Here is a 288358-nt window from a genome sequence, read left to right as displayed (position 1 = left end):
TCAAATAATTCCATCAAAAATCTTTACAAAATATCTGCAACTTTACATCTGAAATGTTATAGCAAACTCTATGTGTTCAATATGAAATTACCTTGCTCATAGCATACATCGGTAATTGATAAATCAACTCGGTGACCTCTTCTATATACTTTGTCCCTTAAACTATTTTCTAAAAAACCTTCTTGGTGACCTCTGAATATCTCTATCACTCTTCACATCTTATCTTCTCTCATGATTTTCATTTTCAAATCATCAATCTTCCCTCTTCTCTTAGATACTCAAATCACTCTGTATATATAGATCTTTGAGATGGTGATCTTGTCATACATCGATCATACAAACATTATTTATTGAATGAATAAACATAAAAATTATTTCATTGGATAAACTTCCTCAAAATCATACAAAATCTTTAAATGCAATTTCCTATGTAATAATGGTTCCGTGTTCTCGAATCTTGTAACATGTTTCCACATATGTGTCTAGGTTCATTGAATCTGGTAACATGTTTCCACTCGGTTCAGATTAACTCGTTATACTTTCTTTGCTACTCAGTAGGCATAAGAACTTTACTAGGTAGGCAACTCGGTATTTCTCATCTCGATGACTAGCCTTTCTTTTGTAACCGACAGCCTTAGTACTTACCGACTGAATATTTTGGTAGTATTAACCGACTAGAGTAGATAGGATGACTTTGGACATAAAACTAATGACAACTTAGTAAATAGTAACAATCTCCCCTTTTGACATTAGTTTGGTAAGTTTGACAAAACTCCTTTCAAATTCATAACACAAAATCTATATACTTACAAAATTTGACTGAAATGACAGTATATACATTTGTTCAAATACATACTTCAAATACCTACTCCCCTTATCAATATGTTGTACATAACTTGATTTGCATGCTCCTAATGTTCCATGCTCCCCCTGTCAATGTCATTTGTACACTCGGTAGATAGTATAAACTTTGTACACTCACATACTTTGTATACTCGGTACACTCCCCCTTTTTGACAAACATCAAAACTAGTTACCATTAAGTGGGGGCAACTGGTCAAAAATAGATTGATACTTAGTATGAGCATCTTTGAGAGCATTGGTAAGTGCATCCTTGACACTTTCCATTAAAGAATTATGAGCTGTAATATCAGCTAACAGTGAAATCAAACCATCTAAAGTGCTTCCCTCTGTTTGAGTGGATAATTGTGTAGCTTAGTTGATCTGCTCTTGAATGAATGATAAATGGGGAATAAATAATGTTTGAAGAGTCATGATATCCATCCTTATTTTGTTCTCTTCATTCCGAAGTTCTAACTGCTGAGCCATAAGAGTTTGTAGTTTTGTATAAAAATGCTAAATAGAATTGGGCTTGATAGATAGTTTATTGGAGAGATCGGTAATCTCTTTTTGAATGACTTCAGTCTTATGCTTGATATCTTTAATAAAGAATGAAAATGTACATAAAATTCTGGAATAAATAAATAATGTGCTTGAGTTGAAGCGACAACTCAGCAATGAATCCAACAAGCTTGACTTTACCTATAGCAATTGATTTTTGCACTTCTTCAATCATCTTGGCAGTTAGCTCTTTTTCCTTTAATTTGCTAAGGTATTCTGATGCCTCTACTCCTGATGCTTCTGATTGAGTGAGTAGTTCATCCAGTTGCATATGGATGGCAACATCTTTATTTACGGTAGCTTCAGGTAGCATGTCTGTCAATAATGCTTTGACCTTCTGAAGTACTCAGTTCTTCTTCTGAATAGCTATATGTTTTTCCTGCTCTGCTTTGGCTTTAGAAAGCTCTTCGAATTCAATAAGTGCTTGCCCTTTTAGTTTTGAAATGTCAACATTTGGCAAAAAAATAGGCTTTGACAGATCTATCTTAAAACTGTGCTTCTTTGCTTTCTTCTCTTTGGATGATGATGCCTTCACCGGTTGAATGAGTACAATGGCTTTGGAGGCTTGTTCTTCCTCGATATGCTGCTCGGTGGAAGCAACACTTTTGTCAGTTCCTGTAGCCTCTGATGTAACCTTCGGTGTTTCCTTTCTTGGGGTCTTAGTGGTAATAGTTTCAGTGTTTGCAGGTGCTTGAGAAGTTTTCTCACCTGTGGCCTGAGAGATAGATTCACCTTGTGTAGCCTTTTGATCCTCTTTACCTTGTTCTGTGTCCTGAGGTTTCTCGGCTGACACTTGTTGAGTTACCAGAGGATAGGACTTAACCTGTTCCAAGATTGATTCATTTGATACCAGTTTGGCATAGGCATTTCCTTCTATCATCTCTTCTTCCTATGCATCAGTGTCCATGACATCCTCATCTAGTTAAATAGTTGAAGCAGGATCTTGCACGGTGATGTCAACTATTTCCACTTCACCTTGAGGCTCTTCAGTCTGAATTCTAAATATTTCTTGCCATTTTTTTTAGTTTCCTTCTCTACTTCAAGATAAAGACCATTCATCATTTTTAAGGCCCTATGCTTTACTTGAAAATTTTTCTGGTAGTTTTTCAAATGATTTCTTATATCTACCAACATGTCTGGAAAGAGATGTACCAAAACTCTTTCTCTTATCTTCTTCTCCGAGTCCATAGCATATTTCCATCTGTTGTCAATATGAGAGTACAATGCTTCTGGAAGAAAATCAGTTCCTTCCAATGGAACTACTCGGAATTTGAGAAGTGTACACACTACTGACTCTTATATTTTCATCTTCTCTTCTTCTATTCAGGAGTCATATTTTACATATCTAAATGATCCAAATCCTCCATATTGTTTCAATTTTGCACAAAAATTGTCAACACTGTATACATCTTCCTTTGTGCTTTTAACAATTTGAAATTTATTTGCATCTTCAGATTCTGTGTCACTTGATTCCTTATTCAAAATGAGTCTTCTGGTCAACTTTCTATAAGTCTTTGTAACTTTAGGCAATTCAACATTTTTCTGCCTCTTATTGGGTGACATTGTAGATGATCTAGTGTTAGGTCGCTTAATTGGTGGAGTTGGTGATACCTTAGTTATATCCTATTTCTTTCTTTTCAAAATTTTACCCTTTGGCAACTCAGTGCTTAGTGTAATTGCTGCTTCTTGAGCTTCAGATTCTTCCTCAATTGTAAGTTGATCTTTTTTCCTACCTACTGGCTTAGTAGGTGTGGAGGTAGAACCTTCTCCAAATTTCTCAGTTAAAACTTTGATCATTTTAGTGGCTTTTCTGGTAGCCTTTGGTACTACTATGCTCATTTTTACTTTTTCCTTTACCTCTTCATAGGTGCCATACCTGATCTCGGTAGTATGCCTTGGAAGTGCCAGAAAGGCATCTATCTATTGTTGAGTAATGTCAAAATCAATCTCATAACCCATAGGTGGTAAAGATTGAGTTCTAGGTTCTACTGCATTGACATAATAGTAGTCGGTGTCCAATTAAAAACATATAGTATCCTTATATTTTTCCACTAGGTGAGGTGGGATCCTGTGCCTGTTATGCATCTTTTCTTGAAATTTGTTAAAGTAATCATCCATTATTTCATTGAAATTATCACCTAGCTGATTGATAAAATCATTTATTTGATGGGTGATTGGTCGGTGTAATTCCCAAACGATGTTATCGACTGAAGGAAAGAACTTCTGAAAATAGAAGAACATACACACTAAGAGTGACCCAAACTTTAGTGTGTTAACAATGTTATTCTTCTTAGGTTTCCTTATTGTGTTGAGATTTTCAAAAATATTCTTCAACAATACTTCACATAAATTAATTTTCATACACTTTTTCACAATTTTATAGGCCAAATCTATAGCTGCACACGGTACACTGTTTTCTCTTGCCAACTAGAAGAAACAATAACCAATGACTCTAATTGCAAACTTTAGTTCTGCATCTGTTACATTATTCAACTTAAGACCTCTACAATCAGACTCAACTCCAGTTAATGTTATCAATTCCTTCTGTGAAATCATCTTCTATGCTCAGGCATGGTCGAATATAGGGTATCCAATTATTATGTGAATAATCTCCTTGGTGATCTTGAATGGTTGATCCTCCAACCACATAAAGTCATCATGCACTTTTCTCAAGACAAATTTGACCCATTGGGGTTTGAAAACTCGAGGATAGGTTAGGGATTCGGTCAATCCCTTAACTTTGATATGCTCAAACTTACTATCTAGGATTCCATCGGTGCATAATTCATCATACATGTCCTTAATTTCAGTATGGCCTAGCTCTTCAACACGGCACTTAGTATAAAATATGACATCTTCAACCAATAGAACCCTATCCGGAATAAGAGAAAATGTTGTTTTCTCATCAGGTTCAGATGCCACTTTGGGAGTTAAGGAATACTTTAGTGAGGGCTTCTCAATAATCTCAACTACAACAGGTTTCTACATCTTGGGAGCCATTTCAAACTTGGATTTATACTAACGAAATAACTTAGGGTTTCAACTAACCAGAAAATGCTTTCGACTTAGTAACTATAATGCAAATATTCACAACCGATATTGATCGGTTAACTTGCTTGAAAATGCATTTAAGATTGTGTGAAAATACCTTGAAATTCGCTCTAGAAATGTTTGATCGCCTTTGATTCGCTTAACTCTTCTCTTTGAAAATTGGTAAGTGTAAAATGACTGCAAAAAGAACTTTGAATACACCCTTTACCTTATCGAGCTTCGTGCAATTAGGTAAGATAAGCATTAAATGCACTCGGCTCCACTAAACCGACTATCTTCCTTATATCCTTTTACCGACTAGATAGGTTTACTGCATTTACCGACTTCTCTGGTACTTCAAAAGACTAGATAGTATTTAAAAATGTTATTGCATCTTAGGTATGTAGATTTTGGAATTGTGTACATGATTAAATAGGAACTGTTAAGATCTAACCTTGTGAAAATGCAGTCCCTTCATACCTTTATGATTAGTTCAAAGTAGATGCAACTAACTCGGTAGGTCAGGTGCTTTCTTCATTAGTTGACCCATTTTCTTTCTTTTTCCAAATTTTCTATAATTTGCTTCTTATTTCCTTAATATCTTCTCTGGGTTGATCTCTGCAATCTTTAGCCAAGTGTCCAACTTTGTGACAATGAAAGCATGTCATTCTAGTATTTCTCCATGATCTCTGGTTGTTCATTCCAAACCTTATCATACAGTTTGCACTTATATGTCCATACCTTCCACAACATTCACACCATATCCTTGTAATGTAATCCCATGGTACTGCAGTATATTGTCGGTTAAGATCTATGTGAGTTTGGTAGCTTCTAGTATTTGCTCAGTGTGAAAACCACATATAGTTTTTTTTCTTAAACCAACACTTCTTAGTATTGTGTCCATATCTATTGCAATTTTTGCAAAATCCCTTGAATTTTGCCTTCTGATAATTGATAACAGACTTTGTCCTACATTGATTAGATGTGTGACCATACTTATTGCAATTGTGACAATAACCATCAAACCTAGTGACATTCGGTTGCTTACCTTTTTTGATTCAACACATGTTGGTAGTATGTCCTTGTTTTCCACAGTAATTGCAAATAGGCTTCTTGCCTTTCATCTTGTCTTTGTTTCCAGCCTTCTTTGATGATTCTCCTTTCTCGGTGGTGTTGATTCCTTTATCGGTAGAGTTGTTTCTTTTGTAACTGAGTCTGGCAGATTTATTGGGTGATCTTATTTTTAGTTGCTCATCCAACATTCTTGACACTTCATAACTTTTCTTCAATGTTTCTTTTGACTTCTTTTCTGCTTCAAGTTCATCGGACAATCTTGATAGTTCAAGTTTCAATGCTTGATTCTCATTTTCTTTTAGATTTTCTTCATGATGTGCATAGCCCAATTGATCAGACAAATTATGTTGAATTCCAGTCATCCTTGATATTTCATCATTCTTTTCAGACACCAATGCTTCTAGCTATTGTTTTTCTCTTTCTAAATCTCTTATGTTATCTTCGGTTATTCTCAATGCATCAAGATTTTTAGTCATCTATGTGCTAAAATACTCATGTTCCCTTCTCATTGCTTTTAGCTATTCATTCAGTGCTTTGTTCTTTTCTTTCAATTATACAATCATTTCTTCAGACTCTTCTGATATGCTATTCTCAAATGATGTCTCAATTTATTCCACCAACTCTTGTGAGTCCTATAAATCATCAAACAATCTTCTTCTGACTTTTAGTGATTTTTGCATTTGTCTCTGCATGTCTGCAATCACTTGATTAGCATGATCTAATTCTTCTTGAAGATTCACAATTCTGCGTGATTTTTTATAGCCTTCCATTGATAGGATCTTTCTCTTTAGGTTGTAAAACCCTTTTCCAAGAGTATTGCTCTAATACCAATTGTTAGGCCCAACTAGGAAAGCTAATGTACTGAGAGGGGAGGGGTGAATCAGTACTTCAAAACTTTTCTTCAAAAACAATCTTACTGATAAACATAAACTATGTATAGCTGATCTCATAATATATAATGCTAAAACATAATCATAGAAATAACATCCATACACATTTCACTCCATAGCTCAAATATTTTGGTTATGCAGAAACTCTTTGTTAGAGAGAAAAACTACGGTGGCGATGGCACCCACAACTTCACTACTGCAACAATAAAGGTTTCTCGGCTAGAGCTACATGTTTAGCTATTTCTAATAGCTTACCCTATTAGGAGTATCAAGATCTTTAGATCTACCTTGCTAAAAGATTTTACAAACACTTTTACAAAATGTTGTACCTAGTTAAAGGCTTTACAATTTATAGACTTTGTTAGAGTCTTTTACCTTGTTAAAGGTTTCTATTACAACTCAAATAATTCAATAAAAAATATTTACAAAATATCTGCAACTTTACATCTGAAATGTTATAGCAGACTCTATGTGCTCAATATGAAATTACCTTTCTCATAGCATACCTCAGTAATTGATAAATCAACTCGATAACCTCTTCTGTATACTCTGTCCCTTAAACTATTTTCTGAAAAACCTTCTCGGTGACCTCTGAATATCTCTGTCACTCTTCACATCTTATCTTTTCTCATGATTTTCATTTTCAAATCATCAATCTTCCCTCTTCTCTTAGATACTCAAATCACTCTGTTTATATAGATCTCTGAGACGGTTATCTTGTCATACATCGATCATACAAACATGATTTATCGAATGAATAAACATAAAAATTATTTCATTGCATAAACTTCCTCAAAATCATACAAAATCTTTAAATGCAATTTCCTATGTAATAACGGTTCCGTGTTCTCGAATCTTGTAACACGTTTCCACATATGTATCCAAGTTCATTGAATCTAGTAACACGTGTCCACTCGGTTCAGATTAACTCGGTATACCTTCTTTGCTGCTCGATAGGCATAAGAACTTTACTTGATAGGCAACTCGGTATTTCTCATCTCGGTGACTAGCCTTTCTTCTGTAACTGATAGCCTTAGTACTTATCGACTAAATATTTTAGTAATATTAACCGACTAGAGTATATAGGATGACTTTGGACATAAAACTAATGACAACTTAGTAAATAGTAACAATGTTTTCTCCATCATCTCGTATCTATGGACTTCCAAGCTATAGGACAGTCCTAAAGAAAAACAAACCATTTGATAATCTTCCTTGTAAATTTTTCTATGCACGTAAAAATTAGTCTATTTAATATCTTTGTTAATGCTATCCTCTTTTTTGTTGGAGTCATATGAAAGGAATATGAAGGCATTTTTAAATAAAAAATAAAGGAAGAGTCTCAAAACAATATAGGGTAGTCTTAGTAAAATAAATGTATGAAAAATAGAGGAAAAAGAGTGTGGCTATTATTAATCAAAATAGAGAGAGGTATTATGCGGTTATATATATATATATTTGAGTTATATTTCCCTATTATTAGTTTTCTTTGATATAATTTGTCGTTTGCTTCTCTCCCACACTTGCAACGTAAATTTCATTCCTAACTAAACATACCTATATGCATAATTTCTAGAATTCTCAATTAATCTTAATTACAAATGAAAACCCACAGGCTCTTGATAAATCCTTAATTACTACTAACATCTAGCTTATAACCATATATTCCTTATCATTGACTTTTTGCTAAATTTTATACTAATTCTATTAATTAAATTTACATATATTTATTCAAAATGATAGTTTCCCTGACCTTTACTGTTCCATTTCCTACTTGTCCTCTTCATCTGGGCTGCTCTCGTCATTCTACTCCTCTATGTGTTCATGTTCCATGAAATTTGCTATCCATTTTGGGTGAGGGTTGAATACCATGTTTCTCCTATTTAGTAGGAATTTTAAACATCTTATAGCTCTTTCTTTGTTATCTTGGTACTCCATTTCATTGTCAAGCAGAATTATTGGTAGCTTTTCTATTTCTTCCCCTTTTTTATCATAATCCTTGGGTAGTGGAATCTTTTTTCTTCTATATTCTTTAGTGTTTCCTCCATACCTCCTAGAAATTGAGCTTTAAATAATTCCTTAGTTAGGTTTCTTCCCTTCTCCTTACTCAAACCTCTGTCCAGTGCTAATGCCAAAAATATTCAAGATATATCACAGTTGACATGATACATGTGATCTGCCCTTAGATAGTCTTCTTGCATAACCACTTTAATTGCATAGAGCACTAGTGGTTGTTCTTGTTTTAGTATATTATATAGTCTTTTGTCTATTATTACACCTAAAAATCTATCTTCCTTTTCCTAGTTGTTACGTGGATTGGGGTCTCCATCTCATCTCTGTCTTTGTTCTAAAAATGAGTTTGATTAAGTTTAGTATCTATTTTTGGAAACTTCGGTCGCTTTCCAAGCCCTATGTCTTATTTGATATCGTTTTAGGTCTGCTTTACTATTTCATAATTTAAATTATCTAAAAAGTTGTTCCTTTATCCCGATTTTCCATGATTGCAAATTTTTGTATTTTTGCGAAGCCAATCTGGAAGCGAATGAAATCTAGATTTTTTTTCCTTTTTATACTGAATTGGATCGAGCAAATCTTTTTCAATTATTTTAATATTTTTTCTGAGCTACCTTTTTGACTAATAATTACTTGCTTAAATTCCTTGTCATAAACATCATCATATTTATGAATATATCTTTACCAATCTATTTTAAGAAGTTATATATTGGTGCTAATAAGAAAAGATATAGCATCATATTTGTTGTATAATAGTTTTTCATAAAACATCAACCTAAGTATAAATATCCCATCTAACCATGTGCAACTCCTAATAAATGATGCATAGGTATCAATCATTTTATTAAAAAATCAAATTCTTTTTGTAACACATTTTATTCCAATATCTACCAATAAAAATATATAAGTTATAAGGAAGAAAAGGTAGAAATTTTGCATCAAGAACCAACAATAAAAATCCTAAACCATGTCTAATTTTAGGCAAGTAAGAAGGTATTCTAAGAAATAAATTAAGAGTTTATAAAACTTCAAAAACTAGAATGTAATATTGTATCGCTTGGAAAAATTAAAACTTTGCATTAATTCCCTCATTTTTCCTTCTTTGGCAACACACCATGACTTAGGAAATATTTTAATTATTGTTTTAAGCCTCCTCTTTAATTTAATTTTAATATTTTTCAAAACACCATTCTTATCTTTTATTTTATTTTATTTTATTATAATAGTTTGATTTACAATTATTGAGATTGTTTCTTTCAAATTATTATTTTTTATATTTTTATCTATCTATTTTTTTGTTAATAATGTAATTTCCAATAGGTAAGCATCTATTAAAGAGGAGATAGGCTATACTAGTTAATCAATTAGATTGGACACTATACTAGTTAATCAATTAGATTGGACAGATAGACTACTAAATGAGGGAATCATTAACAAGAATAGAAAAATTATTGATTGAGTGGTAAAACTAGGGTGACTCAATCCCCCTCAATTTTTGGAGTAGGTTTCAAGGTTCAAGATTTGTTCTTGGTATATATTGCCAAATCTTCCTTGTTACACCTTGATTACTTATTGCAAAGAAATGAATTTGTTTTAACGTTTTAACAAAAGAAAAGAAGTGTCGTAAAGCACGAAATGTACAAAATGGCTAAAGAGCATGAAGAGAAAAGAATCTTAACAGAAAGTTTCAAGTATTAATACAACATCAAAATGAGAAATGAAAACTCATTCAAATTCATAATATTCTTTGATTCTTGTTTTTCAATTTATTAAAAATTATGAGAACTAAAAATATGGTGGTTAGAAAAGATTGTAAGGGATGTAATAAATCTATTTTAATGTATAAAATAATTTTATAAAAGTAATAAATAATATATATTTTTAATTATTATATAGATTTTGTGGTAGTATTAATCATTTGTAAAAAAAAATTATTTACAATATGTTCACTAATTGAAAGTTTTCTTTCATATTAGAAAATTATATTAAAATAACTTGTTGTTTTGTATTATGAAGTAATATGTATACATTTTGTATATGAAATATGTTTCATCCTTAAAGGTTTTGTAGTTCAAATTCCTTCATGAATTTTTGGAGATTATAAATATATGCTATATTTTATGTATTTATGTGATTGGAATGCACAATTCTAAAATGTATACAATTTTAGATGACTTATTTTTAATACAAATTTCTTTTTATAAATGGATATATTTTCATAGTAGCTAAATAAACTATTTAGATTGAAATTTGGAAGGTATATTTTTATGAAAAAATTAAAACCCGAAGAAGGGTAAGTGCACAAAGATGGTAGTCAAAAAGGAGGGTATAAGTGGATACTTTTTTTCTGAAATCAAGTGAACCTGAACTTGGAGGCAAAATTTGAAAGTCATCCACTCAAGATATGAAGATAATCAAACAACAAATATTGTAGTACTCTGAATCTAGTTTCCAAACTACTAAACTTTTTCAAAATTGGATAAGATTAAGGGGGTCAAATCCTTCACGCATAAAAAACTGACCCTGATTTTTTCTGAAAAACATAACATAGTGTCTGAGGTGCACATCAAAAACATCATAGTTAGATTTAGTATTTTGACAAATCCTTTGGCAGAAAGATAGTTAAGAGTGAGCACTAGAATATGTGTATTTGTTTGTAATTTTTTCTCGAGTATTTTTTTTTTATGATTTTTCCAATCGAGCACATTTTGAAAATTAGGTACATGTTTGTGCGCAAACTAAAGTTGCATTAAACAAATTGAAAATACAATTTTTATTTTTTTTTGAAAATTGTAAGGAATCAAGTGCAATACAATAATATATAATTTTTTAAAAAAATTGGATAAGTATATCAAAAGTTATTCAAAAACTGGTGCACCTATGTCTGTGAGAACTATGGAGACACTGGTAAAAGAAATTCAATAATAATATGTTATTGTTGTTCAAAATTGAAAAAAATTATATGGTTAGAAAGCTTAGAAGATGGGTGAAAATGTGGTGGCAATTTTAGAAATACCCACTTGATGAAGTGTAAACCTGATGATGACAAAGTCGATAAACCAAGTTGATAAAATAAAACATGTCAAAAATGAGGGAAATGGAGGGAAATCAAACTTCCAAAGCATAGCTTTGTCATCTAGGCCTATTTCCAACCCTAAATAGTCAAAAGTGTGTATGGGGTACTTATGGTTTAAAAAGCACGTACGGGGTACTTATGGTGTAAGCAACGCGTACATGCTCTTTTTACTGTAAACTGTACATACACGCTCTTTTTACTATAAACAGCGCATACGCACTATTGTATAATATGATATTCTATATATAATATGTCTATATATATAATATATGTAATATATAATATGTGTATATACATATAATATATAATATTTATATATATATATATATATATATATGTATATATATAATATATTAAGTATATATATACACATGTAAGTGTATTGTCTCCCTCTCTCTCCCTCTCCTCTCTCTCTCTCTCTCTCTCTCTCTCTCTCTCTCTCTCTCTCTCTCTTCCCTTCTCCCTTCCTCCATACCCCATCCCTCTCTCTCTCCCTCCCTCTCTCCCCTTCTCCCTTCCTCCATACCCCATCCCTCCCTCTCTCCCCTTATCCCTTCCTCCATACCCCATCCCTCTCTCTTTCACTCTCTCCCCTTCTCCCTTCCTCCATATCCCATCCCTCTTTCTCTTCTTCTCTCCCTCCCTCCCTCCATACCCCACTACAACTGTGTTTGCACTTCTATAGAAGTAAGTGAATTTATTTCTTGTCTGCAACTTCCTCTTTGATTTTTATCATGTATGTTCTCCTAAGAAAATTGATTGATAGATTTGTGTGTGTATATTGAATAGGAGGAATAGGGTTTTAAATTGAACCATGGGTGTATTACAGTGACAAACAAGGAAACCTGCAGCAATATTCTTCTCGAATGTGTTTTTAATGAGCAAAGCAGATGTGGAAACTAGTGTAAAAAAAGCAACATGATGAGTTAGAGTACCTGCAATATGTTTTTCAGAAGGAAACAACAGGTAGGAAGAGAAAGAGGGAGAGTAACATAGATGATGTCTTGGAGAATGATAGTGGTGCGTATGCAAGAGTTCCCATGTTGTTATACAACGCTTGTCACCTAAAGAAATTAAAGTTTGTTGCATGCATGGAAGTGGTAGTATATGATGATCATCACTTGTCAAATAGCTTGGAACAGTACATACTCATGAAAGAAATCAAGTGTGTAATTCCTATAGTCACAATCGAGATCAGTCTTATAACCTTACAAATTTAATAGCATCATATGTTTTAGAACTTAGCCAATACTCTTAGGGTTAGGTCAAGCTCTTACACTTGCTTTTTAGTGAAGCCTCGTTGTTTGTTCTCTTGGAGTCTCTTTGATTGATGGATTTGTGTGTGTATATTGAATAGGAGGAATAGGGTTTGAAATTGAACCACAGATGTATTACCATGACAAACAAGGAAATCTGTTGTAATATTCTTCTCGAATGTGTTTTTAATGAGCAGAGCAGATGTGGAAAATAGTGTAAAAAAAGCAACATGATGAGTCAAAGTACCTACAATATGTTTTTCAGAAGGGAACAATGGTTAGGAAGAGAAAGAGGGAGAGTAACACAGATGATTTCTTGGAGAATGATAGTGGTGGGTATTCAAGAGTTCCCATGTTGTTACACAACACCTGTCACGTAAAGAAATTAAAGTTTGTTGTATGCATGGCAGTGGTAGTATATGATGATCATCACTTGTCAAATAGCTTGGAATGGTACATACCCATGAAATAAATCAAGTGTGTAATTCCTATAGTTACAATCGAGAATAGTATTATTACCTTTCAAATTTAATAGCATCATATGTTTTAGAGCTTAGGCAGTACTCTTAGGGTTAGGTCAAGCTCTTACACTTTCTTTTTAGCGAAGCCTCATTGTTTGTTTGCTTGGAGTCTCATTGACTGATGGATTTGTGTGTGTATATTGAATAAGAGGAATAGGGTTTGAAATTGAACCATGAGTGTATTACGATGACAAACAAGGAAACCTGCAGCAATATTCTTCTCAAATGTGTTTTTAATGAGCAGAGCAGATGTGGAAACTAGTGTCAACAAAGAAACATGATGAGTCAAAGTACCTGCAATATGCTTTTCAGAAGGAAACAACAGGTAGGAAGAGAAAGAGGGAGAGTAACACAGATGATGTCCTAGAGAATGATAGTGGTGGGTTTGCGAGAGTTCTCATGTTGTTACACAATGGTTGTCACCTAAAGAAATTAAATTTTGTTGTATGCATGGTAGTGGTAGTATATGATGATCATCACTTGTCAAACAACTTGGAATGGTACATACCCATGAAATAAATCAAGAGTGTAATTCCTATTGTCACAATCAAGATTAGTATTATAACCTTGCAAATTTAATAGCATCATATGTTTTAGAACTTAGGCAGTACTCTTAGGGTTAGGTCAAGCTCTTACACTTGCTTTTTAGTGAAGCCTCGTTGTTTGTTCACTTGGAGTCTGGTTGTATGATGTTCTATTCATAACTTTAAATTTAATATATCATTTTATTAGCCCACCATATGACCCCTTAGGTGTCATTGAGGTTGTATTGTTTCCTAATAGGTCATATGGTGTCCTGTGACCCCTTAAGACACCATATGACCCCCTAAGACACCATATGACCCATAACAACACCATATGGTGTCCTAAGGGGTCATAGAATATCAGATGACCCCTCAGGACACCAATGACCCATAACAACACCATATGGTGTTCTAAAGGGTCATATAGTGCTCTATGACCCCTTAGGACACTATTTGGTGTCGTTATAGGTCCTAAGGTGTGCTAAGGGATAATATAGTGTCATATGACCCCTTAGGACACCATATCACCCCTTAGATGTTGTTAGGGGTCATATTGTGTTCTAAGGGTCATATTGTGTCCTAGTTTTGATATCTCTTCATCTCCCTCCCCCCTCCTTCTTCTCTCCCTCTCTCCCTCTCCCTCTCTCTCTCTCCCCTTCTCCCTTCCTCCATTCCCCATCCCTCTCTCTCTTGCTCTGTCCCCTTCTCCCTTCCTCCATACCCCATCCCTCTTTCTCTTCTTCTCTCTCTCTCTCTCTCTCTCTCTCTCTCTCTCTCTCTCTCTCTCTCTCTCTCTCTCTCTCTCTCTCTCTCTACCTCCCCCCTCTCTCTCCCTCTCCCTCCTTCTATCCTCTCTCCCTCCACCCTACTCTCCCTCTCCCTTCCACCATACCCCTTCTTCTCTCTCATCCTATTCTCTCTCTCTCTCTCTCTCTCTCTCTCTCTCCTCTCTCTCTCTCTCTCTCTCTCTCTCTCCCTCTCCCTCCTTCCTTCCTCTCTCCATCCACCCTACTCTCCCTCTCCCTTCCTCCATACCCCTTCTTCTCTCCCACCCTCTTCTCTCCCTCTCTCCCTCCCTCTACCTCTCTCTACTTTCCCTCCCCCCTCCCTCTCTCTCTCTCCCTCTCTCTCCGTCTCCTCTCTATCTCCCTCTCCCCCTCTCCCTCCTTCCCTCCTCTCTCCCTCCACCCTACTCTCCCTCTCCCTTCCTCCATACCCCTTCTTCTCTCCCACCCTCCCCCCTCTTCTCTCCCTCCCTCCCTCCCTCTACCTCTCTCCCTCTCTCTACCTTCCCTCCCCCCTCTCTCTCTCTCCCTCTCCCTCCCCCCCCCCTCTCTCTCTCTCTCCCTCTCCCTCCTTCCCTCTCTCTCTCTCTCTCTCTCTCTCTCTCTCTCTCTCTCTCTCTCTCTCTCTCTCTTCCTCCACCTCCCCCTCCCTCCCCCCTCTCCTCTCTCTCCCTCCCCCCTACTCTCCCTCTCCCTTCCTCCATACCCCTTCTTCTTTCCCACCCTCCCCCTCTTCTCTCCCTCTCTCCCTCCCTCCTTCCCTTACATCCCCCCTTCTCTCTCCCTCCCTCCTTCCCTTCCATCCCCCCTCCTCTCTCCCTCCCTCCTTCCCTTCCATCCCCCCTCCTCTCTCCCTCCCCCCTACTCTCCACCTTCTCTCTCTCTCTCTCTCTCTCTCTCTCTCTCTCTCTCTCTCTCTCTCTCTCTCTCTCCCTTCTCTCCCTTTTCATTCACATCTTTTCTACTACAAATAGCGTGTATAGGGTACTAAAACTATTAGTTCACTACCCTTCCATAACTTTTTTAAGGTAAACGAGCACGTACATGGTATTTATTACTTGTAAGCATGTATGGGGTACTAGGCCCATTATTCGCTACCTTGTGATAACAGTTTTTAGGCTTAAGAGCACATATGCGCTACTTATTAGTCCAGAATGGGAAAAAAGAATATCGTTGGGCTTGCCAACATTTTATGGACTAACAACACATATGCAGTTATTAATGTAGTGCGTACACGGTATATAGACATAGTTTTAGTTTCCCAAGGTCCTCAACAGCCTCAAAAGAAGTTTTTAAGGTTGTTGAAGGCCCCAATGGAACTGTGACTATAGTTCTATCACTGTTTTATACATAGAAGTAAGTGAATTTTTTATTTTTGCATAATTTCAAATGATTGAATTGTTGTTCTTATTAGTTTTTGTCAATAGTATTGTAATCATTTAATAGTTTGATTCCAAAAAATAGTGATGAGATGCATATTTATGGTTATTTGTTTGTTTATGAACTTTTGTTTACATATATATGTAATATGATTCTATTTAGGACAACCGATATCAACCATGGGAAAGAACAAGCGAGGAACGATGGAACAATGAGAGGCTCAAAAGGAAAGACAAAGGCAGTGTATGAAGAAATTGCATGACATAAGAACAATGGGAGAAGAAGGTATGTCATCCTCAACATCTTAATTCGATTTACCAAATGAATATAATGTACCTGATGCAATTGAATAAGAGATATTTGATTTACCGTATGAACCTAATATAGTTAAAGAAGATACCGCATTGAATAATCAATTAAATGATGAACATATTACACCTTCTCTACTTGATGAATTGAATGTACATAATGCACCGATGTTAACACCTCCTAGAATCATTTGTAGGAAACGAAAGTATCTAATTGACATTGATGAGAATATATTGAAGCCAATGCCCAATAAAATGAATGAACGAACTTGTAGGAGAATGTTTAAAAGAATATGGCAAAACTATTTTGAAAACTTAAATCAAACCGCAAGATGTCAATTAATTGTTCAAATGATTAAAAATTTGAATTTTAGAGAGACAATGAAAATTCTAGGCCTAAGATCATCTGAAAGTAACAGTGAAAGAACTATTGTGAGAAATCTATTTGATGCATATCAATCTATTGGTTCAAAATCACGTACTAAAGATTCTAATGCCACTCAATGTGTCATTACATCAACCATAATGAGCAAGAAAATAAAAAAAGATCATTTGATAAGCATAACAAGTAACTCATTAAATGTTAGTAGAACAACATTAAGTAAACCATTAAAGAGGCGGGAAAAAATAGAGGAACCTAACAATAATTCTCCTTGGGCATTCTCGAGTAGACTACCATGCAAAGACAAGGTTGTTGTTGATGAACTAAAAACATTAATTGAAAAATTTTGGCATGACAACACAGAGTTTTGCCCAACCAAAGAGATGTTGTTAGAAGGCGAATTGGGTCTACAAATCATGAGCCACATGCCAAAAACTATTTGGATATTACTCAAACTAAATTTTATGAAAGATTCCTTCAAAAGTTTCCTCAAATAAGAATTTCTCAAAGATTTTTTGAAATTTCAAAACTTTTTATATTAAGATTAATCATGTACGTACCACATGTTGTTGTAGGATGTCTGAGATTTTGCCAAGATCAAGAGGTAATGGAAAGCACAAATAAGAGAGAACAAAATAGATGATAGGAATAAATAGTATTCTATCAAGACAAAATACTTATCAATTGGATCATTGCAAGATATAGATTGATTTCCCGTACAAACAATGTAGATGAGCTTGCTTATATAGGCAAGGCTGGGGATATGTGAACACACAAACGAATGACACTCTAATGGCTCTGATACCATGTGAGACTTGGACCAGCTTTGATACCATGTGATATTTTGTCAAGATCAAGAGGCAACGAAAATCACAAATAAGAGAGAACAAAATAGATGATAGGAATAAACTGTATTCTATCAAGAGAAAATATTGGTCAATTGGATCATTACAAGATATAGATTGATTGCTTGTACAAACAATGTAGATGAGCCTGCTTATATAGGCAAGGCTAGGGATATGTGAACACACAAACATAAAATGTTGCTCAATAAGAAACAAGGGTAGGTAGGAAATAGGTGTGGGTAGGTAGGAGAAATAATATAATATTCTACATGAGGTGGAATGTAACAACAAGATAAGATCAACACCATAAAAGGTGGAAATTCTCCTACACATAGTATCCCAATGTGGCACAAACACCCAAGTGTCTCATACCCAAACTACTATAAAATGCATTTCCTAGGTAAACTTAAGTAAGGTGTAATAATATCCTAGATGAATAATTAATTACACCAACACCCCCCCTTAAGTGCAACTTAGGGGAATGCACTAAAGTCTACAATGCAACTAAGAAAATCAAGATGGATCCCGACTACTAGGCCATGTTAGGTACCCATGTACAAATGCAAATGCAATCTCCCATAAAGTGGGGAAAGAGAGAAAAACCTAATGGGAAAAAGCCCTCCCCCAAAACAAAGATGATGAAAGCACAGAATGCTCTCAATGATGAATGAGAAGAACAAAACTATGTCCCCCCCATAAGAGAGAAGAAGACACCATGAAGCTCCCCTTAATGTGATGGTCCAATGATGTTGACCAAAATACCTCCCCATAAGGAAGAAAGAGAGTCAATGCTGCACCAATAATTGCAAAGTGTGACAAAACCAAGTACCAAGTTGATGACAATGAATCACTCGCTGCAACAAAAAGAAGATTAGGCATGGAGACAACCTGCTGTGAGCATCATCTAGATAATCAGAAATAGCAGAAATACTGGTACAATCCAAGTCTCATGGGATCCATGCACAAATGTTTACAATCTAAGTCTCAACTGGATCCATGCACCAAGTCTCACAAGATATTCCTAATCTACATGTACAAGAGGATTACATCAAATATGTCAACAATGACAAGATACAAAGAGGTGTGGCACTTTATGATAGTGTGAGTACAACATTGCTCAAGCAAGAGCATACATCATGATAAAATGTTCAAATGTGGAAACATGAAAATGATGCCACCAAAAAAGAAGCCCTGTAGAATACTACAGATGAAGATGCCTCTGAATTGAATTTCACCAAGAGATATAAATGAACAATTGACCCCCCAAAAGATCATGTTATAACTTGCAAATAATGGCAAAGTGGACTTCTGATTTCAAATTTACAACTTCTCAAAATGAGATATAAGAGACTTCAACAAATACTGCTAGTGATCTAAACTGAGATCCAAGAAAAATACAAGTACCAAATAGGCCAAAAAAATGACCAAATACTGAAAGTACAATTTCTAGTTAAAATCATTGCAAACAGATGGCAGATTATGAAAGTAGATGAAAAAATATGCACTTTAAAAAAAAATGGCACCTGAAAAGGAGTCCATATGAGCCCAAACAAAGCCTCCAAAGTTGTAAAAATCGGGATTTCATGATTTCCGAAAAAAATGTATCCGAAAACTAGAAAAATCCTGTACCATTGTACTGATCATGAGATTCTACCCCCCAAAAAAAAACATTACTCAAAAAAAGGAGTCCGGATGAGTAAGATATCGCTATTTGAAAATTGCATACAAAATTATAAATTCTGGAAAATTTCCGCCGCAGCTTCAAACTTCAAATGCCTCTAGATTTGGCCTCTGAAGTCCAATTTGGATGAAACAAAAGGCAAAACTAAATTTCTTGGACCTCCTCAATCCAATGGTGACCTCAGATTTGACCCAACAAGTTTCAATAAAAACCTACAATAGAAATATCCAAAATGCAAACCTCAAATAGCATCAAATTTCTCTCAATTGGCAAACCAATGACACTCTAATGGCTCTGATACCATGTGAGACTTGGACCAACTCCAATACCATGTGAGATTTTTCCAAGATCAAGAGGCAATGGAAAGCACAAATAAGAGAGAACAAAATAGATGATAGGAATAAACTGTATTCTATCAAGAGAAAATATTGAACAACTGGATCGTTACAAGATATAGATTGATTGCTCGTACAAACAATGTAGATGAGCCTGCTTATATAGGCAAGGCTAGGGATATGTGAACACACAAACATGATATGTGGCTCAATAAGAAACAAGGGTAGCTAGGAAATAGGTGTGGGTAGGTAGGAGAAATAATATAATATTCCACATGAGGTGGAATGTAACAAGATAAGATCAACACCATAAAAGGTGGAAATTCTCCTACACACACTATCCCAATGTGGCACAAACACCCAAGTGTCTCATACCCAAACTACTATGAAATGCATTTCCTAAGTAAACTTAAGTAAGGTGTAATAATATCCAAGATGAATAATTAATTACACCAACAGGATGCATATTGAATTTTCCATGCATTATGATAGGCCATTGTAGAGGAGCCTCATGTGACCCCACGAGTTCAAACAGATCGACCAAACCCCAACTAATACTTGATTTCAATATTTTCAAACAATTGTACATCTAAAAATATGTTCAATTACGTTCTTCCAATGTTTTGGCATCTTCGAGGAATTATTTTTCTTAGGATGAGCCCTAGACGTGGAGGGGGTACCCTAAAAAAACAAAATTAACATGAGATATTAGTACAGATAATAAATTAAACATAATTTTAAAAATCTAAAATGAAATAACTTGCATATTCCATCAAAACAATACATAAAAAGGGTTGTACAAAATATGATACCGTATAGCCTTGTAGGCCAAAATTGATCGCTGAGAATGTGATGTCATCAATCTGGGATATTTCGTCCCCTGTCAACACCTACAAACCAAAAATTGGACCAAGCATTAAAGATAGTATATCTTGTATTTTTTTGAATTCAAAGTGTACTATTCTATTTTAACATGTTACAAAATTTATACCTCAGGCATCGAAGTTGCAGCTATAGTAACTGGGGGAGGAGTATGGGATACTACTGCCACATCTTGAAATGCATATTATTTGTCTCAATTTAAATCGATGTGTAAATGAAAATTCATTTATGTAATTATAAATTTAAAGTGACAACACACCTGTGTCTCTCGCTCGTGGGAAAACACCATGTCCATCAACTCATCTGTCAGCGCGAAACCCTCAGCCATGCGGGTCTAACATCTACTCCCTCAAATCATGCATAGATGAGATGAGGATCCATCTGCACCAACTGCATCATCTATCCCTGAGCATATCCCCGAGCAACTGACACACATATGTTGGATGGGTTGTCTATCACCACCTAATGGCTCATCATCTAATACAATAAGGTGTGCTAAAGACGTCCTATGTTGGATGATGGCACTAGTCAATGATGTGGCCGCGTAAAGAGTCTATAGCTCCATCGACTCTTTCAACTCTACTGGGACAGCCTGATGCACCTTGGGTTTGGGTCCTAGGGGGCGGCGACTATCCACAGGTAATCGCCTACAGGCTCCAGGTCTATCTTGGGCAGAGCGACCACCTCTACCATGGAACTCTCTCATGTTAAAATAGTTTGGGTGCACATTGAGCACAAACTCACAATATACTTTTCTCAAAAAATATAATGGCACCTCATAATTATTACAAGGTGGATCATCAAAGACTATCCACCACCTCTACCAAAAAACATTCTTCATCTGCACATTCTTACACCAATGTATGGGAAACCTCTTTGCATTAAGATGTAATGACTGACCAATTTTGGGATCAACGAAAAGGGCACATATTTGTTGTTTAGTAATAATTTTTTTTTTACTCCATTGTATGATAGCCCATTGGCATAGAATTGACAACACTTATCCCTAAAGCTTCCCATTTGGTAATTTGTGTGAAAACAGCTATGGTACCACTAGCTAATTTTCCTAGGCTAGTGGTGAGGGATTGATGATGCTCAAGTTTGGAAGTTTTCAATTTAACAATCAGTCTATTGATTTTAGACGTATTTTGTCCTAATTGATTAATTAATTGGTCTTGTGTTTCGAGTGTGCAGTCAAAAGGAGGAATTGGGGGTTGTTCTTGTTTATTTTCAGGAGGTGTATTTGGTTGTTCTTGTGAGTTTTTAGGAGGTGCATTTGGTTGTTCTTGTGGGTTTTCAGGAGGTGCATTTGGTTGTTCTTGTTATGGATTAGAAGAATCTGGTTTTTGAAACAAAAAATGAAAAAACCTAATCAAAATAAATGAAATTAAATTCAAAATGTAAAACAAATTAAACAAACAGGAAAGAAAGACAAAAATAAACAAAAACTAACCTTGATCCATAGCTTGGAGGACAAATATAGCATCCCATTCGCAGTTTAGGAGAGGAAATGAAAAAAAAAACCGAAGTAAAAACACGTTGTTCACGGGTAAATGAGACCCAGTATTTTTTAAAAAAACTTTTTTTAATAGGCACCGCGTACGTGGTTATATTTGGATTATTAGTACATGTGCACTCATTTTCCTATGAGCAGTGCATACGCGCTACCTTTTCTAGGCTCAGGAAGAACAAACCTAAGCGGGTACGTGGGAATTTCAAATTTTAAAACCGCATCTGTGCTACTTGTTTTTCCATGTTTTGTTTGCGTGGTGTCCACTTTTCTGACCACCATCTTTGTGCACATACCCAGAAAAAAAGTTCTTGTCGAGTAACAACTTAAAGAATTAGTTGTTTTAAATTATTTAAGAAAATTTTATGCACTATAAACATGTATTATATTAAATGTTTCTAAATGTGAATGATATAAATGATTCCAAAACTCATATACTTTTATTTTATTTTACTTTACTATGAATTTTCTTTTTTAGATGAGTTTATCCTTTATAAACTTATTTGATTGAGGGGAATGGACCTTTTGATGGAGTAAATAAGATCCAACAAAATATATTAGTAGAGAAGGAATCAAATAATTGGCATGTATTTGTCACTTAACAAAGGACTTGAATTCTCAAATAAATAGTGGACACATTAACAGCAATATGTTGGTTCTTTATGTTGGTGGTGCAAGAGCACCTAGCACAAGATGGCCAACTTGAGGCCAATTTGGTAATAGATTTATATTTTTCAGTTCTTTTCATTAATAAGGTCTTATAATATCATATTTGATGTAATAAAGGTCATTGAGACCATTAGATGGTGTATTGAGTCTTAGTGGGAGTCATGATGGTCAATATTGTCAAAATTGCCCTAATGTGGAGAATGTGTCTCAATGGGTTCAATATGAAGGTAAATGATTTATTAATGTCTTTTATGCCTATTTGGACCTATTTTTATCATTTTTGACTCAATAAGGTCTTAGGTTGGGTTTATATCCTATTCTAGGCAAAAATTGTCAAAGCAACTTTTGCATTTGTGAAGGTAATGAAGTATTGTTTGTTGAAACAAGTTCAAAAAATGGTTATAAAAATTTGAAGTACTTGGATGAATTAAAATAGATCCTTACCATGACCAAACAAGGGTTGGATGCAACATTTTGTAAGAAGAAGAGAGAAATTAATAAGAAAAGCACTGAGTTTCTATGGTTTTTGAACATAGTAGTCTGTTCCTGAGCATTTTTCTCTATCAAAACTCCTTAATTTGCCTTGGGAATAAATTAGATATTGTCTGGGCATGAATATATTATAAATTTCCTGTTCTCTCATCTATTTTCATTGAGTTTTTGAAAAGTTACAACATTTTTTGTAAAAAATGCTCAAAACCCTACCTAGGGCTGGCAGTGAGCATATAAAATGTAAAACTTTATTTTTATACATTGTGGAACCCCTAAAATGGGTCTTAAAATATATTATATTATTTTATTTTATTTAAATTATTTTTTATGGATCCCTACTAGTTTTGGCACGTGCTAAGGGTGACACAAAATCTGATTTTTGTGTCTTGGTCTAAAAAGGGCAGCAAATTGGTGATGTGTGGGCTGATATACATGCAATATTGGGATCCTATAGGTTGGTTGAAGGCTTGGAGAGGTGTTATGGGTTATTTCAGACCCTCGTCAAGTGTTTGTGGCCCTTGACTGGCCAAAATACTCACCATTTTACAACTGTCCCAAAACTGGGTATGTTTATGTCCTAATGAACTAGTAACCTGAGATATTGTGAATATGATGCAAAGAAAGGGTTTGATGAGTGGACGAAAATTGCGTAATGTGTGTGGGATTCCTTAGTAACCCTTGGAAGTGTTGTGAAGCCTTGGTGACAAGATTTGACTCAAATTATTATGACTGTCTTAAACAAGTTGTGATTGTCCCAAACATACTTGATTGCCACAAAAGACAATGTTGCAGCATTAGGGAACTTTGTAACCTCTTGAGTGGTTAAGGGGATAAAGATTCATGTTTGTACATCATGAGAATTCCTTTCAATTGTGTCGATGAGTACATGGATTTGGGAGTGTCTATTACATGTTGTGAGTTGATTCTTGGTGGAGATTGGAAGTCCTACAAGGGGAATGATCTCGAGTGAGTGGTCACTAAAGGGTATTGGTAGTGATTAACAGTTGGAAAGTTTGGATTGCGGTCTAATCATATTGTATTTCCCTAGTTGAGTGTATGGAAATTTATGTAGGTGTGCTTAGAAGCATGGGTGTGTTGTTGGGGTATGGAATCCTTTTGAGTGCTCAATAACCTTGTGAGGGGTTTTGTGAGTAAGTGAAGAGTTATAACCTAATTGGATAGGTGAGTTCGGAGAAAGATCTCCCTTAGTTGGTTGAGTGTGTGGACTATCAAGAAGCTTCATAACATCTTATGTGGTTCACATGACCATTTGGGTGAATCAATTTTAGTGAGAAGAAATTTGTGGGTCTATAGGACCATAGGAGATTGACAAATAATTTGTAGTTTTTATCTTATAAATAGCTCAACTATTGGAATAATTATTTAGTAATAAGTTGGATTAGGAGAAGTCTTCATGCAATCTAAAGACCTTTTATTATGATTAAATATAAAATTTGGATGCTTAATTCGGCTTATTTTTGTAAATAGTGTGTGTCCCTATTTATAATTTTACTTATGAATGATGAGCATATTTCAAAATATGTGAAATATAATACATGTGAATGCTACATTTCATAAAAAAGAGTTTTCAATACTAATAAAAATAATATAATTGATGTAAATTATAGATCATAATATGTATCTTATGTTGGAGTTGATAACTAAACCCATATCTCCCAAAAATCAACTCCTATCAAAATGCCTATCACATCTAAAGAAAAGAATGCATGGTTGATGTTATGCGACCTTGGGAGAGAATTGATCTAAATAGGAATCCAATATTATGATTAACTAATAATGAAATTGGATAGATTATAATGAATATAGTGGAACCTTATAAAATCATAACTTGGTAAAATCATATATACAAACCCTAGTTGAGAATTAAAAGAGAGCTTGACAACTATCCACGTCACCATCAATGAGATAGTGTGTGTGATGCAAGAGCATCAAATCACACAAAATATGATTTTTTTGGTGCTATTTACTTAAGTGATTTTATTGGAAGAAAATACTCATTTGTGTGTTAGTTGAGAAACAATCCTAAAAGAAGAATTCAATTTATGGCAATTAGAGAAATTGGAATGGTTAAAAAGAGGTAGAATGAAATATGGAAGGGGAAGAAAGGAGAAATATGAGATTAGAAATTTGTAGCAAAAAAATAAGAAAGAAGTTAGAAATTTGTAGCAGAAAAATAAGAAAAAAAAGCCTCAAAAAGAAGGAAAAGATCAAAGTCTATAAGACAAAACAAGATGCGGTGTTTGATAGAGAGATGACAAAGTTCAAAATGGATTTAGAGAAATGTAATATTTTGGTGAAGTAGTGGCTTGAGAGAAGATAATAAAATATTTGGTATTGGTCAATGAGGAGGAAGGTGAAACGGTTTCTAGAGTTTCTTGAGAAAAATCAATGAAGGAAAATGATAACTACCATAAGAAGAAAAGATGAAAGTATTAGAAACCCATAGATATTTGGATAGCAGAGAGTTGCCAAGTGAGCAACGTGCACCAAAAGAGGTGAAGGAAGTTCTCATTGTAGAGAACATGAGGAAGGACAAGAAAGAATGGAGAGAGGAAGAAGTGCAAAAACTAGCACTGGAAGAAAAGAGTAAAGAAGAGAGGAAAGTGTCCATAAAGGAGGCACTCATGGAAGCATTTTGGTCTCTTATTTTATTATCTAATATTGTGTGAGTATGTGTATGTAGGAATGGGAAGTTTTATAAGGGAGGTCAAGAACAAGACCTTAAAGTGGGAATAAAAGGGGCTAGAGGAGCACCCATAAAAAGAGATGAAGATTACAAATAGAGTATGCAAGTTACAACAGTATGCCAAGAGGGCATGAAGCAACAACTTGCAGCAAAAGTACATTGCAGAGTATTTGAAAATGAAGATAAAAATGGTATTGAAGATCTCCAATACAATAATTTAGATGTTAAAGACGCCTTGGAACTTCATGATTCCTTAGAAGATGTTGTAGATGAAGGAAAACAAGCCTACAAAAATGAAGAGTTCACAAATAGTGAAGCCAAGGATGGAAGAAAATTTGGACTATGGGTTATTGAGTAGGTAAATGGAAGTAATAATCCAGTACTGATTTTGGTTATGTACATAAAAATGAGAATATTGATATGCAAGTTAAAATATAGAAGAGAAAATTGGAGTTATTAAATCTTACCAAGAATCATGGATACAAGGTCCCAAGTTTGTAGAATAAATCAGTCGTTAAGGGGAAGTAAATAAAAGGTAAACAAGAAGATGGTTATGATGAAGTTTATGATAAAAAACATATACCCATATTGAAAGGCATGGCAAAATCCAATATGAGTCAAGAAGACACGACAAGATGGAAATAAATGAAGCATAAAGAAGACATTTCAAGGAAAAAATTACTCCAAAAATTAGGGAGAGCAAGTCGAGCAATAAAAAGGCATAAAGATAAGAGAAACAAGTGTGGATAGTTAAATCTAGGACAAAATTAGATGGAAGTGGTGTTGCAAGATACGGTGAGGAGGAAATACTTGAAGAAAATAAAAAATGTGAAGACAAGATTAAGTTTAGGGGTGAAGAGTTAACATTGCAGCATGCTAGCCTAAGAAAACAAGCTACAAATTATGAAGAGAAACTCAAGGAAAGAGAAGAAGCATTGCCACACCATAAAGATGACATGGTAGCATAACCTAAAGAAAAGAAAAAGAAGAAAATGGAAGATGAAAAGAAAATCATTGTCAAGATCATGCCAAAGAAAATGGAAGATGTAAAGGAACATGGATTAACCAAAGTATTGATTGATGGAATACCAAAGAGGAAGAAGATTGTCATACATCCTAGAGTAGCTTGGACGAAGACTATTAAGAATGCATGAAAAGAGAAAGATAAGCTAGATGATTTTAGTGTTTTAAATAATAATGTTTTTAAATATTTGAGTGGAGTTGTGGAAGAGAAAATTTTTAAAGTAGAAAATGAAATGAATAAATAAATGAATAGTAAGGATGACATGTGTGAATGGGAGATAGAATTATTGAGTCTTGTAGATGAAAAATACATGAGAAGGCAAATGAGCATATCAATTCCTCGGGAAAATATATTTTTTTTACAGTTTGTTTTCTCTATTTTTCAATTTTTCCATGTGTGAAACACATTACTTAATACTTAAAAAAACAAAACTTCTAAATGAATTCAATTGACCCCCCAAAAGCTAATGTAAAATTGGTTTTTAATCACCATTTTGATAGGTGCAAAGGAGACTCCATTGCATGTATGATTTAGAAGTAGAGATGTTATATCAAAGAAATTTTGATCTAAGAGCCTTTGATCTAACTCTCCTCAATTAATTACTTGAAATCAGACCTCTTAAAGCTTAAATCATTATATTTTCTAAAAAAATTATGATTTTAGCAAAAATCAGGATGTACCAAAAAGCGTAACCTAGTATTGTGGGATCAACCTATAGCTGATGATAAAAAAATTATTGCAAAAAAATGAGAACAGATAAAACTGTTGGACAATGTTTCATTTTCATTTGACATGATGAATGAAGTAAATTTTTGTAAAGATAATTTGGGTTGTGATGTGAATGGTGGAGTCCAAAATGATTTGTTGAGGGAGGTGTTGCAAATTGAAGAAGTATAATATGAGATAGTAAGTGCAGATTTGTATACTATGGATGATTTTGATGGGGTTGAAGGATAGTTGAACAAGGAGGACCAATTTGATGTCATGGACAAGTTTAATTTATATAGTGATTTGTATCGATTTAGATGTGGCTAAATGGGCAAGGAATCTTTGGAGAAGGAAAGATATGAATGGAGCAAATAAAAATGCATGGCAATGGTGGAGGATCATGGTGTTTGTTTCATAATGATGTTGGAAGAAGCAAAAGAAAAAGTATAGAGGGGAATAATTTTTAATTTATGACTTCATGTGAAAGAGAACATATTTCTTTAGTCTCCTGAAGAATATAATGTAGGAGCATCTAGCCACCCTAATATGATTTTTTTTTATGTTATTTATTTAAGTGAGTTGTTTAGAAGAAAATAATAATTTTTGTGTTAGTTGACGAAGAATCTCAAAAGAAGAATTCAGTTTATGGTAGTTAGAGAAATTGGAATGGTTAACAAAAATGTAGAACAAAATATGAAAGGGGGAGAAAGGAGCGATGTGAGATTATAAACAAAATGCATAGAATTTCTCAGTGTGAGGTATCAATTAGCGGTGGGAAGAAGTATGAGAGATGGAAAGGATAATGAAGACCGATCGAATGGGACTGGGGATAGAGATTGAATATGCTTTGGGATTGATGTAATGATTCTTGGATCTACGGAGGATTTGCATGGAAGGAAGGAAGACAAAAAGAAAGGTGCTAGATCATGAACTCAAGAGAAAATCATTGGTCTTTGATAGAGATGAATTGGAAAGGAGGGAGAGTGGAAAAATGCGAACCAAGAGAATAATTATTATGAAGACAGAGAGGCACCAATTAGATTGAGACTGAGATGTCAAATCATAACAAAGTAAACACAAAAGAGTGGGAATATTTTGGTAGGTTTTTTATAGAGTAATAGGTTTGATCGTATCATTGTAATAAATGTTTATCATGGTATAAAATATAATGTTCATTCTACTGTTTGTCATTGGTCATTGGATAGACCTAGAAAGAACTATCGTACTATGTTACTCTATTTTAGTTCTTAAGGATCGTAATACATTAATAAGAAAGTATTTGTAATCTTAGTTCATTTAATTTATATAGACAAAGACTAAAGGATAATTTTGAGTTCCTCTCACTTTTAAGAATGAAATAATTTGTAGTGTTTTTTTGTTTGGAATTAAAATCCCATCAATTTGGAATCAAAGTAATTTATGTGAGGTTTGGTGTCATTAGCATGATAATTTAACTCAATCTAATAAAATATTAGAAACTCCTATATTTAGCTTAAGTGAAAAAAGTAATAATGGACATAATTAGATAATTAATTAGGTGATTATATTAATCACTCTAACATGCCCCTTAAGACTAACACGGGGAGAAGATAAAACCCCAAACATTGATGCAAAGATGGATGAATGGATGGGTCTCAAATACAATTCCTAATGAGCTACCCACATGTAAAAGCAATGTAATCTCTCACAAGTAGAGAAAAAGACAAAACCACATGGGAAAAAATTATCCTTTAAAAGAGAAAATAAAATAATTGTACTAGTGAAAGAAGGAAATGAGGACTCAATATAACCACAAAAGGACTGCTTCTTTCATAAAGGTAGAATGAATTTCCCCCATAAGGGATACAAAATGAGGATAAGGATCCTCTCAAGAAGAAGTAGCTCCTATACAAATGATAAAGACTTGAAGATGGACCAAGATCCACTATCTGCAAACAACATTTCTCCCATTGGGAATAAAAAAATCATTGGAGATTGTAGAAACTATTTCAATAAACTAGAAGAATCAAGAATCGAAATAGTGTGTGCCTCAGGCAACTAAAGTTTTGATATGGCTATGAAGGATGATGATGCCACAAGCAAATTAGATACATAGCCAGTCAATGTAGAAGGTGACAATCTATAATTTTATAAAAATTCATGTAAAACAAGATACATGGGCGATGAAGATGAATTGACAACACTTATGTGGATACCAACAAAGAGGAGATGAATCTCCTCAAGATAGTATTTTCAAATTGAGACTTCATAAATTGGGATGATATGTTTACAATATATGAATACTAAGTAACCATGTCTAGAAGAACAATATCCTATAGCACTAAATCAATTAGGGTCATGCATTTTCCAATTCCAATATGATCTAGAACAATAGTAGATAGAGATAGGATCTCAATATGAGTAGTGGGAACTAAAATACAAGCCTATTATCCATAAGAACATACAAGATATATGGCATATTCAAGGTCCTCTAAAGTGACTTAGTATGAGCATGATGAGGAAATCGGAGCTATAATTATGATTCCCCCAACCTTAAAAACTTGACTATGGCAATAGTCACAAAAATGACTCTAGAGTCAGTCCCCATTGATAGGTAGTTGATCTACGTGAGAAGATTCATATATATGCAATAGTTTGTACAATTATTACATTTGATTTTCATGAAGTTTCTTCAAAAGGAGATTGTTGGACAAATTTTATTAGTAGAGTTGTGGTCATGAGGCTTACTCCTGTTGTATTTGGGTATTTCAAGATTTGTGTTACTGTCATTGTCATGTTAGTGCATTTTAAGTTGTGGAAATCTTATGTAGTTCCACTGATTGAGATGATTACAAAATTGGTCAATACAAAATTTCACATTGAAAGATGTTTGTTTCAAAAATTTGGTTACAATTACCATGTTAGTAGGCTTGTTCTAGTAACTTATAGTGATCTCCATTTTCTAATGCTTAAGAGTTACGACCTACAATTTGAATGGAGAGTATGCCTACATAATTTTTATCAGTATCTAAAGTTTACATAATCCTAGTGTGGTGACAGACAATATTTGTTTCAATAGTTTGTTATTGTGTAACTAACAAACCTAATTTGTGTTAGGTAATGCTGTGACAATTGTTTTGAGTGTATACTACCAAAAATTTAGGAAGGATGTCCCTTATGATTATTCTAATCTTTAGTAAGATCCATGTGTAGAGTTATGTGTGAACTTTTGGGCCATACCAATTACACGTTTGATATGGCCAACTTACAAATGGATTGTAGTGTGCGCACTTCTATCAAAGATTGTCCATGGAAAACATTTAGCACCTACTTAATATTCCTTATGAAGTTTACATGTGGCATGTTCCTTTGTATTGGTGTGTGTATGGACTAATTAGGATCTCACCTACTACACATTCGATGAAGTAAAAATATATGGTTGACTTGTAAAATGTTTAATTATGTTTTCAATTGTAGGTATGACTCATATCTATGAGTTTTCTACATTCATTCCTACAAATAGTTTTTTTAATGAACTGATGTACTTTAGAGGATTAAAGTTCATATTATGCGAATGGAAGAATGAGATCAAAGAATATTTCTTGATTCATGTGTGGCATTATGAAAATATCATAAGAAACAAAGGATACTGTGTGAAATAATATTTGATTAGAGTCAAGTTGTAATTTGAAGGTCCTAAAATGATATCATTCATATTTGTTGAGATTGAGGTCCTAGTTGTTGAGTTGCCTTTCTAGACCTAGGCTTATGACATTGGTGTCTCTAATGATTTGAAGCTCATCATACATTAAGGGGATTGGTGTCTCCAGTATTGGTACCTACACTATCTATATAATTGATTTATTATTTGCTAGCCTAGATTTGGGTAGTGGATCCAAATAGTTATTTTCACCTTGGTTTTTCTAATCCTAAATTTCCACGTATATTTGGTGATTATTATGTGAATGTGTGTGGATTTACATGTTTTATTTGTTGCTCATTAGGATATCTAATTTAATCAAATTTGATGCTTAAATTTATATAAGTTATTGATGGAAACTAATGAAAATTGGATTATTAATTCATCTTCCCCCTCTTTTAGTACATTGTGTGCCCTTCATTTGATATACATGATGAGATATTTGATAGCACATTATTTTCTTTTTTATATTTAGAACAAATTCATGGATTGACTTTGTAGATCATGTTATAGAAAAAATGGTCCTCTTTATAGATATCCAACAAGTAGTATGACCTAGCTATACGCCTCAACAGATAGCAAGACAACACATGGACATATTTTAGCATGTAGTACAACTAAGAGCAACATATGAGTAGAGGATGATTGATCATTCTCATTTGTTGTCCCTAAAAGAAGATGTTGAGTGGGTATGAGCCAAGAGGGAATGATTACAATAAAAAAAAAATAGATGTTAAGGTGGACATAGTAGAACTCAATGGCCTCATTTAGGGCCTACAAACATGGAGTGTCTTGAGAAGTTACTCATGCTCTATAGCATCACATAGGCAATCATTTGTCACATGGCCACTGCCAAGACCTAAGGAGTGTGATACCCACATCTTATAGGGTTATGAGATGGATTGTATGTTATTGTTGTATTATGATACACCACATTTTGTTGGAGTTGTGATTTCTTTTTTATATCTTGTATCAAAACTATTTGTGCATATATATAATCATTTTGCTTGATATATTATATTGTGAGATGATTTTGACTAGATGTCAATTGTAATTATGCCAAAGGTGTATTATACTCATATATTATTCAAAATAATCTATCAATAAAAACTAGAATCATTTTATTTGACATGCTTGTGAGACTTAAATGTGTCAAAATTTTAAAAAAAAACATTAAATTATTGTATATATTTAATTATTCATTTTTCTAAACATCTCTTTTAAAAATAAAATAAATTTTTATTTTAGTTATTTTCTCCTCTCATGCACTTGTTTAAATAATTTATAATTATTTAACACTACTACTCTAATTTAATTGATCAATCAATTTTATCTATCTTCATAATTATTTGAATCTAATAATAATATAATGATATGATAATAATTTGGTAGTAAAAACATTTTTTTCCTTTTTGTAAAGAGTTTAATGAAAATATAAAAGTATAAAAAGAAGAATATATTAACATAGTAATATAGTCATATCTTAATAATAATTTAATATTAAATATAATATCATAATATAATAATTTTTAAAGTGGATTAATGAACAAATATAATATTTTGGGCATACTTTGGCTATATTCTTCTAAAGATAGGTATGGTAGTTTAATTAGAACAATGTGATGTATTGTTTCATAAAATGTGACAAAGATCTAATTAAAGCATAGTGATGAACATGTATGTCTAATTAAATACAATTGTGATCTTATTACACAACTCCTTAAGATTGATTTATTTATATCTTTATTAGAAAGAAAAATTATCTCTCTTTTAGTATTTCATAATCTTAAATTTATATTTGAATTCCACATTTTAATCTTTTATTATAATATATCACTCAATTATCAAGATTAAAAGTAACATCGCATTAAAATTTATATAAACTTTTTGTTCTATAAAACTTGACTATTTTATTATTCAAAATCAATATTTAAATACTAACTCTTAAATTTTTAAAATAAATTAATAACCATTTAAAAAAATTAGATTCTCTTTATATTTAAATGCAAATATTTGAAAAAATAAATGAATTTATAACATTTTAACAAAAGAAAAAATGTGCCAAAAAGCATGGAATACCCAAGAGAAAAAAATATTACAAATTAAACATCTAGATTTAACTTAACACTTACATTACAAACTCTTAAAAGTTAATACTATCAAAATTTAAAATTTAAAAAATATTGAATGGATCACTTGTAATGCATAATTTTCAAGAATATATATTTAAAGCTCGTTGATCCATTAATATGTAGTTTACACAATAATTTAAATTTGAAGTTTAAAGAAAAAATGAAAAGAAATGGAAAGTAATGTTACTTTTTTAAGTAGAAAATATGTTTTAAATACAAAATTATTTATAAAAAATATTATAAAAATTAAAAATCAATTATTTAATTTTATCAATAGATAAATTTAGTATAGAAAAAATTAAAATAGTAATAAATTATATTTGATTTATTATTATATATAAATAATAAAAGAAAGTGCAATATTCTCACATTCATTTATAAGAAATACAATCAATATTTGTAATAAAATAATGAAAAAATAATAAACTCAGAGCTAGAAAAAGATTGGAAGCTAATTGAGGCTCTTTACAATTCTAAATGATATTTTATTTATGTTTTGGTTTGTTTCTTCTTTTTTCTTTGAAGGAAATTATTTAAATACCTGAACACTTATTGGACTATTAGTATCTACTTAGATATCAATATGTTAAGAAGAATGTTGTTATGGTAGCTAGTAAAAAGAATGTTGATATGGTAGATAGTAAAATGTTAACTGTTGTTAGTACTATGTTTATTGTGTTGATGTTTTTTCCTGCTACCTTCAACCCTCAGAGGAATTTCATGTTGTAAGTCAAGGAATGAAGCTTACAACATCTAGTTCATGCTATCAATAGGTTGGCGACAGAAAAACACAACACTACAAGGCTCTATTGAACCTTCTTCACTTTGAGTTCCACCAGACTCAAGAGGGTAGTCCCTATTTTGATGGAAGATGGAAAGGAAAATCATGGTCAAGACCATGCCAAAGAAAAATGAAAATTTAAAGGAACATGTATTAACCAAAGTATTGATTGGTGGAATACCAAAGAGGAAGAAGATCGTCATACTTCCTAGAGTATCTTGGAAGAAGACTATTAAGAATGCATGAAAAGAGAAAGGTACTTGCTAGATGAATTTAGTGTTTTAAATATTGAGGTTTTTTAAATATTTGAGTGGAGTTGTGGAAGAGAAAATTTTAAAAGTAGAAAATGAAATGAATGAAGAAATGAATAGTAAGGATGACATGTGTGAATGGAAGATGGAGTTATTGAGGCTTGTAGATGAAAAACACATGAGAGGAAAATGAGGATATCAATTCCTGGCGAAAATATTTTTTTTTTACAATTTTTTTTCTCTATTTTTTAATTTTTCCATGTGTGAAACATAATCCTTCATGTTGGATGAAAAACCTACATTCATAAGAAATAAAAAATAAATATATTTATGAAATTAAATGTATTAAAAATTATACTATTTGGAAAGCTTATATCAAGGACTAAATACTTTTAAAAAAAAAAATTCTAAATGAATTCAATTGATCCCCCAAAAGCTAATGTAAAAGTGATGTTTTTATCAGCATTTTAATAGGTACAAAGGAGACTCCATTGTATGTATGATTTAGAAGAAGAGAGGTTCTATACAATAAATTTTGATCTAAGAGCCTTTGATATAACTCTCCTCAATTAATTACTTCAAATGGGACCTCTTAAAGCTTAAATCATTATATTTTCTAAAAAATATATGATTTCATCAAAAATCAAGATGCACCAAAATGTGTAACCTAGTATTGTGGGATCACCCTGTAGTTGATGATAAAGAAATTATTGCAGAAAAATGAGAAGAGATAAAATTGTTGGACAATGTTTCATTTTCATTTGACATGATGAATAAAGTAATTTTTTTTAAAGATAATTTGGGTTGTGATGTGAATGGTAGAGTCCAAATCTGTATAATATGGATGACTTTGATGGGGTTGAAGGATAGTTGGACAAGGAGGACCAATTTGATGTCATGGACAAGTTTAATTTCTCTAGTCATTTGTATTGATTTAGATGTGGCTAAATGGGAAAGGAATCTTCAGAGAAGGATAGCTGTGAATGGACCAAAGGAAAATGCATGGCAATGGTGGAGAATCATGGTGACTATTTCAAAATGATGTTGGAAGAAATAAAAGAAATAGTACAGAGGGGAATAATTTCTAATTTATGACTTCATGTGAAAGAGAACATGATTTCTTTAGTCTCCTAAAGAGTCTAATGTACGAGGATCCAGCCACCCTAATATGATTTGTTTTTATGTTATTTATTTAAGTGGGTTGTTTGGAAGAAAATGTTCATTGTTGTGTTAGTTGACGAAGAATCTCTAAAGAAGAATTCAGTTTATGGGAGTTAGAGAAATTGGAATGGTTAAAAAAATGTAGAACAAAATATGAAAGGGGGAGAAAGGAGCGATGCGAGATTAGAAACAAAATTCATATCATTTCTCACTGTGAGGTATCAAGTAGCACTAGGAAGAAGTGTTAGAGATGGAAAGGATTTAATGAAGACCGATTGAATGGGACCGAGGTGGGATCAATGGGATAATTCTTGGATCTAGTGAGGATTTGCATGGAAGGAGGGAAAACAAAAAGAAAGGTGCTAGATCATGAACACAAGAGAAAAGCATTGGTCTTTGATAGAGATGAATTGGAAAGGAGGGAGAGTGGAACATGCAAGCCAAGAGAATAATTATATAGATGACACTGAAAGACACCAATTAGATTGAGACAGAGATGTCAAATCATAATAAAGTAAACACAAAAGAGTGGGAATATTCTTGTAGGCTTTTTATAGAGTAATAGGTTGTGATCATATCATTGTAATCAATGGTTATCATAGTGCAAAACTATAATGTTCATTCTATTATTTGTCATTGGTCATTGGATAGACCTAGAAAGAACTATCATACTATGTTACTCTGTTTTAGTTCTTCTGGCTCGTAATAAATTAATAAGAAACTATTTGTAATCTTAGTTTGTGTCATTTATATAAACAAAGACTAAAGGCTAATTTTGAGTTCCTCCTACTTTTAAGAATGAAATAATTTATATAGTTTTTTGTTTGGAATTCAAATCCCATCAATTTGGAAAAAGAGTAATGTATGTGAGGTTTCATGCCATTAGCATGCTAATTTAACTCAATCTAATAAAATATTAGAAACTCCTATGTTTAGCTTAAGTGAATAAAGTAATAATGGACATAATTAGATAATTAATTAGGTGATTATATTAATCTCTCTAACACCCCCCTTAAGACTTATGCGGGAAGAAGATAAAACCCCAAACATGAATCTAAAGGTGGATGAATGGATGGGTCTCAACTACAATCCCTAATGAGGTACCCACAAAAGGATTGCTTCTTTCATAAAGGTACAATGAATTTCACCCATAAGGGATACAAAATGAGGATAAGGATCCTCTTATGAAGAAGTATCTCCTATACAAACGATAAACACTTGAAGATGGACCAAGATCCATTATCTGCAAACAATAGTTCTCCCATTTGGAATGAAAAATTTATTGGAGATTGTAAAAACTATTTCAATAAACTAGAAGAATCAAGAAACGAAATGTTGTGTGCCTCTGGAAACTTAAGTATTTGATATTTCTATGAAGGATCATGATGCCACAACCAAATCAGATACATAGCCAATCAATGTAGAAGGTGACAATCTAGAATTTTGTAAAAATTCATGTAGAACAAGCTACATGGGTGATGAAGATGAATTGAAAACACTTATGTGGCTACCAAAAGAGAGGAGATGAATCTCTTCAAGATAGTTCTCCATATTTGCAAATTGAGACTTCATTAATTAGGATGATATATTTACAATATATGAATACTAATTAACCATGTCTAGAAGAACAATATCCTATAGCACTAAATAAATTGGGGTCATGCATTTTCCAATTCCAATATGATCGGGAACAATAGTAGATAGAGATAGGATCTCAATATGAGTAGTAGGAACTACAATACAAGCCTGTGATCCATAAGAACATACAAGATATATGGCATACTCAAGGTACTCTAAAGTGACTTAGTATGAGCATGACGAGGAAATCAGAGATATAATTATGATTCCCCCAGCCTTAAAAACTTGACTATGGCAATAGTCACAAAAATGACTCTAGAGGCAGTCCCCATTGATAGGTAGTTGATCTAGGTAAGAAGATTCATATATATCCAATAGTTTACAATTATTACATTTGATTTTAATGAAGTTTCTTCAGAAGGAGATTGTTGGAAAAGTGTTATTAGTAGAGTTGTGGTCATGCAGCTTACTCCTATTGTATCTGGGTAGTTCAAGATTTATGTTACTGTCATTGTTATGTTAGTTCATTTTAAGTTGTGGAAATCTTATGTAGTCCCACTGATTAATATGATTGCAAAATTGGTCAATACAAAATTTCACATTGATAGAAGTTTGTTTCAAAAAGTTGGTTGCAATTACCATGTTAGTGTGCTTGTTCTAGTAACTTGTAGAGATCTCCATTTGCTAATACATAATCCTAGTGTGGTGATAGATAACATTTGTTTCAATAGTTTGTTATTGTGTAACTAACAAACCTAATTTGTGTTATGGAATGGTCTAACAATTGTTTTGAGTATATACTACGAAAAATTCAGGAAGGATGTCACTTATGATTATTCTAATCTTTAGTAAGATCCATGTGATACATTTCCATGTGTAGAGTCATGTGTGAACTTTTGGGCCATGCCAATTACACGTTTCATATGGCCAACTTGCAGATGGATTGTAGTGTCTGCACTTCTATCAAATATTGTGCATGGAAAACCTCTAGGACCTACTTAAGATTCCTTATGAAGTGTGTGGCATGTTCCTTTACATTAGTGTGTGTATGGACTAATGAGGATCTAACCTACTACACATTTGATGAAGTAAAAATGTATGGTTGAGCTGTAAAATGTTTAATTATGTATATGGCCATATCATGTTTGTAATTATAGGTACGAATCATATCTATGATTTTTCTACAGTCATTCCTACAAATAGTTTTTTTAATGAAGTGATGTACTTTAGAGGATTAAAGTTCATATTATGCGAATGGAAGAATGAGTTTGAAGAATATTTCTTGATTCATGTGTGGCATTATGAAAATATCATTAGCAACAAAGGAGACTGTGTGAAATAATATTTGATCAGAGTCAAGCTATAATTTGAAGGTGCTAAAATGGTATCACATATTTGTTGAGGTTGAGGTCCTAGTTGTTGAGTTGTCTTTCTAGACCTAGGCTTATGACATTGGTGTCTCTAGTGAGTTGAATCTCATAATACATTAAGGGGATTGGTGTCTCCAGTATTGGTTCCTACACTATTGATATGATTGATTTATTATTTGTGAGGCTAGATTTGGGTAGTGGATCCAAATAGTTATTCTCACCTTGGTTTTTCTAATTCTAAATTTCCTTGTATATTTGGTGTTCATTATGTGAATGTGTGTGGATTTACATGGTTTATTTGTTTCTCAATAGGATATCTAATTTTATTGAATTTGATGCTTAAATTGATATATGTTATTGATGGAAACTAATGAAAATTAGATATATTAATTCACCTTGCCCCCCTTTTAGTACATTGTGTGCCCTTGATTTGATATGCATGATGAGATATTTGGTAGTACATTAGTTTCTTTTTCATATTTATCACATAGACATGGATTGACTTTATAGATCATGTTATAGCAAAAATAGTCCTCTTTATAGATATCCAAAAAATAGTATGACCTAGCTATAGGCCTCAACAAATAGCAAGACAACATGTGGAAATATTTGAGCATGTAGCACAACTAAGAGAAACATATGAGTAGAGTATGATTGATCATTATTGCTTTGTATCCCTAAAAGAAGAGGTGGAGTGGGTATGAGCCAAGTGGGAATGATTACAATAGTAAAATATAGATGCTAAGGTGGACGTAGTAGAACTCAATGACCACTGCCAAGACCCAAGGAGTGTGATAGCCACATCTTATAGGATTATGAGACGGATTGTATGTTATTTTTGTATTATGATACACCACATTTTGTTCGCGTGGTGATTTCTTTTTTATATCTTGTATCAAAACTATTTGTGCATATATATAATCATGTTGCTTGATATGTTATATTGTGAGATGATTTAAATAGATGTCAATTGTAGTTATACCAAAGGTGTATTATACTCATATATTATTCAAAAGAATCTATCAATAAAAACTAGAATCATTTTATTTAACATGCTTGTGAGACTTAAATGCATGAAAATTAAAAAAAAAACATTTTATTATTATATATATTTAATTATTCATTTTTCTAAACATGTCTCTTTCAAAAATAAATAAAAAAATTATTTTACTTATTTTCTCCTCTCATGCACTCATTTAAATAATTTATAATTATTTAACACTATTACTTTAATTTAATTGATTAATCAATTTTATCTATCTTCATAATTATTTGGATCTAATAATATTATAATGATAAGATAATAATTTGGTAGTAGAAACATTTTTTTTATTTTTGTAAAGAGTTTAATGAAAATATAAAAGTTTGAAAAGAAGAATATATTAAAACATAGTAATATAATCATATCTTAATAATAATTTAATATTAAATACAATATCACAATATAATAATTTTTAAAGGATTAATGAACAAATATGAATTTTTTGGCATACTTTGGCTATATTCTTCTAAAGATAGGTATGGTAGTTTAATTAGAACAATGTGATGTATTGCTTAATAAAATGTGACAAAGTTCTAATTAAAACATAGTGATGAACATGTATGTCTAATTGAATACAATTGTGATCTAATTAAACAACTCCTTAAGATTGATTTATTTATCTTTATTAGAAAGAAAAATCATCTCCCTTTAGTATTTCATAATCTTAAATTTAGATTTGAATTCCACATTTTAATCTTTTATTCTAATATATCACTCAATTATCAAGATTAAAAGTAACATCACATTAAAATTTATATAAACTTTTTGTTCTATAAAACTTGACTATTTTAATATTCAAAATCAATATTTAAATATTAACTCTTAATTTTTAAAAATAAATTAATAACCATTTAAAAAGTTTAGATTCTCTTTATATTTAAATGAAAATATTAAAAAAAAAATGAATTTATAACATTTTAACAAAAAGAAAAAATGTGCCAAAAAGCATGAAATGCCCAAGAGAGAAAAAAGCATGAAGTGTTGAGGGATAAAAAGCATGAAATGCGGAAGACAGCTAAAAAGCATGAAAGAGAAAAGACTCTGAGGACAAGGTTTCTAGTATTAATACAACATCGAAATGAAAAATGAAAACTCATTCAAAATCAAAATAATTTTTGAATGACCTCTGCTAAACACAATATTACACAAGAATGTTATGAGGTGCTCAAAATTCAATTTTCATTTATCTTAGGCTTTTTCGTATGTTTTTTTTCTTATTCTTGAAAATTTTAATGTAGTAGGTCCTCCTTCATTGCTACTTCGTTGCTTTATCTGGAGAGTATACTAAAAACTTGGATATAAGCAGATTGGATTCTTATTAATCTAGCCAAAGTGAGACTGGGATGGAGTATTAAACATGAATATACTTGAATAATAATTGGGAATGTATTGATTTTTTTTTTTTTTCAATAAAAGTGGATTATTCCACTAAACTTTTTTATTAATATTTTTTATTTTTTACACAGGATTCAACAAGCATACTAGAGGAAAGAACCCTAGGAAGAAAACCTCTGGTCACAACTCATAAAATACCTATAGTATTTAACAGATCAGTTTATGCACCCCGCCCAAAACCACATACAAAATGCAGTCACAACACATATACTATCAGTTTTGCATAGAGCCCATATGACAATTTGCCAGAAAAACCCATCGGATAATTTTCAAATGTAGACTCCACAGCTGCTACCAATGGAAGAAGACAAAAATTTCCAAAGCCCTGTGCCAAATCCCATGAGCCAAAAAATTTCCTGCCAAAAAAGAAAGTATCAAAAAACCTTTGGAAAAACACTATTGTATCAAATACCATGAGCTCGAACTCTCCTCTAGACAATGAACATGAATACTTGAAATGAAAGGGGAAAGCAGGAATAATTATCATCATAAAATTTTACATCAACATTACTCAAGAAAATCATATAACTATTGTTGCAAACCTTCCCATACCCTAGAAGGAATTTCCTCAAAACCCATCTCTCACTGATTAGCATTGCTATCAATGGCTCAATTTTCCAAATAATCCGCAATCTTATTAACTTCTCTATAACAATGGGATACCAAGAAAGATTCAAACAATTCTAATTTTTGTAAAATGGGATCAAGTATATACTGCAAATTCCAACAATTCAATTTCTTTTTCATAACACATTGAATAATCACAATATAATCACCTTCAATTATTAAGTCCTTAATTCCCAAAGAGATTTCCATATCCAATCCAAAAGACAAAGCATGAAATTCTGCATAATTGTTAGTTTTAAAACCAATAGCATGACACTTAGCTCGAATAAAATTTGCATTGTGATCATAAATTACCATTCCTACCCTAGCCGGCCCAGGGTTACCATGAGAGGCCCCATCAAAATTTAGTTTAAAGTGCCCTTGCAAAGGAGGTTTCCATCTAGCAGAGCATCTCTTACCTATTGCATCATTTTTTTTTTAAATTGAACAATGAGAGGGTAAAAATGACAGCATCTTCCAAACTCTAGTAACTCTACTATCCCAATGTGAAAAAGAAGTAATATTTTCTAAATTGTTATAAATAAATGACAAAGCAACCTCAAAGATTGAAGAATCAATTTTTAATAGAAGCTCAGACATAGGAGGCCTTGTTTTTTAAAATATCTTGTTGTTTCTCTCTAGCCAAACATTCCAAATCACAATAGATGGAGATATGATCCAAAGGCATGCATAAAAAGATGAGGCAAACGTAAAGGGCCAAGATCTGAAATGGGAAATGATATCCTTACCAATAACAAAGGATATATTTAACTTCTCAAACAACCACTGCCAACATTCATACGCATAATCACAATGTAGGAACAGGTGTGAAGAAGATTCTAAATTTTTGTTACAAAGGACACAAGGGAAAACAACAATAATACCAAGTTTTTCTAGTCTCAACCTATAAGGACTTGTCCTGAACTGCCAACCAAGAAAAGGCTCCAACTTTAGGAAGGCAAGTCAAATGCCAAAACAACTTATAAGGCCAAGATGATAAATCTTTAGCAACCATAAGAGAGTTGTAACCATCTTTAACAGTGTACTTACCAGAAATATTCTTTCTCCAAATAAGTTCATCCTTAGAATAAAAAAGAAATACAATTCTATCCCCCAAAATATTCTCAAAATCTAATTTCATGCTTTGATCAACATCTAAGAAATCAATCAACTTCCATCTAGCTAGCTTAAGGGGTCCACTAGTCACAATTTCAAAATAATCTGCTACAAAAACACCCCAAAGGGAGGAAAAAACAGTGATCAGAGGAGACCAATCCCTAATATTCACCAAAGGTGTGTGTCCATTCCATACTTCATCCCAAAATCTGACCTTTCTACCATTATGAACAATCCATGAGAGATGAGGCAAAATAACTGATCTACATTTACAAAGGAAATTCCAAATAGCAGAACTCGAAGGCAAATTTGAGACTTTAAAAATATACTCTCTCGGTCCATTATTTAAATATTTGGGAAACATAATCTGTGCCCATAAGGAGCTAGGCTTGTCATATAATTTCCAAACCAACTTAGCACCTAAGGCTAAATTTTGATTTTCCAGACTCCAAATTCCTGTTCCCCTAAGTTCCTTAGGCAAACATACCTTATCCAATGCAACTAAAGGGAGTTTCTTCTTGCCATCTTTATTATTGTTCCAAAGAAAATATCTAAGAGTATCCTGTAAACTAACAATAGCTTCTTTTAGAGACTTCAAAACAGAACTGAGATATATGGGAACAACATTCAAAACAGACTTGATGAGAACAATTTTACCCGCCAAATTTAACCATCTATGATTCCATGAGAGAATTATTTTAGAAATGACCGAAATAATCTTATCCCCAAAACCAATCTTATCCTATTTAACAAAGAAAGGAATCCCAAGGTAAGTACATGAAAGATTTCCAGTCTCAAATCCCCAAAAGGATTGCAACCTATGCCGAACCAGTTGTGATGTATTAAGAAAAAAAAATCTTTAATTTATCACCATTCACTTTCCGACCAGAAAACGATGCATAATTTTTTATTATTCCTTTAATCACTTTTGCCTCTACTAATGAAGCATGTCCAAATAACAAAGTATCATCTGCAAAGAGACAATGAGAAATACTTTGTGGAATATTCTGAATCCTTATACCTTTCCAAAGCCCCCCCACTTTAGCAGCCCTAATAGCCCAATTAAAGGTTTCAGCTAGGAGAATAAACAAAAAGGGAGAAAGGGGATCTCCCTGTCTCAAACCCCTAGAGGAAGTGAAAAAACCACAAGGACAACCATTAATTAAAACTAAGAATCTTGCAGAAGAAATACATGCACGAATCCATTTGACCCAGGCCTTGGAAAAACCTAACTTCTTAAGAACAACACATAAAGCCCCCCACTCTACTCTATCATAAGCCTTCATCATGTCTAGTTTAAGTATCATGGCCGAGGTTCTTTGGGTGGAAATATAATGCAATACCTCATGTGCTACAATTGCACCCTTTGTCATCTCCCATCTGGGAACAAAACCACCTTGCTCCAATGAAATGATCCTAGGTAGAATTTTTGCCAACCTAAAGGAAATTGCCTTCGTAAATATCTTATACAAATTTAATTATAAATATCTTATCTTAATTTAAAAGATAATATAATTTAAAAATGTTAAAATCTATTACATCATACTTATTTCATAATGAATATTTTACCCTCCCATATAAAATAATTTGTAAATAATTGATCATAGTTAATTATTATAATTAAAATAATGTGATAAAAGAATATAAAAAAATTAAATATCTAGATTTAACCTAGCACTTACATTAGAAAAAATTAGAAATATGACATTTTTTTATACTATCAAAATTGAAAATTTTAAAAATATTGAAAGGAAGAATTCCATTCACTTGTAATGCATAATTTTCAAGAATAAATCTGTAAAGCTCGTTGATCCATTAATATGTAGTTTACACAATAATTTAAATTTCAAGTTTAAAGGGAAAATGGAAAGAAATGGAAAGTAATGTTAGTGTTTTAAGTAGGGAAAAAAATTATTTAAAAAATATAATAAAATATATAAGCAAAATTATTTACAAAAATATTATAAAAATTAAAAATCAATTATTTAATTTTATCAATAGTTAAATTTAGTATAGAAAAAATTAAAATAATAATAAATTATATTTGATTTATTATTATATATAAAAATGATAAAAGAAAGTGAAGATGCAGAATATTCTCACATTCGTTTATAAGAAATACATTCAATAATTGAAATGAAATAATGAAAAAAAATATATACTCGGCACTGGAAAAAGATTGGAACCTAATTGAGGCTCTTTACAATTCTAAATGATACTTTATTTATGTTTTGGTCTATTTCCTGCTTTCTACTTTGAAGGAAGTTGTTTAAATACTTTAAGACTTATTAGACTATTAGTATCTTCTTAGATGTCAATATTGTTAAGAAGAATGTTGATATGGTAGCTACTAAAATGTTAACTGTTGCTAGTACTTTGTTTATTGTGTTGAGGATTTTTCTTGGTACCTTCAACCCTCAAGGGAATTTGGTGCTATAACTTAGGGGATGAAGCTTACAACATCTAGTTCATGTTGTCGATAGGTTGGAGACAGAAAAGCACAACACTACAAGGCTCTATTGAGCCTTCTTCACTTCGAGTTCCACCATACTCAAGAGGGTATTCTCTATTTTGATCACTGCAACTTTCACCACCTAAGTCATTAGTAGGATTTACTATAGGCTTCTTAATGGTGGATAATTATCAAATTTGTTAATAATGGGTATGAAAGATTTGATAATCTTGCTAGTGTTTGTCCCATTTTCCCTGATTACTTTTGAGAATATTGAACAGTGCAATCTCCTTTATTATGGTACAAACAACTTACATATAAAACTAATAGGTTTCACATCATACCCCTTTCCTTTTATTCGCTTGCGGAGATTCTTAGAACAAACCAAAGAACAGAAAAATAAAGAAAGAGAGAAGGGAAAATAAGGTAAAAATATGAGATATTTGTGAATCAACTCTCTATATTCTCATAAACCAATGCTCAATCTGTGAAACAGAGTCAAGAATGAGTTGAAATGTAAACAATTAATTGGTAATTTGTTTGACATTAGTGGGCTAAAGTAATATTAGTGCCTTACACCAACATAACCCCTTCTATTAATATAGAAATCATTTTTTAGTTAATCTAATGAACACTCCCCAAATTACTGGAACATGATTGAAGGGTATTAATCTCTTCCTTGAAGAAAACCAACAAACATTGTTACTCATTCACAAATCCTTGTGAAGACAAATAAAAGAACCTTTGTTATTTGCTATTTATATAAAATGAGAGGTATATAGTAGAGACAATTTCTACAATATTGTTTGTGACAATTCATAAACTAATTCATACCACCCATTTAGGAAATTTACATCCTTTTGATTCCCAACAGCTTCTTTGAACCAGACTCTGATATTATATCTTATAACATTCAGTAAGAGACCAACCCCCTGCTTTTTTAGCCCTGGAATTCCTTTTATAGAAATATGAAATGCAACAATCTTTAGGTTGTTTACAATTGGTTTCTTTTCCATTTGACATGTCATACAATATGTACAGAAAAGAGACTCTTTTACCAATACAGAACAGGACAAAAAGGACTATGCGCACCAAAAACTGTCTTGATGGAGAACTAATTACTATTGTGGTCTAACTATTTTGAGTCGTGCCACCATCATGTTGCAGATGTCTCAGAGGAGGCATGATTCACATCATTCCAACTAGAACAGGAGCTTCACACTCTTCAAGAGGAGTTCCATGGAAAAAAGATGTGGAGCATCACCAAAACTAGAGGAGGAGCTCATCATTCTAGACTGGAAGCCATTCAAGTGGAAAGAGGAGCTCAAACAGCAATTCTATAATCAGAGGGGGTGTTGTAGCTTCCATACTCGCTCTGGATTAGACAAGCTCTACATCTGAACCATCCACCCCCTATCGTTGTTATTTTCCTCTCCCCTTCCCTTGCCTCTCAATCATTCGGTGGTGAAGGGGAGATTATGGATAACCTTTGAAAGGTTCCTTGCAACTGAAAGGGCCTTTCAAAACCCCTTTCATTATCTATCATATTTTCAAAAGCCCTTTGGCTATAAAAATAGTTTACTGAAATATTCTCCATCCAGTATCATAGAATTTACACTTCAAGAATGCACATACTTGTTCTACGGATGGACACTTCATCTCTAAAATTGTTCTCATGAAGTTTAGGATAGTCATTTATGTATTCATGCTTGGCCAATACACTAACTTTTAATCTTTATAAGAAAAAATCAAAAGCTCTAAAATAACTTATCCTCATGTAATCGCACATACAAGCTCTCTTTCTACTTTATGCCTTAAATTTCCCTTAGTTACCTTCCGACCACCAGTTCAACTACCCTTTTAAAAATCTCCACCACATGTACTCCTGCAACCTCATTCACCACCACTTTGAATTCCTTGGTTCTGCTACATATAAGGATTTCTTGATTGCCCATCTGGAGCTTATCTTGTACAGGCGATTTTGTCATGATTTTATTATCCTCTGATCATAAAACTAGTGTTTCGAAGTCGTATGCATTCTATTTCACTCATGCCAACCTCCTTTGATCTTATCCATTGATTGGAGAAATTTTTACGGCTTCCTACATAACTTGATTTGACATCTGATCTCAATACTAGTCATTCCTTTTTTCATCTTCTTTAGATTCCCTAGTGCTTCTTTCCTTTATTCGGGACTCACTGAAGTTGTCTCATGTGTTTTTTCATGTGTCAAGCTGACACATCAAATTTCACTAAACCATCCCACATCACATCCTTTTCCTTGTCGGGTTTCATTGAGGTGAATAAAATGCACCCAACGAGTCCCAAGTGATTCCATCACATCACCTTGGCAACTAGTGCTCTCATCTTCTCTCTCAATTGGAGAAAAGAGACTCATCAAGGCCCAAGATTTTGGTCTCACGTGGCATAACTCGAGACTCAAACAGACTAAGAAACAGCATTCACCAAGTGTCAAGTCCCTTCCTAGGATATCGCTTGATTGCCACATCAAATCACCACATCCTTATTCCAAAAGCGAGCCTTTAACATTTGAGACCCACCTTCCATCACTTAAAAAACATGCTTCAAGTTAAATCTTATAGGACATCATGTGGACAAAGGTCTAGAAGAATTTCATTTCTCTTGAATTCTTTTAGGTTTTCGATAGAAAGAAGCATATAAGAGATTGGGGTCAGTTTCTGGACAATGACAACTGCTTCGAGGGGAAATCTAAATAGCAGGTGACCAAAGAAAAAGGTCAATGATCAAAAAGAGCATACCCGCTAGAAAAATATTTAAAATTTTACTTGGGGTTTTGATGTTCTTCAATGAATCCCATTTTGGGGGCCTAACATACTAGTTATATAGTTGTTGCTAGTTAGATTGTTTGGTTTGTTTTTAGCTGGTTTTTTTTTGGTCTAGTTTATTTTTGGTTATCTGGTTGGCTTCAGTGTTGGGGGCCCCTCGCTGATTTTGTTGTGTTTGGTTGTTGTTTTCACTATGTTGTTTCTCATTTTGTAAGGGATCAGTGCCCTTTCCCTGCTTATCTAATAAAAAATAGCGAGTCTTTGCAGATCGGTTGCTCTAGCCAAAGCCTCTTCACAAAAAAAGGGTTTGTCCTTTATTTATTTTTGTATTCTCACTGTTATCACTACTTGTGAGTTCCTCTTGTGCCCCTCTGTGGTAATTATGTAAAGGTTCGAGCCTATCGCACATTAACCAATCAGAACATAATAATTTGTGCAAAGAATTTATTTTTGAAAACTACATTAAAAAATAACTCAATATATTACTTCATAATAGTAACTTCTATATAACAACACAAATAAAATGAATACAAACTGTATATAGTCCATACTCATCTAAAATCCATTTTATGAGGTCCAACAATTGTAGCTTCAACTAATTTCAATGAGAGTTGAACTATAATAAGTATTTAAGATGACATTTTTCCACCAACTACATACAAAATCTCACTCCTAGAGAATGATGGTAAATAAATGTATAATATGAATCAAAATTTATAATCTCAATCTTATTTCAAATGTGAATTAAAATAAAAAAAAATAGTAATGATAATGTAGCTGACTTCAAATCTCACTAATTGTATGGGATAATTTGAATGGCTGAGATCCGTCCTCCTAATGTTCCTACTCTCACAATATAATGGATTTTATATAATTTTATTTTATTCCTTGTGATAGCCTCATTTGAACTTTTAGGGTGTGGCCTTTCCACACATCAATATTAATAATTTAAAATAAACATTTAATTACTTGATGCATATACAAATGTGAATGTCTCATGAAATAGACATTCTTTGGAACACTTATATGGGACACTACTGAAATATTTAATGTGTGCTCACATTGGGATAAAAATTTAATTAGTCACACAAAAAATTTCTACCTACTTGCCTAAGTGTTTTTAAAACACATTGTCCCAACCTAATAATCATAATTTATGAAAAACCTAAATATGGACTATGAAATAGAGGCGATTCTACCTTAACATTAGGATGCACATTTGATCGTATTTATCAATTGATTAAAACTAAAAGGCATGTTATTTTTTGATTTTTTATAATTAATAAATTTATACAATTAAAGGTGCATTCTAATGTCTAGATAAACTATGTGACTAATTTGAGTGGCCATCATGGTTGCCTCAAAAAGGTGAAAGCATGCATTTGCGATATTTGTAAAGGGCAATCTCATTTTTTATACCAATTCAATGATCATATAGTCTAGCTAAGTCTACATGTATTGCTTCCACCAACTTAGTTTCTTGGTATCAATATTACAAGTGCTATTAAGGACAAAGAGGAACTAGAACAATAACAATTAGAGAAGGGACTAGAACTAGGATATACTATACAATTGCATCTAGCAAGATGCAATTGTATAAATATGCCCTACAAGGATAGCTTTGGATCTAGAAGGAGCACTAGACAACACATTGGGACGAGATCTTGAGCTAGCTACAAAAGGGAATGCATATCGATGTAATAAACAATACAAAATATAGTAACGAGAAATAGGAGTTCGTTCATATGGAGATGTGGTTGTTTTTTATTATAGTAAATGATTTTTATCTAACTTATGAATTAGATGAACCAAACCCTTACCATAGAAGAAAAATAACTCATGATAGTCAAAACCAACAAGAAACACCAAGAGACAAAACAATAGAATAGACCTCCAATGTCATTGTTGACTTTGACATGAGTAAATTTTAAATTGTCATCTTTTGAAGACTTTAATTATCTTTATTTCACAAGTTATTTATGAGGCATCAGCTACTTGTTTAGTTGAGTTGTCTATAGAAATTTGGAAATTACCTTCATTTTTTTCCTATTACAATATGTAAAGTTTAAACTTAGACCTTATGTTAATAATAATTAATTCAACTTTGATAGTATAGAATTAAGAAATAAAGCTATGAAAAATAAAAACACAATAGCTTGTTAAAATGTAAAATAGTTGTGTTACCAAAATAGGTCTTCAAAGATAGATATTGAAAATGTAGCCTTTTTTTTTTAATTGAATATTTGTAGTATTCATTTTATTCTATTTCATTTTTAAAAGTTAAGATCATAAAGATGTCTCCAAATCGTTCTCAAAATTTTTGAAATGGAAAAACATCTCTAGAATGCAAAAAAACGTCCTTGAAATGACATGAAACATTCATGTTATGGTAAGCAATGTCTAGGGGCTTCAATCTAAAATTGACATGAATATGAATTGTTGAAGCACATAGAAGACACATGAAATATTTGACAAAATATGTAATTTAGAGGTGTTCTAGAATGCAATGATTATTAGTTGTTGGTTGCTTTCCTATACTAGAAGAATTAGGGAAACATTGATTTTTAGAAACTTAAGCTATACAACCTATGAATGTGACAAGGATTTTTGTAAGAGAACAAATTAAGAAAATCGAATTGATTATATAGTTGTTGAAATTTTCAATGGACCAGTTAGGCATCAAACCTAATACCTAGTATTTGCTAATTGGGTGCTCTTACTACTAAGCTATCGGCCCTCTCCCATGTTCTGTTAGGATCCTCTACCACTAAGCTATTATACCTCTTGGCGATGGGTAATATTTGGTTCAAGTGTGGCTTATTGACCAACAATAATGACCTATAGATTCTTTTACAATCCGATAGATTCTTTTGATATATTAAATATATACTATAATAATATAGAATGACTTATTATAATATACTTCTCCTCAACCCTGTCTCCAAAATGCCGTGGAACATGGCACTAAATTACCTCCTATTTAGCTAGTTGTAACAACATACTAATTCATTAAGAGTTTATGAATACCATCAATGGCTTACATTGCCTTACAATTGTTTGTCAAAGTTGACATATCTTCACAATGATAAACCACCACTCCTTATCAGATTAATTTGAAATTAAATAATCTAGCGCCCAAACCTCATACCATACCCATTACACTTAGCTGTATTGATTGGTAGTTGTCAGATAAGTTTTAAACCAGAGAATTGTATCATTGGATGCATTATATGAAATGCACTCAGAAACTAATCCTTAATAATGTATGTAGCTATATTGCATATAGATTTTAACAAATTTAGGTTTATTTCAGTTACCTTAAATACAAATCTACTAAACACTTAAATATTCCGAGCTAGTGCCTCATATATCACAACATTTAACAAATATAATTTAAGCTAGTGCCTCCATATTCATCATTGTTCCTCTTGAAAATTGCGCTTTACTAAGCTATGATTGGAAATATACCACGGATATAATCTGCCCATAATCAAACCTTCAAGCACATCATTACACTCTTTTAGGTCAAATTGATTGCTGTAACCTCTATTGTCTTTTCACATTCAATTTCACAATTATAAGCATCTCGGTAAAGTTACAGAACTATAAATTTACAAATTGTCCAGTTATGCCAAGTAATCTATCTAGAATTTTGAGAAGTCGGTTTGATCTATAAAGCAACCAAGCCATTTATATATCATTTTGTCTTTTGTTAAAAAATTCAGGCATTTTGCAACACTTGTAATAAGATAATGAGTTCAAATCTCTTTAAATAGCATCCACTATACTGAATCCTTAGTTAAAATGTACTTCATCAAGATTATCTTAAAAGGATGGCAAGAAATTGTAAAAGGTCAAGTAGAGATCAAAGTAAGCTAATGGGACTGATCAATACATACAGTTGCAATATAAAAGCACTAGGGTTAAAAAGAGTCCGAGAAGCTGAAAAGAGGACCTAGGTAAAACACTCTGAGATCTGAGAAACCGCTGTGAGGCATTGACAGTTTAATCAGACTGAAAAGCATACATAATTTCTTTTCAGTTCAAGGTTCACACTAAGGGTAAACGACACAACACCAAAGGAACCAATGTATCCAAGTTCTTTATTTTGGTTGTTCCTGCAAGCCAAAGGTAACACGAGGTGGAATAAATCATCTTCAAGCATTGACACACTTTAATTAATGTCCAAAGTGATATCTGCATCGAATATTAATCGTTCTGTGGTGAGGATTACCTGGTATGGGTGCAACATCTTTTCCTTGGTGAAGTATCCATGCAAGGGCCAATTGTGCGGGTGTGCAACCATGTTTCTGAGCAAGTGCAGAAACTCTTTCATATAATACTTTATTCTTCTCCAAGTTCTCTCCATGAAACCGAGGTATCCGGATCTAACAGTAAAAGCAAAGGTTAGCAGGAAAAAGAAAATTGCGCAGTCTTTGCAGACGATGCAACTTGTCAAAGAATAATTTTTACTGTTAGCAGGAAAAAGAAAATTGCGTGGTCTTTACAGACGATGCAACTTGTCAAAGAATAATTGTAAAAATGTTTGGTTCTCCGCTAATTGCAAAACGTTTTGTTTTCAGGCCCCTTTCTTTCGGGAGGCTCCATAACCGCTATGACTTGTGTAGACATTATGTCATGTATTTGGACTTTTATATCTCACTGCAAAAGGGAAGAACCACAAGAATTCATTTACTTATACTTCATCTTCAGGGAAAACATTCTTTGCAAGGATATCATCTTTATTTTCAAATTTTGATATACCGGGTTGCTATTGCCATGAGAACGCGGGGTTAACTATTGGAGGAATGCATTGAAGGAGGTTTTGCCGCCAAGCAGAATATCCAAGGTCAAGATCTCACACTCCAGACAATATCGATCTAGTGAGTCACATAAAGACACCTTCAGTAAGCATACATTCATGCTATCTCATCTTTAAGCATCTCATGGACAGCATTAGTTTTTAATTGTCATGTTATGGCTGAAATACAACAGAAGCAAGCTAAGGTAACCTCACATTCCAAATGACAGGCAGTGCACGTTGAGAGCTCAACAGAAGCCACCATAAAGGGTTAATCACCAATTGCCCAACTCAATTCCAATTGACAATCAACGATGTGTTAGGATGATACCGTATCAGCCAATCCCCCTCTGAAAGCATCTTTCTAGCTAGTTGAACAGTTAAGATTTTTTTTTCATAATCCCCCTCTGAAGTGCATGATTAGAAATTTAGAACGCATTTTCCCCCTTCTTTTATTCACTTTTCTACTCATTCATGCTTATACACAATTGACTTGATATATGTTGACAAGCTGTTTAAGGATTTTAAAAATACATGCTTAATTTTTTCGTATTTTGTTTTAGTGTTTTTTCAGATTTTAGTTCGTTCTAGTATTTCAAAGCTTTTTTTTCATTTTCTTCCTTGTCTCTGAAGTTTCACAAATATAAACTTGGTTGTTTAGTTAACCAGGGTTCATAGTGATAAAGAGAATGCCATCCTTACCTAGTTGTACCAACCAGTAGACGGCTCCCACTTTGAACAGAGGAAAACCAGATTCAGAATCAGGAAAGGTGTCATGTAATCCTTGTGGTTTTTACATGGGAGAAGGTATCAATCACCTCCAATGTCAACTTGCACGAGTCCCTAGCCAAGATTTCCAGTTGTCCATTGCAATGGAACCTAAAATTATAAGAGAATGTGAAATTGCTAGATATAATGAGAAAATAATAGACAAGAGGACAGCTACAGTAGCTGCAACTCTGATGAATTGTCCCTAATTTAAATATGAAAAATAGAGTAATCTTGTCTTGCCCATGGATTTGGAGGTTCATCCACAATACATAGTTTCATGTAGCAAGGAATCCATATTGGGAGTCATTGGTCACTGCAATAACTGTTCACAATAAAGAGTTCAAGGCATGTAGTCCTCATGATTCAATGGACACTTAATGGAGGAAACCATGAAAAATATAAAGCTGATACTAGAAGATCAAAAAATAATTTAGCACAAAAGGGTCTGCATGTATTTTATCTAATGGATTAACAAACGGCCAGAATCACGCACTAATAAGTATTATAGCCACTATATGTGGCCAATGGGTGTTCTTTAAGTCTATTGATGCCTCCTACAAAGTAAAGAATGTAAAGAACTTGTGTAATCTATTGGAGGGGGACATGAAGTATGTAATATCCCCAAATAGGGATAGCTAGAAAAAAACAATATCTCCAAAAGATACAACAGAAAATTCTGAAAATTATTTGCAAATTAAAAACCCTTCAACAAACTCAGATCTAGACCTGGGTTATTTATCTAATTTTACTGCTAATTTAAAGAAATTTCTGAATATTTCAAAGTATGAAAAAGTTACAGAAAAACTCTAAATCTGCCCAAAATTTTCAGAAATAACTTACATTAATTTTTTAATATTTTTTTGAGATCAATATGATCAGTAGCATGCAGATATATTGTTGTAGTTGTCCAAATCTGAACCTGATAACTCTGAATCACACCTCAAAAATGACCTCCAAGCCTGATAAAGATATGCAGCTTTGAAAATGATGTGCTAGGGCATCACAAACTAAAGCCCTTCCACCAAAACACACCCTTTTGACTAGGGGGAGCCCATATGTCTCTAAAACCAGGGATACTCAAAGGTTTCAATTCTTAAGTTAAAGATTGCAACAGCAATAGATAAAAGACTGATAACATTATGAGCTCCAAGAGAACCCTAAAAAGTTATATAATGACTACTAAAAGAGCGATTTAATCTCAGTCATAGATTCATTGCAAGCCCATTCCAATGCTCCAAATAAAACCTTCAATAATGAGCCAATAAGCTCCTTATTTTCCAATGCCCCCTTGACCCTTTTAGTCCATGTTTAATTAAAAAACACTTAAAAGTACATGTCTCTTAAGTCATTAAACTCAAAAGGGCAAAATATTGTCTTTTGGCTAAGAGCCACTTAAGTTGCATAAAAAGATGTGCCCATGACTTAAAATCACCTAAGTTGCATAAAAAAATGTGCCCACAACTTAAAAATAGAATAGGAAACAAACCAAAGAAGCCACTTAAGTTGCATAAAAAGATGTGCCCGCAACTTAAAATCACTTAAGTTGCATAAAAGAATGTGCCCAAAACTTAAAAAGAGAATAGAAAACAAGCCAAAAACTCTAATACTTACCAATGATGCTCTAAGTCCACTTCCTCTTGGGTAATCCAAGGAAATGGCAACCAATACATAGTTAAGCATCATGACTTGATTTGAAGACATTATAGTCCTTCCCACCCAAAGAATGCTTGTCCTCAAACATTTGTAAACTAGGATGTTTAAGAATCTCCTCTCCTTCCCATGTCGCATCCTCCAAAGACAAGCTTTTCCACTTGATGAGATATTCAGAAATTGTTTTACTCCTCAATTTCTTCTCTTACTTGCAAGATTGTTTCCTGAATGAGTATCAATTTGCCTTTTCATCCATAGGAGCCATTTGTAGAAGGAATCACTTGTTGTCCAAGAGCCTTTCTGAGGCATGACACATGGAACAAATTGCACATTTCACCTGGAAAAGGCAACTCCAGCTCATATGCTACTTCACCTATTCTTTTAATTACTTTAAAAGGCCCATAAAACTTTGGTTTAAGGTTTTTTGCTCCACATACTTTTAATGAAGATTGTCTATAAGGTTGAAGATGCAAAAATACTGTCTCCCACCTCAAAAGACATCTCAACTCAATGGCAATCAACATATTTCTTTTGTTCTTCCTATGCAATCTGAATATTATCTTTAATTGCCTTAAGGATATCTTGATTATCTTTGACCCCCTAAAGAGATTTGGGAGCTCTAGAATCAGAAAAAACCAAATCCACAATTGTCTGATTCAAAGAAAATGCTTTCCTTGTGCAATGGTGTGGTAGTGGAGGGAATTGAAAAGTGATAATCGCCTGGTGGACTTCTCTCTTTCCATGTTTGATCTTAGCTAGACTATTACAAAATGATTTTTTCTTCCTAGAATGTGTGGAATCAACATTGAAGAATGTAATCATTAATGGTAGTCTGTTATTCTTTCAAGGCTCGACCTTTCACTTCCTGGACTAGAAATTAGGTTTTGATCCCGTCAATCATAGATTTCAGAAAACTCCAGTTTGGCTTTCATTAGTGGGTCTCCCATCTTAGTTCTGGTTCTCGGAGGCTCTGTTGAAGATTGGTGATGCTTTACGATCTTTAGTTGGGATTGAGGCAGATTTCGTGAATGGCCTCAAAGGGGATGTAGGTAATATATATATTGAGATTGATCTTAAATAAGGTTTTTATAGTGAAATAGAAATCATTTCAGAAGTGGGTAGATGGAAACAGAAAGTGTTGAGATTGGGAAAGGAAATCCCTGGCAAATGTGTCCTCTGAAACCAAATAGTTAAAAATTGTTCACTTGTAGTTGCTATGGGAGCTTTGAATCCAATACATCCAACAACAAAGCCAAGCATTGATGGAATAAATCTTCAGAGGGTGGACAAGTTAATGGAAAGTCTACCGGAATCACTAGTATTGCATGTTGCCCCGACAAACAAGGATTCTACTCTACAGTTAGAAAATAGAGACTTAGCTCCTCAGCCTGTATCTCCTACTTTGGTAGACTCCCAACACCTTCACACCCCAAGATTAAATCAGATTCCAAGAGGGAAGCCAGGTAAATTGATTCAATCTCTTTCAGCTTGGGAATCTCAGCCTCTTTCGATACCTCCTTTAAGCTATCCTCCTCGCATTTTATCTTTGATTGTTAAGATCCAACCCCATAAGATAGCTATGAGTTTGTTTAGTCAAAAGAAAACTCCCTCTCTGAGCAGAGGTGCCTTCAACATTTTCTATCAACATCCTACAAAGGTTTCCAAATGGAAAAATAGACTAAGGCAAAAGAGACCAAAGGGAGCTCCAATGCTTATAGAATCTAGCAAAGGTAAACCCATGCATCTTGCTAATATCTTAAACATTAAAGCTGATATGGAGGAAGAAGATGGGACACACTTATCTGAAGGTGAGATCTCCCCTTCTCTAGAACTCTTTCCAATAAAGAAACATTTTAATCTATTAGCAGAGATCCCTTATCCTCTTCTATTGTCACCCCCATTAATGCCACAAGGTCTGGATTTGTCTATGGATCAGAATGCCCAGAAAATACTTCAGGATTTCATGAAAGAGGATGAAGGCTTGGACTCAATGTTAGATACTCCTCTAGTAGTATTGTATTCTCATATCAAGGAGAAAAGGAAACTAGGGTTGCAAGAGAACCTAGAGGGTATGGAGAAACCAGACTTTGGATCTTCTCCCCTGAAAAGGGTCGTAGATCCCTCATTGAAGCTAGAGATCAAGCTGGGGCTGTGGAGAATCAATCAAAACTACTAGACCTTTGGAAAGTAGGGAAGAGAAACCCCCTTCTTGAACAAGAATGAAAATCCTATCCTAGAATGTTAGGCGACTCAATTCCCCCAACAAATAAAGGGTGAACAAAAGAAGGATTCTTTTGGTTAGTGCAGACATCATCCTCCTACAAGAAACTAAATTGGATTATCAGCAAGAAGTCTCATTTGGTAGTGAAATTAGCTCCTTGTTCCATGCATCCTTACAATTGACAGTGGCCTTAAAAGGGGCTTCTAGGGGTCTAATGATAATCTGGAAGCCTTCTGAAGTCCATGTTGAGGGCATCGCTTCTAGCAAAAATTGGTTGCTAGCCAAAATCACTCATCATTAGTCAAACTCTTCCTTTTTTGTTATCAACACTACTGGCCCAGTGTCTCCCCTCAAAAAGTGACTTTTATGGCTTTCTTTAGATGGAGTCATATCTCAATTGGTCAATGAATAACTCATCATAGGAGGTGACTTCAATGCCATTAGGAAAGAATCAGACAAAAGGGGAGGCATCATCCGCTTAGGTGGATCTGAGTGGGATTTTAATGATTGGATTGAAAAGAATGGATTATTATAAATAGATTCAGGGGACTCCTTCACATGGAAAAACAAAAGAAAAGGCTTGAGCAATATTGTAGAAAAAATTGATAGATTCCTCAGGCAGGGTGACCTCTGATCTTTTCCCTTTGCCTTTGCCTGTTGTCCTCACCTGCTCTGGTTCAGACCATTTTCTTATTTTTCTTTCACTTCAAGGTAACCAAGATACCTTCAAATCTCCATTTAGGTTTGAGAATATGTGGATGAAAGACCCAGATTTTCTAACCTTGATTGAAAATTTTTGGAAGGAAGAACTATTTGAAGGATAAAAACTCTTTTGCTTTATTTCAAAGTTGAAATTAGTAAGGAAGAAATTGCTACAATGGAACGCCCAACATTTTTAAAAAAAAAATTTCAACCAAAAAATTATCGGAAGAGCGATTGGTAGCTCTAAATGACAAGATCATCTGGGTGGGTATGGACCGAGAATCCTTTGAACAAGAAAAGAACCTCCTTTTGGAATATGAGGATATCCTTTTAAAAGAAGAAATCTTTTGGAAACAAAAGTCTAGAGAGAATTGGCTCAGAATGGGGGATAAAAATACCAATTTCTTCCATAATGTTACAAAGCTACGAAGGAGCAAGAATTTGATCTCAAAATTGGAGATAAAAAAAAATCAAACCATAGAGGACCCTGCAGAGATTAAGAAAGAGATCACCAATTATTACTTCAACCTCTTGAACAATAGTGAAGGCTCTCAATTAACTGAATGGAAAAAGTTTCTGGAAGTGATCCCTAAGATTATATCAGATGAGTACAATTAGAAACTAAATGAGAAAATCAATCTGGAGGAAGTATTTCAAGCTCTAAACCAGCTTCCCTCCAGAAAGGCTCCTAGCCCGGTTGGCTTCCCTGCTGATTTTTTCAAGTGCTGGCATTTATTGGGTCAAGAGCTTACAAAAGCCTTAGAATGCACAAGAAGATCAGGTAAAATACGTAGAGAAATCAATAATATGTTTATTGCCCTCATTCCAAAAAAGGAGAAAGCAACGAATCTAGGAGATTTTAGACCCATCTCTCTATGCAACAAAGTTTATAAAATCCTTTCAAAAGTCATGACAAACATAATGAAGCCTCTCATGGATAGCATTATATCATAAGAATAGACAGGTTTTGTTCTAGACCGCTCAATTCTTGATGGGGTTATTGTGGCGCAAGAAGCAATCCACACTCTTCAAAGCATGAATAGACCAGGTATGATAATTAAGTTAGACATTTCAAAAGATTATGATAATGTAGATTGGCATTTCCTTTGAAAAATTATGCAAGCCTTTGGCTTTGCCAAGCAGTGGATCAATTGGGTCTATGAATACATCTCTACACCAAAATTTTCAATGTTGATAAATGGAAAGCCAAGAGGCTTCTTTTCTTCCTATAGGGGCATCTAGCAAGGAGACCCTATATCTCCTTTCCTCTATATCATAATGGGGGAACCTTTAGGAAGGGAAATTAAAACAAGACAAACAAATAATCTACTAGAGGGAATTAAGGTAACCACAAATTTTGTAGTCACTCATCAGCAATTCCCAGATGACAATCTCCTCTTGTGTGTAGCAAAAGTGAAGGAAGCAACTCCTCTAAACCTGCTATTAGAATCTTTCGGAAAGGCCTCAGGACAAATAAGAAACAAATAAAAATCCAAAGTTTTCTTTTTTTCCACTCCAAACCTTTTACAGGCTAAGATTCTAAGAATCCTGGATTGCAAAGCAGGAACTCTCCCATGTATTCATCTAGGTATTCCAATAGATCGAGGACTAAGGAACACCAAATTCTCAGATCCTCTAAAGTTAAAGATGGACCATAACTCAAACTCCTAGAAGGGGAAGTGGCTATCATGGGCTAGAAGGCTAGTTATGATTCAAGCAGTGGTTTTGGCCCTACCTATTTACTTATTATATCTCTAACAGCTAGTGCAAATTCCTTCATAATTAAGAAGATGAGTTTTTTTTTCGCAAAACACTGAGGAAAAGAATAGAATTGCCTTAATTGATTGGGATCAAATAATCAAACCCAAGACAATGGGAGGTTTAGGTATCAAGGATCTAAAACTACAAAACAAAGCCCTAGGGGCAAAACTAGCCTGGAAGTTTATCAAAAACCCTAACACGACATGAGTTAAAATACAAACAACAATAAAATTAACAACAATGAAGAAAACTAAGAGGGGGGTGAATCATTTTTCAATGAATCTATAAACTTAACCACAAAAATAGATTTGATAAACTACAACAATGACAAAGACAATAAAATTGAAGGCACAACACACAACACCAAGATTTTGATGTAGAAAACCCGGTTAAGGGAAAAACCATGGTGAGAACCTACCCACAATAAGATGATACTCTATAGTAGTATGTGTAAATATTACAATCAGGGATACAAATGCATCCAGACACACTATTTAGAGCTCACTGCTCAAAAGATAATGACCCATAAAGCTACAACCCTCAGGGAAGTCTCACTGACTTACAACAAGATTCAAACTACAACCCAAAATAAATTAACTACAAAAATAGCATCTCCAAAGGCCTAATTATAGTTCCAGTTAAGCACAAATGTCTGCTCTGCAACACCAATCTCTACTCAATCATAATACTAAAAGATGAATCCTTGTTTGCACATAAACCTCTCTCTGATAATGTAGAAAACCTCGACTTCTAAATTACATGAATATATCACCTATATATACAACTCATCAACCTTGACAACAAGGTCAGTTAAACCCTCCATTCACAATTACAAAATTACATCACACGATACAAAGATTTACCACCAAAACAATATAATGATTTACATGACTTAACATGGACCTAATTAAAATTCCCAAATGCTCAACTCCACTAGAAATTACACCAAGATCAACTGCAACATGCTATACCACCAAAAAAACTGCATAACATGAAAATCATCACTGGTTCATGAAAACCACCAAAAACTCTCACAATGACCAATGCATATCATAAAAACCAATAGGAAACAATTAGGAAACACCAGCAAGAATGTTATAATTACCAGTAACAGCTGCACCATCACCACTTATCAAAACTTCATCTGTCAACATCTGAAACTCAAGATCACAACCAATTAGTAACTATCACAAAGAAAGATAACTTGTAGAGCACCAAATCACAATCCATATGAAATAAAGATACACAAGACCATCACAAAAAAATCCTAAAATCTCATCTCAATATCTAATCATATTGAAATATACCGGAGGAAATACCGAACTCTACAAAGCACCAATATAGCAAAATAAAACTGCAAACCAGATCATAAGATCTTCCCAATTTGCAAACACTGAAGCAAATTATAGAAATATGTTTACATCAATAACGACAACATATCATAGGACTAGCAATGTCCAACAATCTCCAACAATCTTCACCTTTGGCATTTATGGCAACATATGAATGTGAAAAACAATCAATGCAAAGAAAGAAGATATCTCCAGCAAAATCCCCCCAAGATCAAGATAGATAAAGCAATTTTAACATGATCTCTCTCCCCCTTTAACAACAATGCCAAAGATCTCAAAATAGAAAACCAAACTCACTCTCCAAAAATAGAAACATGAATTTTAGGAATCTCTCCCCCTAAAACATAGACTACTCCACCAGAGGAGCAACACCAACTCATCAATCTAGATAGAAAGATAAGGGTCTAAGATCCACCAAATTGATGCAATTCAATGCATCTAGTTATCATTGGCAAGGGTAGATACCCCTAAATATTGTCTCATATAGACAAATGTATCTACATGAAAAGGCTTAGTGAAAATAATAGCAATTTGTTCCTTTGTAGATACATACTCCAACTTCAATTTCTCTTTATTGACTTGTTCTCTCAAGTAATGATATTTGATTGGCACATGTTTAGTCTTTGAATGTTGCAATGAATTCTTTGACATATTAATAGCACTAGAATTATCATAGTATATGAAAGTAGGCTCATCATAGATAACTCTAATATTCTTCAATATTTTCTTTATTGAAACTACCTAAGTATAATCACTTGTAGCAACAATGTACTCAACTTCAGTAATAGATAAGGACATTGAATCTTGTTTCTTACTACCCCATGAAACCAATTTCTTACCCAAGAAGAATTCTTGACCAATAGTGCTCTTTCGGTCATCAACATCACTAGCCCAATCATCATCAGTCTAAGCACATAGCATGAAATCATCATCCCTCAAATACCAAAAAGCGTAGTCCACAATTCCCTTCAAGTATCTAAATATTCTCTTAATAACAATGACATGACTCTCTTTTAGATCAGCTTGATATCTAGAAGCCATGCACACAGCATGCGTAATTTCTGACATATTCTGAGTAGGATAAAATAGTCCACCAACCATAGATCTGTCCAAACTCTGATTAGATTTTAAAGATTCATCATTCTTAGACAATTTACAACCAGTCACCATAGGAGTTCCAACCGGTTTGGAGTCATCCATTCCAAACTTATTTAGCAATTCCTTCACAAGTTTAGTTTGAGATATAAATATACCTTTTCCAGTCTATGAAATTTGTAAACCTAAAAAAATATCTCACCAATCATAGATATCCCAAATTATTTTTGCATCTCATTGGAAAAATTAATGCTCAAGTCATCATCTCCTCTAAAGATAATATCATCAACAAAGACCTCAATAATAAAGATGTTATCATTCTCAATCTTAAAGTATAGATTATTGTCAGTAGCAACTTTATTAAATCCAAATTTCAACAAATAGTTATCTTATCTAGCATACCAAGCTCTAGGCCTGACTTGCTTCAATCCATAAAGAGCTTTCTTCAATTTACATACCATGTCTCCATCATCTGATAATGAAAATCTATCAGGTTGCTCAATGTAGACTTCTTCCTCAAGATCACCATTCAAAAAGGCAGATTTGGCATCCATTTGATATACTTTGAAATCTTGATAAGCAGCATATGCAAGCAACAGACTAATAGCTTCAAGTCTGGCCATCGGAGCAAAAGTCTCCTCATAATCAATTCCTTATTTCTGTGAATATCCTCTGGAAACCAATCTAGCTTTATTTCTAATAACTTCACCATCTTCATTTAATTTATTTTTGAATACCCATTTAGTACCAATTACATTTTTATCTTTAGGTCTATGCACAAGCTCCCATGTGTTATTCTTTTCAATCTGATCTAATTCTTCTTCCATAGCTCTCATCCAATTTTTATCTTTGCAAGTTACAATGACATCTTTAGGTTCAACTTTAAATATCAAACATACTTATTCAGCAGTTAACCTTCTTCTTGTCATCACATATTTATTTTTATCACCAATAATCTGATTTTCAGAATGATTCAATCTTACATACCTCAGAGTTTTCTGATTGTTCTAATTTTCAAGTTCCTGCACCTCTTCACTGGCAGTAACAACATCCAGATTAACAATATCTATCGGATCATTCTGATTTGGTTCTTCAATCTGAATATTGTTTAGAACAATATGTTGACCATCATCATATCTGCATGCTTTGATCTATTTCCCAAGGTTCTCATCCACCTTCACATTTGCACTTTCCACTATCTTTCTTAGTTTTTCATTGTAGCACCGGTAGGATAGAAATTTCCATCACTTCTAGCATCAAACTTTCCTATGTCCTCATCTCTCTTGATATTACATTAGCTACCAAATACTCTGGAATATATTATAGTAGGAACATGACCAAACCGTAACTTATAAGGAGTCTTACCAATATCACCTTTAATATGAACTCTGTTGAATGTGTAAAAAATAGTGCTAATAGGTTCTCTCCAGTAGATCTTCAGAACATTCTCTTCAATCAACATAGTCCTTGCAACATTGAAGACAATTTTGTTCTTCCTTTCAACAACTCCATTCTATTGAGGGGTTCTAGGAGCATATAATTGTCTTCTAATATTATGTCCCTTGATCTCATCTGTAGTAAATGGTCCATTCGGAGGAAAAGAATAGGCATCCTTTGTAATCTTCTAGTAATCTTCTCCAAGACATTTCAAGTGCACTTCCATCTGGTTCTTCCATATATAGAATAGTTACTTACATCAAATCTCGAACTGTCCTTCTTAAAGATAACACTTCCAGTTCCAATTGCCATCCTAGATCTCCTCGAGTTGTTAGGCCTCTTCCGGGGGATCTAGCTCTGAGACCAATTGTTGGCAACAATAATGAAGAAAATTTAGATGGGGGTTGAATCAATTTTCACCGGATCTATAAAATTAACCACAAAAACATATATAATAAACTGCAACAATAACAAAGATAAGCAAATTGAAGGCACAATGCACAACACCAACATTTTGACGTGGAAAACCCGGTTAAGGGAAAAACCACGGTGGGAACCTACCCATAATAAGATGATACTATGTAGTAGTATGTGTAAATATTACAATGGGGAATGTACATGCATCCAAGCGCACTAGATAGAGCTCACTGCTCAAAAGATAGTGACCCAAAAGGCTACAACCCTTAGGGAAGTCTCACTGACTTATAACACAATTTGGACTAAAATCTAGAAAAAATGAACTATAATAAATTCATCTCCAAAAGTTTGATGACATTTGCAGTTAAGTACAAATATCTACCCTGCAACGCCAATCTCTCCTCAATCACAATACCGAACAATGAATCCTTGTTCGCACATAAATCTCTCTCTAATATTGTATACACAACCTCGACCTCTAAATTACATGAATATATCACCTATATATACAAATCATCAACCTTGACAACAAGGTCGGCTACACCCTCAACTCACAATTACAAAATTACCTCACACGATATAGAGATTGACCACCAGAATAATATAATGATTTACATGACTTAACATGGACCTAATTCAAATTCCCTAACACTCAACTCCACTGGAAATTATGCCAAGATCAATTGCAATATGCTACACCACCAGAAAAACTGCATAACATGAAAATCATCATCAGTTCATGAAAATCACCAAACAAATCGCAAAATGATGAATGTGGATCATAAAAAATAATAGGACACAATTAGGAAATACCAGCAAGCACGTTAGAATCATCAGTAATATCTTCACTAACACCACTTATCAAATATTCATCTATCAACATTTGAAACTCAAGAACACAGTCAATCAGCAACTATCATGAAGAAAGCTAACTTATGGAGCACCAGATCATGATCCACCTAAAATAAAGATACAAAATACCATCCCAAACAATATCACAAAATCTTAGCTCAATATATGATCACACTAGAATATACTGGAGGAAATATCGAACTTTGTAAAGCACCAATACAGCAAAACAAAACTACAAACTAGATCATAAGATTTTCCTAGTCTACAAACACTGGAGTGAATCACAGGAATATGTTGGCATCAATGACAACAACATATCCTATTAGTAGCAATTTCCAATAATCTCCAACGTCCACCTCTGCCTCTTCCTCTTCCTTTTCTTGATGAACCCTATGCTCTAAAATAATTCTCAAAAGAGGAATTATTGTTTCTATTCAATATCGATTCATATATCAATAAAGAACTCATTAACTCATCTAGTGATAATCATGACAAATTTTATAATTCTTCAATTGCCACAACTATAGAGTCAAATTAACTAGGCAAACTCCTCAGAATATTAATTCTTCTCCATTAGATATAATTTGATTCACAATATTCAAGAATTGATTCATAAATTGTTCTACAGACTCAAATTCTTTCATTTGTAAATTTTCAAAATTTCTCCTAAGAAATGGTAGTTTAGCCACTTTCACCTTTGAATTACCTTGATAGGTTGTCTCTAGAATCCCCCATGCTTTCTTGGATCTCATTTCTACTCAAACCTTAGGAAATATTGACTAATCCATTGCTTTCTAAATTAAAAATAGGGCTTTGGCATCCTTTTTTCTATTATATCTAAGCTGATCTTTTTCAACTTGCAGTCATCCCTAATAGGCTACATCATCTTATGGTTGTGCAAAAACCTTTCTCTACCAAATCCCAAATATCTTGTGAACAAAAAAAATTCTTCATTTTAATTTCCCAAAACTCATAATTATTACCATTGAAGATTGGAATTTAAGGTTGAATTTGAGCATTATTTGTTGCCATGACTTGCTACAACAAAATCCTTTCTCTCTCAACAATATTCTGCACCAAAAATTAACTCAAATCTGCATTGACATTTAACCTTACCTCTGATACCAATATGAAAGCAAAGAGATAAAAAATAGAGCATACAAAAAATATGCATGCTACAATTCACAAAACAATAAAGAGAATTTGATTTTATTAACTCACTCAAAATGCATTACAATTGCCTTTATTAATAGAGGATGGAACAAATAGTTTTGGATTCCTTGTGGAATTATGCATGAAGAAAAATCAATACAAAATATGCAAACTAGATTTAACTGCATCGATATCCTACACTGGTTGTCTAGTTCGGTGGTAACTAACTGTTCTATCATGCATGCTGCTCAAACTGGACAATACTAGCCATCATCTTATTTTCATGCATGGAAATAAAAAGTAATAGGAGAATTTTATTTCATGCTGAGTATGCAGAAGACAACATGCAATAAACTAACTGTCATGCAACTGAGTTTTAATTGATTGTGTTAGCAGTGGAGAAATTACTGGTTACTAACAAGAAAATCTTACTTTTCTGCAACTAGGACAAAAAAACTACAAGAAAGGTGGTCGCTTCTTAGAAATTCCACATGAAAAATAAAGACAAAGAATAGGGATAGGGAAATGACACGATGACAAGAGCCTGCACATGGAAGATTCAAACTTAACTTTGATGGGGCTACCAGAGCCAAACCTTGGGGAAGATAGATATGGATCTATTGTGTGAGATTTGGAGGGCCATCTAATGGCTGCCACCATAGGACACATTGGAATTGCATCAAACAATGAGGCCAAATTTATAGGTTTGAAAAGAGGACTAATATTATGCCAAGAAAAGAAGTTGGAAGGAGTAGATATTGAAGGAGATTCCAAAATAATTATTAATGCAATCACTAATAATCAATTGCCCAATTGGAGATTGTCTTGATGGTTACCAATAATAGATGAAAGATTGAAATCCTTTTTAAATTCCACCATATCCTAGATATTTCATGAGGCAAACAAGGAGGTGGATATTTTAGCAAACACAGGAATTGATTATAAGATCAAAGACTTCTCTTTAGAGGAGTCAAAAATCTTAGGAATATTACTTAAATCAAGAGGTAGTGGATCTCATGAGAGATGCATGGGTGTCAGGTGATAAAATAAAGAAAAGAGGGAGGATAAGGCTACACAAAGGATTGTCAGGATTAGAATGAGTAGAGAAAACGATAACAAAAATACAAAAAAGAAAACAACACACGATTTATAGTGGTTCGGCAAATTTTCCTACATCAACACTCAAAGCAGGGAATAACTTTATTAATCAACTCTGGTACATGGGCTGCACACAGCCATTATAGAATGCGAAGGGTCATGTGACCGTTGAGCTTCACATTCCCAACAATCTCCCTGGTGAAGGCCAACTGGCATAGCCATGTAGAACATCCCTGCTTCCATTGTCGAATTCATATTACAACCAGACCTAGCGAAGATTTGAGCTTCGCAAAACTCTGTTCACGGACACTGCGAATAAGTCATCTCCAAAATAGATCCAAATAAAAAACATCTTCTCTTATGTTGCCCTTCACACTAAACAAGGTATGGGAAAGATCATTAAGCACAAACATGCTATGATCATCTGTGCTCCCCCATGACAAAATATTAAAAAACCTATCATCTTCAAAAATAGTAACTTCAGACCGATTCCCTGCAGGCACCAACTTCACCGAATAATAGTGTAACGCTTCTCTGATCATGTCCAGAAATAGAGGAGCGTTATTATTGGTCTTCACCTGTTTCATATCTCCTTCAACGTTAAAGTGTTTATTATCTATGTGGGCAACATCACCGATCAGGGCTTGAATTATCCACTTCACCAATGGCCCGACAGAACAAAGAATCCCTATGTAAAGAAGTCATTTAATTTTCTACAAATTGAATCCATTCGGTAGGAGACTGTCACCGACTTGTAGAAGCCAAAGGTTTATGTACAAGTCCAAAACCAAATCCACCGGGATGATCTGATCATTCGGGTAGCTCAAATCAATAGCCCGTTGACTGGAAGCCATCTCAAGAGCCATGACGTCAAAGATAAACACATCGACATCCATCATGGGCTTGCCAGAAACCATATACATAGAAGGCATGTAACCAAAAATACCTCGAACAGAGTTGATGGAATGGTGAGAGTCATCGCCTTGGTTTAGAAACTCCGCAAACTCAAAACCTCCAAAATGAGGGTTCAAATCCCCATTGAGAAGAATGATTGCATATGTGATCCTCTTGTGCACAATGATTTGTGCCCATTCTTCATGCAGATAAAGCAACCCATTACGATCATCTGCCTCTTCCAGAAGACTCATCAACAAGACTCGAAACGACGACTTAGAGTCTTCCCTGTTCCCCATATCTGCCTAGAGTTCCATTTGAAAAATATCCGAGACTCCAGCGGAGGCCATGGCTTCTCATTCTTGTGCAACCCGCAGCTGCCACTCAGCGGCCAGTGTGGCTGCTAGATTCATGTTCCCTCTTGTCTCCATGTCATGACAAAGTTCATGATAAGGAGGGCAAATCAATTCCCCATTGAAACCAAGAAACTGGATTGGCTCACCAACAAAAATCTCTAGTGTTTTGTTCCGAGAATTATGCTGGTAACATCCATTGCCTAAAAGACCACGAATACGTGTCACCTTATGTGTTGGGTCTGGCTTATTACTAACAGACACTTCTAACACTGCAGACACACTGGTTTTTTAATAACGGCAAGAGATCACCTAACACATGGTATCCATTATTCTGGCAACGCATCACTTCCCTTTCTAAAATCGCCTCACGATTCTTGTTTCTAAATCCTTCTTCAGCCTGTCTTTTGGAATCTGCAGGTGATAGATCAGCAACATCATCTCGCTGAATACTCTTTCTTACATTCTCGAAATACTTATCATCATCAATCGAAATGATTGGGGCACCGAAACAGCCAAAATTTGTTGCATGCAAAAACGTTAGCATTCTACTACAAACTACCTGCAAAACAATAACCCCAAGAACAATGTCGACTCCATCGGCTTCAACCATGAATGACGGAACAACGCTCACAACGTCCTCTATTTTCAGCCTTCTACTGCAGATTTACATCACACCATTCTGCGTGCATGAGATTCTGTCTCTGTCTCTTAACATTGAGGCCCATGACTGAGAAGAACCAACGGATCTGGCCACCTTTCCTTTCACCAATTTTTCTTCCCTTTCGTCCACCATATACAAAAAATGGTTCAATGGCTCTAGTTTAATCACATTTTTCAGACAATGTTCCAGAATTTTATCTGCCACCTTGGGAAAAATAGCATTCCATGCCTTGCACTCCTACACTGGAATTGAATCCACTCTCTACTCTTCTTTCCCATCAAAACAAGGAAACTCATTAGTATCTTTGTGTTTCACTGTGACTTCCATGACCAATTTTGGCTCTTTGGTTTCTACGGCTACCATGGGCACTTCAAGAGCAGGGGAAATCTCCATCTTCACATTACTCTTAATGGTTGATTCAAATTGCTCCTTCACACAGCTCCTCTCAACCTCAGGCTTCTCACCATCCACATCCATTCAATTAGATTGGTGAACCTCAAAGTATTCTGATCGGGAAAAAATATCTCCCTTCTCTCCCTATAGCACCTTAAACTGCTTGGAGTGTTTCCCATTCTCCTCTGCTCCTATCAAAGACCACTTTCATTTCAAACCAAAAAACCATCTTTCATCTTGCACTTCTTCACCCAAGTCCATAGGCTCATAGGCTTCTATGAAATTATATGTACAAAGGTTGTCATCATCATGGGAGTGCCTCTTTATCTTTGCCAAGGCCATGCCATCTACAGAGCTCTTCTCTGCTACCTCACTCCAATCTGCACCCTCCTCATCCTAGGAGTCAACAACAGATTCAACTTGGATTTCCAATGGCATACACTCTTCCTCCCACAATCTCTTGAGTTCATCCTCTTCAACAATAACCTCTTTTCCAACATCTTTCTGTTCAGAAATTCCACCGTCTATATAGGGACTATCATGGCATTCAACCTTCACCACACGAATACCAACAACTTCCCGACCATTAACAGTTTGGCCAATAAGTACCAAAGCTGGTTCAAGGGGAGAACAAATAAGAATCCCAACATCCTTTTCTTTCATTGGATTCTCCTCTTCAACTGAGTCCCCCTTTTTCTTCCAGCCACCCCACCAATGTACGCAGCGCTTGAAGCATAGTTTTACATGGAACATAAAACTACTATAGAAGTTATAAGTTTTACCTTCTCCTTCTTCCTCCATCTTCATTCAAGCCAACATGGCTCTGATACCAATTACCAGGATTAGAATGAGTAGAGAAAATGATAACAAAAATAGAAGAAACAAACAACACACGATTTATCATGGTTCGACAAATTTGCCTACATCCACACTCAAAGTAGGGAATAACTTTATTAATCAACTCTGATACATGGGCTGCACACAACCATTATATAATCATATTCAGATATGAAATGAATAGTTGGGAGAACACGAAGGGTCATGTGATCGTTGGGCTTCACATTCCCAACAAGGATATGCAGTTTGTCATGGTCCATGGATCAAACTTAAAGGAAAATATATGTCGACACAGTAAACAAAATAGAAATAAAAACCCAAGCAAAGATAGTGTTGGAATAGAGAGTTGAAACAAGGGATTAAGTAGACCTTCCACATGGCGAGAATGAGAATTTGTGAACACTTCATTCAAATGATGAAGATAATAAATCCCATCCACACTTCTGCTTAACTGTTTGAGCTGACAGGAGGACAAATTAGGCGACTCTTTTCTATTAAGGAGGACAACATGTTGACATAACAACTCTTTGCTATTAAGGAGATAGATTTGACTCCATGTTGATGACATTACTTGGACATTAAATAATGGTTGCATAAAGGGAGGCTTTGATGCGGAGGAGGTGGCAAAATAGAAAATAATGGGGGAAACTTTGAAGATCTTCTATGAGGGTTGGGAAAATTACAATGTTGGGACTTTTGGGCAAATATGTAAGACTTTATGGCGATTTGTATGAGATGATCAAGGTGTTGGCGAATGGGATGCTCTCTCTATGCTGATGGATGTACTAAGTTTTTCTTTTTAATAAAGGGATCTATCCCTTCTTGTAAAAACTTATCATATATATATCTTTGGCATATTTTAGTTATATTATTCTAAAGATAGGTATGATAGTTTAATTAGAACAATGTGATGCATTCTTTAATAAAATGTGACAAAAATCTAATTAAAACATAGTGATGAACATGTATGTGGAATTAGATACAATTGTGATCTAATTAAACAACTCCTTAAGATTAATTTATATATATATCCTTATTAGAAAGTAAAATCATCCCTCTTTTAGTGTTCATAATCCTAAATTTAAATTTGAATTTCACATTTTAATATTTGATTATAACATATCATTCAATTATTAAAATTGAAATTAACATCACATCAAAATTCATATAAGCTTTTTGTTCTATAAAAATTAACTATTTTATTATTCAAAATCAATATTTAAATATTAACTCTTAATTTTTAGAAATAAATTAATAACCATTTAACAAATTGATTCTCAAATATTAGAGAAAATAAATGAATTTGTTTTAGCATTTTAACAAAAGAAAAAATGTGCCAAAAAGCATGAAATGTCCAACAGGGATAAAAAGCATGAAATGTCCAAAGAGGGATAAAAGCATGAAATGTCCAAGAGGGATAAAAAACATGAAATGTCCAAACATGGATAAAAGCATTAAATGTACAAACAACACTAAATGTACAAGCACCTAAAAAACATGAAAAAGAAAAGAATCTTAGCACAATGTACAAGCAGCTAAAAAGCATGAAAAAGAAAAGAATCTCAGCACAACATTTTAGTATTAATACAGCATCAAATTGAAAAATGAAAACTCATTCAAAATCATCAAATTGAAAAATAAAAAACTCATTCAAAATTAGAATAATTTTTTAGTGACCACTCCCCTAAACTTAATACATGAATGTTATGAGGTGCTCAAAATTCAATTTTCATTTATCTTAATTCTTGTTTTCTTTTAGTTCTTCAAAATTTTAGCATAGTAGGCTTCGTTGTTTTGTCATGGTGGTATACTAAAAATAGATAAATGAAAGTGAAGTGTAAACTTGGATATAAGCAGTATTGAAAAAACCTGAGTACCCTCACGGGTTTCCATAGTATACATCTTTTACAAGACCCCTTACACAATAAGCATGGCGGGTAGTTAAGAAAGTGGGATTGAAGTATCTGGAATATAATAGGGTAATGGCATGATGAGTTAGAAAGTACGATTGGGATTGTATTACTATGTATTTGAAACAAATCTGGATGCATCAATCAATGAAATAGTAAGTGTGATTGAGAGTGTATTGCTGCTAAGCATCTGCAATATATTTGGACAATAGTATTAAAGAGTCAGAATATGGAATACGAACTGACGTTGTTTTTAAACATCTAGAATAAACTTGAATAATAGAATTGATAAATGAGAAAATAGAATTGGGAATGTATAGATTTTAAATATCTGAAATGTATATAATTTCCATTAAGTTTTCTTGAAAATTTTGTTTTATAATTTTGAATTTTTCATATTTATGCGATTCCCAGAAATACATTGAACACTTTATTTGAGTTTGAATATTGACCATTTATATCAGTTGTGGGGCCTTTATCTATAGTTTTGAAATAATTTCTTTGATTAATTGATAGGTTGATGAAAGTATAAATTTAAGAGGAAGAAAAATGACAACCAAATTTATCATTATTTGGGATTGCTCATAGAAGTATTGGTTTGTAACACATCCCCATTGTCAAGACCAACAGTATATTAATGAAATAAATAAAGCATTTTGGAAGGGCTTATGAATTGGGAAAATAGATAGAGGTAATTTCCTCCATTCTATGATAAGGGACAACATGCATTTAATAAGAATGGAACAACTATGGTGGGATGGTCATATGACATGGCATCCCTATCCATAGACAAAAGAATTCTACAAGTCACATGGAAAAAATAAATAAAAATTGGTGGTTGTGTTGTCTTGGAAAACCTTACAACCCCTCCATTTAAAAAACATTACTCTATTATTGAGGAAAAATAGAGAATGGGGAGAGAGGAATGAAAAAGGGAATGATGTAGAGAAAAGACTACAGAAAATGGTGAGAAATTGTGAGGAGAGATGATAGAAGAAACATGGAGGAGTGATAATAGAGAGGAAAATGCAGCTGCTCTAATAAACATGTATGAAGAATGTGGGAGCATCATTAAAGCATATGAATGATTAACAAAATGTCTAAAATAAATGTGGTCTCGTGAGATGTCTATGATATTAACCTTGTGATAATTTATTATAAGCGCGGCTTATACTTAATTGGTAATGGCATATGAATGATTAAGGGTTCAAGTGATTTATGGCATTTTGCTTGTTAATTGATACAAAATTATTTTGGATAAGTATATCTCCTTTCCCTAGTTCAAAGGACCTTAGAGATTCATTTGTCAACCACTGGTTAAAAAAAAAATCTCTATTTACTAGGTAGGCATAACTTGTAAGTGCACAATTTTGTGGTGGAGATGCTCATAATATGGACTTATCATTTCTATACTAGCTAATTTCAAGTTGCAAGTAATAGGATGATGGAAAACTTAAGTGGTACAACCAAGGAAACTAAGAGTCTAATGATATTTGTGATGGTTTGGATGGATTAGATCAACACCATATATAGAAACAAATAAACAGAAAATTAAATACACTGAAATTGTAATGTGCTGCAAAACCAAAACATAATTTTAGTGCTTGATACAAAACCATTACATGATGCCTCTATATATAGAGGTCATTGGAAAATTCTAGAAATGTTTTGAAAACATTTTAGGTCTTTCTAGACATTAGACGAGCATGCCCCAAATAAAAGTATCGAATATTTTCTTCCATTTAACCTTATCCCTTGTTGATTCTAGAACATTCCATTCTTATATAGTTTCTATTTACAAAATATCAATTTCAATTTTTTCTTTTGTTCATTTGATTAATTACCTTTTAGTTGGGAGAAATTACATATGCCAACATCCACCCTTAATTTCGACCACCAATGTTGTGGCCTTCAAATTCCATTTCTCTTGACTCCTTTGATGTCCATAACCAAGTTCACTATTGCGGCAGTCCTTCAATCTGCAACTTCCTAGAAACTTGTCATCTATGGGTGTCTTGCTAGATAATAGTTTTTGTTGAATTGACACATCTATTATGCCTTTTAAAAAACTTTTCTTGGTTGCAATTAATTTTCACATGCAAATTTCTACACTTGAACAATTTTTCTATCATACATATAATTTTCTACCAGCTCGATCTAGAGCTCCATCCACAATCTATTTGCATACATCTTGTTTTAGAATCTTTCTTTGATTCTTTGTTCCAACACATCTTTTTGAAATGATTTTATAATCCACAAATTCTACATGGATACAATCCCAACACATCTCTTTTGTGTGTTCTTCTCGATTACAATGAGAACATTGAATATACTGCTTTGTTTGAGCTGATTGCTAGATCTAGTTACAACATCATTTTTTTTTCTCACGTCATATCCAAGGGCTTTATATTTTTGCCTTATTAGTGACTGAATGGGCTCTTTGATTCCTTGCCCATACTTTCCTAAACATTTACCTTCATAACCCATTTTCTTCATTATCTTCAAACCAACACTTTGAGAACAACTATTGTTAGTCTCATCACATCTAATTTCAATAATATGCTCATCTTCACACTCTTTCTTGCAAACAACTTCAGCAAAATTACATTCACCAAATGACGAATTCAAATCCTCTATACTACATTAAACATCATGAACCAATGGCTTTTCTTTAAACTTTCATTCTCTTCTTTTAATTTTTTTATTTCCTTCACGTGCAAACTATTTGCTTCATCCAATCTCTTTAGTTTCTTTTCTAAATCTTCATTCTTTTTCTTAACATCATTGATCAACTTTAATTTGTCCTCTAACTCTTCAATTTTCTCTTTATAATAACTAATTTCATTTAAAAGTTTACATTTTTCCATTCCCATTTCTTTTTTACATGCAAACATTTTCCTATTCACTTCTAATAATTTCCCTTCTAGATGATCTATCTCAATAATTAAATTTGCATTTTCCTTCAACACTCTTTTCCTAATTTTCTCATTGATTTTAATAATTTAAGCTCACCTTGTTCACTTTATTTTGTTACAATGAGTTTTCTATCTTATTGGTTGAATCTACTCCATATTTGGTAATAATTCTTTGAAGAAAACAATTTCTTGATACTTTGACTCCTTTTGCTCAATAGCTATGATTGTACATCATTTGCAACAATTTCTTCTTTCAAAATGGTTGCAATCTCAATTTTGCTTGGCTTTGATCTTTTTCACTTTCTTTCACCTAATCTCTGATATGCTTCACACCCAAGATCTCCAACACTCGCTCTGATACCACTTTGATGGAATGGATGGATTGGATCAATACCACATATAGAGACACAAACGCATAAATTTAGAAACAAAAACACAGAAAATTAGATACACTAAAATTGTATTGTGTTGAAGAACCAAAACATAATTTTATTACTTGATACAAAACCATTACACGATGCCTCTATAAATAGAGGTCTTTGGAATTTTCCATGGGGTTTTTCTTCTTCCAACTCTTTTCCTCCTCTTTTTACTGTTGCAGAAGAATGTTGGACAGATCAGGCTACGACATTCCCAAAAAGCATATTGGGTGGGCTTGAAAATGGTTGTAACAAACAAAAGAATGCACTCCATATAGAAGGAGACACAGAAGTTTGAAATCCTACACGCTTAAGTTCATTGTACATATACAAATTCACTCTAAATTTCTAAAAATGAAAATAATTACCATTTTACATTAAGTTCATTTTTAAATATAAATATTTGAACAAAGAAGTGAACTTGTTTTAGTGTTTTTAAAAAAAAGTAGTGCCAAAAAGCATGAAGTGTCCAAGAGGCATAAAAAGCATGAAATGCACAAGACGGCTAAAAAGCATGAAAGAGAAAAGAATCTTAGCACAACCTTTCTAGTATTAATAGAGCATCAAAATGAAAAATGAAAACTGAAAGCTCATTCAGTGACCTCCGGTAAACACAATATACAAGTGTTATGAGGTGCTCAAAATTCAATTTTCATCTATTTTAGTTTTTTTTTGGTCTGTTTGTTTTTTGTTTTATTTTTTCAATTATTGAAAATTTTAACGTATTAGGCTTCCTTGCATTGTACGACAGTATACTAAAACATTGATAAGTGAAAGTGTAGTATAAACTTGGATATAAGCAGTATTGAAAAAAACTGAGCACCGTTGGTTTTTAAACAATTGCCCATTTTTTGTGCTTTGGATTCTTAATACTCCAAAAAGATTGTAGTTTCTGGAATATAAGGCTAGTACGTCGTGGGATTAGTGCAGATTGTATCTGGAATATAATAGGGTAATGGGATAATGAGTTAGAAAGTACGATTGTAACTGTATTGTATTACTGTGTATTTGAAACAAATCTGGAGGATTCAATCAATGAGTCAGTATGATTGAAATTGTATTGCTGCTAAGCATCTCGTATATATTTAAACAATAGACAGAATATGGAATACGGATTTGCATTTTTGTTAAACATCTAGAATATGAGAAAATAGAATTGGGAACGTATTGATTTTAAATATGTGAAACGTACATAATTTTTGTCAAGTTTTTTGAAAAAATTGTTTAATAATTTTGTTTTTTTCAAATTTATATCATTCCCATAAATTTATATCATTCATATTTGATGTGGAACCTTTTATCTACAGTTTTGAAATAATTTCTTTGATATGTTGATTCAAATGTACAAAGTTAAGAGGAAGAAAAATGATTATCATTATTTGGAACTGCTCATAGAAGTATAAGTCTCTTCTTGAAATTCAGTTATAATCTTTGTTGTATAATGATAAGTTTATAAATTATCATTTAGACAAATTACAATCCACATCCTAGTGCAATCTCTTGCTATAATGGATATCTGGGGAAAGGTAAATCCTTGTCGCTGAAATAATTTCTTACATTGATTTTAATTAATACTTATTACATTTTAGTGAGGTGTGCAAACCTGTTTTGGAAAAGTAAATCTTGAGGTGGATTTAAGATTTGATAAGTTAAATATTTGTTGTTGTTTTAATTAATTGAAAATTGTGAGAAGACGAGAAAAAAATAAAAAAAGGCGTATAAAAGATAATAAGGGATGGAACAAATATATTAATTGATAAAATAATTTTATAAAAGTAATAAAAATAATATGTATTTGAAATTATTTGAAGCTATTTAAAATTATTATATAGATTTTAGATTTTATGCTAAAATTAACAGTTTACAAATAAAATTTAATACAATATGTTAATTAATTAAAAGTAATTATTACATCTAAGAAAAGTATATTAGACTAAATGTATTATTTAATATTATAGAATAATATGTATATATTTTGTGTTTGAAATTTATGCAAATTTTCTTATGAATTTTTGGACATTATAAAGATAAACTATGTTATATGTATTCATATGATTGGAATGTATTGTTTCAAAATTTATTTAATTTTTTTTTGTCTTTATAAGTGAATGTTTTTTCATGGTATCTAGATAAATTGTTTAGATTAAGAGGGGAAGAATATTATTTGGGAGATAATATTTTAATGAAAGAATTAAGACCTAAAAAATATCTTGCTAGGTAAGGACTTAAAGAATTATTTGCTTATGGATATTATAAAGATGTACTATATTAAATATGTCTATGTGAGTGATATGGATGATTTTGAAACTCATATTTTTCTTTTCTTTTGCCTTGATGGTGCATCCTTTATAAACTATTTTTATTTGGGGAATGGATATTTTCGTCGTGGAAATAAGATCCAAACAATAGATTGCAAGAGAAGGAATAAAAAAAATTGGCAAATTGTGGTCAATGTGGATGTCATTTAACAAAGGACTTGAATACCCACATAAATAGTGGACACAAATAGTGGACATAAATAGTGGACACAAATAGTGGACACATTGATAGTAATATGTTGTTTATTTATGTTGGACATATTGTTACTATTATTTGATAATGTGTTAGGACTATTGAGAAGATTAATGACATATTATGTGGTTCACATGATCATTTGGATGAATCAAGAATAGTGAGGACAAATTTGTGGGTCTCGAGGACAATAAAAAAGAGTATTTTTATTATAATTTTTAAAAGATTAAGACTTAATTCTAGTAAATTTTATAAAAAGTGTGCACCCTTATTCATAGTTGTACTCATAAATCATGATTATATTTCAAAATATGGACAAAATATAATACTTGAAAATGCTAAATATGTCTCAATGCATAAAAAGATTTTTGAATATGAATAATAATAATACTAATTGATAAAAATAACATTTGATGAACTATTAAATATTCTTAATAAATCAAATAATTATTTTAGGTAAATGGTTCTAATTATTTATCAAAATTTTTTGAGGGAATACTGAAGAAGGAATGGGACTGCGAATCTCGGGGTTTGCAAACTCTCAAACTGGCTGTAAGCGGACCTTTTGAGGTGACCTAAGTGACGTGGACACCTCGACATCTCTGTGGAGGGGTTAAATCTCCTCCACCCGGTTTGGAATCCCTTCTCTGTTGCTCTATTTCTCGATTATCTTTAACTCTGCAAATTTATTACTTTGGGCTTCATTTAATACTAAACATCGTCACCTACCTTATCGCTCAAGTGACTTAACCCTAGTTCCCTATGGAGCCAAAGTCAGATGGTGGTGCCATTAATGGCCCTAAATCCGTAGCTCAAACTAAACCTCCTCTGAAAAAATCCTTCGCCGAAACCATTGCCTCGCCTGCAAATGGAATCAACCCTAGTGCACGATTTCTTAAGGCTTCTGGCAATGAACGACCCAGTGAGGAAGGTAAGTGCCCTAGCACTATTTCAGACTCCTTCTGCATCTCTCCAAATAATGAAATGATGAATGAAATTACTTCAAAAAAGGCTAGGCTAATTAACACGGCCATTTTCTTTGCGTGTGTTGATATTGAGAGATGTCTGCCTAGGAAATTTTTAGATGATTGGTTTCATAATCTCTGAAATTTGAAACTAGGGCTTAAGATATCATTTTGCAGGCAAATACAGAAGGGTCTCTACCTTATCTTCATTAACACTCATGAGGTGCAAAGTGGGGCATTAAAACGTCAATACTGGACAGTGGGGAATACTTCCTTTTGTGCCCTAGCATGGTCTTTGGAAGCGGTTAGTGAAGACATTCTCACACTATCCTCCCCCGAATGGGTCATCCTTAAGGATGTCTCTCCCTTTATTTGGAATTTTCTTCCCCAATTAATGGAGTCTTTTGGAAAAACAATCCGTATTGATGAGACGACCCGCTTGGTACCTAACTTGGATGCCAGAATGCTTGTATCGATTAAGCCAAGGATTGATATCCCTCTATCTCTAACCCTAAAAATCAATGGAGAAACCTTTGTCTGCCCTATTGAAATGCTTGGAGGCTTAAATGCCTGCTTTCTCTACAAGAAAGAAGGGCATCCTAAGAAAAATTGCCCAATCATTAATCGCAGAAAATAAAAACTCAACATTAATTTAACCGATACATCCCCAAACCCTAAAACCAAAATTAACCAAGATCCATCCACCCCACTCTCTATTAACAAAGAAGCTACTGTACCCATCGCCAATCTAGTGGAATTAAACCCTATGCATATTGATCACATGCCCCTTGTCTCTGAAACCCTCAATCCTGCCTCAAACCCCCCAAATGGTCCTGCAGAATCGCCCTCTGGCTGCTTTCAGTTGGTCACCTCCAGAAAGCGAAGGCGGAAAATTGACAACCTGAATGCCCCAAATCAAATCCAACCTAGTATCCCAATTACCAACCAATTGATGGGCAATTGCGATTACCACCTCCTTGCAAAAAATAGTACACCCACTACCTCTCAAACCCTGGCTAACTCTGTAGTTAAAAATATGGTTAAAAATCTTGAGAACCCTAGTCGAGGTGCTGGTGATGCTAGCACCAGTGATAACCCTGCAAGATTGATGCTCAGGTCTAGAACTCCCAAGCAATCAAACTCCTCATCACTTGCAAGTCTTACCCCTGAGGTTAACATCACCAACCCCTTGACAACATCTATGCTGAAAGAGATAGAGGACAATCATGTTATTGAAGTGATCTATGCCAATAAAGGTTTAGATGAAATCGGGTCTAGCACGATGCTCCTTGGCTTTCCAAACTCCTAGATGTTTGGGTCCAACATAGGATGAAATGTAGCTACTAGGACTGAACCATCCGAAGTTAGTGAAGATGAGGACGACCTTGTGAAAGGATCCTCCTTGGCTAAGAAAAAAGGTAGGCCTATGGGCTCCAAGAATAAGAAGAAATTTGGAGATCCATGTAGTCCCCCTAATTGCACTTCTTAATCCTCCTCTCTAATGAAATACATCTCTTGGAATATTAGAGGCCTTGAGTCACCTGATAAGAAGTTTGTTATCAAAAGTTCTCTGAACTATCATAAGAACTTATATTTCTTGATGCTGCAAGAACTTAAATCCATGGGGTTCCATCTCGACAGTTCACTTGACTTTATTTGGAGAGACGCAATCAAAATTTAAACCAAGCACCCGAAAGGAAAGGGGGGAGTTGGCCTTCTTATTACCCCTAAGTGGGCAAGCAACATTAGGGATAAGGGAATCTCCCCATGTAATAGAGTAGCTTGGGCTACCCTAGATATTAGGGGCTCCTGCTTTGGTGTATGGTCCATATATGCACCTAATGACTACAACGAAAGAGTATCCCTTTGGAATTGGCTGGCATCCCTCCCAAGTGTCCCCTAGATTAGGAACTAGCTGGCAATAGTAGATGGAAATAGAATTTGAATATGAGGATTAAGAACTAAAAGATAAGCTTATGATCCATAATAACATGCAATACCTATGGCATACTAAAGGTCCTCTAAAGTGATTTAGTATGAGCATGATGAGGAAATCGGAGCTATCATTGTGATGACCCCAACCTTAACAACTTGACTATGGAAATAGTCACAACAATGACCCTATAGTTAGTCCCCATTGGCAAGTCAGTGATCTAAGTGATAGGATTCATACATATCTAGCATAATAGTTTATAATTATTATATTTCATTTTTATGTTGAAAGGAAGTTGTCATTAAGGAAGTTTCTTTAGAAGGATATTGTTGGATAAATATTCTCAGTAGCATGTTGCGGCCATGTGTCTTACTCTTATTGTATTTGGGTAGTGGAAGAATTGTGTTATTGTCATTATAATGTCAGTGCATTTTGATTTGTGAAAATGTAATATAGTCCCATTGATTGATATGATTGCGAAATTGGTCAATACAATATTTCATGTTTATAGAAGTTTGTTTCAAAAAGTTGGTTATAGTTACCATGTTAGTATGCTTGTTCTAGTAACTTGTAGAGATCTCTATTTGCTAATAGTTAGGAGTTATTACATACAATTTCAATGGAGAGTATGCCTCCATAATTTTTATTAGTATCCAAAGTTTCTAGAATCCTAGTGTGGTGAAACACAATGTTTATTTTAATAGCTTGGTAATGTGTACTTGAAAGACTCAATTTGTGTTATGGAATGGTGTGATAGTTATTTTGAGTCTATACTGCTGAAAATTCAATAAGGATGTCCCTTATGATTGGTTTAATATTTAGTAGGATCTACATGACATATTTGCATGTGTAGAGTCATGTGTGAACTTTTTGGCCATACCTATTTCATGTTTGATATGGATAACTTGTTTATGGAGTGTAGTGTGTGCTTTTATTAGGGATTGTGCATGGACAACCTTTAGGATCTACTTAAGATTCCTTGTCAAGTGTGTGGCATGTTCCTTTGCATTGGTTTGTGTTGGACTAATTAGAACCTAACCTACTACACATTTGATGAAGTAAAAATGTATGGAGGACTTGTAAAATATTCAATTATGTATATGGTCATCTTATGTTTGTAATTGTAGCTAGGAATCATATCTATGAGTGTTCTACATTCATTTCTACTAATAGTTTTATTTTATGAAGTGATGTACTTCGGTAGATACAAGTTCATATTGTGTGAATAGAAGAATGAGTTTGAAGAATATTTCTTGATTGATGTGTGGCATCATGAAAATATCATAAGCAACAAAGGAGGGTGTGTGAAAGAATATTTGATCGAAATCAAGTTGTAATTTGAAGGTAAAAAAATGATATCATTCATATTTGTTGAGATTGAGGTCCTAGTTGTTGAGTTGCCTTTTTAGACCTGGGATTATGAGATTGGTGTCTCTAATGAATTGATGCTCATTATACATTAAGAGGATTGGTGTCTTCAGTATTGGTGCCTACACTATCTATGTAATTTATTTATTATTTGTGAGGCTATATTTGGGAAGTAGATCCAAATAGTTATTCTCACCTTGGTTTTTCTAATCCTAGGTTTCCACATATATTTGGTGTTCATTATGTGAATTTGTGTGTATTTACATGTTTTATTTGTTTCTCATTATAATAGCTATGTTAATCTAAATTTATGTTTGAATTGATATAAGTCATTGATGGAAACTAATGAAAATTGAATATATTGGTTCAACTTTTACCCCACTCTTAGTACATTATGTGCCCTTCACTTGATATACAAGATAAGATTATTTGATAAGACATTATTTTTTCTTTTTCATATTCAGCATATAGGCATAACTCAACTTTATAGATCATGTTATAGTATATATGGTCGCCTTTGTGGATATCCAACAACTAGTATGAGCTAGATAAAGGCCCCAACAGATAGCAAAACAACATGTGGACATCTTTGAGCATGTAGCACAATTGTGAGTAACATATGAGTAGAGGATGATTAATCATTCTCATTTGTTGTCCCTACAATATAAATCTATAGATGCTAAGGTGGAGGTAGTAGAACTCAAGGGCCTTATCTATGGCCTACAAATGTGGAGTGGCTTGAGGAGCTACTCACATTCTATAGCATCACATAGGCAATCATTCATCACATGGCCATCGCCAAGGCCCGAGGAGTCTGATAGCCACATCTTATAGGGTTATGAGATGTATTGTATGTTATTGTTGTATTATGATACACCACATTTTGTTCGAGTGGTAATTTTTTTGTATGTCTTGTATCAAACATTTTTTAGCATATATATAATCATGTTGCTTTATATATTGTATTGTGAGATTATTTAACTAGATGTCAATTGTAATTACATCAGAGGCTTATTATACTCATATATGGAAGCATCCATCAATAAAAACTAGAAGCATTTTATTTGACATGCTTGTTCCACTTAAATGCAAGAAAATTATAAAAAAAACTTATTATTATTATTTTTTATTTTATTATTATTTTTATTTAAACATATCTCTTATTACAATATATCATTCAACTATCAAAATTGATATTATCATCACATCAAAATTTATATAAACTTTTTGTTTTGTAAAACTTAACTATTTTATTATTCAAAATTTTTAGAAATAAATTAATAACCATTTAAGAATTTCATTCTCTTTATATTTAAATGAAAATATTTGATAAAATAAATGAATTTATTTTAACATTTTAACAAAAGAAAAAATGTGCCAAAAAGCATAAAATGTCGAAGAGGGATAAAAAGCATGAAATGTCAGCAGGGATAAAAAGAATGAAATGTAGAAGATGGCTAAAAAGAATGAAAGAGAAAGAATCTGAGAACAACGTTTCTAGTATTAATACCACATTAGAATGAAAATTGAAATCTCATTCAAAATCAGAATATTTTTTTAGTGACCTCTGCTAAACACAATACACAAGAGTGTTATGAGGTGCTTACAATTCATTTTTCATTTATGTAAGTTTTTTTTGTTTTTGTTTTTTAAGTATTCTCAAAAATTTTAACGTAGCAGACTGCGTTGCTGCTTCGTTGCTTTGTCACGAACGTATACTAAAAAAAATAGATAAATGAAATTGAAGTATAAACTTGGATATAAGCAGTATTGAAAAAAGATGAGTTCCATTGGCTTTTCCACGGAAGTGAAGTGGGTATATAGTTTTGGATACTTCATTTACAACACCCCTCGCATGATAAGCAATAGCCCATTTATGGTGCTTTGGATTCTTATTAGTCTAGCCAAAGTGAGACTGGGGTGGAGTATCTGGAATATATGGCTATTACGTCGTAGGATTAGTGTCATCTGAAATATAATAGGGCAATAGAATGATGAATTCCAAGGTACCATTGGAACTGCATTGTATTACTGTATTTGAAACAAAGATAGAAGATTCAATCAATGGGGACTGTATTGCTGCAGCTCATGCTAAGCATCTGTATTAATGAGTCAGAATATGGAATACGGAATCGCATTGCGGTTAAATATCTAGAATATACTTGAATAATAGAATTGATGAATGAGAAAATAGAATTGGGAATGTATTGATTTTAAATATCTGAAATGTATATAATTTGTGTCAAGTTTTCTTGAAAATTTTGTTTTATAATTTTTTATTTTTCATATTTATGTGATTCCCAGAAATACATTTTATATATGATGTGGGACCTTTATCTATAATTTTGAAATAATTTCTTTGATGAATTGATAGGTTGATGATTGTATCAAGTTAAGAGGAAGAAAAATGACTACCAGATTTATCATTATTTGGGACTGTTCATAGAAGTATTGGTTTGTGTCACATCCTTACTGTCAAAACCAACAGTAGACTAAAAATAAAAATAAAGCAAATTGGAAGGGCTTCTGAATTGGGAAAAGAGACGGAGGGAGGTAGTCAAACAAGCATTAATATCTAGGTAATTTCATCCATTCTATGATAATGGACAACGTGCATTTAATAAGAATGGAACAGTTATGGTGGGGATGGTCATATGGCGTGGCATCCCTGACTATAGACAAAAGAATTCTGCAAGTCACGTGGAAAAAAAATAAAAATACATAAAAATTGGTGCCTATGCTGTCTTGGAAAAGCTCACAACCCCTCCACTAGAAAAACATACTGTATTCTTGACGAAAAATAGAGAATGGGGAGAGAGGAATGAAAAAGGGAATGATGTAGAGAAGAGTGCAGAAAATGTTGGGAAATTGTGAGGAGAGATGACAGAAGAAACATGCATGAGTAATAATAGAGAGGAAAATGCAGCTGGTCTAGTAGACCTGTATACAGAATGTGGGAGCATTATTCAAGCACATGAATGTTTGACAGAATGTCTAAAAACAAATGTGGTCTCCTTATAGATATGTCACTCAACGTGTAAGTGCACAACTTTTTGTTGGAGATGCTCATAATATGGGCTTACCATTTCTATACTAGCTAATTTCAAGTTGCAAATAATAGGATGATGGAAAACCTAACGGGTATAAGGTAAGTTGCCTTACAACCAAGGAAACTAAGAGTCTACTAATTTTTGTGTATCGCTAGCAAAATTCATGTTGACCTATTACATTCAAGTGCTCATTACTTCACTTTCTAATGAACACTGCTCCAAGACATACGTTATCCCAAGTGATTGAAAAATCAATCTATTTTCTCATGACTTACTCAAGAAATCATGTATAAAGAAAACAATATTTAAATATTAACTTTGAATTTATAAAAGTGAAATTAATTATCATTCAAAAAGTGAGAATAGGGTGGAGAGTCTGGAATATTAGTTGAGAATGTGGGATTAGTGCGGATTGTTGCATATAGAATATAATAGGGTAATGGGAGGGTAAGGTAGAAAGTACGACTGAGACTATATCTGTGCATTTGAAATGAGTCAGTGAGTGTGATATAGATTCGACTGCTTACCGAACCATACAAAAACTAACAGTGTCTCGTAAGTTTTACAGAAAAATCTCATAATTTAATGGATTTTGTTAAATGGTTTCATGGTAGTTAGAATTTCAATACACAGTTTTACAGTCAATAAAAGAGGTGCACATCAACAACTTACAATAATGATCATGTCAATCAATAAGGAACGCCTCAACATACATCTGCACTGCTAAGCAGTAACCAGTATTATTTATGTTCACGTCTTCATAAATTTCAGCTCCAAACTTTTCTTTCTATTGCAAAATCATCTACATCTAAAATATATTCTAGCAATGTTTACAGTAAAATCAGTAACATAAAAGAAAAAGAAAAAAATTGCCTGGCTCCCATGTATCCCTGCTACGTAATATTGTCCTTGAATTCAGACTCCATCACTCTTCTCTTCAAATTAAACATCACACACTTTTGCAGATCTTTACAGAAAACATGAGACCTCAACTTAAACATCAGCAAGCTGATAATTAAGGCTACATTCTCCTGCATCTTCCATGATCTCTCTTGCTCAATAGTTTTCATGGTGTTTTTCTTCTTCCTCCTCTTTTACTGTTGCAGAATAATGTTGGACAGATCAGACTGCGACATTCCTGAAAAGCATATTTGGTGGGCTTTAAAATGGTTGTAACAAACAAGAGAAAGCACGCCATACACAAGGTCTGCAGGCTTAAGTTCATTGTACATATACAAATTCACTTTAATTTGTAAAAATGAAATTAATTACCACTTTACATTCTGTTCATATTTAAATATAAATATCTGGACAAAGAAATGAATTTGTTTTAGTGTTTTTAAAAAAAAAGCAGTGCCAAAAAGCATGAAGTGTCCAAGAGGGATAAAAAGCACGAAATGTACAAGACAGCTAAAAAGCATGAAAGAGAAAAGAATCTTAGTACAACGTTTCTATTATTAATACAACATCAAAATGAAAAATGAAAAATGAAAACTCATTGAGTGACCTCAGGTAAACACAATATACAAGAGTGTTATGAGGCGCTCGAAATTCAATTTTCATTTATCTTAGCTATTTTTTGTTTGTTTGTTTGTTTCTTGTTGAAAATTTTAACGTAATAGGCTTCGTTGCTTTGTCATGATGGTATACTAAAAAATAGATAAATGAAAGTGAAGTATAAACTTGGATATGAGCAGTATTGAAAAAAACTGAGTACCCAGATTCAATCAATCAGACCGTCAGTATGATTGAGATTGTATTGGGCATCTGGTATATATTTAAACAATGATATTAATGAGAGAGAATATGGAATACGGACTCCATTGCTGTTAAACATGAATATACTCGAATAATAGAATTGATGAATGAGAAACTAGAATTGGGAATGTATTGCTTTTAGATATCTGTAATGTCCATAATTTCTTCCAAGTTTTTAAAAAATTTGTTCTATAATTTTGTATGTTTCAAATTTATATGATTCCTATAGATACATCGAACACTTTATTTGATTTTGAATGTTGCGTATTCATATCTGATGTGGGACCTTTTATCTATAGTTTTGAAATAATTTCTTTGATGAATTTATATGTTGATTCAAACGTACAAAGTTAAGAGGAAGAAAAATGACCACCAGATTTATCATTATTTGGAACTGCTCATAGAAGTATTGGTCTATTCCTGAAATTCAGTTACCATCTTTATGCATTATGTTAAGTTTATAATTTATCATATAGACAAATTGAAATCCACGTCCCATTGCAATCTCTAGCTATAATGGATATTGGGGAAAGGTATATCCTTGTCGCTGAAATAATTTCATACATTGATTTTTAATTAATAGTTATTATATTTTAGTGAAGTGTTTAGACCTGTTTTGGCAAAGCAAATCTTGAGGTGGATTTAAGATTTGACAAATTAAAAATTTGCGGTGGTTTTAATTTATTGAAAATTGTGAGAAAATAAAAAAATATCTATAAAAGATTATAAGGGATGGAATAAATATAATTGATAAAATAATTTTACAAAAAGTAATAAAAATAATATGTATTTAAAATTATTTAAAATTATTATCTAGATTTTAGATTTTATGATAATATTACTAGTTTATAAACAAAATTATTTACAATGGACCTACCTCTAACACTAGCTTGTTAATTTGAATCTTTATGGGTCTTCCCGTGGAAACCCAAGTCGAGCAAGAGGGGCGGTTTGATTACGGATCCATGTGGCCACCTGATCCTAGCCTACACAACTAGCCCTGACCCTAGCCTACACAACTAGTCTTGGTGTTCAAACTTCCAACGTGGTCGAATCGACTTTCATAAATCATGGGCTTGATGTGGCAAGTGAGATGGGCATTAGGAAACTCATTGTTGAAGGTGACTCATAACACCATCATGATGTTGAATGAGGTGGCTAGGCCGGACTGGAAGGTTGCTCCTCTCATTGACAAATGTTGCGCCCTCTGCCTAACCTTTGATGAAGTCAAATTTCTCCACATGTGAAGCAAGGGGAATGGAGTGGCATACAAGATAGCTAGTCTAGGAACGATGGTTAAAAATTAAAAAGTTTGGCTCCAATTGCACAAAGTTCCCATTGTGGTCTGTGCAATGATCGTGAATGACATGCTCATTAATGATGTGTAATCCCAAGATTACTTTTTTATTTTTTTGTATTTCTTGCCCTTTCTTTTCCAAGCTAGATAAGAAGATGTGATTTTATTTCTACACATACACAACTCTATTTCTTTTTGACCTATTGCTTTCACACTTTGGCCTATGGGTTTGTAGAGATATGAGGAGATTGAATTGGGTTGAATATGACGACTGCTTTGCGTTCACTTATAATGGCAAACTCTCGAGCAAGGTTATTCAGGAAAATCTGGACTACTATGTGGAGCACATGATAGGCCATGACGTCAAGTTATCTACGACCTTCGTTTAAGCTTGGAATAATGAAATTGTGAAGATTGGGAGCATTATCTTTGTGGTGTCTGAAGAAACCATATTGAATGCTACTGAGTTGGCCCTAGATGGTGTTGCTTTCCCCCAAAAATTTAAGGGGAATTATAATGAATATTTTGATTGATTCTTCCAACCTAGTGAAGGGGTTTCAAAATGCAAAGTGGCTACAAATTATTTGAATATACTTTCTTATAAAGTAAACACTATAATTTAGTTGTTGATAAAATGCTGAAATTGAAGCTACATGAGGCGTCACACTTTATATAGTAAATTTTACCTTTTTTTATTCAATTTTTTTTGTGTATATTGATAACTTAAAACTTCAGTGCAAAAATATATTTTTAACTATTTTTTATGTATATATATTTTTTCATAAAATTGGAAAAGTCGCGTGTACTAAAATATAATGCTTTCCATTTGACGTCATCTTTTTTCTTAATTATTTATCCAAATTATAAAATAATTATATCACCCTCTTTTCACTAGTTCTTTTATTTTAAAAAAAATTTAAATAAATTTTCGTATTTTTCCTTTACAAGATAATCAACCTTATATATTAGTGTTTATAACCTACTTTCAATAAAAATAAAATATTAATGAAGATATGATCAAAGAATAAGTATCCGGTAGATTACTGAGAGGGATGGCGAATCAATAAATAAAAAAATTGATACAAACTTTTCCAATCTCAATCTCAATCACACAAATTAAACTTATCAATGAAATATCTCTATCAAGATAAAAACTCATAAGAAAACTGGTTGATTGTTATAGCAACTTAACAGTAAACAACATTAAACTTGTAAACATCCAAATTCTTTATCATATGTCAATAGACTTAATTTCTCAATGCTTCCGGTTATCATGCCTTATCTAAACTCTTCTGAAGTTCACCGTGTTAGGAACCAAGTCTATTAAAGCTTTACAAAAGTCTTGTTAAGAACTGATCTGGTTAAGAATCACCCAGTTAAGGGATTGACTACAAATGCCTTGTTAGAAGCAAGTACCCTATTAGGAGTAACCTTAGTAGAGGATTTGAGAATCCAAGCTAATGGATCACCTTGTTAGAGGATTTTAGAATTAACCAAGCTTGTTAGAGCTTACCCAGTTAGGGCATTTCACTTATGTTGCAATTGTTAGAAAACAACTGATTTCTGCCAACACCTTCAACTACAGACTCACCATCTGGTTTGGAAACCACACACTCAACTGATTTCTGCCAACACCTTCAACAAAACAATGTCATTGACCTTATAAAAAATCAATTAGGTCGGTAACACAACAAAAACCTAATTATATCATAGATATTACAAACAAGTCGGTTCAAGTATGACCGTTGGATTGCATAGCAATCTCTACACATCAATCAAGAAAACCTCAACCACTCCTTGATCACCGCTTCATCGAACTCTATAACTCATCACGCACTTTGCATTAGATGCAATATACTTTACTCATTCCCTAGACAAAAATGCACCAAATCATTTTGAACTTTTCTTCATACAATGACCATATGTGTCACCATCATTAATGCTCATCATTAGATCACAAACCAACATAACCAATTCAACAACCTTAATCGGTTAGGGTTTAACAAAAACAATTGGTAGGGTTTACCGGTTACATTACACAAATAAGGTTTAACCTTTTACCAGTTACCGGTTTAATTCACAAACTTACATACCGGTTTACAATGTCCTCCACAAAGACCTTCCTACCAGTTACAAGACAATATCAATATTAACAACAATATGAGCAATATCATTACTGATTAATTGACATCAATAACAATATAACATATCATTAATGCAATATTCATGAAAATGCTAACAATATCCCCCTTTGGCATTGATGGCAATACAAATATCAACACCATTAATTGTTGTTGTGATTGTGAATAGGAATGTTGGTTTACATTACCAATTATTCACCATGCTCTCCATGTCTTCAGCTTGTCGCTAGTTCTCCTCCTCATAATCACATAATTCTTCTCCCCCTTTGACAACAATGTCAAATTGAAAGTAAAACATGTAATTTCAAATTTCACTATACAACAATAATAATATACAACTTAATGCTCCCCCTGTGGAATAGCTTCCACTACTACACCAACCCTTTTGTAAAATTCTGCAAGTGGTTCAGGGACTAATGCAATCAACATCATGCTCAACTAACCTCATGAAGGGGTGCAGCCCCTAGTTAACTTCTAAGATACTCAAATGTAGTCTTTGGTAGAGATTTGGTAAAAATATCTGCAAGTTGCTCCTTGGTAGAAACATGCTCTAAGATAACATATTTGCTCTGCACTTTTTCCCTCAAGAAATGATACTTCAATTCAATGTGCTTGGTTTGTGCGTGCAAAACAGGATTCTTCGAAATATTTATGGCACTTGTACTATCACATAAAATCTTTATGGGTTCTGAAATCTTCATCTTAAAACCTTCCAAAATATGCCTCATCCAAATAGCCTGTGTGCAATTCATATAAGATGCAACATATTCAGCTTCAATAGTATATTGTGAAGTACAACTATGCTTCTTACTACTCCACGAAACAAGTATTCCTCCAAGAAAGAATGCTCCACCGATTGTGCTTTTCCGGTCATCAACATTTCCTTCCCAATCAGCATCTGTGTACACCTTCAAATTGAAGTTTCCATCATATGGATACCATAATTCATAGTCAACGATACCTTTCAGGCATCTAAAAATTCTCTTGGTTGCTATTAGATGTGTTTCCTTAGGATTCTTCTTGAATCTGGCAACTATGCCAACCACATAGGCTATATCCGGTCTATTGTGAACAATATAGTGCAATTTTCCAATCATTAACATGTATTCCTTCTCATCAACAGACTTAGATTCATCTTCCTTAGACAACTTACAACCTGTAACCATTGGTGTCCAACTGGTTTATAGTCACTCATGCCAAATATCTTCAAGACCTCTTTTACATACTTAGGTTGTGTAATGAAAATACCATACTTCATTTGTTGTATCTGCAAGCCTATGAAAAATTTTATTTCCCCTACTAAAGACATTTCAAACTCATTTTTCATTTCATCTGCAAAACTATTGCTCATGACATCATTACCTCCAAATATGATATCATCAACAAATACTTCACTGACCAGTATTTCATCTCCTTCAGACTTAAGATATATGTCACTATCATCACTGGTTCTCAGAAATCCTACCTTCATCAGATGTGTATGAAGCCTTTCATACCATGCTTTGGGTGCCTACAGTAATCCAAATAAATTCTTATGCAATCTACATACCATGTCTTTCTCATAAGTCAAAGCATTACCATCTTGACGCTCTATGCATACTTCTTCTTCCAACATCCCATTCAAAAATGTAGACTTAACATCCATCTGGTATAACTTGAACTTCTTATGGGCTGCAAATGCAAGTAAATTTCTGACACCTTCCAATCTTGCTACTGGTGCAAAAATTTTACCATAATATTCTCCTTCTTCTTGTTCATAACCCTTGCAAACCAACCTAGCCTTATTATGAACTACAACACCATCTTCATTCAACTTGTTTCTGAATACCCATTTAGTACCTATAACATTCTTATTTATTGGTCGGGGTACTAGGGTCTAAGTGTTGTTCTTCTCAATTTGATCCAATTCCTTCTCCATAGCTTTAACCCAATGATCATAACCAAATGCCTCCTTAGCAGTTCTTCATTCAATGATGGAGATCATGCAAGAGTTTTCTCTTGTTCTCCTTCTAGTTAGTACTCCAGCATCCTTATCCCCAATAATATGTTCAGGATTGTGATTCAGTCTCACATATCTATGAATAACATGATCATTATCTTCAGGTTCAACTTCATCATTATCATTATCATCATCTTCTAAATTTATCTATTCCAGTTGAGCAAGTGCATCAAAATTTTCTTTGCCGGTTTCAAATTTCACAGTTTCTGGTTCCAAAAACAAAATGCAAGGATCTTCATCCTTCTTCTCCAAACTAGTTTCCTTTTAAAGTTCAGGACATTCATCCACTCGAACATTAGCACTCTCAACAATTCTCTGTGTCCGATTGTTAAAACACTTGTAGGCCTTACTCTTGGTGGAATAGCCAATAAATATACCTTCATCACTCTTAGCCTCAAATTTTGCTAATGTAATCACCTCTCTTAATAAAACATTTTCTTCCAAATATCTTAAAATAGCTAACATCGGGTGATCTTCCATACCAATATTCATAAGGAGTCTTGTCCTTACCTCTTTTCACCAGAACTTGGTTCATAGTGTAGAAAACTATGCTGACAACTTCTCTCCAAAAGGTTTTCACTACACCTCCTTGTATCAACATTGTCCTATCAGCTTCAACAACTGACCGATTGTTCCTCTTTGCGATACCATTTTGTTGTGGTGTCCTTGGTGCAGAAAGTTGTCTTTTGATATCGTTCTCATCATATTACCTAGTGAATTCCTCAGAAGTAGATTCACCACCTTGATTTGTTCTTAGACATTTTATCTTCTTTCCACTCTCTTTCTCAGCTAAGGCTCTGAATGCCTTGAACTTACCAAAAGCTTTAGTTTTATCCTTCAATAATGTGACCCACATCATCCTTGAGCAATCATCAGTGAGGATCATGAAATAGCTGTCACCTTGAATGCTTTTTATTCTTATTGGTCCATAAAGAACTGTATGAACCAAATCTAACAAATGCTCTGCTGAAAAGGATTTTCTCTTGAAAGTTGAAGAAGACATCTTTTCTAACTGACATTCTTTGCAAAGAGCATTAACCGGTTTGTCTAACTGAGTAAAACCTCTCACAGTCCTTGACTTACTCACTTTAACAATGTTATCAAAGTTTATATGACAAAATATCCTATGCCAAAGCCACCTATCATCTTTTTTTGCAATTAAACAGCTGCTAACTTTAGGATTAAGGTGAAATAGGTTACCTTAAGTTTGCTTCTCAGTTGCAATCAATTCACCTTTGTTGTCAAAGATTTTGCACATACCATTTTTAAACTCCAGTGGGTATCCTTTGTCATTGAGTTCTGCCACACTCAAAAGATTGTTCTTTAGACCTTCAACCCAGTAGAAATCATCAGTACTGCTCTTCCCATTAAGAGAAATAAATCTCTTACCTTTAAACATGCAGGGTGAGTCATTGCCAAATATTACAACACCGCAATCAAATTCCTTCAAGGAAAGAAATTTTTTCCGATCATCGATCATATGATGTGAACAACCACTATCAATGATCCAATCATTAGAGTTATCCATCCTGGACACTAATGCCTTCTGGTCTGATATCTCTTCCTTAATAGCTACAAACACAATATCTTCACTAGCATCACCATCAAATTCTTCATCAATGATACGAGTATCAACAACAATAAGACAATCTCTCTTGCCTTTACCCTTATACTTCTTGAATTTATCTCTCTTGTGTTCATTTTCACCCTTAGGATAGTTAGCAGCTATGTGACCAATCTTGTTGCATGCAAAACATTTTAAAGGTAATTTACCTCTATATTTACCAGTGCCTCTAGGCAACCACTTTACCACCAATGCTTCAAGCTCCACTAAACTAACTTCATCATCAACATCTCTGTTGGATCTAGATTCATAACCATGACTAGTATCTCTACTTTTTCTCATTGATGGGTTAGAGACAAAATCTTTAAATGCAGACTCAGATTTCTATACACTACCATCATAGTTGTTTAATTTGAAAGCAGCAAGTTTGCCAATGATGGATTCAAGAGTTACCTTAGTGTTGTCTATGGACTTCAGCTCTTGAATAGCTGCAACTCGGATAGTAGCGTAGACTAGTAGAAGGGTTCTCAGTACCTTGCTAATCATTGTGGCATCTTCCACTTTCCCTCCTGCACTCTTAATTTCACCGACTATCTCTTTTATCCTTTGACCATACTGCTAGATATTATCACCTTCAGCCATCCTCATATAATCAAACTTTTCTCTTAGACTCTCCTCTTTAGTAATCTTAACATGTTCGTCATCGCTATAAATCTCTTCAAGTTTTTGCCATACCTCATGTGCAGTCTCTAGACCGTGAACATCTACATATTCAACATCAGACAGTGAACTGATAATGGCCTCTAATGCATGATGATTTTATTGTTTCTCTTTCTTCTGATCATCAGTCAGAATCCCAGTGGGTGCAACATATTTAGTATTGACATGTTCCCAATACTGACTTCCCAGACTCTTGTTGTAAATTTTTATTATGGTGCTCCATATCCTATAGTTCTCTCTGTTAAACTTTGGACCTTCCTTCTTCATCATGATCTGCAAGACCTTCACCTCAAGATATTAGGCTTAGATCTTAGAGGACCTGAGATGCTCTGATACCAATTGATGGTATGATGAAAGAATAAGTATCTGGTAGATTAATGAAAGGGGGGGGGGTTAATCAATAAATAAAAAAACTAATACAAACTTTCCCAATCTCAATCTCAATCACACAATGTAAACTTATCAATGAAATATCTCTGTCAAGATAAAAACTCATAAGAAAACCGGTTGACTGTTACAACTTAACAGTAAACAAAATTAAACTTGTAAACATCCAAATGCTTTATCATATGTCGACAGACTTTATTTCTCAATGCTTCTAGTTATCATGCCATATCAGAATAGTTGAGTAGTTAATCAAATCAACCATAAGATCATAACCACAAAAACATTCACCACATGACACAAGTATTTTTGAAATGGAAACCCAAATGGGAAAAACCACGGTGAGATGGGACTCACAAGATAACTATTTGAACTCTTCTGAAGTTTGCCTTGTTAGGAGCCAAGTCTATTAAAGTTTTACAAAATTCCTATTAAGAACTGATCTGATTAAGAATCACCCGGTTAAGGGATTGACTACAAATGCCTTGTTAGAATCAAGTACCCTGCTAGGAGTAACCTCGGTAGAGGATTTGAGAATCCAAGATAATGGATCACCTTGTAGAGGATTTTAGAAGTAACCAAGCTTGTTAGAGCTTACCTGGTTAGGGGATTTCAGTTATGCTGCAATTGTTAGAAAACAACAGGAGTTTGCTTGATTTGTCTGAATAGTAGTATACTTGCTTGATCAGATCCTTTTAAGCTCCTATCTTCCTCTACTCGAACTACAGACTCATCATCCGGTTCGGCAACCACACACTCAACTGATTTTTGCCAACACCTTCAACAAAACAACTTCATCGACCTTACAACAAATCAATTAGGTCGGTAACAAAACAAAAACCTAATTCTCTCAGAGAGATTACAAACAAGTCGGTTCAAGTATGACCATTGGATTACATAGCAATCTCTACACATCAATCAAGAAAACCTCAATCGCTCCTTGATCACCACTTCATTGAACGTTGTAACTCATCACGCACTTTGCATTAGATGAATTATACTTTGATCATTCCCTAGACAAAAATGCACCAAATAATTTTGAACTTATCTTCATATAATGACCATGCGTTTCACCATCATTATCGCTCATCATTACATCATAAACCAACATAACCAATTCAATAACCATAATCGGTTAGGGTTTAACAAAAACAACTTGTAGGGTTTACTGGTTACATTACAGAGATAGGGTTCCAATTGGAAAAGTTGTGGCCCATATATAACATATCTATAATGAAGCCCATATATAACATATCTATAATGAATCTCTATCGACTATATGTTTGACTAAAATTAATTTTTAGTTAGAATTACTTAAATTCACTTGTGTTGATAAGTTGGCTTGAAACATGACACGGTTTTATGCTTTTACCCTTACATAAAAATAAATCGAAAAGTTAGAATAATAACATTTTAATACTATCAAAATTTAAAATTTTAAAAATATTGAAGGAATTTGTTCACTTTGAATGCATAATTTTGAAGGATAGATCTTTGAAGCTTGTTGACCCACTAATATATAGTTTATATAATAATTTAAATTTTAAGTTTATAACATTTTAAGGAAAATTGGAAAGAAATGGAAAGTATGTTAGATTTTTTAAGTAGAAAATATTTTTAACTTTAAAAAATATCATAAACTTTATTGTTTATATTTTAATTGAGATAACATGTAAAAAATAAATTTATTTAATTATTTCTAAATTTTAAAAATATATAATTGTTTGAAAAAATTATTTACAAAGAATATTGTAAAACTTATAAATCAATTGCTTAATTTTATCAATAAATAAATTTAGTATAGAAAAAATTAAAATAGTAATAAATTATATTTTATTTAATTATTATATATAAAAATGAAAAAAGAAAATTAAAATGTAGAATACACTCCTCACATTAATTTTAAAAGAAATATATTCAATAATCATAATGATAAAATTAATATACCTTAATACAATAATTTATGAAAATAATTTATTTTTAAAAATCTACTTTAAAAAATAATTCAATATAATACTTAATAATCAAAATTTCATAATGATAACTTCTATAAAAATAACAAATAAAATGAACATGAAAACAAAAACTATTATAATAAATCTCCTACCTATTTTAAAAATATATTAATGAAATGTATAGAGTCCATACTCATCTAAAATCCATTTTATTAGGGAACAATTGTAACTTCTCGCAACTACATACAAAATATCATTGCAAGAGAATATTAGTAAATAAATGTATAATGTGAATCAAAATTTATAATGTCAATCTTATTTCAAAGGTGGATTAAAATAAAATACAAAATGTAATAATGATAATGTGGGTGAGTATGGTTGTTATCTATCTATGGGTACTTGAAATCTCACTAATGGTATGAGATAAATTGAATGACTAAGATTCCTCTTTCTATTGTTCCTACTTTTACCATGTAATGGATTTTATATTAGTTTATTTTATTCTTTGTGATAGTCTCATTTAGACTTTTGGGGTGTGATCTTTTCACACAAATTTTTTAATAATATAAAATAAATATTTAATTACAGTGGATATAGAGGTATGAATGCCTCATGAAATAGACATTCCTTAGAACACCTATATGGGACACTAATGAAATATTTAATGTGGCATCACATTGGGGTAAATATATAAATAGTCACATAGAAAAAAAAAATTGTACTCCATTTGTCTAGGAGTTTTTAAAATACATAGTCCCAATCTAGTAATTATTCAATATGGAAAACCTAATTTTGGATCATGGAATAGAAGTGAATCTACCTTAACATTGGGATGCACATTTGATCATATTAATTAATTAATTAATTATAAATAGAAATCACATTGTATTTTAATGTTTTTATCATTAATAGATTTATATAGTCAAAGATGCATTCTAATATCTAGATAGATAGTATGATAAATTTGGGTGGCCATCATGGTTGCCTCAAAAAAGTGAAAGCATACACTCCCAATATTTAAAAAGGCCAATTTCATTTTTTATATCAATTCAATGGTCATATGGTCTAGCCAAGTTTGCATGTCTTGCTTCTACAACCATAGTTTCTTGATATTAATATTTCAAGTTCTGTTTAGGATAAAGAGGAACTAGAACAATGACAAATGGTGAAGATATACCATACAATTGCATCTAGGAATTGTATCTGCACCCTACAAGGATAGCTTTGGATCTAAAAGGAGCACTACACAATACCTTAGGACAAGAGTTTGAACTCACTACACAAGGGAATGCATATCGATGTAATAAATAATACAAAAAATAGTAATGAGAAATGGGGTTTTGTTCATATGGAGATGTCAGTGTTATTCTAGTAAATGCGTTTGATCTAACTTATGAATTAGAGGGGCCCAACCCTTATCAAAGGAAAAAACAAAATTCATGATAGATAAAATAAATAGGGGACAACAAGAGAAAACAATAGAATAGACCTCCAATGCCATTGTGAATTTGACATGAGTAAATTTTAAATTGTTATTTTTTGAGCACTTTTATTATCTTTATTTCATAATATTTATTTGTGAGGCATTAACAAAATCTTTTTTAGTTGAATTGGCTATAAAAATTTGAGAATTAACTTCATTTATTTCCTATTACAATGTTTAAATTTTGGACTTAGACCTTATGTTAATAATAATTAATTCAACTTGATACTATAGAATAAAGAAATAAAGCTATTAAGAGAAAAATAATACAATAGTTTATTAAAATGAAAAATATTTGTGTTACCAAAATAGGTATTTAAATACAGATTTTGAAAATGTAACCTTTTTTTTAGTTAAATATTTGTAGTTTTGATTATATGTTATGTTTTATAGGGATGCATCATCATATTTAAAATTAGTAATTTTATTCCATTACATTTTTAAACAAGTTCATAAAGATGTCTCCAAATTGTTTTCAAATACTTTTGAAATGGAGAAACATATCTAGAATGGAAAAAATATCCTTAAAATGAGATGATACATTCCTATTATGGTAGGCAATGTCTAGGGACTTCACTCTAAAATTGATATGTATGTAAATTCTGGAAGCACATAGAAGACATTAAATATTTCACAAAATATGTAATGTAGATGTGTTCTCTTAGAATGCAATGATTATTGGTTGTTTGTTTATTTCCTATACTAAAAGAATTAGGAAAACATTGATTTTTCAGAACTTCAAACTATACAACATATGCATGTGACAAGGGCCTTTGTAAGAGAACAATTTAAAAAAATAAAATTGATTATATTGTGGTTGATATTTTCAATGGACAAGCTAGGCATCAAATGTAATACCTATTATTTGCTAATGGGGTGATCTTACCACTAAGCTATTAGCCCTCTTAGTGACAAATTTTTCTTTTGTTCTTGTTGGGCTCATTTTTTAACACCCCACTTTGAGCCACATTGCAAGTTCTCAATATCTTAGCTTTGCTGACCTCGGCTCTCATATCATGTTCAATTTTTCATAGACCAACTAGAAGTCAAAGATAAGACCTCTCATATTCTGCTAGGATCCTCTACCATTGACCTATCATCCCTATTGGTAATACGGTCATAAATGGTTTAGGTGTGGCTTATGTCCAACAATAATAACCTATTGTTTACTTAGTATATAAAAATACTATTTAGACTCTTTTAATATATTCAATATATAGCATATAATAATATAGAATGACTTATTATAATATGATTTTATATTTAACTTAATCTCCAAAACATATTTTAAAATAATTCATAAAAAAATGGAAAATATTTACCATCCATATATATATACACTTCTTCCCTTCCTATCTCCAAAATATCTTGGAACGGGGTATTAAATTAGCTCCTATTTAGCTAGTTGTAAGAACATACTAATTCATTAAGAGTTTCTCAATACAATCAATGGCTTACATTACCCTACAATTGTTTATCAAAGTTAACATCTCTTCACAATTATAAAACACCACTCCTCCTCAGATTAATTTGAAATTAAATAATCTAACGTCCAAACCTCATTCCATCTCCATTACTCTTAACTCTGTAGTAAGTACTAGCTGCATTGCGTCCCATGTTTATTTGGGAAAAACATCATTATGTTGTATTGATTGGTAGTTGTCAGGTGCATAGATTTTAACAAATATAAGTTTTTTCTATCCCACTAGTTCAGTTACCTTAAATACAAATCTATTAAACACTTGGATATTCTAAGCTAGTGCCTCCATATTCATCTCTTCCTCTTGAAACTTGCGCATTACTACTCAGCTATGCTTGACAAATTAACTGTCGTTAAACAAACCTCCATTAAGATTCAAAGACGATCGGAAATATACCATGGATATAATCAACCCATTATCAAACCTTCAGGCACAACATTACACTCTTTTAGATCAAATTGATTGTTGTAGCCACTATTGTCTTTTCACATTCAATTTCACAATTATAAGCATCTTGCTAAATTTATAGAACTATAAATTAATAAATTGTCTAGTCACGCCAAGTAATCTATCTAGTATTTTAAAAAGTTGGTTTGTATATCGTTTTGTCTTTTGTTAAAAAATTCAGGCATTTAGCAACACTTGTAATAAGATAATGAGTTCAAATCTCTTTAAATAGCATCCAATTTACTGAATTAAAATGTTCTTCATCACGCGTATCTTAAACGGGTGATAAGAAATTGTAAAAGGTCAACTAGCGACCAAAGTAGGCTAATGGGACTGATAAATACATCCAGTTGCAATATAAAAGCACTTGAGTTAAAAAAGTCCGAGGAGCTGAAAACACTCAGATCTGAGACACCGCTGTGAGGAATTGAAAGTTTAAGTAGAGTGAAAAGGAGACATAATTTCTTTTCAGTTCAAGGTTCACGTTAAGGGTAAACGACACAACACCTAAGTAACTAATGTTTTGGAAGAGGAACCAATGTTTTCATCCAAGTTATTTATTTTGGTTGTTCCTCCAAGCCAAAGGTGACATGAGGTGGAATAAATTATCTCCAAACATTCACACTTTTATGTCCAAAGTGATATCTGCATTGAATATTAATCGTTCTGTGGTGAAGATTACCTGGTATGGGTGCAACACCTTTTCCTTAGTGAAGTATCCATGCAAGAGCCAATTGTGCTGGTCTGCAACCATGTTTCTGAGGAAGTTCAGAAACTCGTTCATATAATATTTCATTCTTGTCCAAGTTCTCTCCATGAAATCGAGGTATCCGGATCTAACAGTAAAAGAAAAGGTTAGTAGGAAAAAGACAACTTCGTGGTCATTACAGACGATGCAACTTGTCAAAGAATAATTGTAAAAATGTTTGGTTTCCGCTAATTGCAAAACGTTATTGTTTTCAGGCCCCTTTCTTTCGGGAGCCTCCATAATCGCTCTGACTCATGTAGACATTATGTCATATGTATTTGGACTTTCATATATCACTGCAAAGGGGGAGATGCGCAGGAATTCATTTACTTCTACTTCATTTTCATGGAAAACATTCTTTGAGAGGAAGCTTTATTTTAAAATTTCTATTCACCGGGTTGCTATTGCCATGAGAACGCGGGGTTAACTATTGGAGGAATGAATTGAAGGAGGTTTTGCTACCAGGCAGGATATCCAAGGTCAAGATCTCACACTCAGACAATATTGGTCCCGTGAGTCACATAAAGACGCTTTCGGTAAGAATACATTCATGCTATCTCATCTTTAAGCATCTTATGGGTAGACCATTAGTTTCTAATTGTCATTTTATGGTTGAAATACAGCTGAAGCAAGCTAAGGGAACCTCACATCCCAAATGCAAGGCAGTGCATGTTGAGAGCTCAACAGAAACCACCATAAGGGGTTATGCATGTTATATCCGTGCTTATTAATCCCCAATTGTCCAAGTCAATTCCAATTGACAATCAACGATGGCTTAAAATGATACTGTATCAGCCAATCCCCCTCCGAAAGCATCTTTCTAGCTAGTTGAACAGTTAATAATTATTTTAAATAAGGAATTAAATATTATTTCTCCAAGCAATACGCAGCCTGCCAGCAGTACAGCCATGATCGGTAAACCTGAGATAAATAGTTATGTACATATTACATATTTCATTGTGCATCAGAGTGTTCACAACAAATATTTAAATTAGAATATTTATTAGGAGGAAGAGTATTTTCTACGCAAATTTCTGTACAAATTGTGGGTCTCAAGGATAGTCTCCGTATGCTAAAAATCAATATCCTCTTTAACATTGTAACAGTGCAGCATCTATTTTGTTTGGGAGACTATACTTTGTAACCCACCTTCCTTTCGCTAATATGTTTAACTTTGTCAAAGATAACATCAATCTTTAAGGCTATCAGTACATAAAAGTCTTATTATCTTGTAGTAAAACACAAATGCAGATAGTGTAAAAAATTTAAACCAATTTGGAGGCTTAGAAAACTTACCAATCGGCTGTCACCCTGATGTAAGCTTTCAACAATTGCTTTGCCAGCGAAAAAACCACGACCAAGTGGACTGTATGGTACAATCCCAATACTTAACTCTCTCTATAACATAAAGAACAAGTGATAGAATGAGATGCTGACTCAAAAAATAACGGAGGACATTAGGATTATGAAAACAAATCACGAGTCTAGGATTGTACGCCTGGAAAAAGGTATAGAGGATTTGATGGGAAAACTCAGGGGACTCATGGAGATTAGCAAAGAAGCTATGCTTAACAGTGTGGAAGGCCTCAAAAGGGTTAACGAAAAAAATCGCTATACAGAAAGCCTAGCCTACCAGTTCGGATTCATCTTCAGCAACCAATTTGGATAAGAAATACATTGTAATGCAAACTTCCATGGGGCCCTCTACCAGGACCAGAAGCAAAAAATAGGAAAAAGGCATCTCAAGATTTATTATGGAGGAGCTCAAAGAGATTAACAATAGTATGATTCAGAAGAATGTTGAGTTCATTAAAGCTCTTAGTTAGTGGTTTTTGTTTTTTTGTGCTATTTCCTAGTTTCTTTTTATTTGGTCCGGTGGGGAGCTTCCCCTATTTCTATTACTTTTTAGCAGTTGTTTAGAGTTTGGTTTGCTACTGGTTCTTTTTTTGATGGATTTGGGTTTCGGGTCCTTGTAAAACTCGTTTATCTCAATAAAAAAACAATACATCATTAAAGGAACTAATCTAAATCAAGGTAAAATTTAATGCATTCATGTACTTAAGTAATTTAAATAACTAAAGTAATTCATTTAAGCAATAATGTTTCTTACAAATAAATTACATAGCACAAATATTACTAAAACCAATGTTACATTCAATTGTATAGATCCAATATTTTCAATTATAGAAATAGAATCCTACCATCTAAGTCCCATTATATATAAATAAAGATTCCATCATGAATACATCATAGATACATTATTGTCATATCATAATTATGACATGATTACATCATTTACCATAAAGGCATGAATATACATAGATCACATCTGAAACTCATAAATACAACATGGCAGATGCATCAAGTCACCATCTAACTCACTAAGCTGACCAAATCCAAGAGAGCAATCTGGAACAAGTACAAAGCCATTCCACGCAAGACTGGAACAAAATCCCCGATGGAAAAAGGCACTACCACCCAACAATGTGGACCAAAAGGACCACCCCCTTGTGCTAGAAGATAGACATAAGGCCCTCAACAATACAAAAAAAAGAAATACAACACATGGTCTAACAAACATCCACTAGGTAGAAACACAATCAGACGCTCAAAAACAAAACTCCAAATAGGAATGCTCCAGAGGCTACAATCACAAGGACACACCACTAGAGCTCACAAGGGGAGAGTGTCATCACATAGCTTGATATGGGTTATCCTAGCAGGTCTTCATAGATCCCGGCCCCCATCTTGATTGATCCTAGCAACCTCTCTTGACCCCTGGCCCCCATTCAAATCTCATGTTGAACCAAAATACCTTTCAAGAGGACAAGGTAGTCGATCACGCCATTCCTAGCCTTCCCACCTCATCTTGAGCATAAACGAGCACTCAAGCCATGAGTGGGGCACACTTAATCTTGTTTAATGTGTTTAACTACCCAAAACCCTAATTCATTAATTAGGTTATCACTTATTATGCTCAACTTCCAATGGGTTATCCTTGCAGCTACTTTGGGCCCCCAAGCCCACTTGGAAGCCACTCCCCCTTAAGACCCCGAGCATACCCAAAACCAACCATTATCAGTAGAATCATCAAACATAATATCATAAGTCTCATAAAAGGATCAGAAGCACCATAGACCATAAAATAAGTTCCAAGCAAGTCTAGAATGGCAGCGCATCTCAACCACATAAACATCAATTACAAAAGCTTCCGACAAGAGAACAACATGGCTCAAACTCATAAGGAAAGTAATATATATATATATATATATATAGACATAAATAAAAAAATATAATTCAAAAAAAACAAATTAAAACAAAGTCTGCGTAGATACTAAGTCTACAATAATGCACACTGTGGGGTGTGCTCCCCACATCGTGGGAAATCCCCCACGTGTAGCTCCCCACATCATGGGAAATCCCCCATGTGTAGCCCCACGTGTAGCTCCCCACAGAAGTGGGCTGAGTGCCCACAATCGTGGGTGCTTCCCACGTTGTGGGAGAGTTTCCCCACAACCGTGGGTTTCCTATGTTGTGGGTTGAGCCCCCACAAGCATGGGCATTCCCCACAAAGAACAAATAAAATTTAATTTTTAATAAAAAACATTTAAATAAATTCAAATCAAAACATAGATATATATGATTTTTCTTTTTTTTTTTAAAAACCCACAGTGAATTTTTATAATTTATAATATAATAAATTTCCTAAGCGAATTCATAATTAAAAAAGAATCACGAGTCCATATTAACCAGACACAGAATCACACATAAATAAGAACTTATATAAAACAAAATATGAGGTTTTTAAATACAGAGAACCTCAAGATTTTAATTTTAAAGAAATTAACAATTTCTAGAGTAGATTCATGACTAACATCAGGAATCCCAAATACACAGATGCAGATAAACTACCATTTTGCAATAAAATTAAATTAAAATTAAAATAAAACAAGAGATTGCTAACATGATTACTCAATTCAGATTTTCCCAAAACCATAAACAAAAGATTCTAACAATCTTTTAAACAACCAATCTAAATATTCTTTCAATCTATCCCAAAGAAAACACAGACACAAAAAGGATTTTAACCCCTACCTTAAATCACAACCCTGGTAAAGAACTTGTAGGTGAAGCCTCTGGTTCTAGCCTGTGACAACGCACAGACCACCATAAAGCAAAATCCTCTCTGCAAATTTCCAATCTTTTGATCCTAGACTTCTTTCCCCCAAAATTCAGAAAAGAAAACAACAACAACAACTACGAGAGTATTTTCCAGAATATAAAAGGATTCCTTTTTAATAATTTAATTAAATCTATTTTAAAATTCCAATAAATTTAATAATGAATTTAATTTATTCCATCATTACAAAGAAACTGAATTAATAAATAATGTTTTTATTTAATTCATTTATACAAAGCACTAATATTAGTTTTTTTTATTTTAAACCTTAATATTAATTTATTAATTAATTAACAATGTATTATTATTACCATGCATTTATATATATCTACATGAATATACCCACACAAATATACACACATATATACATCAATTATTTATTACTCATAAGTAAAAATAATTAATTAAATTAATCTCAAATATAATCAAAACTTAATAATAAATAGATAATTAAATTCCACCAGCATATAAAACACTAAACCCAAGCTTAACACATAAATAGACACATATCACATACCAAAAGCATTAGATAATTACCTGTGGCACTTTGATTAGGTTGACATAAGCCAATAAACAATGCTCTAAATCCGAGCAAGGCTAAGGATAACATTGATGGGCTTTATGACTATCTCCTACAACTTCCATTGGGATAATTTAGGTACGCTTAGACCTGTGAAACTAGGTGGAGTCGATGCCTTGTACCTGTAATCCTACATCATTGAGAAAAACATACATGCATATATCCCACAATTACAGGCACATTGGTGAAGGAGAGTCATGACATTCCATTTCTCTCTGAAGTGAGTGACGAAATATCATCCCCTTGCACCCCATATAGACTCAAACACATACATGAAATCAAACACAAGATATATCTCATACATAAAGAAAATATGTTAGTACATAGTCAGTGCATAAGAATAAAATATATCATCTAATCATCCATAATTAGCATTCATAAATAAAATCTAACATCTAATCACCCATAAAGATATAATGCATAACCAACATATATAAACTTCATAAAATATCTCATTCAAGAGGAATACAGTCATCAATAAGGAAGTCAAAAGCACACATGAGGTTCATTAGCATCTAACACAACTATCATAAGAATGATTCCTGGAGGGGCATTACAAGCCTCCTTGGCAATTTCAGAGAAATGGGCGTTTCTCTTAGCAATTACAAAGCAATGGGCATTTATCATGGTGGGACAACAGAAATGAACAAAAAGCGCGAGAAATCACAACCCATGGGAGACTAGGAACTTGGAAGAGGATCTTAGGAAACCATTTCGGGATCTAGAAAGGTAAAGGGGAAATACTCATCTGAAAACACGACTCAAGTAATGGAAAAGAGGGCAAAATAAAGACCAGGATCAAATAAAAGGATGACAGACCCAGAATTTATCATATAGATGGAATGGAAAAATACCCTTCCATTCAAACTCATTACATTGGAATAGAGGAGGCAAAAATAATAGGGATACTTTCTCAAAGGGGAGCAAGAGAGTTTGAGGAGAAATTGGAGACTAGGAAGCATGAAGAACAAGGAAAATTCATCAACAAGACAAAGTAGTTATTAGATAGAAACAAAGGAAAATAGGATCCCCATTGGCAAAAACCTAAAAATCAACAACTAGAGCTTCAGGATGCACTCAAATAATTGGCAAAAGGGAAAGGAGAGGGAAACATATGACAACCAAAAGGGGACTGAAAATAGAATGCAAATCCTTAAACCTCCTCGTGAGAGATATGAGAAGGTTTGGAAAAAGAAACATCTAGGGAGAAAACTAATTGTGATGCCTCTACAGCTGACAGTGGTAGTAGTTGATAGACTAAAGGAGATTACACTATGTCGTGCCTGTGAAGTATGATACATGCAGCTGCAACACAAAACACTCAATAGATCATTACAAGCATGCTTATAAAATAATAAGCAAACAAAGATGAACCATGACAAAGCGACCTATCACCTCCTAAGAGATGCGAGTATGGATTTGATCTTAGATCCGGATAAGAAATCCTAATGACTTGACTACACCTAGATGGAGGATTTGAAATGATAATGATATGCAAAGATGAGATTGACTATGCTATATTGATCCAAGAGACTAATTAAGCTAATGTTATGCATGATTAAGTTATGATGATGATGAAATTAAGCTAGAAAAGATATTGATTAAGCTACATGATTCAACAATTATGCTAGAAAATGATCAAATTAAACTAAATCTAAGATGCAATTGCTTATAACAAATATGCTCAAATGATATGCCTATAGTAACAATTCCTAAATTGATAATGATATGGGGATCCTTATTGCTCCAAAATGAGGGATATTTATAGGATTTCCAAGGCCAGGGGTGAGGTGGTAGGAATCAACGGTCAAGATTGAGTCTAAAGATATCAAGGGTGAAATTGGAGGAGGTTCGAGAAGAGGTTGGAGGAAGAGACACTTGTCATATCTATGGTGACAAGTGTCAAGGAGCTTTGCTCATAAAAGGGCAAGTGTCCAAGAGAGGAGACATGTGGCCAAAGTGCCATGTGTCTCAAGAAGAAAATATCCACACCATAGGAGGTTAGGATAAGGAGGTTAGAATGTGCAAGATAGGATAAGGTTAGTTAAACCCAATGTTCGGTGGATGGGTTAGGTTAGAGGGATGGTTAGGTTAGGTGGTTAGAAGTTAGGAGGCATGTGGGTAATTTGAATTTAAAAATTCAAATAATACGTAAAGACTAATTAATTATCAACAACTCATAAATTGATTTGTTTTAATTAATTAGAGGATTAAAAGAATTGATTGAAGATGGGGGGAGGATTAATTAATTTGAATTAATTAATCAAAGGGGACTATGGAAATGAACATATTAAATAAATCCTTAGATTTATTAATAAGTAGGTGAAAGGAATAAATTTAATCGAATTTCTTAATGAATTCAATTAAATTAGGAAGGGGGATTAATTAAATAATTTCTTATTTAATTAAATACCTTCGGACCATTTTTAGGTGTAAAAACACTAATTGTAAAATGGGGGGGAGATGAAAAGGAAGAAGGGATATCAAAGGATATAATCGAATGATGGAAGAGGAGATACCCAGATAGGGTATGTATACAACCACTTCAAAATGGATGGTTTCTGATAGAATGTATAGATTTATACTTAAAGCATGAAATATTCAATTAAAGTCGTAGTTTCTTTAATGGAATTAGTTTTGATAAAATAAATTGGAACCCAAATTTTGATTCAAAGAAATTTAAGATTAATAAAACCTTGAAATGGTTTATACTAGAGGGGTTACCAAATGAATATTGGATTGGAAAGGCAATCATGAGGATTGGAGATTCTTTGGGCTCATTCATAGGAGTAGACAAGGATTTCTTAAATGGGAAAATAAGGGATTTAGAAAAGAGATGTGTGGAGATTGAAAAAGATATGGGGACATATAACAAAGTAAAAATAGTTACAGAATGAGGCATATGGAAATAACAAATTAAAATCTGGATAGGTCTTTCCCAGATTGGGTCCTCAATAGGGAGAAAGTGCAAGAAGAGCCTTCAATCATTAGAAAGGAACATTTAATAGGAATGAAAGAATAAGTGTAAATATGTCAATCTAGGATCTAACCCTAAACTATGCTTTATTCATAAATAAACTTAAAATTTCAATCTCTAAGCATATTTTATACAAGATATAAGCAAACATCAAATATATCATAATAATGCACATGAATAATACAATATCCAATACAAAGAAGTTCTCATTTCCTACTTAGGCTTCCAAATTGCCTTAAGAATATACAAGAAGATGCATCCGTCGATCTTTAGTCTGAGTTGCTTCCTTCTATCTTTCGAACGCAGACGAGAACAAGAATCAGGCTCTTTTTCCGCCCAACCTTGAAGCTTACGCTTCCCCGGAATTCTTGGTCAATCAAGAATACCCGACCCTGCACGAATTGGTTTAACCAAAGAATTCGAAAGCAAGCGGGAATCTAGTGCATGCCTAGATAATATATGCATTTTCATTTTTCCTAGTTCATTCTAAGAAACAAGCATTCGCTATCATGCTAGGATGTGGTAGAGAGTATAAATAAGGAATTTCCATCTTTTTCTACGGATAATTCAAACAATAACTCAGTCGAGTATATGTCATGCATAGCAAAATAATAGTTGGAAAAAACAACTATTCTCCCTAAAGCATCCACATTCGGCACCCGTCCCGAAAGGTAAATTTTTCCAACTCAAGCTTAACCCTAGCTTGATTCCCTCAAACACAAATTCTTTTGAGAATACAATCTTTCTTTTAAAACAAAAATAGAGATATCATTTTTGTTTCTTACTAATCATTACTTGTCTAATATATCTTCCAAAGACAATCTTTCATAAAAACGATAAACTTTTATAAGCAATAATCTTAAAATCAATCTTTTGACCAAAATAAAGTACATATAATAGAAGGTGTTAAACATGTATGAAATTATTCTCATATTTAAACAAAAGTACGCAAACACATTCTAAAAATAGAATTAAAACTAAATATTTTTGTGCAAAATACGATATTATCAACATCTTTTCTCTAAATTCTTTTCTTTTATTCCACAATGGTTTATAAAGCATTTCAAATACAATATTAATAATTGATATCCATTTGGACGTACGTACCTATTATCTAAACTTCCATTTCAACACATTTTATACCAGATTTAACGAATAAAATAAAACTTAAACAAAAGATTCTAACCTCTTGGAAACTTAGAGTGGATTGTAAGCTTTTGACCTTGTCGTTCTTCGTCAAATGATTCCACGCCTTGATTGCAATTCTCTCTTTCTCTCCAACTATTCTTATCTCTATCCAACTATCTCTCTATCGCTCAATCTCCATGATATTATCCAACTATTCTTCCTCTACATCCAACTATTCTTCCTCTCTATCAAACTATTCTAACTCTCTATCAATATATTCTTACTCTCTATCAAACTATTCTAACTCTCTATCAAACTATTATAACTCTCTATCGAACTATTCTTACTCTCCCTTCAAGAAATTATTGCTCTTCTAATCTCGTGTGAGAAAGAATAAAGTGAATGAGTGTGTGCATACGTCTATTTATTTGAATCTTGGCTATGTTTGCTACTATCCTCTGGGTCTTATTTATTGTTCCATTATTTCTGTTGTCATGTGGTTGTAACTATATTCTCCACACCGTCTTATGGATTAAATACCATCCTTGTTTTGTGGCAAGTTCGAGTCTTATTGTTTAAAGCTTCCAACCGTTTCAGTTGGAGCTTGATTGCTGCATGGAATCTGTTGACTACTGCAGAGTGGTGTTGCATGCCAAGTCATGGGAGTGTTTTACATGTTGTTTACCTAGTAAATGGGAGTAGTGGTAGTCGGTAATATCTCCTTAAGCTACACCTACCTTAACATCTTACCTTATTGCCTCCCACCACATTTGACCTGCGTTAATGCTTTGATAGCAGCCACCGTGGATGGAGGGAGACTGTTATATAACCGACCAAAGCGGCTACCGTGGGTGGAGGAGTCTATTTACACTGACCAAGTCGGCTCTTCCATTTGCTTCAAATGGTCGACCACCTTTTTCAACCCGCCACCTTTATTAATATGTTTAATACAGTGATATTTAATATTATATTTGTAATATGGTTTGTTTTATAAGTTATTTATAATGACTTTTCACTAATATTAAACATTAGACTTTGTTTTTAAATAAATTCTTTGATATATATTGGATTTTCATTTCCTAATTTAGATTTCATAAATACATATTCAATATTTACAAAATAGATGATCAAATTATTATTAAACAAATTTCGAATGGCCACGATCATAAAATAAGAAGATAATTACTTAAGCATAATTAAATATTCAATATATATATATATATATATATATATATATATATTATGGATTATTATAAAATAGTTTAATTCCTCAAACCTATATTTGATAATTACACTCTTATCTATAAGTCTGTGATCGAATTATCATTAGAATTCATATACACATAATGCGTATATATATTTGATCTCAAATGATTGCATATATGTATAAATAAAAGTCTTGACGTAATCAAATTTCACTATAATTGGATATTGATATATGTATATGATTGAATTCTTATATACATATACATTTTATATTATTGACCAATTTACAAAAGTACTTATTAGTACGCTTTTCCATACATTATACATATCTGAACAAGAAGGACAAAAAAACCTAGGGTCGATATTCGTTTTCGAATCATCTACACATTTTATCTCTTTTAACCATAAAGCTTAATATTTCACCATTACTCATGCAACTAAAATTCAATTCAATTGCCACTCACATCATGCAATCAATACACATGTATAATTATTTAAATCAATCTACTACTCATTCCAATTTCATCATTTCAATTTGAACAAACACTCCATAAGATCATTTAAATCATCCACATTTTCAAGATGCAAATTATAAATCCTAATGTGGTGTGTGAAAGATTCCCTTTTCTATCGAAGTCGTTCAGTTAAAAGCAATTCTACCTGATTCGTGTTCTCGCCTTCGACCTCCTTCACCTCATCCTGCATTACTTGAACTCAAAATTTTATCAGCATTGACAAACCCAAAAGAATATTGAATTTCATATCATTTGCAGGAGTAAAAAGCATATTATATTACCTCATACTAGATTATGAATCATCTAATCTATTTTGAATTTCAAAATCACATTACATCTTTAAATTTCACAATATTAAATAAAATGATTCGTGACAATAAGTGAGACAAGGAGAAATGAATACACCAAACAGACAGATAAAAGGAAACCCCCTTAAAAGGAGGAGATGGGAAAACCAAAGGATAGAACCAATGAAGAATAGTCAAAAAAAGAGGATGGAATATGAGAATAACAACTCTTCTTTAGAGTAAGAAACATACAAGGAGGTTTATTTAGTGGTGTTATTAAAAGATACTGAGGATTTAAGGTAGGTAATATATCAACAACTAGAGATAGTAGGGAATGAAGCCAATAGAGAAAGAGGAGAAACACAATAGATGCAAGAAAAGGAATTTGGTAAAAAAGTGATATAAAAATCTCAAACAAGAATGGGAATGATGGGGATGAAACAAACGAGGAAAGGTTAAGTGGAGAGAACGAAGGGGAGGATAAAAAAAATTGAGAGGACATAGAGGCATAGAAGATTGAAGAAATAGTGTTGGAGTAAATCAAATCCAAGAAAAAGGGCTCCAAGATCCTTGAAAGAAAAGGAAGGAAAACAACATCCAATAAAACTAGATTGATCATCTTTGTCATTTAGGAACAAAATTGAAAAAGGAAAATTAGAAAAATCTTAGGGAAGGGGCTTAACCTTCCCCATATGCAATATAGATTATAACCCCTAACAAATAAATGGTGTTTAATTAAGTGTAAAATTGAGCATGCTAATGTGGCCATATGTTTGCTACAAGAAACCAAGCTTTAAAAGGAGGAAAGTGTGAGAAGTATGGATAAATGGATAAATGGTGTAGTCATGGTTAGGAGGGTCTTCAAGGAGAACAATCTGGACCGTGCAGAAAATTAACACAACACAATCAACACAATGTGATGGAGGCAATGCAGAATCAAATTCATTAAATTAAAGATTGATTACAAATTGTCAGCAACATGTGGGCTCACAACATTTAGCTCACAGGCCTAAGTACAAAACATGTGTGTTATCCAACATTCAGCTCGAGCAAGAATGTGAGCCAACTTTGAAACCCTTAATCTTTAGCTCTATCTTATATGTTCTTAGAACAATTTTCTAAATGTTGAATTACATTATTTATATGATCAATGATAATTTATGTTTTCCCAAGTTGAAACAAATGTCGATGAAAAAGTTGAAACGTGTAAAATAACAAGGTTAGCCTCTACTAAAGAGATCCCTCTGAAAAATCCAAAGGATGAAGTGCAGACCTAAGGGAAGGTTGGCCACATGCCAAGGAACATTGGAAACAACAAAATTAGGCTCCACAAGCAATGGAAAATATCAACAAGAATCAACGATAGCAAATCAGTCTAGGCGGCTCCAATACACAGGAAAGAAAAATGTCCCATATTTTGAAAGCAATAACTTTCCTAAAAGATACAAAAATTCCATGGCCCAAGGATATAATTGATGAACATGTCCATGAACCAATTCTAGCTCCGCAACATCTGGTGAGAAAACAGAAAGAAATGTTGAAAGAAATACTAGAACTACAAAATAGGAAACAACTGAAAGGAAAATATTTTTTGGTTGATGCAAGATTGCCAAGAACTAGGGATGCTCCTATATCAAAAAATTAGAAATTATATTTTGTAAATTCAGAAGGAGGTTCAAGTGCTCTAGGAATCCGATGGAATCCATTGAAAGTGGAAATCACAATAATGAAATAAAACACTTACTAGATAGTAGGAAGATGCAAATTACTTCAAGCTAATGATACCTTCCACATAATCAATGTCTATGGACAAACACAGACAATGTAGAAAAAGGTGGTACGGGAGCAATCAACATAGAGGATGGATAGAATGAAAGGGGAAATGATATTGGTAGCAGGAGACTTTAATGCCACTAGAAGTAACTTGGAAAAAAGAGGAGGACTTGGGAAAATAACAACAGTTCAACAAGCCTTTTAGAGCTTTATAGACAATAAGAATCTAAAATATTTTCAAGAATGAAATGGTATCTTCATATGGACAACCAAGAGTAAATATTTCACTAATATGTTAAAATATTAGATAGATTCTTAATGATGGGTAATTGGGATGGTCTAATGCAATTCTATGATGTTTTTATTCTCCCCGTTGTTGGATCTAATCATTTCCTAGTCCAAATGTCCTGGCTGCAAAATCAATCCCCTTCAGGTATACCATTTAAGTATGAAAATATGTGGCTCAAAGATCCAAATTTGGAAAGCCTAATAGAAAAATGGTGGAGGGAGGTCAACTTCAAAGAACACACAAATGTTTCAACTTAATAGTAAGTTAAAATATGTAAAAATGATGTTAAAACAATGGAATAAAAACCATTCCAAAAAAAAATTTGGAAAAAAAAAGGACAGTAGAAAGAGAATTGGAGAACCTCAATGAAAAGATAATCAAGAATGGTATGGGTTTAGAAGAGTATGACAAAGAGAGGTGTTTAAAATCCGAACTACAAGAAATACTAGCAAGAAAGGAGTGCTATTGAAGAAAAAATTTAGGGGAAGTATGGCTTTAAGAAGTGGACAAAAATACAATTTTTTTCCACAAGGCTTCAATAGAAAATAACCAGAGAAGTAGATTTATGGAGATCAATAGGATGGATGGGACAAGAACCTAAAACATGGAACAAGTTAAGAAAGAGGAAACAAATTTCTTTGAAACAATGTTAAATAAAATGTCACAAGAGATTAAGATATTAAGGGAAGAACTACTAAATAATATTCCCAAAGTTATCATAGACCAGCAGAACAAGGAATTGTTTAGGGAAGTAACAGTGGAAGAAGTGAAAACAATGGTATTCCAAATGAATCTTGATAAGGCTTTTGGCCCAGATTGTTTCTTAGCTAGCTTCTTTCAACAATTTTGAGACATAGTGGGCCAAGATATACGCAAGGTAGTGGAGGAATCAAGGAAAAAGAAGATGATATTAAGAGCCATGAATCACACTTTCCTAGATCTAATCCCAAAGAAGAAGACAGTGGACTCTATGGGAGACTTTAGACTGATTGTGCTATTCAATACTACATATAAGATAATATCCAAATTAATTTCTAATCGCCTTAAAAAAGTTTTAAATTCACTCATATCAGAAGAACAAATTGTATTTTCCCTGGGGAGATCAATAGTGGAAGGGATAATAATAGCCCATGAACTAATTAATTTTGCACAAAAGTCAAAACAAGTAGGGATGATTATAAAATTGGACATTATGAAAGCATATGACTTGGTGGATAGAGAAATCTTGAAGGAAATACTAGACAAATTTGGATTTATAAAAAAATGATTTCAATGGTTGGACGGATGCATATCAACTCAAACATTCTCTGTATTATTGAATAGTGAAGCTCATGGCTTCTTTACTTCAAGAAGAGGTATAAGGCAAGGTGACCCAATTTCTCCATTTCTATTTATAATTATGGCTGAAGCACTGGGTAGAGGAATAACTAAAATAAGGGAGGAAGGAAAATTGTATGGAATTAAGGTAGCCGTGAGAGTAGCCCCTGTAACCCACTAGAAATTTGTGGATGATATTATGTTGTTTGGTCAAGATGATAGACAAGAAGGTAGGACGATTAAGTCACCACTCAACAAATACTATGAAGTTTCAGGCCAACAAATTAATTGGAGCAACTCAAAGATTTTCTTCTTGAATGCCCAACCAAGCCTCCAAACCGATTGGGCTAAGATCCTAAGGCTTAAAGTGGTTAATTCCTAGGAAAGTTATTGGGGACATCACTCATTCAAGGGATGAATAAAAAGGACTACTGGCTGATATTAGTCTCAAGATATGCACATAAGATGAGTGCATGGAAAGGAAAATATCTTTTGTCAGCAGGAAGATTGCTTATGAAAGAATTAGTGCTTTCAGCAGTCCTTGTTTATTTCATGTCATGTTTAAAAATTCCAAATGGAATAAATGCATAAATGAATAATCATAAAAATATTTTTTTGGAATGGCATGAGTGATCAAAATAGAATACCTTTGGTAGGTTGGGATAAATTATGCAAGCCAAAAAATGCATGTGGGGTAGGATTGAGAAGCCTAATAATAATGAATTTGGCTATGGGAGTGAAACTAGTATGGAATTTACACACAAACAATAACCAGAAATAGGCTACTATCCTAAGAAGGAAGTATCTAAACTCTAGCAATCTAATCAATATCCTGAAAGTGAAAGACCATCCCAGAGACTCAACAGTATGGAACTACATCTTGGAAAGTAGGGATATAATAACAAGATACATTATGTGGGAAATAGGAAATGGAGAGAAAGATTTTTTTTGGACAGACTCAAGGAATAATAATAAAAAGCTAGAGGAGTATCTAAATTTGGAAGACATAAGTAAAGAGACCTTAATGAAATGGGGAGAAAAGGTCAAAGATTATGGGGAAGTAATAGTTGAAAATGGACTGAGAAATTGGAAATGGAAAATGCTTGAAGAACTACAAGCACTAGGAGATCAAAAAAATACCCTTAAGACTTCACTAAAAGAAAGGTAGGTTATTACTGATAGATGAACGCGATAGAACAAGATGATGTGGGTCAAAATTGGGCACTTATAAATTTGGCCTATGATATAAAATCAAAGAGATGTCACTAGCTAAAGATGACTGGCCAAGCAAATTAATATGGAGCAAATATTGCCTTCCTAAGGCAGAGGTTTTTCAATGGCTAGCAATCCAAGGAAAGGTGTTAACACAAGACCGCTTGAGAATAATGGGATATCAAGGAGAAAGAATATGTGTTTTATGTAAAGCTAGTGAATGAACGGTGGATCATTTATTATTAAATTGTCATTACTCAATAAAATGTTGGAATGCAATCCCAGATAAATTAAAATTTTACTACCCCAAACCTCAATATTTGTTAAATTGGTTTCAAATATGGGATGGTATGAGGAAGAAAGGACTCTTTGAATCAATATGTAAGGCAACCCCTTTAGTGGTAATATGGGAGATACAGAAGGAGAGAAACGAGAGGATATTTTAGAATAAAGAAATTCTTGTAGAGGTTCTTATCAGGAAAATAGAGGATCAGATAGTTGAATGAGTTAATTTAGTAGCCAAGAACAAAATGGAAAAAGTCTCAATGCTTAGTTTATGGGATGAATGTATGGCTAAAATAATTAATGGATTAGTTATCCCCAAAAATAATCAACATGGTGAGAGTAAGAATCAAAAACATAGAAAAGAAAATAGAAGATGGACCCCCCCCCACAAGCAGGATGGATAAAGATTAATTTCGATAGAGAAGTTAAAGGCAATTTCTGAATGAGAGGGATTGGATGTGTTGTTAGAAATGAGGAAGGTGCAATTATAACCCAATAATCAGAATCTATAGTGATCACAACTAATAATGTGGCAAAAATAAGAGCATCTTTACTAGGTTTGAGACTAAAAATCAAAATTAGAGAAAAAAATATCCATCTTGAAGGGGACTCTCTAATAGTAATCAATGTCATCAGTAACAGTAGAGCCCCAAATTGGATTCTAGCCAAATGGTTAACCCCAATTCGAGAGCTTATAATAAAATGAAGGACTTCAGAGCTACCCACATATAGAGAGAAAGGAATGGTGAAGAAGATAGGCTAGGAAAAATTGCAACCAACAATAATTAGTCTAAGGAAAAGGATGTGGAAATGGAAATATCTCCAGGCGAGTATTTCTGTGGCTAGTTAAAGAGAGGAATTTGAATTCAAAATTAATTTTTGCCTGAAATGACCATTTTATTGTTATGATAAATTTTAAAAGGTGAGAGAAATGTCTTAAAGCATAATAAATGTGATGGGACTTCAAAGCAAGGAATAAACAATTTAAAATAAAATTACTTAATGTAGTGGATTTACAAGACATGTGATTCAAAAAGGCATTGATTAAGCTGAGAGATAGTTGGCCGAAAATTAGAAAAATACTTCTGGTTAGGAGATATCCGATCCAATTTAGCATAACAAGGACAAAAAACTCCCAAAATAAGTTTCCTCCAAACTCGCTTCATGAGAATAGAAAACCAATTAACTATGGAAAAACAAGGAAATAGAATGGTTTTCATGGACAATGGAATAATGAAATGATAAAATAGACTTGAAACACTATTAAATAAGGAAAACGGAAAGGAAATTGGATGAAGCTTCCAAAAAATGACATAAGACTAAATCTAGAAATTTAGCACAATATACAAATGAAGATACGATGGAGACTCCAATCCACCTGATGGCTAGAAAGAGGAAAGTGGCTTTCCTAGGAGGGATCAAGAATAAAAGACTAAGTTATATTCTGAAATATGAGCATCCATTGGTACTACATAAAATTAGTCCTGGGAAAAGATTTCTTAATGGTAGACCATAGGTATCGCGTCAATACTGATATCTAATCAATGTTTATGGCTTTAGCACTAGATAGAGGATTAAGCAAGGAGATGGGTAGGAATCTTACCAAGGCATTATTTAAAACCCAATTCTTGGGGAAAATGGAGGAAACTCTGAGAAATATTGAAGAAAATTGGACTACCCCACCCAAGGACTATGACAAAAAATGAGAGGAAATTGAAAAATTTCCAAAATTATCCTACTATATAATGAGATGGAGTATCAAGACAACAAGAAAAGAGCTAAAAGGAATCTAAATTTCCTTCTAAACTGGACGAATGTGGTTTTCAATTTAGACCTCGATTGGATAGCAAATTACATGGAGCAGAAAGGCATAGAGATGCAGAGCGAAGGGAGCAACTTAGAAGAAGATGAATTTGAGGAAAATGAAGAAATGAAGTGCGACAGGGAAGGTTAGAAAATGAGACAAATTCTTTCTATTTTGATATTATTTTGAAAAAATGTTTTGAAAATACTAGTGAATAGAATAGCATAGATAGAATTAGTGTCCAGGAAAAAGACCAATATAGTAGAAAGTCTATTATAAGAATATTAATGCAGTAAACCAGATGATAGAATTAGCATTATAAATATCATGGGCCTATGAGAAATTTATAGAAATTTTAGAAACTCTATGGGCCTACGAACAAATTTAGTAAAGACATAAGGATTATATGCTAGAAAACAATACAAGTATATGCGACAAGATTATCAATGATGTATTTCTGGTTTTATCAATGAAGGGGACTAGCCCTAACTAGTAGTTTAACTATAAAAAAAAATGGTTGCTTAGTTAACCAAGGTTCATAGTGATAAAGAGAATGCCATTCTTAGCTAGTTGTACCAACCAATAGAAGGGTCCCACTTTGAACAAAGAAAAACTAGGTTTAGAGGGAATTGTGTTATGTAACTCTTGTGGTTTTTACATGGGAGAAGGCATCAATTACCTCCAATATCATCTTGCATGAGTCCCTAGCCAACTTTTTCAATAGAAATGGAGCCTAAAATTATTAGAGACAATATAAAGAGAAAATAATAGACAAGAGGACAGCTCCAGTAGGTGCTACTCTAATGAATTTTCCCTAATCTAAATATGAAAAATAGTATAATCTTGTCTTGCCCATGGATTTGGAGGTTCATCCACAATGTATAGTTCCTTGTGATTCAATGGACACTTGTTGGAGGAAACCATGAAAAATATAAAGTTGATACTAGAAGATCGAAAAATAATTTAGCACAAAAAGTGCTGCAGAATTTTATCTAATGGATTGGCAGTGATAATAAGTATTATAGCCACTATATGTGGCCAATGGGTGTTCTTTAATTCCATTTTGATACTTCCTACGAAGTAAAGAATGTAAACAACTTGTTTAATCTATTGGAGGAGGAGGGCATAGAAGTATGTAATATCTCCAAATAGGAATAAATAGAAAACAACATATCTCTAAAATATACAATAGAAAAACCCTTCAACAAACTCAGATCTAGACTTCTAAATAAATGAGATTCATAAGCAAATAAAAAAACCCTTCAACAAACTCAGATCTAGACTTAGGTTATTTATCTTATTCATCTTATTTTTCTCCTAATCTAGACCAAGGGCTGTCGCTTGACACAACGAAACCTTTTGATTGGACCACATGGTGTGACTTAGTATGTCTCTACTTGAGTGACTAGAACATGTATTTAAGGGCATCATCCCATGTCATTAGGATTATCAAGTATTTGCCTCAAGCATCATCAAATATAAAATCAATCATAGTTGCATCACTTAGGTATTTTAGTTATATTGGCATTTGGAACTCTACTTCATGTGTTAATAATATTTGTGCATTATCAAAAGGACTAGATTGCTATGAAGTAATTCAGTAGCCTTTTATGTACCTTATATCAGATCATACTATGTGTTTTTAGCATTATGAAATATGTGGCACCCCATAGTCCAAGACCAAGATACTCAACACAATTATACCCTTGTTAACAAGTAATATTGTAATATCACTTTTTAAATTTCATAATATTAAATCTAAATTAAAATTTCGCATTTAATCTTCTGCCATAATAAATAATTCAATTGATAGAGTTGAAATTGTTATTACCTAAATTAAACTCTTATTTTTAAAAATCAATTATTTTATTATAAAAAATAATATTTTAATTTAACTTTTAATTTGAATATTAATTTAACCACCATTGAGAATTATATTTTCTCTTCATATCTACATATAAACATGGGAAAAAAATGAATGTGTCCTAACGATTTAATAAAGGAAAGCAATGCCAAAAAAGCATGATAGGTCTAAAAAGCATGAAAGAAAAACGAATGTTAGTACAACGTTTCTTTAGTATTAATACACAACGAAAATACAAAATGAAAACTTATTCAAAATCAAAGCAATTATGTGTGACCTTTGCTAAACACTATACAAAGCATCTTATAGGTGCTCAGAATTTATTCTTTATTAGTCTTAGTTCATTATATTTTTTTTATTACAATATATAATTGAAAATTTTAGCAGTTGCGGGCTTCATTGGCTTGGTTGTAGATAAAATTAGGTGTTGAATCACTAATTATCCAAAAATATGAAAAATTGCATAAAATTATACAAAGATAAATAAAAGTGAAGTATAAAATTGGATATAAGCAGTATTGAAAAAAGCTGAGTTCCATTGGTTTTTTCAATGGAATGAACTAGGAATATTGTTTGCCAATACTCCTATTTGTATGCTTATGAATCCCATTTATTCAAAAACTAGTACTAAAGTTAAGCATTTTGAATATAACTTAGGGTTAATGAGTCAAGCAATAGTATTGGGACTCTTGCTCTTAAGAATCTGGAATATAATTGGGTAATGAAGTTGATGAGTTAGAATGTGGATTTAAGATTGCATGAGTTAGAATCGAGGAGAGCACAAGCTTAGGATTCAGATTGGTTTGAATCTTGATGGTCACAACAACTCAGTACCAACACCAATATCAGTATTACATATGTTTATTGAAATATTTTTTCAATGAATTGATAGATGAACATATAAAATTAGGAAAAAAACCAATGCTCCAAAATTTATCATCAGGAAAAATATTATAGTTTGTTTTTTAAAATTTAATTATTATCTTTATTGTTCAAACCTATTAAATAATATTTAGTTTATATTTGATCATGTAGACATCCTACAATAACTGGTATGAGATATCTATCTCGTAGTCAAAATCTTTGATGCTTAAATAATTTCTATAATGTTTTTCTTCATTACCATTTGTCACCGTAGTTTAGTAAGGTGCCTAAATTTGTTTTGGCTAAACAACTAATTAGTATATATATATATATATATATCGAGGAAAGCACAAGCTCAGGATTATAATGATTCGGAGTGGTTTGAATCTTGATGGTCACAACAACTCAGTACCAATACCAATATCAGTATTACATATGTTTATTGAAATATTTATTCAATGAATTGATAGATGAACATATAAAGTTGAGAAAAAAACAAATGCTCCAAAACTTATCATTATATGGAACTGGACAGGAAAATATTATAGTTTGCTTTTAAAATTTAATTATTATCTTTATTGTTCAAACCTATTAAATAATATTTAATATTTAGTTTATATTTGATCATGTAGACATCCTACAATAATTGGTATGAGATATCTATCTCGTAGTAAAAAACTTAGATGCCTAAATAATTTCTATAATGTTTTTCTTAATTACCATTTGTTACGGCAGTTTAGTAAGGTGCCTAAATTTGTTTTGGGTAAACAATTAATAAGTATATATATATATATATATATATATATATATATATATATATATATATATATAGATATATATATTATTATATATTATTATATATTATTATATATATATATATTATTATATATATAAAGTAAGTCGAGAGATATCGAGGTCTTAATTTTTGAGTATATAATAAAGTTAAGTTATTGAAATAATAGAAAAATTAAAGCCTTGATATCTCTTGGCTTACTTTATATATATAATAATATATATATGCTACTAACTACAACACAAGAGAAATTAAATAAACGATAATAATAATATTTTCATAAGTGAAGAATAATTTATTTGAAATCAAAAGAAATGTAAAATAATATTTTTTTTACCCTCACTAAAGGCAAACCAAAATTAAAACCTAACCATTATAAAACTATAATGTTGATGGAACCCTAAAACTAACCTTGATTGAATGGTTAACATTTTTAATTAGGTTTAGCGTGAATATTCAATACTATTTAATGTTGTAGTTCACTTTGATATCGCTTTAGGGTTAGTGTTCAATGTGGTTTAGGACCACCACAAAATTTAGGTTCACTATCATTGTTTGGTTGAACAATTTATTTAAGGGTTAAGGTTAAATTTGATTTATGTTTAAGATTGGATTTTAATTTGGTTTATGGTTAGGATTCAATTTCACTTAGTTTTAGAGTCAAAATCAAATATAGAATCTGAATTAGGGTTTGGATTATAACACTAACCCTAATTTAATAAGGGTTATAGTTGCATTTGGTTTAGTGTTTAGTTATGTTTAGAGTGAGGATTTGATTTGGTTTAGTGTTCAAATATGCTTAAGGTTATGGTTCAAATTTGGTTTAGTTTTCAATTATGTTCAAGGTTAAGGTTTAATTTGGTTTAGTATTAAGGTTATAATACAATTTGGTTTACGTTTGGGGTTATGATTCAATTTGGTTTAGGATTAGATTCATGGTTCAATTTGGTTTAGCATTAGGGCTTAATATTATTTAGTGTTGGTTTTCAATTTGATTTAGGATTTAGGTTTAATTGGGTTTAGCCTTAGGGTTTAATGCAGTTTACTGGAAGGGTTAGAATTATGGTTCAACCTGGTTTAGGGTTAGGGTTTAATAAGGCTTAGTGTTAGATTTATTATTTAATTACATTCATAATTAGGGTTCAATATGGTTTATATATTGGGGTTTTTTTATGGTACAATTTGATTAATGGTTACAATTTAATTTGGTTTAGTGATCAATTAGTATTAGGCCTAGGGTTCAATTTGGTTTAGTGGAAGGGTTACTGTTGGCACACAATTTGGTTAAGGGTTAGGATTGAATTGTGAATAGGGTTAAAATATGGATATGGTTCAATTACAATTAGGATCAAGGCTATGTTTCAAACAGTCTTAAAGGTATGGTTAGGATTAAAGTTTAATTATAATGTTTTAACTTGGAATTATAGATAGTTTAATTAGGATTCAATTAGGGTCTAATTAGGGTTAGAACAATATTAGATATATAATTACAAGCTGGGTTGGGATTAAATAATAACCCCTAATTTAATAAGGGATAGGGTTTAATTTTATTTAGTATTTGATGGGCTTTGGAGTTAGGGTTCCATTTTGGTTTAGTGTAAAGTGTACAATTTGATTTTGTTTAGTGTTAGGAATAGGGTTCAATTACTTATTGAATTTAATTATCTTAAGAGTTTGGATTTGATTTGTAATTTAGTGTTTAATTTTGTTTGAAATTAGGATTCAATATGGTGTTAATCTTACTTTTTCATTTGGTTTATTAATAGGGTTTAATTCGTTTAGTGTTATATTTAGAGTTTGATTTGATTTATTGTTTAATTAGGTTTAGGTTTCAACTTGAATTTTGTTTTATTCTTATGGTATAATTTTCTTTAGTGTTAGGGTTCAATTAAATATTAAATTTAACTATCATAAGAGTTTGGATTTGATTTGCTATTAGTTTTTAATTTTGTTTGTAGTTGTGGTATTATTTTCTTTAGGGTTAGGGTTCAATTAATTATAGAATCTAATTATCTTAACAATTTGAATTTGATTTTCTATTAGTGTTTAATTTTGTTTGAAGTTAGGGTTCTATATGGTGTTAATGTTATTTTTTCTGTAATGAGTTTAATTGGCTTAAGAGTTTGGATATGATTTGTAGTTTAGTTTATAATTTTGTTTCAAGTTAGGGTTTAATATGGTGTAAGTGTTACTTTTTAATTTGGTTGAATAGTGTTAGGGTTTAACTCATTTAGAGTTGTGTTTAGGTTATGATTTAATATAGGCTTAGGGTTTGATTTGGTTTTGTTAGAGTTAGGGTTCAATGTAGTTTAGTGTTTGAAGTGATGGTTCAATGTAGCTAGGTGCCAAAATTGATTTGTATTTTAGTTTATCATTTAGTTACATAAATGATGGCTATGAATACAACTCAACTTGGTTTAGAGTCAAATTGTTAAATTTTAAGGAACTATTTGAGTCAAATTGTCAATGGTAAAGAAGTATTATTATGTTAAGGATTAGAGTTTAATTTGGTGTAGGGTTAGAGTTATGGCTTTTTATTATTTTTTATGGAATAGGCTATGGTTCAATTTGTGTTAGTTTTTAGTTGATTTACTCTTAAATTAGATAGAAGAAAAACATTGTTGGCACCATTACCTCAATATGTGATATGGTTTGGTTTAATTTTTTATTATAGTTAGGGTGTTCTTTTTTTTAAGGTTTATAATTTAATAGTATTTTTTTGTGGAATGGTTTTAATTATGTATAAAATTAGAAGTGGATGTGTGTCTAATACATTTACACACTTCCACCTTAAATTTTTGTTTTACACTGTAATATGAGTCAAACAACATTGCTAAACATTTTTAAAATACATACCAAATATTCATGAGAAATTCTCAAAAATGATTTGATTATGTATAAAATTATAAATGGAAGTGTGTCTAATACATTGACACACTTCCACTTTGAATTTTTTTTGAAAAAGGGTTATTTCTCTTATATTGTAACTCTCCTCAATTAATTACATCAAATCGGACCTCTTAAAGATTAAATCATTATAGATTCTAAAGAAATTATGATTTTAGCAAAAATCAGGATGTACCAAAAAGTGTAACCTAGTATTGTGGGATCACCCTATAGGTGATGATAAAAAAATTATTGTAGAAAAGTGAGAAGAGATAAAATTGTTTGACAATGTTTCAATTTCATTTGACATGATGAATGAAGTAAATTTTTGTAAAGATAATTTGGGTTGTGATGTGAATGGTGGAGTCCAAAATGATTTGTTGAGGGAGGTGGTGAAAATTGAAGAAGAAGAATATGAGATAGTAAGGGCAGATTTGTATACTATGGATGACTTTGATGGGGTTGAAGGATGGTTGAACAAGGAGGACCAATTTGATGTCATGGACAAGTTTAATTTAAATAGTGATTTGTATTGATGTAGATGTGGCTAAATGGGAAAGGAATCTTTGGAGAAGGATAGCTATGAATGGAGCAAATAAAAATGCATGGCAATGGTGGAGGATCATGGTGACTATTTCAAAATGATGTTGGAAGAAGCAAAAGAAAAAGTACAGAGAGGAATAATTTTTAATTTATGACTTCATGTGAAACAGAACATATTTCTTTAGTCTCCTAAAGAATATAATGTAGGAGCATCTAGCCACCCTAATATGATTTGTTTTTATGTTATTTATTTAATTGAGTTGTTTAGAAGAAAATGATCATTATTGTGTTAGTTGATGAAGAATCTCAAAAGAAGAATTCAGTTTCTGGTAGTTAGAGAAATTGGAATGGTTAACAAAAATGTAGAACAAAATATTAAAGGGAGAGAAAGGAGCGATGCGAGATTAGAAACAAAATGCATAGAATTTCTCACTGTGAGGTATCAATTCGTGGTAGGGAGAAGTGTTAGAGATGGAAAGGATAATGAAGACCAATCAAATGGGACTGGGGAAAGAGATTGAATATGCTTTGGGATTGATGGAATGATTCTTGGATCTACTCAGGATTTGCATGGAAGGAGGGAAGACAAAATGAAAGGTGCTAGATCATGAACTCAAGAGAAAATCATTGGTATTTGATAGAGATGAATTGGAAAGGAGGGAGAGTGGAAAAATACAAGCCAAGAGAATAATTATTATGACGACACAGAGAGGCGCCAATTAGATTGAGACTGAGATGTCAAATCATAACAAAGTAAACACAAAAGAGTGGGAATATTTTGGTAGGTTTTTTATAGAGTAATAGGTTGTGATCATATCATTGTAATCAATGTTTATCATAGTACAAAAATATAATGTTCATTCTATTTTTTGTCATTGGTCATTGGATAGACCTAGAAAGAACTATCATACCATGTTACTCTATTTTAGTTCTTATGGCTTGTAATACATTAATAAGAAAGTATTTGTAATCTTAGTTCATTTCATTTATATAGACAAAGACTAAAGGATAATTTTGAGTTCCTCTCACTTTTAAGAATGAAATAATTTGTAGTTTTTTTTTGTTTGGAATTAAAATACATTAATTTGGAATCAGAGTAATTTATGTGAGGTTTGGTGCCATTAGCATGATAATTTAACTCAATCTAATAAAATATTTGAAACTCCTATATTTAGCTTACGTGAAAAAAGTAATAATGGACATGATTAGATAATTAATTAGGTGATTATATTAATCACTCTAACATGCCCCTTAAGACTAATGTGGGGAGAAGATAAAACCCCAAACATGGATGCAAAGATGGATGAATGGATGGCTCTCAAATACAATACCTAATGAGCTACCCATGTGTACAAGCAATGTAATCTCTCACAAGTAGAGAAAAAGAGAAAACCACATGGGAAAAAATTATCCTTTAAAAGAGAAAATAAAATAATTGTACTAGTGAAAGAAGGAAATGAGGACTCAATATAACCACAAAAGGACTACTTCTTTCATAAAGGTACAATTAATTTCCCCCATAAGGGATACAAAATGAGGATAAGGATCCTCTCATGAAGAAGTAGCTCCTATACAAATGATAAACACTTAAAGATGGACCAAGATCCACTATCTGCAGACAACATTTCTCCCATTGGGATTGAAAAATTCATTGGAGATTGTAGAAACCATTTCAATAAACTAGAAGAATCAAGATTCAAAATAGTGTGTGCCTCTGGAAACTAAATTTTTGATATGGGTATGAAGGATGATGATGCCACAACCAAATCAGATACATAGCCAATCAATGTAGAAGGTGACAATCTAGAATTTTTTTAAAATTCATGTAAAACAAGCTACATGGGCGATGAAGATGAATTGACAACACTTATGTGGCTACCAACAAAGAGGAGATGAATCTCCTCAAGATAGTTCTCCATATTTGCAAATAGAGACTTCATAAATTAGGATGATATGTTTAAAATATATGAATACTAAGTAACCATGTCTAGAAAAACAATATCCTATAGCACTAAATCAATTGGGGTCATGCATTTTCCAATTCCAATATGATCGGGAACAATAGAAGATAGAGATAGGATCTCAATATGAGCAGTAGCAACTAAAATACAAGCCTATTATCCATAAGAACATACAAGATATATGGCATATTCAAGGTCCTCTAAAGTGACTTAGTATGAGCATGATAAGGAAATCAAAGTTATAATTATGATTCCCCCAACCTTAAAAACTTTACTATGGCAATAGTCACAAAAATGACTCTAGAGTCAGTCCCCATTGACAGGTAGTTGATCTACGTGAGAAGATTCATATATATGCAATAGTTTGTACAATTATTACATTTGATTTTTCTAAAGTTTCTTCAAAAGGAGATTGTTGGACAAATTTTATTAGTAGAGTTGTGGTCATGACGCTTACTCCTGTTGTATTTGGGTATTTCAAGATTTGTGTTACTGTCATTGTCATGTTAGTGCATTTTAAGTTGTGGAAATCTTATGTAATCCCACTGATTGAGATGATTGCAAAATTGGTCAATACAAAATTTCACATTGATAGAAGTTTGTTTCAAAAATTTGGTTACAATTACCATGTTAGTACACTTGTTCTAGTAACTTATAGAGATCTCCATTTGCTAATGCTTAAGACTTACGACCTACAATTTCAATGGAGAGAATGCCTACATAATTGTTATCAATATCTAAAGTTTACATAATCCTACTGTGGTGACAGACAATATTTGTTTCAATAGTTTGTTATTATGTAACTAACAAACCTAATTTGTGTTAGGTAATGGTGTGACAATTATTTTTAGTGTATACTACCAAAAATTCAAGAAGGATGTCCCTTATGATTAGTCTAATCTTTAGTAAGATCCATGTGACATATTTCCATGTGTAGAGTCGTGTGTGAACTTTTGGGCCATACCAAATCCATGTTTGATATGGCCAACTTACAATTGTAATTATGCCAAAGGTGTATTATACTCATATATTATTCAATTGTAATTATGCCAAAGGTGTATTATACTCATATATTATTCAAAATAATCTATTAATAAAAACTAGAATCATTTTATTTGACATGCTTGTGAGACTTAAATGCATCAAAAACAATTTTTAAAAAAACATTAAATTATTGTATATATTTAATTATTCATTTTTCTAAACATCTCTTTTAAAAATAAATTAAATTTTTATTTTAGTTATTTTCTGCTCTCATGCACTCATTTAAATAATTTATAATTACTTAACACTATTACTCTAATTTAATTGATCAATCAATTTTATCTATCTTCATAATTATTTGAATCTAATAATAATATAATGATATGATAATAATTTGATAGTAAAAACATTTTTTTCTTTTTGTAAAAAGTTTAATGAAAATATAAAAGTATAAAAAGAAGAATATATTAACATAGTAATATAATCATATCTTAATAATAATTTAATATTAAATACAATATCACAATATAATAATTTTTAAAGTGGATTAATGAACAAATATGATATTTTGGGCATACTTTGGCTATATTCTTCTAAAGATAGGTATGGTAGTTTAATTAGAACAATGCGATGTATTGTTTAATAAAATGTGACACGGATCTAATTAAAACATAGTGATGAACATGTATGTCTAATTAAATACAATTGTGATCTTATTAAACAACTCCTTAAGATTGATTTATTTATATCTTTATTAGAAAGAAAAATCATCTCTCTTTTAGTATTTCATAATCTTAAATTTATATTTGAATTCCACATTTTAATCTTTTATTATGATATATCACTCAATTATCAAGATTAAAAGTAACATCACATTAAAATTTATATAAACTTTTTGTTCTATAAAACTTGGCTATTTTATTATTCAAAATCAATATTTAAATATTAACTCTTAATATTTTAAAATAAATTAATAACCATTTAAAAAATTTAGATTCTCTTTATATTTAAATGCAAATATTTGAAAAAATAAATAAATTTATAACATTTTAACAAGAGAAAAAATGTGCCAAAAAGCATGGAATGCCCAAGAGAAAAAAAAGCATGAAGTGTCGAGGCATAAAAAGCACGAAATGTACAAGACGGCTAAAAAGCATGAAAGAAAAGAATCTCAGGACAACGTTTCTACTATTAATACAAGATCAAAATGAAAAATGAAAACTCATTCAAAATCAAAATAATTTTTGAGTGACCTCTGCTAAACACAATATTACACGAGTGTTATGAGGTGCTCAAAATTCAATTTTCATTTATCTTAGTTTTTTTCTTCTTTTTTTTTTTTATTCTTGAAAAAATTAACGTAGTAGGTCCTACTTGGTTGCTGCTTCGTTGCTTTGTCATGACGGTATACTTAAAACTAGATAAATGAAAGTGAATATGATATAAGCAGTATTGAAAAAAGAAGAGTTCCATTGTCTTTTCCAGAGAAGTGAAGTGGGTATATAGTTTTGGATACTTCATTTATGACACCCCTGGCATAATAAGCAATAGCCCTTTTTTCGTGCCTTGGATTCTTATTAATCCAACCAAAGTGAGATTGGGATGGAGTATCTGGAATATATGGCATACAATATGGAGTTTCTGGAATACATGGCGGGTACGTCGTGGAATACATGGCGGGTACATCGTGGATTAGTGCAAATTATTACATGGAATATAATAAGGTAATAGGATGATGAGTTAGAAAGTATTGTTGGAACTGTATTGTATAAACAAAGCCGGAAGATTCAATGAATGAAGATTTTAAAAATGGTATTAATGAGTCAGAATATGGAAATACAGACTCGCATTGTTGACCTATTCTATTTAAATTTTTAAGACATACTTTACCCCAAGTGATTGAAAAATCGATCTATTTTTTCATGACTTCGCTCAAGAAATCATGTAGGAGGAAATCAATATTTACATATTCTCTGAATTTCTAAAAATGAAATTAATTACCATTTTACATAAATAAAAAGGTGCACATCAACAACTTTCATTAATGATCATGTCAATCAATAAGGAGCGCCTCAACATACAACTGCACTGCTCCAAACTTCTCTCAATTGCAAAATCACCTTCGTCTAAAATATATTCTAGCAAAACAAAAACAGTAAAAATAGTAATATAAAAGAAAAACAATATATTGCCTGGCCTTTCCCATGTATGTCCATAAACCTATCTCTGCTATGTAATATTGTCCACGAATTCAGATGCCAATTTCACCTCCATCACTTTGCTCTTCAACTTAAACATCACACACTTTTGCAGGTCTTTACAGAAAACATGAGACCTCAACTTAAACTTGAATACTCACATAAACAGTGAACACATTACAGTAATATGTCGGTTCTTTATGTTGGACATATTGTTAGTGTTATTCAAAAATATGTTAGGACTATTGAGAAGTTTCATGAGATATTATGTGGCTCACATGATCATTTGGATGAATCAAGTATAGTGAGATAAGAGGCTAGTAAATAATTTCTAGTTTCTAATTAATTATTAGCCCAAATATTAGAATTATGGTTTAGTAACAAAATTGATTTAGGATAAGTAAGCATACTATGAAAGAATAATTTTATTATAATTTTAAAATGATTGATTTAATTCAACTAAACTTTGCAAAGTGTGTGCCTTTATTTATAAGAAAATATGGATAAAATGTAATACTTGAGAATGCTAAATACATGTCTCAATTCATAAACAGAGTTTTAAATATGAATAAGAGTAATACTAATTGATATAAAGTATAGATTATAATATGTATCTTATTCATAAAAATAGCATTTGATGAACTATTAAATATATATTAATAAATAGAATAGTTGTTTTATATTATTTTGATAGTCTAAATTTAATTATAAATATCTTATCTTAATTTAAAAGATAATATAATTTAAAAATTTAAAAATCTATTACATCATACTTATTTCATAATGAATATTTTACCCTCCCATATAAAATAATTTCTAAATAATTGATCATAGTTAATTATTAGAATTACAACAATATGATAAAAGAATATAAAAAAATTAAACATCTAGATTTAACTTAACACTTACATTAAAAACTCTTAAAAGTTAGAAATGTGACAATTTTTATACTATCAAAATTGAAAATTTTAAAAATATTGAATGGATCACTTGTAATGCATAGTTTTCAAGAATAGATATTTAAAGCCCGTTGATCCATTAATATGTAGTTTACACAATAATTTAAATTTGAAGTTTAAAGAAAAAATGAAAAGAAATGGAAAGTAATGATACTTTTTTAAGTAGAAAATATTTTATAAATACAAAATTATTTATAAAAAATATTATAAAAATTAAAAATCAATTATTTAATTTTATCAATAGATAAATTTAGTATTGAAAAAATTAAAATAGTAATAAATTATATTTGATTTATTATTATATATAAATAATAAAAGAAAGTAAAGATGCAATATTCTCACATTCATTTATAAGAAATATAGTCAATAATTGTAATAAAATAATGAAAAAAATAATATACTCGAGCTAGAAAAAGATTGGAAGCTAATTGAGGCTCTTTACAATTCTAAATGATATTTTATTTATGTTTTGGTTTGTTTCTTCTTTTTGCTTTGAAGGAAGTTATTTAAATACTTTAAGACTTATTGGACTATTAGTGTCTACTTAGATGTCAATATGTTAAGAAGAATGTTGATATGGTAGCTAGTAAAAAGAATGTTGATATGGTAGATAGTAAAATGCTAACTGTTGTTAGTACTATGTTTATTGTGTTGATGTTTTTTCCTACTACCTTCAACCCTTAGAGGAATTTCATGCTATAACTCAGGGAATGAAGCTTACAACATCTGTTTCATGCTATCGATAGGTTGGCGACAAAAAAACAAAACACTACAAGGCTCTGTTGAACCTTCTTCACTTTGAGTTCCACCAGACTCAAGAGGGTATTCCCTATTTTGATGGAAGATGGAAAGGAAAATCATGGTCAAGACCATGCCAAAGAAAAATGAATATGTAAAGGAACATGGATTAACCAAAGTATTGACTGGTGGAAAACCAAAGAGGAAGAAGATCGTCATACTTCCTAGAGTATCTTGGAAGAAGACTATTAAGAATGCATGAAAAGAGAAAGGTACTTGCTAGATGAATTTAGTGTTTTAAATAATGAGGTTTTTTAAATATTTCAATGGAGTTGTAGAAGAGAAAATTTTAAAAGTAGAAAATGAAATGAATGAAGAAATGAATAGTAAGGATGACATGTGTGAATGGGAGATGGAGTTACTGAGGCTTGTAGATGAAAAATATATGAGAAGGAAAATGAGGATATCAGTTCCTGGTGAAAATATATTTTTTTTACAATTTGTTTTTCTCTATTTTTTAATTTTTCCATGTGTGAAACATAATTCTTCATGTTCGATGAAAAACCTACATTCATAAGAAATAAAACACAAATATATTCAGGAAATTAAATGTATTAAAAAATTATACTATTTGGAAAGCTTATATTAAGGACTAAATACTTTTAAAAAAAAAAACTTCTAAATGAATTCAATTGACCCCCCCAAAAGTTAATGTAAAAGTGATGTTTTTATCAGCATTTTGATAGGTGCAAAGGAGACTCCATTGCATGTATGATTTAGAAGAAGAGAGGTTCTATACAATAAATTTTGATCTAAGAGCCTTTGATATAACTCTCCTCAATTAATTACTTCAAATGGGACCTCTTAAAGCTTAAATCATTATATTTTCTAAAAAATGTATGATTTCATCAAAAATCAAGATGCACCAAAATGTGTAACCTAGTATTGTGGGATCACCCTGTAGCTGATGATAAAGAAATTATTGCAGAAAAATGGGAAGAGATAAAATTGTTGGACAATGTTTCAGTTTCATTTGACATGATGAATAAAGTAATTTTTTTTAAAGATAATTTGGGTTGTGATGTGAATGGTGGAGTCCAAATCTGTATAATATGGATGACTTCGATGGGGTTGAAGGATAGTTGGACAAGGAGGACCAATTTGATGTCATGGACAAGTTTAATTTCTCTAGTCATTTGTATTGATTTAGATATGGATAAATGGGAAAGGAATCTTTGGAGAAGGATAGCTATGAATGGAGCAAAGGAAAATGCATGGCAATGGTGGAGAATCATGGTGACTGTTTCAAAATGATGTTGGAAGAAGCAAAAGAAATAGTACAGAGGGGAATAATTTCTAGTTTATGACTTCATGTGAAAGAGAACATGATTTCTTTGGTCTCCTGAAGAGTCTAATGTAGGAGCATTCAGCCAACCTAATATGATTTGTTTTTATGTTATTTATTTAAGTGGGTTGTTTGGAAGAAAATGCTCATTGTTGTGTTAGTTGACAAAGAATCTTGGAAGAAGAATTTAGTTTATGGGAGTTAGAGAAATTGGAATGGTTAAAAAAATGTAGAACAAAATATGAAAGGGGGAGAAAGGAGCGATGCGAGATTAGAAACAAAATTCATAGCATTTCTCACTGTGAGGTATCAAGTAGTGGTGGGAAAAAGTGTTAGAGATGGAAAGGACTTAATGAAGACCGATTGAATGGGACCGAGGAAAGATATTGTTTATGCTTTGGGATCGATGGGATGATTCTTGGATCTAGTGAGGATTTGCATGGAAGGAGGGAAGACAAAAAGAAAGGTGCTAGATCATGAACACAAGAGAAAAGCATTGGTCTTTGATAGAGATGAATTGGAAAGGAGGGAGAGTGGAAAATGCAAGCCAAGAGAATAATTATATAGATGACACAGAGAGGCACCAATTATATTGAGATAGAGATGTCAAATCATAATAAAGTAAACACAAAAGAGTGGGAATATTTTTGTAGGTTTTTTATAGAGAAATAGGTTGTGATCATATCATTGTAATCAATGTTTATCATAGTGCAAAAATATAATGTTCATTCTATTTTTTGTCATTGGTCATTGGATAGACCTAGAAAAAACTATCATACTATGTTACTCTATTTTAGTTCTTATGGCTTGTAATAAATTAATAAGAAATTATTTGTAATCTTAGTTCGTGTCATTTATATAGACAAAGACTAAAGGCTAATTTTTGAGTTCCTCACACTTTTAAGAATGAAATAATTTATAGAGTTTTTTGTTTGGAATTCAAATCCCATCAATTTGGAAAAAGAGTAATGTATGTGAGGTTTGGTGCCATTAGCATGCTAATTTAACTCAATCTAATAAAATATTAGAAACTCCTATGTTTAGCTTAAGTGAACAAAGTAATAATGGACATAATTAGATAATTAATTAGGTGATTATATTAATCACTCTAACACCCCCCTTAAAACTAACGCGGGAAGAAGATAAAACCCCAAACATGAATCCAAAGGTGGATGAATGGATGGGTCTCAACTACAATGCCTAATGAGGTACCCACATGTACAAGCAATTTAATCTCTCGCAAGTAGATAAAAAGAGAAAACCACATGGGAAAAAATTATCCTCTAAAAGAGAATAAAATAATTGTACTAGTGAAAGAAGGAAATGAGGACTCGATAGAACCACAAAAGGACTACTTCTTTCATAAAGGTACAATGAATTTCACCCATAAGGGATACAAAATGAGGATAAGGATCCTCTCATGAAGAAGTAGCTCCTATACAAACGATAAACACTTGAAGATGGACCAAGATCCATTATCTGCAAACAACATTTCTCCTATTTGGAATGAAAAATTCATTGGAGATTATAAAAACTATTTCAATAAACTTGAAGAATCAAGAATCGAAATATTGTGTGTCTCTGGAAACTAAAATTTTTGATATGTCTAGGAAGGATCATGATGCCACAACCAAATTAGATACATAGCCAATCAATGTAGAAGGTGACAATCTACAATTTTGTAAAAATTCATGTAGAACAAGCTACATGGGCGATGAAGATGAATTGACAACACTTATGTGGCTACCAAAAAAGAGGAGATGAATCTCCTCAAGATAGTTCTCCATATTTGCAAATTGAGACTTCATAAATTAGGATGATATGTTTACAATATATGAATACTAATTAACCATGTCTAGAAGAACAATATCCTATAGCACTAAATAAATTGGGCTCATGCATTTTCCAATTCCAATATGGGGAACAATAGTAGATAGAGATAGGATCTCAATATGAGCAGTAGGAACTAAAATACAAGCCATAAGAACATACAAGATATATGACATACTCAAGGTCCTCTAAAGTGACTTAGTATGAGCATGATGAGGAAATCAGAGATATAATTATGATTCCCCCAGCATTAAAAACTTGACTATGGAAATAGTCACAAAAATGACTCTAGAGGCAGTCCCCATTGATAGGTAGTTGATCTAGGTGAGAAGACTCATATATATCCAATAGTTTACAATTATTACATTTGATTTTAATGAAGTTTCTTCAGAAGGAGATTGCTGGACAAATGTTATTAGTAGAGTTGTGGTCATGCGGCTTACTCCTGTTGTATTTAGGTAGTTCAAGATTTATGTTACTGTCATTGTCATGTTAGTTCATTTTAAGTTGTGGAAATCTTATGTAGTCCCACTGATTAATATGATTGCAAGATTGGTCAATACAAAATTTCACATTGATAGAAGTTTGTTTCAAAAAGTTGGTAGCAATTACCATGTTAGTATGCTTGTTCTAGTAACTTGTAGATATCTCCATTTGCTAATACTTAAGAGTTAGGACCTACAATTTGAATGGAGAGTATTCCTACATAATTTTTATTAGTATCTAATGTTTACATAATCCTAGTGTGGTGACAGACAACATTTGTTTCAATAGTTTGTTATTGTGTAACTGACAAACCCAATTTGTGTTATGGAATGGTCTGACAATTGTTTTGAGTGTATACTACCAAAAATTCAGGAAGGATGTCCCTTATGATTATTCTAATCTTTAGTAAGATCCATGTGACATATTTACATGTGTAGAGTCATGTGTGAACTTTTGGGCCATGCTAATTACACGTTTCATATGGCCAACTTGCAGATGGATTGTAGTGTCTGCGCTTCTATCAAATATTGTGCATGGAAAACCTTTAGGACCTACTTAAGATTCCTTATGAAGTGTGTGGCATGTTCCTTTGCATTAGTGTGTGTATGGACTAATTAGGATCTAACCTACTACACATTTGATGAAGTAAAAATGTATGGTTGAGCTGTAAAATATTTAATTATGTATATTGCCATATTATGTTTGTAATTGTAGGTACGACTCATATCTATTATTTTTCTACAGTTATTCCTACAAATAGTGATGAACATGTATGTCTAATTGAATACAATTGTGATCTAATTAAACAACTCCTTAAGATTGATTTATTTATCTTTATTAGAAAGAAAAATCATCTCTCTTTAGTATTTCATAATCTTAAATTTAGATTTGAATTCCACATTTTATTATAATATATCACTCAAATATCAAGATTAAAAGTAACATCACATTAAAATTTATATAAACTTTTTGTTCTATAAAACTTGACTATTTTAATATCCAAAATCAATATTTAAATATTAACTCTTAATTTTTAAAAATAAATTAATAACCATTTAAAAAGTTTAGATTCTCTTTATATTTAAATGCAAATATTTTTAAAAAAATGAATTTATAACATTTTAACAAAAAGAAAAAATGTGCCAAAAAGCATGAAATGCCCGAGAGAGAAAAAAGCATGAAGTGTCGAGGGATAAAAAGCATGAAATGCAGAAGACGGCTAAAAAGAATGAAAGAAAAAAGAATCTGAGGACAAGGTTTCTAGTATTAATACAACATCAAAATGAAAAATGAAAACTCATTCAAAATCAAAATAATTTTTGAATGACCTCTACTAAACACAATATTACACAAGAGTGTTATGAGGTGCTCGAAATTCAATTTTCATTTATCTTAGGCTTTTTCGTATGTTTTTTTTTTTTTGTTCTTGAAAATTTTAACGTAGTAGGTCCTCCTTCATTGCTGCTTCGTTGCTTTGTCTGGAGAGTATACTAGAAACTTGCAAAAAGATGAGTTCCATTGGATTCTTATTAATCCAGCCAAAGTGAGACTGGGGTGGAGTATCTGGAATATCCGGATTCTTGTTAAACATGAATAATAATTGGGAATGTATTGATTTTAAATATCTAAAAATGTACATAATTTTTTTTAAAATTTGTTCATTAGGTCGTGGATTAGTGAAGATTGTTACATGGTAATAGAAATTTGTTCAAATTCTTTCATGGATTTTTGGACATTGTAAAGATATAAAATGTTATATGTATCTACGTTTTAAATACACAGTTTTAAAATTTATATACGTTTTTTTGTTTGTTTTCTTTACTACAATTTCTCTTTATAAGTGAATGTATTTTCATGATATTCTAATAAATTGTTTAGATTGAGAGGGGAAGTATATTATTTGGGGGATAATATTTCAATGGAGAAATTAAGACCTAAGAAATATCTTGCTAGATAAGGACTTGAAAAATTAGTTGCTTCTATATACTATAATGATGTATTGTATTAAATGTCTTTGAGTGATATGGATGATCTTGAAACTCATATATTTTTATTTTCTTTTGCCTACCATGAATTCTCTTTTTAGATGGATGCATCCTTTATAAACTATTTTCATTGAGGGGAATAGACATTTTCATGGTGGAAATAAGATCCAAAGAATATATTATTAGAGAAGGAATAAAAAAAATTGGCATACTGTGGTCAATGTGTATGTCATTTAACAAAGGACTTGAATATTCACATAAATAGTGAACACATTATAGTAATATGTTGGTTCTTTGTGTTGGACATATTGTTAGTGTTATTCAAAAATGTGTTAGGACTACTGAGAATTTTCATGACATATTATGTGGTTCACATGATCATTTGGATGAATCAAGTATAGTGAGAAGAAAGGTGTGGGTCTAGAGGACAATAAGAGGCTAGTAAATAATTTCTAGTTTCTAACTAATTACTAGCTCAAATATTAGAATTATGGTTTAGTAACAAAATTGATTTTGGATAAGTAATCATACTATCAAAGAGTAAATTTATTATAATTTTAAAAAGATTGACTTAATTCAACTAAATTTTGCAAAGTGTGTGCCTTTATATTTATAATTGTACTTATAAATGATGAGCATATTTCAAAATATGGATAAAATGTAATACTTGAGAATGCTAAATACATGTCTCAATTCATAAAAAGAGTTTTAAATATGAATAAGAATAATACTAATTGATATTAGATATAGATTATAATATGTATCTTATTCATAAAAATAGCATTTGATGAACTATTAAATATATATTAATAAATCAAATCATTGTTTTATATTATTATGATAGTCCAAATTTAATTATAAATATCTTATCTTATTTTAAAAGATAATATAATTTAAAAATGTTAAAATCTATTACATCATACTTATTTCATAATGAATATTTTACCCTCTCATATAAAATAATTTGTAAATAATTGATCATGTTAATTATTATAATTACAATAATGTGATAAAAGAATATAAAAAAATTAAACATCTAGATTTAACCTAACACTTACATTGAAAAAATTAGAAATGTGACATTTTTTATACTATCAAAATTTTAAATTTTAAAAATATTGAAAGGAAGAATTCCATTCACTTGTAATGCATAATTTTCAAGAATAGATCTTTAAAGCCCGTTGATCCATTAATATGTAGTTTACACAATAATTTCAATTTCAATTTTAAAGGGAAAATGGAAAGACATGGAAAGTAATGTTAGTGTTTTAAGTAGGGAAAAAAAATTATTTAAAAAATATAATAAAATATATAAGCAAAATTATTTACAAAAAATATTATAAAAATTAAAAATCAATTATTTAATTTTATCAATAGTTAAATTTAGTATAGAAAAAATTAAAATAGTAATAAATTATGTTTGATTTATTATTATATATAAAAATGATAAAAGAAAGTGAAGATGCGGAATATTCTCACATTCATTTATAAGAAATACATTCAATAACTGAAATGAAATAATGAAAAAAAAAATATACTCAACTCTAGAAAAAGATTGGAACCTAATTGAGGCTCTTTACAATTCTAAATGATACTTTATTTATGTTTTGGTCTATTTCCTGCTTTCTGCTTTGAAGGAAGTTGTTTAAATACTTTAAGACTTATTGGACTATTAGTATCTACTTAGATGTCAATATTGTTAAGAAGAATGTTGATATGGTAGCTAGTAAAATGTTAACTATTGTTAGTACTTTGTTTATTGTGTTGAGGATTTTTCCTGCTACCTTCAACCCTCAGGGGAATTTGATGCTATAACTTAGGGAATGAAGCTTACAACATCTGGTTCATGTTGTCGATAGGTTGGAGATAGAAAAGCACAACACTACAAGGCTCTGTTGAGCCTTCTTCACTTCGAGTTCCACCAGACTCAAGAGGGTATTCCCTATTTTGATCACTACAATTTTCTCTACCTAAGTCATTAGTAGGGTTTACTATAGGCTTCTTAATGATGGATAATTATCAAAATTGTTAATAATGGGTATGAAAGATTTGATAATCTTGCTAGTGTTTGTCCCATTTTCCCTGATTACTTTTGAGAATATTGAACAATGCAATCTCCTTTATTGTGGTACGAACAACTTACATATAAAACTAATAGGCTTCACATCATACCCCTTTCCTTTTATCCGCTTGCAAAGATTCTTAGAACAAACCAAAGAACAGAAAAATAAAGGAAGAGAAAAGGGAAAATAAGGTAAAAATATGAGATATTTGCGAATCAACTCTCTATATTCTCATAAACCAATGCTCAATCTGTGAAACAGAGTCAAGAATGAGTTGAAATGTAAACAATTAATTGGTAATTTGTTTGACATTAGTGGGCTAAAGTAATGTTAGTGCCTTACACCAACACAACCCCTTCTATTAATATAGAAATCATTCTTTAGTTAATCTAATGAACACTCCCCAAATTACTGGAACATGATTGAAGGGTATTAATCTCTTCCTTGAAGAAAACCATCAAACATTGTTACTCATTCACAAATCCTTGTGAAGACAAATAACAGAACCTTTGTTATTTGCTATTTATATAAAATGAGAGGTATACAGTAGAGACAATTTCTACAATATTGTTTGTGACAATTCATAAAATAATTCATACTACCCATTTAGGAAATTTACATCTTTTTGATTCCCAACAGCTTCTTTGAACCACTCTGATATTATATCTTATAACATTCAATAAGAGACCAACTGGTGCAGGAGCACCTAGTTGAGTAAAGCCCCCCTTTTTGAGTATTTTATGATTTTCATGTTTGTAGTGTCTTGTGTTAGGTTTATAATGTTGTTTTAGGTTGTTATGTGTCTTTTCTAGTGGTTTTGATCTCATTTTGGGCTCAAGAGGTCAAGTTTTGCCTTTCAAGCTTTGAGTTGACAATTTTTGGCAAAAATGTGCAAAATTGCCTTAGAGGTCTCCAAATGCTTTCCAAAGCATTGAAACATGTTTACTAAGTGGTTTTAAGCATGTCTAAGGTGTTTAGATGATTTGATGAGATTAGGTTGTCAAAAATGTCTTGTGGAGCAAGAAATGTTGTCATTTGGGCTTGTAAAAATTGTCAAAATTGTCATTTTTTTATTTTTCTTGCAAAATGAAGTTGTGGAAGCCTCATGTCCTTACTGGGCTTGATAACTAATTTGATGGACTATAAAATACCTCCCTTTTCCTTGAATAAGGTTGGTGATTGTATGAACAAGAGAATCCTAATAGAAATCATGAAATTTTGGCTTTTATCATTGTTTTTTCCTTCCTTGGAGTAACAGTCCATACTATAGCACTCTTGTCCGTACTGTACCTTCTGGGAAGTGTTCTTATTGATTTTTCAATGCTCCTCAAGTGATCATTGTACTGGTTTTTCTTTTGCAAGTTGGTGTAGTAAAATTTCTTCCATTTTGTGTGCTCACTGCCCTATCAAGGGTTTGGAGTTGGAAAATGCCACAACTTGACTAATCCAGGCCTGGGTTCCCACCAAAATGGTTTGGGTCAAGTTGGTTTATGCATGTACATTGTGTATATATTTCTTTTTGAGTCAGAGGTATGGTTGGAGGACAAATTTGAGTGAAGATTAGACAAGTTTTGGAACTTGACTAATATCCTTCTTGAAAACTCAAATTCTTGTAATCAAATGCATCAGAGTGTTAAAGATGCCAAGAAAGGAGTCTGAGAAGTGTTACGAGTTATCTTGATTCAACTTCAATAGTTGACAAGTTTGTAATGTGCAAGTTTTGTCAAATTTGTAACTGGCAGCAAGTTCACTGTTTTTGTAATTTGCATTGTCAAACATCTCAAGGAATGCTTCAAGAGAATTAACCAAGCCTTGTAACTGTGAAGGCTATGTAATAGGAAGATTCATTAGTGTTTTGCAGACCTCATTGAGGTATATTTCCAATTCAAACTCCTTGTTATGCAGGTCCAAAGATGTGGCAGCAATTGACTGGTAAAAGGGCAGTGTTTTAACAGTGACAGTGGTGTTTCACTTCTTTTCTCAGTTGTTTGCCAAGTATTTGGCATATTGCTTGTGTGACAGAGGCAGGGGACACATGTTGAAGTGATGATAGAGGTACTTTGAAGATTTAGACACTTACATTGGTGAACAAAGATGCAAACACAGTGGTATTACTCCAAAAACCCTCCAAAACCCTACTTTTAAGCCCAAATTTGTGGACAGTCACTAAACTAGGTTGATGGAGCCTAAGACTTGAAAAATCATTGAGCCTAGACCTCTAAATCATCATCCAAAACAAGTTTGTGGGAGGATTTGGCCATCGTTGGGCAGGGTGAGCAAAACTAGGCCAATTAGGCCTCCACGGGCTAGTAGCCCTTTAGACTGCATAACACACTTTTTAAGAACCCAATCGCCTTGAACTCATGTAGTTTGGAGAGATCTTTGGTTAACAGACCAAGATAGTGAATGAACTTTGAGAAACCTCCAAGACACCCTTGTGAAGGATTTTTGGTTGTGAGACCTAAGGAGTTGGTTGAGCAAGTGAAACTAAGAAGCCAAAAACAAGAGAATGAAGACAAGCTTTTTGAACAAAACCTTCATGTAGTCCTCTAAACCAGTTGGAGGTGCTTGTGAGAATAGAGAATAGTTAGAATCATGTCCAAAAAGGGACAGAGGAGTGTGTAGGAAGAAGTGGAGTGGTTTGGCATAACCAATAGGGGATGAGTAGGGGAATGAGTCCAGTTAAAGGCGAGGTTGCTTGGGAAGTGATGTAAGAGATGCTAGCATGAAGACCTCAAGAATGATTTGCAAACATATGCAACAGCCACAAGTAAGTGTTTGGGAAACAAATTGAACCTTTAGACTTAAACATCCTTATTGAGCACTTACCTAGCAATCTCCCTATTACCAACCCCCTACTTTTTTAGCCCTGGAATTCCTTTTATAGCAATATGTAATGCAACAATCTTCAGGTTGTTTACAATTGGTTTCTTTTCCATTTGACATGTCATACAATATGTGGAGAAAATACTCTTTTACCAATCCAGAACAGGACAAAAAGGACTATGCGCACCAAAAATTGTCTTGATGGAGAACTAATTACTATTGTGGTCTAACTGTTTTGAGTCATGCCACCATCATGTTGCAGATGTCTCAGAGGAGGCATGCTTCACATCATTCCAACTAGAAGAGGAGCTTCACACTCTTCAAGAGGATTTCCACGAAAAAAGACGTGGAGCATCCCCAAAACTAGAGGAGGAGCTCATCATTCTAGACTGGAAGCCATTCAAGTGGAAAGAGGAGCTCAAAGAGAAATTCTATAATCAGAGGGGGGGTTGCAGCTTCCATACTCGCTCTAGATTAGACAAGCTCTGCATCTGAACCATCCACCCCCTATCGTTGTTATTTTCGTCTCCTCTTCCCTTGCCTCTCATTCATTCAGTGGTGAAGGGGGGATTATGGATAACCTTTGAAAGGTTGCGACTGAAAGGGCCTTTCAAAACCCCTTTCGTTATCTATCATATTTTCAAAACCCCTTGGCTATAAAAACAGTCTACTAAAATATTCTCCATCCAGTATCATAGAATTTACACTTCAAGAATGCACATCCTTGTTCTGCGGATGGACACTTCATCTCTAAAACCGTTCTCAAGAAATTTTTGATAGTCATTTATGTATTCATGCTTGGCCAATACACTAACTGTTAATCTTTATAAGAAAAAATCAAAAGCTCTAAAATAACTTATCCTCATGTAATCGCACATGCAAGCTCTCTTTCTACTTTATGCCTTAAAGTTCCCTTAGTTACCTTCCGACCACTAGTTCAACTACCCTTTCAAAAATCTCCACCACATGTACTCATGCAACCTCATTCACCACCACTTTGAATTCCTTGGTTCTGCTGCATATAAGGATTTCTTGATTGCCCATCTGGAGCTTATCTTGTACAGGCAATTTTGTCATGATTTTCCTATCCTCTTATCATAAAACTCATGTTTCGAAGTCTTGTGCATTCTATTTCACTCGTGCCAACCTCCTTCTTTGATCTTGTCCATTGATTGGAGAAATGTTTACGGCTGCCTACATAACTTGATTTGACATCTGATCTCAATACTTGTCATTCCTTTTGTCATCTTCTTTAGATTCCCTAGCGCTTCTTCCCTTTATTCGGGACTCACTAAAGTTGTCTCATGTGTTTTGTCGTGTGTCGAGCTGGCACATCAAATTTCACTAAACCATCCCACGTCACATCCTTTTCCTTATCGGGTTTCATTGAGGTGAATAAAATGTACCCAACGAGTCCCGAGTGATTCCATCACATCACCTTGGCAACCACTGCTCTCATCTTCTCGCTCAATTGGAGAAAAGAGACTCGCCGAGGCCCAAGCTTTTGGTCTCGCGTGGCATAACTCAAGACTCGAACAAACTAAAAAAGGGCCTTCACCAAGTGTCGAGTCCCTTCCTAGGATATCGCTTGATTGCCACATCAAGTCACCACATCCTTATTCCAAAAGTGAGCCTTTAACATTTGGGACCCACCTTCCATCACTTAAAAAACATGCTTCAAGTTAAATCTTATAGGACATCATGTGGACAAAGGTCTAGAAGAATTTCATTTCTCTTGAATTCTTTCAGGTTTCTGACTGAAAGAAGCATATAAGAGATTGGGGTCGGTTTCTGGACAACAACAACTGTTTCGAGGGGAAACCTAAATAGTAGGTGACCAAAGAAAAAGGTCAATGATCAAAAAGAGCATACCCACTAGAAAAAATATTTAAAATTTTACTTGGGGTTTTGATGTTCTTCAATGAATCCCATTTGGGGGGGCTAACATACTAGTTATATAGTTGTTGCTAGTTAGATTGTTTGGTTTGTTTTTAGCTAGTTTTTGTTTGGTCTGGTTTATTTTTGGTGATCTGGTTGGCTTCAGTGTTGGGGGGCCCTCGCTGATTTTGTTGTGTTTGGTTGTTTTTTTCGCTATGTTGTTTCTCATTTTGTAAGGGATCAGTGCCCTTTCCCTGCTTATCTAATAAAAAATAGTGAGTCTTTGCAGATCAGTTGCTCTAGCCAAAGCCTCTTCACAAAAAAAGGGTTTGTCCTTTATTTATTTTTGTATTCTCAGTGTTATCACTACTTGTGAGTTCCTCTTGTGCTCCTCCATGTTAATTATGTGAAGGTTCGAGCCTATCCCACATTAATCAATCAAAACATAATAATTTGTGCAAAGAATTTATTTTTGAAAACCTACATTAAAAAAGAACTCAATATATTACTTCATAATAGTAACTTCTATATAACAACACAAATAAAATGAATACAGAAACCAAAAAATTGTATATAGTCCATACTCATCTAAAATCCATATTATGAGGTCCAACAATTGTAGCTTCAACTAATTTCAATGAGAGCTAAACTGTAATAAGTATTTAAGATGACATTTTTCCACCAACTACATACAAAATCTCACTCCTAGAGAATGATGGTAAATAGATGTATAATATGAATCAAAATTTATAGTCTCAATCTTACTTCAAAGGTGAATTAAAATTTTAAAAAAATAGTAATGATAATGTAGCTGACTTCAAATCTCACTAATTGTATGGGATAATTTGAATGGCTGAGATCCGTCCTCCTAATGTTCCTACTCTCACAATATAATGGATTTTATATAATTTTATTTTATTCCTTGTGATAGCCTCATTCGAACTTTTAGGGTGTGGCCTTTCCACACATCAATATTAATAATTTAAAATAAACATTTAATTACTTGATGCATATACAGATGTGAATGTCTCATGAAATAGGCATTCTTTGGAACACTTATATGGGACACTAGTGAAATATTTAATGTGTGCTCGCATCAGGATAAAAATATAATTAGTCACACAAAAAATTTCTACCTGCTTGCCTAAGTGTTTTTAAAACACATTGTCCCAACCTAATAATCATAATATATGAAAAACCTGAATGTGGACTATGAAATAGAGGCGATTCTACCTTAACATTAGGATGCACATTTGATCATATTTATTAATTGATTAAAACTAAAAGGCATGTTATGTTTTGATTTTTTATAATTAATAAATTTATACAATTAAAGGTGCATTATATTGTCTAGATAGACTATGTGACTAATTTGGGTGGCCATCATGGTTGCCTCAAAAAGGTGAAAGCATGCATTTGCAATATGTGTAAAGGGCAATCTCCTTTTTTATACCAATTCAATGATCATATAGTCCAGCTAAGTTTGCATGTATTGCTTCCACCAACTTAGTTTCTTGGTATCAATATTACAAGTGCTACTAAGGACAAAGAGGAACTAGAACAATAACAATTAGAGAAGGGACTAGAACTAGGATATATTATACAATTGCATCTAGCAAGATGCAATTGTATAAATATGCCCTCCAAGGATAGCTTTGGATCTAGAAGGAGCACTAGACAACACATTGGGACAAGATCTTGAGCTAGCTACACAAGGGAATGCATATCGATGTAATAAACAATACAAAGTATAGTAATGAGAAATAGGAGTTTGTTCATATGGAGATGTGGTTGTTTTTTATTATAGTAAATGACTTTTATCTAACTTATGAATTAGATGAACCAAACCCTTACCACAGAAGAAAAATAACTCACGACAATCAAAACCAACAAGAAACACCAAGAGACAAAACAATAGAATAGACCTTCAATGTCATTGTTGACTTTGACATGAGTAAATTTTAAATTGTCGTCTTTTGACGACTTTAATTATCTTTATTTCATAAGTTATTTATGAGGTATCAACTACTTGTTTGGTTGAATTGTCTATAGAAATTTGGAAATTACCTTCATTTTTTTCCTATTACAATATGTAAAGTTTAAAATTAGACCTTATGTTAATAATAATTAATTCAACTTTGATAGTATAGAATTAAGAAATAAAGCTATGAAGAATAAAAAGACAATAGCTTGTTAAAATGTAAAATAGTTGTGTTACCAAAATTGGTCTTCAAAGATAGATATTGAAAATGTAGCCTTATTTTTTTTAATTGAATATTTGTAGTATTAATGTTATTCTATTTCATTTTTAAAAGGTAAGATCATAAAGATGTCTCCAAATCGTTCTCAAAATTTTTGAAATGGAAAAACATCTCTAGAATGCAAAAAAGGTCCTTGAAATGACATGAAACATTCCTATTATGGTAAGCAATGTCTAGGGGCTTCAATCTAAAATTGACATGAATATGAATTGTTGAAGCACATAGAAGACACGTGAAATATTTGACAAAATGTGTAATGTAGAGGTGTTCTAGAAGGCAATGATTATTGGTTGTTGGTTTCTTTCCTATACTAGAAGAATTAGGGAAACATTGATTTTTAAATTTAAGCTATACAACCTATGAATGTGACAAGGGTTTTTGTAAGAGAACAAATTAAGAAAATCGAATCGATTATATAGTTGTTGAAATTTTCAATGGACTAGTTAGGCATCAAACCTAATACCTAGTATTTGCTAATTGGGTGCTCTTACTACTAAGCTATCGGCCCTCTTAAGGACTAATTTGTCTTTGTTTCTTGTGTGGCTCATTTTCCAATAACCCCCTTTGAGCCATATTGCAAGTGCTTGAGATCCTAGCTCTATCCAGCTTTGCTAACTTGGGCTCTATTATTATGTTAAATTTTTCATGGTCCAACTAGGAGTTAAATCTAGGACCTCCCATGTTCTGTTAGGATCCTCTACCACTAAGCTATTATACCTCTTCGTGATTGGTAATATTTGGTTCAAGTGTGGCTTATTGTCCAACAATAATGATCTATAGATTCTTTTACAATCTGATAGATTCTTTTAATATATTAAATATATACTATAATAATATAGAATGACTTATTATAATATACTTCTCCCCAACTCTGTCTCCAAAATGCCGTGGAACATGGCATTAAATTACCTCCTATTTAGCTAGTTGTAACAACATACTAATTCATTAAGAGTTTATGAATACCATCAATGGCTTACATTGCCTTACAATTGTGTGTCAAAGTTGACATATCTTCACAATGATAAACCACCACTCCTTATCAGATTAATTTGAAATTAATTAATCTAACGCCCAAACCTCATACCATATCCATTACACTTAACTCTATAGTAAGAACTTGCTGCATTGCGTCCCTTGTTTGATTGGGAAAAACATCATTATGCTGTATTGATTGGTAGTTGTCAGATAACTTTTAAACTGCATTATATGAAATGCACTCAGAAACAAATTCTTAATAATGTAGCTATATTGCATATAGATTTTAACAAATTTAGGTTTATTTCAGTTACCTTAAATACAAATCTACTAAACACTTCAATATTGGAAATATACCACGGATATAATCAGCCCATAATCAAACCTTCAAGCACATCATTACACTCTTTTAGGTCAAATTGATTGCTGTAACCTCTATTGTCTTTTCACATTCAATTTCACAATTATAAGCATCTCGGTAAAGTTACAGAACTATAAATTTACAAATTGTCCAGTTATGCCAAGTAATCTATCTAGAATTTTGAGAAGTCGGTTTGTTCTATAAAGCAACAAAACCATTTATATATCATTTTGTCTTTTGTTAAAAAATTCAGGCATTTTGCAACACTTGTAATAAGATAATGAGTTCAAATCTCTTTAAATAGAATTTACTATACAAGAAATTGTAAAAGGTCAAGTAGCGATCAAAGTAAGCTAATGGGACTGATCAATACATCCAGTTGCAATATAAAAGCGTTAGGGTTAAAACGAGTCCGAGAAGCTGAAAAGAGGGCCTAGGTAAAACACTCTGAGATCTGAGAAACCGCTGGGAGGCATTGACAGTTTAATCAGAGTGAAAAGAAGACATAATTTCTTTTCAGTTCAAGGTTCACACTAAGGGTAAACGACACAACACCAAAGCAACTAATGTTTTGGCAGAGGAGTGTTTGCAAATTGCCACGTTGCTTGATAAGGACCTTCACCATACCTCAAACCTGCAACTTCATGTTCTGGTACAGCTGAAGCAATCTCGTTCAGCTCTTGCTGTGATAGCTTAACTTTTAAGGAACCAATGTTTTCATCCAAGTTCTTTATTTTGGTTGTTCCTGCAAGCCAAAGGTGACACGAGGTGGAATAAATCATCTTCAAGCATTGACACGCTTTAATTAATGTCCAAAGTGATATCTGCATCGAATATTAATCGTTCTGTGGTGAAGATTACCTGGTATGGGTGCAACATCTTTTCCTTGGTGAAGTATCCATGCAAGGGCCAATTGTGCGGGTGTGCAACCATGTTTCTGAGCAAGTGCAGAAACTCTTTCATATAATACTTTATTCTTCTCCAAGTTCTCTCCATGAAACCGAGGTATCCGGATCTAACAGTAAAAGCAAAGGTTAGCAGGAAAAAGAAAATTGCGCAGTCTTTGCAGACGATGCAACTTGTCAAAGAATAATTTTACTGTTAGCAGGAAAAAGAAAACTGCGTGGTCTTTACAGACGATGCAAATTGTCAAAGAATAATTGTAAAAATATTTGGTTTTCCGCTAATTGCAAAACGTTTTGTTTTCAGGCCCCTTTCTTTCGGGAGGCTCCATAACCGCTATCACTTGTGTAGACATTATGTCATGTATTTGGACTTTTATATCTCACTGCAAAAGGGAAGAACCACAAGAATTCATTTACTTATACTTCATCTTCAGGGAAAACATTCTTTGCAAGGATATCAGCTTTATTTTCAAATTTTGATATACCGGGTTGCTATTGCCATGAGAACGCGGGGTTAACTATTGGAGGAATGCATTGAAGGAGGTTTTGCTGCCAAGCAGAATATCCAAGGTCAAGATCTCACACTCCAGACAATATCGATCTAGTGAGTCACATAAAGACACCTTCAGTAAGCATACATTCATGCTATCTCATCTTTAAGCATCTCATGGACAGCATTGGTTTTTAATTGTCATGTTATGGCTGAAATACAACAGAAGCAAGCTAAGGTAACCTCACATTCCAAATGACAGGCAGTGCACGTTGAGAGCTCAACAGAAGCCACCATAAAGGGTTATGCCTGTTATATCCCTGCTTATTAATCACCAATTGCCCAACTCAATTCCAATTGACAATCAACGATGTGTTAGGATGATACCGTATCAGCCAATCCCCCTCTGAAAGCATCTTTCTAGCTAGTTGAACAGTTAAGATTTTTTTTTCATAAGGAATTAAATATTATTTCTCCAAGCAATACGTAGCCTGCCAGCAGTACAGCCATGATCGGTTAAACCTCAGATAAATAGTTATGTACATATTTTATATTTCATTGTGCATCACTAGTGTTCACGGCACATATTTAATCTAGAATATTCATTAGCAGGAAGAGTATTTTATATGTAAATTTCTGTACAAATTGTGGGTCTCAAGGTTAGTTTCCATTTGCTAAAAATCAGTATCCTCTTTAACATTGTACAATGCAGCATCTCGAGAATTTGGCAGGCTTCATTTATTTTGTTTGGGAGACTGTACAATGTAACCCACCTTTCTTCCGCTAATATGTTTAACTTAAAAGAGCACGTCAATCTTTAAGGCTATCAGTACATAAAAATCTTATTATTTTGTAATAAAATACAAATACAAATAGAGAAAAAAATTTAGATCAATTTGGAGGTTCTGAAAACTTACCAATCGGCTGTCACCCTCTTGTAAGCTTTCAACAATTGCTTTTCCAGCGAAAAAACCACGACCAAGTGGACTGTATGGTACAATCCCAATACCCAACTCCCTGTATAACATAAAGAATAAGTGATAGAATGAGATACTAAAATTATAAGGCTTAAAACGTCAATTCAAAATACATATATGGACCATAGTGGTCAACATAAGAGGACATTTACCCGATCAAATTAAAGATCAAATTACATTACAGGTCATAATGCCATCTCTGTCCTAATTCTTGTCAGTATGTTAAAATATTGATATGTGCCTCGTCAACAACTTCAAAGAGAGTTAAAAACAAAGGAACAAACAAATAACGAGAATTAAAATATAATTGATAACAACAATTAACCATCCTCTATGGAGCATGGATCAAGCATATCTCAAGGAACATGAAAAAAATATGAGCAAATCCGTAAAAAAAATTCATATTATAAGTACAACACATTGTTCTATTCTCCTCACGGAAGGAGGTGTGCTAACCATTGAGAGAAAGGCCTTGAAATTTATATACCATTAAAAAACATCTAAGCTAAGATAGAATAGAAGTCAAATCATTTGCCAAAAATCATGTCTAACCTATCTCCAAGATTTATAAAGTTGGCCGAAAAGACTCGGGCTAAAGTATTGACTCATATATGAAAATTTAAGATTGAAATATTTGGGCAACATGAAATCAAGCATCCAAACTAAAGTCACCCAAAACCTTAAGTATACAAACGAAACTGAAAACTACAAACAACTAGAAGCAATGAAACTAAGAGCCAACCCATATTAAGCTGCACAATGAAGTCAATAATTAGCAACATTTGAAGGAAAAGACTATGTTATTATGTAGCTTAAATGGAAGATGAACGTGTTCTTTTTAAACTTCCCAGTTCCCAAAATTTAAATATATTAAGAACTACTACACATACTTTTTATAGAAGACATTAAGAAGGAAAAGATTTTTAAATTTGTAAGTTTTTTTTAGATCAAAGTTAAGTTACCGGTTTGGTTTTGGGCTCAGGTTTGGGGATGCGAACCTGGTTCGTGGGTTCCAGCAAAATTCTTTTGCCCTTTGGATTCGTGGGTTGGGTTCGTCCGTACATGTATATACATACATAGTTTTTGCATATAATATGTATAAATACTATTAAGCGTATTTGACACTTAATAGTATAATATATTGTAAATGTTATTGCAATTTCCAATTTAATGAACAAGTTATATGCTAGATTGTGTATTTACAATTTTGGTATTATTACTATGACAATAATATTATTGTATTTCTTTTTTGCAGGTCTGAAGGATGAACATGTATCGATTTCAATGTCATTCCTTTTCTTTTGAATGATGTATATATATCAAGGCAGCCACGATCAAGTGGCACCTTGATCGGACATGTCTTCTAGACATGTCCGACCAAGATGTCACTTGGTCGTGACTGTCTACCGATTAACTTCGGTGTTTATGATAACAAATCAAGGTGCCATTTGTATATGTTAACAGATCGACATAAACACACCCGATAATGAATCGGTGTCTAAGTAAACAATAACTAATAGCATTATATGCTATCGGGTTAATACCCCGATAGTATATTAATGCCGATTCATAAGTGAATCGACATTAATATGCTATCGGGTTACTAGCCCGATAGCATTTAGATCGACGCTTAACTATGTTAAGCAAGTCGTCGATCTAATTCATCTTTATCCAATATCAATATCATAATCAAGATCAAAGTTACAGTCTGATAAACATATTCAGTTTGGAAAGCATAAATCAGACAATCTAATGAGTAAATCAAAACAAAATAGAGGAGATTAATGAGTTAGGAAAATCTTATCTTGCAGAAGCTACATAATGCATTAACACTCCCTCTTAGCTTTGGAAGATAGATAAAGTAACCTGCATCACATTTCTTTTTCCATAATGTCAGTCTCCAAGAATATATATCATCTATACATATGATATGAAGTATCATCAGGACATAATATACAAATATAACACATTACTCTAAGCATGTGACATAGAGTATCACCTAACCATGTGATATAAAAGATTCATCATTTCATTATGACAAGATATCACCTAAACATGTGATATCAGTATTGCCTAAACACGCGATACTAAGGATAAACATATGAGGATGGTTAGATTCTCATCATATCTAGGTTGTGATATTTGCACAAACATTTTATACAAATATTTTATCACAACACCATTATGGCACATCCATGACATACCAGAGATCCAACATGATACCTGGTTTAAAGAATCATAAGATCGTCACCTTATGATGTCTACATACAAGTGTTCATGATCTGAGAGATCGTCACCTCTTAGATATGAACACAGGGGGTAAAACCCAGAATGTCCCAACATGACAAAAGAAGTTTACACATTAAACATCTTATTTACAAAGCAGATTACCTTTCTATCATACCTAAACTTTTTCTGAAGTGATCAACCTTCACACTGGAAAGTGGTTTGGTCAGAATATCTGCAATCTGATCTCCTGTGCACACATATTCCAATTTGATCACATTTTTGTCTACCATGTCTCGCACATAATGGTATGGAATCTCAATATGCTTGGATCTGTCATAAAATACTGGATTTATAGAAAGTTTTATGCAACTCTGATTGTCACAATGGATGACAGTGGGTTTCATAGGTTCACCAAATAGTCCCACAAGCAACTTCCTAAACCACACTGCTTCTCGGGCAACCATGGAGGCTGCAATGTATTCGGCCTCGGTGGAACTTTGCGCTACAGAAGACTACTTTCTGCTGATCCAGGACATCATGGCTGATCCCAAATTGAAGCAGCACCCAGAGGTACTTTTCCGGTCAGTCACTCTTCCAGCCCAATCTGAATCTGTGAATCCGTGTAGATTAAGATCAACCTTTTCATACTTGAGACCAAGACTTAAGGTGCCTTGTAAATATCTCATAATGTGTTTTACTGCAACCAGGTGTATCTCCTTTGGCTCACACATAAACCGACTCAAAGCATTTACTACATAGCAGATATCTGGCCTTGTATTTACCAGGTACATAAGAGACCCAATCATATGCCTATATAGAGTGGGGTTAGTAGAAGGTGATTCTGTTGCTGCTTCTTTAAGTTTATGAAGATTGGTTTCCATTGGAGCGGTCATGGGTCTGCAGTTTAGCATTCCAAATCTCTTCAGGATGTCCAAGGTATACTTGCCTTGGTTTAGAACAATGTTATCAAAATTCTGCCATACTTCCAACCCTAGGAAATAATGAAGGAATCCCAGGTCCTTCATATCAAATTCTTTGGATAGCTCTTTCTTGCATTGATCTATAAGGTGATCTTCTCCTGTGATTAATAAGTCATCAACATATAAAATCAGTATTAGCATATCACCTTTATTCTGTTTGTAGTAGAGATTAGGATATGCATCATTTTTAGAGAAGCCCAGTTTTGATAGATATGTGTCAATTCTTTCATACCAGGCCCTGGGAGCATGTTTAAGCCCATATAGAGCTTTCTTGAGTCTACACACATGAGACTCTGCATGATGAATCTCAAACCCTTCAAGTTGCTCTAGGTATACTTCTTCAAATATCTCTCCATTAAGAAAAGTTGTCATTACATCCATTTGATGTACCTTCCATCCCTTTGGTGTTGCAATGGCTAGCACAGTCCTTACTGAGGTATATCTGGCTACTGGAGCAAATGTTTCTTCATAGTCTATTCCTTCCTTTTGAGAGAACCCTCTGGCTACAAATCTTGCCTTTTGTTTTTCAATACTACCATCTGCAGCATGTTTGATCTTAAAAAGCCATTTAGAAGAAACAACAGATTTCTTAGTTGGCCTAAAAACAATCTCCCATACATCATTTTTCATTATGGATTGATACTCTTCAGACATAGCATCCTTCCATACTTGATGTTTAAGGGCATCGGTTACATTGTTAGGTTCGTTTTTGGATAGATCATCCATAAGAGCAACATAACTAGTGAATTTATTAGGCCTTTTGCTTTCTCTGAAGGTTCCTGAAGGAGCGTAAAACCTCTGAGCTTCTTCTACTATTTTGGTGGCCCATAGTGGTCTTTTCTTAAGATTTCTAGGTGAGTGTTCATTTTCAGTTTCATCTAGATTCTCCCTCTGAAACTCAGGAGCAGTATCTTTATCTAAGTTAGAAGTAGGGACATAGATTTCAGGTTCTATGAAGCTCTGAGCTCTTTTGAAAGCTAAGTCCTCCTCAAAGATTACATCCCTACTTAGTTCAATATTTCTTTGACTAGGTACATAGATTCTGTAGGCTTTGGAGGTTTCACTATATCCTACAAGCAATCCTCTTTTTCCAGAAGGCTCTAGTTTTAGTCTTTTTTCTTTAGGTACATGCTAAGTCACCAGGTTCGAATTCGAATTCGAAGTTCGATAGCTTTGAAATTCGAATGAAGTTCGATGCGGAAAAAATTCGAAATGTATAAAATTCGAATTAAATTCGCCATACGTAATTTTTAAAATTTTTTAATAAATATATGTAATATATCTATAAATTTGCGTAAATAGTTTAACATTGATAAATAGATTTAAAATCATTACAAAAAGATGACACATTTATAAAATATAAACCGTAGGAAACATATGCTTTCACTATTGCAAAGATGTTCTTTTGTCAAAAAGGTACAATAACAGTCAAAAACTTTAGAACTTTAAAATAACTCTAAGTCATCAAGAGCACTTGGCTGGGATGCCAAATCATCATCATCTATATCACTACTCAGTTCATCATCTGCAAAGTCAGGCTCATCTGCATCTGGCATTGCTATGCCTTCAAGAGTTTGTTCTAAAGAAGTGTTCTTTGCTGATTTGTTCATGAGCAATTTCAAATTGCTGCGAACATAGACAAGATCTCCCAACTTTCCAGTCAGCAATTTGTTCCTCTTTTTGGAATGGATGTGGTCAAAGCAACTCCAGTTCCTCTCACAAGCTGATGAACTTGCTCCCTGACTCAAAATTCGAATAGCAAACTCTTGCAGTTCAGGAGCTGATGATCCATAAGAGATCCACCATCTATATCCAGGCATACGTGGCGAGTCATATTTGGCTTCTGCCCCTCCAAACATCCCTTCTCCTCTCTTGTATTGCCAACTTTGATCTCTGATTAGTGCTGCAATTTCTAGATTTGGTACATACCTGCTAATGGCTTGGTAAAGCCCTACCATGATTTCATTATCACCCCTTCTATCAATAGAAAACAACTTAGGCTCCAAAAAGCAAGCTGCTGCATGTAAAGGTGTGTGCATCATTTTCCATCTGCAATCAACTGTCTCCCATATCTGCATATATTCTGCTTCTTCATTATTTAGTGCTTTTTGAATAGATTCCTTACACCGGTCCATGCTTTCATAAAGCATGCCAAGGCAAAGAGTGTCACCATCAACCATATGAAGCACATCAACAATTGGTTCACATACAAGCAAAACTTTTGCTGCACTTTCCCAGAAATTGCTGTTTAGGATGATTTGCTCTATGTTCTTCCCCTTGGGGCCTTTAGAAAGCACTGAACTTTCCCACTGATTGGAACAAATAACAGACCTCAAAGCTGCTTTTTCTTCAACCACTCTTTTCAAAGTGATATAATATGAAGCAAATCTTGTTTCACAAGGCCTCAACAATTCCTTTGATGCATGCTGCCTATAAATACTCAATGTGAGACGATGATTCTGTATGAAATTTGCAATTGCTCTCCCTCTATGAATAGCTTCATTTACCCATGGGAATTTAGCCAAGTCATGAAGCAAAGAATTGAGACAATGGGCTGCACATGGGCTCCAATATATCTGTGGGTACTTCTCTACGATCAGCCTCCCAGCTCCCACACAATTTGCTGCACTATCAGTTACCACTTGAACCACATTTTCCACCCCTACTTCAAGAATGGCTTCCTCTAATATTTGAAAAATATACTCTGAAGTTTTCTTGTGGTTCATGATGTCAATGACTTTCAAAAACACAACACCTTCAGGACAAGACATAAAAACATTAATCAATGGCCTTTGACACATATCTGACCATCCATCACTCAATATAGTGCAACCTGTTTCCTTCCAAGTGGCTTTGACATCAGCTAATTTTTCAATCACTCTATCTTTTGACCTCTGCCAAAGAGTTGTCCCGATAGCCTCTGAACCTGGAGGTGTGTACCCTTTGCCAAACTCTGCAATTTTCTGAACTGCATTACGGAAATGAGGATTTCTTGCAACATTGAATGGAATAGCACTTGTGTAAAACAAATCAGCAACTGCATCATCCACCTGTTGTTTCTCTACTGGTTTCCAAAAGTTGTTCAGTGTTCCACTCTGTTTTGGTACACTCACCGCTTCGGATTGCATAGAAGAGGAAGACATGACAGATGTGAATCTAGATATATCTCCCAATTCTCTGTTTCTTTTGTGCCTTCTTCATTTTGCCTACCGTTGAAGCAGCCAACTCTTTCTCTAGAATAGCTTTAAGTTCTAGAGTCACACCTATGCATGCTTGAACACCTCCACCTGGACCCCCTGTATTAGCAAGGAAGTGGTCCCTAAGCCTTGTCAAAGTTCCAATAATATTTGCTTGACATATGTTACATTTGATGTGAGTTCCATTTCGGGTCACATGCTTCCATGCCTCAGAAGTTGATTTGGGAGGAGCCATTAAATGAAAATCTGCATGTTTGGAAAGAAAAATTAAAAAACACACTACATTTATTTCAACCTTTCAAAATAGAATTATTTTTAAGTTTTAACAATTTCACAAATGACCTCTTAAAAATATATAATATTAAACAATATAATAAAAAACCATTAATATAAAATTATAAATTATATAATAATAATATTAAACAACATTATAAAAAATAAACATTATAAATTTATAAATAAACATTATAAAGTATAAACTATTAATTAACCTAGAAAAATATTAAATAAACAACATTATAAACATTAAATAAACAACATTATAAACATTACAAATAAATAATAAACCTAAAAAATATTAAATAAACAACATTATTAAATAAATAATAATAAAATTTATAATAAACATTATTAAATTGTTTATAAAAATATTAAACCTAAAAAAAATTATAAAAATATAAAAATATATAATATAATATTACAAACTATTAATATAAAATTATAAATTTTAAACATTATAAAAAAAATTTTAAAAAAAAATAATAAACCTAAAAAAAATGGCGGCCTACCTATGCAGGTCGCGGACAGGTCGCTGGCAGTGGCGTCGCGGACTGCAGGTGGCGTCACGGACTGCAGGTGGCGTCGCGAACTGGTGGTTGCGGTCGGGGGACTCCCGTGGGCATGACTGGTGCGACTCCCGTGGGTGTTGACAACTCACGTGGCGGCCGGGCAGACTGGGCGACTCCGTTAGCAACTCGCGTGGGCGTGACTACAACTCCTGCGGCCGCCCTATTTATAAAATCAGAGACAAAACCCTAAAACGCAAGCCAAAAAAACACTTTATCACAAACCCTAAACTTTTTTTCGAATTTAATCGAATTTTTGCATAGTTTTTCAAGTTCAGCGAATTTCAAACTTCAAGGTTCAAATTCGGCCGAACCTGGTGACTTAGGGTACATGGATATAGATAGGACACCCAAATATCCTAAGGTGGCTGATATCTGGCTTAATTTTAGTGAATACTTCCTCAGGAGTTTTGTCTTCAAGATGGGAGTGAGGGCATCTATCCTGTATATATACAGCGGTGCTAGATGCTTCTACCCAGAGATTTGAGTTAAGGTTTTGATCTAGAATCATGGCCTTGGCAGCTTCGACTATAGTCCTATTTTTCCTTTCAGATACCCCATTTTGTTGGGGGTTATAAGGTATAGTAAGCTCCCTCTTAATCCCATTATCTCTACAAAATTCTTTAAACCAATCTGATGTGTATTCTCCCCCATTGTCAGTTCTTAGGGTTTTAACTTTGTTTCTTGAGTGGTTTCAGTTAGTGATTTAAATTCTTTAAACCTAGAGAGGATCTCTTCTGATTCTTTACTTTTCAGAAAGTAGATCCAAGTCTTCCTAGAGTAGTCATCAACAAATATTACATAATACAAAAATCCCCCTAGAGAGGATACAGACATAGGTCCGCATACATCAGAATGAACTAACTCTAGAATTTTACTAGTTTTCCTAGTACTATTTTGGAATGTACCCTTGGTATTTTTACCTAGGGCACATCCTTTGCATGCCCCTAAATGATCTTGCTTTAACTTGGGCAAACCTGTGACAAGGTTTCCCATTGAAGATAAAGCCCTAAAATTCAAATGGCCTAATCTTCTATGCCAAACTTCATTTGCATTAGTGGCTTCATGGATTAGGGCTAGGTTGGGTTCTGTGCACAGCTCATACAAATAGCCCTGTTTCTATCCAATGGTCTTTGCCTTCTTGATGGAAGAGTTCTTTGGCTAAGCCAATACTCTGTTGTCCATGAATGTCACTCTGTATCCATTATCTTCTAGTGCCGATATAAAGACTAGATTCCTTTTGATGTCGGGGACATATAGTACTCCTTCGAGCTGCAAGGATATGCCTATCTTCAATTTGTTGGTGCAGGTTCCCATTCCTCTGACTGGATATGTGGAGTCATCTCCGATGGTTACTTCCTCATTACTCTCCTCTATCATGGAGTCAAGTACTTCTCTAAACCCTGTGATGTGCCTAGATGAGCCACTGTCAATCACCCATGAGTTGATCTTGTTAGAAGCTTGGCTTGTGAGTGCTGAGTAGAATACATATTTTCCAGAGTCATCTTCCCCTTTAGTCTTTCCTGCTTTGGCAAATGTAGCATGTTTCTTGGTTCTTTTCGGGCACTTTGCAACATAGTGTCCGAACTGATCACATCTGTAACATTGGATGTGAGATAAGTCCTTCTTTGAAGTATTCTTGCCTTGACGACCTTTTCTCTTTCTAAACTGCCTTTTCTTGTTTTGCTTGGTGGAGTTGGTGTTTAGGACTTGTAAGTCTTCATCTATATTCTTATGTTTCATTCCTATCTTGTTCAATTTTGATTCTTCTTGGAGACAATTGTCCCTTAATCTTTCAAACTTAGGATATTTGGATCTTGCACTGATGCCTTGGACGAATGTACTCCATCTACTAGGCAACCCATCTGGAGCAATGAGTGTTAACTCTTTGCTTTTGATCTCGTAATCGAGAGTTGCTAGATCATCTCTTAGAGTTGATATCCGAATAAAGTAGGCGTTGATTGTCTCCCCCTTGTTCATGGTGATATGATTTATTTCTCGTTTTAATGCCAGAGTTCGACTTGCATTCGATATCTCAAATGTGCTTTCAAGTGCTTTGAACATTTTATAGGTTGTTTGATGTTTTCTTATGATGGGCATTATGTTGTTTCTCACCCCATCAACTATTATTTTGATGGCTTTTTCATTTCCTTCAATCCATGCCGTTTTGTCAGGTTCATTTTCAGGTTGGTCATTTTTAGTTTGAACAAATGAATCCACTTTGTTCTCTTTTAAGATCATGTGGATTCTGAACTTCTGGGCTGAAAAATCATCGCCACCTCCGAGTCTGTCTTCGAATCTGATAGCGCTAGCCATTGGAGAAATGTGATGTAGTATATAACCTTGTTCTTAAATTGTTCACGAAATTGAATAGCCTCAAGTTCGATCAACTTGGCTCTGATACCATGTAAATGTTATTGCAATTTCCAATTTAATGAACAAGTTATATGCTAGATTGTGTATTTACAATTTTGGTATTATTACTATGACAATAATATTATTGTATTTCTTTTCTGCAGGTCTGAAGGATGAACATGTATCGATTTCAATGTCATTCCTTTTCTTTTGAATAATGTATATATATCAAGGCAGCCAAGATCAAGTGGCACCTTGATTGGACATGTCTTCTAGACATGTCCGACTAAGATGTCACTTGGTCGTGACTGTCTACCAATTAACTTCGGTGTTTATGATAACAAATCAAGGTGCCATTTGTATATGTCAACAGATCGACATAAACACACCTGATAATGAATCGGTGTCAAAGCAGATTATAATGGATCGATATAAACACACCTGATAATGAATCGGTGTCTAAGTAAACAATAACTAATAGCATTATATGCTATCGGGTTAATACCCCGATAGTATATTAATGCCGAATCATAAGTGAATCGACATTAATATGCTATCGGGTTACTAGCCCGATAGCATTTAGATCGACGCTTAACTATGCTAAGCAGGTCGTCGATCTAATTCATCTTTATCCAATATCAATATCATAATCAAGATCAAAGTTACAGTCTGATAAACATATTCAGTTTGGAAAGCATAAATCAGACAATCTAATGAGTAAATCAAAACAGAATAGACGAGATTAATGAGTTAGGAAAATCTTATCTTGCAGAAGCTACTTAATGCATTAACATATATTATATACAAAAACTATATAAATATATATAAAGTATATTAATTTATTATATAATATTATATATTACTATACACTATTATAATATCTATTATATTATATTATATTGTATAAAAATAATATATGATAATCAATGAATTAATTCAAAAACTTTAACCAATCTATATATAATTTTTTATTCATTATATTATCAAATGAAAAAAATTGGCAGCGAGCCCGACCCGGACCCAAGTACGAACCCAAACCCAGGCAGACCCAGTCTGAACATGGGGTACATGTGTGCCGAACCCGATAACTCAGGGTCAAAGCAAAATGTCCACAATAGACCATAGTTTGAAAACCCACTGAGTACTCATGAGCCAAAGGTTACTGGCAACTTGTGAGTTAACTCGCCTTAAACTTGGTTGGCAAGTTGCATGCAAGTACTCAAAAATTTATTTGCCTGAAAATGCCAAGTACTAACTAGTCCATGAAAAAATTCACTGCTTAGAAAAAGAAAAAAGAGTGAATGATCAGAAATTTAGAACACATTTTCCCCCTTCTTTTATTCACTTTTCTACTCATTCATGCTTATACACAATTGACTTGATATATGTTGACAAGCTATTTAAGGATTTTAGAGATACATGCTTAATTTTTTCGTATTTTGTTTGTGTTTTTTCAGATTTTAGTTCGTTCGAGTATTTCAAAGCTTTTTTTTATTTTCTTCCTCGTCTCTGAAGTTTCACAAATATAAAATTGGTTGCTTAGTTAGCCAGGGTTCATAGTGATAAAGAGAATGCCATCCTTAGCTAGTTGTACCAACCAGTAGAAGGCTCCCACTTTGAACAGAGGAAAACCAAGTTCAGAATCAGGAAAGGTGTCATGTAATCCTTGTGGTTTTTACATGGGAGAAGGTATCAATCACCTCCAATATCAACTTGCACGAGTCCCTAACCAAGATTTCCAGTTGTCTACTGCAATGGAACCTAAAATTATAAGAGAAAATGTGAAATTGCTAGATATAATGAGAAAATAATAGACAAGAGGACAGCTCCAGTAGCTACAACTCTGATGAATTGTCCCTAATTTAAATATGAAAAATAGAGTAATCTTGTCTTTCCCATGGATTTGGAGGTTCATCCACAACACATAGTTTCATGTAGCAAGGAATCCATATTGGGAGTCATTGGTCACTGCAACAACTGTTCACAATAAAGAGTTCAAGGCATGTAGTCCTCATGATTCAATGGACACTTGCTGGAGGAAACCGTGAAAAATATAAAGCTGATACTAGAAGATCAAAAAATAATTTAGCACAAACGGGTCTGCAGTATTTTATCTAATGGATTAACAGACGGCCAGAATCACGCACTAATAAGTATTATAGCCACTATATGTGGCCAATGGGTGTTCTTTAAGTCCATTGATGCCTCCTACAAAGTAAAGAATGTAAAGAACTTGTGTAATCTATTGGAGGGGGACATGAAGTATGTAATATCCCCAAATAGGCATAACTAGAAAAAAACAATATCTCCGAAAGATGCAACAGAAAATTCTGAAATTTATTTGCAAATAAAAAACCCTTCAACAAACTCAGATCTAGACTCAGGTTATTTATCTGATTTTACTGCTAATTTAAAGAAATTTCTGAATATTTCTAAGTATGAAAAAGTTACAGAAAAACTCTAAATCTGCCCAAAATTTTCAGAAATAACTTACATTAATTTTTTAATATTTTTTTGAGATGCATGTGATCAGTACTATGCAGATATATTGTTGTAGTTGTCCAAATCTGCACCTGATAACTCTGAATCACACCTCCAAAATGACCTCCAAACCTGATAAAGATATGCAGCTTTGAAAATGATGTGTTAGGGCATCACAAACTAAAGCCCTTCCACTAAAACACACCCTTTTGACTAGGGGGAGCCCATATGTCTCTCTAAAACCAGGGATACTCAAAGGTTTCAATTCTTAAGCTAAAGATTGCAGCAGCAATAGATAAAAGACTGATAACATTATGAGCTCCAAGAGAACCCTAAAAAGTTATATAATGACTACTAAAAGAGTGATTTAATCTCAGTCATAGATTCATTGCAAGCCCAATCCAATGCTCCAAATAAAACCCTCAACAATGAGCCAATAGGCTCCTTATTTTCCAATGCCCCCTTGACCCTTTTAGTCCATGTTTAATTTAAAAACACTTAAAAGTACATGTCTCTTAAGTCATTAAACTCAAAAGGGCAAAATATTAAGTCTTTTGGCTGAGAGCCACTTAAGTTGCATAAAAAGATGTGCCCATGACTTAAAATCACCTAAGTTGCATAAAAGAATGTGCCCACAACTTAAAAATAGAATAGAAAACAAGCCAAAGAAGCCACTTAAGTTGCATAAAAAGATGTGCCCGCAACTTAAAATCACTTAAATTGCATAAAAGAATGTGCCCAAAACTTAAAAAGAGTCCTTCCCACCCAAAGAATGCTTGTCCTCAAACATTTGTAAACTAGGATGCTTAAGAATCTCCTCTCCTTCCCATGTCGCATCCTCCAAAGGCAAGCTTTTCCACTTGATGAGATATTCAGAAATTGTTTTACTCCTCAATTTCTTCTCTCTTACTTGCAAGATTGTTTCCTGAATGAGTATCAATTTGCCTTTTTCATCCATAGGAGTCATTTGTAGAAGGAATCACTTGCTGTCCAAGAGCCTTTCTGAGGCATGACACATGGAACACATTGCAAATTTCACCTGGAAAAGGCAACTCCAGCTCATATGCTACTTCACCTGTTCTTTTAATTACTTTAAAAGGCCCATAAAACTTTGGTTTAAGGTTTTTTGCTCCACATACTTTTAATGAAGATTGTCTATAAGGTTGAAGATGTGAAAATACTGTCTCCCACCTCAGAAGACATCTCAACTCAATGGCAATCAGCATATTTCTTTTGTTCTTCCTATGCAATCTGAATATTATCTTTAATTGCCTTAAGGATAGCTTGATTATCTTTGACCCCCTAAAGAGTTTTTGGAGCTCTAGAATCAGAAAAAACCAAATCCACAAATGTAGAAGCTTCATAACCATACAAAGCTTTGAAAGGGGTCATGCCTATGCTCATATAATATTTAGTGTTGTAACAACATTTTGCTGAAGTAACCACCTTGTCCATGCCTTTTTCTGCACCTGAAGCATAGTTTCTCAAGTAACCTTCAAGACATTTGTTTACAATCTTTGTTTGACCATCTGTTTGAGGATGATATCTAGTGCTATGATCAATCTCCATTCCAGCCAGCTTCATCAACTCTTGCAAAAAAAGTGTTGATGAATATGTGATCTCTATCACTTACAATTCTTTTTGGCACACCATGAAGCATGAAGCATGAACACTTGTTGAAAAAACAAACCGGTGACTTGTAGTGCTTTAAATTTTAAAGGCAAAATAAATTGAGCATATTTTGTGAATCTATCTATCACAACAAAAATACAATCCTTACCACTGATCTAGGACAGCCCGGTAATGAAATCCATTGACATTTGTCCCCACTTTTCATTGGCAAAAGGAAGTGGATGTAGCATCCCTGCTAAACAAGAACTTCAGCTTTGCTCCTTTGGCACTCTATGCATTCTCTTAAATGCTTGAGAACATCATCTTTCATACCTTTCCATGAAAATCTTTCACAAATGTAGTTTTGTGTCTTCAAATAACCCAGATGACCAGCAAGCTGACTGTTATGGATAGCAATATAAATCTTATGTTTTACTTTACTTTCCGGCACAAAATAGGTTCAATCCTAATAATAAATGATGGCATTCAACACTTTATACCTTTCATCATTGATTTTACCATCTAGAATCTCACATTCATGCTTTGACAAATTCAATATCAAATCATATCCTTGAAGCTTACTCAACCAATGTTGTTGTCTATCATTTAATCCCTTTTGCTCTATGAAATACTTGAGGCTATTATGGTCAATCCTCACTATAAACTTGCTGCCCACAAGATATTGATGGAATTTTGGAAGTGCATGCATGATCGCCAACATTTCCTCATCATATGTAGAGAAACCCTTTTCAACCTCATTTAATTTTTGACTCTCATAAGCAATTGGGTGTTTTGTCTTACATCAAAACAGCCCCAATACCATTACTAGATGCATCACATCAGGCACAAAAGGTTTAGAAAAATCTGGTAAGCCAAAATACGACAAGTACTCATTACTTTCTTAAGATGGTCCATGATTGCTCTACCAAGATGTAATATCCCGGATATATTTTTTGCCTTTTAAGACCAATAATAATCATCAACCAACAGATAACCCGTTAAGGTTAGAAAGCATAAACTCAAAGCTTGCTGAAAAATGCAACCCTTTCACTTTCTGATCACCAAGTGCCCAATGTGGGAAGGTGAGAAAATACGGTGAACAAGGGATCGTTAGATCTCAAATCTGTTGAAAAGATAAAGTGAATACAATACTGGGCGGCAAGCCAGCCCCTTCCGCTTATCCAGCGGGAAAGCAAGAAATTTGGTGGTGAACCAACCAAAAGGAACATACAGCAGACACAAATCACTCAACCGCAATATTTCAGCAGGAGGACTGAATTACAAAAAAACTCAACTCGACCGCTTATGCAGCGGGAGGACTGAATTACAATTTAACTAATATAGGCGGCAAGCCAGCCTCTTCCACTTTTCAGCAAGATGTGAGTTTACAAGCCAGAATGGTTAGTAGTACTACTACTTAACCTTACAATAACAAAGAGAGTGAGAGTAGAAGAGTAATGCTGAACATCCAAGAAAATAAATATGAAACTCTACTAACATCAAAACTGCAGGCTGGAAATGCATAACAGCAGCCTATGAACCCACTAAAACACTCATATCTCTCTCAATACTCACCCAATTCATCCCAAAACAGTTATAAATCAACAATATACCAGCAACGATGAAAACAAACCCAAGGGGAGCTATCAAAACACTATCATTTATTTGGCACGCATCCCAATGCACCTCCTAAACCCAACGCCTAACCAGAGAATTTCGATTTGCATTATTAAATTCTATACTCAATGCACGGTGCTAAAAACTTACAAGATCAATCGCCAGTAGCAGGCAGGAAGGATGAATGAGTCGGTACCCAGAATGATAGAATCGCCTGGCCAAGAGGTATGAGCAAAATACAGTTTTAGCAACTCTACGACCAACAACCAGAAAACACTCCACAATCTGCTAAACTCACTCACCAACAGTACTGGAAACACCAGGACACAGCTAGGTACTATCTTCCAAGTACGAAACTGAGACTTAGCTAGGAAGCCACACTTCGAAGCTCAGATTTTTAGTCGCCAAACCGGCAACATTACGATGCAATTTTCATAAGATCCCAAAATGAGAGCCCAAGGCTCTTATTTATAACTTCTTACTCCACCAAATTCAAATGCAAATGCTCACACATACGCCCAAATTCATCCTTCCCATTTGCATTTCATTTACCCAAGTGGACCCCAAGGATGGCGCCATACTTCAAGTCAAACTTCACGCCAAGCAAGCAAGGACCACGATTTTTGACTTAGCAAATACTTTGTTGAATAAAATAACATCACCCATTTTAATATTGGCGTCCCCCTTCTAGACATAAACAATTTGCCTAGCACTTAGGAGGCATCATGTTATGCGCAATTTCCAAAGTCATTAATCAATAGTAAAAATAATCAAATTAATTAAATATTAGACCTTAGGATAAGGAAATAATATTCAATTACATCACTTATGATCCAATACTGATTATTAACAAAAACCAGGATGAAGTTGAGCAAGGAAGACCACTGAACTGTTGCAGGATCAAGACCTTGTCCACTGCCAAAAATAGAAACATACCATACTGCCACTTACTAAAAATAGTAAGACATGAACTACTACTTCGAAAAGAATGATCTTCGCACCCAGTGACAAAGCATGGAGAGCTCAGTAGGACAGTATCACCAAAACAGCCAACCCTAACTTACTAAAAATATTAAGTTCTCGCCCCATCAATGTTTGACCCTCATTCTTCATTCCACATAGCCTACGGGTCTCGGGAAGAGGCCATTGGACCACTGGAAGTACATCAACGAGAAGGAGATATTATAGTCTGCCCTCCCCAAAATTGCTTGTCCTCAAGCAACTGTAAGGCTGGATGCAGTAAAATCTCCTCATTTTCCCATGTAGCATCCTCTGCTGGTAAATTTTTCCATTTGATCAAGTATTCCTTGATCACCAAGCGGGGGTAACTCAGCTGAAGCAACAACGTTGTGTCCCAGAACCTTCTTGAGGCGTGACACATGAAATACATTATGAATCCTGCTGCTTGCCGGTAATTCCAGCTCATACGCCACTTCTCCAATTCTCTTGCCGATTATGAAAGTCCCATAGTATCGTGGCTTCAATTTCTCAACCCCACTCTTCTTGAGAGTAGACTGTCTATAGGGTCGGAGCCTCAAGTAGACCATGTCCCCCACCTCAAAGGTGCGCTCAATTTGTTGTTGATCAACATACAACTTCTGTTGATTCTGTGCATGTTGGAGATTGTCTCTCAGAATCCTCAGAATACCCTGACTCTGTTGCATCATATCCTTCGCTTGAGGGGTTCTGTTATCACCAAATACTAGGTCAGCAAAGCTAGGAGCTTCATAACCATATAGTGTCATAAATGGTGACATTCGGATGGACATGTGGTAGGAGGAATTGTAGCAATACTCTCCCAGGTGAAGCCATCTCACCCATGCATTTTGCTGCTCCGAGACATAGTTTCTAAGACACCCTTCCAACCACTTATTCACTATCTTGGTCTGCCCATCAGTTTGTGGGTGATAACTTGTGCTTGGAGTGAGCACAGTACCACATAATCTGAAGATCTCGTGCCAAAAAGCACTTAGGAACTTGTTGTCCCCATCATTCACAATGTTCTTTGGTAACCCATGTAATCTGAACACATCCCCGAAGAACACTTCAGCAACCTGAGCTGTTGTAAAAGAGTTGGTGATGGCAAAAAAATGAGCAAATTTAGTTAGCTTGTCTACCACCACATAAATACTATCCTTCCCTTGAGCCCGTGGCAATCTAGTGATGAAGTCCATGGAAATACTTTCCCATTTTTTACCAGGAATAGGCAAGGGGTGTAACAAACCAGTTGGTAGAGTGTGCTCATCTTTGTTTCTCTGACATGTGTGACACTCCTTGATGTACTTCAAAATATCATTTTTAAGTCCCTTCCAAGAAAATCTCTCTCGGATCTGCCTGTATGTTTTGAAGTAACCTTGGTGACCAGCAAATGGGATATCATGGAAAGTCTTCAAAATCTTCTCCTTTAGCTTAAGATTCAGCCACAATGAAGATCCTTCCTTTGTATAGTATCAACCCCTCAACCAATTTGTACCTTTCATCATGAAAAGTACCTTCTATAATGCTGGTTGCAAACTGATTTTTGGCATAATCAGCAAGCAACAACTCCCTCCCATCAGCAGTAAGCTCGCATAGTGAGCTCAAATGGGGCCTTCTGGATAAGGCATCAACCACAACATTGTTCTTCCCCTTAACATACTCAATATCGAAATCGTAAGCCTGTAGCTTACTCACCCACTTCTGTTGTCTTTCATTCAAATCTTTCTGATGCATGAAATGTTTAAGACTATTGTGATTAGTCTTAACAATGAACTTACTCCCCACCAGATACTGTCTGAACTTCGCAAGGGCATGCATTATGGCAAGCATTTCCTTGTCATAAATCGAATACAGCCTTTCAGGTCCTCTCAACTTCCTACTCTCGAAGACTATAGGATGCTTATCTTGCATGAGGACTACACCAACACCTTCTCTAGAGGCATCACACTGCAATTCAAAAGGTTTGGTGAAATCAGGTAAAACCAAAACGAGGCAGGCACTCATGATCCCGTTAAACTGCTCAAAAATTGTCGGTGCCTTTTTAGACCATTCAAAAGCTCCTTTCCTTGTAAGATCTATGAGGGGGGCAGCCAACTGAGAGTATCCCTTCACAAACCTCCGATAAAAACCACACAGACCCAAGAATCCCTTCAAGTGTGTTATGTTTTCAGGAGGAGGCCAATCAATGATGGCTCTGATCTTTTCAAGGTCTACCTTCACACCACCTGCACTAATAATGTGACCAAGGTAGAGCAGTTCTTCCATTGCAAACTCACATTTGGACTCCTTGGCAAACAGGGATTCGGACTCCAGTATGCTTAGCACTTCATCCAAGTGTTGTAAGTGCTCCTTCCAAGATTTGCTGAATATGAGTATGTCATCAAAGAATATCAGTACAAACTTTCTTAGCTATTTCTGGAGGATTCTGTTCATACATGATTGAAATGTGGCAGGTGCATTTGTCAAACCAAAGGGCATGACTAGGAACTCAAAATGCCCAAAGTGGCATCGGAAAGCGGTCTTCTCCACATCAGAAGCTCTCATCCTAATCTGATGATACCCTGACCTGAAGTCAATCTTCGAGAAGAACACTGCACCATGTAGCTCGTCAATGAGCTCATCAATTCTCGGGATAGGATACCAATTCTTGATAGTTTTTTGATTCAGGGCCCTGTAATCCATGCACATGCGCATGGTCCCATCTTTCTCACCAAAACAATAGCGGAAGCAAATGGGCTTTTGCTCAACCGTATGTAACCCATGTAAAGCAATTCCTGGATTGCTTTCTCAATCTCATCCTTCTGCTTCTTAGGATATCGATAAGGAGTAGTTATAACTGGCTTAGCTCCTTCTTCAAGATCAATGATGTGTTCTGCACCTCTCTCAGGTGGTCTGCCAGGAGGTGGGTTCTCAAACACCTTACTTCTCTTGGTTATTGTTGTCATTTTATGACACCCTCGGTCCATCAGTGAGAACCGATCAGAGATATGTTCCATGGACCAGCGCTGCCCAGTTGATCAAGGAGAAAAGCAGTGAAATCATGGTTTGAAGTGTTGTCTTGTCAGAAGTTCCTTGGCCCTCTCTTTCTCTAGCCCGAAAGTTCGGAACCTCGAGGTTTCGAGTTTCTTTGCCTTAGCTTCTTTCTTTGCTGCTTTGGAACTTCAAGTTTCCGAAGTTCCCTTCCTTCCCTTAGCTTTTCTTCTGTTCTCTACCCCGAAACTCCGAAACCCCCAGGTTCCGAAGTTCCTTGTCCAACTACGGAGACCCCGGTCCCCAAAGTTCCCCAACTACGGAGACCCCGGTCCCCGAAGTTTCCCAACTACGGAGACCCTGGTCTCCAAAGTTTTCCAAAATACTTCCAACTTGCAACACTTCCGGATGGCGTGATTGACACTCATGGCTTTTAATGCTCCAACAGTTTTGGTGACATGCACTTTTTTTGTGGAGCCACAAGGGTGCATTTAATGTTTTTGGCAGGATTTCCATCAAAGGAGGTACGGGGCCATGCTGGGTGACTTATGTCATGTCTGACTTTGGAAGGTCAGTCAATCTATCTTCCTCAGAATTGCCTTTGGAGGTATGGCTAGCTTGCTTGCATGTACAAGCCAGGTGCATGCACTTCCCTAACCTCCGAACTGACATGCAGGGGTCATGATCACCATTGTAACCTATTTTTTCTATATAAGGTTGTTAAGGCCCATTGTAAAGGGTTCTCTCCCTATTGCCTTGAGCTTTCTTATGCTTTTCTCTTCTCTTGAAGACTTGTAATCTTCTTTTGCATTTCTGCAACTGTAAGATTGGCTTTTGGCCTTGTGATTAATTGAAGATCACCATTCTTGCCTTCTTTCAACTTATGTATGTTGTGTATGTTTTCTTATCTTCATCATAGGTGTATGTTGTGGCTCTTCTCTCTATATATGCTATGTTGACTGGTTTTTCTGAGTGTGACTTGTGGGAATCTCTCTCCCCTCTTGACACTTAGCAAAATTCCAACCTCCATACATGCGTTTGAGTCACTTATGCAACTGAAGTTTGTGCATCTCTTGGGTATTTCAGTTGATTCCTTGTGCCATTTCGGGTGGGGAGAGGAACAATCTCTTATCTTGGTGCACCACCTCCTTTTATTTCAAGCATTTTCTCTTCCCTTTATCTCTGCAAATTGTTAGGATAAGTCTAGGAGTTAGTTTTGAAGTGTTGGGTTGGTTCAACACCTGCACCTGGATCGAGTAGGAAGTCGGCCTAATCCGGAGATTCAACCCCCTTGCGCAAGTTCCCACACTTCAGGGTTGTTTCCATGTTTCACAAGGTTGCTGAGTTGATAGCTCAGCAAGGGTGCGAGCTTTTGTGATAACAGTTATCAAGGCTTTAACATCTTTAGGATAGTTCCGATTCTCTTTTAGTGGTTCTGAGGGCATGACCATGACCTTACTTCTATCCGTGATCATTGCTTGAATGTCTGTGGAATAGCTGCCCTTATCTACCAATGGATTTGAAGGCATTATCAAACACTCTGCTGCCCACTCCACCTGGTTATGGCGGATCAGCCTCTCCATCCTTTTCAAGGATACAACTCTAAGTCCACCATGCGACATTCCTCTCAATACTACCTTCTTCCCCTTAGACATGAATTTCAGCTCCATGGTTTGCAAGTTTAGTGTGATCTCACCAAGAGATCTCAGCCATTGAATTCCGAGGACTGCATCATCAGTCCCACCAATGCTAACCACAAAGAAATCATCTCTGATTTCATGATTCCCCAACTTCAGAGACATGTTGGAAATCATACAGTTGCAGGATATAGTGGAGCCATCTGCTACCATGACTTTGAAGCCCTCAACTTCCTCTACCACTAGTCCCCTCTTAGCAATAATCCTTTCATCAATGAAATTGTGAGTCGCTCCTGTGTCAATGAGAGCAATGACACGATGCTCTCCAATCACACCGAACTCTAAAGGACTCATTCTTGTGAATGCTCGAGAGTTGAGCAACCACTCCTTTGTCTTCTGACCCAATTTCAGGCCCTTCAACAGCCTCTTCATACTTGCTGTCCTCAACTTCAGTTTGTTGTTCTGAAATTTCAGAATCTGATCCATCCGCAAAATAGCACTCCATCTGATGCAGATTGCCCTATCCATGACACTTATGTCCTGGGGGCCAAGGTTCTTTGCACGAATAACAAAGATTCTTCCTTCGAAGCTCTTGACAGAGCTCATCATCCATTCGCGAAGGGAACCTCTTGGTCTGATTTGTGAATTTCACCTTATCCTTTCTGAAAGGGAAAGGCTTGGACTGAATTTTGTTCCTTGGGGCAGCCAACTCCATGCTTCGAGATTTCTTAATAGCTTCTACCAAAGTGGGCGGATCAAATGCTTTAACCCAACCTTTCAAAGGTTCCTCAAGTCCTTCAGTGAAAAGGACAACTAACCGCTTCTCAGAGATGCTACTGACCATAACTGATAAATTTTGGAATTCAGTTACGTAAGTGTCCAACGAACCTTGCTGTTTGAGTTGAGCAAGTTCTCTAAATTTCACCTCCGGATCCTTGGTGTCGAATCCTCAATCAACTTGTTCGTGAAATCAGCATAGGTGGTGATCGAGTTATGACCAAGGGTGACCAACCCATGGTACCACCATTCATGGGCCACTCCATCCAAGTGCAAGGTAGCAAACTTGATGGCATCTTCTTCCGGCATAGGCCTCAAGGACAAGTAATTGTCCAACTTCTGCACCCATGCTCTAGCTGTGCTCTTAGTGCTTCCATCAAAGTGTACTAAGGTAACTCTTCCAAGAGCTTGCTGATAATCTCTTGGGGCAGCAAGTCTATTGCCATTCCTCCTTCCTCTCTTCATTTTCTGATTCATGAACTAATCCAAAATGAGGATATCTCGGATTTCACCAGGGAGAGAAGCATACTCCATGTAGCTGTTTCTTATTTCATCAGTTGTAAGTATCTCCGTTTCAGCTTGATGTACTTCTCTTGGCAGGAATACAGGTTGTAGAGGTCTTGGGGCTGAACCTCCATTGTTGCTCCCGTTGTTATTCCAAAATTCCATTGCCTACAGGAGCATTAGAAGTGCTAGCTTCCGGTCCATTGTTGAGTTGGTTAGGGGTCCCAACAACGTTCTGGTTAAGTTTAGCCAGCAATAGAGATATCATGTCCATCATGGTATTGAATTGTCTCTCAGCCTTCTTAACAGGTGTCTCATTCTGTTATGTAGCCTTGTCTGCCATTGAATCCACTGCATCTGAAGAATCCAAATCCTTCCCTCTATTTCTCAATACTTCTGAAAATGTATCCTCTTTCGGCACTACCGGAATCTGAAACTGTTGTCTCTTTTGTTCTCAGTTGTAGTATCTGACGTCTCTGTCACTCATGGAGAATTTTGAGTCCACTGAAACTCACAGGCTGGCAAGAAAACCAGCTCTGATACCACTGTAATATCCCAGATATTTTTTTTGTTTTTTAAGACCAATAATAATCATCAACCAACAAATAACCAGTTAAGGTTAAAAAGCAGAAACTCAAAGCTTGTTGAAAAATGCAACCCTTCCACTTTCTGATCACCAAGTGCCCAATGTGAGAAGGTGAGAGAATACGGTGAATAGGGGATTGTTAGATCTCAAATCTGCTGAAAAGATAAAGTGAATACAATACTGGGCAGCAAGCCAACCCCTTCCGCTTATCCAGCGGGAAAGAAAGAAACTTAGCGGTAAACCAGCCAAGAGAAACACACAGCAGACACAAATCACTCAACCGCGATATTTCAGCTGGAGGATTGAATTACAAAAAAACTCAACTCGACTGCTTATGCAGCGGGAGGGCCATTACAACCAACCATCACTTGACCGCTTATGCAGCAGGAGGATTGAATTACAATTTAACTGATATAGGCGGCAAGCCAGCCTCTTCCACTTTTCAACAGGATGTGAGTTTACAAGCCAAAATGGTTAGTAGTACTTTTACTTACCCTTACAATAACAGAGAGAGTGAGAGTAGAAGAGTAATGCTGAACATCCAAAAAAATAAATATGAAACTCTACTAACATCAAAACTGCAGGCTGGAAATGCATAACCAGTAGCCTATGAATCCACTAAAACACTCATATCTCTCTCAATACTCACCCAATTCATCCCAAAACAATTCTAAATCAGCACTATACCAGCAATGATGAAAACAAACCCAAAGGGAGCTATCAAAACACTCACATTTATTTGGCACGCATCACAATACACCTCCTAAACCAAACGCCTAACCAAAGGATTTCAATTTGCATTATTAAATTCTATACTCAATGCAAGGTGGTAAAAACTTACAGGATGAATCGCCAGTAGCAGGAAGGATGAATGAGTCAGTACCCAGAATGATAGAATCGCTTGGCCAAGAGGTATGAGCAAAATACAGTTTTAGCAACTCCACGACCAACAACCAGAAAACACTCCAATCCCACACTAAACACTCCACAATCTGCAAAACTCACTCACCAACAATACTGGAAACACCAGGACACGGCTAGGTACTATCTTCCAAGTACAAAACTGAGACTTAGCTAGGAAGCCACACTTCGAAGCTCAAATTTTCAATCGCCAAACCAGCAGCATAATCATGCAATTTTCATAAGATCCCAAAATGAGAGCCCAAGGCTCTTATTTATAACTTCTTACTCCACCAAATTCAAATGCAAATGCTCACACATACGCCCAAATTCATCCTTCCCATTTGCATTTCATTTACCCAAGTGGACCCCAAGGATGGCGCCATACTTCAAGTCAAACTTCACGCCAAGCAAGCAAGGACCACAATTTTTGACTTAGCAAATACTTTGTTGAATAAAATAACATCTCCCATTTTAATATTGGTGTCCCCCTTCCAAACATAAACAATTCACCTAGCACTTAGAAGACATCATGTTATGCGCAATTTCCAAAGTCATTAATCAATAGTAAAAATAAGCCAATTAATTAAATATTAAACCTTAGGACAAGGAAAAAATATTCACTTACATCACTTATGACTCCAATACTGATTATTAACAAAAACCAGGATGAAGCTGAGCAAGGAAGACGACTGAACTGCTGCAAGATCAAGACCCTGTCCACTGCCAAAAATAGAAACATACTATACTGCCACTTACTAAAAATAGTAAGTCATGAACTACTGCTCTGAAAAGCATGATCTTCGCACCCAATGACAGAGCATGGAGAGCTCAGTAGGACAGTATCACCAAAACAGTCAACCCCTGACTTACTAAAAATAGTAAGTTCTTGCCTCATCAATGTTTGACCCTCATTCTTCATTCCACATAGCCTACGGGTCTCAGGAATAGGCCAATGGACCACTGGAAGTACATCAACGAGAAGGGGACATTACACAAGATAATTGTCTTGACACATTATTCCCTTCACCCTCAATTTCAACTCAATGTACTTTCCAAGGAAATGTGACCATTGCAAGCCCTCAATTATACTCACCTATTCTAAACTGACGTTATAATGTATCCCTTAGACTCCAAGAATTCTTACAAATGAGGTTGCAAACATTACCACTTAAAATATAGTTCAGATCAGCTTGTTTGTGGACTGAAAGGTGGCTGTAACAGTCATAGTTTGCTTGCAATTTCTTCCCAAACAGCAATACATAAGCTGAAAAAAAAAAGTAAACTGCCAAACACTTGTAGGTCTATAGCTACTCATGCAAAGAATTATCGGTTCACATATAAAATTATCAATATGATCAACAGAAGCATCATAGCATGGTTGCCTAATTGAATTCGATTTCTCAAAATTTTGGCACCTAAAACTTGAAAACCACCCTACACTACTTCAGCAATGGTGATAGGCTGACACCATGAGTCTGCAAAGAAAATGTGGAAGGAGCTGGAACTATGAGAAACAATAGATTCAAGATTAAGAACCATCCTCTGATGCCCATAGAGTCCAACACCTTCACCCTTAAAATCGCACCTATTTTGTCAATCCACCTTGGTTTCGTACCATAAGCCAACCAAGGGAGGAGTCAAAGATGATGAAATATTCATGTATCATAGCATCCATTGTGTAAACTTATCAAGATCCTGTTGTGACCACATCACACATCGCCCCATCAAGATGGGGAGCCCCCTCTTTTTTTGAGTTTTAGTTGCTTAGTCTTGCCTCTATCTCTACTTTTCAGGATGAAATGAGTGAGTTTAAGGTTTGCATTCCATGTCAAAAGATTAAGAGTCTAGTTGAGAAGTTCATTAAAATAGCCTGCTTCATGTTGCATGATTGATGAATGAATTTTCATACGGTCTTTTGCTTGAGAATTGATGAAAGAATGAGTTTGAAGCATTTGAGTGTGTAGTGAAATGATCATTTGTAATCCTCCCATCCCTAAGTCTGTCTTAGGTTTTAGCTTCATGACTTCACATATTGGAGCGAACTTCAGCTTTAAGGAGAAGGAGCGAATTTAATGTGTGAGGAAGATATTCAAAGCAAACTTCATCTTTGAAGGACTTTGAGCGAACTTTTTCATGGTGAAAATAGAAGAATGGAGAAAGATATGAACACTCATTCCACGTTTGGGGAATCAAGAATCAACTTCATGAGTTGCACATTCGAGCTGAATTTTACAATTTCATCAAGATGCAAGATGATCAATACAAACTCTATACTCGAGCCTACTTCATGAATCAACAACTTGAAACGAACTTCATGTTTGAGCATTTTGGAGCGACTTTTCAACTTCATGAGTCAAGCTTTTGGAGCGAACTTCATAGATTGCCTCCTTAAAGCGAAGTTTGTAACTTCATGTTTAAGGGATTTAGAGCGAACTTCATCCTTGGGCAAATTGGAGCGGATTTCACATAAAAACAATGAACTTCGTGAGTTTGAGATCATGAGCAGATTTCATAATTTGGAAAGAAAGAACAAATTTGATAAGCAAGATAAGAGAGATAAACTCCATGTGCACCCCTTTGAGCAAATTTTTTTCTACTTCATGTGTTCGAGCAAACTTCATGAGTTCACATCTAGAAGCGAGGTTCCCTACTTCATGAGTTGCAAGCTTCAAGCGAAATTCTTTACTTCATGTTTGACCAAATTGGAGCGAAATCTTCCACTTCATGAATTGCTAAGGGGGAGCAAAATTGAACTTCATGACTTAGCTTTTAGGAGCAAGCTTCATGATTTTACCTTTTGGAGTGAATTTCATCAATAAACAAGCACAAGCATGAGCGAAGCTGAGGGAAAGATGAATGATGATTGCCTTAATTGGACGCAATGCCAAACAAACTTCATGAATTACCGATTTGGAGCGAAGTTATTACTTCATGAGTTGAGGTTTTGGAGCGAAGTTGCTACTTCATGAGTTAAGGTTTTAGAGCGAAGTTATTACTTCATGAATCAATGTTTTGGAGCAAAGTTTACTACTTCATGTGTTTGGGATAAGGAGCGAAGTTCATGATCTTGCTAAGTGGAGCGATTTTTAAGAATGAAGTTGGATATAAATAGGAGAAATAATTAAGAGAAGCAACTTCATGAATCACAGATTTGGAGCGGACTTCCAACTTCATGAATCACCGATTTGCAGCGAAGTTTTTCACTTCATGAACTACCGATTTGGAGCGAAGTTGTTACTTCATGCATTGAGAGATTGGAGCGAAATTCATATTTCATGAATTGAAGAGGTGAAGCGAAGTTATACTTCATACATTTGGAAATAGGAGCAAAGTTGACAACTTCGGGAGTTGATGTTGTTGAGCGAAGTTCATGAATCAAGAAGGAAGAGCGAAGCCAATGCAAGGAGAACTTCATGAGTTTGAAACTACAAGCGAACTTCATGAATTAACATTATGGAGAGAAGTTCATGATTTCAAAATCGATTAATGCAAGATTTGAATGCCCAAAGCAAATTCAAAATTGATTTAGAAAAAAGTTGGCCAGGATAAGTTTTGATTTAAATTTTATTTCATGACAAGTCGACCTTAGGGTAGGAGACACAACCATTCACCTAGATCGCCTATAAAGGAAGGATGGAAACAATCATTTTAACATCAAATCTAACAAATTGTCTCTGCTCTCTTGAACGAATTGCATTAACAGCTAGCAGATTTCATCAGCAATAAGGCGAATTTATTAGTACGAAAGCGAATTCATCAGCAGCAACGTCTTCATTAAGGCAAATTCATATAAGAGATTAGCAAGTGTATTCTTTGGAGGGCGAAATTGTTCTTCACTTACCTCTTGCAGACCTATTTATCATTACTTAGTCTTTAAATAAGGTGAAATCAGTAAAATTTGAAGTGAAGTATAACATCTTGCTTGAATAGATGATACTTAAATTGAATCCATTAGTTATAAAATCAATCTTTTTAGTCATCAAGATCATATTCATCAAGAAGATTGATTTGAATTTGAATTTTACCCTCCTTTCGCCATTAATCTAACTTATACATCTCTTATAGGTGAAAGATGGCAGCTCCCAAACAAAACAAGACTCTCTCCCACCAAACGCTCATCAAAGAACATAGGAAAGGTAGTGCATTTGAGAGCAGGATCACGTCGAATTGGAGGAAAGTTGGAGACACATCTTGGTGAATTCGACACCAAGAAGTTTTGCCACCCATCATACGTCAACGAACCTATACCAACAGCAAAGAAGATGATCGAAAGTGGACTCATAAACGCAGATGGTTTTCCTCCTGTGGTGCAATGCTACGAGCTCATCATGGAGTGTGCTCAACACTATGACTCGGAATCGAGGAGAATTGTGGCAAAAGATGGGAAAGTGATAGCATATCTCTCAAAGACAGCTATTAGCGAGACGTTTCATCTACCCAAGCCCAAGGAAATGATCTATATAACCTTGTAAAGAGATAAATCAGCCTATGATGATGATCCTGATGCTTGTGCGAAGATCATTGATAAGTTTTGGCTAAAGAAGAGTAGAGGAGGAAGAAGCAGATGGCCGGATAGACTACACAGAATCGACTTCCATGATGAATATAGAGATTTCATCACCTTGCTCCATAGTTTGGTTAGTGCACCCGAGGCTTCATACTTCGAAGAGTGGATGTTCTACTACATTGAAACTGTCACCTGTGACAAGAAGGCGATTAATTGGGCAAGACTTATTAGCAACATCATTGATAAGCAATTAAGGAGGCTAATGCGCACCAGGACGTTCTATATGAGCTCTTACGTCATATACTCCATTGCGAGAAATTTTGAATATCCAGGACTCATGTATACAGGCGTAATTGGAAGGAGACTTGGAGAGATTAAGGTGTATGAATGTTAACCACGACTTAAACATCCACTGAAACAACACTACAGGAGGGTGAATGATGCATTCACTATGCATATCACAAGGCAGTTTTGAGGTGGATCACAACAAAGACTCTCTCCAAAAGCACAGGTGTTGGTAGAACATGCTGCATGGTTCATTCAATTCCCAAGGTTTACCTACATCAGAGTTCAAGGATCCCCTGTTCCTCCATACATGTTGCCGCGATACCCAACCAGCAGAGTTGGCTACTCGAGGTGGTGAGACAGTTATTGGCGTATATCAAGGCATATAGACAAAACATGGAGTCGGTGTGTCTTTTCCCATCACACTTGGAGATTCCATTGAGTCATGCCAATCCGCTCATGCAGCCAAAGACGTCGAGCAAGAGTTAGGACTTCATTCACTCAAGCCTTCACAATGAGAGAGTGCTTTGATCCATATGGCAAGGTGAAAGATATTTTGGGAAGAAACAACAGGCATCGATGGCATATTGAAGATTATTGGATGATTATTCAAAATGATATAGAGGTGAAGAGGAAGATTTACTCCAGGCTATCACTTAATTTCATCAGAGAAGGCAAGTTGTTTCATGTAGCTGATCAAGTTCAAGATAGTGGTAGATGTCTTCAAGGAGCTTACGCCAAAGAAGACAAGTAAGTCAAATTCAAATGGGCAAATTTGGAGATTGATGATTTGAAGGAGTTAATGAAACCAGTTATGGAGTACACTCGCATATGGGTAGATGTGCAACATCAAAAGTTGAAGGACAAAAATGTAACACCAACATTTCACTTAGAAGAAAGAAAAGAGGAAGATGAAGCTAGTGCAAGTGGTAGCGCACCACAACCATCTCATTCAAGAGGATCGAAAAGGAAGGAAGATCATGATGGAAAAGAATTGGCAAGGAAGAAGCATAAATCAAGTGCGAATCATCCTCCTTCCAAACCAAAAGAACTAAGGATAGAAAAAGAGTTGAGTCAAGGAGCCAATGAATCAGCTGAGTCTACAGTTCACAATGCTAAAGAAAAAGAAAAGGCATCTCAAGAGCAAGATGATTTCATACACCTCATTCAGGAGATCGAAGAAGATGAAGAAGATAATGATGAAACCACTTCACCATTTAGAGACGAACAAATGATCAAAGGAGCGCAAATTCAAGAAGGGAGATCTTCCATTACGGAGTGGTTAAAGGAGAGATTAGCTCAAGAAGTGATAGTGGCCGAAGAAGAAGAACAAACATATGACATAGCAAGCCTTCTAAGCCGAACTCAAAAAGTTAGTGAAAAAAAGAAAGCTATGAAGATGTCAGGTTATCAGAGATGACTTGCGATCGAGAAAGCTGCAAATAGCCACTCCAAGAGTTGATAAATATGAAGGAGAGTTTACAGCTGATGAGTATGATATGGAGACCATCGACTTGGGACCACTCACCTCCGAGCAAGCTATGGGTGATGCGATTGATTCAGTGAAAGCCGTCAATGACATGTTGAGAGCTGAAATAGAAAAGAATAGAAGATTGGAAAAGGAGATAACTGCATGGAGAAATTACATTCAACAGTTTCGGCAACCTTTGGTGCATCAAAGTCCAGCAGCTACACCACCTCCCTTGCTTCCTACAAAGTCAATTGATCACATGGAGAGAAAGAGGAATTCAGCACAATTAATGGATACATGGATAGAAGATTCATATACTAGAGTGAGTAAGTTCATGAAGCGTATCATGCAAACACTTGATACAGTCATAAGTGTCCTTGGGAGAACTCATGTGCTCATAGAGGCCTCCGAAGCATTCACTCATGCTAGAGATGTTGTCATCCCAATACTTCAAGTGATAAGGAAGACGCCAAGAGAGATCTTATCAAGGGAAAAGGTAAGGAAAGAAGGAACTACCCCTAATCTTCTACAATGGGGTAGAATGCTTCACACGAAGAGGATTATCTTTGAAGAGATTGGAAATGGATGTGGTCAAGTTCAGGATGATATGCACCGAATCCATGATAAGATAGTGGGAGTAGCGCAAATTGTCTTGAAGAGAGATTGATCCAAGGACAATCATAGAGTCAAAGGAGTTGCAAGAAAGAATAAAGATTATTTTCCATGGTACAGATGGTATGGTAACCAAAGAGCAAATGAATGATATGTATGAATTCATAGTTTTGGTAAGTAAAACTCAAGAGCTCGAACTTGAATGAGAAGATGCCATCGTCAAAGCTTTCGACGAAGTAATGCATATGGAAGAACAGCTGAAATCTGTTAATGCATGATAGCTTCGGTAAGATAAATGATTGAATGAGAGATAAATGGAGTCTCTCATTCAATCATTTATCCTATCGATAATTATGATGAATAACTTCAAACCTTCATTTGATAAACCATTCTTCATTAGTATATGATCAATCTAATTAGTTCGATCAAAATGCTTAACTGTCGATTATCATTCTATAGCATAGAATCCCGATTTAATATCGGTTACATTATTTGTGTTCACCGATTATTAAATCAGGTTAACCATTGCAATCCGATTTATATTGGTTAACTTATTTAATGATAAACAAACAATTATTGGGTCAACCAAACATCGATTAGTATCGATGTTAACATATGTTTGCACCGATTGATATCGGGTGATGCACCGATTAATATCGGGTGGCGGAATAAACATACAGCGATTGTTATCGGGTGTTAATGTAAGCATACACCGATTGTTATCGGGTGTTAATGTAAGCATACACCGATTGGTATCGGTTGGTAAATAAAACACCATGTATTATTATTATGATTAGCGAAGGGGCACGATCAAGTAATGTCTTGATCGGCCATGTCTAAAAGACATGACTGGTCAAGGCATTGCTTGATCGTACCCAGCTTGCTATATATATCAAATGGCATTTGTGAGAAAGGACATCGAAATTAATAAATGCTCCTCTCACCTACCATACAAAAGAAGATAGTCAAATTAATATTTAAAATCAGTAATACATCGAACAAGATAATATCAACTAGAATATAACTTGCATATTGAATGTAAATTGAACATCATTTACATGGTATCAGAGCTATAGTAATCGAACCTGAAGCTGCTCAATTTTGCAGAAATGCAAATCAAGCATATATTCATCATCACAATTCTTTCAATGGCTAGCCCTATCAGATTTGAAGACAGACTCGGAGGAGGTGATGACTTCTCAGCATGGAAGTTTAGAATTCAAATGATTTTAAAAGAAAATAAAGTCGAATCATTTGTAAAAACTGAAACTGAAGAACCTGAGATTGAACTTGACAAAACAACTTGGAGAGAGGGATATGAAAAGGCTATTAAAGTCATAGTTGATGGGGTAAGAAACAATATAATGCCCATCATAAGGAAACATGAAACAACCTTCAACATGTTCAAAGCACTTGAAGATGCATTTGAGACATCTAATGCCAGTAGAACCTTGGCTTTAAAAAGAGAAATAAATCACATAGCCATGATCAAAGGAGAATAAGTCAATGCCTACTTCATGCGAATATCTGCCCTAAGGGATGAACTAGCAACCCTTGGATATGAGATCCAAAGAAAAGAATTAACACTCATTTCTCTAGATGGGTTGCCTAGCATATGGGAAACATTAGTCCAAGGCATCAGTGCAAGGATGAATTTCCAAAATTCGATAGGCTAAAGGCTGACTATCTCCAGGAAGAATCAAGGCAAAATAAGAAAGGGATCAAGCAAAAGAATATAGATGAAGATCTCCAAGTTCTAAATATGAACTCAAACAAGAAAAGCAAGCAGAAACAGTTCAGGAAGAGAAAAAGTCGTCACGGCAAGAACACCTTCAAGAAGGACCTTTCTCAGATTCAATGTTACAGATGTGACAAATTTGGGCACTATGTTGCCAAATGTCCAGAAAGAGCTAAGCAAGCCACATTCGCCAAAACAGGAAAATCTAAAAGGGAAGAGGACCCCGAGAAGTATGTACTCTATTCAGCACTCACAAACCAAGCATCTAATAAAGTTAACTCCTGGGTGATCAACAGTGGCTCATCCAGACACATTACACGATTCAGAGAAGTACTAGGCTCCATGAAAGAGGAGAATGATGAGGAAGTAACTATCGGAGATGACTCTACACATCCAGTCAAAGGAGTTGGAACCTGCACCATCAAACTAAAGTCAGGTGTATCATTTACAACTTAAAGGAGTACTATATGTACCAGGCATCAAGAGAAATCTAGTCTCAATATCAGCATTGGAGGACAACGGATACAGAGTGACCTTTGTAAAAGATGTCCAATTTACATTCAATATGCAAGTTATATTCTATTATCTAATTCTATGATTACCTTAATGTATATATCTAAATATCTTCTTATTTGTGGCAGGTGAGAGGAGCATTTTATATTTTCTATGTCCTATCTCATGAATGCCACTTGCTATAAGTATATGACAAACAAGGCACGGTCAAGCAATGCCTTGATCGGTCAACATTACTTGATTGTGTCTTATTGTTAATACTAATAAACTGCATGTTACATAGATGTTAATCGGTGTGGAGTATAACCAATAATTATCGGTATTTACCAAGCGCTGCCACCCGATAGTATATCGGTGGTTGTCAATGCTAATAGCCGATAGTTATCAGTGTGTTAGCCTTGACAACTGATAACTATCGGTGTAGACTAACACACCGATAACTATCGATGACTAACATAATACTAACCGATAACTATGCATTCGATACATGTACTATATGCACCCCGATATAATATGCAACCCGGTCTAATGCAATCCGATAATAATATATTAATCGGAGTCATCATTATATTAGATCGATATTTATCTAGATATAAGATTCATTAAATAGATGAACATGAGGAAGATGCAAAGTATGGTTTAATCAGTAATTTGATCGTATACAAATATATAATGACTATCAAGGATGATTCAATTGCTTGATGGTTTTATCATAGTTATCGATATGATAAATGATTGAATGAGAGACTTCATTTATCTCTCATTCAATCATTTATCTTACCGAAGCTATTATGCATTAACACTCCCTCTTAGCTAGGTAAGATGAATGTAGACAATATATTCAAGCATCATAATCTAATTGATAGTTATTCTTTTAGTCATTCATGGGAATCACATCACTTAAACATTTGGTATGATGTATCACCTATAAACGTGATACTAGAGTTCATTATGTCAATCTTGCATTTGACAAGATATCACCCAAGCATGTGATATCAGTATTGCCTAAACACGCAATACTTAAGGATAATCATATGAGAAAGATTTAAATTCTCATCTTATCCAAGTTGTGGTATGTGCATTAACACTTCATATGAATGTTTTACCACAAAACAATCATGGCTTCATTCATGATCCACCAGAGATCCACCATGATAACTGGTTTGGGCATTATAAGATCGTTTGGACAATGCCAACAAAGATATTTAATCAAGGCCCAATCGGTTATACCCATATCGATTTAAATAATATTACTTTGCTTATTAATCATGCATATAAGGATTGAATGAATAATGTATAAAGCATGGTGATAGTAAATAATCAGTTTACCAAATATGTAAGGCCGATAGGCTATTTACATATTTGGTTTCAGTTAGTCGGCCTGTAGGATTACTATCGACACTATATATATTATCAACACTCCCTTTTAGCTAGGGAAGATAAAGTTACCATATGTATCATCTCGTTTCTTATGATAGTCAGGATTCCTTATGAGGTTTCATAATCTTACTCTACATAGGATTATACCATTCAAATATGAAGTATCACCTAAAGACATGATACAAGGGGTTAGTCATATTGTAATGACATGATATCACCTAAGCATGTGATATCAGTATTGCCTACACACGCAATACTTACGGATAATCATATGAAAATAATTAAATTTTCAACATATCCAAGTTGTGATAAGAGCACTAGCATTCTATTTCAAATATAATATCACAACACAATCATGGCACATCCATGACATACCAGAGATCCAACATGATAACTGGTTTGGACATTATAAGATCGTCACCTTATAATGTCCCCATACAAGTGTTCACTATCTTGAGAGATCGTCACCTCTTAGATATGAACCCAGGGGATAAAATCCAAAAATGTCCTGTCATGGCAAAGAGGTTTACACATTAAACATGCAAATATGGATTACAAAGCAAATTACCTTTATATCATACTGTTGTGACCATTTCACACATCGCCCCATTAAAATGGGGCCCCCTCTTTTTTGCTTTTGTTTTGCCTATTCTTCTCTCTGTTTTTAGGGTTTTAAGTGAGTGAGTGAGTTGTCTGGGCTAGGGCTAAGCCTTAGGGGTTTCTTTTGGATATTTTTCAAGCTGAGTCCAGTCAAATTTTGAAAGTTATTAAGCGTCCTCCCGAGGATTGAGATTGAGTCGATAAGGTGAGTCTGTCAGGAAGTCAAATATGTCTCAAGTTAGCTCTAGTCGGGGTTTTTTGAGGGAAAATTCAAATTTTGTTTAAGTGTTAGCATTTTGAAGATGAAATTGTGTATTCTTGCCTAGGTACATTTTGATCAAATTTTGGAGGCAAGATGATACCTGAAACAACAAAAGTGCTCCTGTCCTTCACTGGAGGACCAGGGCGAATTTCATTCTAAGTGCAATTTCTTGTTTTGCGAGGGCTTGCTAACTGAACCCTGGCCTTGAAGATGACCTAATTCTGCCTTGTGAAATGATTGGAGACCTAAATTTTGAATATTTTGGCCAGAAAGGACAAAAGCGCTCCTGTCCCTCACCAAGGGACCAGAGCACAAATGTTATTTTATGCATATTTGTCACTGACTTTTCTATTTTGTTTTGTGCAGGGTCTTCCGGAATGATAATTGGACATGACTTGATACTTTTGAAGATTTTTAAGGCACAAAAATGGTGAATTCTAAAGGGTTAAAGGAAAAAGTGCTCCTGTCCCTCTCCAAGGGACCAAGGCGAAGTGCTCCCGTCCCTCACTGAAGGACAAAGGCGAAAAGACTTATTGGAGCCATTCCTCACCTTGTTTGGTTAAATTGAGACATCAAAGGCATGGTGAAGGACGAAATGAACATGATAAAGCATCCAGACTTGATTGAAAACAATGAAATGATGAAGTTTTTGCCTAGAAGGTCAAAAGTGCTCCCGTCCCTCACTGAAGGACCAGAGCACTTTTCTTTATATGCACAATTTTAGACCTTTTTTGGACATTAACTCTTATTCGTAGTGTGAAGTAAGATGAAATCTTCCTTAGCAAAGAAATTTCGAGGTGAAAAGTGAGACATTTTGGCTTAGAAGGCAAAAAGTGCTCCTGTCCCTCACTGAAGGACCGGAGCACTGAATTTCAAATTTGCACTATCTTTGCAAGGTTAATGTGATTTTATGATTTGAAGAGGTTAAGGGAAGCATGTTTTGTCCATTGAATATAATTTAAGCAGTCTACAAAGGAGTAAATCAACCCAAATGACAAAAGTGCTCCCGCCCCTCACTGAAGGACCAGGCCACTTTTTCAAGTTTCTCCTCTTTGTTTGATATTTTATGGCAAAACTTGACTTGGATGGGAAGGACAAAGGATGTTTTATGCCTTGGACGCAATTGAAGGTTTAAAACAACAAAGAAATACACCAAGATGTAAAAAGTGCTCCCATCCCTCACTGAAGGACCATGCCACTTTTTCAAGTTTCTTCTCTTTGTTTGATATTTTATGGCAAAACTTGACTTGGATGGGAAGCACGAATGATGTTTTATGCCTTAGACGCAATTGAGAGGTTTAAAGAACAAAGAAGTATGCCAAGATGAAAAAGTGCTCCCGTCCCTCTCCAAGGGACCAGAATGATTTTCCAAAAAGTGCTCCCGTCCCTCTCCAAGGGACCAGGGCGATTTTCCAAAAAGTGTAAATTTCTTGCAAAGACAATGCAAGTTTGTGATTGAAATGAATGGAAGAGGACATGATTAGCCCATTGAAGATAATTTGGGAAGCTAGCAAAGGACGGATAAGCTTGAAGTTGAAAAAGTGCTCCTGTCCCTCACTGAAGGACCAGAGCACTTAACATGTTATCTAGCCCTTCTCACCAATTTTGGACAAATTGAGGCCAAAGCGCAAGTTTGAAATGATGTTTAAAATGCCTTGAAGTGGAATTGAGATGCGAGAGTTGCAAATTTTGACGACAATTGGCAAAAGTTCTTCCATCCCTCACCAAGGGACCAGGGCGCTTTTTCCAAATATGACTATTTACTTTGCATTTTGAAATGATATTTTTATTACCAAGGCTCAAGATGGAGTGAAATGTGATATTCTATGCCTGGAAGATAATTTGAAGTTAATATGATCAAGAATTCATGCAATGGACTCAAAAGTGCTCCTGTCCCTCACTAAAGGACCAGAGCGCTTTTTATGAAACAACAAATTCCCTCCGAGATTATGCTAAGGTAAAGTTGTGTGAGATGGGAAAGATCTTCTAAAGCATGGTGAACAAAGGTTTGACTTCAAAAAATTGAGAATCCTAGCCTAAAAATGAAAAAGTGCTCCTGTCCCTCTCCAAGGGACCAGAGCGAAGTTAATGGCATTCATTATTTTTTACCATATTTGGGCGTTAATATCCTCCAAATCACATTAGATGCCAAATTGCTAACTTTGGAATATTTGAAAAAATTAATTAAATTGGCATTTAATAAATTAATTTTGGGCCTCAAAAAATTGAATTTCTATTATAAAGGCATTTAAAATTAATTTTTGTGAAATAAAAAATTAAAAGTTGAGCGCACAAGGCATTATTTTGTCTTTATTTATCAAGTCTGCCTTCTTCTTAGTGTTTTTTATATTTTATTTTAAGGCTTATTCGCTAGGTCGGCCTCTTGGAGGAAAGAAGGTGAGCGCTCTATATAATAGGGGGGGGGGGGGCATTGTTTCAAGTTCAAATCATTCATTCATCCCTTCTAAAGTGCGATAGTGTGGAGAATAAGGAGGGCGAAATTCATCTTGACGGCTATTGGAGAGGCGTATTTCTTGCTAGTTTGGAGGATAATTTCCAGATTTTTCGAAGACATTTGAAGGCGAATTTCCAGATTTTTGAAGAGGCTAGTGGAGTTTATTCTTTTTCAAACTAGAGGAGGCGTACTTCATCCAAGGAAGGACTATAAATCTTGCCCAACAAAATCCGGTCCTCTTCCTTCATTTTTCAAGGTTTTGTACTTAAATACTCAAGGGAAGGTATGAAGAATCATTTTTTGAAGTTCTTATTCAAGACTTATTATGATCCCATTGCAATTTTGTAAAGTCTAAGTCTTGAAGATCCAAATTCCATTCATTATTAATTTGAAAATGTGTAGTTCTTGATTTATCATGACTTTTTTCAAATTAATATCTTAAGTTTTACCGTTGAAACGTCTTAAATTTCATGCTTTGAGGTTTGATGCTCAAAAGACTAACTTTAATATTTTGTGTAGGCATCAAATGGAGATCCCGGAGTTGTAAAATAAAGCCAGATCAAGGACAGTGCCAGATCAAGGACGGTCTCCTCCAAGGACGATCAAGCAAGGACAAGGGTGACCTCCTCCAGTCTAGCATCGACAAGGATGGCTTTCTTCAATCAAACATCAACAAGGGCGACCTCTTCCAATCCAGCATTCCAAGGCGAGGTACATCAATCATCCTGCACATCAAGGACACAAGAAGTCAAAGCAAGGGTTCGTTGAAGAAGCAGATAGTTCCAGATGAGTTAATTAAAGCTAGCTTCTCAACAACATCAAATTGAATATCTACCAAGCTACAAGTGTCAGACGAGTTGGCATCCTAGTCATCACTCCTCCAGTCGGATTGGTCCACCTCAACAATGTCCAGATTCAATGTACCTAACTCATAGAAGGTAGCACAAACTTCAATATACCTACCCCAGCTATCCATTGGTCGAATTTTCCAGAGAGGACATGTGTCCAAGCAATACAATTATTTCATTGGTCAAGCATTAAATGTTATGTAATGGTTGTAACAAACCCTAATTAGGGTTTTCATTATTGAATCTTGGCCATTGATCTCAAATTGATCTTAGCCATCGAATTGTATTGTGGGCACTATATAAGCCCCGGCTCTTCATTTTATAAAGGGAATAATTGAAAAATATAGTTGGAAGCAGTTAGAAGACAGATAGAGAGTAGTTAGAAGGTGATTAGCTAGTTGATAGAATAGCAATTAGAGTAGAGTAGAGAGAGAAGGCAAAGATTGTTGCCAAGATGTTGTTGTAAAAGACTTGTAACTTCATTGAAGAAATGGTGAAATTTATGGGTCGATTCGACAATTTGCATGGTCTCTATACTTCTCGTATTTGATTTCATGTTATTAGATGAGTGGAAGAAATGTGCTTGATTGATGGTGGAATTCGTATATCCATACTACTAGCAGTTTGTTGATTGCAGACTTGCCTTGTGTAGTCAACTGGAATCATTCAGCTTAAGCTTAACTTCAATTGTCGCTTATTCATTGATATGCATCAACCTGATGGTGTCTATGCCTACAATGATGATTTGAACATCATAAAGCTTTCCTTCGAAGATCACACTAATCTTGTGGAGATGGTCCTGGGATGTCAAAACAAGACTTAGTTAGAATTCCATCAAAGATCATTCATTGCTCTTACATTCTTAGTGTTAGGATTAGATCCTTTCCTCGCCCTCATCTTTTTTCCTTTTTTCAAATCTAAGGCAGTAAAATCCTGTGTTCCAGCAATAGTCAAAGCAAATCAAAAGTTCAGTCATCAAGTGTAAGTCCCCTTGTGATTCCAGCAAATCACATAATACCACAGAGAGCTTATCCACACGTAGAGATCCTACATACAAGAACCTTGAAGTCACCCTGATTGATCCTTTTCGTGATATCTTCAGCAATCAGAGGCTTTATTCAAGAGAGGATAAGGTACCCTTGGGTATTTTATTCTGTGTTTGATAGTGTACAAAATACACGTCAACACATACCTAAATCTTTTCTGAAGTGATCAACCTTCACTCTTGAAAGAGGTTTGGCTAGAATATCTGCAGTTTGATCTCCAAGGGAAAACCCTCCTACTCGAGGGAGAAACACCCAGCATAAAAATTTCTTCTTTATATATCAAATATGTCTAGCAATAATGCAAGATACGGGCCCAATATATGTTGCTTCACTCCTTGAAGCAAATTTCACGAGAACAAATCTGATTGGCCTTCTTCACAGGATCGATCTGCTCTAACTAATATATAAACTGCTCTTCACATAAATTGAATGGATCAGAGAATGAGTTTGCATCTTCTATATATATGAGGGAGGCACCCTTTCACAAGGGGTCGGTCCTCAATGACACCATCTGTCTCTTTACAAGGGTGGCCACTACAACATCAACACTCCCTCTTAACTAGGGAGGAATCCTTGTTAATAATATAGTTATGAAATGACATCCACCATGGCTACTACTAGAGGGTGGAACATGATTCATCGCGGTACCCAACATGCTGACATTCATCATGGCTATTCCCAGAGGGTGGAACATGGGCCTTCTCCTCAAACTTCTCCCTCACAGAGAAGAGTGTATTAACAAGGGCTTGCTCCTCAAACTTCTCTCTCACAGAGAAGAATGCATTAAGCAAGGACTTGCTCCTCAAACTTCAAGGATGAATTAAGCATATCTTCATGATGGTGTGGCTCCCTCTGAGCCTGATATCAACCTTCTGACCTCTTTGTCTAATGTTGCTTCTGATGAAATGTTAGACTCCCTCTGAATCTAATATCAACCATCTGACCTCCTCTTCAAAGAACCAGATCGCAAGGACAAACTGTATGGGTTCTTCTTCTTCGATGAATACTTACCACCATCAACTCAGTCCTATGACTGCAAGCATCGAGTTCTTTCTCCCTTGAATGAGATCTCTTATGCTTCTTGGTTTGTCCTTTCTTCATCTCGAAAGATCACCTGCAAAACATGACTCATAGAACTCTGGTATGTACTTAGTAAATTCACCACTAGTAGCATAAACAAGAGACCCTATGGTCAACAATGCTTCCTCATGGACTGTTGCACTTCTACAGGCAAATACTTGTTTATAGATGGAAATGAAATATCTCAGAATCTCCACTAAAGTCCCCTCCATATTCTTCTTGAATTCTTCATCACAAATAGTACATCAAAACTCTATAGCCTAAAGAGCAACAAGCTCTTCATCTCTTTTAACTGCTTTTGTTGTGATTCCAAAGAAGTCCTGCATGTAAGGGGTAAGTTTCTCATAGTACGTTGAAGAAATTGAAACAAGATATTCAAATGTAGCTTGTCTTGTACGGACACCTACTGATAATGTTGATTCACAAATAACACGCATAATGTAATTGCATTAATTAATAACTACATATGAAATTCATGATCATTAATCAAACATGGATTACTTATCTCTTTGTTTATTAGTCTTCCTCGCAATCCAGCAATTGTTCATTCCTGATTCTTTGCACTTGAAGATTTAGATCTCATTTGATGGTTGCTCTTTGATACACATACATTTAGTTGTTGTGTTCATCTGACATAACCAGGATCTTGTGAGATGTTGAGCCGATATGCCACGCACAAGATACTCAACAGTATCAATGTAGCATCGATCTTCCTCAATAATCTTCCCAACCATACATTCAAATGAAGACCCTTCTCTGCAAATCTGTACATGCTATAAGAGAGCATCGAATTGGTTTTGTCTATAGTAAGACCGTTGCTTCTTATGTCTCTCTCTGACTGGCAAATATATGAGCATTGTTTCCAATGTTGTGGCGCTAGCGCCAAACAACATTAAAGATAAACCTTGATGCCCAATTCAATAGATGGAACTACTAATCACAAAAACTTGCTAAGTGATTCGATACACAGACAATCCATCAGATTTATGTCCAATTGAGATCTTGCCACCTCCCTTGAACTTTATGTCAATGCATTATCTATTAATTAGACTGATCCAACCCGAGCTTCGCAATCTAATAAACTCATTACTGTCAATATAACATGTCCTGCCTTTTTTTTTTTTTTTTTTAAACCGACTAGGAGCATGGCCACCGGCTACAACGATTAGAAGCTTGTTTAGAAGATCATAATTTCTGATCTGGTTGTTGCTCTTCCACATTGCTTTGCTTTGCAGTGTCTGCTTAGAACATGGAATATTATCTCTCCCGCATTTTGATGCTACATATTCTATCATCTTTGTAGCACAACTGTATCCGTAACTGTGTTCATGGGGTGTGTGTCCTATGTCATCGCCTCTACAAAAACCAGCCTGCGATAATATCCATCAACTTATGTTCCATTACTCTATGAATGTGATAGACCTCTTCATGCGACATGTTCAAACCCATCCTCGTACAGAAAGGCACTTGACAAGATAATCTTGTCTCATGGTAGAAATGCCCGACAATTGATCACACAGTCATTGTTGTCTAATAGTAACAAGGCACTGCGAACAAGTGTTCATCCAGAGTGCACTGGTTACTCCTGTGATCTTATGGACATTTAGAGACACATATCTGCCATCAAACTTTGACTTGCAACCTTCCTTATTGCCTTGTTCAATTCACATAGAATCGCTCCCTCGTGATTCCATAAAGAACTTGGCTCTTAATGTGCAAATTGTAGTTGATTTCTTGAGAGTAGAGTTGATCTCCTTTAATATCCAAATTGCATTAGAATAGGCAATCGAGATATCCAAATCACCACGCTCAAAGAAGTTCCGACCTAGATGAGGAGTTGTCTGATTGCTTCAACAAATCTGATAGGATTTTCAAATCTGATGGCGCTACTCATTAGAAGAATTTTGATGTTGAATATATGCTTGATTGAATTTTCCATAAAATTGAACAGCCTCAGGTTCGATTTAACCTGGCTCTGATACCATGTAAAAGATGTCCAATTTACATTCAATATGCAAGTTATATTCTATTATCTAATTCTATGATTACCTTAATGTATATATCTGAATATCTTCTTATTTGTGGCAGGTGAGAGGAGCATTTTATATTTTCTATGTCCTATCTCACGAATGCCACTTGCTATAAGTATATGACAAACAAGGCACGGTCAAGCAATGCCTTGATCGGTCATGACCGATCAAGACATTACTTGATCGTGTCTTATTGTTAATACTAATAAACTGCATGTTACGTAGATGTTAATCGGTGTGGAGTATAACCAATGATTATCGGTATTTACCAAGCGCTGCCACCCGATAGTATATCGGTGGCTGTCAATGCTAACAGCCGATAGTTATCGGTGTGTTAGCCTTGACAACCAATAACTATCGGTGTAGACTAACACACCGATAACTATCGGTGACTAACATAATACTAACCAATAACTATGCATTCGATACATATACTATATGCACCCCGATATAATATGCAACCCGATCTAATGCGATCCGATAATAATATATTAATCGGAGTCATCATTATATTAGATCGATATTTATCTAGATATAAGATTCATTAAATAGATGAACATGAGGAAGATGCAAAGTATGGTTTAATCAATAGTTTGATCATATACAAATATATAATGACTATCAAGGATGATTCAATTGCTTGATGGTTTTATCATAGTTATCGATATGATAAATGATTGAATGAGAGACTTCATTTATCTCTCATTCAATCATTTATCTTACCGAAACTATTATGCATTAACAACCTTCATGGACAACAGAGTATTGGCTTGGCCAAAGAACTCATCCATCAAGAAAGCTAAAACGATTGGTCAAAGACAAGGCTACTTGTATGAGCTATGTACAGAGCCCAACCTAGCCCTAATCCATGAAACTACAGATGCTAATGAAGTCTGGCATAGAAGACTAGGCCACCTAAATTTTAGAGCTTTATCATCAATGGGAGAGCTTGTCACAGGTCTACCTAAGTTAAAGCAATATCATTCAGGGGCATGCAAAGGATGTGCCCTGGGTAAAAATACTAAGGGTGCTTTTCAGAATAGTACTAGGAAAACAAGTAAAATTTTAGAGTTAGTTCATTCTAATGTATGTGAACCTATGTCCGTACCTTCATTGGGGGGATTTTTGTATTATGTCATATTTGTTGATGACTACTCTAGGAAAACTTGGATCTACTTTCTGAAATGTAAAGAATCAGAAGAGATCCTTAATAGGTTTAAAGAATTTAAATCACTAACAGAGAACTACTCGGGAAATAATATTAAAACCCTAAGAACTGATAATGGGGGGGAATACACATCAGAATTATTTAGAGAGTTTTGTAAAAATTCAGGGATTAAGAGGGAGTTAACAATACCTTATAACCCTCAACAAAATGGGATAGCTGAGAGGAAAAATAGGACAATCGTTGAAGCTGCCAAAGCTATGATTCTTGATCAGAATCTAAATGTCAATCTTTGGGCAGAAGCAACTAGCACTGTTGTATATATTCAAAACAGATGTCGTCACTCTCATCTTGAAGATAAGACCCCTGAGGAAGTCTTTACTAAATCAAAACCTGATATTAGCCACTTTGGGATATTTGGATGCCCTGTCTATATTCATGTACCTAGGGAGAAAAGATTAAAATTAGAGCCTTCTGGAAAAAGGAGAATCCTTGTAGGATATAGTGAAACCTCCAAGGCCTACAGGATCTACATACCTAGTCAAAAGAATATTGAACTAAGTAGGGATGTGATCTTTGAAGAAGACTTAGCCTTCAAAAGAGCCCAAAGCTCTCTAGACCCTGAAGTCTATATCCCCACCCCTAGCATAGAAAGAGATCCTACTCCTGAGCTTCAGAGGGAGAATCTTGAGGAAACTATAAGTGAAACTCAAAGTCCACCTAGAGAAAACCTCAAGAAAAGACCGCTATGGGCCACCAAGACTGTAGAAGAAGCTCAAAAGTTTGTTGCTCCTTCAGGGACCTTCAGGGAAAGCAAAAGGCCTAATAAATTCACTAGCTATGTTGCCCTTATGAATGATCTCTCTAAAGCCGAACCAAACAATGTATCAGATGCACTTGAACATCAAGTATGGAAGGATGCCATGTCTGAAGAGTATCAGTCCATTGTGAAAAATAATGTTTGGGAGATTGCTCCTAGGCCAACTAAGCAATCTGTTGTTTCATCTAAATGGCTCTTTAAGATCAAACATGCTGCAGATGGTAGTGTAGAAAAACACAAGGCCAGATTTGTAGCTAGCAGCTTCTCACAAAGAGAAGGAATAGATTATGAAGAAAATTTTGCACCTGTTGCCAGGTATACATCAGTAAGAGTTGTATTAGCCATTGCAGCAGCAAAGGGATGGAAGGTACACCAGATGGATGTTAAGACAGCATTTCTAAATGGTGAGATCTCAGAAGAAATCTACCTAGAGCAACCTGAAAGGTTTGAATTTTTTTATGCTAGGTCTCATGTGTGTAGACTCAAGAAAGCTCTCTATGGGCTTAAACAGACTCCCAGGGCCTAGAAATGATCATCTTATAGAACAATGCAAGAAAGATCTATCCAAAGAATTTGATATGAAGGACTTGGGACTCCTTCATTACTTCCTAGGATTGGAAGTATGGCAGAATTCTGACAACATTATACTCAACCAAGGAAAGTATACCTTGGATATTCTGAAGAGATTCGTAATGCTAAACTGTAGGCCTATGACCTCTCCTATGGAAACTAATTTACATAAACTTAAAGAAGCAGCAGCAGAGTCACAACCCACTGACCCTACTCAATACAGACAGATGATTGGATCCCTAATGTACCTGGTAAATACAAGGCCAGATATTTGTTATGCAGTTAATGCACTAAGTCAGTTTATGTGTGAACCTAAGGCGATACACCTGGTTGCAGTAAAACACATTATGAGATACCTACAAGGTACCCTAAACCTTGGTCTAAAATATAAGAAAGTTAATATAGACCTACATGGATTTACAGATTCAGATTGGGCCGGAAGTGTGACTGACAGAAAAAGCACTTCAGGGTGTTGCTTCAGTCTAGGTTCAGCTATGATATCTTGGATCAGCAGGAAGCAGTCTTCTGTAGCTCAAAGCTCCACTCAGGCTGAATACATTACAGCTTCTATGGCTGCCCAAGAAGCAGTATGGCTTAGGAAGCTGCTTGTGGGGTTACTTGGAGAGCCTATGAAACCCACTGTTATACATTGTGACAATCAGAGCTGCATAAAACTTTCAATAAATCCAGTGTTCCATGACAGATCCAAGCATATTGAGATTCCATACCACTATGTGTGAGATATGGTAAACAGGAATGTGATCCAATTAGAATATGTTTGTACAGGAGATTAAACTGCAAATATTCTGACCAAACCTCTTTCCAGAGTGAAGGTTGATCACTTCAGAAAAGGTTTAGGTATGATAGAAAGGTAATTTACTTTGTAAATCTGTATTTGCAAATCAATAAGATGTTTAATGTGTAAACTTCTTTGTCATGATAGGACAATTTGGATTTTATCCCTTGGGTTTTTATTTTAAGAGGTGATGATCTCTCAAGATAATGAACACTTGTATGTAGACATTATAAGGTGACGATCTTATAATGTCCAAACCAGCTATCATGTTGGATCTCTGGTGTATCATGGATGTGCCACGATTGTGTTGTGGTAAAACACTTGTATAAGGTGTTAGTGCACATATCACAACTTGGATAAGACGAGAATTTAATCTCTCATATGATTATCCTTAAGTATTGCATGTTTAGGCAATACTGATATCACATGCTTAGTTGATATCCTGTCATCACAAGATTGACGTGATGGACATTTTGTATCACGTCTTTAGGTGATACTTCATATCATGTGATTAGGTGATATGATTTTCTAGAGAGTTAGATTGTGTAAAGAATGCTAACTACCATTTGAATTATGATGCTTGATATCTTATTTCCATTTATCTTACCTAGCTAAGAGGGAGTGTTAATGCATGATAGCTTCGGTAAGATAAATGATTGAATGAGAGATAAATGAAGTCTCTCATTCAATCATTTATCCTATCGATAATTATGATGAATAACTTCAAGCCTTCATTTGATAAACCATTCTTCATTTGTATATGATCAATCTAATTAGTTCGATCAAAATGCTTAACTGTCGATTATCATTCTATAGCATAGAATCCCGATTTAATATCAGTTACATTATTTGTTTTCACCGATTCTTAAATCGTATTAACCATTGCAATCCGATTTATATCGGTTAACTTATTTAATGATAAACAAACAATTATCAGGTCAACCAAACATCGATTAGTATCGATGTTAACATATGTTTGCACCGATTGATATCAGGTGATACACCGATTAATATCGAGTGGCAGAATAAACATACATCGATTGTTATCGGGGGTTAATGTAAGCATACACCGATTGGTATCAGGTGTTAATGTAAGGATACACCGATTGTTATCGATTGGTAAATAAAACACCGTGTATTATTATTATGATTAGCAAAGGGGCACGATCAAGTAATGTCTTGATCGGCCATGTCTAAAAGACATGACCGGTCAAGGCATTGCTTGATCGTACCCAGCTTGCTATATATATCAAATAGCATTTGTGAGAAAGGACATCAAAATTAATAAATGCTCCTCTCACTTGCCATACAAAAGAAGATAGTCAGATTTATATTTTAAATCAGTAATACATAGAACAAGATAATATCAACTAGAATATAACTTGCATATTGAATGTAAATTGAACATCATTTACAAAATCTCTACCTGAGATCCCAATGATTGAGATAGAAGAGATGGTGTCTAGATTCATCAAATATGCTAGAAAGGAACGTGAGAAAGGGAACCAGATTCTAGAAGATAGTTTGTTATGATCTCATGTGCCATTTTATGTTCCTATTTGAGGATGCTTCCTCGATTTCCGTGTCAACACATGTTGCCTTCTTATTGGTCCATTCATGGTGATAATTATCTTATTAGGGTTTTAATTTGTATCAAACCCTAATTAGGGTTTAGATGGAAAAATCTCGGTCCTTGATCTTCATTCGATCTCGACCCTTCATTGTATTTGGAAGCTCTATATAAGCTCCACTCATTCATTTGAAAAGGTTAATAGTTCATAATTGATAGTGATAGCTAATAGAAATTTTGATAGAATAGAAGAGAGAGCAATAATAGCAAGAGAAGACTTGAAGAATTGTTGTTGTTTGGTTATTGGATTAATGAAATATTGAAGTTATGGTGTTTTGATCAATCCTTGAAGCTCATTGCATGGTTCTTCTATCTTCTCAAGCTAATCTTTCGATGATAGTTGTAGTATTAGATTACATGATGGAATGTCGTACTTGATATATTGTGAAGCTCATTGTCCATACCATTAGCTTTCCTGCTGGTTGAAAGCAAGCCTTGTTTGGTCAACTGGAGTATTTAAAAGTGTCTAAAGTTCGATTGTTGCCCAATCATTAATATGCATTCAATTGATGGTGTCTATGGTTAGCAGTGAGCACTAGTTCTAGTGGAGTTGTTCATGTATGGCGATGCTATGACTAGTTGAGTTTCACTTGTGTCACTTCTTCATTCATACATGATAAAGTAACTTAGAATCCCTCTAAACCCTCATCTTTTGTCCTTTTTGATAATCATTTAGTAATCTTAGGAAACAACTTCATTGCATACCATCTGCTAATCAATTGTTAAATCTTCCCGAACCATAAATGCCCCTAGATGAAACAGCAATCACAACGACCAACTAGGCTTATCCACACGTAGTGATCCTACATATACAAACCTTAAAGGCTTTTTGGGTGATCCTTAAGCCTAATCTTCAGCATCCAAAGGATTTTGTTCAAGAGAGGATAAGATACCTTGTAATTTTATTCTGAGTTTGCATGTGCCTGAGCAACACATCAATAGATCCCATATCCTATGATTGTCCAACCTTGATAGGATTTGCACTTCATGCTCAACTATCACCGTTAATTGATTTTTCCAATCTTCCTCACGAATGTTTGACTCTTGCAAAGATAATGTTTCGCTTTTAGTAGACAAAACAAAATCAGAAATTTCTTCATAGCTTTTGATGTTGTCATCATAGGAGCCATTAGTTTCATAGACTTCTAGGTAGATCTCAATTTGTAGCCAAAGTTGTGAAGAGCACAAGTAATCACTGAGAGGGGGGCTGAATCAGTGATATTCATAAAAAAAATTAAACCAAAGATGTGCAATTGCTAAAGATACTAATAAGATAGAAACACACACACAACTCAAACCACAAGACACAAGGTATACGAGGAAACCCCAATGTGGGAAAAACCTCGGTGAGAATAGCTGTTGGAATCTACTACTCCAATCCAACCTCACAATGAAATCTCTGATTACAAAATGTTTAGGGCACCAACCCAAGGAGCACCAACTCCTGATGATTTTGAGCACCAACCCCTAGCTTTATGGGCACCAACCCAAAGGACCACCTACCCCAACTCTGAGCACCCATTCAAAGGATTACAATGATATCCAACAACAATGCAATGAACAACCTTGTTACAAATGTGTTTTGTAACACTTACAAATTCTTTTTGTCTTTCTGCCTCTACGAAAAACCCCGTCTCTACTTAATGATCTGTTTTCTGTACTTTTTCTCTTACTCAGCAACTAACACCTCAAAAAACAACTGCAACACCAATCTTTTTTTATTTTACAACCTCTACACATATAGCCAATAAAATTTTCCCTCCAAAAGAGAAAATTCAAAAATCAATTAGTTCTGCCAATTTCAAATCTTGTCTATAGTAGTCCCCATTGAATAGCTCTTTCCATCTTTTCTCAGCAAATATCGGAGTAATTAGTGTGCACTGGATTTTTCTCCCCGTCGCTTAATTTTTCTTTGCATACCGAATTATGATTTTAACAATCTCCAACTGACCGAAAAATCCAGTATCCTTCCACAAGTCAGCCAAGCAACCTGCAACATGATCACCATTAATGCACTCTCCATCCTCGTGCACCAATTTGATCAATGGTTGCCTCAATTAAATGCATAAACTTCGTAATCACCAACTTTTGCAATTGAGCTTCATCTTTCAACCACCTGGAAGCCATTTGTCATCACCTTCGTCGTCCAAATCACCAAGTCAAACCTAATCAATCGCCACGTGGATTATCTTTCCTTTCGCTATAGCTTCCAAGTTATGCAAAGGGCTAATTTAGTCACATGAAAATGCCATGTTACACCGAAAAAGAATACTTGTCGCCCAGACAGCTTAACCATTACACCGAAAAGGATTATTTCGATGTGCTCCCACAAATCTACAAAGGGCAAAAAGAGTCTTGCCTAAAGGGCAAGTTATGTTGAAAAGCCTTTCTACCGGCCCACCACCACGGGGCCCAAACAACAAGAGACCCAACCAACCACTGCCACATGTTAGCCCGAGCTCAAGGAAGATGAGGCCTTATGCTCACAACTTGGCATGGACGAACCACCAAAATGTTGCCACCTAGCATAAACACATACACTTCAACAGAGTGGGCCAAACTATCGGAGATTGGAGATCAACCAGAAATCAAAACTTGGCATGACAACAAAAAACTTCTTCACTTCCATTTAAGCGCGATATTGCGACATAACAAAGGCAATCATGGAGGTGGGACATGCTGGCCGAAGACTATTAGAAGATCGGGTGGTCGAAGGAAAAATGGAAGGTCGAAACAAAAGACAATTGAGTGCTACTTACAGTTTGACCAAATAGTGCGACAATACACTAGAAGGCCTTGTTACTTTGACCAAGCCCACACGAACATGTCATCATCAAGAAGAGCCAATCCACAGTCGCCAACTGGATATCATGCGAGATGCTTGGTGGGGTCCATATCAGAGATCAAAGGTCAGTAGGAAATTAGAAGTGAGAACTAACACAAATAGGCGGCAACACTTCCAATCAAGCGCGATGGCCCTATAATGCAACGGGGTCGATAATACAAGGGTTTCTTGCCAAAATAAACATAGGCACGTGACGATGCCGAAATCCAACCCGAAGCAAACACGTCTGCAATTCATCTGTTTTCTTCTACAATTTACCTGATCTCTGCAACTCAACTCGATCGACCATGCATCTGTGCATGTTGACATCAAAGACAAACTCTTCTGCAACTCCACCATTTTCTGCATTCCAACTCCTTTGCGACCTGCAACTGCTTGACCCAATTGACATCAATTACCAACAATCTCCACCTTTGGCATTGATGTCAGCACATAGACTAGGTGTTCTCTTCTCTCCCCCTTTGACAACAATGACAAAGGGCCTGATTGCCCTCTCCCCCTATAATAATATACCAATTTCTCCCCACCAGAGAAACAAATGGACTGATATTCTGCTCAAAGTATGCATTCTCCCTCTTTGACCAGCATTGTGTTGATGTGTTTTTTAGGCACATGCGAACACAGAATAAAATAACATAAGTATCTTATCCTCTCTTGAACAAAATCTCTCGGATGTTGAAGATTAGCTTAAGGATCATTCGAGAAGACTCCAAGGTTCATGTATGTAGAATCACTACGTGTGGATAATCTTTGTTGGTCATTGTGATTGTTGTTTCATCTAGGGGCATTTATGGTTCCAAAAGATTTCATGAAGTGGTTTGCAAATAATATGCAATGAAGTTCCTTCCTAACACTATTGAATGATTATCAAGAAATGGCAAAAGATAGAGGGTTTAAAGAAGTTTTAAACTATCCTAAGAATAGATGGATGAAGAAGGACACAAGTGAAACTCAACTAGTTATAGCCTTGCCATACACAAACAACTCTACTAGAACTAGTGCAATCTTCTAAGGATGTTTAGAGGTTTTCAAATCATCGTCAAGCATAGATACCATTAGTTGAATGCATATAAACAATTGAGCAATAATCGAACTTAAGCAATTTCAAAGGTTCCAGTTGACCACACAAGGCTAACTTACAATCAGCAAGAAAGCTAGTGGTATGGATAACGAGCTTCACAATATATCAAGTACAACATTCCATCATTCAATCTAATGCTTAAACTAACATGAAAGATTGACTTGAGAAGATAAAAGAACCATGCAATAAGCTTCAAGGATTGAGCAAAAGCACCATAATTTCAATGTTTTATTGATCCAATAGCCAAACAACAACAATTCTTCAAGTCTTTCTCTTGTCACTATTCTAGCACTATTACTCTCTTATATTCTCTTCTACTTTATTGCTATTGCTATTATTAACCTTCTTCTATCAACCATTACAAATGAAATGAGTGGAGTTTATATAAGACTCCCAGATACAATGAAGGGCCAAGATCGAATGAAGATCAAGGGCCAAGATATTGCCACCTAAACCCTAATTAGGGTTTGATACAAATGAAAACCCTATCAAGATAATCATCATCATGAATCAACCAATGAGAAGATAACATGTGCCCACACAAAATCGAGGAAGCACTATTACTCTCTTATATTCTCTTCTACTTTATTGCTATTGCTATTATTAACCTTCTTCTATCAACCATTACAAATGAAATGAGTGGAGTTTATATAAGACTCCCAGATACAATGAAGGGCCAAGATCGAATGAAGATCAAGGGCCAAGATATTGCCACCTAAACCCTAATTAGGGTTTGATACAAATGAAAACCCTATCAAGATAATCATCATCATGAATCAACCAATGAGAAGATAACATGTGCCCACACAAAATCGAGGAAGCATCCTCCAATAGGAAAATGGAACACCAAGTGGGATCATAACAAACTTTCTTCTAGAACTTTGTTCCCTTTATCCTTTTCCTTTCTGGCATATTCAATGAATCTAGACGTCATACTTTCAACTTCAGAAATTGGAATCTCAGGTATATTCTTCATTTGTTCCTCTAGGTGGATTACTTCATCAAAGGCTGCAAGAAATCTTATCTCCCATCCATGCTCAAGTTCCTTTGTCTTATCAATAAGGAACATAGTGGTATACATACAATCCAACTGTTTTTATGTGATTAGTTCACCTTCTCCCTGAAAGATGACTTTTATCCTATCCTCCAATTCTCGAATGTCCACATCTGTCTCAATTTCTGCCTTTTTGTCAAGAATGATGCACATCACCTCAATTACCTTGTCATGAATAGGATGGATGGTATCTTCAACTTGATTACATATGTTACTAACATCTTCAAAAAAGAGTTTCTTCATTTGAAGCAAAGTCGCCCATTGTAACAGATTAGGAATTGCTTCCTTTCTAATTACCCCTTCTTGTGCCAGTATCTGTCTAGGTGCCTTCCTTATTGCTTGCAATACTGGGATTGTGACATCTTTAGCATGAGTGAAGGCATCAACTGTCACTATGAGGTTATGAACTATCTCAAGAACACGAATGGCTCTACCAAGTATTTTCATCATATTTCTCACAAACTCATTAGCCATTGTGAAAGATTTATTGACCCATGCATCTAGAAGTTGTGCTGAGTTTGCTATCTTCTCCATATGATTTACCGATTCAGGAGGAAGCATAGTGGAGGTGTGTTTGTTGGGTCATGTTGCCTTAGTGGTTCCTTGCACTGATGGAAATAGCTCTTGCATGCATTTATCTCCTTTTCTAACCTTTTGTTCTTCTCTATTTCAGCCTTTAGCTTCTCACTGACCGCCTTCACTAAATCGGTTGCTTCATCCATGGCTTGCTTAGAAGTAAGTGGACCCAAGTCAAATGTCTCCAAATCATATTCATCTGCCTTAATCTCATCCTCATACTTATCTACTACCGGAGTGGCAATCTATATCTTCCAAGAGCCTATATTGTCTCTTATTACTTTAGACATCTTTGAAGCTTTTTTCTTTTCAATGACTTCTTGAGGTCCATTTAGAAGACTCTCCAAATCAAATGCTTCTTCTTCTTCTTCTGCTATTACCTCCTTGGCAAGTCTTTCCTTGAGCCAGTCGAGGATAGAAGATCTTCCTTCTTTTACTTGCACTTCTTCGAGCAATAGTTCATTTTTGGGAGGGGAAGTTACTTCATTATTATCTGCTTGTTCCTCGTCATCACAAATCTGGATATGGAGGTATGGATTTGATAATTCTTTTGGCATCTTTCCTTTATCTTGTCTATCATTCCTATCATTTTGTATTGTAGACTCCATTGATTCATCCACTTCATGGACCATGTTTTCATCTATCCTTTGATCCTTTCCTTGATTTATTTCTTTCTCATGCCTAGAAGAAGCACTAGGAGGTTGATCAAAATTGGTCTTTTGCTTTTTCTTGGATGTCTCTTTCTTTCCTTGTTCATTCTTCCTCTTTGATCCTTTAGAATGAGAAGTGTTCTCACTTACACTTGCCCTTTCTTCTTCCTCTGTCCTTGTCTCCAAAGTGAATGTCATTGTTACATCTTGCTCCTTCAATTTCTGATGCTGAATATCTACCCATCTGCGGGTGCAAGTTAAGACTTGATTCATCAATTCCCTCAAATCCGTGACTTCCTTTTCATCCCAATTAATCTTTATTCCTTTATCTTCCATCTCATAGGTAGATTGGATATATCTACCACTATCTTGTGCTTGATTAGCCAATCTATAGACTTTGCATTTCCTGATGAGATCAAGAGGTAGCCATGAGTGCATCTTCTTCTTTATCTCTAAATCATCTTGTGTGTTCATCCAAAAGTCTTCTACTTGAAACACATGCTTATGCTTTCTTCCAGTTATTTCTTCTATATTACCATAGGGATCAAAGTTATCTCTAGAAGCAAATGGTCTAAACGAATAGAGAGATAACTCTTGCTCAACACTTTCAACTACTTGAAGGGAAGGACAGACTTCTATTGAAATCCCAAGTGAAATGGAATTAGTGATGACACCTCCATGTATGTACCTTAATGACTTGGTACATGATAACAACTGTCTTGCCACCTCAAGTAGTACTATCATGTATGTTGGATAACGCGGCAACATATAAGGAGGAGGACATCCTTGGATCCTTATGTATGTGAATTTGGGAAATTGAATGAACCAGGCACCATATTGTTTGACAAGTGCTTGTGCCTCCAGAGAGAATCTCAAATGGATTCCACCTTGTAGGATCCTAGTGATGCGCATTGTGAAAGTATCATTGACTGTTCTATAGTGTTGCTTAGGTGGGTGATGCAATATTTCATTGGAATCACAAACCCTTATCTCTCCAGGCAACTTTGCCTCTATGTGGCAGTCCCGCATATTCATAATTCCTTGCTAGAGAATATATGACATATGAGCTCATGTGGAATGACTTGGTGGGAACTAACCTTCTCAATTGTACATTGAGGCTATTACTAATGATTCTTGCCCAATTGATCATTTCTTCCCCCTGGATGATTATTTGTATGAAGAACATCCATTTATCAAAACAAAAGGCTTGAGAAGCACCTATAACTCAGCTAACAATGGTGATCAAATCCTTGAATTCTTCTTGGAAGTCAATTCGGTGTGGCCCATTAGGTATCTTGTTCAAGCGAGGTCTACTCTTTTGCAACCAATCCCTATTGATAACTGCTAGGCATGCAACAGGATCATCTTCATAAATTGATTTAGCTCCTTCCAAGCTTCTATAGATCATGTCCCTTTGTTCTGGTAGGTGGAAAGCTTCACTTATAGCTTCTTCTGATGGGTAAGCAAGAACGGTTCCATCCTTGACCACAATTGTCCTTGAGTGTGAATCATAGTGTTTGACACACTCAATCATTAGTTCATGACATCTAACTGCAGAAGGGAAGCCGGCTGCCTTGATGATGCCTCTTTCTATTATCCTCTTGGCTATAGGTGATGGTTTGCCAATATATGGTGCCTCAAAAACTTTTTCACATTGAAGTTCCCAAGGTTTGTATCTCCAATGTTGCTCCACCGGGATGTCATTTTAGTCGCCAAGTCATTGTTCTTTTGATCTTCTTTGATGAGATCCTGTCGGGAGGTAGATCCACTTGCCTTAAGCGCTGCCATCATTCACCTATTAAAGATGTTCAAGTTTGGGGCTTGACAAGGTTATGAAAATTATTGACTTCAAGCTTACAAAACCTTAGAATGAAGATGAAATACTGATTTAAACCAGTCCTACACTCTAATGATTCTAATCAAATGCTTAATAAGACTGATCTAACTCTGCACATGCATCCTAACTTGAATGAATTATGATTTTCTGCCTTTAATCAGACCTGATTTTTGATATTAAATGCAGTCCTTACCTCTGACTTTTTGATGATTTCCTTTCAATCAAAGGACTGATACTAATTAATGAATTCACCGTTTGGAATGCAATTCTGATGTCTAAAGGCAAATCTGGGTTATCAAAAGATGAGTTCGCTATCTGATAGGCTTCTTTGCTGAGCAAATTCGCTTCAACCTGATCTTCTAATGATAAATTCGTCTTCTCTAAAAGACCAGACCTGCATTTTAATGATGAAATTCGCCTTTTATGCTGATGAAATTCGGTGATGTTTGATGTTGTTCGCTGACCTGCTGGAGTAATTCACTAACCTGCTGGAGTAATTCAGTGCTAGAGAGGAATTGTGTTTTGAATTGATGTTAGAATGATTAATTTGATCCTCCTTATATATGCGTTTAGGGCAAAAGATGTGTCCCTTGGGTATAAGGACGACTTGTCAAATTAGAAAAAAAAAATTACCTTGGCCGACTTACCTCTTGCTTAATTTCGAATTTTAAATGGAATTTTGGTGCCAAAATGCTTGTCTTTGAAAAATTCGCTCTTGGACCTTAGGGAGGTACACGACCTTGATGAAATTTTCGTTCTAGGACCTTGGCAAGGACATTCTCATATTTGAGACCAAGGTTTAGAGTACCTTGTAAATATCTCATAATGTGTTTTACTGCAATCAAGTGAATTTCCTTAGGCTCACACATAAACTGACTTAAGGCATTGACCGCATAACAGATAACTGGCCTTGTATTCACCAGATACATCAAGGACCCAATCATTTGTCTGTAGAGAGTAGGGTCAGTGGATTGTGACTTTGTTGATGCTTCCTTAAGTTTATGTAAATTTGTTTCCATGGGAGAGGTCATAGGTCTGCAGTTATGCATTCCGAATCTCTTCAAAATATCCAAGGTATACTTTTCTTGGTTTAGTATAATATTTTCAGAATTTTGCCATATTTCCAAACCTAGGAAGTAATGGAGTCCCAAGTCCTTCATATCAAATTCTTTAGATAAATCTTTCTTACATTGATCTATGAGGTGATCTTCTCCTGTGATTAGTAAGTCATCAACATATAGAATCAATATTAACATATCACCTTTATTTTGTTTGTAGTAGAGATTTGGATCTGCATCATTTTTAGAGAAGCCTAGTTTAGAGAGATAGGTGTCAATTCTTTCATACCAAGCCCTAGGAGCCTGTTTGAGCCCATAGAGAGCTTTCTTGAGTCTGCACACATGAGACTCTGCACCCTGAATTTCAAATCCTTCAGGTTGCTCTAGGTAGACTTCTTCTGAGATCTCACCATTAAGAAATGTTGTCTTAACATCCATCTGGTGCACCTTCCACCCTTTTGCTGTTGCAATGGCTAGTACTATTCTTATTGTGGTATATCTAGCTACAAGTGCAAAGGTTTCTTCATAATCTATTCCTTCCCTTTGAGAGAACCCTCTAGCTACAAATCTGGCCTTGTGCTTTTCAATACTGCCATCTACAACATGTTCGATTTTAAAAAGTCATTTAGATGAAACAACAGATTTCTTAGTAGGCCTAGGAACGATCTCCCAAACATCATTCTTCATAATGGACTGATACTCTTCAGACATGGCATCCTTCCATACTTGATGTTTAAGTGCATCTGATACATTGTTTGGTTCAGCTTTAGAGAGATCATTCATAAGAGCAACATAGCTAGTGAATTTATTAGGTCTTTTGCTTTCCCTGAAGGAGCAGCAAACTTCTAAGCTTCTGCTACAGTCTTGGTGGCCCATAGAGGTCTTTTCTTGAGGTTTTCTCTAGGTGGGATTGGAGTTTCACCTATAGTTTCCTCAAGATTCTCCCTCTGAAGCTCAGGAGTAGGATCTTCTTCTATGTTAGGAGTGGGGATATAGATTTCAGGCTCTATTGTACTTCGGGCTCTTTTGAAGGCTAAATCTTCTTCAAAGATTACATCCCTACTAAGTTCAATATTTCTCTGACCATGTATATATATTCTATAGGCCTTGGATGTTTCACTATATCCTACAAGTATTCCCCTTTTTCCAGAAGGTTCTAGTTTTAGTCTTTTCTCTTTAGGTACATGTATATAGACAGGACACCCAAATATCCTAAGGTGGCTGATATCTGGCTTTAGTTTGGTAAATACTTCCTCAGGAGTTCTATTTTCAAGATGTGAGTGAGGACATTTATTTTGTATATAGACAGCAGTGTTAGTTGCTTCTGCCCAAAGATTGATATTTAGATTCTAATCAAGAATCATGGCTTTGGCAAATTCTACAATTGTCCTATTTTTCCTCTCAGCTACCCCATTTTGTTGAGGATTATAAGGTATTGTTAGGTCCCTCTTAATCCCTGAGTTTTTACAAAAATCTCTAAATAATTCTGATGTGTATTCCCCCCCATTATCAGTCCTTAGGATTTTAATTTTATTTCCTGAATAGTTCTCCGTTAGTGATTTAAACTCTTTAAACCTACTAAGGATCTCTTCTGATTCTTTACACTTCAGAAAGTAGATCCAAGTTTTCCTAAAGTAGTCATCAACAAATATTACATAATACAAACATCCTCCTAGAGAGGGAACGGACATGGGTCCACATATATCAGAATGAACTAACTCTAAAACTTTGCTGGTCTTCCTAGTACTATTATGGAAGGCACCCTTGATATTTTTACCTAGGGCACATCCCTTGCATGCCTCTGAATGATATTGCTGCAACTTAGGTAAACCTGTGACAAGGTTTCCCATAGATGATAAAGCTCTATAATTCAGGTGGCCTAGTCTTCTATGCCAAACCTCATTTGCATTTGTTGCTTCATGAATTAGGGCTAGGTTGGGCTCTGTGCACAACTCATACAAATAGCCTTGTCTTTGACCAATGACTTTAGCTTTCTTGATGGAAGAATTTCTTGGCCAAGCCAACACCTTGTTCTCCATGAAGGTTGCTCTGTGTCCGTTATCTTCTAGGGCTGATATGGAGACTAGATTTCTCTTGATGTCGGGGACATATAGTACTCCTTCGAGTTGCAATGATATGCCTGTCTTTAGTTTGATGGTGCAGGAACCAATTCCTCTAACTGGATGTGAGGAATCATCTCCGATGGTTACTTCCTCGTCATTATCCTCTGTCATGGAGTCTAGCACTTCTCTAAACCCTGTAATGTGTCTGGATGAGCCACTGTCGATCACCCAAGAGTTAGACTTATTTGATGCATGGCTTGTAAGTGCTGAGTAGAGGACATAGTTCTGGGAGTCATCTTCTCTTTTAGATTTTCCTACTCTGGCAAATGTGGCTGGTTTGGCGCTCTCTGGACATTTTGCAACAAAGTGCCCGAACTTATCGCACCTATAGCATTGAATATGTGATAGGTCTCTCTTTGAAATGTTCTTGCCTTGATGAACCTTCCTCTTCCTAAATTGCTTCTTCTTGGTTGTCTTATTTGTGTTAGTATTTAGAACTTGAAGGTCTTCGTCTATGTTCTTTTGTTTTATTCCCATCTTGTTCAATCTTGATTCTTCTTGGAGACAATCGTCCCTTAATCTTTCAAACTTAGGATACTTGGACCTTGCACTAATGCCTTGGACGAATGTACTCCATCCACTAGGCAACCCATCTAGAGCAATGAGTGTTAACTCTTTGCTTTGGATCTCGTAATCCAGAGTTACTAGTTCATCTCTTAGAATTGATATCCGCATAAAGTAGGTGTCTCCCCCTTGTTCATGGTGATATGATTTATTTCTCGTTTTAATGCCAGAGTTCGACTTGCATTTGATATCTCAAATGTGCTTTCAAGTGCTTTGAACATTTTATAGGCTGTCTGATGTTTTCTTATGATGGGCATTATGTTGTTTCTCACCCCATCAACTATTATTTTGATGGCCTTTTCATTTCCCTCAGTCCATGCTGTTTTGTCAGGTTCATTTTCAGGTTGATCATTTTTAGTTTGAACAAATGAATCCACTTTGTTCTCCTTTAAGATCATCTGGATTCCGAACTTCCAGGCTGAAAAATCATTGCCACCTCCGAGTCTGTCTTCGAATCTGATAGCACTAGCCATTGGAGAAATGTGATGTAGTATATAACCTTGTTCTTAAATTATTCACAAAATTGAATAGCCTCAAGTTCGATCAACCTGGCTCTGATACCATGTAAAGTTCTATTCAATTGCAATAAAAGAAAATATTATATATGTGAGAATTTTATATGATTATATTGTCTAATAATCTGATTGTTTTGTTGCAGGCAGAAGGAGAGAGATCATTAATATTTTATATATCTTCTCCAAATGATTCATGTCGGGCTTTATATGTTTAGAAGACCAGTCAATAGATGTCTTGACCGGTCATGTCTTTTAGACATGACCGATCAAGGCACCTATTGATCGGTGCACATCCCGATTTCGGTTATGTTTGTTAACTGACATTGAATACTTAACACTCGGTTGAAACGGTGTTAGTTATGATGCTTTGTGAATGGCCCGAATAAATGTTTATCCCGATAACAATAAGCATTAATATGCTATCGGGTTACTAGCCCGATAGCATTCAGATCGACGCATAACTATGTTAAGCAAGTCGTCAATCTTTATCCAATGTCAATATCATAATCATGATCAATGTTATAATCTGATAGACATATTCAGTTCGGAAAGCATAAATCACATAATCTATTAACATAGATGAGTAAACCAAAACAGAATAGAGGAGATTAAAGGGTTAGGAAAGTCTTATCTTGCAGAAGCTACCAATGCATTAACATTTACTATGTAAATTGTTCATTTCCTGAACATTTGGATAAGATTAATGAGAAGTGGTTTGTGAAAGGCACAGGAAATACTGAGAGGGCGGGGGAGGAATCAATATTTCAATCTTTTAAAAGAATAATACCACATAAACCATAAACCATAAAAAGAGCAACCATAAAGACATAAACACCAGATTTCTTGTGGAAAACCCTTTCGGGTAAAAAACCATGACATCAAATAACTTTCATTAAGAAAAATGAGCACCAACAAGATTACAAAAAGTGAGCACCAACTCACTGAGAGCACCGACTCTCTTCTGAGCACTAACTCCGAGCAACTAATGCACCAACTCCAGCCAACTAAGGCACCAACCTCAAATTTCACTAACTCAAATACAAAGAATTATAGAAAGGAACTTTACATCATACACTCAAAAATTCACAATCCTATTAAAATCTGCTACAACCTTCTCTCAGCTTGCTAACCATATGTAACTCTTGAATCTGCTTTGTATTGCACTCAACACCATCATATCCTACGCACCCTCCTCATTTTCACAACTTCACACAATATATAATCTGCAATAAAATCGATCACCATATATATTTCAGAGGTATTTAACAACCTTACATATACTTACAAACTCTAGAATGAACTCAAACTGAGCATTTTCAAAACAAGGTCTATCACACAGATAGTCAAGTCCATGCACAGGAAGATATAGAAGACTGTCATCTTTTTCTTTTTTCTATACTTCCAACCTCACAATATTCTCATAGTAATAAAAAATGCTAAGCAATCCAATCTTGACCATACCACCAAAATAAAAATATATATATGAACTTTTTATTATCATTTTATTTTTTTAAACAAAAACATCCACAATCACAATTATATGGTGACTCAACTTTTCAAAAATTTTACCTCCAAGTTCAAATCAAAGTCAAAATAGCATGTTGTATCTGCAAATAGAAGAGGACATTACTTTCAGCTATTTTAATGTTTGACAGATTTGATGTCGTATACCAATCTAAGGAAAACATTATCTTCTAAAATTCGACCATGACTCACAAATCCAGGCCTATTTCTATTTGTTGACATTACAAGAACCTCCACATGGTCCTTTTAGCAATACTTCCAACCAAAACTATTAAAAGGAAATGTTGACCATCCATTATCATGCCAACAAAAACGATATTTTTGTCGGGCATACGTTACAAGTGAACGTTGTCCCCCTCTCACAAAAATAGTGAACATGGTATCATTTTCTATTTTACTCCAAAAACATTGTAATGACAACCTTTATTAGTTTGAAACACATGAGTCATCCCATGTGATGAGTTGATCATATATATCCAGCTCTTCATCAAATATTATAGTTAACATAATTAAAAATTGTATCAATAGATCCTTTGACAATTCCAAGATGACATGGCATATGGTCTGACACTTGACGCAACAAGCAGACAAGTAGCCAGCTGAGGTAGACAACCAGCCAAGTGAAAAAGACACGCAAGCAACTCAAGTAGACATCCACACAACTTGAGCAGCCAAGCAAGCAGCTGAACCAACCAACCAAATACCTCAACTATACAAGCAAACAACTCAAGCAAGTAGACAGCCAGCTCAAGCAGGTAAGTAGGGAGCTCAAGCAACTCAAGCACTCAACCAGGTAGCTCAACTAAGATTACAATCCAAAACATTTTGTTGAGACTCAACAATTGACATCAATGACAAAATCTGCAACAAACTCCCCCTTTGTCATTGATGGCAACTCCATCTACAAAAACCTGAAACCAAAAAATGTTGCTCCCCTTGTATTGCTCCCCCTTTGACATCAATGACTGATTTTAATCTGCAAAACTAAAATGGGGCATAAAATAGAACAATAAACACTCCACTTGAGTAGAACAACTCTTCAATGATGGAGTGAAATCACTACCAACTTCTATCTCAAACGTTCAAAGGCATCTCTTGGCAAAGGCTTAGTGAACAAATCTGCAATGTGCTCTTGAAACATATTCCAATTTAACCTCTTGATTACTCACTTGTTCTCTTAAGAAATGATACTTTATAGGAATATGCTTAGACCTAGAGTGCATAACAGAATTCCTAAAAATATTAATGGCAATTGTGTTGTCACAGAAAATAGAAATAGGATGATTAAATTCTACCTTTATTTCCCTAAAAGTCTACTTCATCCAAAGAATCTGTATGCAACATGACACAGCTGCAATATACTCCACTTCCGTTGTAAATAGAGAAGTACATACTTTCTTTTTACTTAGCCAAGAAACCAAACAACCTCCAAGGAAGAAAGTACCTCCACTTGTGCTCTTCCTATTGTCAACTGAGACCCCAATCTACATCTGTATAAGCTATGAATGTGAAATCACTACCTTTATGATACCAAAGCCCATAATTCATCGTAACTGTTATCACAAAAGCTCGCACCCTTGTTGAGCTATCAACTCAGCAACCTTGTGAAACATGGAAACAACCCCGAAATGTGGGACCTTGCGCAAGGGGGTTGAATCTCCGGAGAAGGTTGGCTTCCTTCTCAATCCAAGTGCAGGTGTTGAACCAACTCAACACTTCCAAACTTACTCCCAAGCCTATTCTAACAACTTGCAAAGGTAAAGGGAAGAGAGAATTGCTTGAAATAAAAAGAGGTGATGCACCAAGAAGAGATTGTTCCTCTCCCTACCCGAAATGACACAAAGAATCAACTGAAAAACCCAGGAGATGCACAAACTTCAGTTGTATGAGTGACCCCAATGCATGTATGGAGGTTAGAATTCGTTGAATGCCAAGAGGGGAGAAGGTTTCCCACAAGTCACACTCAGAAATAAGTTAACACAGCATAAATGAGAGAAAAGCCACAAAACATACACCTATGATGAAGGTAAGAAAACATACACAACATACATAAATTGAAAGAAGGCAAGAATGGTGATTTCAATAAATTATAAGGCCAATGGCCAACTTACAGTTGCAGAATACAAAATAATACAAGAGAAGTGAGAGAGCATAGAATAGCTCAAGTCAACACGGAGAGAACCCTTTACAATGAGGCTTAACAGCCTTTATATAGAAAAATGGTTACAAGACTGATCATGACCCCCGTATGTCAATCTGGAAGTGCAGGGAAGTGCATGCACTTGACTTCTGTACATGCACGCAACCTAGCCATATCCTCAAAAGGCAACCCTTAGAAGGGTGGATTGACTGACCTTCCAAAGTCAGAGCATGTAGACATGACATAAGTCACCACAACAAGCATGGCTTCGTACCTCTCCTAATGGAAATCCTGCCAAAAACATTAAATGCACCCCTGTGGCTCTACAAAAGAAGGTGCATAAGTCACAAAAGCTATCGGAGCATTTAAAGCCTTGAGTGTTGATCACGCCATCCGGAAGTGTTGCCAGTCGGAAAGAAGTTTGGAAAACTTCGGGGACCTAGTTCACAGAAGTTGAGGGAACTTCGAAGACCCGGGTCACCGAAGTTGGGGAAACTTCGAAGACTTGGGTCACCGAAGTTGGGAAGACTTAGGAACTTGGGAATCTAGGGGTTCCGGAGTTCCGGGGTTGAAGACTTAGGAACTTGGGAACCTGGGGGTTCCGGAGTTCTGGGTTTGAGGAATAAGGAACTTGGGAACCTGGGGGTTCCGGAGTTCCAGGGTAGAAGAACTAGGAACTTGGGAACCTGGGGGTTCCGGAGTTCCGGGGTTGAAGACTTGAAACTTGGGAACCTGGGGGTTCCGAAGTTCCGGATTTGAGGAATAAGGAACTTGGGAACCTGGGGGTTTTGGAGTTCTAGGGTTGAAGACTTAGGAACTTGGGAACCTGGGGGTTCCGAAGTTTCGAGGTTGAAAACTTAGGAATTTGGGAAGCTGGGGATTCCAGAATTCCGGGGTAGAAGAACTAGAAACTTGGGAACCTGGGGGTTCCAGACTTCCAGGGTTGAGGAATAAGGAACTTGGGAACCTAGGGGTTCCGAAATTCCGAGGTTGAAGACTTAGGAACTTGGGAACCTAGGGTTTCCGAAGTTCTGGGGTTGAAAACATAGGAACTTGGGAAACTAGGGGTTCCAGAGTTCCGAGGTTGAAGAATAAGGAACTTGGGAACTTGGGGGTTCCAGAGTTCTAGGGTAGAAGAACTAGGAACTTGGGAACCTAGGGGTTCCGGAGTTGAGGAATAAGGAACTTGGGAACCTGGGGGTTCCAGAGTTAAAGACTTAAGAACTTCCTTCTGACAAGACAACACCCCATACTTCATGATTCCATTGTTTTCTCTTTGATCAACTGATGCAGTGTTTGTCCATAGAACATATCTCTGATCAGTTCTCACTGATGGACCAAGTGTGTCATAAAATGACAACAATAACTTTAAGATACCTGAAAATTATTTTAATAGCATGAACGTGAGTTTCTTTTGGAGTAGCTTGGAATCTATCAACATAGCCAACAGCTTGCATTATGTCAAGTCTAGTAGTTGTAACATACAACAAACTTCCTATCATGGACTTGTAAAGTGTTTGATTAGCATCTTAAGACTCATCATCTTTACTAAGTTTATAGCCTATGACCATAAAAGTGCTTATAGGGGTATAGTCCTCCATTTTAAACATTTTTAACATCTCTCTAATGTACTTAGTTTGGGAAATAAAGATACCTTCCTTAGATTGATAGATTTGTAGCCCAAGGAAGAAAGACAACTCTCCCAACATAGACATTTCAAACTCTTTCTTCATGTTGGTAGCAAACACTTCGCACATGTTCTCATAATCACTTTCAAAAATCAAATCATCAACATAGACTACTATGATCAGCACGTGATTACCTTCTTCTTTCACATATAAGTCGTTGTCTACTTTTTGAATCCTTTCTACTGTAAATAACGGTCAAGCCTATCATACCAAGCACGTGGTGCTTGTTCTAAGCCATAAAAAGCCTTTTTCAGCTTGCAAACATAATTTTGATTTTTTGATAACACAAATCCATCAAGCTATTCTACATAAACTTCTTCATTCAAATTACCATTCAGAAAGGCAGATTTGACATCCATTTGAAAAATTTTAAAATCTTTAAAAGAAGCAAAGGCTAAGAACATTTTGATTGCTTCTAAACGAGTGACAGGAGAAAAAGTTTCATCGAAATCAATACCTTCTACTTGGGCATATCCTTTACACACAAGTCTTGCCTTGTTTCTCACAACTTGGCCATCTTCGTTCAACTTGTTCCTGTAAACCCATTTTGTACCAATCACATTCTTATCTTTAGACCTTGGGACAAGTTCCCAAGTTCCACTCTTTTGGATCTGATCTAGCTCTTCTTCCATAGCAGCTACCCAAGATTTATCTTCCGCTGCCTCCTCAAAGCTTTTTGGTTCAATCATGGACAACAAAGAGATGTCCTCATCCTCATAATAATTAACATTCCTTCTTGTGGCTCTCGGTCTGTTCTCTTGAAGAATTTGATTGATTGGATGATTCTTTTGAACAAACTTGGAGGAAGTTTTCAAAGAGATTCTAATTGTTGTCTTGTTTTGATCATGTGATGGTGTGTATCCAATTGACGTATCTGCTGTCCCAAACTGATTATTTGCTACCTCAACATCAGGATGTGTTTCAATTGCTTCATTTTGACCAATTTCAGAAGTGTTATCAGCATTACTACTTGCTGTCCCAGCTTGCATACTAGAAGAAGGTTGCTGATCAACACTTTCAGCTTCAACATTCTATAAACTATCATCACAACCTTGCAACTTTTCACAAGTGTTAGACATCTCGTGAACTCTAACATTAGTGTTTTCAACAATGTTATGCAATCTCTTGTTAAAACATTTATAAGCTTTACTTTTCGAAGAATATCCTAAAATGATACCTTCATCTACTCTAGGATCAAATTTCCCAAGGTTATCTTCATCCCTTTTAATGTAACTAGGGCTGCCAAAAACTTTAAAATACTTAACTGATGCTGTCTTACCATTCCACAATTCGTATGGGATGTCTTGTTGCATTTAGCTATAATCAACCCTTTGTTTTGAATGTAAACAACAGTATAGACTGCCTCTCTCCAAAAAGATTCACTCACCTTGGACTCATTCATCATGCTATGAGCCATTTCTTGGACTAATCTATTCTTCCTCTCAACAACAACATTTTGTTGAGGTGTTATAGCAGCTGAGTACTATCTTTTAATTCCATGTTTCTCAAAAAAACTTATGAAGTCATTGGAAGTAAACTCTCCTCCATTGTCTGAACGTAGGCATTTGATTTTCAGACCTTTCTCATTTTCAACCAAAGCTTTAAAAGCCTTGAACTTCTCTAAAGCCTCTGATTTCTCCTTCAAAAAAGTAACCCAAGTCATACGTAAATAACCATCAATCAAAAGCATAAAATATTTCTCACCTTGCATACTTGTTGTTCTTGTAGAACCACACAAATCAATGTGTATCAACTCAACAGGTTTAGTGCTTGAAAACTCCTTTGATTTGAAGTTTCTCCTTGTTTGTTTGCCAAGTTGACACTCTTTGCAAACAGTGTCAAAAGGTTTAATAAGTGTTGGTGCGTGTTTTATGACACACCAAACACATAATAAAAATGCCCAAAAGATACTCTACCCACTCTTGAATAAAATCATCGCGTATGCTAAGATTGCAAAGAAGATCATATGGCGATTCCAAAGTTTTTACTGCAAACTAGCAACTTTAATGTTGGATATAGCTCTTTTGGTGATGTATGCTAGTAATCCAACGGGAAACTTGGGAATTTCATTCACAATGAAAACTTTCAGCTATGAAAACTCTTTATTATTTTTGGGATTTTCGATATTGGACTTCAAAAAAAAGGTAAAAAGGAAAATCATTCAAAATTCTATTCCTAAAAATTTAAGAGATGGTAATGATTGGGTGAAACTAAACCACGCTTTGGTCACCAAGTTAAACAACTAAACAAAGTGGGTGCAATCTTCAAGGGTTGTGCTTAGAATTTTCATACCATGAATAGTACCATCAAAATGAACAATAAATATCCGAAGGTAGAAGTTAAACATCCACAAAATATGCTCAGGCTAACTTTGCACAATGAACAAAAATCATATGTTCATCAAAAGTATGAGCAATGATTTCACCAACCAATACTATCAAATCTTGCATTCATTTACAACTTTTATAAAGCAAATTCTATTCTATGTTTGAAGAAAATATGAAACCATGCAACTACAAGATAACATAGAGATTCAAAGAAATGCAAATGAAATTTATTATCTTAATAGTCTTAAGAAAAAATTTCACCAATCTCTCTCATACAAATTAGAGAAGACGAATTTATATAGAGTTTTTGAAAATGAACGTAAGGCCCAGATCAAACAAAGATCAACGACTGAGATCAAAACACAGATACCCTGAATAGGGTTTATAAAAGTTATCCAACAACAGTAAATAAAAGATTGACACTTGTCACATGGATCTTTCTTCTAGAAGAATGCGTCTCGTATCTCCTTTCTGTGGCAGTGCATTCGATGAACTTGGACACAAGAGGATTAACCTCTTCCATTGTGACATGTGGCAGCATGTATATCTTGAATTCAATCATCTCCAAGTCATCAACATAGGTGGCAAAAGCATTCTCCCAATCCAATTCCTATTTCTAAAAGGCATCCCTAATGGAAAAGAAGGTGGCTGCCTTAGTCAAATTTATCTTAAGGATCGATCTTGTGAAAGTGAAGAAATTCTCTTGAACTTTGACCTTCAAATTTTCCACGTTCATTTCATTGTCTCGAATTGCTTCCTTTCCAAGTACATCAGCAACCACAAGGAAAATTTTATTTTGAATTTCTGGAATCAGCTCTTCAATTTTGACAACATCATCCTTCACCTTTTCTAAAACTTCATTTCTTGTTATCAATGCCCAATTCTTTGTGTTGAAGTCATAGATATCTCTAGTTGCAATTACTTGTCCATCTATTAATTCCTGTTTGGGAATTCCTTTGACCACCTTCAAGCATGGGATTACTTTATCTTGAATATTTTGAAGATCCTCCTACATTTCTGCCATGTCTTGAACTCGAGATAATAATGAAGAAGTTTGCCCATATGCCAATATCAATTCTTCCACGAATGTGACAACTTCATTATTGATGTTTGCCATCCATTCCTTAGTTTCTTTAGCTGTCACCTTCTCTTCAAAGTCTCCAACTGTTTCCTGTGGAAGAGCCAAAAGTAGAGGGATTGTTTGTAATGTCCCCTTCTCAGTGAGGAGTAAGCAGTGGTCCATTGGCCTATTTCGGAGACCCGTAGGCTGATTGGAATTGAGAATTAGGGTTTCCTAATTTTGTGAAGTTCTGCACGATCTATTTGCGTACTGTCTGGTGGGAATTCTACATTTCTGTTTGTGGATTCCTTCTAGGTTTTTTGAGAACTTCGCAGTGGTATGACATGCAATCCATTCAGAGGAGTTTGCAGAACTTACTATTTTTAGTAAGTTGGTGGCAGCTGTTAGGGTTTTGAGGTTATTCCGAGTTCTTTGAGCTTCCTCTCACGATTCAAAAATCAGGTTGTTTGGAGTTGTTTCCTAGACTTACTATTTTTAGTGTCATTTCAGGCATTTCTATTTTTAGCAGGGCAGTTCAGAACTTCACTTCAGTCCAACTGTTGGTTCAGCACTTCAATCTTCAGTCCAGTTGGTATTGATCAATATTTGGCTTGCAGGATGATTTATTAAATATTAACACTGCATTCTAAAGTTAATATTTAATTATTATTTGGACGACTTTGGAAAGCTAAATTTAATTGTTATTTGGACGACTTTGGAGATATAAAGCATATTTTATTTAGAAGATTTTTATTGCTTTCCTAAGTTGGGCGCTGTTGTGACGTTTTCACACATCGCCCCATTGCAAATGGGGACCCATGGTTTTTTGCTCGTTTTGTTCGTTTTCGCTTTGCTTTTTCTAGGGTTTTGTTAGTTTGTTAGTTGTCTGGATTTAGGGTCAAGCCTTAGGGTTCTAATTACCGTCTTTTCGGACCAAAATCCAGTCAGTTTTGGGGCTTTTGAGTTTTCTTTTCTAGAATGCAAATTTTGAATGCAATAAATTCGCCAAAATGGTCTAATTTTCAATTGGAATGTTCATGCAAAGCTTAAACTTGTCTAAATGATGACCGTCAATGTGAATTTTTGTCTGATTGAATATTTTGACCAAATTTTGACTTTTTTGAAGTTTGATCCTAGGCATTTCAAATGATTTGTTTTCGCCTTGTGAAGTGTTAAAATGTGAAAAATCTTGTTATTTTGGCCTGTAGGAGCAAAATCGCTCCTGTCCCTCAGTGAAGGACGGGAGCTCAATTTCAAATATCTCATTGTCCTTGCAGAGTCCAGACGAAGTTTACGTTTGAAGTGATGGAGAACGACAAGATCTTTCCATTGAATATAAATTGAAGATTTTCATGAGCACAGAAATGCCTCCAGGAGGAAAATCGCTCCTGTCCCTCAGTCAAGGACCGGAGCTACGATTCAAATTTCGCCATGTCCATGCAAGATTTTGATAACTCAGCAATTGGAGGACGTCCGAAGGAAGATACTTTGCCAAATGAATATAATTTGAGATGCAAAAAATGAAGGAAAATGACCTATATTGACTAAATCGCTCCTGTCCCTCAGGAAGGGACCAGAGCGATTTTTGATATAATTGCCCTTTTTTGCAAAATTACAAACAATGTCAAGGCATGGACGGATCGAGTAAAGAAGGACGAATCCGTTGAATATAAACTTGGAACCTGGCAAAGTAAGATGAAGGCCACAAAGGAAGGATCGCTCCTGTCCCTCTCCAAGGGACCAGGGCGATACAATGGTGAAGATACGTCCCTCTCAAGTTCAAGGTCGTCCCTCCAAGGTTCGAGCCCGATCCAAGCCAGGACGAAAGGTGGCGAGGACATTTCAAGGCGCTTTCATCATGCGTAAACACTTAAAGGACGTTAAAATGAAGAAATTGACACCCTATAACATAGATCGCTCCTGTCCCTCAGGAAGGGACCAGGGCGATGTTAGATGCATTGGTCATTTCATGCGAAATTTACGTAAGGATAAGACATTACAATGTTTTAGAGGGTCCATGGTACGACAACAAGATGATAAACAAGAGTTTTGAACGTAAAATGAGCATCATTTTGAGCATGGAGACTAGATCGCTCCTGTCCCTCTCCAAGGGACCAGGGCGATTTGCTTTGGATTCCTTGTTTTGCTTCAAGATCAAGCTAAGTCAAGACGTCTTAAGATAGCATATGGTCCAAGGCATCGTTTGAAGACAATTTGCAAGAGTTTTTAACGTCCAAACATTGCTAATCGAGGTAAAAGTCTCCCATCGCTCCTGTCCTTTGGACAAGGACCAGGGCGATCCTATCAAAAGCGCTCATATTCCTCCAAAATCGAAGCAAGGCGAGGTTAAGCAAGACAAAGGACGGCGTTTGGAAAACATCACAATGAAGGATCGAAGGTCAAAAATGCATATTGAACGTGAAAAAATCAAGATCGCTCCTGTCCTTTGGACAAGGACCAAGGCGATATCATCAAAAGCACGCACGTTCCTTCAAGGTCAAAGCGAAGCAAGGTTAGGTAAGGTGAAGGACGACGTTTGAAGGACATTACCATGAAGATCGAAATACAAAGTTGACAAGGTCAAGGAAAGGACATGGATCGCTCCTGTCCCTCTCCAAGGGACAAGGGCGATGATCCTTATAACATCGAAGGTACCTTGCAAAAGCAAATGGAAATAAGCGCAAAGGACACAAGCAATGATATTTCGAAGGTCAAAAATGCAAGGTGAACGCAAAAACATGGAGATCGCTCCTGTCCCTCTCCAAGGGACCAGGGCGATAATGGTCATAGGATGCACTCGCTCGCACAAGGAAGAAATTCAAGTTCGAAAGACCACCAGATGATCGATTTGGGACGTGAAAATGAAGGAGTTGAACGTTGAAAACGCAAGAATCATGCCAAAGATGGTGAATCGCTCCTGTCCCTCTCCAAGGGACCAGAGCGATGAGGTACGTCCCTCTATTTACATATTTTTGGCGCCAAATTAAGCAATTCGAATTTACTTTAAATGCTAAATCAATTTAAAAATTAAAAAAATCCATTTTTATTGGCATTTAATGTGGCGTTAACATTTATTAATTATTTTTGCCTTATTTAAAAATCGAAATTTGCAAATAAAAAAACGCAAGGCATTAGTAATTAATTAATTAATTAATAAAAAAAATCGATTTGAGCGCTCATATATGGAAGTCGGCCTTGTTATGTCATTGCAAATCATTTAAAAATCGTTTGAAATTGTTATATTTCATCAAGTCGGCCAAAGAGATAAATCGATGAGGGCACTATATATAGGGGGGTGAAAACTATTATTTTCACATCATCATTTTCATCTCTTACATGCGATTTGAGGAAGACAAAGGAGAAATGCGATTTGGAGTATGCAAAGGAAGGCGCCAAGATCATTCAAGGGGAGGAGCGAATTTCAAAGGGAGAAGTGCTAAGTTGTGTTCAAGGAGGTGCGAATTTATATCCAAAGGAAGGCGTTAGTACTATCCAAGGAAGTGCGAACTTGTCCAAGGCATTGGAGATCACGTCAATGACATATCAAAGATGGCGAAATTGCTAACTTGAAGAAAAGATCACGTCCAAGGCTTGAAGGGTGGCGAAGTTGATAAGAGGAACGTTCTTTTGAAGATCACATCAAGACTATCGAATTTCAAATTTTGCCTAGGCGAATTCCTTTATTTTGCATTTTAGAGTTAAGCTCTCAAGTAAGGTATGGCAAGATCTCTTGTTTTAATTTCAAATTTTGATCGTCATTGCCTTAATTTTGAATTTTGAAATTTTGTTTTGCCTTAGCTCAGTTGTTTTTAGGAAATGATTAATAAAGGACTTATCATTAAGTTTCCTAAAATTTGCTCTCTAATTTATGTTATGTATTGCAAAATCATGGTTCTAATTTTGAAATGTTGTGTAGGCATCAAATGGAGGTCTCTTCAAGGAAAATCAAGCCGGATCCAGGACGGTCTTCGCCAGGACGGTCTTCGCCGGGACGGTCTTAGCCAGGACATGGGCGACCTCTTTCAATCCAGCGTTCCAAGGCGAGGTACATCATTTTCCTGCACATCAAGGACAAAAGGAGTTAGAACAAGAGTTAATTAAAGATAGCCTCTCAACGACATCAAATTGAATATCTAGCAAGCTTCAAGTGTCAGATGAGGTGGCATCCCAGTCATCACTCCTCCAGTCAGTGAAGTCCACCTCAGCATGTCCAGATTCAATGTACTTAACTCATGGAAGGTGGCACAAACTCCGATGTACCTACCCCGGCTATCCATTGGTCGATTTTTCTAAAAGGGACATGTGTCCAAGCAATACAATTTTATCATTGGTCAAGCATTAAATGTTATGTAATGGTTGTAACAAACCCTAATTAGGGTTTTCATTGTAAAATCTTGGCCATTGATCTTGAATTGATCTAAGCCATCAAATTGTATTGTGGGCACTATATAAGCCCAGGCATTTCATTTTGTAAAAAAAATTTTAGATGATTAGAGAGAGTTGTAAATAGTTGAAAGAGTTAGAATATAGTTGATAGAATAGTAGTTAGAGAGTAGAATAGGAGGACAAGGCAAGAAATTGTTGCCATTGATTGTAAACAAACTCCATTTTCATTGAAGTAATGGTGAAATATGTCGTTTTTCTTGCAATTTGCATGGTTCCTTGTTGAGTCTTCAATCTTAGATGATAGATGATTAGATGAATGGAAGAAATGTTATTGATTGATGGTGGAATTCGTACATCCATACTACTAGCAGTTTGTTGATTGCAGACTTGCCTTGCGTAGTCAACTGGATCATTCAGCCTAAGCTCAATTTCAAATTGTCGCCTCTTCATTGATATGCATCAACTTGGATGGTATCTATTCCTGCGGTGATGATTTGAACATCATAAAGCTTCCCTAGAAGATTGCACTAGTCTTGTGTAGATGTTCCATTGATGTCAAAACAAGACCTAGTTAGAGTTTCATCAAAAATCAATCATTGCTCCTACATCCTTAGTATTAGGATTAGATCCTCTCTTCGCCCTTATCCTTTTTCCATTTTTTTAATCTAAGTTAGTAAGAGTCTGTGTCCAGCAAAGCAGATCGGAAGTTCAATGTAAGTCCCCTTGTGATTCCAGCAAATCACATCATACCACTGGAGCTTGTGCACACGTGGAGACCCCACTAAAAGAACCTTGGAGTCTACCTAACTGATCCTTTACGCGAATCTTCAGCAGTTAGAGACTATTTTCTCAAGAGAGGATAAGATGCCTTTAGGTATTTTATTCTGTGTATGATGGTGTACAAAATACACGTCAACAGGCGCCTAATGAATAATGCTTTAAGTCATCAAATTGTGAACCTTGCAAAATCGGAGAATTTGACTAGATGGTACGAATTTCTCCTTGGACGCCCCATGTGGTGAAATGAAATGCAACGCCATTTTAATAAGATGAAATGTAATTTGATTTGGGGCGAATTTGGGAGAAGATGAATTTGAATTTGGAGGAGCAAATGTTATAAATAAGAACCTTGGGCTCTCATTTTCGGCATCTCGAGAATTTACATCGTTATGCTGCCGGAATGGTTAGTAACTGAACTTCGAAGTTGGAAGAGCTTCCTAGTTGCTTCAGTTTTGTACTTGAGATACAATACCTAGCTGGATGATTGTTTTTGGAGTGTTTGATTCAGTTTTCATAGTGATTTTTGGAGTTTCTTGTTGATGTTGTGGTTTTTGATGTTGTTGGTGCATTTTGCCTGGAAGTGAGTTTTATAATTTATTCGTAGCTGCCTGTGTGGTGAACATCATTTTGGGTGTCGGCTCTATCCATCCGTATTCCCTGGGTGATAAGGTTCACCAAGTTGCAGATTGGGAGATGGAGATTCTGATTTTTAGTTGCAAGTCAAAGTTTACAGCAAGGCTGTACCATTTGGGAGGTACCTTGATTTGCATGCATCACATTTGAAGCCTCCAAGTTGCTGATTTGAGGTTTGGGATTGGTCGCCTAAGTTTTATATTTCATTTGCATTTGTTTTGGAGTGATTCCAGTTAGTTTTGAGTGAGTTGTGAGTGTTTTGTTGTTTCCGGCAGTGTTGGACAGTGTGTTTCTAACTTGCAGAAGTAGAACAGCAGTAGTGTTTAAGTGTGGTGTGATTTTGTTAGTGGATTGCTTGAGATCAGCATTAAGCTTCTTATCTAATCTCATATCTCTATTTTGTAAGATTGTTTCAGTAGTACTAATCAATCATTCTCATTGCTTCTTATTTGTAATTCCCATTGTGCAAGTGGAAGAGGATGGCTTAGCCACCTTCTATGTTTGTAATCAGGAAATAACATATGTCCTCCCGCTGAAATACTGTGGTTGAGTTGATTTTGTTTGTAATAAGTCCTCTCGTTGAAATACTGCGGTGGAGTTGATTTGTCCGTGTGTTAGTGATGCTTCTTGGCTGGTTTACCGCCAAGTCTTCTGGTTTTCTATCCTGCTGAAAAATGGAAGGGGCTGGCTTGCTGCCCATATTGTAATCAATTTCAGTTTTCAAGCACCTAACGATCCCCTTAGCACTGTATGCTCTCAACCTCCCAGGTTGGGCTCTTGGTGATCAGAAAGTGGAGGGTTACTTTCAGTGGTATTGTGATTATCTTTCCTAATCTTAACGGGTGCATTGTAGTGTTTGATGTGTTAAAAATCAAAAAAATTAAGGGGAATATTACAGTGGTATTAGAGTTAGTTTTCCTGCTAGCCTGTGAATTCAGAGTGATTAGAGTTCTCCATGAGTGACAGAGACATCCGTTACTACAACAGAGAACAAAGATGTCAGCAGTATCAGATTCTTGCAGTGGCAGTTGAAGAGACTTTTTCAGAGGTTTTGACGAACAAAGATTAAGGAAATTGATTCAATTGATTTAGCAGATTCAATGGGAGAAAGAATATTTGGACAGAATGATGCAGCTATGGCTGTGGAGAAAATGGAGAATAAATTTGACACTATGATGGACATGATGTCCCAAATGATAGCCACCTTTAGACAGAGTGCTAGAGGAGGGCATAGTCAAGATCAGAATCAAAATATGAGTGGAAATAATGCCAGCACTTCCAACAACTCCGATGCTAATGGAAATGGCAGCAACAATGGTAGCAATAGTAGTGGAATGCCTGCTGGATCAGTGACAAGGCCATTGCAACCAGTTTTCCTTCCAATGGAAACACCGCCTCCTGAAGTTGAAATCCATGTGGCTGATGAGATCTAGGCTAGTTTTGTGGAATATGCATCACTTCCTCAAGAGATCTGAAATGTCATGTCTCTTGACCAATACATGAATCGGAAGAAGAGGGAAGGAAGATATGATAATCGATACTCCGCTCCAAGAGATTATCAACAAGCTCTTGGGAAGGTCACCCTAGCGCATTTTGATGGAAGTAGTAAGTGTACAGCTAGGGCGTGCGTGCGTGCAAAAGTTGGACAATTATTTGTCCTTGAGGCCTATGCCCGAAGAAGAAGCCATCAAGTTTGCCACCTTGCACTTGGATAGAGTTGCTCATGAATGGTGGTACCATGGGTTGGTCACCCTTGGTCATAGCTTGATAACTACCTATGTCGAAGTCACCAACAAGTTGATTGATAGGTTTGATTCTAAGGACCTGGAGGTGATGTTTAGAGAGCTTGCTCAACTCAAATAGCAAGGCTCCTTGGACAATTACATAACTGAGTTCCAAAACCTCTCAGTTATGGTCAGCAGCATCTCAAAGAAGAGGCTAGTTGTTCTTTTCACAAAAGGTCTTGAAGAGCCTTTGAAAGGATGGGTTAAAACTTTCAATCAGCCTACCTTGGTGGAGGCCATCAAAAAATCTAGAAGTATGGAGTTGGCTGCCCCAAGGAGTAAATTTCAGTCCAAGCCTTTTCCTTTCTGGAAGGATAAGAAGAAGTTTTCAAATAAGACCAAGAAGTTCCCTTCTCGAATGGATGATGAGCTCCGTCAAGAGATCCGAAGGAGGAATCTTTGCTACTCTTGCAGAGAACCTTGGACCACAGGACATAAATGTTATGAGAAGGGCAATTTACACCAAATGGAGTGCCATTCAGCTGATGGATCAGATTCTGAAATTTCAGAACAGCAAACTGAAATTGAGGACAGCGTGTATGAAGAGGCTCCTGAAGGGCCTAAAAGTGAACCAGAAGATAGGGGAGTGGTTGCTCAACTCTTGAGCATTCACAAAAATGAGTCTTTTAGAGTTCGGGGAGTGATAGGAGAACATCGTGTCATTGCTCTCATTGACACAGGAGCGACTCACAATTTCATTGATGAGAGAATTGTTGCCAAGAGGGGGCTAGTGGCTGAGGAAGTAGAAGGCTTCAAAGTCATGGTTGTTGATGGCTCCACTATATCCTGCAACCGAATGATTTCCAACATGTCTCTGAAGTTGGGAAATCATGAAATTAGAGATGACTTCTTTGTGGTTAGCATTGGAGGGACTAATGATACAGTCCTTGGGATTCAGTAACTGAGATCTCTTGGTGAGATTACCTTAAATCTACATACCATGGAGCTGAAATTCGTGTCTGATGGGAAGAAGGTGGTGTTGAGAGGAATGTCAAATGGAGGTCTCAAAGTTGTCTCATTGAAGAGAATGGAGAGGCTGATCCGCCACAACCAAGTGGAGTGGGCACCAGAATGTTTGATAATGTCGTCAAATCCACTAGAAGAGAAGGGCAGTTACTCTGTAGACATTCAAGCATTAATCACAGAAAAGAGTAAGGTCTTTGGGAAACCACCTCTTGGTAGATCTCCTGAGTGTATGGTCATACAATCTAACTTACTTGAAGAGAAGAGAAGTTATCCTAATGACATTCAAGCTTTGCTTAAAAAAAGGAGTAAGGTGTTTGAGAATCCGCCTCTTGGTAGACCGCCTGAGTGTGGTACTGAACACATCATTGAGTTGCAAGAAGGCACCAAGCCTATTATGACTACTCCTTATCGATAGCCAAAGAAGCAAAAGGATAAGATTGAGAAAGCCATTAAGGAGTTGTTGGACATGGGTTACATTAGGCCAAGCAAGAGCCCTTATGCTTCAATTGTTGTATTGGTGAAAAAGAAGGATGGGACCATGCGTATGTGCGTGGATTACCATGCATTGAATCAAAAAACCATCAATAATCAGTACCCTATTCCGAGGATTGATGAGCTCATTAACGAGCTACATGGTGCAGTGTTCTTCTCCAAGATTGACCTCAAATGGAACTACCATCAAATCAGAATGAGAGCATTTGATATTGAGAAGACGGCTTTCAGATGCCACTTTGGGCATTTCGAATTTTGAGTCATGCCTTTTGGCTTGACTAATGCTCCTGCCACATTCCAGTCTTGTATGAACAAGATCTTTCAGAAGCAGTTGAGGAAGTTTGTGCTTATATTCTTTGATGACATCCTCATTTTCAGCAAGTCTTGGAAGGAGCACTTGCAGCACTTGGATGAAGTGCTCAGCATATTAGAATTTGAATCCTTGTTTGCTAAAGAGTCCAAATGTGAATTTGGAATGAGAGAGTTGCTCTATCTTGGTCACATCATCAGTGCTGAAGGCATGAAGGTGGATCTTGAAAAAATTAGAGCTATCATTGATTGGCCACCACTTGAGAACATAACTCACTTGAAGGTATTCTTGGGTCTATGTGGATTTTACAGAAGGTTTGTGAAGGGATATTCTCAGTTGGCTGCCCCCCTCACAGATCTCACCAGGAAAGGAGCCTTTGAGTGGTCAGAAAAGGCACAAACAGTGTTTGATCGGTTCAAGGAGATTATGAGCTCATGCCCTTTTTTGGCCTTACCAGATTTCACCAAGCCTTTCAAACTACAATGTGATGCATCGGGAGAAGGTGTTGGTGTAGTCCTTATGCAGGACAAACATCCTATTGTCTTTGAAAGTAGGAAGATGAGAGGACTTGAAAGATTGTATTCAATTTATGATAAAGAGATGCTTGCCATAATGCATGTTGACTCCAAGGTTTCTATAATCAAGTCTTGACATATGAAAAGCTCAATTGGTTGATGTATTTGCTGCTCCTCCAAGGGGTCTTACGGATTTTCTCTTTCACAGATGAGATTTCTTGATTTCAAGGAATGTTTTGATCTTCCAAATGATATGCGATGCTGCTCTCTTACTTACTACTACTAATGGATGATTGACAAAAAACTACAAAGAGGTTGAAAAGTTGAAGGATACTATACTAATCCTAAGAATGCAAGGACGAAGGGCAACTTTGATGAAACTCAACTAATCTTTGTTTTGACATACAAAGAACAACTTCACAAAGGCTAGTGCAATCTCCCAAGGGAATCAGATGATTTTCAAATTACCATTAACAAACATAAACACCATCACTCGAATGCATATCAACGATTGAATAGTAATTGAAGTTTGGATGAAAATTCAGTTGACTACACAAAGCACTTAATAATCAGCCAAATATAAGTAGTATGAATATGAGAGTTTCACCATGAATCATTCACAACGTTCTATCATTCAACTAAAATACTTAAAAGAAAATTTAAAGTTTTGAATTTGAGAAGATGAAAAACCATGCAAATGCTCCAAAGATAGAATATAAAATCACCACACTTCAATGTCTTATATTAATCCAGCAGCAATGTAGCAACAATTATCTAAGTCTCTCATTAGTTACAATGAAAAAAATTGCAGCTTATATAGAGAAATAAAATAGAGGGCCAAGATTTGCCCTAAAATGGATGGCTTAACAAACCAACTAATTTCTAAAATAAGCCAATAGGAAATGAACATCTTCCTTCTCACAAAATACGATGAAAAGGAATGAATGACAAAATTTCAAGCCAACTAAGATTGTAACAAATTTTATTCTAGGACATTACCTTTGTCTCTCTCCTTGATGGCAAACGCAATGAGCCTGGACATGACTATATCGAGCTCCCCCATGGATATACTAGGCATGACGTCAAGTTTGAACTCAATGACATCCAGCATTTCAACACAAGTGGCAAAGACCTTTTTCCATTCTACCTTTTGTTTTCGAAAACCTTCCATGAAGACCAGGAATGAATAAACACCATTCAAGAGAGCAACAAAAAAGCTTGCGACTAGGAATAAAATAGATTTCACTTTGCTTTGCAAGTCATCAATGCTGAAACAATCTTCATCAAGCATGTCTTGTACAAACATCTCCTTGATTGACACAATGAATTGATCTTGGATTCCTTTGAGTATCTCCTCCATCCTAACACAATCATCTTTTGCATTCTCAAGAGTCTCCTTCCTTGTCACCAAGACACAATACCATTGATTAAAATCATATATTGCTTTTGCCTCCATGACTCCTCCATCTATTAATACTTGCTTGGGAACTTCTTTCAATACTTGCAAACATGGTATGGTCTTGTCTTGAATGCTTTGAAATTCTTCCCATAACTCCATGGTGTTGTGAATCCAGCATAGAAATGTTGTAACCCTTTCATATGTTCGCATGAACTCCTTGGTAAATATGCTTGCTTGTTTGAAGGTATCCTTAATCCACCCTTTGGTCGTTTGGGCTATCACTCTTGTTTCTTCTACCCCTTCAATTGCTTCCTTGGAAAGTATCTGAGGCGAGACAGATGTCTCATCCTCTTGCTAAAATGGAAAGCATTGTATATAATTTAACAACTATTTGTTCTCTTCCTTCAATTGTCTCCTCTTTTCAGTCTCTATCCTTAATTGCTCTTCCATAATAAAGATTGAACCTCTCAGCTCTTCAACTTCTTGAACCTGAGTGATAGGACCAAGATCAACTTCTCTTATGTCATAGTCTTCTGTTGGGATCCCATCTCTTGGTTCGTCAACATTTGGGGTTAGAACTTGTATCATCTGAGAACCAAAAGCCTCCTTCACAATCCTAGAATACCTTTTGCATTTCTTCTTTTCTTTAGTTTGATTTACCCGTGCTAACAAAGCATCCAAATCTTTCACTTCATCAATCACCATTACAGGCTTCTTCTTCATTCTCTCTCTCAACCAATCTGGTTCTTGGCAGATCTGCTCATCATCTTCTTCCAATTCAGGTTGCTGCTGATTTTACTTTGAGGTTGCAAATGCATCCTCTTGAAGTTCTTCCCTATGAACATCAGTGTGCATCCCTAGCATTTCTCCAACAGTGTTTACTTGCTGATCGTGTGGAGGCTCTTCATTGCGAGGTGGTGAATTGACTTCTACATGACTCATTCATGCTCCTCCTATCTTGCAAATTTTGAGTGACTCCTTCCCCTTCTTGTGATGTATACCTTTATTTTGAAGCTGAATTGATATCCGCAAAGAGATCTACTTCTCTCACGAAAGAGGTACAAGTAGTGGACTGAGTGGTTGCAGATTTGTGTCTCTTTTGCTGCACTGGGTCATCATGAATTCCTTTTCTTTTCCTTCCCTCAGATTGTGAACTCTCGGGAACATCTTTCTCTACATTATGCCTCCCTTCCTCTTGTTTGTTTACTCCATTTTCCATGCTTTCATCTTCAGATTCTTCTGAATATTCATATTTGGAGGAGGATGATTATTCATTATTCATTCGTTCATAAGTCAAAGAAATGTGTTTCTCACGTAATTTGTCAGCTTGCTAAAGTATCCATCTCTTAGTGTTTTCTATCACTGGCTGATCAATTACCTCAAGTTGAGTAATCTCGGGGATGAACCAATCTAATGAAGGAAGAGATCTACCATTCTCCTTATCAAAATTATGCAATAAAATTCTTTCATCCTCTTCAAGTTGATCAAGGACACGCACCGCTTTTGTAAGTCTAACCATCTTAGGTGATAATCTTGAATACATCCTTTTTCTTATCTCATAATCATCAGTCCATAGATGAAAAACTCTGCGGGTTTATCACAGACTCGCAAGTACTTGCGGGTCAAAACCCTAGCCAAGTCACTTGCCATTAAACTCGGCTCCAAGTTCTATAAAAACACACAGCATTTTTGAGGAAATACTCGCGAAATCTCGCGGGTCAAACCCTATTTTTTCGAGAAAAACTCGTCGGGAATTACAAATTTGATTCTTATATAAATGTGTATCTCTAAAGAATATTTTTAAAAAATGTATTTTCAAATGTTCGATAAAGTTACCAAGTTATTGCCAAGTTTTTTCTCGAGTTTTTGCAAGTCTCGAGTTTTTTTAAAATTTTGGGCTTGTCAAGTTATTGTCGAGTCCGAGTTTTTCAACTATGATCAGTCGCATTATCCCAATGATCCTCAATATGCACGAAACAATGGAACCTCTCCTTATTAACTGTCTTGATGTTGTGGTATGGATAGAAATTACTCCTTGTTGTGTGTGTCTTGAGATCATAATATTGCAACTCTTCCTATGATCCTTGTGCTGCTGATAAGGTGGAACATGTCTCAAGTGACTTCCCTATCATGATGGGGAAAGTTGTTCTTGCTTTCTTCCTTTTCTTCTGAATTTGATCATACTCCAGCAATTGTCTTGATACTTCTAACAACACCACCATAGCTTTAGGATATCTACGAAGACGGTAAGCATATGATGAGCATCCTTGTATTCTCAAGTAAGTAAATTTCGGGAACTGAATATACCACGAACCATACTTTTTGATCAAGTTCATAGCTTCTTTGCATAATCTGATATGAGTGCCTCCTTGTAACATTCTTACAATGTGCATAGTGAAGGCATCATTCACTCTCTTGCAGTGAGCAATGCTACTCAGTGTAGTTGAGGAAAGGCGTCATATACCAACATTTGCCCATCAGCATGCCCAACTAGTGCTCTACAAGTTAGCCCTTTGTATCTGCCATATCTAGCTAAAATATACACCACATAGGAGCTTATATGTAATGTCCCAACTTAGTACCTTGGAAAGAATACAAATAGTTGGTGAACTAAGACAAGACAAATTACCTTCTTACTTAATACCTCTAAAAATTCCCTATAAAATACCCTGCAGAAAACATTCAGATTATTATATTCATTTGGCATATTGAATTTGAATTCTTATAGTTGTTTTTCATTATAAATATTTTTTTGTTGTAGATTAATGTTTTGGAAATGGAATAATGATTGGGTTGATTATCATAATCCCTCCATTAGACTACGGAAGTTTCCTCCCTATAGCCTCCATCATGTAATCACATTTATATTACCTTTCACAACTTATTACTATTTTCCATTCCTTAATCTACATTTACATATTCCTAGTATTCCATGACATATATTCCAAAAACTATCCATTAACATATATTCGTGAATATCCATTATCATGTATTCACAATTATAATAACTATTCCTAACCATTCATTAATATGTATTTATTACATATATCTACACCTATTCATTAACATATGCTTACACCTATTCATTAACATATTTACACATATTCATTAACATATAAAAAACCATTCATTATCATATATGTTAAAGTATTTATTACTTATATTCAGAAACATATATATTAAATATGCATTTAATTATAATCATTAACATATACATTAAAATATTCATTTATTAACATGTATATTAAATATTTATTCATTAACATATAAATTACAATATTCATTACTTACCTGTTCGTAAACTGCAGCAGTGGTTTCTATTTCTACCCTTGCTGTTCGCAGTCTGCTCCCTTCCCAGACTTCCTTCTAAACTCTTTTCCCTGTCCACCTCCACCCCCCTTATCCTTGCGCTGACCTCCCTTTTTATATATCCCGTGGGAGGGGAAAGGTTGCATCTCTCGAATGTCTAAGAGACATGTCACTTCCTAATTGTATCTCTCCATAAAATGGCAGATTAGTTTGTTATGAAAATCGTATCCCTTCATGCTTAATGATTATTTGCTACCCTTGTCTAATCGTTGTCATTAGATCACACATGTTCATCATAATCGCTGTTTAGCCTTAGTAATTGTCTCTTAATTGCTACCATCCATAATCATTCAAATCACCTACGTTTAGTCGCTGTCTTATGAGTGGTTGTGACTAATCATTTGATAAATAAACTTCTTCCTTAAGGCAATAATAGTGATGATCGATCTTCTTGTTCCTCTATTAGTTTGCTAATAAGCGATGGGCAACGAAGGATGATCAATCTGCGTTGCTGACTGTTAATACATCGACACCAAGTTTATTTGATCAATGCTTATCATCTGATTATTATGCCAATTGATCTTTTTTGATGATGATACCATTCGACTTTGCTCATGGTAAATGATTCTCAATCAAGCTCTTTCTGCGATCATCTCATCACAGCGATATTACTGATGGATGCTTACAATATCTTCATCATCTTCATTGGTCTGATAGAGATATCGAAGAAGACTTGCCCTCAGGATCAATGCTACGAGTCTTTATATAATGTTATATCTTCAGCATACTTCCTTAACTTTAACATGATGATTGTTGCAATGTTGGTATCGATATGAATGCGAGACGTTCCAGTTACACTAGCCAACTCTTGTATTTAATAAATAAATAAATAAGTATTTAATAATTTTCAAATAATTATTCATTGATAAATATTATATTAAATAATAATAATTATTGTTTCATTTATGCTATATATAACGATCAAGGAGGGGACATGACACTTGTTAGGAAGGCGGCAATTTCTACCTTCAATAATATGATACAAGTTCATCATGGGTCAATCTCCTACAAGAGTTACGTATGTTAGGATTAAGGGAAGGAACAATTCTAATAAGTGAATGTGTAATGTCCCTAATCGTCGTCTTTCAACCTTAGAGGAAAAACGTGAAGTCTCATAAATGAGACGATTTTCTAATATTATTAGATGTTATTTAATAAATATTTTAATTATCGTATTTTTTTAATCACAATAATCCAATGTCTAAAGAGGGGTTATGACATTATATAAAAAGTCTTTGTATGCTCTAAGTCCCTCAACTGTTCATTCAAGTTGTCACTTACCAGTTTAGCCCAATTAATGATCTTGACCCCCTTTGCAACCTCTTCAATGTAGTACCACATCCAGTGTTCATATGAAGAAACTTGTGGTGACCCCATGACTCGGTTCAGCATCATGACTAACTCTCCAAATCCATCCTTGAAGTCAGATTTCAGGAGCCTCTTCGGTAACCTCTTGTAATGATGTCTAGGCTCTTTGATCCACTCATTATCGAGGATCTTGTTGTGATCTCATCACACATCGCCCCATCAAAATGGGGACCCCCTAAGTTTTTTGGTTGCTTAGTCTTGTCTCTCTCTCTCTGCTTTTTTTGATGAAATGAGTGAGTTTGTAAAGTTTGCATTCCATGTCAGTCTATCAAAGGTCTAGTTAAGGAGTTCATTGAGTCGCCCTCTTCATGTTGAATGATTGATGAGTAAATTTTCCTTGAGTCTTTTGCTTGAGAATTAGTGAAGAATGAGTTTGAGCATTTGAATGGGTAATGAAGTGATCATTTGTAATCCACCTCATCTCTAAGTCTATCTTAGGTTTCAACTTCATGACTTCACAGTTTAGAGCGAACTTCAGCTTCAAGGAGATTGGAAGCAAACTTCATGAAGGAGGAGATTGGAGCGAATTTTACCTTCAAGACTTCCTGAGTGAGATAAAGAGAAAATTTACTTCATGTTCAAGCATTCACAAAACAACTTCATGAGTTGAGCCTTTGAAGCAAAATTCATACTTCAGGAGTTGATACTTCAAGACAAACTTCATCCTTGAAGGATTTGGAGCGAATTTCTCCATGATGAAGATGGAAGAATGGAGAAAGATGTGAACACTCATTTCATGTTGGGGAAATCAAGAATCAACTTCATGAGTTGTATATGTGAGGCGAATTTTACAATTTCATCAAGATGTAAAATGATCATAATAAACTTCATGCTTGACTTAATAACTTGAAACAAACTTCATATTTGGGCAAGTTGAAGCAAATCACTTGACAACTTCGTGACTTCACATTTTGGAGCAAATCACCTATTTCATGAGTTAAGGAAACGAAGCGAACTTCAGGAGTGACATATTTGAAGCGAATTTCATGCTTGAAACTCATAAGAGAATCAACTTCATGACTTGACCAAGAAGAGAAAAGTTAATGCTTTATGAGTTTGAGCTTTGGAGCGAAGTTTGTTATTTCATGAATCATCATTTTGGAGCGAAATCCTCAATTTCAGGACTTGATCAAGAGGAGTGGACTTCCTACTTCATGAATCATCACTTTGGAGTGAAGTTTCTTACTTCATGAATTCAAGTTTAGCAGCGAGGTTGTTACTTCATGACCTAAGATTTTGGAGCGAAGTTCATAATCTTGCAAAGTGGGGCAATTTTTAAGAGTGGAGTTGGGAACAAATAGGTGAAACAAATTGGAATTTGACAACTTCATGAATCATCATTTTGGAGCGAATTGATAACTTTAGGAGTTGCAAGAGATGAGCGAAGTTTCTTTCTTCATGAGTTTGAGTTTATGAGCGAAGTTGATAACTTCAGTAGTCGAAGGAATGGAGCAAAGTGTGAACTTCATGATCTCACCAAGAGGAGCGACTTTCATCTATGAACAAGCACAAACATGAGCGAAGTTGAGTGAAAGAAGAAAGATAATCGCCTTGAGCAGATGTAATGCCAAATGAACTTCATGAGTTGCTGGTTTGAAGCGATTTTACAACTTCATGACTTCAAGGATTGGAGCGAACTTCGGGTTCAAGCGTTTTGGAGTGAACTCTATACTTCATGAGTTGCACTTCTCAAGCGAACTTCACCAATTGACTTAGGAGAGCGAACTTGAACAAAAGAATGAAACAAATTCAAGAATATCAACTTCATGATCTCTTAAACTTCATGAGTTGAGTGATAGGAGCGAAATTCAAAAACTTCATGAGTTGAGTGATAGGAGTGAAGTTCTTACTTCCGGAGTTGAGTGATAAGAGCGAAGTTCATGTATCAAGAAGGAGCGAAGTTCTTACTTCGGGAGTTGAGTGATAGGAGCGAAGTTCATGTATCAAGAAGGAGTGAAGTTTATACAAGGTGAACTTCATGACTTAAGAAAGAGGAACAAAGTTCACGTTTTCAAAAACCAAATTAATTTGAATGCCCAAAACAAACTCGAAATTGATTTAAAAACAAGTCAGCCAGGGTAAGTTTTGATTTTTTTTATTTCATGGCAAAGTCGGCCTTAGAAAAACAGGATACAACCTTTCACTTGATCGCCTATAAAGGAGGGTTTGAGATAATCATTTCAACATCAAAACAAACAAACTGTTTCCTCTCTCTTAAGAGAATTTCATCAGCAGCTAGCAGATTTTATTAGCAGTCAGCAAGTTTCATAAATACAGATTGGCGAATTTACCAAAAGGGCGAATTTTCATTAAGGCGAATTCACATGAAGATCAGCAAATACATTCTTTACAGGGCGAATTTATTCATCTATACTCAAGTCTTGCAGACGTATTTATCATTATTTAGTCTTCAAATAAGGTGAAATCAGTAAAAAAAAACTGAGGTGAAATATAACATTTTGCTTGATAAAAGAGTCATCTTAGGCCTGACTATAGTTAAATTTTGATTAAATCTCATTGAATCAGATCTACATTAATCACAAAATCAATCTTTTTCAGTCATTAAAATCATATCCAAGATTGATTTGAAATTTTATCTCACCTACCTTTCATTATTAATCTAACTTGAACATCTCTCATAGGTGAAAGATGGCAGCTACCAAACCAAATAAGACTCTTTACCGCCAAGCGCTCATCAAGGAAGATATGAAGGGGAGTGCGTTCGAGAGTAGGATCACATCGAATTGGAGCAAAATTGGAGACACGCGTCTCGGCAAGTTGAACACCAAGAAGTTTCGCCACCCATCATTCATCAATGAACCTACAGCAACAGCCAAGAAGATGATCGAAAGTGGACAAATAAACGCAGCTGGCTTTCCTCCTCTGGTGCAATGCTACGAGCTCATCATGGAGTGTGCTCAACACTATGATCTTGAATCAAGAAGAATTGTCGCAAAGGATGAGAAGGTGCTCGCATATCTCTCAGAGACAGCAACCAGTGAGACATTTCATCTACCTAAGCCCAAGGAAATGACCTACATAACCTTGGAAGGAGCCAAATCGGCCTACGAAGATGGCCCTAATGCTTGCACAAAGATCATCGACAAATTTTGGTTGAAAAAGAGTAGAGGAGGGAGAAGCAGATGGCCCAACAAACTACACAAGGTAGACTTCCATGATGAATATAGAGACTTCATTACCTTACTCCATCAATTGGTTGGTGCACCTGAGGCTTCGTACTTTGAGAATGGATGTTCTACTACATTGAGACTGTCACCCGAGACAAAAAGGCGATCAATTGGGCAAGAGTTGTTAGTAACAGTAATTAAGGAGATTAATGCGCACCAAAACATTCTATATGAGTTCCTACGTCATATACTCCATTGTGAGAAATTTTGAATATCCAGAACTCATGTATACAGGCATAGTAGGAAGAAGACTTGGAGAGATCAAGGTGTATGAATGCTATCCACAGCTTAAACATCGACCAAAACAACACTACAAGAGGGTGAACGATGCATTCACTATGCATATCACGAGGCAAATTTGAGGTGGATCACAACAGAGACTCTCCAGAGACGCAAGCATTGGTAGAGCAATATGGTGCGTGGTTCATACAGTTCCCGAAGTTCACGTACATCAAAGTTCAAGGATCTCTCATTCCTCCCTACATGTTGCCACGATACCCAACAAATAGAGTAGTGTTACTCGAGGTGTTGAGACAATTATTAGCATATGTCAAGGCATATAGATATAGGCATGGAGCCGATGTTCCTTTTCCCATCACACTTCGAGATTCCATTGAGTCATGCCCATCCATTCATGAAGCCGAATATGCCAAGCGAGAGTTAGCACTTCATTCACTTAAGCTATTCACAATGAGAGAATGCTTTGATCCATATGACAAGGTAAAAGAAGTTTTGGGGAGAAATAATAGACATCGATGGCATCTAGAAGACTATTGGGCGAATATTCCAAATGATATAGAGGTGAAAAAGAAGATGTATTCTAGGCTACCCCTCAGTTTCATCAGGGAAGGCAAATTGTTCCACGTGGCCAATCAAGTTCAAGATAGTGGCAAATATCTCCAAGGAGCTTATGCCAAAGAAGATAAAGAAGTCAAATTCAAATGGGCAGATTTGGAGATTGAAGATTTGAAGGAATTAATGAAGCCAATCTTGGAATACACTCGCATATGGGTAGATGTGCAGCACCAAAAGTTGAAGGAGCAAAACATAACACCAACATTCCACTTAGAAGAAAGAACGGAAGAAGATGAAGCTAGTGCAAGTGGCAGCGCACCCCAACCATCTCATTCAAAAGGATCAAAGAGGAAGGAAGATTGTGGTGAGAAGGAACCTGCAAAGAAGAAGCATAAATCAAGTATAAATCATCCCCCTTCCCGACCAGAAGAGCTAAGGATAGAAAAGGAATTGAGTCAAGGAGCCAATGAATCAGCTGAGTCTACAGTCCACAATGCTAAAGGCAAAGAGAAGACATCTCAAGAACAAGAAGATTTCACCCATCTCATTCAGGAGATTGAAGATGACGGCGAAGATGATGATGAAACTACTTCACCACCTAGGGATGAGCAAATGGACGAAGGAGCACAAATTCAAGAAGGAAGATCTTCTATCCCGGAATGGCTAAATGAAAGGCTAGCTCAAGAGGTGATAGTGACAGAAGAAGAAGAACAAACATATGACATAGCAAGCCTTCTAAGTCAAACTCAAGAAGTCACCGAGAAGAGGAAAGCTACGAAGATGTCGAAGGTAATTAGAGATGATTCGGGATCAAGAAAGTTCCAAATAGCTACTCCAAGAGTTGAGAAATATGAAGGAGAAATTACAGCTAATGAGTATGATATGGAGACCATTGACTTGGGACCACTCACTTCCAAGCAAGATATTGGTGATGCGACTGATTCAGTGAGTGCCGTCAATGATATGTTGAGAGTTGAAATAGAGAAGAATAGAAGATTGGAAAAAGAGATAAGTGCATGGAGAAACTACGTTCAGCAGTTTCAGCAGCCTTTGACACATAAAAGTCCAGCAGCTACACCACCTCCCTTGCTTCCTGCAGAGTCAATTGATCACATGGATAAATAGAGGAATTCGGCGCAGTTGATGGATACATGGATTGAAGATTCATATACTAGAGTGAGCAAGTTCATGAAGCGCATCATGCAAACACTTGATACAGTCATAAGAGTCCTTGGAAGAACTCATGTACTTATAGAGGCCTCCGAAGCTTTTACTCATGCTAGAGATGTTATCATCCCAGTGCTTCAAGTAATAAGGAAGACACCAAGAGAGGTCTTATCAAGGGAGAAAGTAAGAAAAGAAGGAGCTACACCCAATCTTCTGCAGTGGAGTAGCTTGCTTCACACAAAGAAGATTATCTTCGAGGAAATTGGAAACGGATGTGGCCAAGTCCAAGATGAAATACATCAAATCCATGATAAGATAGTAGGAGTGGCGCAAGATGTCTTGAGAAGAAAGATTGATCTAGGAACAATCATAGAATCTAAAGAGTTACAAGAAAGAATAAAGGTTATCTTCTATGGTACTGATGGCATGATAACCAAGGAGCAAATGAATGATATGCTAGAGTTCGTAGTCCTGGCAAGCAAAACTCAAGAGCTCGAACCTGAATGGGAGGATGCCATCGTCAAGGCTTTCGACGAAGTCATGCACATGGAAGAGTAGTTGAAGTCTCTACCTGAGATCCCGATGAAGGAGATAGAAGAGTCGGTGACTAGATTCATTGAATATGCTAGGAAGGAACGTGAAAAGGGAAACAAGGTTCTAGAAGATAGTTTGTTATGATCACATGTGGCGTATAACGTTCCTATTGGAGGATGCTTCCTTGATTTCCATGCTAACTCATCCTATTTTTCTATTGGCTGATTCATAGTGATAATTATCTGATAGGGTTTTTATTTGTGTCAAACCCTAATTAGGTTGTAGGTGGCAAAAATCTTGGCCCTTGATCTCCATTTGATCTCATCCTTTCATTGTATTTGGATGCTCTATATAAGCTCCATTCATTTCATTTGTAATGGCGAATAGTTGGAGAATAGTGATTTTGATAGCAATAGCAATAGAGTAGAAGAGAGAGTAATAGTGGAAAGAGAAAGACTTGAAGAATTGTTATTATTTGGCAATTGGATTAATGAAACATTGAAGTTATGGTGTTTTTGATCAATCCTTGAAGCTCATTGCATGGTTCTTCTATCTTCTATCTTCTCAAGCTAATCTTTTGATGATATTGATAGTTTTAGCTTTAGATTACATGATGGAATGTTGTACTTGATATATTGTGGAGCTCGTTATCCATACCGCTAGCTTTCTTGTTGATTGTAAGCGAGCCTTGTGTGGTCAACTAGAGCATTTAGAAGTGTTTTAAGTTTGATTATTGCTCAATCATTGATATGCATTCAATTGATGGTGTCTATGGTTGGCAGTGATTTGAAAATCTTCAAACATCCTTAGAAGATTGCACTAGTTCTAGTGGAGTTCATGTATGGCGATGCTATGACTAGTTCAGTTTCACTTGTGTCATTTCTTCATCCATTCATTTTACAGTAGCTTAGAATTCCTCTAAACCCGATCTTTTGCCCTTTTTTTTGATAATCATTTAGTAGTTTTAGGAAGGAATTTCATTGCATACCATCTGCTAATCAATTGTTAAAATCTTTTCGAACCATAAATGCCCCTTGATGAAACGGCAATCACAACGACCAACTAGGCTTATCCACATGTAGTGACCCTACATATCTGAACCTTGGAGTCTTTTTAGGGTGATCCTTAAGCAAATCTTCAACATCCAAAAGATTTTGTTCAAGAGAGGATAAGATAGTTTTGGTATTTTATTCTGAATTTGAATGTGCCTAGTGAACACATCAACAGATCTCAGTACACTTCTCAGGCTTGCTTTCATATAAAGCTAAGGCTTCTTTCTTACTCTTGTAAACCGTGGAATCATATATAGGTAGATTGAACACTTTAGAGTTTAGCCATTGGTATCTCGGATAGGCGAGCTAACACTTTACTATCCGGTGCTATGATTTGCCTTTTTTCTGAGTTATAATGCTCGGCACACTCTACAATCAGCTCACTGCATTGAACAGCAGTGGGGAAGCCAGCAATATGGGAGATGTCGTTTCTTGTCAACTTTCTTGCAATCTTGGAAGTGTTGTACTTTCCCTTCCCAAATACTCAACCCCGAAAAGCAATGATGTCAATATGCCCAAGGTTGGTGCACCAACCTTTCACCACTCTAAGGAGAGCTTGGATTCGAAGAGCACACCCCTGAATTCGTCCTTCATTTGCACTTGCCTTCAGTCCCTCCAGTCCTTGCTCCAGACATCTATCTGCAAAACAAATAGCCTTTTGTCACAAAATTGATATAGCTAAGAGTTTTGGTGATTGATTGATGTGAAAATCAGATTGTGCTTCATGCTATGATATCTCCAGCTAGGACAGCACTCTCAACCTCCCCGCGTACCTTGATGAATATGAGAAATCTAAACTTGCTTTGAAAATCAGAAATTATAGCGTCTGGACAAGTCGGTCGGACCTAGAAATGACACAAATAACTCAGACCCTTTGATCTTATAACAAAAACTCAGCCCTAGGGTCTCTTGAAATTGACAATAAATGATGACCTTTTCACACCAACCCTAAGACCCTAGGGTTTATTGTCAATTTTTTAATGTTAGGATGATGTTGTATCCTTTTTGAAAAAGAAAAATTGGGATTAAAAGGTTGTGAAGCCTGAATAAAATCGTGAGTTGTGTTTTTTAAAAACAGAGGTGATGCCCGTTTTCTTTTAAAAATAGAGGTGATGCCCCTTGACCCCAACTTGGGGGCGATGCCCCCAAATCCCTGTTGAAAAATATAGGGGGAAACCGCACCGATAGAAGTAGGGAAGATCTAACCTCCTAGTCTGATTAGGCTCCATATAACAACACAACTTAGAAATCTTGGTATTTAGATTTAGTATTTCAAATTTCCTATAGTCTCATTTGAAATGTAATTCTTATACTGTAATACTGTCATACATCTTTTCAAAACTAGTTTTTCAAGTACTATATGTATATGTATAACTATATCAGCACCACCACCCCACCACCACCCCGCCGTCGTCCCCCCGCCGTCCCCAAACTTAGGCCCTTGGTCCCCCCATCCCGGAAACGTGTCCCCCCGTCCCCAACGCCCGTGGAACACTAATAAAAACTGAAAGAGAACAACCATCAAGATGCAAACACCATATTTCTTGTGGAAAACCATTTCAGGTAAAAAACCATGGCATACAATAGCTTTCATTAAAAAAAATGGGCACCAACCCAGAATACAAGAGTAAGCACCAACTCACAGATTCTAACTCTAATGTAACTTCTCTCTTCACTCCCTCTTGAGATTCTAGCTCTAATGTATCCTTCATTGTTTCAGGTTTCATCATCTTGCGTTCTCTCTCTTTCAAAAATGATTATTTTGGCTCCAGTTCTCTACACCTTCTCCTCCTCTGTGCATTTCTTATTTTCATATCATAATACTCCTCAAAAGACATGTCACAATAGACAGCAGGATCCAAGACAATATAATGAGTGTGATATCTCTCCATTTTGTCCTCTTGTTGCAGGTGTATAGGTTTTTCTTCTTGCTTCTTGGTCACTATCGTAGGCATCTCCTTTAGATCTGTTCTTTCTTCCTTCAAAACCATTCTCTTTGCCTCTTGATGCTCCATCCTTACGATAAAATCCTTCCAATATTCCTACAATTCTCATAATTTTTCTGACACTTCTAATATGGATTCTTAAATTGTCTTCGTCTTCTTGGCCTGCTAACATCAAACTTCAATATGCCACTACAGAAGAATAACATGCAATGCATACAAGTCTATCATAAAATGATAAACTTTTGATGATTCACAGGCTGGCATGATTCTGCTCTGATACCAGTGTAATATTCTCAGTGCAATACCATCCCTAGGGTAGTACTGTTCTTTCAATGGACTAATATTATTTTAAATGCATACTCAGAATTAACTACTCAAAATTGAAACCACAATATTGAAATAACATCAACTTGTAAATGCCCACGACATGCCCACCCCTGCTGTGCATTATAGATTTAAACAATAGCGCAGAAAGTGGACATAGGGAAAAACCAATAATTATTTGATTATTGTCTAACCTTGATTAAATGTAATCAAATTGGAAGATCTCAATTCTAATCATTGTTCAATTTTCAGAATTTCAGGCCTGTGGCCTTTAACAATAATAATACCAATCAACACAATGTTTTTGGAGTGACTTGGGAGTTCATAGGCATTGCATCATTATACATCTAATCATGCCTTGTGTCAAAGACATCTCCCTTGCTTCTACTATGTAATGGCAGCGTCAATTAATGCAGTCCAGCACTTCTTGCCTGATGCAGACCTCTGAACTGAGCACCTCTAACTGATGGTGAAGCCAATGTGTAATGTTGGTCGCTTAGAATTAAGTTGGGCTGCACATTAAATATTGCTCGGTGTGTATGACAATTTTCAACCTGGGCATGATGGGAATGCAGTTAGTTCTAGTACACTAATCTAAAATAAACTTAGCAGTAATACAACAATTTGAGCAGGGTTTTGGTCCTACCCAAGGGCACTATAGTGGGCTTCATCCCAATGCCTCAGGTTGCAGAGCAACTTCAAATTGTTAACCTCTTAAACCTAAAACAAAGAGGAATGAAGCTACTTATATACTACAGTCCAAACCAAAAGCAAGTCGGCCTGGGAGTTTGAATTTCCTGCTTTGGCACCAATGCAAACAAGAAGTCGGCCCAAAACATATATTATTTTATAGCATAGTGTTAATAAACACTCTCAGTTAATAAAAAAAACAATATTTATTTAAGCCCACTGGAAGGGACATGATTTTCAAGGTAAATTGATTGTGAGTTGTTTGGTGAATGTTGACATTGGCTTTGGGCCTTTTAGTTTTGCCTGTTGTTTTTAAGTGATTTGTAGAGCTCCCTAGGTCTGGCCATACACTACATTAAGCAGGTCGTACACCTCCTTTTTGGATACCTAGAGTCATGGATTGAGTTAATGGCTTTGGGTATTGCTCAAATTGATATCTCAGTGCTAGGTGCCCCCCTTGCAAATTTTTGAGAGTGGTTATCAGCTGGTATTTATTTTCTAGTGAAGTCGCCCCTTCCAACTAGGCTGTCCAGGTTGCCCTTTCATGGCATGAGGGCTCATGATGGAAGCACAAGGGTTTGGTTGCTTTTTTCAGACGTCCATGTTGAAGCTTGGTCTTGGTGTATATTTGCAGGTTTTTCAGACTGTAAGTATGCTCCCTTGGTGGATTTTGAATGATTTCTGAGGGTTTAATATCTGTTTTAATGGCTTGCAGCAGGAGTTTAACGTCTTGGGAGTTGATAAGATGATTTCAGACTTGCGAAAATCCTTTTCTCTGCCTTGCCAGACAACATCAAACTAACTGGGTATAATTCAGTCCGCCACAGCTGGGAATGCTTGGTTGTTGATGGAACTATTGACATTGAAGTTGTTGTTGGTCCACCACACCTGTCATGTTGCAAAAGCAGACCTGCAATCTGATATTCTCTGATTTTTAAGGTATTTAATAGCATTTTTTGGTTGTATGTTCAGTTCGGAATTATTTAGATTTCTTTGGACATCTATTTTGCCTTCAAAACAAACAGCAGATGGTAAAACACATTGTAAACAACTCATCGGACATTTATAACAGCAAAGTATTATGTAATGCCAGAATAGTAAACTTGTGTCAGCAGAAAATACTTTTTTCACATGCTCAATTGTTTGATTCTTGTTGGGTTTTGTTGTTAATAAATTTCAAAAAAACTTATGGGGTGATATTTCAGTTGCTTGTCAACTTTTACATGCTGTCAGAGCTTCTAAAATCATACTATAGAAAGGAAAGTTAATGAAATGCTAAGATCGAGTACACATTTTCAAAAAAATAACTTCGTAACAAAGCACATGATATATTTGTAAAAAAAAACAACAAAGAGATTCTTAAACATAAGGAACCTGCAAGTAGGAATTATTTCACTCTCTACGTCACGTGTCCACAAAGACCATTCAAGTTGAACAGCTGTTATGGGATGCACTGCATAAGCTCGTCTAATAGTGTCCACACTAGCTTCAGAGAGCCCAATATATTTGATCTTTCCTTCTTCTACTAGTTTCTTGAGTTCCCCTACCTATAACAAAGTCCAGCAATTATCTTGCAAATTGTAAATGACTACCGAAAAAACGAACAAATATAAAATACAAAATATGTGGTTATCATATCAACTGTTGTAGTCAATAAATCAATAACCCCCAACAATAGCTAGTTTTATTGCTTAAAAATTTAACTGGCATACAATTATTAATTATACATAAACTATCAAAGGCATGGGAGGATACCATTTATACTAATGGAAGAAAATATGATTCAAAGATAGCTAACAACAAACATTAGATAATCACAAGCCTTCTATCATCAAAAAAAAATTTACAGAAGCCCTCCAACAATACAAAAGCTAAGGCATAGTTCAAAAATCACAAAGAACTTGCTGGTTGAAATGTCAACTGAGAAACTCGATCTCAAACTCTGCATGCAAGAAAAATGAAATGGACTGACAAGGAGAGTCTAATGATGACTAAGAATCCCAATAAATTTAAAAATAGTGTTAACAAAACAAACCCGTAGCAATTAATATGTGTCTCCAAGGCGAGGTCCTATTATTGCCTTGACAACACAACCCAGTTCTTTTCAGACTCGAAGCCTCCTCTTCAAGCTCCAATGGGTCTTTTGTGCTTTAATTTTGGTTCACAATGTGTCCCAACTGCCCTGTGATGAGTGTTTGTAAGCCCTATTTAAAACAAATCTAGAAGTGTATTTTGGCTTATGAGGACCTTCAATGTTTCCTGTGTTTTGTGTATTTCATAATAGCCTCTAATTTGTCCTATTAGCCATCCGTGGCAATCTAGTTTGTTTCAAACCTGTGTGGAAGGCCTCAAATCTTTTATTTTTGCTTGTCTTGTTGCCTAACCTCAAGCCCGTGCACTTTTTGTCTAATCACATGGTGACTTGCTATACTTGATCCCCATCACAAAGTGATTTTCTTTTTCATGCAAGTTGACCAGCAACCAATTTTGCAGCTTGTAAGCAAAAAATTTGGTAGTTGTGGTGTGTTTGTGTCATGTCCCCTTCTTGCATCTAGCTCAACGTGAGTTTTCCATTAGCCTACTCTAGGGTTCCTCTAGGTTAAGTGGATGTGGTTAGGGACACAGTGTCCTGAGGTGAACTCTTACAGTGATTTTCAGTGTCTCCGGCAAGTTTAGTATTTTTGGCATACTGTTAATTTTAGTAAGCGCTATTTTTAGCGCTTGGCCATTGTCTCAATTCCTTCCTCAGTTCAGTACCATGGGTTTGAGTTGGATTTGGTGAGTTTTTATTGTTTTCAAAAGAGTTGTATTTTATTTCATTCACTAAGTCTTATTAAGTGATTTTTAAAATATCCCCCCTTGGCCTAGTAACACGATGTTGTTTTTAAAAGAGGGGCCATCTTGTCATCCTAAAGGGACACCTAAGTGAAGGAAATCTATTTAAATTTTATGAGTTTATATTACATGCCTAACGGGACATCTAGGGGTTATAAGGAGACAAAAGAAAATTAAAATGTTTTATTTGTGAAATCATAAAAAGTTTGAATTTCTCTGGGGATTTCAAATTTTGGTTTTGGAAGGAAAAGGTTTCAAATTGAAGGATGGCCTATATATACATGTTTTGAGCTCTCATTTTTATATGCTCGCTTTGAAAACTTACCAATATGCTGTTGGATTTCTCCCAAAGTTCACTTCTGCTGGTTGGAGGATGAAAACCCTCTACTGGTTAGCTGGTGTTGATGGTGAAAGACCCACCCTGGCTGGTTTTCTGCTGTTTGGTGTGATTTTAAAAATGATTTAAGTTGTTTCCTAAGTGCTGGTGTGAGTTTTCTGATTTCTGGAGGTATGCTTTTCCGAGTGGCTGAATTCATATTTTGCTCATATCTTCTGAAGGAAAGCATATTTGGTTCTGGGTATTGATTTATACGGTATACCTCTTTCCTAACCTGGACGATTCAGTTCGATAGGTTATTTGTAGCCATTGGTGAAAATTCGAATTTTCACCAACAAATCATCCCTCAAAGAGGCTGTACCAATCTACCTTAGGGTGTTTCAGACTGAGTCCAAAATCAGACATTTTGGAGGTCTGAAATCTGCACATTGTGGCATCATTATGTGAGAAATCTGATTTCGGTACTTATCTCTAAGCTGGAAACAGTTTGGTAGTCTTTGGAGACTTCGAGGAACTCATACTAATTGCCTGAGTTCATTTTATGCCTTGCCGTGGAGCTGGAAATATGTAATAACCCTATTGCTTATAGGCCAAAGGCCACTAATCATTACAAAGACACAAATGTCAACTCCCATGAGAGCAACATTTCTTCTTGACTGCAGAAAGCAGATTTAATGAAGATGATAATAGTAGTATGCTAAAAGACTTTAAACAATGATACGATAACACATACAGTGTTGTTAAAGCAGCTATCATAATGTATGCAAGAACACACAAGGCAGCGACTTTTTAGAAGTTTCATTAAATATTAGAGAGCAGTGATAAACATAAAGACAACAATCATTATTTTTCTACAGATAGCAAGTTTCTTTCAAAATAAATGATGACTTCATTAAGATAGCAGTGGTGAGAAGAATGTTATTCCAAACAGCAATTAAAGTTATGTTAATATCAGCAGCAACTATGTTTACAATCGCGCAAATTTGAGTTCCTCATGTATGCAGATCATGAGATTGTTGATACTAATTAGAGACTGCATGCAATCACTATATTAATAAGTGGCAAGTGGCAATCATGATGAGATATGAAAAATTCAGCAATGACTACACATACATCAGCAATTATACTGAAGTTCAGAATAGATTATTTAGGAGATATTAAAGACAAACTGTTGATATATATATATATATATATATACACACATTGAGTATTTGTTTATCAGTGACCTGATTAAGAGATTTGTTTGATTAAGACGACATCAATTATATTAAGTAGAGAAGCAGTGATTAAGAAAGAATGTGATCTTAATTAAAAGTTTGCTAATAATAAACAAAAGGCAGCTAACTTCTATGGAGGAGATGTGACTATTCATAAAGGAGGACTATATTCTATGTTCAAGAACACTAACTAAAAGAAGCAGCAATTCAGAAAGTGAAAGGACGTGGTCAATATGCTGATCAATTTTCATCCCCAAATGGTGCGATTCATAAAGAAAATAAGACAATTATGTTAAAGAAAGTTCTTCCATAAGGTTCAGTTTTGAAGTTGATTATGATCAAGAGACGTGTTCTAAGGAATACATCCTTTTGTCAAAGGACATAAGGAAAGGTATAAGAATAAGATCGTTGAGGAATGGAAAGGTGGAGAAGGAAACATATTTGATTGTCATTTCCCAGTGAGGATCGCTCTAGTAGAGCAAAATTTTACAAAGTGGAAGCATATGTTTCAAATACATAAATCAGGAAAGGCTTCAGAACAGAACTGCATGATTATAAGGATATCAATCAGGAAAAGCATTCAAGTTTCAAGGCCTATAAATCTATCTTGCATAGGAAGACTTATCACAATTCCATGCATAGTTTTTAGATTCATAAATCAGGAACAGCAATATCTCCAAGGTTGCATGGGTACTCGTACCCAGCCCCTGGGTACTCGTACCGGAGACTCGGACGCGTATCTTGCACCAGAAACTTGGTTGGAAACGTCTCCATAGAGAGGAGACTTCCCACTAACGTATCTGCCCATCTCCTACCATCTCCAAACCAAACAGAAAAAAGGAAACCTTAAAATGTTAAAAAACAAACAAACACAGGCAACAAAATAATCAAAATGTAGTACAAACGGAAGAAAAACAATGCTCAAAAGTCAAAACAAATGCAGGTCACAAGGATTTCTTAAAACGTTGCAACAACCATTACTAAATTATTATATTATATTTAATGTCATTATATTTTCAGAATTTCTATAAATTATTAAATTATATTTAAAAGAAATTGGCGTCTCCAAGTACCCACATCTCCTATTTTGAAAAAATAGCCATACCAGTACCAGCACCAGTCTCCAAAGTCTCCAAGTACCCCCGTACCCATGCAACCTTGAATATCTCATATAAGCAGATTTATATCCAAGTTTATACATGGTTTTAAGGACATTATTCAGGAGAAGCAATCAGACATCATCTTCTTGTGCATACAAATCAGACTTTATATCAGAAATCCAAGAGAGTTGTAATCGTCCATAGTTATCTAATATTTTAATTATCCATTTTTTTCATTTGTTAAATAAATTACAATTTTAGTGAATATATTTAATTGTTTCTACAAGGGACATTACAAAATATTTCAGATCAATCCTCTCTCGCCTTTGAAGGCTATTTTGAGGTCTAATTATGTTTATAGCAGATTTACAATGATTTGTAAGTGTATGTTGAAGTTTGAATGAAGGCTTGTTTTCAATCAGCAATTTATCTTCTATGTATTGTTGCAAAAAATCTATGTTTATGCTCTTATACATTGATTTGCAAAACTGAAAGGAAAAACATCAGCAAACCTCTTAATTGGCAAGAAAACACTTGTAAGTAAAACATTTTCAAAAAAGAAATCAGGGGTTTAGACATTACAGTTTACCCATAAGCAAGTAATCACCCATAGTCACACCAAAAACTACACATAGTCACACCCTTGTTGAACATTCTAGTAAAACATGGGATTGATCTCAAGATGTGGGAACTTGCAAATGAGATCAAACCTCAAAAAAAGAGTTGGATCCCTCCCTAACCTAGATGTAGCAATGTTGGTACAATTCAACATAGGATAAATCCATAACCTACTCATATTCTACTGATTCTCCATGGTAAAGGATAAGAAGGAATGCATAAATGGGAAAGGATGGTGTGCACCTAGATTAAATAAAATTCTTCTTGCCCACAACACCATAAATTTCAGGATAAACTTGGTGTAGTTAATAGATTGACCATAAAGGGAGGATTTTAAAGTAATATTGTAATATTTAGCTTATAATGGTCAATTAAGTCTTCAAGATAAACCTAGTGTGGTTAGTAGATTGACCATTAAGAGATGGTATTAAAGTAATATTGTAATATTTAGTTTATGATGAACAATTATGTCTTTAAGATAAAATTTAGGAAATTTTTTTTTTATTCTTTGAGGAAGATCTTATCCTATTGCTTTATTAGTTGTCGATCTTATCCTTTATAGATAGATCATTTGTATCTCTTATTTAAAGAAACTTTTGCTCTTTAGTTTAATATTGAATATCTTGATAATCATTTTGTGTTCTATTTTTCATGATAATTGTCATGTCCCCAGTTCTGAGACCAAGCATGGTGTGGTCCAAATAGGGCCTGCTAGTAGGGGACATTACAATAGTTGATACAAATTGTACTCTTTTTGTATTCAAACCCAATAAATAACATTTCCCCTTCTTATGTTGTCTAACTTTTATTTTGTATGATATTTATCTTTGTTTAAGGAATTTAAGTGTTTTTAACTTGTTGATTCTTTACTAAGTTAACAAATCCAATTCAAAATTAAATCTTCTGAGTTTTGGAAGTCACAAGTTTTTGAACTATGAGCTAGAGCAATAGAATATTATAAAATAAAAGTATTAGTCAAACAGTATCTGAGCTTTGATGCCTTCGCACATGTATTGATGCCCAAATATTATATCTCAGCTATAAATAAACACAAATTCTAGCTGCACTGTACAGCTCTTGAATCTAATATGTGCATTTCCATTTACATTCTAAAGTATCGCTAAAGTACAGAAACAAATCCTGTTGCATGAAGACCAGAGAAGTGTAGCTTGAACTCAAATAATCCAACAAACTCACACATGTATTAATGCCCAAATATTAAATATCAGCTACAAATAACAAGAATTTTAACTGCAATGGACAGCTCTACAATCCAATATGTGAATCTGCAATAGACATGCTGAAGTACAGCTGAAGTAGAGAAGCAGTTCCTGTTTCATGAAGACCAGAGAAGTGCAGCTTGAACTCAAATAATCTAACAAACTGCTTTTCCAAGCATCTATGTGCTGCTCTACAGACAGAGGAGAATACAAAGAACCAAATTGTCCAGTTTACCAGCTCAATTGGTGATGATGATGGTATGTTCCTTGATTATGCCATCCACCAAGGTTCAAATTCCCCAATGGTCCAATTGGACCAGCTTCAACCCCTAGGTAATTTTTATGGACTTGGTCCCTGTTGATGTGTTTCATATGCACATGCGAACACAGAATAAAATACCAAGGTATCTTATCCTCTCTTGATCAAAATCTTTCCAAATGTTATACTATGTGATCAATTGGAAGACTCCAAGGTTCCTAATGTCGGGTCACGACATGTGGATAAGCTCAATGGTTGATGTGATTGCTGGTAATCCAAGGGGACTTACGTTGAATAATTGAATGCTTGAATTACTGGAAATTAGATTCTAGCTACATGCTTGGAGAATAAAAAAAGGGCAAAAGAGGTGGGTTTAGGGAGACTACTCTACTCCAAAGAATGCAAGAGACAATGGACAACCTTTGGTGATACTCCACTAAGCCTTGCTTTGACATGCAAAGCAACAACTCCACAAAGCTTAGTGCAATCTTCTAAAGAAATTAGATGATTTTCAAATCATTATCAAGCATAGACACCATTAATTGAATGCATATCAATGATTGAATAACAATTGAACTTAAGCTCATTCAAGTATTCCAGCTGACCACACAAGGTGAATTTGCAATCAACAAACTACTAGTGGTATGGATTAAGAGTTTCATCATGAAACATGCACAACGCTCTATCATTCAACTAATTATCATGAAGGCAAATGAATTGAGAAGTAGAGACCATGCAACTTGTTGAAATAACACATAAATTCACCACAACTTCAATGAAATCATATGTTCTTTACAACTAGACCTTGGCAACAATCTTTGCCTTCTCCTAATAAAACTTCTATTCTAATTGCTAACTAGCTATTATCTATTGATCAACTACTCACTATTTCTAAACTATCAACCTTTACAAATGAGAGAGAGAGGCCTTTTATAGTGCTCCCTTTACAAATAAATGGCCCAGATTGATTCACAATCAATGGCCAAGATTACATGATAGAAACACTATTTAAGGTTTGTTGGAACAACTCCTAGCCAATGAGAAAATTACAATATTTGGACACGTCTTTATTTGACCAATAGATAGTGAGGGTAGGTACATTGGAGTTTGTGTCCCCATGGATGAGCTTGGTTCGTTGAATCCGGATATACTGATGTAGAACCCTCTTATTGGTGGAGTGGTGACTAGGATGACACCTTAGTTTGCTTGTCGACTTAATAGATTATTATGAAGGAATGTTGAGCAATATCTCTTGATACTCAACATCTCAAGCTCGCTCAATGTGGTGATGATGGGAAGCATCATCATGATTAAGTCAATCCTCCATCTTTGCTTGCTTATCTTACCTTGAGATAGTTGTATGCCCTCTCCTTTATACTTCAAGGTTTTGACCTCTTCATGTCCATCATGATGCAATGAGAGTTCTTGAATACCTCAAAATCCTTCTTGTGAAGTCACCTTCCTTGATACCCTTGTGCTTGCTGATGAAATATTTCCTCTTGAAGACATCTATTTCCATGTTTAACTTTGAAGTTGTGAGGATTGTTGATACACTTTATAGCATAGACTTTCAAGTGGTAGAATTCTAATCTTCCTTGTATCTTGGACCTTGACCTTGATGTAGAAATTTCCTCCTTGGAGTACTGTGCTGATCTTCCTACAATCTGTCCCTCTTTGATTTCCTCCTTTGCTACCTGCAAAACAAACAAGTAGGTATCAAACACACATAACATATACTTAATTCCATCCATCTTTTATTCCTTATAGCTCTGATTTTGTCTGAGTTGTGTTTGCTACAAGTCTGATTTGAAAACCCTCAACTTGATCTTAAGCACCCTAATTTAAGGATCACCTCTTTTGATCAATGGAATGATCAAAGAATTTGCTGACCTTGCTGATGAAATCCGCCTCCTTCCTGATGAAATTCGTTGTTCTTCTATTTAGAAGAAGAATTCGTTTTTGTATTTGCGATTAAATGACTGATTTGACTTCGCATTTATATGCCCTTGAAGAAAAAGATGTGTCTTTTGGGTTATAGGCCGACTTCTAAAGGCTTAAATAAAATTAATATCATTTCCCTAAGTGGCCAGCTTGTTTGGCATTTAGACATTTTCTTTTTAAATCCAAATTTTGGCGCCAAAACGTGTTTTTCGTGCTTCTGGGCGTGGTTATTGGAAGTTCGCTCCCTTCCATTGGCAAAGGAAGCAAGTTCGCTCCCTTCCATCGGAAAAGGAAGTGCATTGAAATCGCCATCCAGCTTGCTCTTAGCAACTTTTTCATCAATTTGTCCCTTTTCATCAATTCATGCCTTACGGTTTTGTTCTCCATGCATGTAAATTCATCAAATTGTCTTCAAAGAATGCCTTGGAAGCCATGTCACTCCTTTTCATTGGCAAAGGAAGTAGGTTCGCTCCCTTCCATTGGCAAAGGAAGCGAATTTGCTGTAATGAGAGAGCGAGGGAAATGACTTAAACTTCAAACTTTCCAGCATCATTCCATCATGTCTTCATCGATTTGTTCCTTCATTGTTCAAGTTCACCAAATTACCCTCAAGCATGCAATGGAAGTCGTGTCACTCCTTTCCATTGGCAAAGGAAGTGAATTCGCTCCTTTCCATTGGCAAAGGAAGTCACTTTGCTCCATTCCATTGGCAAAGGAAGCAAGTTTCCTCCAATGAGGGAGCAATGGAAGTGTAGCCTTTCCTACCTGGGAGCAAAGGAAGTTTTCATATACTTAACCAAATTTTGCCCTATGTGACCTGCCTTTTGACAAAGTACAATCAACCCTCTTGGATGACAAGAAAATCTTGCATACTTAGTGAACTTCGATCTAAGGGATTCATCCATCAAACTTCCCTCTAATCTTGTTTGAATTGACCTTACTTGACACCTCATCTCACATCGCCTCACTTCACATCTCGCATGAAGGGCAAAGGAAGGCAGTCAATGCCAAGGAAGGGCAAAGGAAGTGACTGTTAATGCCATGGAAGAGCAAAGGAAGTCACTGTCAATGCCTTAGTCATTCATTTCATTCCTCGCCTTGCAAGCAAAAGATGAGTGATCCATTCCAAAAGCCTCGACAACTGATTGACTTCATTCGAAAGAGAGAGACTTAACCTGACTTCCTCCTTGTCACTTTAAAAACTACACCTCATACAAATGAAAGGCTAATAGCAAAAGACTCCACCACAATCCTAGAAAGCGAGAAAAAAAGTAGGGGTCCCCATTTGCAATGGGACAATGTGTGAAAACATCACAACAGTCCCCTACTCATGGCAACTTAGCAAAAGATGACTTCTGGTTGAAATGCTCCATGGTGTTGCCGTCTGCTATGTAAGAGCAGAGATGCTGATCTCAACATCTAGTTTAAAAGTTGGCTCATTTCTAAAAATCAAGTAACTTTGAAGTTTGAACTTCAGTACAACTCAGTGACTCCAATTAACAGAGCAAATTTTTCAGTTAGTTTAAGCCTTAAGGAATATAAGCATAGTATCTCATGTTTAACTGTTTCCAGAATTGAGGCCATTTAAATTTGTATAATTTCCATTAAGTATATCACAGTTAATTGCTTTTAAAATATATATCAGATTTCATTTGATTACTTCAAATGCAATCACAATTTATACATTTATAAGACAGCACATAATATATAGGTATCCTGAAAATTTCCAGCCATTTGTCATCAAGTTATTATAGAAATATTTGGCTTGAAGAGCTCAAAATTAAATTAACGTCATTTCTCACTTGAATGAATTTTTGAAGACTATCTAATACTGACTGGAACCAAAGGTCCATAGATTTGTCCTGTGCTAAGCCTGTGGTGAGAACAATTCATGATATGGCAATGTTGCATGTGTGTGTCTGTGTGTCTGTGTATCTGTCTATGTATATGCGCACACGTGTGTGTGCGTGCATGTATGTGTGTGTGTGTGTTAAATAAGATCTTTATGTTTTAGCTTCCACTATCATACATCTGCTCAATGAACTATTTTGTGAATCTCATCTTGCCATGTTAAAGTGTCACTCGGAAAGACATATATAATGGAAGTGAAATTGTACTAATCCTTAAGTGTTTTTGTGTCATCATTCATGCTTGTCATAGTTCAGATTAGCGGCAAAATCTCCAGTAGTTGGCATCTACTCTCTTTCAAGCAATTTGCAATGACAATAAAACAGGATTCAAAATAGTAAAATAATTAAGAAACAATATTCCTCATTGGAACATATTCATGCACATTATGTAGTCATGAAAACAGCAAACAGAACATTGTGCAAACAAACTTGAGTACATTTAAGAACCATGTATGACACATTAAAAACTTAAAAATTTGAGTACATTTAAGAACTATGTATGACACATTAAAAACTTACAGTTTCTTCTATTGGAACTGTAGTGTCCACCCGATGCTGGTAATAAAGATCAATATACTCTACATCAAGACGCTTAAGACTGTCCTCACAAGCTTTTCGGACATAGTCTGGTGAACCTTTAACTTTTATAACACCATCTATAAAGACATTGCCAAACTTTGTAGCAAGTTGAACTTTCTCCCGAGGCAATCTTTTCAGGGCCTGTTAAAGAGAAGAAAAAACAGTTAAATCACCATTTAGAAAAAGGATCATTACTATCTTTAACATTATTTCACTGTACTTCTGCACAATGACAAGTAGTATGGTTCCCCTGATATGAATCATGTGCACTGCGTCACAAGCCCTTCTGTACTCAGGCCCTTTACACTGTTTTATTCCCTCCCTACGTCACTAATTTTCTTGCAGATTGTTTTGGCCCAACCCCAAGAAATCACGTATGCCTAATTACAGTCATATAGCCCTGGAAATAGTAAGGCCTGATTACCAACCATTCAGTTTTGACTAATTTCCTTGCAGCTTGTTTTGGCTTGACCCAAGAAGTTACATATGCCTAATTATATACATACAAGTTTGGACATGGTTAGACCTTGTGCCTAACCATTTCATTCATACCAAGGGAAAATGATGAAGTTCAGGCTGCCCCCAGATGAACCCAAGGAGGACCTGGGTAAAAATGAGAAATTCAAACTTAAAAACAAACATAACTAAATCAAAATGTGTTTTTTTCACTTTGAAAATTTTGGAACTTGGTTAAAAGCAACAAAATTATGAAAAATGGCATGTGCCATGAAGGTTCATGTGGCCTTGACGACTTCAATTCTATGTTACCTGAAACAGCCAAAAACCTAGGCATACCCATGCACAATTGTTTAGAATCAAAATCAAGTTCAATTCGCCTATGGATCTGTCTAGGACACAGTTTTTTGTGCAGGAATCTGTTTGGAATTGTTCATGAGCATACCCAAGCAGTTCCAACAGTGAGCAACAGTTTCAATGCATTTTGTTTGACTTTTGACCATCAAAATTTTGTTAGTTTTTACTTTCAGATTAATAATAAGAAACAGAAAGTAGATTTATAACTAGAATTGAATTAATTTCTGTTAAGTTATTCAACTTAGTGAATGACAGAGAGCAATCAAAATAGATGTAAAATGAGACAAGACAATATTACCCTGGGAAAACCTCTTATGAAGAAAAACCCAGCAAGAATAGATCCTCAGATCTGATTATGAATTAGACAATATTCTGATTACAACACTTATATCTTTAGGAGGTCTGATATGGCCACACTTTAGGGCTGATATAGATGGTAGATCAGTATCAGGTCTGCACCTCAGATCTGCACTCTTGTCTCCATCAGACAGCAACCTGATCTCCACTTTTGATGCCTAACTCTTGACAGCAGTTCGCCCCTTTTACTGGAGATGATCACACCTAACATTTTACCCCTTGACAGCAGATGTAAATCGCTTTATGCACAGCAGATGACTGACTAAGTTCGCTATACTTCAGAGCAGATTCGCATATGAGAGAGTAGATATCTTATGTTATAAATGAGGTCAAGTTGTTCTTTATTTATATGAGGCGAGGGACCTATTTAAGGTCGGCTTGACATCAATTCTTTTATTCCTTTTTCTTTTGTGCGAATTGTCTTTTGTAATATAGGGTCGGCCCTATTAGAGAGTGGCGTGTGAGAAGGGCCCAGCCCTAAAGGATACACGTTATCCTTAGAAGAGATAAAGGGGCCCAGCCCTTAAGGGCGGATTCCAATGTTGCCTTAGGCAATTGGAATCTGCTCTTCACCCTAATTAAAACTAACAAATTTAACCCTAAACGCTAAACAACAGTCATTTTCACTTGCATTTTCTTTGATGAGTAACATGAAAAAAAAATTGCATTTTGTTTCACAAGTAGGTAGTGCCAATGTAAGATCCACAGTTACCAAAGTAAGCAGCACCATGAATTTCCTATAATTCTGCAGCCATTTTCACTTTTTGAGGCATCAGATTGTACTTTTAATACAATTGGTGGTGGGGCTGCTTGCAGTTCTTCTAATCTTCCTCCATCATCTAAAGTTGATGATGACTATGAAGTTGGTCTTGATGAAAACCTATATGACACTGATTATTGATCGTATTATTTTAATATTGAAGAATGATCACGACATTCAAATTATACAAATTGATATACTATTAGTATATATTTTCAGATTGTGATATTTATGGTAATTTTGTTAAGCATCTGCATGATATGTGGTATTCTGAACTTATTTTCTGTTTTAAAGCTGCAAATATGTAGATATTTATGATTTTTATTTGTTTTTGTACAGACGTACCCAAAACACGACTAGACACAACCAGCCAGCCAAAAGTTCATCATACCAGTAAACCTTATCTATACCTGATTCAAATTCCAATTCAGCAACTTAGCTTTAACTTGGTCTTGATGACTTAGGCTCCACCCTTGGGCCCTCACTTTGACTTTAAAAGGAAAAGGAAAAAATTGTTTTGGTTGCACTGAATTGAAAAGCAGCATGTTTTTAGTTTTTACTTTTTTTCCAATTAAATCCAAGTAAATGAATCCATTTATACTTTTAGTTTTGGTTTGCCGAATCAATCCCAATTACATATAATGCTACTATGGCATATGCAAATTTGATTTATCTTAACATTTATGTTTTGCCAATTAACAAACCATTATCAATTATTAGCTGTGTTCTCCACTCTGTAATCAATTTTGTACATTCTGTGAAAGCTTTAGTTATTTTTATATAACTTTATCATATAATTGTCGAAAGAGTACGGCTAAACCCAGTAAAAAAAATCCCGAACCCAAACCAGCAACATAGTAGAAAGTATTTATGGAAAATAAAGGAAATGAGGGATGCTTCTCTATATCCTTTAATAAAGGTAAAACTAGATGGGAAATGGAACAAACTTAACATGCCTCTAACTGTACAGCCTATGCTCTAAATTCAAAGCAATACAATGAAAATTTCACCGAGAAGAGGCTTCAACATGCAGATAGCAAGGTACTGAAAGGATTTTGGACTACAGTAAGGAAGATTTACAACAAAGGAGAGGTTGGTTCCATTATATGTACATAGTTGACAAGATGAGTTTTCTAACATGGAAGCCTTGTATTCTGCATGCAAAGAAAGACCCTATACAATGGTGGAACCATGGTGGTGAAGCACCAGAGTTGCAATCATTTGCAATGTAATTACTTTCACAAGTAGCATGTAATTACTTTCACAAGTCACATGTTTTTCATCATGTGAGAAATTGGAATTCTTGTGGTTTCATTTGTTCTCTATAGAGAAACCAACATGAGTTAAAGAAGGAAGAGGACATGGGATACATTCATCGTATGCATCAATCAATCACCATCCTATCTACTGCATTAATCACTGTCCCCATCTCCTGATAAATCATAAGACTGCTACTAAAAATGAATCATGTTTTCTTTGTCAACATTATCATAAAAAAAACAGCCTCAATTGTAGAGCTGATATTAATCCAGTCCAAGAAATGACATTATAACAAGGCAAGAGTTCCTACATCTGTGTACTTTAATTTATAAAAGATGGTTCATGTATAATTCAAAAGATCACACTACATGTATTGATAGAATGCAACTTGTGCAGAGTGTTATAAGCTTCACAACAACGTCAATTGAAAGTCACTAGTTGCAATTTGTCATTATATTACAATAGAATTGGAATAAGTATATACCTTACCAACCAAGACCTCATTTGTGAAAGGTCCATACATGTCTGCAGTATCGAAGAAAGTGATGCCTTTGTTAAAAGCATGCTCAATTAAAGCAATACCATCTTCCTCAGCAGTGGGTGCACCATAAAAGGCTGACAGCCCCATACATCCCAAACCAAGTTGAGAAACCTATTAGCATTGTACAATTCAGCATTAATATTAAAGAATAGGATGTGTGACAGAAACATACCCCTAATAAAAATTGTTTAATAATACAAAATATAAATACCCAGGAAGAGTTAGATAGTTCAAATTCTTATAATCCAGATAGCTGTTGACACGTAAATCATTTAGTTCACATTTGAGATTGATTTGGTTGAACGTGAGGAAGTTTCACAATGGGAAAACTTTAGTTAAAATTATCAGACAGAAATAGGTGTGTTTTATTATAGCTTTATATTTCCAAATTAAACACAAGAACGAAAGCAAACATCAAATGCTCAAATTCCAAGAGATCAAAGTTGGGCAACAGCAATGGTTATTACAAGAGTTTAGTTTATAGATTGCTCATTCATGGTGTCGGTGATCAACACTTAGCAAAATTTATCAACACAAATTCCATGTCGAGTAGTTTAACATTTTTTTTTAATTTACTTTTTCTTGAAAATAACATTTTTGAAGGAATCCTTCTAAACAGGATAATATTCAAAAAAAAAATTATAAAAATGGCTAAACTTTCTCACAGATTATGTTTATGCTTACATAAAAAATCAAAGAGGATATTGTAACTGATACATTGAAGATCAATAGAAAAGAGATGAAAATTGAATTAATAGTTTATGGTGAGTCTCCCTTTTAACATACTCCATATAAATGTTTTGCTCCACAATCAAAGATAATTAGGCAGATAGTTATAATGAACTAGTAGTCTCAAGTAGTATTAAAAAACTGCCAAAAACTCTTTTGACTCACAAGTAGTCGAGTCAAAATGATAGGTGAGTTACTTACCCAAAAACTCTCCAACGACTTTTTGAAAAACTCATGGCAATTTTTTCCTATAAGACTCTTGAGTAAATGCAAAAAATAATGGATTTTTGTATTAAAAACTCATCCAAATTCATATAATTTATTTTTTCCTGTTTGTAGTTTAAAAACGTGATTTTCGTTGGTGAGAAAGGTTTCAAAGGCCTTAATTTGGGAGTGCGCCAAGGGTGTTGCCCCGCAACCCTTTTGGGAGGTTGCCCTCAAACCCCCACAAGGGGCACTCCCCCTTGACCCCATTGGGTGTGTTGCCCCCAAACCCCCACAAGAGGCACTACCCCTTGACTCTGTTGTTGGCATTGCCTCCAAATCCCCATGAGGGGCACTACCTCTCAACCTCATTAGGGTCTCAACTCCCAAATCCCCATTAGTTATTGGAATCTGTCAAATAAAAAACTTGATTACGAGGGGGTAACAAGTAATTGGGATATAACTCTTTAGTGTGCCTACTTAGACATTATTATTACACAACTTGCCAAAAATCTCTTTAGACAAGGCAACACATATGACATGGCTAGTGGAAGTGGCATTATAACTCATTTAAAGTTGAACTTGTTTTTTGATGTATGGTATGTATTTACCATTAAATTCTAATTTTGATTTATATATGATGGAAATAAGTAATATGCTCAACAACTTTAGTAAGTTGTCTTTGTGAATAATATGTAAAATGTTAAATAAAATTGTCGAGTTATTGGCGAGTTTGAGTTATTCAACTATGGTCTCAAGTATATGCCATATGAGTAACTAATCAGGCGAAAGCCGAGGTCAAAACATATTTTTAATACTAAAATCATAGAAATAACAAAGCTTTAATCTTGACTCTCTACCCTAACAGAGATTTAGTCTTGATCCTCTACCCTAAAATATACATTTCAGAGTTCTAAAACATAAAAAGGTGCAGTCGTAAAATAGGGAACAGGCTGATTGGAGGACAATTTTTTAGTTGATCGCTCACAGTTTCTTAAAGATGAATGGAAAGTGGCCGTTGCTCTCACTTCTCTACCATCTTCCTTATAGCCTGGCTAGGTTTTGCTGATGTTTTGTGCTACTGCTGGGTTCTAGACTTCTTTCAACTTTGTTGCAGCATTGTTTGTTCTGCCTATTTCCTCGCTAGGCTTCTCTTTTGGCGGCTTTTCTGCTGTTTTTACTTTTGTTAGTGGTACAAGGGATTGGGACTTTTCAAAAAAAAGTACAGAACTGCAGCAAACAATAAGGTACAAACAAGTACATTTATGCACATAATTTCATCAATGTCAATAGGGAATACTATTTCCTAACGTTGCAAAGCATTATTAGTTCATTGACTGCTTTGAAACAAATGTTTATGAGTCAAGCATGGCTAGACTCATCTTATTCAAAGAAGCTTGAAGGAGAGAGGGTTGTAAGCACAATCTTTGATAACCTTTTTGCACAAAGAGCTATAGAGATCATGAAGGTGACTTCAAAACTTCAAATTTAAATTCAAAATGAATTTTAAAAAAAAATTAAGTCTTTCATTATAAATTTTATACTTTAATCTGTATTTGTAAATTGTAGGTGCTAGAACCCTTGGTTAGAGTTCTTCATTTGGTAGATGGGGATCAAAACCTAATGGGGTACATTTATGAGGCCATAGATAGGGCCAAAGAGTCCATCAGAAATTATTACAAGGGAGACAGCCTCAAATTTGATCTCATATGGAAGATTATTGATAGGAGGTGGAACAATCAATTCCACCAACCCATCCATGCAGCAAGATACTTCTTCACCCCCCGTTTTTCCATTCAAATACCTTCTCAGATCCTCAAGCAGAGGTTATGGAGGGCCTCACAACATGTATTCAGAGGATGACACTCCAAGTTGAGGTGAGAGACCTCATTGACAAAGAATTGGAAAGTTACAAGGAAGGAAGAGGTACACTCTTTTCTTCAAAGCAAGCTGTCCAAAAAAGGACCACTCAAGCAACAAGTATAAAATTTGGAGTCTTTCACAATGCATCTTACAAGTTACAATTTTACAGCTATTGATTATTCGATAAAATATGTTTTGACTTTGCTATCTAACTCTTAAAAAAACTATTTTGTAGTCTCAAAGGACAAATTGGGTTGCAAATACCCCAAATCTCCAAAGATTAGCCCTCTACATTTTGTGCCAACCTTGTAGTGCATTTAATTGTGAGTGCAGCTAGAGGTTGTTCAAAGCCATCCATGCGAAGAAGAGGAACAAATTAACTTTAAAACACCTCAATGACCTCGCCTTTGTGCAATAAAACCTTTGACTACACACAAGAAGGGTAGAGGACAAATCAAATGATCCCATTGATTTGAATGAGACAGATCCTTACAGCGATTGAACAAGGTGGGATGAGTAGTCTCCACTATTTATTAACGATGACATTCTTGATTTTGCGAGGCACGCACTGGAGGAGTTGGGTGCAGCAAGAGATGAAGGAATGGATGACATTGATGAGGATGAGTAGTCATTGCCATCGACATCTACTACCAAGGTGGAGGTCAAGCCACTGCCTTTCTATTAGAATAATATTATTTATTATTATTTAATGGTCAATTATGTAAATATATTGTAATTTTAGTTTCTTTCTATTTTACGATTGTTTCTTTTTAGAAACATCGTTGTTGTAATTCTATATAATGATCTTTCGATCATTCTGTAAAAATCAATTAAGATTTTACTGAAGTGCGTTTTAAAGTTTTTGTTTCAAAAATTTCGAATGAAATTTTTTAGATTTTGAAACAAATTTTTTAACGTCTTCTCTATGGACGCAACCTACAATCTTTGTTGTTTTGAAGAGTTTTTTCGTCTACATGCCACTTTTTTGCCCTCAACCTTTGTCTGCATTTTTCAATTCTGGGCACATTTGTTTTCTGAGGGCTTTGTGTGACAGATTTTGCAGAGAAATTCGCAATTTTTCGAATTGCATTTGTCTGTTTGGCTCCACGACCTCCCGTCTCTGTGCGCGTTTGCATCACGCGACCTCCCACACCTCTCTCTGCGCGATTTTGAAAATCATGACGCGCAGTGTTTCCTTCTGCTCGCGCGATGGCAATAGCCCGTTTTATTTCGCGCCTTTTTGATTGCGCAATTTCTTCTGTTTTAAATCTACGTTATTCTGTGACAAGATTTTTTTTGGCAATAGGTCTTCTTTTCTCTGCAACGGAAGCATTTTTAGCAACGGATTTCCCCACTTCTGCTCTTAGCACACGACTTTTTGATAAACATAAAAAACCCACGACCTCTATGAAATCCACGACTTCTTTTCGCGTCTGCATTTTTTTCCGACATGGTTTCTGCAATATCATCTAGGGTTTTGATCCTTCATTTCCAACCAAAAAATTATTTTAATTGCAGATTCTTGGTGGGTTTTTCAAGTAGTTTTTTGGGTCTTCATCAGTTTTTTTTGGGCCAACAAATTTTTTCTCGAAATTCATGTTGGTCGTACTTCATCTATTTTTTTAAGTTTGTACCTACAGCTACCTTCATTTTTTGCATTAGGATTCGTGCCTCAGATTTCATGCTACTGCCTCTTCTTTGTTTTTCATTTTTCATGCATTGGGAAGTGTGCAAGATGGCGTAATTAGCCAAATTAATGTTGGAAGGCAATCAGAGATTCAACGGCAAGAATTATAACACCTGGAAGCAGCGCATGCTAACAATCTTCAAATATCACCGCCTTGATGATCTTGTTTTGGGAAAAGAGTCTTGTCCTACCACAGCCGGATCAGATTAGGACAAGTTTGATGACCGGAATCGAGAAGCCGTCATGCTCCTTAAGCTCTCTATCACAGATGACCAGTTGCCTCAAATTCCCTCAGGCAAATCAGCATCAAAAATCTGGAAGCATTTGAAGGAATTGAATGAGACATCCAACAAAAGTTGAGCGTTCTTCCTAAAGAACCAGTTGTTCTCCATCATGATGGATGAACGTGTGTCCTTACAGGAGCATCTCATGAAGATTAAAGAGATTTGAGATCAGCTCGAAGCTATTGGTCGGAAAAAGGAGGACGAGTATATGGTAGCAATAACCCTGAAAAGTCTACCTAAATCCTATGAGAACTTTATAGAAACTCTCAACATTACTTCAACGAATGTTGATTTGAAGTTTCCAAAGTTATGCACCAAACTTCTACAGTAGGAGCATTGGAAAAAACAGTTTGGTAGCGGTGCCACATCATCCTCCTCAAAACAAACCTTTGCAACCAAATCTTTTCACAAGGATAACAGCAAAGCTCAGTCATCTCAGCAGAAGGCTCCAGTCAGTCTCAGGATGGTTCGAAGAAGAAGAAGGTTCAATATAACTACTGTCATAAATATGGCCATATGATCAAGGATTGTCGCAATCAGATAGCTTCCGAACAGTGGAAGCAGGGGGGGTCTCAGCCTAAAGCCAATGTCATTGAGCACATAGAGCAGAAAGAGTCTGCCTTTTACACCTTCATGGCTAAAAGACCTTCAAATCATGTGAAATCTTATGCCTGGTATATAGATTCTGGTGCTTCTAGGCATTTCACTCACAGGGGTGATTGGTTTACAGAATTCTCTCCCTATAATGATTCAACCATATTTGGAGGAGGTGAAGAGTATACCGTTGTTGGTAAGGGCAACATTCAGATACAGTCTTGTTGGAGGAATCTCATATTCCTCAATGTATACTATGTTCGTGGAGTGGAACTAAACCTACTCTCGATGAGTCAGATCATGCGGCATTCTCAACTTGATGTCATCTTCAATTCACACAAGTGTTCGATTGTTGATCGTGCAACATGCACTATTGTAGCTGTTGGCATTGAGGATCATGGTCTTTACAGACTTGTGGATATGGTGATTCTCTTGAGCATGCCTTTGCAGCTAAATCATCCTCTATCACCAGTCTCTGGCATCAGTGATATGGTCACCTGAGCATTCACTACCTTGCTCAACTTGTTCAGGAAGATTTAGTACATGGCCTACCAGAAGTTCAAACTCAGAATCAGCAAGTTTGTGAAGCTTGTCAAGCTGGGAAGCAACGCAGGACACTGTTCAAGGATGATGACTCATGGCAAGCCTCTAATGTACTACAGTTGGTCCACGCTAATGTATGTGGTCCAATGAATACTCCAGTTACTGGGTGCAGGTGTTTCTTGCTTTTATTTTATGATTCCAGTCGAAAAATGTGGGTGTACTTTCTTAGACAGAAATCAGATGTGTTTCTCATATTTCAGAAATTTAAGGCCTTAGTAGAAAGAGTCTGGTTGTTCTATTATTCCACTTAGGTCTGATAAAGGGGGGGGAATTTTGTTCTACTGCTTTCTCCACTTTTTGTGATATACATGGCATAAAACGTAAGTTAACCACACCATACACCCCTCAACAAAACGCATTGTAGAACGTCGCAACTGTTGGCATTATTGTCACTGATGTCAACAAGTGTTGCAAGGATGCCAAAGAGGATGTAGAGAAACAAGTGTTGTAGGTTGCAGAAGTGATCATATTGGGATAACTCAACCGATCAAGTGTTGTGTAGGTGAAGTTATCATATCTAGATAACTTAGCCGATCAAGTGTTGTGCAGGTGAAGTTATCTCATCGGGATAGCTGACAAAGGCGGAGTAACAATATTGTGTAATACCGATAGAACAAACTACTCCGACATCATTGTATCAGAATAGCTATGCCAACCAAGAGACCAAGGATGTGTATCGGAGTAGCTATTGAAGGCGGAATGACAAATTCCCACTATGCCGATAGTGTGAGCTATTCCGACAAAGGAAAATGAAGACTAGACCCCTTGGTAAGATCATCGGAATAACATATGCCGATATGTTGAAGGACTGTGGCGTTGTGATTTCGGAATAACTATGTCGATGCATGCTCATGTTGGGTCATCGGAATAAGTTTGTATTGACGGGTTAGTGTCCAGATGTTAATCCGATAGTGTTGGTTGTTCTGATGGAGTTGCGTTCGGGGTAACTTATGCCGATAAGGTGTGTCAACATGGAGATTGTGTTTCGAGATAGCTTATGGCGATAAGTGAAATCAAAGATGATTTTGCATTTCGGATAACCTATGCCAATGAAGTTTGTCACCGTGGAGTTTGAGTTTCGAAATACCTATGCCGATAAAGGGAGGTTGACAATATGTCATCAAAATAACTTATATTGTTGTTCTAGCACATTTTTTCTTATGCCAATAGTTAATGGTAATTCCGATATGTGGTCGATTGGCTTGGAGGATCTTGTTTGGGATAACTATGGCGATGAACTTGAGGAAAGAGAAATCCAAATGACAAAGTGGATCGGCATAAGTCCTTATTGTAAACCCGATGTGTTTGCAAAACGTATAACACAAAGATTAGTCACAGCATGGAGATCAACCGATCTGTGCAACCCAATTGTCCACATGAAATTTGATCGACCTTGACCATCTGATCTGGACAAAGACTATGAAGACATGTGGCTCCTTGGTGGACAAAACAAATCAGATAAGCAGAAGTTGGTGACGGTGGATCTCAATATGGTAGTTGTCAATCCTGTCTGGGTAGATCGACAAAAGATAGTAATCTCATTAATGGCAAACCTGTTGCAGTCTGTTGATGGGCTCGAGATGATTGATAGAGGTAGGATCAAATCTGCTAGATAGATCAAACTTGCTAAAAATAGCAACCCAGTACAAAGACTAAAAAGAAGAAATAGAGCAAGGTCAGTCGATTTAGAAGATCAATTCCAATCTACTGCAAACCGTATTCTAGAAGGGCAGATTGAGATTACCAAGTTTAGTAATCTATGTACAGAACAACTTGAAGACAGATAAAACACATTTAATGTGAGCGGCTAGTCTAAGATCATACTGAAGACAAAGAATAAAATCTTGTTGATACAGAGAGCTGACTATAGGCAGAGGCAATTTGATGTGCTTCGACAGGAGTAGATGAGATAGAGATAGAGTTGAAAATAAAGACAACTCCACTAGTTGATAGGTTGTGTGTGTGAAGTGCTGAAAAGGTGTAGCTATCGAGTGAAGAAATGAGAGTGTAGACAGAGAGAGTCAAAGAGAGAGCAGTTGCATAAACAGAGTAGAGAGGGTAGTTGTAGTAGCAGAAAATTGAGAGCAAAGTAGTCTGAGAAAGGTGAAGCTGAGGCAGAGAGAAGAAGACAATCGGACAGAGGGAGAAGAAAGAAACAGAGGAAGAATACCAGTAGGCAAAGAGATCCTTTCTGAAAGTGTGAAAGATTTGTAAGTGTTACAAAACACATTTGTAACAAGGTTTTATCATGGCATTGTAACAACTAAATATTATTGTATTTCTCTGAGTGGGTGCTCAGAGTAGGGGTAGGTGCTCCTTTGAGTAGGTGCTCATAAAACTAGGGGTTGGTGCTCCTTGAGTTGGTTCTCCTTGGGTTGGTGCCCTAAAACATATTGTTAACTGTTATTTACTGTGAGGCTGGATTGGAGCAGTAGACTCCAGCGGCTATTCTCACTGAGGTTTTTCCCACATTGGGTTTTCCTCCTACATCTAGTATTATGTGATGTGCTCTTGTGTGTGTGTGTTTATGTTTGCATTACATCCATAAAATCTGCACACTGAACTTAAAGTTTTGAATTACAATGATTCACCCCACCCCTCTTAGTGTCCATTTGTGTTCTTCAGCAACCGCACCATTACAAAAATGGCTAGGTCAATGTTGGAACATAGAAATGTTCCTAAGAAATATTGGGCAAAAGCAGTGTTTACTGCAGTCTATCTCCTTAATAGGTCTCCCACTCATGTTGTTAAGGGGAAGACTCCTAAGGAAACCTGGACTGGTCACAAACCCAAGATCAATCATTTAAATGTTTTTGGCTCCCAAGCATATGTATGGATTCTAGATGCCAAGCACTCCAAATTGGCTTCCAAGAGTCACAAGCTTATGTTCACAGGGTACAGTGACAACCACAAGGCTTACCGGCTGATTGATGTAGACACTGGTCGTCTTATCTTCAGTTGTGATGTTGTCTTTGATGAAGAACAAGGACCATTTCAGCTTTCCTCGTCTAAGCAGCATTCTAAGGATCAACCTTTGACTTTGAAGGCTTCTGATTTGCGTGTTCGTCTTCCATTTGGTTCACCTGATGGGAGGGATGATGCAAATTTTGAATTTGATGATGCACTACCTAAATTTCCTCAGGATGATGCTAATCTTCCACCTATTCCCAATCCTGTTCCACCTATTCCTCCTACACCTGATGTCGCTTCTTCTACTCTCTGGCCTAAATGGTGGGCTAAGACCATCAATGATCTTCGTCCTAAGGAGCTCATTGAGGGTAGATCTTCTAGAAACAAGAGCAAACAGCAATCTACAATCAATTTTGCTCTCATGGCCAACATTCATAGCATTTATGAGCCTCAGACATATGTAGAGGCAAAAGGGATTCCAGAGTGGGAACAGGCAATGGACGCAAAATACCAAAGCCTTCAAAAGAACAACACCTAGGTTCTCTCTGTTCTTCCTCCAAGGAAGAAGCCCATTAGCTGAAAATGGGTGTATGAGGTCAAGTATCATGCAGATGGTACCTTCCTTGGATAAATACAAAGCCAGATTGGTTTCTCGAGGATTCACACAACAGGAGGGCATTGATTATGAGGATACTTTTGCTCCTACTGCCAAGATGAGCACCATTCGTCTTCTTCTCGCTATTGCGGCTCAGTTTGGATGGAAAGTCCATCAAATGGATGTTAAGAGTGCCTTCCTCAACAATGAGTTGCAGGAAGAAGTCTACATGACGCAGCCTCCTGGTTTCAAGGTTGCCAACAAAGAACATCAAGTATGTAGACTCATGAAAGCACTCTATGGACTCAAACAAGCTCCTCGAGCGTGGTACATCAAAATTGATCAATACTTGGTTGCTCATGGTTTTCAGCATAGCCCTTATGACAGTAATTTGTATATCAAACACTCTTGTGATGATGTTCTGTTTCTTGTTATCTATGTGGATGACTTGATCATTACTTGCAGTTCAGCACATTCGAATGTTGAAATCAAACAATACCTGTGCAAGGCTTTTGATATGATAGATTTGGGGCTTTTCCATTATTGTTTAGGTGTTGAGGTTTGGCAAACTAATGGTAGCATTTTTTATTTCTCGGTTTAAGTATGCCAGGAACTTGCTTGACAGGTTTCGAATGCAGGATTGTAAATCTGCTTCCACGCCTATGGAGACAAGACTAAAGTTGTCAACCAAGTCTGATTCTCCTCTTATAGATGAAACAACATTCAAGCAACTAGTGGGTGGTCTAATCTATCTCACTACCACTAGACCTGATCTCAGTTTTGCAGTGAGCTACATTTCATGATTCATGACAGCCCCCAAGGCTGATCATTGGGTAGTAGCAAAGCGTGTGCTGCATTATGTGAAGGGTACTTCTAACTATGGACTTCTTTAAACTAGGAGTCACGATCCTAGACTCGGTGGTTACACAAATTTAGATTGGGCAAGTTCGGTTGATGACAGGAAATCAACATTTGGGTATGTGTTTAGTTTGGGATCTGGTGCAAGCACATGGACTAGTAAAAAGCAGCATGCAGTGGCTCTCTCCTCGACAGAAGTAGAGTATCGGGAAGCAGTTAAAGCAGCTTGTGAGGTAGTTTGGCTTCGCCAAATGCTTGCGGATATGCAAATATCTCAAGCAAGTCTGACTCCCTTGTTCTGTGATAATCAGGGAGTTCTCAAACTTGCCAAGAATCTCGTCTTCCATGAAAGAACCAAGCATGTGGAAACTCGTTGTCATTTTATTCGGAAGCTTGTTTAAGACAGCTCAGTTCAGTTGCAGTATGTTCCAACTGCGGATCAAACTACACATATTCTCACCAAGTCTCTCAGTCCAGATAAGTTTGCTAAATTCAGGGGATAGCTTGGTGTTGTTGACAAATTGACCATTAAAGGAGGGCATTAGAATAATATTATTTACTATTATTTAATGGTCAATTATGTAAATATATTGTAATTTTAGTTTCTTTCTGTTTTACGATTGTTTCTTTTTAGAAACATCGTTGTTGTAATTCTATATAATGATCTTTCGATCATTCTATAAAAATCAATTAAGTTTTTACCAATTACTTCTCAATAATACTTTCATGCCAAGTGAGGAGCCACAATAGATTCCAAGGACTAGACCATAGTTTTCAATAGATCAAGGAAGAGGAATATGTAAAATGTTGTATTTACATTTAGTTTTACTATTTACATTTTGTTCGCTATCTATTGTATCAAACTATCAGCCATCGGGATTTTGCATGAGGATGCAATTTTGTACTTGATTTGCATTCAAATCAATCAAATTTAATAGAAAATATTTTTGCACTCATTTATGGACTCATTGGGTACATCTTGTCATTATATTTTACAAAAAACATGTGTTTCTAATGAAATTTAAGCAATTTTTAAGTTGCTGAGTTTTTGCCAAGTCGAGTTTTTTGGGTCTAGCAAGTTTTTGCCGATATCAAGTTTCCAACTATGCATTAAACACAAGTAGATGATAGTGTTCTTTGCCTATATCATTAAGGGGGATTAGATTTCTTCAAATCATCTCAATGTTCTTATCCTTTTCATCAAGAGCATATTGTGCTCTTTCATCAAATATGATATCTCTAATCATGATCAATTTCTTCTTGGCAAGATCATATAGTTTATAAGCTTTGTTTTCAATACAATAACCAATAAAGATGCATTTAAGGCTTTTGTCATCCAACTTTGTTCTTTTTTCTCTAGGTATGGTGCATAAGCAATAAAACCAAACAGCTTTAGATGAGCAACAAATGGTATGAAACTAGACCAAGCTTGTTTAGTAGTCTTTCTATAAACTGCTTTTGTGGGACTCATGTTCAACGAATGGATTGTAGTAGTGACTACCTCTATCCAAAAACTTTTAAATCTAGATTCTTTTCTTTCCTAATGCTTCTAGCCATTTCAACAATAGTTTTTTTTGTCCTCTCACAAATCATTAGATTTTACCAAAGTTTATATACATGTAATCCAATAAGCAAAATTCGTCCCATCAAAAATAACAATCAATAACCCCAATATAACCAGAAAATTTGCCATCAAACTCCAAACAATTACAAAGAATATTCTCCCTTTTACAAATATATCAAAAAGATCTCTCACCTATTGCTAGGAGAAGAGCACCACTAGCCATGCCCATTCCAATAACCGTGCACTCCTTGTGAACCCAACCCCCCAGTTACAAACTTTACAAAAACCAAAAAGATGACAACTAAAATCCCATTAATAAATTTCAAATGTACCAATAGCAGCTCACTTTTTAGCTTTTTAGCTCCATAATTGGCCCATTTGTGCATGACTACTAGGGCGTTTATGCATAACCACTAGGTCATTTGTGCATAAGTATTGGCAATTTTAAGTGCACAGTTATTGGGGCATCTTTAAGTAGGATTCAAGCAACACTTTGAAATGTGTACTTTTTGACCCTTGTGTGCATAACGGATCCTACATAGTACATATTTACTAGCCAAAAGCCAAAACAATAGCTTTAAGCAGTTAAGTCGCATACAAAGACAACCAAAAAAAATTGTCAAAACCTGATGTACCATTTAAGATCTGTGGGTGTGTGAAGTTAGCTATAACGACTACTAGTACACTACCCCTATTACCTTTCTTTTTCATTCATGTAACCTTTAATTAAAAATTACCTTTGAAAATCAACTTCATCTCTTGTATTAAAAAACTCGTTTTCCCATGTAATATATTCCCTCTATAATCACATACAAATTAACAATTTCCAGGTTCCAACAATATTTCATCCAAATCCAAAAAAATACTTATCTAAAAAAAATTGTACTCCTTGCCAAGCAATGTTTCAATAAATTGACTGTCCTCCTTTCCACAAATCGACTGGCTATTGTGAAGCCGACTATTCTTTAAACAGCGATCAAATGAAGCTTAAAACATTTTTTTTTTAATTTTGCACTTCGCCTCTCAATTCTTCCATGCTCCCAGCAAAAGTTGTGGTCTATTTGGAAGTTTGACTCAAATGCCCTCACATCCACACTTCCAGCAATGAAACATTATTGTGTCTACAAACAACCAAACCCCTTTGTCTGCACCGACTTTTGTTCCAGACAAGATTCTCCTCACAATTACCACCAATCAGCAACAAAATACATTCAGCAGCTCCTTAGGGGAGTGATCTAAACCCTGCCGAGACAACAGTGAGCAACTTTTCACGCTTCTCCTGCCTCCTAGTGTTCTAATACCAATTGAAGGTGTCAAACAATCACGTACAGAATCTTTATGATCATCAACATAAAAATATAAAGATATGGAGGGCACACCAAAATTCCTTCGTTGATATTGACTTTTTTTTTAAATCTTCATCCATTCATTCATTGGGTGCAACTAATCCGATAATCAGACAGCTAATCTCTACAGTTACCTTCTAACATACAACTAATGAACTAACAATATTCATTAAAAGTAATTCCTTTCGCTACTGTGGGCATTTCACTATCCAGGCGGCCATTTCATTCGAAGAGGGCACCACTCCCTTGCCCTAATACTAGCAACGGCTACACTATATATAAAGAATTTTTTTAAAATTTCAAACTTCTTTAATTATATTCTATTTTATAATGTAATGGTTAAAATATAAAAAGAAGTGAATGGTTAAAAAATGGGAAAAAACAATTTAAGAAAGTCCCATTCCTTGATCACGTACTAACTGCGAGTAACCTTTATAATAATAATAAAAATAATATAAAGAAATTTTAAGGGAAAAACAATAAGTATCACAGGAAAACGATATAAGAAATGTTTAAGGGAAAAACGGAATGAATCCAAAAGAACATCGATATTTTCTGTAAACATGTTGCAGAGGATAGAATCGCCTATGAAATGCCCGTGAAAGACTTTGTCCGCCATTTATAATTGGGAATCTGTCTAATCGTGCTCATAAAACCTCGACGATGAAGAAGGGAATCATTTAAAACAATCGAACGTCTCCCTGCCACATGGTTAAAACGCTATTTCGACAAAACAAATCACCTATTGAAAATTAAATTGGTTTAGCATGATCAAAAATAGCATGTTTTTCGCCATTTTTGGGGGAAACCTAGTTTAAAAAAAAATTAGTAAATATCCTGATTTATTCAAACATTTCCAGCATTTTTAGGCTAAAAAATTCGAAACCTGACAATTCATGAATTTAATGACTTATCAGGGTTTTTTCACAATTTCTGCTTCTTTAGGTAATGCTTTCCAGTTCCGAAAATAATAATAATGAGAGTACTATTGAGAAGTAGCTATGTTCTGTCTCTAAGTGTAGCTATGGATAAACGAAGATTTCTCGAGGGTTTTAATTCCTCGAGAACCCTAAGCAAGGACTGATGGAAGTATAAACAACCCATGAAAGATGATAATGAAACTACGAGATCAAGAGAGGAAAGAGTACACTGTTATTCAAGCCCTTGAAATCCAGTTTTCTAATTTCGAGAAATAAAGCTGATGGTAGGACTCTAAACTCAATTCGCTCAGGAAGGAATTGAGTCCTGAAAATTTGCACCAAGCAATCAATTTTGGACATCTTCAATACAATCAAACATATGACCAATGAAGTGGCACTGAGAGATCCAATTGCAAGGATTTGAGGATAAAAAATACACAATAATTAACCAAAGGAAAATCTGATATATACCAAAATAAAGCGAATTACATCACTCCAATTTCCAAGATTTAAAGAAACAGTAAAAGTTCGGCAGAGAAGGAAAAGGCTACTTAGAAAGGCATAACAAACTGTAATTGCTCTTGAATATTGCTAATTTATGTACGTATAAACTAAGAGTTCAAGCAGGCAATGAAGGTAACTGATAAAAGTTAAAAATGGTCACCTGGAGGCCTTGTGTGCCAAGGCTAATGGATGGAATGGACGCCATATTTTTCCCTAAAGCTCTGAACAAGTGTGAATAAAGCTTGATGGGAGTAATTTTGGACGTCAAAAGGCTGGAGTTTAAATGTTTGGGAAGAGAAAACTGAGTTCACATAGTTTGGGAAAGAAGTTGTTGGGCCTCTATTTTGATGGAATGGATCAACACAACAATTAGAAGAAATATCTTGATTAGGGCAGGTCCCCATGTGGCTGCTTAGCTTGTTTTGGCTAGCAGCTGCTGCTCAAATTTTTTAGCAACAATTTGTGGAGCTGGTGGCCCCATGAAAGTTGAATTTTACTGCTTATAAAAACAAGCAGTTATTTTAAATTGTATTTTTAATATAATCTTTAATAATAATAAATTTTCACCTAAATTTTAGAGAAAAAAATGGAAACATAAAAAGAGGGAAAAAAAATTGTGGAGCCACATATCATTTTTCTCAATAAGCAGTTGCTGCTTATTTTCAGCCCCCCCTTTTTTTGAAAGCTTATTTTTAATTTCTAAGCAGTAGCTGCTCCACTAAAATAGGGAGAGATTCCAATTTATCCAATTCCCCTAAATAAAAATTTGCATGGGGACACATCAGCTGCTTAAATTTAAGCAGATAATGCACTTAAGCAGCCGCATGGGGACAGGGGGTTAGACATTCAATATTGTTAGGTGCAAGGGTTAAGTGGATGATGACTATATGGTATTAGTCGATGATAGGTAAGTATAAGGTTATAGGGGTTCATCTTGTAAATTGTGAAGTTTTCGATCGTTAGATTAAATTTTCGATTTTCCTAAGTAAAAAAGAAAAAGTGTAATATTATTTACAACGTCATTTAACAAGGGATATTTTGTTGTGTAATTTGTATTTTCATAGACAATTGGTAACTTTATATGGTTTTTTTTTAAGTGTCATATATTAATGTAGAATTAAATTATAGATATTTTGAAATTGTAAATGAGAAACTTTCAATTTAGAATGTTCAACATATTTAAAAACTATTAAAAATTATATAGAAAATAAAAAGTATGTGCCATTACAAAATTGAGATTGTTATAAATAAGGCTATTTAAGAAGAGGTTTTTGTAGTAACTAATATAAGTTTTGTTTACATCTTTAAAAATTCTCTAAAGAAATGTGCTCATAATTTTCACATAAATTTCTCAAGTTGCTTGAAATATTAAAAATAGAAGTACATAAAAGAAATTCAAAATTTTCAAATGCAAAGGAAAAGCAATCATTTGTAATCATGAATTGATTGAAGAAAATTTAGTTGTATATTTTCTTTCACGAGGAATGTGAGTGTATTGTGGGGCATACAAATAACTAGCAATTGCACCTTGGTGTGCAATGGGTATGCCGAAGAGGTGTGGAAGGTTAGTTAGAAAAAATGTTGGTCTACTTTTGCATATATGTGTAGTATATGAATAGAGAGAGAGAGAGAGAGAGAGAGAGAGAGAGAGAGAGAGTCAAATAGATATAAATATAGAAGTTCAATAAGTGAGAAAGGGAATTAAAGAGGGAGAGAGATGGATGGATAGTGAGAGGGAGACATGTCTAGCAATAGAGAGGGAGAGAGGAATATATAGAGGTAAAGATGAAGATAGAGTGAGAGGAAAAGATAGAAATAAATAGATGGAGAGACAAAGAGAAGTAGAGTGAAAGATAAAGAAAGAGATATGGATGGTGGGATAGAGTGATAGAGAGATAGATATATAAGGATATATAGAACACGGTAGAGGGAGAGATGGACAAAGAGATTAAAAAAATAGAGAGAAGTGGAAATAAATAAATAAATATATATATATATATATATATATATATATATATATATATATATATATATATATATATATATATATATAGATATAGATAGATAGATAGATAGATAGATAGATAGATAGATAGGGGAGGGATAAGGTAGAGTAGTGTAGAGCGAGAGAGGATAGATAGATAGATAGATAGAGAGAGAGAGAGAGAGAGAGAGGGGAGGGATAAGGTAGAGTAGTGTAGAGCGAGAGAGGATTGAGACAATAAATAGGTTTTAAAGGTGAATTATTATATCTTTAATAAATGACATGCTACATTGAGCATAACTCCCTAGGGAAACATCCTCTCCTTGAACTGTTGGCACAAAACAATTAATCAAAAATTACTCTCTCTCTCTCTCTCTCTCTCTCTCTCTCTCTCTCTCTCTCTCTCTCACACACACACACACACACACTATAACTTTTGATTTAGATTTTAAGTTTGAAATTTAATTTATTATAAATTAAAAATAAATTTTAAAACATTATTACTCTATAATAATAAGAGACAGTTATAGTCCAAGGGGTTGAGCTTAACTAGTTAAAACACTGGGTTCTCACTGTGGAGATCCAAGTTCAATTCCCAATAGGGACATCTGAAGTGGAATTCTAAGTTGTGACTCTTGGCCTTCCATAGGATGGGGAAGGTCTTGGGGTCAATCTAATCAAACATAATAATAATAATAATTCATAGATATGTAATGGGGATGGGGCCCCCTATTGTGTCCCCACTGGTTCATAGCTCTAGTCAAAAGCTATTCAGGCTTCGGCCAATTACCGATCAAAAAAATAAAAAATAAGAGATAGTTATAAATTAAATTGATTCTAAAATCTTTTCATTATTATTTATAATTTTATAAATAGACATAATAATTCAAATAAATTTTAATTTTAATCAAAGTAAAATATAAAAGTAGAATATAAACTAAATGCAAAGTCAAAATATATCAAAATCTAAATATTAATAAAAATAATAATATAAAAAATCAATAATAAATAATAAACTAATTTTTTGACTAATTACAATTGAAATATTAATAAAATATGCACCTGAAAAATATAATTAATACATTACTAACAATATTAACATTAATTGAAAGATAAAAAATATTATAACATTAAATGTTTATATAGTTAAATTATCTTAAATAAATTAAATTTTAAAAATAAAATATAATTAAATAAATAAAACTATTTTAAAATTGTATTATATTAAAAATTACAAGTAAAACTTTATTAGAACTATATTTAAGAAGGGTATATGCAAATAATTTTCATATTTCAATATTTTTTCCTTTAGAAAAGTTTAAATTATTGTCTTGTTTGGGCCCAAATTTTAATAAGGTAACAAGGGCATTAATTTATTTAAGAAAATAACCACAACATTTAAGTTGGGATGGGCTGAGGCTAAAATAAATTTATATGTTTTTCTTTAACTTGTTCGCATTCTAACAATATTATCAAGATTATAATTGATAGATGATTCATATGTATTAAAAAGTGTTTGAATTTGAATTTGAATTTGAAATTGAATGATAATACAACAAATGCTATCAAATATTTATGTAATAGAGGCAATTGAGTGCATGATTCAAAAATTCATTAAGGCTTGATGGGACTCTTGAATTGAATGTGATGAATTTTCTTTTATACATAAACTATATCAAATTGTATAATATTTGTGCAAAGTTATTCATGAACCAAAGTGTAAGATGGGATATGTTAGGGCTTGATGAGACTCTTTAATTGAATGTGACGAATTAAATTGTAGAATATTTGTGCAAATTTAGTTACCAAAGTGTAAGATGGGATATATTAGTTAAATATTTGGCTTTGATTTTTTTTCATTTAATTGCATTAGGATAGTGGTCTTAAGGATAACTTTACACTTGTAAACATAACAAAGTAAAATAATCAAGTTGGATTTGTGTTTAATGGGATTGCATTATGGATAAAGATTTGATTAATCATAAAAAATATACAAATAAGTCAATTGGATTAGAATTTTGTGTCCATAAAAAAAAAGGATAAATAATAAGACTAAGTACTTGAATCCAAATGCATATAAAAGTATATTTTTTTGTAACTATATAGTTTCAAATATTAACCCAAGCTAAATGAAAAACACATCAAAATTTTATTTTTCATCTTCACAATATAATAAATTTATTGACTATTACTTTAATTCCATTAATTTTTATATAATTCATTTTAAAATATCCTTTTTAATTGTTCACTTACAAAAACCTAATTGTTTAATTGATCTTTTTTATTTTTTATAACCAAATTATTATAAATCTAACTTATAAATATATTAGAATTTATTAAATTTGTACTATATAATTTTTGTTTTTAATAAGTAAATAGTTGTAGAGGGGCAGCACCCTTATATTAATCAAAATAAGAGAATACAAGGCATGATTCAGTGAGAGCGGTAGGGGGAAAGAACCAGGAAGAAACCCCCCTACCCTAGCTCTATTCCTTAAACAAAAAAACCAGCAATGGAGGCTGGATGAGTACAAGACATCAGATGTCAACCTCTAGAAGTAGATAACAGAGGCCTTTAAACAAAAAAAGACAATAACAAAAACAGAGGAACCAGAGAGAGAGGTGACAACCGAAGTCAAAGGGAGTCTTTAGAGCCACATCCAGGACAATAGGGCATTCAATGCCACGGTTCGAGTGAGTTGTCGATTATGTCTTCTCCCTAAGGAGTCGGTAGTCATTTGGGAACCACTCCTCGCCAAGCCCAAACCCCCAGTCATTACCATCCACCAAGTCTCCATTCTCTAGAATCCCAAGACCATCAACACCCGCTAGCTCTTTGTCTCGAAGAAATTTTGCCCTCCATTCCGATGTGAAGCCGTTATGAATGCCATGTCGCCTTAAGTAGAAATTCAATATTCCTGGTAGTGGCAGGCCAGGTTGCTTGAAGAGCATCAAAGTCCAGAGAGTTCACAATCACAAGCTTCCTCACCTCTGCCCCATTGCCCAAGGACATATAGTAATTTTGGGGAAGCGGAATTCTTAGTTTGGCATCAATATTGTCCAACGCAGCATCAATTTCCCCCAACATGCGATGTTTAAACACCATTGGAGTTAACAGCTTTGCTCTTTGCTTGCTAGTTCCCATGTATATCACTATTGCAAGGAAAAAGGTCGGGATATCGGTATTGGCTCTGTACCTATGATAAGCCATAAGGAATTCCTTCCCTAGTATCCTTTAAGGTTGTGGAGAATAAGAGTTTGTCGAGAGAAGAGGACCTCCTGCAGACATCTGTCGGTGATTTCGCCCAGGAAAGCCATCTGTCGACAAGTAGCTTCAAGGAGAATAGGGGTCTCCATAGCAAGTCACCGAGTAAAGAAAGCAAATGTTTGATGGAAAAATGAGGGCATTCCATTGTTAAATAGCAAGTCATCAAACTAGGGGATACGGCACCAAGCAAGTAGTTCATACCAATTGAATACACACACGTGTGAAATGCCAATGTCCAAACATCTTCTGAGCCAAAGCTCATCAACTTAATGTCGACCGACTTTATCCATCAGGTGATTATAAGCAAATCTTGAAAGGATCTAGTTGTAACTAGATATTAATTAAAGTACACTTATGTCCAATTGCCACGGGACTAGCACAGACCAATGACGATGACAATGTGTCACATCTCAATGACAAGAAGAAACCTTAACAGGAGAGCAAATCAATCGGTTGATCAATCCACCGAAAACCATAACCATTAGGTTAAGAAAGAATAAAGCGGCAACCGGGGAGGCCATGCACCGGTTTGCGCCACAACCGGTGGTTCAAATGGAGAGAAACTCAACCAAAAGGAGAAAGGAGAGCACAACCAAAAAGAGACTCAACTGGAGAGCACCCCCATCAATGAGATAGTCAGGATACCATGTCGACCGGTGGAGGCAATACTACTAGTTAGCACCATCACCAATTGGCCCATCAAAGAAACATCATCTAGAAGGAGAAGACAATCGATAGAGACCACTACCAACAAACTCAACCAGAAAGCATAATTACTGGTAGGATAAACAGGCCATATCAACTAGTGGAAGTTCAAAAAAGGGGTAACAAACTAGTCAAAAAGACCCAGTCGGAGAGCCAAGGGGGGGTCACCAATGGCTATCACCAATTTAGAGAGTCTATTAGCCTCTCCATTACCTTCCTTATAGATGTGGCTAATCCGAAATTCATCAAAGGTGGCTAGCAGCACCAGAATCGGTTGAAGCCACTAGTTAAGGCACCAACTAGGGATGTTGTTACAATGGACCGCATTAACCACATTTAAAGAGTCTCCCTCCAGATGAATTCTCTACACCCCAAGCTCCTTCCCTAGTTGTAGTCCTCTTAAAGCCGCTCTGAATTCAGCTTCATTGTTAGTAGCAACTCCAATCTTTTCAAAGATTTCTTTTATACAAATACCATTGGAATTCCTCAATATACAACCAATACCACTTTGACCCGGATTTCCTGTAGAAGCTCCATCAAAGTTTACCTTGCTCCACCCAAACTCTGGCACTTCCCATTTCACACCCACTCTTGGATTGACCTGATCCACCGGGGTTCCCTTGCCAAAAAGCGGTGGAATGAGTAGATTTGGAAGAGCCAGCTTAATCTTCCAATCCCAGTCCGTATACAAATTTTTCTTTAATGATTTGGATTGAGCAGCCTCATTCAGGAGCTCAGTCAGGTGGTTCTCAATTTTCCCACATAGAGACATTAAGCTCATCTCTTTACCCTGGAAGATTCTGCGATTCCTTTCTTTCCAAATTTCCCAAATCAGAAGAGATGGTAAGATATAAAGAAAATCCGCAAAAATAGCCTTTCCTGCCAATTTAGGCCATTGCAAAAACTACTCATCCAGCCCTGATGGGAAGGGGCCAAAGATTCTTAATTTTCCCATGAAATGCCACCAATAGTGGCTAAAGAATTTGCAGTGGAGTAGTAGATGATCTGCAGTCTCTTCATGCTCTTGACATAAAATGCATCTGTTGGGTCCATTGATACCCATTGAATAGAGCGTTTCTTTAGTTAGGATCTTTTTTTGGCAAGCCAACCAGGCAAAAGAGCCTACTTTGGGAAGGAGATGTCGTTGCCAAAAAAGGTTAACAGGCCAATATTTTTTGTCTATAGCCGCTTCTTTCAAATTGTAACCAAAACATACTTTGTATTTACCATCAGAGGAACCGCACCACCTAATAATGTCCTTTTCAGGGGAAGGGAAAATAATCCTTTTGCTGAGAATATCTGCAAACAAGTCTTTCTAATGCTAATCCAAGTTCAAGGGATCCAAGGAGTTCCATTTCCACTTAGAAATACCATTTTCTTGGATAGGATAACCATAATCATAGATATTGTGCCCCCAGAGGCAACAAGTTTCTACCATAATAGGTTGCAGTGAAGGATTGAGACATAAGGCATCTTCACCAGCCCAAGAGTCAATCCAAAAGGAGGCATCCCTACCATTCCTGACATCCCAGGTAACCTGATCACTTATGATTTCCCTGCTATCCATAATAAAATTCCAAATGGCCGAACCTCTAGGGGGGTTGTTTATAGTGAGAATCCTTTTTGGCTCCAGGGAGTCCAGATATTTATGTTTTAGAAGCCTTGCCTGTTTTTTATTACCACCACTGGACATTTCCCAAACCAATTTTGCACCCATTGCTAAATTCATAATTGAGATTTGTCAAATGCTAGCACCCCCTGCCTTTTTTGGTTGGCAGATCTTTTTCCAAGCTACCAAAGGAAATTTCTCTTTGTCATCCAAACCATTCCAAAGGAAATTTCTCATTATAGAGATCAATTCATCTTCAATTGTCATCGATAATCTCAGGCAAGCCATGGAAAAAACGGGTAGCGCAGAAAGGACCGATTTTATCATAGTGAGTTTCCCAGCAGAGGATAACCACTTGCCTTTCCAAATGGCAATCTTGGATTTGCACTTATCAATAAGATGCTTCCAATAGTGAGTTCTATTACTGCCAATGAAAAGGGGGGTACCAAGAAATTTCTCTGGGAAGTTTGCAACTCTGAGATTAAGAATCCTTGATAAGACACCTTGCAAGTTAATCAGAGTATTGACAAAAAACACTTCAGATTTGTGCCAATTGATTTTCTTCCGGGAAGCCATATAGTAATCATCGAGGCATGATTTGATTGTTCTTGTCTCCCTCCTACAAGCCGAACCAAACAGAATGGTATCATCGGCAAACTGCAAGTGAGTCATTTTTTCAACCCTTGTTGCCACATTGACTCCAATCCAACGATCATCTTGTTGAAGAGCTCTTATTGATCAATCTAAAGCTTCAGCCATTATGATAAACAAAAATGGTGACATTGGACCACCTTGTCAAATTCCTCTTGTCGAGGAAAAGAAGCCATGAGATGAGCCATTAACCAAAATGGAGAATTTGGGGGAAGATAGACAACTTGTGACCCATGAGATCCATTCCTTGCAAAAACCAAATTTATTTAGTACATCAAATAGGAAACCCCTGTCCACCATATCATAAGCTTTCAGATTATCCAGTTTTAAAATCATGCAGGAATCCTTGGTTTTCCTGGGCGTGTGAAGCGTTTCATGGGCAATGATAATGCCTTCCACAATGGATCTTCCAGGGGCAAACCCACTTTGTTCAATGGATATGATGTGTTTAAGGAGGGGCTTCAATCTGTTGGCTATGATCTTTGTAACAATCTTATAGACTGTGTTGCATAGAGCAATGGGCCTAAAATCACTCATCTGTTGAGGGTTTTTCTTATTCGGGATTAAAGTCAAAAAGGTGTGATTAATAGCACCTAACATAGTCATTTTCTTTCTTGATTCTTCTACTGCAAGATGTAGATCTCGAGCGATGATATCCTAGAAATGTTGGAAGAAAGCAGCAGGGAAGCCATCAGGGCCAGGAGTCTTATCAGGTTTCAGCTGGAAGGTAATTTTCCTTAGTTCATCAATTGAAATAGGAATAAAGAGAGTTGTATTTTGACTATCAGATATTATGGATGGGATTGAGTTGAGAATTCTGGCTCTTGCTTCATGATCAATCTGGTGACCACCATTCAATAAAGAATCAAAGAATCTTACAGCTTCTTGCGCAATGTCCTCATACTTCCTGACAGTGTTTCCATCTGGTCTCATAATCTCTGATATTTTGCTTCTATTATGAATGGCAATGGCCGATTGGTGGAAGAATTTGGTGTTTTTGTCGCCATCCTCAAGCCATAACTCCCTTGATTTTTGCCTCCAATGGATTTCCTCACACCGAAGGATTTCATTTAGATCAGATTTAAGAATATTTTCTTTGTTAAACAAATCCTCATTCATTCCTGAGGTAATAACATAATTGGTTATTTCTTCCAACTCAGCCTTAATTCTTAATTTTTCCATATGAATATTCTTGAAATAACTCTTATTCCATTCTTTGATCTTAACCTTAATATACTTGAGCTTCTTATTGAGTATGAATAATCTCGAATGGTTCCGTAGAACCAGTTCATTCCACCACATAGAAATAAGATCATATAGCTCAGACACTTTGAACCACATTTTCTCAAACCAGAAAGGAGTGCATCCCTCCGCTTGTCCCATGGCAACCTCCAGACAAATTGGGTAGTGATTTGATCCAATAAGTGGGAGAATCGATGACTCTAATGCTAGATTTTGTCCTAGCCAATCACCAGTAACAAGAAACCGGTCTAGTCATTCAGCAATATTAGTAAAACCTGATCTCCTGTTCGTCCATGTGAAAATTCCACTTTTAGGAACAATGTCTAGTAGCTGATTCTTCTCAACAAATTCCAAAAAGTCCTTTTGGGCCATACTATTCCTCTAAATACCCCCACTTTTGTCAATGATGGAAAGGATCGCATTGAAGTCCCCGGCTACCACATAGCTACCATTGGTAATACTGTTAAGTTTGATGGTTAAGAGATCCCAAAGAGAACGTTTATTACCAACATATGATGGTCTGTACACATTAAAAGATTCAAATTCTCATTCCGTCCAAGGATAGTTACCAGGAAATGTTGCCAATACTTATCTTCTCAAACAAGAGAGATCCTAACATTCATGGGATTCCAAATGATTCCCAAGCCACCAGAGGCTCCATCTGATTGCCTAAACAGACCATTCCATTGTTTCCAACTCTCATTTTTGCGTCAATCTCAGCCTTACTCCATTTAGTTTCTTGTAGTAGCCAAATATCTCCTTTGGTGTCATCTATCTAGCGCTTAATCAAGAGGCATTTGTCAGGATGCCCCTAACATTCCAAGATAAGAGTTTCATTTCTCCTGGGGAAGGGTATTTCCCTTCCCTAAATTAAGTTTGGTTTGACCACTAGCAACACCAGCCATTGCTAGCATAATTTTTTTTGAATTGTGCCCCCGCACACCTTTTGGCTTAAAATTTGGTTTGCCAATAGTTGAATCCGACTTCCCAAAGCCTTTTGTAGTAACCTCCAATATAAGATCAGAGTCAGGTTCAAAGTCTTCATCCCCTTCCGAGGAGGAAGACTCAATTTCACCATCTTCCAATTCAATACCTAGCGAGGAGCAAATCTTACCTCCCATCTCCCCTAGAGTACTAGCCTCCATACCCTGAGTGTGAATTTTGCAATCTTCAATTACCAGCTGATTCCTAGGCACAAGAGGAGAGGGTGGTAGTGAATCCGCCAATTTGGATTCAATATATGCTTGTAAGGTTTTAGTCTTTTCCAAAAGCATGAGAAGATCTTATTGGCTCTCACTTTGACCATAGGAGGGAGGAGCTATGTTCAAAGGAGTTGCCTCAGTCAATGGAATATTCTCATTATCATGAGTTTCATTGCAAAAATACTCCCCAGTATTAGTGGAGATAGGAGGTTCTGGTTGCAGATTTTCTTCAATAGGAAATTGCATACATGAATAACTTCTTTGTATCGTAGCTGAAACATCACAACCTATGCCAGTGTGATCCAAGGAGAAGCATTTAGGACAAATATGCAACTGATCTTCTCTATCAATCTTTTGGATCCAGATCTTCCCAGCACAAATAATTTTGCCTTCATCAGGGATCTTGGTGATTTGATCTGTGCTAATACAAATTTTGAGGAAACTTCCCCATAATTTATCCTCCAAAATATCATCAACTGATACAAATGTGCCAAGGTTTTTGCATATATCCTTAATGACATCAATGTGTTAGTAATTTGAGGGACAGTATTAGAATCTTATCCATACCTTGTTGTCTGCTAATACATGAGTTCGAGGATTGAAATTGGGTTGCCAATCAATGATGTGAACTTCAATGCCGTCCAATATATATGGACCTTTGTTTTTAGCTTGTCATTTCTCCTCATTGCTCATAAATTCAATCATAAAGAAATCATTTGGGAGGATATCAATGTTAATCCTTTCCCCATTGTGCTCTACCCCAGGATTCTAAGTTGTCCTTAACCTGTTTTCCACCACCCCACTTGATGAAAAGGCAAAACTCAAGCAAACTCGACCTAGCAGAATTAATTTTATTTTCATCCAAAAATATGGTAGGTCTTGAAGTCTTTCTTACCGATTTAGGATGACGGGGTCGATGAGGGAGGAAGGTCCATCTTCAGAAGTCAGGGTTTCTCTCTTGGTCTGACCAAGGGTTCCAATATTTAGGATGGAAGTTGGATCTCCAAAACCTGGCATGGTCCACCCTTGAGTTATCTTGCCTGAAGTGCCCATTCTGCATTTGGAAATTACCATGAGCTTTCAGAGGGACCAGATTGGGCTCACAGTGAGGATTGCCTCTCTCAATTGTCACGTCGGGGATGCTAGATTTAGGCGATGGATGCTAGTTTCAGGGGACTTCAGAAGCAAGATGCTTGGCTTTGTGAAACCAACCTTTGTTATTCCAAATGAAACTGTTTTCCTTCCATTTATGCAGGTCAATAGGGCATTGGTTGCCACTTGAATACGGATTTCCATAGTTCATCCGCAAACTGGGATATCTGTTACCTTGGAACATGTCTGCTTTCCCATAATTAACCAGTTTCTGAGCGGGTTGCAATCTACCTGTTTCAATGGGAAAGGCAATTTCCGCTTCATCGCTCCATGATCCAACCTTCGCGGTCTGAGTGCCAGAACTTCGCACATCGGTAACCCTGCTCCTATCGCCACTGTCGATCCTGCTACCTTCAAATGCCACCATTTCACCCACCCCACAAAAATAATGATTAAGAAGAAAGAATTTACTAAACTTGTACTATAGGGTATGTGCAGGATCATGGTGTGCCAAAACAGGCCCTTAAGTGGCAATGAAATTTCAGAAAAATCAGAGTTATGCAACTTGACATGAAAATTTGAATAAGTTGTGAACACTATTTTTAAAATATGTAAGAAGAGAATATATAGACAATTGAATGTAGTTTCTAAGCTACTAGTTTTTTTTTGGAAAAAAAAAATCCTATTTGATGAAAATTTCAAATTTCAATGCAGTGGTACTAAAATTTCAGGAAAAAAATAAGAAGTAGACGTATGTCTGACCATCCTAATCACGATCAAATCTTAATATTTTTTTTATAATATTTATAATATAAGTATTAGACTCATGTTCGGATGTGACACATAATTTTTTTTAATTTTTTATGAAATAAATAATTATTTATGATTTTTTT

The 288358-nt window shown here is 35.0% G+C and overlaps 1 protein-coding gene and 1 long non-coding RNA gene across 6 annotated transcripts; both read right to left on the bottom strand.

Annotated features, from left to right (window-relative positions):
- Positions 1–51951: 51951 nt before the first annotated feature.
- Positions 51952–102749, bottom strand: LOC131876405 (uncharacterized). Its single transcript, XR_009372709.1, has 3 exons — positions 102658–102749; positions 52098–52251; positions 51952–51981 (listed from the first exon to the last, which is right to left on the bottom strand). It is a non-coding gene; the product is annotated as an uncharacterized LOC131876405 (long non-coding RNA).
- A 46238-nt stretch (positions 102750–148987) lies between these two features.
- Positions 148988–276073, bottom strand: LOC131032846 (probable aldo-keto reductase 1). 5 transcript variants are annotated; one of them, XM_057963923.2, is made up of 7 exons: positions 275873–276071; positions 260995–261162; positions 257261–257461; positions 246679–246851; positions 151027–151126; positions 149576–149729; positions 148988–149459 (listed from the first exon to the last, which is right to left on the bottom strand). In XM_057963923.2, exons 1-7 carry the CDS (start codon positions 275915–275917, stop codon positions 149278–149280), a joined length of 1023 nt encoding a protein of 340 aa, XP_057819906.2. In that variant the 5' UTR covers positions 275918–276071; the 3' UTR covers positions 148988–149277. The 5 variants fall into 5 exon arrangements, with proteins under 5 accessions (XP_057819906.2, XP_057819905.2, XP_059077670.1 ...); XM_057963922.2 differs by lacking the exon at positions 275873–276071 and adding an exon at positions 275437–275583; XM_059221687.1 differs by lacking the exon at positions 257261–257461 and having other exon boundaries at positions 275873–276073.
- Positions 276074–288358: the final 12285 nt, after the last annotated feature.

Source organism: Cryptomeria japonica, chromosome 5 (assembly GCF_030272615.1).
Source record: "Cryptomeria japonica chromosome 5, Sugi_1.0, whole genome shotgun sequence".
NCBI lineage: Eukaryota > Viridiplantae > Streptophyta > Pinopsida > Cupressales > Cupressaceae > Cryptomeria > Cryptomeria japonica.
This window is presented reverse-complemented; position numbering and strand designations above follow the sequence as displayed.

Excerpts from the sequence above, each read along its gene's own strand:
- LOC131032846 (XM_057963922.2), bottom strand. The coding sequence starts at position 275,568 with ATGTCCAAAATTGATTGCTTGGTGCAAATTTTCAGGACTCAATTCCTT. Across the intron at positions 257,462-260,994 it reads ATGAGGTCTTGGTTGGTAAG|GCCCTGAAAAGATTGCCTCG; the intron begins GTATATACTTAT and ends TCTCTTTAACAG. Across the intron at positions 149,460-149,575 it reads AGATGTTGCACCCATACCAG|GAACAACCAAAATAAAGAAC; the intron begins GTAATCTTCACC and ends TTTGGCTTGCAG.